Below are 239,018 nucleotides of genomic sequence, written 5' to 3' on the forward strand. Positions count from 1 at the left end.
GAATGGAAACAGGCCAGTCAATGACCTATATTTTGATTGAAGCTCTTTTTTATCGTGATAATGAGATTAAACACAAACGATGGAGGCCAATGTACTTTAAAAACAAGTCATGGCTAAATTTTGGAAGAAATACATAGGCATGTATTGTTAAATAAAAAATTAAAGTAACTTAGATTTTAAAATTAAACATTAAATATATAATTAAATAATAAATATAAATTAAAACAGTTATTCTTAACTTTTTCCATTATGTAGGTTAAAACATATACCACGTTCACTTATAAGAACGTTAGCCAGCATGGGTTTGGGGGCATTGGGTTAGTAACCAACTCGCCTTTGCTCAACACTCACTACTATGAAAAAAAAAAACAATAATTTAAGGACATGATTTATGAATCTGGGCCTGAAAGTCCTGACTCTTTATAGGGAAGGTGCAGTTTACTCATGTTGTTGATGATGTACAGAGAACACTGGTCCACAAGACTTTTGTTTCATCCGATTTTTTTTTTGTGTTTCTAACTGAAATCGCGACTTATTTTCGAATCCGGTCGCAGTTTTTCTTCATCAGCTCTTGTTTTTGAGATATAGCTCAAAATCGTTTTTTACGATTTTTACCTAGAATTTCGTTGTACTCGGATACGAATAAATATTTTTTGTGTGTTTTTCGACACGAATATATCAAGGAAGATGTTGTACGCTCGATACAAAAAGTTTTTACAATAGCCATTGCTCACCGATTTCAGTTAAAAACAGAAAAAATCGAATGAAACATCAAACTTTTTTATTTTGTTGGCCCGTGTAATGATATAGTTATTGCTTGATGAAGAAGGAGATGAGGTTGTGATGATGATGAATTTTGTGGATACGGCTCGTTTGGTTAAAGATGTAGAAGAAGAGACTTTCAGAGTATTGTATTATAGGATCTTAAAAAGATCTTAAAAAGAAAAGGGCAACCCAGTTCGAAATTTCCTCGGCCTTCTTATAGGCCTGCGTACATAAGCTGCTCTGCCTGATTGCCTTGCTTTCCTGCTTCATTTTTGACATAATAAAAATAAAAGAATAAAGGCCTGCGTACATAAGCTGCCTTGCCTGCTTACCTTGCTTAAGGCCTGCGTACATAAGCTGCTTTGCCTGATTGCCTTGCTTTGCTGCTTCAATAAAAAATAAAAGAACAAAGAAGGCCGACCCAATTTCCAACTGATGGCAACCCAGTTCAAAATTTCGTCTTTATTCTATTATTTTTATTACGTCAGAAATGAAGCAGGAAAGCAAGGCAATCAGGCAGAGCGGCTTATGTACGCAGGCCTTTACTTCTGATAAAAGAATAAAAAAGAAAAGGGCAACCCAGTTCGAAATTTCCTCGGCCTTCTTTATTCTTTTATTTTTATTATGTCAAAAATGAAGCAGGAAAGCAAGGCAATCAGGCAGAGCAGCTTATGTACGCAGGCCTATAAGAAGGCCGAGGAAATTTCGAACTGGGTTGCCCTTTTCTTTTTTATTCTTTTATCAGAAGTAAGCAAGGTAAGCAGGCAAGGCAGCTTATGTACGTAGGCCTTAACACAGATCCTATGTTAGATAGAAAGGTGAGAGTATATGGCCCTTATTGTAGAAAATTAACATATTTTGAAACTAAGGTGAACACTGACCTCCCCATGGTGTCACCTGGGGTAGCTGCCTTAAACACCCGTTAAAGGTAGTGAGCTAAAATGTGTCCCGCGTTCATTCATCATCTTCTTCTTCAGTCTACACAGTGAAACATTTGACAATGATATGAGGCTGATAAATCTGCAAAAAACATGGTAGTTAGCAGTACCATATTTAAGCATCTCGATATTCATAAGGGTACCTGGCTGTCTCCAGATCAGAAAACAAGAAATCAAATTGATCACGTTGTGATAGATGGAAGACATTCATCGAGCGTGTTGGAAGTGCGTTCGTTCCGAGGAGCAAACATAGACTCGGACCACTACCCTGTTGCAGCTAAGGTACGCACCCGGTTGAACTTAGCAAACAAAGTACAGATATAACACGAATGTTAGACATCGGTTACTTTGCAATCACAACAGATAGCTACAGCATATTCCACTCAACTAGCTCAATTGCGTAATCAAAGCACTCCTCATTCCGATGACATATCAGCGCAATGGCAAAGTATTGCCCACTCAATGCAAGCAGCCGAAAAATCCATACTTGGATACTAGAGACCTCCACCAAGGAATCCATGCTATGATCAGGAGTGCCGTGCTGCCCCCGAAGAGAAAAATGCGGCACATAGGGCTACTTTACAATCGGTAGCAACGCGTAGCGCATGAGAGATATCGGGAGAAACGTCTTTTCCGCAGAAAAAAGAGAGAGATGGAAAAGCGGGAGTGTGAAAAAATCTAAATGTATAGGAACCAGAATGAAGTCCGAAAATTCTACCAACGAGTCAAGCATCAAACTGATGGCTTTGGTACAGGCATATCCTCCTGTAGAGACCAACAAGGTAATTTGGTAACTGATACAGATAGTGTGCTCAGGATATGGAAAGAACATTTTTCCAAACTGTTGGTATCCAATAACAGGGAAGACGCCGAAGATACCACAGACCCAATCCCAGAAGATGGTATCGAATGTATACCGCCCAGCCAAGATGAGGTAAAGACAGCAATAAATCGGCTGAAGAATAATAAGGCAGCAGGATCCGATGGCTTACCAGCCCAGCTATTCAAAACCGGAGGCGACACGCTGATAAGGTGGCAGGAAGAACGAGTACCCGACGATTGGAACCTGAGTATCCTGTGCCCCGTCCACAAGAAAGGAGATAAGACTGTATGCTCTAACTATAGGGGCATAAGTCTGCTCCCTATTGCCTACAAGATCGTGTCAGTGATATTGTGCGAACGACAAAAGCCTATGGCCAACGAGATAATTGGACCATACCAGTACGACTTTGGACCTGACAAGTCCACCATTGACCAGATATTTACCCTGCGACAAATCCTGGAGAAGACCCAAGAGATGCAGATCGACACCTACCACCTTTTTGTCGATTATAAAGCAGCCTTCGACAGCCCACTGCGTTCAAAGGTATTCCAAGCCATGTCTGAATTTGGTATCCCCGCAAAGCTCATCCGGCTTTGCAAAATGACTTTAACTGACACGAGATCCTCAGTTAAAATAGGAAAGAACCTCTCCGAAGAGTTTTGTACCAAATGAGGTTTCAGACAAGGAGACAGCCTTTCGTGTGATCTCTTCAACATCCTGCTGGAAAAGGTTATACGAGAGGCAAACGTCAAAAGAAGTTGCACAATCTACAGCAATAACCACATGTTACTTACTTATGCTGATGATATAGACACCATGGGACGATCAGTAAAAGAAGTAACTGATACCTTTATGAAGGTCGAAGGAGAATCTGCTAAAGTGGGTCTGGCGGTAAACGGTGAGAAGACCAAGTTGATGGTGTCGACGCGCAATGCGTCCATTGAGCTCGGGCCGACTGTGGAAGTTGGTTCCTATAATATTGAGTAAAAGACTTCGTCTACCTCGGCACCTCCGTAAATACAACAAACGACATCAGTTGTGAAATAAAAAGAAGAATTGTATTGGCCAACAGATGTTACTTTGGTTTAAGTAAGCAGTTTAAAAACAAAGCCACATCTCGTCAAACAAAAATAACGCTCTACAAAACACTGATACTACCCGTGCTGATGTATGGCTCCGAAGTCTGGGTACTTGCGCAAGCAGACATGGCAGTGCTTGGTGTGTTTGAGAGAAAAATTCTTCAAAACATCTACGGACCAATCTGCGTTGACGGTGAATATCGACGTCGTATGAACCACGAGCTGCATCTGATATACAACAACATCAGTATAGATAAACGTATCGAAATGCAACGACTGCGTTGGCTAGGCCATATCATAAGAATGAGCGATGATGAACCCGCTAAAAAGGCGTGTAGATACTGGCCGCTTGGCGGTGCACGCAGAATTGGCAGGCCTAAGCTTAGATGGAGCAAACAAGTGGTTAAAGAGATGAAAAGGCGCGGTATTTCAGATTGCGAAGCAATAAACAGAGAGAACTGGAGATCTTTCCTTAGATCGGCCTATGGAACAAATGTTCTGTAATGGGCCAGGTAAGTAAGTAAGAAACTAAGGTATGGGGTATTGTAACTCGCGAACAATTGTACTTTACCATATGTTTAGAACGCATTTCTGCATTTGGTAAAAATATATTCCAGTAAGTGTTAAATTTCCATATTTGATGGGTTTTATTGGATTTGGCGCACTTTTTGAGATTTATTATGATAGCTGAGGGTAATATCTATCCATTTAGTAAAAATGAAGTCATTCCAATACTATTGAGAGAGGAAATAGTGCACTGTTGTAGGTCGTTACAAAATACTGCACTGAGGGTCTATTTTTTTCCTATACTTTCCAGAGGTATTTTGACGTTTTCAAAGCGAAAATCAGACTGTTATACATTAGTTCATTTTTTGACAATACATATTGAGTTAAATATTATTCTTCACATACTTGTCTTAAGCCGATTCATTTGTTGCTGTTAATATGGCTTCATGCGTTTTTTATCTGTCTGAAGACACTCCATGACGGCTTCTTTTTCAATGAACTTTATCACATTCAATACTGTTAGACCATTCTTTGCCGCAAAAATCATAGAAATGCATAATAACTACAAAAAGTTACAAAAATGATTAGTTTTATAGTACTCTTTTCCTCTTGCAATACTTTTATTGAAAATTTCTAGGCTCGCCTGAAGGGGTGAGTACATAAGCTGCCTTGCCTGCTTACCTTGCTTGCTTCTGATAAAAGAATAAAAAAGAAAAGGGCAACCCAGTTCGAAATTTGCTCAGCCTTCTTTATTCTTTTATTTTTATTATGTCAGAAATTAAGCAGGAAAGCAAGGCAATCAGGCAAGGCAGCTTATGTACGCAGGCCTTGATTGCCTTGCTTTCCTGCTTCATTTCTAACCAAAAACAAAAGAATAAAGAAGGCCGAGCAAATTTCGGACTGGGTTGTCCTTTTCTTTTTTATTATTTTATTAAAGCAAGCAAAGCAAGCAGGAGTGGCAGCTTATGTACCTAGGCCTTAAAGGCGAGAACACAATGGATTTTTGTTGCTTATTTTGTCCGTCTCGCTTCAAAGAGCAAAAGTGAAATTGTACTGTTTTCAATAGGACAGACCACAACGAAGCGAGGCTTCAGGCCACAAAGTTGAAAATTGTTGAACTTTTGAATTCTTTGTCTGGCTTTATTTTTGACATTTCGTTTCGACATTTAATTTGATATAAACACGTGTTCAATCTAAAAAAATAGAATTTGACTGTAATTTTTATGTTTGGTACCAATTATTTACGAACAATTAATATTACTTACTTACTTAGCTGGCCCATTACAGAACATTTGTTCTATAGGTCGAACTAAGAAGAGATCTCCATTCCTCTCTATTTGTTGCTTTGCACTCTGGAATACCGTGCCTTTTCATCTCATCATCCACTTGTTTGCGCCATCTATTCCTTGGCCTGCCAATTCTGCGTGCACCGCCATGTGGCATGTATTCATACGCCTTTTTAGCAGGTTCATCATCGCTCATTCTTATGATATGGCCTAGCCAACGCAATCGCTGCATCTCGATACGTTTAACTATATTGATGTCGTTGTATAGCAGATACAGCTCGTGGTTCATGCGACGTCGATATTCACCGTCAACGCAGATTGGTCCGTAGATCTTTCGAAGAATTTTTCTCTCAAACACACCAAGCACTGCCATGTCTGCTTGCGCAAGTACCCAGGCTTCGGATCCATACATCAGCACGGGTAGTATCAGTGTTTTGTAGAGCGTTATTTTTGTTTGACGAGATGTGGCTTTGTTTTTAAACTGCTTACTTAAACCAAAGTAGCATCTGTTGGCCAATACAATTCTTCTTTTTATTTCACAACTGATGTCGTTTGTTGTGTTTACGGAGGTGCCGAGGTAGACGAAGTCTTTTACTACCTCGATATTATAGGAACCAACTTCTACAGTCGGTCCGAGCTCAATGGACGCATTGCGCGTCGACACCATCAACTTGGTCTTCTCACCGTTTACCGCCAGACCCACTTTAGCAGATTCTCCTTCGACCTTTATAAAGGTATCAGTTACTTCTTTTACTGATCGGCCCATGATGTCGATATCATCAGCATAAGCAAGTAACATGTGACTATTGGTGTAGATTGTGCCACTTCTTTTGACGTTTGCCTCTCGTATAACCTTTTCTAGCAGGATGTTGAAGAGGTCACACGAAAGGCTGTCTCCTTGTCTGAAACCTCTTTTGGTACCAAACTCTTCGGAGAGGTTCTTTCCTATTTTAACTGAGGACCTCGTGTCAGTTAAAGACATTTTACAAAGCCGGATGAGCTTTGCGGGAATACCAAATTCAGACATGGCTTGGAATACCTTTGAACGCAGCGGGCTGTCGAAGGCTGCTTTATAATCGACAAAAAGGTGGTAGGTGTCGATCTGCATCTCTTGGGTCTTCTCCAGGATTTGCCGCAGGGTAAATATCTGGTCAATGGTGGACTTGCCAGGTCTAAAGCCTCATTGGTATGGTCCAATTATCTCGTTGACCATAGGCTTTAGACGTTCGCACAATATCCCTGACACGATCTTGTAGGCAATAGGGAGTAGACTTATGCCCCTATAGTTAGAGCATACAGTCTTATCTCCCTTCTTGTGGACGTGGCACAGGATACTCAGGTTCCAATCGTCGGGTACTCGTTCTTCCTGCCAGATGGTGCTAACTAGCTGATGAATACACCTTATCAGCGTGTCGCCTCCGGTTTTGAACAGCTCGGCTGGTAAGCCATCGGCCCCTGCTGCCTTATTATTCTTCAGCCGATTTATTGCTGTCTTTACCTCATCTTGGCTGGGCGGTATACATTCAATACCATCTTCTGGGATTGGGACTGTGGTATCTTCGTCGTCTTCGCTGCTATTGGATACCAACAGATTTGAAAAATGTTCTTTCCATATCCTGAGTACACTATCTGTATCAGTTACCAAATTACCTTGCTGGTCTCTACAGGAGGATGTGCCTGTACCAAAGCCATCAGTTTGATGCTTGACTCTTTGGTAGAATTTTCGGACTTCATTCTGGCTCCTGTACATCTCGATTTTTTCACACTCCCGCTTTTCCATCTCTCTCTTTTTCCTGCGGAAAAGACGTTTCTCCTCTCTCCTTTTCTCCCTGTATCTCTCTCGTGCGCTACGCGTTGCTACGGATTGTAAAGTAGCCTTATATGCCGCATTTTTCTCTTCGGTGGCAGCACGACACTCCTCATCATACCATGGATTCCTTGGGGGAGGTCTCTGGTATCCAAGTATGGATTTTGCGGCTGTTTGCATGGAGTGGGCAATGCTTTGCCATTGCGCTGATATGTTATCGGGATGAGGAGTGCTTTGATTAAGCAATTGGGCTAGTTGAGTGGAATATGCTGTGGCTATCTGTTGTGATTGCAGCTTACCGATGTCTAACTTTCGTGTTGTGTCTGTTCGTACTTTGTTTGCTACGTTTAAGCGGGTGCGTACCTTTGCTGCAACAAGGTAGTGGTCCGAATCAGTGTTTGCGCCTCGGAACGATCGTACATCCAACACGCTCGATGAATGTCTTCCATCTATCACAACATGATCAATTTGGTTTCTTGTTTTCTGATCTGGAGACAGCCAGGTGCCCTTATGAATATCGAGATGATTAAATCTGGTACTGCTAACTACCATGTTTTTTGCAGCTGCAAAGTCTATCAGTCTCATACCATTGTCAGATGTTTCACTGTGGAGACTGAATTTCCCGACTGTTGGGCCAAAAATATTCTCCTTTCCAATTTTGGCATTAAAATCGCCTAGAATGATTTTAATGTCATGGGCAGGGCAACGGTCATATGTTTCTTCTAAGCGCTCGTAAAATATATCTTTGGTCTGTTCGTCCTTTTCTTCAGTGGGAGCATGAGCGCAAATAAAGCTTATGTTGAAGAATTTAGCTTTTATTCGAATTGAAGCAAGTCTTTCATTCACTGGGATGAAGCTGGATACCAGATGTTTTAGTCTCCGACTAACTACGAATCCACAACCAAACTCATGCTTTACGTCATGGCAGCTATAATACAGTGCGTCACCTTTAGGTGTTGTTGTGACGCCTTTCCCAATCCATCGTATTTCCTGTATGGCAGTAATATCGGTCTTGTACTTTTCAAGTACGTCTGCCAATGCGAAGACTGCACCTTCTATATAAAGAGTGCGAACATTCCAGGTGCAGATTCGCAGATCATGGTCCTTAAAACGTTTGCGGGGTTCGTCAACTTTAGAGGGGTTAATATTAAAAAAATTAATTTTATTTGATATATTGAAATAATTATGTTTACAGCGCCCATAAATTTTAAGGCTTCAATATGTGATACCAAGAAATATGCGGCCTAGAGAAGAAATAAGCTAAGCAGAAAATTAAGCTAAGATATTACTGTGTTCTCAACTTAAGTGCATTAAGACTAGGGATGAGTCATTATCATATCCAATATTTCTAAGTAAATATTTTACACATAAATTCAAGTGAAATATGTAAACAAATAATTAATGCAATTTAATATACATTTCTGTTTATTATAATTAAGTTTGGTTTTGAATGATTTTTGCTTTTTGTTTCACGCCAATTGAACTCTTTCCACATTTGTTTGATAAAGAAAGAAGAAGAGGAGTAAATTAAAAAAGCACGTACACAAAACGAGAGCAAAAAACCACAAATCACAACAGTTCATTGTCTTCAAATTAATTGCATTTGTTTAAAATTTCAAACGTATTTACGTAGTATTCTTCATATCGCCTTTCAAATAATATGACGTTGAACGACGAAATTTGAAACGTGTTCAAAGAATTTTATTTGGATATTTTACATGAATTGGGATTTGTTTGCAAAGTAATTAGTAATTTTACAAGGTCAATAACATTTACGAGTAATCCATGTACATTGGTTTGTTTTGTTTTGGGTCTTATTATCGTTCGGGATTCCATTAACAATTAGATACAAATTAAACATATTCTGCTGTGCAGCAATAAAAAACTGAAAACAATGCAATTTATATGAAAGAGGGTCAACTTTGATCATGTCGAACTTTTGACTGCGTGCCCTCCTTCACCACAAAATTACATCCACGTAAAAATCCTTTACAAAAATTAAGCATTCATACAAACATTGCATTGGTAAATAGCATAAAGCATATACACACGGTCCAACAAAACTGACAGTCATCGAGGTCTATTTCGTTAATATCAAAGTCTAGCTGAATAATTACTTTCCTAATCACTAAATTATACCTTAAATGTTGTATTTCAATCGTTTTTAGCTAACAAAAAGTTTTTATTTGCCAGAAAATTGCTGTAAAAGTACGTTGACTGTCAGTTTTGTTGGACCGTGTGTACTATGCTTAAAGCTGGGTACACATTGTCAGTTTTGAATGTCGATATTTCGCAATTATCGATAACTGTCAAACCGTCCAGCAACCACAAAACATTTTGTGGTTGCATGATGAATGATAAAAATGAACGGCCAAACTAGCAAGCAACAACAAAGCTGTCATTCAAAACTGACAATGTGTACCCAGCTTTACACATTATATGTATGTAGATTTGTCACTGCAAATCTATGGAAGTGGTTTTATGGAAGTGGTTCCATGAGATGTCATGGTTTCTCTGGATCGTTTGCTTTGGTTCAAATGAAATCTTGAAAGAACCGATCTTTTCATCAGCATTTGAACCCATCCAAAGGAAGTCGTGAACGAACCAATGTTTTCATCAGTATTTGAACTCCCCAGCAAAATTAAATGGAAGTGGTTCCGTGTGAATCATGATTTTACTGGTTCTTTTGCATGAGTTCAAATGAAATCGTGAAAGATCTAATCTTTTACATCGAATTGAAAAATGTGATCTATTTCATCGAATTATTATGAGTTTGACTGGAGTGGTGAAAAATCCGATCCTTTTCATTGAATTTTCATGAGCACGATTAAAGTCGTGCAAGATCCGATCTTTCTCATCGAATTTTTATAAGGGCAAATTAAGTGTGAATGAAATATCTTGCAGCCATGGGAAGAGATAACTATGATTTTGGCAAAGATATTGAAAATTACATAAAAAAAAGAAAAATGACATCTGGTGATAGAAATCATCTATGTATTGTATTCAACAAATTACATAATTGATCCGCAATTTTTATTTCTGATTGTTGGAAGTCCAGGTCCAATGCATTGGTGCAAAATGTCATAACAAAGAACTGGTGCAAAATGCAATGACAATGAATTCGTGAAAGCGTGTGTCGCTCCCTTGTAAATTTCATCGGTGATTCACCCGAATTTTCATTTGCACCCATGATTCAACTCAAAATTTGTCATCGAACATTTTGGGTATTTTCATTGATCCAATAGATACGAAGTTTGTGTTTTATGTACACACATGTACATATATCTTCTTTTATGTTTAAAGGTATATAACATGGTAGAAAAAAGAAGGTAAAGTAAATACTACAACAAATACAACTCCACAACAACCACATAGAAATTTGTTTTTGTTTGTAATCCCAGCAAACCAATCGTACCGACATCGTAATAAAATCGGAACAAAATTCGGACGATACGTCCGATATCTGATCCGAAATCGTAACGATTTCTTAACGAAAGTTGTATGAAGTGGTTGACATAATGTCGGAGCAACGTCGGATCGATTTCGGTCCGATTTCGTAACGAAATCTGAAGAAAATCTGAAAGAATCTGAAAGAAATCGGAACGAAATCTGAACGACTTTGCTTCCGAAATTGTTCGGACGTGTCGGACATCAGACATTTGGTTTGCTGGAATGTTAGTGTACCGGAAAATGTAAACAAAATAAGTAAAAAAGGGTCAGTCGGCTTTACCGACAGAGATATACCCTCAGCCTGTGTATATTGAGACAATTTTTTCCCAAAAAAACGTATGTATTTAGGGGGTTTTAAAAATTTTGGGCGTTTGAACCGACAAAAATGTTGATTAAGATTAAAGATCAAAAGTTTTGCGGAGGAGATACTTAAAGGAATGGACCGACACTGACCATTATCGAAGTAGATCTCCAACCACAGCATATGGTGCCATAGGGGGTTTTTACACCCTTCGGGCTGTTTGCTCAAGACGTATGGAATTGTCCCTGAAAAAAAACTTTTACCATCGTAATTGAGGCGGCAAATGCAAGTTGCTTCAGCAAAAAGTGATTCAATATCAGGTCTTAAAGTGAACTTATCCGAAATTTTGTGTGGGAGGTACCGGATGGAGTGGACACATATAGTCCATATTCGAACCTGATCTATATCTGGTAGATATATTAGGATGTGTAAAGTATGGACCATTCGGCCACTCCCTTCAAGAGTTACCGTACGAAAAATTTTTCCGAACGGCTTATCTTCGAACTTAAACTATGTTTGGAAAAAAAATTACTAAGGCCAAATGTTAGACCGAATCGGCAGAACCGTTCTAGAGTTATCTTGCGCTCCAAACACCTCACTCGGTGTCATAGGGGTTTTTTGCAACTTCCATGCTCTTTTCTCAGGAAGTATGGACTTGCCCCTAATAAAACTTGTACCGTCGTATGGGGGGCAGTGAACACAAGTTGCTAAAACAAAAATCAAAGCGATTCGAGAGCAGGTCCTAAACTGAACTTTTCCGAAATTTTGCGTGGGAGGTACCCGAAGGAGTGGACCGATTGAATCCGTATTGAAACCTTATCTAAGTCTGGTACACATTTCAGGATGTGCAAAGTATGGACCAAATCGGTTACTCCATTCAAGAGTTATCGTGCGCACAAATTTTCAAAATATTTTCGAACTTTTGCGTGGGAGGTACCGGAAGGAGTGGAACTTAAGTTTGGGCAAAATATTACGAAAGCCAAAATTTGAACCGAATCGGTTCAACCGTTCGAGAGTTATCGTGCGCTCCAGCCAGCCAGACCGACGGACATTACTCAATCGACTCCAAATTGTCTGAAACACATTTCGTCCAAACATACTTGGGGTCTAAAACCATTATTTCGATGAGGCACATTTTGCCCGTATGAAAGTGTATATACCCTCGTTAGCATAAATGCTGAGGGTATAATAAGGAAATGTCTATAAATTATTGGAGTTTAAAAAACTAAAGGCCTACGTACATAAACTGCCTCGCCTGGTTGCCTTGCTTGCTTCTGATAAAAGAATAAAAAAGAAAAGGGCAGCCCAGTTCGAAATTTGCTCGGCCTCCTTTATTCTTTAATTTTTATTATGTCAAAAATCAATCAGGAAAGCAAGGCAACCAGGCAAAGCAGCTTATGCACCCAGGCCTTAATCACTTTTCACATTTGATTGAATATTTTGAAAAAAAAAAAGAATGAATGAAAATTCGTTACATTTTCAACTTGAATGTTTCATGAAATGCATAATTTCTCACAGAAAGTAGAATTCTTGCAAATATGTTTGAGGTCGCTGGAAATTCATTGTAAAAGGAGAAGCTGTTTCAATCGTTTGTTTTTGAAATCGAAAAGCACATGTTTTTTAGGGCTTTATTTTGTTCAAACTTAACAATATACCACACATATTAACAAATGTTGTACCGCCTCTATATGCTTTGTTTTAGTGTGCGGCACGTCGTTCGGACTCAGAGGAGGTTAAATGTCATTGATATGAAGATGTCTTTATGGGATATAGTTTTTTTTTCTGATGAATATATTTTTTCTTCAAAACAGAACAACCATTAATAACCCATTACATATTTTCATTTCACTTCGGCTGTAGTTAAAAAAATGCCTGCTGAAGAATAAATTGCAACAACAACAACACAGAACAAATACCAGCGTTTGGCCGCATACACACCGCCAAAGCAAAAGCAGGGTTTTCACACTCTCGTCGTCGTTTCTGCGTCTTCTATTGCACCATACATACGGCTCTTTATTATAATACAAGTGAAAGCCTTGTTGTTACGCTCTTTGAGAAAAAATCCACTCTCCACCCATAAAAAATATGTACCCACTAAACAATTCTTTCCAAATGCTCTGATGTTAGATTTTTTTCGAAGTTTTCTGCACTGAGGTTGTCATTTTCGCAACGACCCGTTGTTATTTTTTTCAATAACGGCTGTTGGTGAATTTTACACGAACCTGCTCAAATTGACACCGAGACGTGGTCAACTTTCGGTACCAACAACGGCCGTGCTTAATTTGTCCACCGATGTGCTCAAAATGACAACGTTGCGTTTTTAATATTGGCAATTGCAGCCGATTACACACGAGTAAAAAATGACAACGGTGGTGCATGATTCATACACGGTCGTTGTCAATTTGACACCGGACGTGTATGAATTATGCACCACCACCTGCATAAATCATGCACCACCGTTGTTACTTTGTACACCGACGTGCATGAATCATACACGGTCGTTGTCATTTTAGCAACGACCATGTATGAATCATGCACCACCGTTGTCATTTTTTTTACTCGTGTGCAATCGGCTGCATATTTACCATTTTTTGTGTTATTGAAAGAGAAAGGACGCATTGTGCAGAAAATTTATTGAAAATGAATAATATTCAAGAAATTAATTCGCAAGAGCCTCAAAATATCATTGGTGAGTTGCTAGAAATCGATGGCAATATTGTTGTGGTTCGCGATACAACCCAGCAAAAATTCGGATCCAGTAGTCATTACGTAACCCATTACAAAGTAATGTGAACAAGCTTCTTTTCCCATTACAAGTAATCTGAAAAGTAATGGGATACTTCTTAAAAAAATTACAAGGCAAACCTACTTACTTTGCTCCTCACTATGTAATGAGGACGGTGGCACAGTGAGTGTGTGTCCGACTATAAATCCTAGGGTTGTGTGTTCAACGCTCACTGTCGGCACGCGAGTTTTTTTTAATTAAAAAATAACAATTCGTGGTGCACATGTTCACTGCACATTTAAGTTCTTAAGCAACCCTTAATGTTCGTGTGCGTGGCATAGTATGTAGTGTCTTTGGCTAGAAATCAGAAGGTTCGTGTGTTCAACTCGCACAGCGATCGAAATAAAATAAAGTAAAATAAAAGTAAGAAGTGTGATGAAATTAAAAAAAATCTCTACATTAACTGTTCTAAAAATAGAATTTTTTTCAACTTACTTTTCAACTTCTAGTGGCCACAGAATAACTAGTTATTCTAGTGGTCATAAAATAACTACAAACTGAGTGCGACATGCCCTTGTAAAAATAATGGGGAAGAAAGGGGGTTTGCGAGTAGTTACGGCTGCCAAAAATCCCTTACAAAACCCATGATTTTGGGAGGACTTTTTTTGCTGGGAAGCCATTGCAGCAGTCAAGATGCGGAATACAATGAGGACGATTATATGTTAATGGAGTTCTTAAAAGGAATAAATATGGAGTCGCTTTTTGAACACTTAAAATGTATGTAAATAAAAATGAAGTTTTCAGTTAATCAGTGTAATTAACAAAGAATATTCTTTTTTGTTCTTTTAGCATCACATGTAATATTTCGCAGTTTGCAGTACTTGAAAAAAGAAGATTTAAAGGAAGCAGTGCCATCTTGGGACTGCGTGTTGAATTCAGAGAAAAGCTCTTTGCTTGGAAAAAACGAGAGGTACGTATTATTTGTATTACAGTGTTGAACTCAGTATTAATATTGTCATAACAATAGCTCGGGATTGATGACGAAACTATGTCAGTTCCATCTAAAATAGGTGAATGGTGGAAACGCAACGAGACACCTGCAAGTACTCCTGGTACTCCCGACACTACAGGTTCGAACTGCTCAAAAGCCAAAGGAATTCTGTCAGAGGTAAAGTAAGAGTAATATTTGTGTAAGCATAGTTAATGTAGTTTTTTATTTAATATAGGATCTAAAGGAATTGTTAACACATACCTCGAAGGGGAAACTAGGGCTTGAATGTAGTAGTGCTAATAAGAAATTATGTGACGAGCAAAGAGATGATATAATTAATATAATTATTGAAGATATTTTAACCAACAATGTCACTCTTTACGCTCAAGACTATATGCGCATATTGGACGAAATTTGTTCCGTTTTTCCTCTTGAAAACGAAATGAGGGTAAGATTAACAATATAAATAACGTATCTGATTATGTAGTTTCTTAACTTATAAAACGTCTTTATTTTTAGGATTATTATTACATTTCAAGAAAAGGAAAGAACAACGCAAGCGGAAAACTTTATGCCAAGTATAGAAACAAGAAGTCCAAAAAATAAAGCTTTTGAATTCAGAGCCTAGCACAAGCAAAGCAGCAACTCACACGTCTCGTAATTTTTGCAAAAGAGATGTTCCCGAAGTTGATGAATCAGTTGAAAATTCATTGAAAGCTAAGGATACTAAGAGAATGTAATGATTGGGGATCGATCTGCGAAAATGGAAAAGATCTTTTAACATACGGCAAAGAGATATAAAAAAATTTAAGTAGCCATACATTTCGTCTAGAATGGCCGAAGTTGTCCGATGCAAGAGCTTCGTATGAAGTTGGTTCTCTGAAGGGGGATACAACTTTTTAAATACCAATTTTAGATTTTATTACTTACCCATTTCACTTATATGTATCTTATGAATAATGGAAAAGTTTATTTCAGAGTTAAGTTAATTTAATCTGTTTCTATACATTGAATATATGTAATTCGAATTGTTTCGTCAAATCAAATATGTATTTATATTGAATTTATGTAATTGGTTACGTTTAATAAAATACTTTTCAAAAAGTTTCATTTCTTCTACTAAGGGTATAAAATGGGAAAGGAACGGATATCAAAAAAATGACCACCATTGGTTTCAATCTGAAAACGGGGCGTTGACAATCTGACAACGGAGCGTTGACAATCTGACAACGGAGCGTTGACAATCTGACAACGAAGCGTTGACAATCTGACAACGGAGCGTTGACAATCTGACAACGAAGCGTTGACAATCTGACAACGGGGCGTGCTCGAAATGACCACGTATGTGCTCATTTCATGCACATTTGTTGTTGAAACCGTTGCTAAAATCTCGGTGTCAAAATGACAACGGCGTGCTCATTTTGACACCAAACGTGGTTGATACACTATCATACACGGATGTGGTCATTTCATACACGGATGTTGTCATTTTTTTCTGGGTGTGAAGTCGAATTGTCATTGTGTAGGAGAGAGAGGTGAGGCATATGGTAACCCTTTGCCTCTCAGCACCCTCTCTCACCTACAAACTGACAATTGCCGCAAGTAAACTCGCCTAATGTAAATTGGGACTATGTTGGAACCCAAACAAATAAAATTTAGATATGTTGCAAACATACATTTGTTTGGACTAAACAAACTATGTTCTAGGATGCATATATACATACATATATTTTCTCTAGAGATCCCTTAAAGCAAGTCGGTTTGCAGATCCCTACATAATTTCTTCCCAAACCAAAGGGTACACAAAATTTTGTTATTACACCCTCAGCATTTATGTTAACGAGCGTATATACACTTTCATACGGGCAAAATGTGCCTCATCGAAATAATGGTTTTAGACCCCAAGTATGTTTGGACGAAATTCGTTTCAGACAATTTGGAGTCGATTTAGCAATGTCCGTCCGCCTGTCTGTCTGGATTAACCGACTTGGTCTAAAATTTGGCTTTCGTAATATTTTGTCCAAACTTAAAAGTTAAATTTTTCGCAAAAATTAAGCGCACGATAACTCTCGAATCGAATATTGCGTTTGTCCACACTTTGCATATCGTAATAGTTCTTCGAATATTACCTCTCCCACAATATTTTGTCCAAACTTGGTTTATGTTCTAAAGTGTACCCTATCAGTCCACTCCTTGAAGTATCACCCGCACAAATTGTCAACATTTTTGTATAAGTGCGGTTAAGGGTCTGTTCGAGCATGCTTTGGAAATTTTTTAACGAAGTTACTCCTAGTGGCCATGTTTGCAGCGATATTATGTTTTTCGTGGGCAAGTCAATGTTTCCTGATATAATGGTCCAAAGGTCTAAATTATGTATATGGTGACTGGTGAGCGCGATATCTATCGAGAGGAATGACTCTTAAAATAAGACCCACTTTAAAAATGGACTATGTCGGTATATCCCTTTAGGTACCTCCCCGGCAAAACTTTTGAGCTTCAACGAAATCCACACTTTTGTCGGCAAGTTCATACGACCAATATTTTGTAGACCCCCTAAGTTGTTTGGGAAAGAAGTGTTTAAATTCACACAGGCTGGGGGTAGATCTCTGTCGACAAAGCCGACTGATACTTTCTTACTTGCTTTTCTTTAAATTTTAAAATAACATATAACGTGTCGCAATAATATAAAATAAATTCCATGGAAAACTAATGCCCAGGGCAAGCAGTGTAGAGTATCGCATGGTCCGCCCCATCCGACTTTAGCCTTCTCTTACTTGTTTTTATAAACATAGATTTTCGTCATAACGAACAAATTATATGAAGTTTTCTGCAAATTTGGTTTTTGCAACACATTTGTGCTTAACTTTATGTAGATTTGTCATTGTGCAGCTAATCAAACAGACAGGCTATAGTGAATCCTTTTGATGGACACTATGGTATTTCGAAGCAAGCATCAATATGACCTACATTTCCGAAACGCTGACATACTCTTTATACAAACGAAAGTAGGTCAGATGGGTTGATGTGCATTCTCTTTTGACAAACACAAGGCGCACACACACACACACACATACTCAGAAAACGTAAACATTGCAATGCATCCTACCCAAATAGGAGGCATTCGTAGTAATATCTCATACATGTAGGTGGTGTTATGTATGTATGTTGAGGAAGTATATAATATGACCTTACTCCAATTATTACCCCAGCCCCCTCTCTGCCACCATACCCATTTATCCATTCAATGACACACAAAAAATATATGCCAGACACCACGACAGACAATCAACAGCTATTCAAACATAAACTCATCAGCCACATTTTGTCGACTGCCACCAACAACAATTCATGTCATCGTCAAGAGGAAGATTGCATACTGATGAGGATTCATGTTTTTTTGGTGGCATAAATTGTTGTAGGACATCTTTAAACAATAGAAAGATTGTGATGATGAAACGGGAGAGGTGAGAATGTAATTGAAACCACCATAATTGAATTGAAGTCAATAAAGGAATTGTTTTCAATATATTATATAATAGACCAGAGTGACTTTTTCAAAGAATGAAACCAAACTATGAACCGAAGGATACCACGCCTTAAGTCCACATTTATAAGCTTGCAGTAGGAGATTTTTATGTAAATCACGAGTTGTGGCATACGGCCCTATTTAATGTAAAGATGTGCATAGCTAGGGTAAAGCAGATTGCTAAGTCGACGTTTTAATGGAGATTGTCATACTTCGTGAGACACGTTCTACTTGTATCGGACCATTTTCCTATAATCTTTATCACCACTTTCATCAACTATTAAAAAGGCAATTGGCGAAATTTAAGCTAGTTTAATCTCCGTCTATGAATAGGGGTTTTGGTCGGTACTCACAAATTAGTAATTAAAAAATAAATGGTTTTGCTTGAAAAATTTTAAAGGAAGAAGTAAAAATGGATCAGTCGGGTTTGCCGGGCTGAGATCTTTGCATGGACATATCGAATAGATGCTACAAAAATAAATAAATGAATAAATTCGAATAGATGCTACAAAAATAAATAAATGAATAAATTAATAAATAAATACATAAATAAGTAAATAAATAAATAAATAAATAAATAAATAAATAAATAAATAAATAAATAAATAAATAAATAAATAAATAAATAAATAAATAAATAAATAAATAAATAAATAAATAAATAAATAAATAAATAAATAAATAAATAAATAAATAAATAAATAAATAAATAAATAAATAAATAAATAAATAAATAAATAAATAAATAAATAAATAAATAAATAAATAAATAAATAAATAAATAAATAAATAAATAAATAAATAAATAAATAAATAAATAAATAAACCTAATTTAATGCAATTTTCAGAAAATGTTCAGGAATGTCCTGTGGTCCAAAATGCTATATATTTGTAGACGTTCTTTCTTGGTGCCCGAAGTCCCGACCACGGCCAGTTTTTAAGTATGTTTTATCTCGAAAATTAGCGAACCGATTTTCACGAAATTTTGTGGAATTAGCCGTGGTAAGAAAAACTACATATTTACAAATGTCCTTAAATGGTGAAGTTCAACGATCCATCACCCATGAAAAACTAAAAACATATACGTCTCAATAAGCGGGAGAATTTGACTTAAGGTCTGGGAACATAAGCTGCCTCATTTCTGACATAATAACAATAAAAGAATAAAGAAGGGCGAGCAAATTTCGAACTGGGTTGCCCTTTTCTTTTTTATTCTTTTATCAGAAGCAAGCAAGGTAAGCAGGCGAGGCAGCTTATGTACTCAGGCCTTTAGGGTCCAGAATTTTGTGGCCCTTTTTGGACATTTGAATTTGCCGACAAAAATGTGGATTAGGAATTAACTGCATTAAGACACAAATGTTGAACTTTTGTGGGGGAGTTACCCTTAGAGAGGACCGATATGGGCCATTTTAGAAGTTAAACTAAATTTTGGCAACATATTAGGAGATCCAAAGTTTGGACCAAATTGGTTGCCCCATTCAAGTAGTGAACTTTTTTACATATTGTGGAGAAGTACCGGAAATTGTGGACCGGTATTGCTCCATGAAACTAAGTTTGGATATAATATGACGAAGACATAGGGGATTTTTACACCTTTCGGACAGTTTTCGCAAGAAATATGGACTTGCCTCTGAAAAAACTTTTACCGTCGTAATGAGGCAGCGAATGCAAATAGCTTCAACAAAAATTAAAGTGATTCGAGATCAGGTCTTAAAGTGAACTTAACCGAAATTTTGTGTGAGAGGTACCCAAAGGAGTGGACCGATTGAGGAGTGGACCATATTGGAATCTCATCTAAGTCTGGTAGAAATTTTACGATGGGCAAAGTATGGATCAAATCGGTTACTTCCTTGAAGAGTTATCGTGCGCACAAATTTTCCGAACATTTTCGAACCTTTGTGGGGGAGGTACCGGAAGGTGTGGACCGATATAGCCATCTTCGAACTTAAACTAAGTTTGGGCAAAATATTACGAAAGCCAAATTTTGATCAATTCGAGAGTTATCGTGCGCTCCAGCCAGCCAGACAGACAGACGGACATTGCTCAATCGACTTCAAATTGTCTGAAACAAATTTTGTCCAAACATACTTGGGGTCTAAAACCATTATTTCGATGAGACACATTTTGCCCGTATGAAAGTGTATATAGCCTCGTTAGCATAAATGCTGAGGGTATAAAAAGAAAAGGGCACCCCAGTTCGAAGTTTGCTCGGCCTTCTTTATTCTTTTATTTTTATTATGTCAGGACTGAAGCAGGAAAGCAATGCAATCAGGCGAGACAGCCTATATAGCCAGGGCTTAAGAAATAGAATACCTATTTTTAAATTGTAAAGCATAAATTCCATAAAATGTTGTCGGGTTAGCAAAGCGGACCTGGTTCTACTAATAAATAAATTAATTTTATTCTTCAATTCTAATTTTTCCATATTTGTTGTTTAATGTGTCTTGTTTTTTGTTCATTTATTGTTGTGTGCATTTTAAAATTTCGGTTGAACAATTTATCCATTTTTAGTTGTTATTTTACAGTTGTTTATAATTTCTTTTAAAAACTAACCAGCCACATTTTTGATGACGACAAAACTACTGTATTTGCAATTTTTAACAACGTGTTTTATTTACAAATGTATGGATGTGTCACTGTATTATTTCTAAATATGTTTTTGTTTATTCGTACGTAAAAATATGACTAAAATTCATTGATGTCATTCTTTCACGATACAAAAATACACGTGTCGAAGTATATGGGCACGTTCTCTGATGATGCAAATTTCGTCATTATTTGGGTAAATTTAGCTATTCGAATTATTTGCATTACTGTCGTATTGTATTATACGTTATGTAATGTCAGAGCTCGATTCTTGCTCAATTCTTTGCGTGTTTAGGTATTGTACTTTATAGACATACATATATATATCTGTAGCGATTTTACCTCGGAACAGTTGATATTCCTGCTTCAACAATGCTTTTTGTACGTCAAAAATCACCCCAAGTAGCCGGAAAACCACGAACTTGGCATCCCTGCACATTTTAAACGAATTTCGGTATTATTCTAATAACATAAAGAGAGTACACACTATCCGTTTTGGATGACAGTCAACGTACTTTTAGCATAATTTTCTGACAAATAAAAACGTTGGTTTAGCTGAAAATGTTTGAAATATAATATGAAAATAATTATTTGCAGATTAGAAAAGCTAGACTTTGAAATTAACGAAATACACCTCGTTCATGTTGGTCAACGTGTACTAACTAAGCTTTAAGTTTAGTTTTTGTGATGGTATAAAAAGAAATATCCCTAACATTTCCTATATTTGTAAGTTTTTAAATTTGTATCGATGCTAGTAGTGCTTTTGATCCCAATAACGTTGATATATTTTTTTGTGGCCATACTTCCTGAGATAATGGCCCAAGAGCTCTTATAAATGCTTCGGTGATCAACTAAAATGACTGGTTGGTGTACACAATAATTTACGAAAGACAAACTCCTACGCGTTTTTTTTTCATAAAGAATTGAATTTCGGTCTAGAAAAAAGTATGCTAAATTATATAGAAATCGATTCAGATTTAGATATGGTACGCATATATATTTGAGGTCGATTTCACGTATTTGCTACACCAAACATATGGCTGAATTTGATCTAAAAAAGTGTGCCAAGTTATATACAAATCGATTCAGATATAGCTCCCATATATATTTGTGGCCGATTTCAAGTAATTCGATGAAATTTGCATTGTGTGACAGAATTTGGTCAAGAAATAAGTGTGCCAAGTTCTATCGAAATCGGTTAGAATATTTTACATATTCGCAGTGGTGTAGGGTATCATAAAGTCGGTCTCGCCCGACTTTCATCCTTTACTTACTGGTTTAAACTTCGATCAACTTCCAAAATGGAATATTCTAAACAATTCCTTCGAGTAACTACTGCACAAAATTTAGCATTTTCGTTCAAGAGAAGTTAAGATCTGCTCGAGGATCATTAGTTGGCTTGATTACAACAATAAAATTCTTGTCGTCGACAAGGTCATACTTCCTGACATAATTGTACGAAAACCCCAAAAAAGTCTATGGTGACCAACTAAAACGGCTGTTATCGCGTCAACGATAACTATCGAAAGGAGCGGCTCTCCCAAACAAAGCGGCTCAATACTTGCTGCTGGATATGTTTATACTAGATGTAAACGTTTAAAGAATAATATTTAGGTCCACCGATCCTTTATATATTGGTAAAGTGGTAGGCAGAGAATATTTAACTGTCGGTACGACTGATACCATTTTACTTGCTATTATTTTTATTAAGTTAGTTTAATGAAGCATACCAAAACAACGTTCTAGCCTGTTTACATATAACCGGATTTAATAAATCCACTGGGTTTCAAATGTCAATTCCATTGTGTATATGTCAATAAATCAAATAATGAAGGTCAACCCAGCATAAAGCTCTAATGGAATTTGTGTTTAGCATGCATCGCATGCTACATTGTTGTTACCTATTTAAAACGAGGTAGGTTTACCACTATTTCCTGCATCCCACCATCACAAAATAAAAATGCACCATAAACCTACCTCATTTATAGTTGTATTGCCACCATTACATTTTATGTTCCCTTTTACTATATTGGCCATAAAAGAAAGGAACAAAACAAAAACTCTCCAGGAAGAAAATAGCAAAGGTTGTTGACAATGAAATATTTCATTCAACATCGCTAATGGGTACTTTACACGATATGTTTTTTACATATGAGTTGTCACTTTGCATATGCATTTTGTATTGGAGAAATGACATCTCATATGTAAAAAACATATCGTGTAAAGTACCCATAAGACAACAATAAGTCTGTCTGGTTACTTTCCCAGCAAGAATTGTCCAGCAAGAACTTTCTCAGAGAGTAAGGGGTTTTTATTATCTTTTGCTAGAAAATTTTAAAAAGTTAACAGACACCTTCCCAGCAGGAACCAGCAAGCAATCAGCTGACTTGCCAAAACAGAACAATTTGTCCGCCAACAAAGGAAGCAAACACGTTGTATTTTATTAAAAATAAAAAAGAAAATGAAACAAAAAAGTATTTTTCCACTTCACAAATTTGTTCTCCATAAAACAATACAATTAGACTATGTTATTTCCACAATAAAATTGTTTTTAATGTTCACAAACATAAATCAACAAAAAACTAAAAACGGCTGATTGATTGTTTTCAGGAAGAAGAAGAGCTTGCAAGTGCTTGCTAGAAGAAATTTGTCCAGCAAGAATTTGCAAGCTCTCAGTGAAAGAACTGTCAAAATGTCTCTCTCGAATCGCTCTCTTTTGCTGGTTTTTTGTGTTAACAGACGACTTCCAGCAACAATTGGTACAAATTGTTACAAATTTTAGGGTAACCAGACACAGCTAATGTAAGAGGTCAATAAACTCCAGAATCGTTTTATGACTCCTTTTTAGACAATGACATTAAGTGATTATGATGGCTACAATTTTTAGTTTTTAAATTTCATTGAAGAAAATACTTTTTTTGCAGTATTAAGGCGAGGGTCGTTTTATGGGATATTTGAATTAATTCTCTTTCGAGTTGAGCTGTTATGACCTAAGAGGTGCATTGAAAAATTAGGAATCCCCCGAAGTCCCACACATTCAACCATTATGCTACATTTCACGGATGGTTAAGTCCGATCATCAAGCATATAGAATATTATTTTAGTGGGTGGACAAAGGCTAAGCTTGGAAACTAGCATTTACACCACAAATCATTCGAAAATTGTATATTCGAATTATTTAAGTAGTATTTTAATGTCAGTTATTTAATTCCAAACTTTTCCTATAGTCCGACTAGTCTGGCAATCCTTTTTTCAACGCTTATTTACAAATACTATGGCAGTTTTTTACTTTTATTTTTATTTGTCCGTCTGTATCAGAAGCTTTGATCACCCCCTGCAAACATTTTTTTTAATTTTCAATCGCTTAACGATAATTTGGGATTCGCGGGAAGATCAATTCAATCGCGGAAGAGCGCACCTAAAGATCTTCTGCGGTTTTCTTATGTTGTTCGTTGTTAGTTATACGTCACTTTGTTTTCTTTCTAGTTACACTCGGCAAAACCTGTCGAAAGTGTATATGAGAATTATATACAACCAAATCAAAAATGTCAGTGACATTCATCAGTTGCTCTTGCAAAGGAGTATTCTGTTATTCTCTAGGTCTGTGTTTAGACACACTAATTTCTCGGGAAAGTAAATTGAGTTTTTTGGGAGAGAGCGGAGAGGAAAGAGCTCCTCAATACTCTTTCCTACCCCCTATTGCCTAAAAACTGAATTTACTTTCCCGAGAAATTTGTATGTCTAAACACGGACTAGGGAAGTGAGTTTCTCAATCTCTCGCCTAAGACGTCATTCCGGAGACACGCCAAGGAAGATCGTTGGTGAATTACACACACAATTTCTATAGCATTATTATGATTACCTTTTATCGCGTATGCCGACACTTCTGAGTGACTTCCAAGGCGATTGTTTACATTTAGGGCAAACCTATAGCTCTGCGTGTTGCGTGTGCGTTCAAAAATACAAAAACAAAATACATGTATTTGTTTTTGTTTCCAATTTGAAATACATGTATTTCGTTTTTGTTTTATCGAACGCATACGCAACACGCAATTAATTAGGTAAAGCCTTTATTTAATAATTCAACACATTTGAACAAATATGGAGCATTTTTCTATCTGATGATTATATGAAACGGTGGTGCAGTGGTAAGCATACTCGCTTTGCAATCTGAAGGTCCGGTTTCGCTTCCGGCAAAAACAACATCACATTTCTAAAATGAGAATGTGAATGTGGGCGAAAATTCTAAAGAATTAATCATCTGAAAGAGCGTACTTAAAAAAAATAAAAATATTAAAATTAAAATATGAACAATAAATAGAAAAAAATAAAAAATATTTTTTTTTTAATTACAAGAACTACGCGGAAATGATCTCCAAGAAGTGTCGCTGGAGTGACCTCCATGACGACACGCGGGCGTGGTTCATTTCTTCACAACTGAGGTCACTTCAGGGTGTTTTAATCGCCTAGGCGGCACGTCTAAGTCACTTTCGCGACAGTTTTTGCTTGCAGGGCGGAAGCTTTGACAAGTTGATGGTGGCTTAGAAAACTATGATGCCGGCAACCGTATCAATTGGTTGTCGGAGACCCAGGTTCGAATCCTAGCCTGACTCATGCTGAAATCATTTTTTTTGTTTTATTTTGGCCTTATTAAGGCCTTGTTGGAAAATATTTGAAAATAATAATCTATGGTCATAATTTATGTATATGCAAAAACTCCTTTCAACCCTCGGTTGTCCATATAGAAAGTATCACTTGATCACTTTTCCACAACAACGTTTCACCATTGAGATCAATGTCGGTTGATAACTTGTTTTCATATGATGAAAACCCCAGTTTTTTCTTGCATTTTTATTTGTTATGAAAATAGGGGATTGAAATAACATCTGTTTTAAAAGGGGTTGAAAGGACGAAAATGTGTTTTTCATACGGTGAACATATTTTTATATGCCTGTCAATGTTTTCCTCTGTGACAAACATAAAATGCTAGATAAGGGTCGACTGCGGCCTCCATTAAAACCGGATGTGTACCATGTTAAGGTGAAAAAAGGTTACGTCGACCGTTTTTGGAAAACAATAATTATGAGTTTTAAAGGGAGTTTGTGTAAAAAACAATTTGAAAACTATGAATCTTTAATTAGATAAATCTCTACAGATTTGAAAAAATATAGACTTTTGGGTATTGACAATATTTAAACACATTACATATTTGAAATTTATAAAACAAGTACTGTTATATATTTCAATATAGGGTAAGTGCACAAATAGTCGGCACTTTAAGGGTTTGCCTAACTTCAATCCTTCGCCATTCCGAGCGAATTTGGCCAATTGCAATGAACTAAAACTTATTTGCTTCGAAATTTTGTTTACTTTCCGATGACATAAAGAAATGTTGAATTATTTCTTTTAAAACTTGTGAAATTTGTGAATTTGTTAGAATACTGATTTTTTGCTAGTAGTCGGCATCACATGTTCCAGTAGTCGGCACCTCGTATTTTATGTATGATAAATATGTATGATGACTATTAAAATAATATCATGGACCATGTATTGAGAGATTCCTTTTGATACTATTATGTATAGTAGTACAGTCGGACCTCGATTATCCGTGATGGTCGGGACCGGAGACATTACGGATAATCGATTTTCCCGGATAATGGAGACAATGCTTTTATGCAGTTTCTGAACATATTTTTAAGTAAAAATGGCATAATATTGTACAATAATATGAAAATTTATTATTTTTATTAAATTTGTTACGGTAATCCGCCAAATTTCAAAAGGATACATAATATCATCATCATCAGATTCATCTGAATTGACTTTGCCCCATGGTTTTTGTGATACCATAAATACGCAAATTGTGTAATACGGGAGAATTTCCAGTTTTCGTTTGTTTACCTTTTGTTTGCTTAATCAGATTACTTGGAAAGTGTGTTTTTACTCCCGGACAATGATGTTTATAACGAAAAATAGAAGAAATGGAAAAAAGTCCAACATTTCTTTTCTATCACGGATAATGGAGGTTCCCGGATAATCGATTCACGGATAATCGAGGTTCAACTGTAGTTCACACGAACATCCCAAAAGGACCAAGGGAAAACTTCCCTTCATATCAAATAGTGCATTTAACTATAATGCCATGGCAGTTTACATATATTTCTACCGTCACGTTCGAATTGCCGAAATATATTTCTTCACAAACCTTCAAATCAATGGGGGCTATTCTGAGCGAAAATTTCCCGTGTGTTATTTCACTTTCTTCCTTAAGTTGGAACGGCGAAAAGACAAAACTAACGGGGCATTTTTCGTTCAGAATAACACCCAATAATTTTCCCTTCCCACAATTACTGTGGGTATGTGACAGAGGAATGTCTGCAACATCCAGCTGCAGCAATCGATACGACTCCGAAAAGGGAAATGCACTACCCATTAAAATACATATGTATGTATGTATTTATGTAAAATACAATTATGCTCTTTGCTTGTGGCCCGCCATTCGCTGCTAAGTATTTGTCGCCAACCCCAGGGGTATATACGCACCCCCTACATGGTTCATTTAGGCAAAGTAACCAACCGACTAACCAACACTTGTTGGTTGATTACAACACAGCCTGCCTTCTATACCACCAGCAGAGTTTTTCGAAATGCTACATATGGACGACGCAATGGGTTCTCTCTCTCCCGCCTAAGCACATTTACACCAAACCCGTTCGTTAGTATTGATTTGGTTACGAAGTTTTTCGGCAAATCACACACACGCGACACGAACGCAAACTAAGAGAGCAAATGTTTTGATTTTTCACTTCAGTCTTGTACTGAATGTCATGCAAGCAGGTTGATGCCGCTTTATTTGTTTTTTTTTTTTAGGTACACTGAAAAGATTTTGCAGTTGTACAGCAAATATGTGGAGGGAAGAATTTGAAAATGATTTTTTGTTTTGTATTAATATTTTTAATGACGCAGAACGCCTCGTCTGCAATGCAACAATAAAAAATGTATATCCATCTTACCTTAGGCGTCATTATAATACGCATACAAAATATCATTTAATGACGGGAAATGTGCGAAAAAAATAATATGCCAGCTTAAAGACAATTTAACAAATAAAAATAATAGGTGTCTTAATATTATAAAAGACAAAGGCAATTATGATAATGCCACAATCAAGGCCTCATATAAGACTGCTTTGGAATTGGCCAAGAAATGTAGACCTTTTGAAGATGGGGGGTTTTTTAAAGAAGTTTTTATGACAGTATTACCATTTTTTGGAGATTCTGGTAGAAAAATGGATGACATTTTCAAAGAGGTGCCTTTATCTCGGTCCACAATAGTCCGCCGCAACGAGTCAATAGGGAAATTCATAGAACATGAAACAAAGGAGAGGATTAGAAATGCAGTATATGTATCTGTTTGCTTTGATGAAAGCACTGATATAAGGGACAAAAGTCAAATGCTAATTTATATTAGAACCGTAGACAATTTGCATTTGAAGAAATTTAAAAGTTGAAATCATTTTATGGAAATGTAACTGGAAAAGCCATTTTTGATGCATTCGAAACGAAACCCTGTTCTGTTCTGTCAGTGTAATTTTACCCACACATAAACAATTTAAGCGCTCGCTCTTCTTGGTCGGCTATGATTTACACCATTCTATCGTTGGCACTTTGTTCTACTTGAAGGAAAAGATAGAAAATGGTTTCAAGTGATGTTAATTTATTATAATTTAGTCTTGTAATTGTGTGATGTCTTCGCCTATTTCTTTAATTCTATTGACCGAATTACTGCAGGCAGTTTCCATTGGATATAGAAAATTTCCATAAAATCGTATAACAAGAATAAAAGTGTAGAGAACAAACAAATATGTCCTCAGGGTTGTAAAAATTGTATGAAGGAAAATTTCAGCTTAAGAAAAAATGGTCGCTGAAAGCATGGCGAAGACCTTGTAGTCTTCTAGAAGACCTTAGAAGACCTTGTGGTCACCTACACGAAGACCTTGTGGTCTTCTATAAGAAGACCTTTGGTCCTCTATAAGAAGACCTTTGGTCCTCTATACGAAGACCTTTGGTCCTCTATACGAAGACCTTGTGGTCTTCTATACGAAGACCTTGTGATCTTCTATAAAAAGACCTTGTGGTCTTCTATAATAAGACCATGTGATCTTCTATAAGAAGACCTTGTGATCGTCTATAATAAGACCATGTGGTCTTCTATAAAAAGACCTTGTGATCTTCTATAAGAAAACCTGTGTTCTTCTATAAGAAGACATGTGGTCTTCTATAAGACGACCTGTGGCCTCCTATAAGAAGACATGTGGTCTTCTACAAAAGGCATGCGTTCTTCTATAAAAAGACATGTGGTCTTCTATAAGAAGACCAATGGGCTTCTATAAGACGACATGTGGTCTCCTATAGGAAGACCTGTGGTCTTCTATAAGAAGACTTGTGGTCTTCTATAAGAAGATCCGTGGTATTCTACAAGAAGACTTGGGGTCTTCTATAAGAAGACCTGTGGTCTTCTATAAGAAAATCTGTGGTCTTCTATAAGAACACATGAAGTCTTCTATAAGAAGACATGAGGTCTTCTATAAGAAGACATGAGGTCTTCTATAAGAAGACATGAGGTCTTCTATAAGAAGACATGAGGTCTTCTATAAAAAGATCTGTGGTCTTCTATGAGAAAACCTGTGGTCTTCTATAACAAGAGATGTGGTCTTCTATAAGAAGAGATGTGGTCTTCTATAAGAAGACCTGTGGTCTTCTATAAGGAGACATGTGGTCTTCTATAAGAAGACATGTGGTCTTCTATAAGAAGACTTGTGGTCTTCTATAAGAAGACATGTGGTCTTCTATAATAAGACACGTGGTCTTCTATAATAAGACACGTGGTCTTCTATAAGAAGACTTGTGGTCTTCTATATGAATACTTGTGGTCTTCTATAAGAAGACTTGTGGTCTTCTATAAGAAGACTTGTGGTCTTCTATAAGAAGACTTGTGGTCTTCTATAAGAAGACTTGTGGTCTTCTATAAGAAGACTTGTGGTCTTCTATAAGAAGACATGAGGTCTTCTATAAGAAGTCATGAGGTCTTCTATATGAAGACATGTGGGCTTCTATAAGATGACCTATGGACTTCTATAAGAAGACCAGTGGGCTTCTATAAGACGACATGTGGTCTCCTATAGAAAGACCTGTGGTTTTCTTTCTTTTCTTTTGCCTCCAACTGATTTTATGTGAACCTTTTTGCCTCAACTGTAACGGTACCATGAGTCGAGTGGAAGAAAAAAAAAACTGGACTTCATCTTGAATTTATTATGGGTGGCAGGCAATGTCTCAGAGGAACGAACACACCCGTATCAAAGTAACTGGCGAGAGACGACATCCATTGACGCACGTACTACGACGTTTGTTTGTGCCACGCAGCATAGGGGACGACAACGTGCAACTGTAAGGAGAGTCACCATGTCTGAATTGGAAATTGTTATTTGTTGTTTTTTTTTCTTGCTCTTGTCGTCTGTGTTCTCTAATTTTGTCATTGTTTTGTTAATTTTATCTAATGCAACAACAACAAGAGTAGCACGTCGGACAAGTTTATTTTTATCATCTTCAAGCTGAAAACACCACAACACCACCATTCCGTTCAACCCATTACAACATGTTTGTGTTATCTGTGAGGACGTCTATATGGTGTTGGTCGGTCGGTGGATCTGTCGTTTTAACAACAATATGTTGTCAATTTGTTTATTTTTGTGGCATTTTCTTTTGGGGTGTACGTGTCTGACACACATGCACACACCATGCAACCAACCGCCGTCCATCCATCCATCCATATTTTAAAACAAATCTCTCTTTGCCGACGTTCGATACCCAACGCCAATGAATGCCGCTCACTGCTGCATTCAATCGGTTATCGGAAAATGTTTTTTGTTATTACTATTTTTTTAGTTTCATATTGCAACTGTTGTTTTTTTGTTGTTGTAGACAATTGTTGTTTTTTTTATCATCAACAACATCATGAACCAGTTTACCTTGCATTTCGTATTATTTTTTGTTTTCTTATTTTTCCTTCACGTTTTTCCACTCGTTTTTTGGGTTTTTTTTTTTGTCTAGATTTTTTAAGTGCGTTTTCTCAATTTCTGTTATTTTTATGGCTTGAAATGAAATCATAGTAAAGAAACAAGTTCCAGTTTGCAGCTTTTTATTTATTTTTCTTTTTTTCCTGTTTTGATTGCACGGTCGGTCGCTCTCTTTCTGGTTGAAGCGTATCTGAAAAAACATTCTGACACTACCTTTTTTAGATTTTTTGTTAGTGGTGATTTTCTAGATACATTTTATTTGTAATTTCCCCACTGGCGGCGGGGTAATTACAGCTTTTAAACGACAAAATCATTCACAAATATAGTGTTCCCCATTGTGCACAGTGCTTTGAAGAATTCAAAAACAAGTAACCCAGCAAAAACTTGAATCCGTTAGTCATTATGTAACCCATTACAAAGTAGTGTATACAAAAATAACTACTTATATTACTCACTACTAAGTAATGATACGGTGGCACAGAGCATGTGTGTCCGACTACTAGGGTTGTGTGTTCAACGCTCGCCGCCGGTCGTGTGTTCAAAAAAAAAAAAAACAAAGAACAGTTGGTGGTGCACATGTAAGTTATTAAACAAACCTTAATGTTCGTGTGTGTGTGTCTATTAGGAACGGAATATCCCTACCAAGAGGGTTACCATATGCTTCGTTGTATCAATGAACAGGTTTCATTGATTATTTTTCATTGATGCTATGAAATGTTACATTAATACACTGAAATGCTTCGTTCATGGTATGAAACTTTACGTTACCTAAAATTTAACGAATTTTGGTTTCGTTGTATAAACGTAACGGATTTCTTTGATGTAATGAAACTTTTGTAACGAGGTTTTGTCGTCGGCTGGGGTAAACGCGTCCAGGTTCTCCATAAGGACCTCCTAAACCTTACGAAATGAGAAGACTAGTATACTGCAGCTGGGGACTTCGTGGCGAGTTGGCGTACCCTCTGCTAGATGCTATGGTTCATTGGTTGTTAATCGGGAAACTGGTCAAGTAACAAGTCAAGTAAGTTGACAATGCTCGTAGGTAATCGAAATGACAGTTTGTAGATGTTCGGGACCACGATGTATTCGGAGCTCGGCTGTCGATGTTCGGGACCACGATGTATTCAGGGTTCGGCTGCAGATGTTCGGGGCCACGAGGTATTCGGAGTTCCGCTGTCGATGCTCGGGACCACGATGCATTCAGGGTTCGGCTGCAGATGTTCGGGATCACGATGTATTCGGCTGCAGACGTTCGGGTCCACGAGGTATTCGGAGTTCGGCTGTCGATGTTCGGGTATTAGTCTAGGCTACGATCTAGTGTCTACCATGCGCTACTATGTGCTAAGTACGAAACAGCTGACCCGAAGGCCCTGTGAAACGGCTGGCACGAATGCCCTGTGGAACAACTGGCCAGAAGGCCCAGTGGAACAGCCGGCACGAATGCCCTGTGGAACAGATGACCCGAAGGCCCTGTGGAACAGCTGGCACAAATGCCCTGTGGAACAGCTGGCACGAATGCCCTGTGGAACAGATGACCCGAAGGCCCTGTGGAACAGCTGGCACGAATGCCCTGTGGAACAGCTGGCACGAATGCACTGTGGAACAGCTGGCACGAAGGCCTTGTGGAACAGCTGACCCGAAGGCCCTGTCGAACAGCTGGCACGAATGCCCTGTGGAACAGCTGGCACGAATGCCCTGTGAAATGCATCAACCACCACAACTTAATGTGGTAGCTTCCAAAAATAATTTCCAACACTGTTACACCAGGTGTAAGTTGGCGGATTTGGTACAGTCTTTTGTTCCAACCCGTGTAGCAAACTCCCTGCAGTATAAAGCTCGCCATTCTCAAGCAATTCTGGAATACTTTAGTGGCCTGGAGTACAGAGTGAATGAGAATTATTCGCAGTGCGCGTCATAATGGTTACGGCAAAATTGCACTGGAAATGAATTCTCCGTTGCGTTATATGTTATAATCCAACAGGTAGATAGATGTAATGTAGTGGCTGCTGCCTATTGCATGGCTGTTCCGTATGTTTGCAGTGTATCCGCTGGTAGCCGGTATTGTGTTGTTGTACTATGCATGTACGTGATAGTATTGTCTCACTTTTTATTTCTTTAAATTAACGAAAAATATTTGAGTATTGAAATCATGCTAAACAGTATGTGCTAAAAAAAGATTAGTACGCCAACCTATTTTAAAAAATTGCGAAAAAATTTAAAAATTAATGAAATAGTGACATTAAGTAAATTAAACGGTTTCATTAAATAAATGAAACATTTTTGAAAAACCTAATACAAATTTGCGGAATGAAAATAAGGTCTGCTGCAATGGTGTCTTATCTATATTATCACCCTTATATTATCAATTTGTTTTGGTTTATTACGTGAGTAGGAAATGACTTCATACCATAAGTGAAATCTTACGTTAGATCAATGAAATGTGTCATTGATTTTGAACCAACGTAAGGCTTCATTGCATTAATGAAAGTATTTCATTGCATTAATGAAAGTATATCATTACATTAATGAAAATATTTCATTGCATTAATGAAGAAGTTACCCCACCTCCTCCGAAATTTCACAAAATTGTTTACCTAACCCACAGGTTATCTCTATACATTCTCGAAATTTTGAAGGATCTCGGTTAAGTAGTTTTAGATATATAACACATTTCAAAAAGTGGGCGTGGTCGGGTCTTTATGCCCCAAATGAGTACCTAGGGTCAGAGACATAACCACCATTGCCTCGCAAATTAATTTTCTAACCGATACGTTCGTCAGTTTTGGTAAAACAGCGTTTTTAAAAATAGGTAATAGGTGTGAACCTCCGGTCCATCCGAAATTCATAAAAATATATGATACACACTTTGCCTTTTATATATAAGATATCCCTATGTCTCTGTAATTATGGAATGGTTGAGAAAAAAATGGTTGAGAGATGTAAAGTTTATTTTGACACTCACTGTATATCAATATAAACATATATGTATGTATATGTCCTTTATTTACATCGGTATATCTTACATAAAAAATTGCATTAATTACATAAAAAGCAGGTGTAAAAAGTTCAAGTAGAACATTGGACATCGACAAGCTCTCTCCATCTCATTCTATCATTGGCCAGAAGTTCTGCCTGGCCCCAGGATATATGGGCTGATTCAAGCTCTCTTTTTGTACAACGGATCCATGTATTTCTTGTTCGTCCTCTCTTACGTTGTCCTTGCGTATTCCAGTCTAGAACCGTTGTGGCGATGTCACTGTGTGGTCGCCGAAAGATGTGGCCTAACCAAGTCCATTTCCTCCTTCGGATTTCTACCTCGACAGGGCTACAATTGTTTCGGAGTAGTTGTTCCGAATTTTATATTTTATTAGGCCAGAAGATTCTCAGAAGTTGGCGTAGGCACCGATTGATAAATACTTGGAGCTTTCTAGTGGTCGCTTGCGTAAAACTCCAAGTCGTACAACCATACAGTAGAATAGATTTGACACTGTAGTTAAATATCCTAATTTTAGTTGTGGTTGATATGGCACTACACCTCCAGACTTTATTGAGTGATCGGAACGCATTTCTAGCTTTGTTAATACGATCGCTTATATCTGCTTCTGATCCGCCGTCTTTGGTAATTTTTCTACCTAAGTAACAGAAGTGTTCTACGTCTTCGATGATATGTACCATGGTACAATAATACAGGTAGCATTATCAAGCCAGCTGATGGTAACATAATGTGTCAATTGCATTGAATTGATGTCAAATTTTGACATCTTATGTTACCAACAATTGCCGATGCGGCTACCTGTGTATTTGTACCATGATATGTACGTTTATTGAGAGTGGCGTTCAGTGTTGCCGTTTTGGACATTTCGGCCCAAATTTGGGCCGAATAAAAAATAATTTTTAATTTTGGGCCGATAGGCGGCCCAAATCCCTTTTGGGCCGTTTTCATGCTAATAATTTTAAACAATATTTTATAAAATATCAAATATTAGTCTTTGGGCTATTTTTACATGCTTACTTTTACTATTGGATGGATTTGAAAACGTAAAATAAAGCAATTTGGTGGCATTAAAAATATAATTTTCACATTAAAACTTAATGCCAAGAAGGTCCTCCTAGTAGTTTAATTGTCACTTTTAACTTTTAGTTACCCGGGTTTGAAATATATTTTTCGGGATACTTAAGTATTTGGTAAATATTCATGCATTGTGTTCATAAATAAATAAAGTTCATAATAAATTGGTGGCAACGGAATCATGCCAAGCTAGAGGTTTTTTTTCTATTTTTGTCATATATTTTACCTATAATTAGCAACCTTAAGAATGAATTTCAAGCAGATAGTTCAGGTTTATCCTATTTATATCCCAGAGTCAACTCAAATTGTCTTTTTTTATAAAAAAAAAATAAAAATAAATAAAAAAGAGCATCAATATATTGACTACAAAAATAAATCGTACCAGCTCGAAACTTCATAAATATTTGTAGGCACAAAAGCAAGCAATTACATTTATGCACTCCTACTTAACAGAAAATGAAAAGTTTGAAATAAAATTTGCTGTTTTGGAGTTTTATATTAAACTAGCAAAGTGCCCGCTACTTCGTATGCGTTAAATATACAAAACAAATAAATAATATATAATATAGAATGGTGAACATGGAAACATTTTGTGTACTAATACGTACCACTTTAGTTAGATTTTCGTCACGCCTACACATCAAGATAAATCCACATTTTTTGAGATATTTTAATTGAGGTTCTCAGCGCAAATATGGCCTAACCCAACAACCGCCATCCTCATTTCCAGCTCTATCTGTTCCCCCAAAACCAATTATAGAACTATTTAGTACTTTCATGTAAATACATAAATACGAACCTCCTCCTATTATTTCAAAATTCCCTTTACACAATAACAAATTGTACCAAATCCAAATCTCACGTTATAAGCAAATGATAACAGTAATCTTAATTCCAAATCTCACGAATCCAGATCTATCCGTTCATCCAATACAAAATTGTACCATACATGGAACCATTTCGTACCTCTTCTTCTTCTTTATTTGCTAATTCGTTTTCCGAATGTTAGCGACCAATATAATACAAATATTGTTTTTTTCTTATTAATTTAGTACCGTTTAGTACTTTTCGTACATATAAGTACGAATTTCCAAAACTTCCTCAATCCTACACCCCAACAGTAATCTTAATTCCAAACTTCAAGATTCCAGCTCTAGCCGTTCGCTCAAATCCAAATTGTACCAAATTTAGTACTTTTCGTACTCATAAGTACGAATTTCCAAAACTACTTCCATATCTCAATCCTACACTCCAACTGTAATCTTAATTCCAAATTTCTTGATTCCAGCTCTATCCGTTCGCTCAAATCCAAATTGTACCAAATTTAGTACTATTTAGTACTTTTCCTACCCATAACTAAAAATTTCCAAAACTTTATCAATCCTACAATTCAACAGGTATTAATTCCAAACCGTACCCATAAATACAAATTTTCAAAACTACCTCAGTGCTATGTTCAAACAATAAGCTTAATTCCGAATTTCAGGATTCCGATATATCCGATCACTCAAATCCAAATTTGGTACCATTTAGTACTATTCGTATCCAAAGTACGAATTTCTAAGCCTATCTCTATCAACACTCCAACATCAATTTTAATTCCGAATTTCACGATTCCAAATGTGTCCTATTATTGATATCCAAATTGTATCAAATTTAGTACTTTTCCTACCCATAACTGCAAATTTCCAAAACTTTATCAATCCTACACTCCAACAGTACTCCTTATTCCAAATCTCGGGATTCCAGCTCCCCAAATGCAAACTTTACCAAATTTGGTACCATTTAGTACTTTCGTACCCATGAGTACGAATTTCTACAAATACCTCAATCTTACACGCCAACAGTAATCTTAATTCCAAATTTCTGGTTTTCAGCTGCATCCGATCACCGTAATCCAAATTGTACCAAATTTGATACCATTTAGTACTTTTCGTATCCAAAGTACGAATTTCCAAACCTACCTCTTTCAACACTCCTACAGTAATCGTAATTCCGAATTTCAGGATTCCAAATGTATCCGATCACATAAATTAAAATTTGGTACCATTTAGTACTTTTCGTATCCATAACTAAAAATATCAAAAACTTCATCAATCCTACACACCAACAGTAATCCTTATTTCGAATCTCAGGATTCCAGCTATATCCGTTCACCCAAATCCAAATTGTACCAGATTTGGTACCATTTAGTACTTTTCGTACACATAAGTACAAATTTTCAAAACTACCTCAGTGCTATGTTCAAACAATAAGCTTAATTCCGAATTTCAGGATTCCAGATACATCCGATAACTCAAATCCAAATTTGGTACCATTTAGTACTTTTCGTATCCAAAGTACGAATTTCCAAACGTACCCATATGTACTAATTTCGAAAACTACCTTCATATCTCAAACCTACGCTCCAACAGTAAAAGTAATTCTAAATTTCAGAATTCCAACTTTATCGGTTCGCCCAAATTCAAATTGTACCAAATTTAGTACCATTTAGTACTATTCGTACAAATGAGTACACATTTTCAAAACCACCTCTTATTTCAACTCATCTTCTTAACCTTGATTTTCATTCCAAATTTCAAGATTTTAGCTCTATTCGTTCACGTAATACCAAATAGTACTAAATTTAGTAACTTTTAGTACTTTTCGTACACTTATAGTTCGAATTTCCAAAAACCCTTTGGTACACCTTTCTAACTCTCCATCAGTGACCTTCATTCCAAATTTCAAAGTTCTAGCTCTACCGGTTCGCCAAACACAAACGGTACCATATTTAGTACCTTTTAGTACTTTTAGTACCCTTCCAGTTCGAATTTCCAAAAACCCAGCCTTATCTGACCCCTTCGGACCAAGAGTGATCCACACCCAAAATTTCAGGATTCTAGCTTCAGCCGTTTCGTCTGGGCGTTGATGAATCAATAAGTCAATCAGTCAGTCAGTCAGTCAGTCAGTGAATCAGTCACTCTACTCTTTTATTAATATAGATAACTAGATCAAAATAATAAGAGAATAGACTACAAAAGTGACCCAAATACCCCCTTTATTACAACTCTTCTTTTGTTATAGTTTGGATTTTGCGTACAGATTTATAGCGTTTTTATAAAAGCGTTTTGCGGTGCCAACGATAGCTCGAAAACGGATGGGCCGATCATAGTATATTTTTGTAAGCGTTTTAGGAACCTAAAAAAAATATTCTTAAAAAAATTTGAGCTGTCAAAGTCAAAATTTCGACTTTACCGAAAAAAATTGACTGTTTTTGTCAAAAAATTGGGCAAAATAATTTTTTTAATCGGTCTCGCTTAAAGGCAACCTTTTTATGTATTTACAGCGTGTTTTTGTAAAAAGTTTTTGCCCATTCGTTCGTCGATTTCATGAACGATGACACAATTTGGTTTTCATAGCGGTTGACGTTTGTATTCGTGTGACAAACAAATGAAAGCTTTTTATTTTCGTATTTTTTTTGGTTTTCGTAACAAAATCAGACGAACGAATACGTCAAAAATAAACGAATGGAAAAGACCCATCGTTTTGAACGAAAATTAAATAATTTGATTAATAAATGGCACAAAACACACGAAAACTGGAAGGGAATGCAATTTTATTTATTTCCATAGAAGCACACGCGTATATGTACATCAGTTTCTTCATATTTGCTCTGTTCCAGAACCTGCAAGAAGCCACTATTTTTTACTACGATAACAGCTTTTCCTTTATGTTATCGGAAAAAATAGTACAAATTAGTAGATTCTTGCAGTTCTGGAACAGACCAATTATCACAATTATTTTTGGACAAATTTGATTACATTTTTTTCTTATTTTTTGTTTGTCATCTGTTTATCGGGGTTGCCATCAAGTAACACATTTTACGTGCAGATGCCTATGCAAAATAAGTATCATGGAAACCCTGAAATACAAAAGCTTTTATAAAATAGACGAAAGCTTTCAGATAAAAACGAATGGTTCGTAAAATTTTACAAGAACCAAATTTTGAACGTATACGTTTTAGTACGAACGGTTCGTGTGACAGGCAAGCATTTTTACAAAAACACGCTGTTAATAAGCTCACATGAATATTATAATAAAGTCATATGAAGATCGGTCAATTCGTTTTAGAGCTATCGTTGGCACCGACTTCAAAAACGCCGTTTCCAGAAACACGCACTTAAAGTTTATATGCTACATTCAAATCACAATAAATTGTTGCCTTCCAATAATTATATCTCAGACAATTTTTTGCGAAATACTACCTTTACGTAAAAATAGACAATATTTTTTTCGATTTTTTTAAAAGTAATAAAAGGTATCTATGAGAAATATATACATATTTTTGTTTTAATTTTTAATGTTGGGCCGTTTTAGGTCGTTTTGGGCCGTTTCTAGGAAAATTTTGGGCCGAAAAAAATTTTTCGAACGGCAACACTGGTGGCGTTTGACTTATTGTACCTAATCTCATAAGCTTTGTCTTTGTCATTTCGGGCATGGCAGAACTACTAGGTAGTGGTATCACACCAGCTGATCGAATATGAAAAGTCGAATCCCTTTATAAAAAAAATATTTTTTTTTGTAATTTCCCCAACAACATAAAGAAAGTTTTGACATAACATATTCAACATTTTACGATACCTGGGTAATTCCAATTTGGTTTTGATGTGGTCGAAGCTGTGGCCGAAAAAGCAAATGTCATCTGCATAATCGATATCGCCAAGGAAATTATTTACATTCCATGAATACCATACCATAGAAGTATAAGGAAAAGTATGGGGGATAAGAGACATCCTTGCTTTACACCCTTACTGGTTGCGAAGGGTAGGCTTTCTTTGCCGTTGAAACGGACGGAAGTTTTGGCGTCTCTATAGAGTTCCCTGATTAGGGATACATTTTTAGGAGGGAGGCCTTTATTTATAAGGGCGTTCCACATAGCATCTCGGTAAACGGTATCAAAAGCTCGCTCGAAATCCACGAATAAAAGATACAGAGGTGAGTTTAATTCAGCAGACTGTTCAATAATTATACGTAAGGAGTTGATGTGATCTGCACACGATCGACCAGGGCGAAAACCCGTTTGTTCCGTAAAATTGAATCGAGCACTGGAGATATGCGGTGTAGTATGAGTTATACCATTACCTTGCTAATTGCGTTTAATAGTGTTATTCCTCGCCAATTTTTACACTGGGTCAGATCAATAATGTAATTTATTTATTCCAATAAAACGTTGTTTTATTTAAAATGTCATCATTTTGGTTTTGCAATAATTTTCTTCAATTTTCTTCTTCTTCACTTCAACCGTACTAATCTTAGTTGCAAATACATATGTATCAGGGTACCAGCTGCATCCAAATCTTAATTGTACCAAATTTAGTTCTTTTCGTACAAATTGCCAAAACGACCTCCATATTTGAATCCTACAGTCCAATAGTAATCTCAGTTGCAATTTTTAGGATTCCAGCACATTCATAAGTGTGCTGTCTTTCTATCCACGACTGTAAGCTTCGTATTTTACAACCACGACTGCCAGATTTGAAGATTTTTCATAATATAATTTGGCAACCCTGATTACGACAGTGCAGACCCTGAGTTGAATTTTTTTCAAATGATTTCCCCAAGCAGCAAAATTCCCCTCCTGGTGAACAAAGCAAAAACATTACCCCTTCTTTCAGCAGACTTTTTGAATTTACTCAACTCAGTGGTGAGTTTTGAATACACCAACAAGAGAGCATGACTTGCTCTCTTTCTGTATGTTTTTTGCGTCGTTGATTGTGTTTTTTTTTTTTTTTTGTTTAATTGGTTCACCTCGCTATTCAACCTCATTTCCATTGAAACGCCAAGAATCACTTTTCCTCTTTGTGTTTGTTTGGATGTGTGTTTGTATCTGAGATACATTTGGTATCGGTATCTATGGATGTTTGTCTGTATTCTCGTTTATGCGATGTATATTTGTTGGTGTTTTCTACTTGTGATGATTTTGTTGTATTTGTTAAGTTGAATTTTTATTTTGAACACAACATGTTGTTTGATTGTAATGAAATTTTTCGTGAATTTTTGTAAATTTTAGGCACTTCCCTTCTCTTCAACGCTGATTCTTGTGTCTGAAATACATGGCAGAAATAAAAGCAAAATCAAATGTTTTTGCTTGAATTTTTATGTTTTGTTTTTGATTTATGACGCTTTCTCAACTTTTTATGAAAAAACTGCTTTGCCATTTCCACTTTTAAAAACAATAGGTATTTTGCTTCGAAAGAAACAAATAAAAAACAGGTGCAATTCAAGCATTTCAACAATTTCTATTTCCTTATTATTTTTGTGTGTGTTTTAAAGAAGATCTATTAAACAAATCCATTCGCTTCAAAAGCCGGAAATTTAAAGTCGAAATTTTTATTTTTAGAAAAATAAAAATAATTAAATAGTCACTACCTAGTTGTTGTTGTTTTTAAAAGTTCTCATATGTTTTGCTGCTGTTGCTATTGTTGTTTTTTGCACTTAACCTTGCGATTAAAGCTGTTTATTCCATTACCCTTTCAGTTTGTTTTTTTTTCGTTTTATCTATCTGAGGGTTTGCATATTTTCCTGTTTACTACTCTGCTACCGCTACTGCTTCTGATTCTTTTTTTCTGATGATGCTGAGCTGTTGTTGTTTTTTCTTTACTGTTTATTATCCATCCGTATGACTTTGTCTGCCACCGCCATCATCATCAACGTCTTCTTGTTTTTATTGTTGTTTTCGGTAGTGTACAATACAATTTTTAAAGTTCATTAACTCTATCTTTATTTCCCGTTCTTTTCTTCCTTTGTTCTTGCGCCTCGTTCTTTGTTTCGTTTCGCTTGCTTCTACCATATTTTACGTTCTATGCATTTTATTTTTCATAGAAATTTTCATCGATGCCGCTGCGCTGCTGTTCTTTGTGTTGGTGGTGTTTCCAATTCGATTGCCTTGGTTCTGCTGCTGCTATGTGTGCTCTTTTGTCAGTCCAAGGTTCTTTGCTCTTTTGTTGTTGTCGTCCTGGTCCTCGGATAACTGTCTGTCACATCTAGCCGTTTGTTATCTTCTTTGTTAGGTTCTAGCTTCTTCTTGTTCTGCTGTTCTTCGCGTATAAAAACAAAGGTAAATTTGTGTGTCTGCCAGGGATGGAAAATTAAAAATTCCAAAAAGTACTAAAATGGTACTTTTTTCAAGGAAAAGGTACTTTTATAAATTAAAAATTTTTACTCAGTAAAAAAACAACAACAATGGCTTATATGATGAAATCTGAAGAATTTTGCAAAATCGTATATATTTTCATACCTTCCTATAGGGTATAATTAACTTCGTTTGTAACACATCAAAATATTCGTCGGAGACTCTACCGGTTCATGACGGTTTTCGATATTTTGAACGTTTAACAAATATTATCATACCAACATTGTTGAAATTTGGTATTTAGTCTTCGTTGGGGTTACAAAACTCACTCCCAGAAATTTGACAGTGCAGGTTCACGTTCAGATATAGCCCCCACAAAACGGTACTATCCTATTTTAGGCCTTTAAAGTTATAGGCTCATTATCCCATCGAAGTAACTGAAATTAGGTATTTTGTATTCGATATGGATATAAAACATTCCTATAGACAATTGTGGTTTTAATATAGCCTAGTGTTGGCAAACTATCGATAGTCCGACTTTCGTATTGATCGCTGTCGTAAATCGATTATATGAACTCTAATCAAATTAGCGATAGTAGCCCATAGAAAAGGTATTGCAACTTCTCAGATTGGAATGTACTACGAAACCTATCGATATGAACTACTTTAAATGACTAGTCTACTTTAGTGACTGTAACTTGGTATTTCGGTTTGTCAATGGGTGGAAGAGCTCTACGAAGAAAATATAATATATATAACAATTTTTATCTTGGAAGTAAAGTGTGAATGTTGCATTTTTAGTTTCACATAAAATTGTTCAACCTGCAGGACTAGAGTATGTGAAATAGTACTGAATTGGCCGCGGGGGTACTTCGGTACTTTTTATGGTGAAATGGTACTGAAAAAAGTACTATTGTACTGAATTTTCCATCCCTGGTGTCTGCCCGAGTGACGCGGGATATCTATGAGAGTCCATACATACTTACACACATAATTTTGACTTCTTTGTGTGGTCCAAAGTGTTTTCTTTATAAAAATTTGGGGTTGCCAGATTGTTTCCTGGTAAAATTCACTGTGTTAGATGCTCTATAAAAAGAAGAAAAGCGATTTGTAAAGCAAATGATTGGGACCTAAAATACCCTTTAGATGTTTTCTATACATACATAAATGACCCTTTAGAGGACCTCTCATAGCAGATTATTAAGCCTACAATCCTATTTCCAGCAGGCTTATTTTCTAAAAGGGAATAACGGGCTTAACGAGACCACGGACCCCAGTCTTACAGGTGGTTACCAGCCCCTCGATTACATGGCACCAAAACCGTAAGTAAATTGGTTACGAGATCTAGCAGAGATCCCTTTTCTGGTATCGCAGGTGGCGTAGAGAATTGCGTAATCAGCCCTTCACACCATCTCAGATCTTTCACAGAAAATAGTTTGCCGTTCGTTAGCTCCAGAGCGGAATAGACCTCGCACCCACTAGTGGGAAAGCTACTATCATGTATTTGTAGCGATTATACTGCTCTCTCTCTCTCTATTCACTGATCGTGGCAAACTTATCTCATACTGGGCGACCAGTCCCGATTCATATGGAATTAAAACTGGTAGTAGTGTTAACTACGAAGTCTGACCCTAGAGTTTTTTTCTGGTAAAAGGTAGACCTCATGCCCCTACCAATAGGGAAGTGAAACCCATACAGTGGATCTTCAAATTGGTGCCTGTGAGTTAGACCTGGAAGCTTTGTGGAGAGCAACCAATCTCTAAGAGCTCACTAACTAATCGAAAAGGCGCGCTGGCCGACGCATGATATAGTGCACCATGGTTGGAGCTGTTAAGTTGAGAAACATGAAACTACGACACGTCCTGTCCACTTTCGCAAATACCCATCATGACGCAAATACTTCCCTACCAATAGGGAAGTGAAACCCATACAGTGGATCCTCAAATTGGTGCCTGTGAGTTAGACCTGGAAGCTTTGTGGAGAGCAACCAATCTCTAAGAGCTCACTAACTAATCGAAAAGGCGCGCTGGCCGACGCATGATATAGTGCACCATGGTTGGAGCTGTTAAGTTGAGAAACATGAAACTACGACACGTCCTGTCCACTTTCGCAAATACCCATCATGACATAGTAAAAATTGTATTTTTCGGAAGATTATTCTACAAATGAATCCAACAGCGTATGGCCCATAGTGGGCGGCAACAATACATACTTTTCGCCCTTATGGCCATTAGGATCGTTTGCATTACTGGACTACGATTTGGAATTGATGAACCCCCGGGGCTGACGGCTATGGTATTCTGGAAACGGAGTATGTCGGTGTGAATCCTTACAGAAATGGCTTTCAGGCTGATGGCACAGCTGCCTCCAAGTTTCAATGCTCGTCTCATTAACTTGACAGTGTAGGTTGGGATTCACATTCCCAATTAACACGGATCTGCCTCTGAACTCGAGACCTTATAGGGGTCTCCCGTCAACCTTAGCATGGACCAATGGGGTCCCTTGAAGGTCTTCCATATGTTGAAGAACCTTTAAAGGTATTCTACACCTAGAAGATCCATAATAGGTATTCTATACATAGAATACCCTTGAGACGTCTTCTACACATAGAAGACCCTTTAGAGGTCTTCTATACATAGAAGATCTTTAGAGGTATTCTATTCGTAGAAGACCCTTTAGAGGTATTCTATACCTATAATACCTTTAAGAATTTTTCTATACATAAAAGATCCTTTAGAGGTCTTCTATACATAGATGATCCTTGAGAGGTCTTCTATACATAGAAGACACTTGCGAGGTCTTCTACACATAGAGAGATATTTAAACGGTCAATGGAAAGTATCGAACTAAATGGCTCCCCAGAGGAAATTGCACAACAACTTATCTCGCAAATAACCCAATCGTGCAACGCGTCGATGAAAAAGAGAAAACGAGGTTCAAATAAATCCCCAGTGTATTGGTGGAATGATGAAATAGCCGAGCTATGCAAAGACTGCATTCGAGCCACAAGACTATTTGTAAGAACCCGCAATAGAGCTGAAAATGATTTACATCATCACATCCTCAAGGAAAATAAATAGAAACTCAAGGCCTAGATACATAAACTGCCCCGCCCGGTTGCCTTGCCGAGCAAATTTCGGACTGGGTTGCCCATTTCTTCTTAATTATTTTATCAGAAGCAAGCAAGGTATGCAGGCGAGGCAGCTTATGTACCAAAAGCTGCAATACGCCGTAGCAAACGGAACTGTTTTCCTCGCATTTGTGACGAGCTTGAAAACCAGCCATACGGTCTAGCTTATAAACTAGTGACAAAAAAGCTAAAAATTATCAAAAACCACGCACCTACAGAAGCTGCAACGTTGAAAGATATAGTAAGTCATCTTTTTCCACGCCAAAAGGTAACCATATCCACCTGTTACACTAACGGAGATACGGATAGCCGCTTCAAAATTCGAGGACAGAAAGGCTTCTGGTTTAGACTGCATTCCTAAAGGCCTGGGTACATAAGCTGCTTTGCCTGGTTGCCTTGCTTTTCTGCTTCATTTTTGACATAATAAAAATAAAAGAATAAAGGAGGCCGAGCAAATTTCAAACTGGGTTGCCCTTTTCTTTTTTATTCTTTTATCAGAAGCAAGCAAGGCAACCAGGCAAGGCAGCTTATGTACGTAGGCCTTAACGCTGCAGTTAAAGAAGTTGTTGAATGCTGTGGTGATCAACTGCTACATGGATATGGATATTTTTCATCAATATGGAAAAGGCAAAGCCTAGTGCTATAACCTAAAAAGGGCAAGCCACTTGATATACCATAATCATATCGGCCCTTAAGGCTTGGGTACATAAGCTGCCTTACCTGATTGCCTTGCTTTCCTGCTTCATTTCTGACATAATAAAAATAAAAGAATAAAGAAGGCCGAGCAAATTTCGAACTAGGTTGCCCTTCTCTTTTTTATTATTTTATCAGAAGCAAGCAAGGTAAGCAGACAAGGCAGCTTATGTATGATCGATATATTTGGAAAACTTTTGGAGAGCGTTATACGAAATAGGCTACAAGACCATGTTGAAGCTACGGAGGGCTTATCAGAAAGACAATTTGGGTTCAGGAACAAAAGATCAGCGGTGGAGACTTTATAAACGGTCGTTGATATTGCAAGAGCCGCAATAGATGGTAAAAGTTGGAAGAAGGGTACAAAGGAATATTGTGTGGTTGTAACGCTCGATGTCAAAAATGCGTTCAATACAGCAAACTGGGAAAACATTGTGAAGGCTCTCATTGGCCTCAACGTCCCTCCCTAAAAGACTACTTTCGAAAAAGGGCTTTAATATACGATAAAGACGAAGGAGTCAAAGTACACAAAGTCACAGGAGGAGTACCACAGGGATCAGTACTGGGACCGCTGTTGATGAACATTATGTATGATGGAGTTTTGAGAATAAACCTACCAGTACACGATGGGGCCAATAGCAGGTTTTCGAGGCAAAAAGTCAATTTTTGAAGTGAACAATTTGAAAAAAATAATAACGGATTTCGATTGCCAACACTCTGAATCACTAAAAATAAAAAATAAATCAATCTGGTAACATCACATTGCGACATACTGATCTGGCAATGGTGACATATTTTCTTATACATAATTTTCCGACATTCATTATAAATAAGTAGTGAAAGCATTTTAGGCGCCAAAAAGAACATTTCAACATATTTATATTTTTTAAACATGGAAAGCTCTTCAATGGCTATGTAAAATAAGATAGTGTTAACAAATAATAAAAATGTTATGTGTGGTAAATGTATTTTTGAGTTAAGATGTTATGTCTTTTTTGGAGTATTTTGCTTTGTTATCCATGTGTTCTCTGGAGTATAACTTTTGAGATCTAGGTAGATCTAGGATGTTATATATATGTGGTGAAAGGTATTAATGTGTACTATCATTTTGTGAAAAAATTAGCTGCGCCTAGCTGCGCCTTTTCATAAAAATCTGATTTCAGATGTCGTAATAAAATTAAAAAATATGGACATTTTTATGTTTTGGTTGGAGAATAATCGGAAACCCATTGATGTTATCAATTGGATTTCGGAAAAATTTAATAGACGTATATAATAATATATAATTTCTAAGGTATCGCAGACAAACTTGGCTTTTGTGGCGGAATCTTAGCCGATTTTTACTAAATTTGGAACCTTTTTTATTAACTTATAACAGACCACAGACAAAACCATGAAATTTGAACATATGTATATAGGGGAGCTATTTCTATATCTGAACCGATTTCAATATAACTTGACAAACTTATTTGTAGCCCGATTTCCGTAACATTTTCCAAATTTTATTGTAATTTGATGGAATTAGCATGATTGGTCAATCATTTGCCTGAAATCGGGCGAACATATATATGGGAGCTATATCCAACTCTGAACCGATTTCAATATGATTTGTCAAAAATGTTTCTAGACCAAAATCCGTCACACATTTCAAATTTCATCAAGATTGGACATACATAGCGGGATTGGTGCCCAAATACCTAAAATCGGGCGAGAATATATATATGGGAGCAATATCAAAATCTGAACCGATTTCAATATAACTTGGCAAACTTATTTACAGTCCTAATTCCGTGGTATTTTCCAAATCGCATAAAAATTGGGCAGAATTTGCGTGTTTGGTCCATCAATTACTTGAAATCGGGCGAACATATATACGGGAGCTATATGTATATATGAACCGATATGAACCAAATTTGGCATATTAGTTTCTAAGCTCATTATAAACATCTGTACAAAATTTGGAAGGTCTAGCTTGCCCCAGTGATTTGTTGCCTCGAAAACCTGTCATTGGCCCCATCGTGCTGTTATAGATAATCGTCGGTAAAATTAAAATGCTTATAATTTCAGTAATTACCGATGTTTTTCGGTAAGTTAACGATGAATAAAAAGTAGTCGCTAGCTTCTACCGACACAAACAGTGATGCCAACTTTCCTTCATGTTTTTAGTCATAATTTTGCGATTTAATTTTACCCATTTTTGTCGGTAACAGCAAAAATGAGTTACAGAATCCCACTACAGAAAGGTCAAATATTATCGTTTGCTGATGACATAGCTCTCGTGATAGTTGCAAAGACCATAGAAGGGGCGAAAACTGTATCAGAAGCCACCATTCAAGTAGTAAAGTCAAGCCATCCTCATAATAAGCCGCAAATATGTGGATTGCATTGAAATACAAATACATAGGTAACTGCATAATAAGAACAGCAGAAAGTCTAAAATACTTGGGAGTTATGATAGATAACCGTCTATCCTTCAAGCAACATCTCGACTATATAAAGATCAAGTCGAGTAAAACGTGTGCAGCGCTATGTCGAATAATGCCAAATACGAGGGGACCTAAATATCTAAGGAGAAAGATGTTAGCAGGAGTAGTAAAAAGTATAATATATGCAGCACCTATATGGGCAAAATCTTTGAGACACAAAACGTACCGGGAGAAGATAAGTTCGGTGTGTAGACTTCTGGCACTTCGTGTGTGTTGTGCGTACAGAACCGCATCCGATGATGCTGCATTTGTTATTGCAGCAATGACGCCGATCGATCTGTTGGCAAAACAGGCGGAACGAACTTTCGATTTACGTGGATCAACAGTCAAAAACGCAAAAACTAATTCCAAATGTTGAAACATGGCGATTTAAACTTCTACTTAACCCAATTCTTAAGTGGACACGGATGTTTCAGGTCATATCTATTTCGCTTTGGACTCGATAGCTCGCCCTTCTGTCGAACTGTACAGAAGATATAGAGGATCCTAAACATGTGTTATTTGTGTGTCCTAGATTTAATGAGGAAAAAATGAACTTGGAGTGGCAAATTGGATGTACAATAAGTGAAGAAAACATAATCCGGTTAATGGTGGAGTCACCGCAATATTGGAATTATGTATGCGAATGTATTAAATCCATAATTTTGAAATTAAAGCGGCAAAGTTGAAATTAGAAGAACAATGTAAATACTAGCTGGTCACTAGTACCATTCCCACCCTACGAAGAAATGCTTTCATACGGCGGTACCGTAGGGATTGTGGAACGATGAAATGGGGTTATTTTAGCGTGTTAAAGTCTCGCATTCCTGGCAAATCAGGTAGCCAGAGTCTATCGATGATTTTCCCCAACGAAAAAAAATACATAGAAGACTTTTGAGAGGTCTTCAATACATAGAAGACCCTTTAGAATTATTATACACATAAAATACCCTATAGAGATATTTTATACATAGAAGACACTTTAGAATTATTCTAAACATACAAGACACCTTACAATTATTCTACACATTCGTCGACACATACTAGTGGAAAGGGTTTGAATTGTTTTCGCAGACACTTTCGTCGGAGTTGTGTGAGGTTGCCAAGGAAAAACTTCTCATTGAACTTTTTTCTTGGCTTACCTTTATACTTCGAGCTGACGATTCAGGTTTGGGTATAACAGGTTTTTTGTTGAAGAAGTTATTGAAAAATAACTTCGGTGGAGAATATCCACAAACAAAAAACAAGGGAACTGAGGAGATCCAGTGGCGTGGATCGAAACTATAGTATTCCCTGCCGTACCCCTTGGCGAACAATGCCAAATCTTTTCCACTAATAAACTAGTTGTTTTAAAATATTAAAACAACAACAATGGGATTAAGCCAGACTATTTTGAAAAAACAAAATTGCAAACGCTATCCCAACAAAAACGCCACAATGTTTCTAATTATTCTACACATAGAAGACCCTATAGAGGTCTTCTCTGGGTAGAATATCCTTTAGAATTATTCTATACATAGAAGGTTCCATAGAGGTCTTCTATACATACGAGACCCCTGACAGGTCTTCTACAACCTTCAGATGTCTTCTGTACATAGAAGACCTTTTAGGCATAGTCTGCACCTAGAAGATCCTTTGGAGTTCTTCTATACAGGAAATACTCTTTCGATGTCTTTTGTACATAGATATTTTCTATATGTGGAAATCCTTTTGAGATCTTCTTTATATAGAAGACCCTTCTATATATGGAAAATAGTTTAGAGCTCTTCTTTACTTAGCAGAGTCTTAAGTGGTCTTCTATACGTAGAAGACCTTTTGGACTTCTTTCATATTTGGAAAAGCCTTAGTCTTAGTTGACCATTAATCGAAGTTGACTATTAGAAACAGAAACGATCGATTATAACCGTTTTTTTTTTTGTTAATAAAAAATCGAAAGTCGACTATTGGAACACTCTTAAAATATAGATTAACCGAAAATCGAGTTTTTAGTTTTAGACGAAGATCGAATAACAGATTATTGCATTTCACTACGTATCCCTAGGGCCTAGGCAGACCGTATAGAGGTCTTCTACACCTAGAAGATCCTTTAGTGGTCTTCTAAAAGACGCCTTGTAAATAGAATTTCTTTAGAGGTCTTCTGTACAGAGAATATCATCTACATAAAAGGGCTGCTTGAGAATTGTTTTGGAATATGCACTGAAGGTAGTTTTTAAGGTCCTGATTACAAGCGTATAAAGTTTTTCATGGGTAAGCCCATACTTCTTTAGCTAATGACCCGAAAACCCATTCCTTCAGCTGATCCTCCACACATTTCAACACTTTTGCAGTTTAATCCAGTTTTTAGACCATTATCGCATCGAGTTTTTGATCGCGGGTAGTTTTAACCGAAAACCCGACTAGTTCTTACTTCTTTGACATAATTGGTCTGTTCCTTTACTTCTGAAAATGGTAAAACCGGCAAAAGTAGTAAAAGTTGTAAACTGCTCCCATATGAATTGTATTGTGTCTGAAGTAAGTCTTATGCCAGACTATGAAAATTTTCATTGAAAACGATTTGCCATTTTCTTCCAAATTTTCATTGACGTCCACACACACATATGAAATCATATGAAAATTTTGACATTTTCATTGCTTTGCATTGGTTTGAGTGTTACGAATTTAAGCCCAAAGAATAATTTCAGATTACAGAACCTTGTGTACAGAGTTTCACCCCCTTCACACCTCTTGTCTATAAACTCATTTTCACGTACATGAAAATTTTCATAGTCTGACATAAGACTTAAGGAACGCTTTTCGAGTAAAAAGTGGTAAAACTTTAAGATTCTTGAACGTAATACCTTAGACAGACGGCAGCGTTAATTTGCATTAACTGCCTTAATTCAAATTAATTCGTGCATTATCCACATTCTTAATGCACAAAATGGAAGGAAATTTAAACTGAATTTAGCAATTTCAATATGGCAATGCTGTTGAAAATCAATTGTCTTTTGTCAAATTTCCATGTTTAAGAAAATAAAAAGGGAAAGCAAATCAGCAATTTTCGCGTTTCTTCAAAATAAGTAGTGGTCTTTCGCGAGTAGAATAGCAGCTAATCGTTTTTCACGCCTTCTAACAAATCTCTTTTTCAAATTTTTGTTTTCACAAAAAAATGTCATTACCCACCATACCAATTCTATCGAAAATTATATCTTCCTCAAATGTTTTTTAAAATTTTGCAATATTTTTATAACATTAAAAAGACTCAAAAATATCGCGAATAAATTAAATCTATGTTTGCTTCATCGTGGTGAAAATATCAAAGGTAGAAAGTGTATTTGTTTCGCATATTTTGGCGAACTTTTGTAAAGCTTTATGAAATGGTCTGCTGGGTACAAACAAACAACACAAACAGCTGTTTCATAAATGCAGAAACTATCGTCTGTCAGGGTGAAAATTTAATTCAAATTAGGAAATTTTTAATGCAAATTAACTCTGCCGTCTGTCTAGGGTATAAAGGAACAGAGCTAATGTTTGACGGACATTGTTCTTTCGCATCTGGCAACATTGTTTAGCAGTGTACGCGGAAATTATGATTGATATGTGGTTTTAGTGTTGTCGGTGGGCCTTGTTTGTCGGTAGCTTGGGGTGCTTTTAATTTATTACCACTTAAATGCTATGCCACCTTTATCACAGAAACAAAGAAAAAACATTTCTTCATTAGTTTTCTTCCATAGGGCAAAGATAAAATATGCGGTTAAGGTTGTTGGATATAGTCAAAGTGAAACAAAGAAAATTACTACTTTTTTGTGCGGAATCAATGCTGGAAACCCAATTATTATTTGAGGGTTTCTTGTTATTATAAACAATGGAAACAATTTTATATGACTGTGGATAAGAAGCAACACCAAAAAAATAATTCAAAATTCGAGAAATAACAAATAACCACAAATGGATTTAGGATTCAATGCCAAATAGTGTGGTGAAATCCACACATATTCATATGCAGCCACGGTCGAATTTTTCCCTTTTTCTTAAGAAATCGTTAAAAGAACTATGTATGTAATTTCGATTTCCGATATATGTACATACATATGTATGTATGTATTTATTTCAATTGATCTAAATTCCATTGGGGTCAAATGATTTGTAAATCATTTTTTTGTGTCTGCTTCGCATTCACTGCAAAGTGTCGCCCGTATAGTTTCAAAATTCATTATTCAAACGATTTCCACAGCCGTTCGTCCCTCGACAAAATACAATCTTCTTTCCAAATCTTTTCAATTGATTTGAATAAAACATTTCCATTTTGTCCATTCGATAGAAATTGGCCGAGTAATTGAAGGCAACTTGAAAACGTGATTAACATTAATAGGAAATTGAAAAGTTGCGATACGGTTGCTTATGATGTGATGCGGGTTTACATTTACACGCCTTTTCTTGACATAGAGATATTGATTTATGTGAAAAATCATTAAAATCGATAAGAAATATGCCCTTATACATACATATAAGGCATTTATTTAAACGAATATTCATAATCAATTCTTAGATTTTCCGATTCTAATTATAAATCAGTTGCTGGCGTAGGAGAGTTGCTAACAAATAGTTTTTGTTTTTTTAAATCCAATAACGAACAAAGGAAGACTTCTTTTTATATCAAAGAAGGCAGCCCACCCACTAATGATATGTGATCTCTTCCTTATCGGCGTACTTTAATTCTAAATTCTATTTTACTGGATAAATACAACATTAGTTTGCATCATAATAAAAAAACTACGGTAGGTCAAATGCAAATTGTTGTAGGCAAGAACTTCAAAAAGTCAAGGATATATTTCACAGATAGACAGCCGAAAGTGTTCTCTTAGCACGTTTCCGGAATCAATGTTTAGAAATTGCTTCTCTGCAGATGGTGAATTGTCACAGGTGGTCGAGCCACAATTTCTGCTCGTCTATTAGCCTATTGATTTCAGGAGTAAGTTTCATAATTCTTCTGTACAATCCCAAGGGGGTGAGTTCTTCGAGGCCGTATTAACCAGAACTTCAATACATCAGCGTTCAGGCCACGGCTGCCACCTCAGTGCACATATGTATGTTTACATATCGTTTTTCTGGGGCAGCATATCCCGGAATGTCTGCTCCAGATTCTTTTGGTCCATGCCGAGACGGAGGAGGACCAATTTGGATGTACTCGGTTGATTCCATGTGGTGGGTGCACATTCAATCTTCGGTTAGATGCAATAGATGTCGGGAGTGGGTGCATTGGGGGGTTGCTATGGACTCGTCCATGTGAGGGACTCTGACAGAGACTATATTGCTACATGCTGGGAGAACACAGAACACATCAGAAGACCCGCAACACTCAGTGCCGGCCAGTATACCCTCAGCATTTATGCTAAAGAGGGTATATACACTTTTATACGGGCAAAATGTGCCTCATCAAAATAATGGTTTTAGACCCCAAGTATGTTTGGACGAAATCCGTTTCAGACAATTTGGAGTCGAGTCGGACATTGCTAAGTCCATCCGCTTGTCTGGTTGGAACGCACGATAACTCTCGAACGGAGGAACCGATTTGGTCCACAATTTGACGTTAGTAATATTTTGTCCAAACTTAGTTTAAGTTTAAAGATGAGCCATATCGGTCCACCTCTTCAGATACCTCTTCCACAAAAGTTAGAAAATGTTTGGAAAAACTGTGCGCACGATTACTCTTGAAGGGAGTAACCGAGTTGGTCCATACTTTGGACATCGTGACATTTCTACCAGACATAAATGAGGTTCCAATATGGACTCTATCAGTCGACTCCTTCGGGTGCCTCCCACACAAAAATTCGGAAATATTATGTTTAGGACCTGCTCTCGAATCGTTTTGATTTTTGTTGTAACAACTTGTATTCGCTGCCCCCATTACGACGGTACAAGTTTTATCAGGAGCATGTCCATACTTCCCGAGAAAATAGTCCGAAAGAAATAGTCCATGTGTAGTGGCTGGAGCGCAAGATAACTTTCGGAACAAGTGGCTAAATCATCTGAAGAGTTTCCGCATTTAAGCCGGATTAAGTGAATTGTGGAAAACGGTTAAGTCACTCTTGAACCCTGGCAAAAAGGAAGACATGACCCCAGTCAGAGGTGCGCAAGTTATTTTAATAGACATTTTGTGGAACTGCCAGAAGTGACAGAGCGTAGTATTACGTCGCATTAGATCTCTTCCTGCCTAGGAGGAACCGGCACAATTTAAAATGGTAATGTTATGAGTGCCATCATCCAATGCGTTGGGCCCTGACTTAAGCTCATAGTAATGTTGAAGCAGCTGGTTGTACCGAGAGTTGAGTATCACACCGACGTAGCCAGGGGGGGGGGGGGGCCGGGGGGCCCGGGCCCCCCCCGAAATGATTTTAGTTCCCATAGGATATTAGCTTATATTACACATTTTTTAATTTTTGAGTAAAATTTTAAACTGTTTTAAATTGTTCAAGAAATATGTAAAGTAGTTGGAAGCATTACAGAGGATTATTTAACTGCATTGGTCCAACATATTTGAAAATATAAAAATAATGAACAAGTTAGGCGTTTTGAGCAATTTTATGCATAGTTCTTGTTAAGTTTAAAGGTGTTGTTTAAGCGTTTTATCGGAATTTTCGGCTGACTGTAAGTATTACTGAGGTCAGAACAATACGTTTATTTGTATTTATTGAACGTTTGTAACATATTAGGTCCAATACTTTGGCTTATAAACAACATCCAGAAAAAACATTTTTGCGATATTTTCTTTTTGAATTTTTTTATAAGAGCAATTCAACAATAAAATGTAAAGCCATTGCTTTATCTTTGTGGTTTTAAGTGTTTGTATATTTTCTCTAACACGTTTTTATAATGAACTATTTTGAAATTCATAACAATTACAAAATCTTTATTATGTTTGAAATTTGCAATAAAAGAACTATGTATATCAACCATTTTTTATGATATAATTTCTGTTCCACCGCAGTGTCGTAAATGTCTATTGGACAAAAGGATTTTTCTGTCGAATTTTTATGTTTTCTTCGACCTTTCGAATGTTTATAAAATCAAGGTTATTGAGCTTAAGGTCAATGTTTATATTTTACTAGCTGAACCCGATGCGCATCACTACCCCGAATAAGGTAAAATATATTGTGAGAAATTTATTTGTAGGCCAATTTTCGTCACTCATTGCTACTTTCATTAAAATCGGGTGTATATAAAGCGTGTTTGGTGTATCAAATACATGAAATCGAACGAAAATATATATGGGAGCTATATCCAAATCTGAACCGATTTCAATATAATTTAAAAAAATTAATTTCTAGACCCAATTCCGTCACACATTCCAAATTTCATTGAAATTGGACATACATAGCATGTTTAATGCATAAAATACATGAAATCGGCCGAAAATATATATAGGCGCTATATCCAAATCTGATCCGATTTGGCATATTTATTTCTAGTCCAAACTCCTGCACACATCCAAAATTTGGAGACATTATCTGTTATTATTATACATATTTGCATAAAAATCTAAATTTTTTGGAGGTACCTCCGATTCTGATGCTATGTGTCCGGATCAACGCGGAATTTCAGAAATTTTTTTGTATCGTTGATCACACCTGTTGCGGAGGAGGTATGGAGAAATGGACCGGACCGACATAGTTCATTTTGGGAGTAGATCTTATTATAGGAGTCATTCCTTTTAAAAGATATAGCGCCCACCAGTCATTCAGTTCGCCACAGTATAATTTTCACCTTTTGACTTTTTTATGTCAGGAAATATGGACTTGCCTACAAAAAACATAATACCGCTCTAAACACAAGGAATACCTTCAGTAAAAATTTCTAAAGATCCTCAAATAGACCTTAAACTGCACTTAAAGAACTACATATTTTGAAGATTTGTGAGGGAGGTACCCGTAGTATGGCCCATTTTCGAGCAAAAACTAAGTTTGGAAAAAATATTACTAAATCCAAAGTTTAGACCAAATCTGTTGGTCCATTCCAGAAAACTCGCGCATACCACTTTAGCTAAAATTCTTGAAATTTGAGGGGAAAATACCAGAAGAAGCAGACCGAAAAGCACCATCTTCGAATTTTGTATGCATAAGGCTCGCTGAAATATTGCGATAAACAAAGTTTGGACCAACGCAGTATCCGGTTCGAAAGTTGTCGTGCGCACTAGCTACTACACACGGTTGCCTTAGGTATTCTTTATAGCTTTCGGGCCATTTTCTCTGGAAGTATGGACTGGTCTCTGAAAAACTTGTACGGCAGTAATAGGAGCCCCGAGAACACTTGTTGCAACAAAGCAAAGCGTTTCCAGAGAGTTTTTTTATTTATTAATTTATTTATTTCATATTTTTGTTTATAACTAAATTATTAGCATAAAGGAAGGAAGGAAGTTTAAGAGGTCTTAAACTGCACTTCGCTGAAAATTTTTGAAATTCTCTGCGGAAGTTTGCCGAAAGAGTAGATCGATATGGTCCATCTTTGAAGTTAATCAAAATATCACGAAGACCAAATTTTTGACCGAATCGGTTGATCTGTTTGAAAATTATCGTGCTCTCCAGGCGTCTACCCAGACGAACGGACATAGCTAAGTCGACTCCAAGTTTTCTGAAACAGATTTCTTCCCAACACACTTTCGCCCTAAAGCCATTATTTCGATGAGGCACATTTTGGCTAAAGACTAAAGGAGTATAAAAAATGTAGATTGGCAAAAATTGTGTTTACGGATTTTTGCTAAAAGAATATATGGTAACATGGGGCGCCTTCGCCACGTTTTTTTCAAAATGTTCTCATATCGACATCATTAAAGTTTTTCCAAATATTATTTTTGGTAAGAATATTAGCATGTCTTAACTATAAGTTTTGATATGTAAATGATTATAATTTTGTTTTTAAAATATTATTTTTGAGAATTTACAAAATGTCTAAAAAGTGGCGAAGCCTCCCCACCCATGGGGTAGCTTCGCCATCGACATAGGACATATAGCAACGGACTCTAAAACTGTCATTTACCATACTTCCTCCCCAAATATCAACATTATGCATAAAAAGAACATGTTTTCAATTTAATAATCAAACATAATTCTAAAATTTACAAAAAGAAACATATTCTAGCCGTTAATTGAAGTAGGTACCTTGAATTTAGGCATACAAATGAAATTTTTGCCAAATTAGATAGGTTTAGCACAATATTTGATTTCAACTTCACAGTATAGCGTGGTATATCAATAGCATAACAATTTAAGTTAAACCTGACATATTTCTCACATTAACCCACAACACCCCTATCATGGCGTAGCCGCCCCACCCCCTACATAGTTCATAATATGAATATATTGACATTTATAATTACTTTTATCATGCAAATTATTTGGATTTATATTCTTCAGTAGTTGTCTATTAACGGTATAAAATATAATTTTGATATCACAAAAGGTATACAAGATATCACAAAATATACCTACCATGAATATTTTTCTCAATACCCCAAAAACATGAAACTGCGTGCATCAGCAATCATATATTTGATAGAAATGCCAATTTTTGGGAGATGAAAGATCTTCGTTAAACTCACAATTTTCCCTTTAACGGCATTTCTGTAGCAGTTATAATTATCAAGAAAATCGGTGCTGGCGAAGGCGCCCCAGTGGCGAAGCCGCCCCATGTTACCATATATGGTAATATGGGGCACCTTCGCCACGTTTTTGTTCAAAATGTTCTCATACCGACACCGTTAAAGTTTTTTCAAATATTATTTTTGGTACAAATATTGACTATAAGTTTTGATATATAAATGGTTATAATTTTGTTTTTAAAATATTATTTTTGAAAATTTACAAAATGTCTAAAAAGTGGCGAAGCCTCCCCACCCATGGGGCAGCTTCGCCATCGATATTGAACATTCTCCAACGGACTCTAAAACTGTAATTTACCATACTTCTTCCTTAAATATCAACATTATGCAAAAAGGAACATGTTTTCTATAATATTTGATTTTAACTTCATATTATAGTGTGGTATATCTATGGTATAAAGAATTTAAGTTAAACATGACAAATTTCTAACATTAACCCACCACGCCCCTATCATGGCGTAGGCGCCCCACCCCTTACATATTTCATAATATTAATATATTGACATTTGCAATTGCTTTTTTCATGCGAATTATTGGGATTTATATTCTTCAGTAGTTGTCTTCTAACGGTATAAAATTTGTTTTTGATATCACAAAAGGTAAAGAAGATATCACAAAAATTACCTACCATAATTATTTTTCCCAACACCCTGAAAACACAAAACCGCGTGCGTCCGCTATCATACCTTTGACACAACTGCCAACTTTTGGGAGATGATAGATCTTCATTAAACTCACAATTTTGCTTTTAACGGATTTTTTCTAGCACTTGTATTTTGCGAGAAAATCGGCGCTGGCGTAGCCGCCCCAGTGGCGAAGGCGCCTCATGTTACCATACATGTATAGACCTTAGATTGGGCGACATAATTCAATTTTAAAAGAAGTTAAGACTGGATTCCGGATTTTCCCTTGTTCCTGATACATTTTTGAGAAGATCCAGAATTTCTATAAGTGAAGTCCGACGATTGTACGCCAAAAATTAGTCTATTGACAGATGCACGATTTGGCGACAGAATTTGTCATTTACACAACCGCGATTAGGTGCTAGAATTTCTTGATGGATAGACTAACTATTGCTCAGCATTAGTTCTCGGCCTTCAGAAATTCTTTGTGATAAGTAGACATCGGATTTTTGCATATTTTTGAAAATTATAATGTTAAGATATTTGAAAATTAAATGTTATGATATTTCTAGGGTTTTGCTTTGTATTCGCTTTCTTTTGGTCTTACCGAATTGATATCACTGAATTTCATAACATTCACTGAAGTTGTGAATTATTTGATAAATGGTACGCCCAAAAATATATGGGATTATTAATATATTCATTGTTTTGATCATATATTAACTGTGCCATATTGTCAAAAAAGTTATAAAAACAAGATAAAATTGGCCAAGAAGTCTAACGCCATTTGAATTAAAAAATAGTAATGAAAATTATTTCATCAATAGAATAACTCTAAAATAAGGTTTACGTCATTGCTAAATAACAAATTTTCGCTAACATGAACTTTCAAAATGTTGGTCAGGTGGGCCCCCCCCGAAATGGCTACGTCCCTGGAGTATCACACCAAAGTTCTGAAACTGTCGCTAGCAACCCACATAGTGCCTGAAGTCTGGAAAATGGGCAGTGTGGTCCCGTTACTGAAGTCAGGCAAGGATGCCACCAAAGGTGAATCGTACAGAGCGTTTTTGCTTTTGTCGCCCGTAGCAAAGACTCTTGAAGCTTTACTACTCCCAAACATCAGAAATATCTATCCAGTTGTCGTGGGTTTCGTAAGCATATCTATACATATTAGTCGAGGACTCAACCATGACAAGCCGTGCGATAGCCGCTTCACTTATCAAAATCGTTTGATACCGAAAAGCACTCCAAGCTGTTTATGGACATCGAGCAGAGTATCATCCGCCAAGTTTGCATTGTTGGATAATCAATATGTGTGGTCGCCAGGTCGTACGTAGAATTCAGTAACAAGAAGCCAAGCCCCGTAGAATGCAACAGGGAGTTCCCTAAATGTAGGGTGATATCTCCCGAACTGCTTAATATCTACCTTTCCTGTATTCCGGTCACCTACCCTAATGTCATTTGTGAAAGGCTGAACTTTTATTTGATCGACCTTACCACCTTTTTCCACGGTATGAATCGATTGTAATAAAATTCCTATTTCTAACTGGCCAAAGATTCTAGAGGTCACATTCGACAGTATTTTCACGTCGTCTGCGCGTGCCACAGCTGTCTGCGACAAGCTGAGATGTAGGAACAAAATCCTCTAGTTTCTAGCTGATCTGCGAATATAAGTGCAACGCCATGGAAAATTTTCAAAACTTTCAGAATACCGCTCTAAGAACTGCACCAGGGAGCCACCTCATGTCTTCAGTGGACCCATTTACAAGGGTAGACAAAGATTTTTCTAGTACGGCAAAACAGTGGCATTCTCTGGTGCAGTACTTGCTCAGGAGTTAGCGCGAGATTTATCCTAATCACCATATGGTGGATAGGTCTTCTTCACCCAGACATGTCAGGAGGTAGGTTAAGATAGCATTCACAGTCGCAGGTCCTCGGAGTACATTCTACGGGTTGCACTGGATTCGTCCATGTGAGGGACTATGTTGTTGCATGATGCGATAACACAGTTCCACTGAGTCATCGTCATCAGAAAACGAGACTCCCCCGTTCAGAGGTTATAAAGTCGGGTGGTATATTCACGTAGACGATTATAGGAAGGTGGTCTGAGCCAAGGGAAATGTCGTTTTGCCAGGATACGTTCTTCATCAGACCTGGTGCCACAATGGTGATATCTGGCGAGCTGTGGCACTCTCCTCTTATTTTCGTAGGACCTTCTTCAGTCTCCGTGTAAACCGTGGAGCTACCAATTTGCTCGGCCAAGGCTGTACCCCTCCGGTCATTACCTAGGACGGAATGCGTAATTTCATGCTATGGAATTGAAGTCCCCTAGCACCAATTAACAATCAATCTACAAAAATATTTTCATTTCAAATCCACAAACTACCTCAGAACTATATTAAATATGAACTAGTCATTCTTGTTGCAAATGTTTTGAGCAGCACTGTATGTAGATCTGTACTGGACAGACTGGCGTATTAGGAAAGCAAGTCCTCCTTCTCCTCCATTTCTTTTGCGATCTTTCCGCAAAACGTTATAACTATCGTAACGTTACATGGTACAGGTGAAGGTGAGCTTTGTTTCCTGGATTGTGGTGACTCATAAAATCCACAACTTCATTGAACTTATTGAGGAGGAGACCGTTGCAATTAAATTTCAGAAACGACCGGAGCGCTGAACAATAACTAGTGGTATAAGATGCTAAATATTTTGTAATGGGAGTGTTTGCTGGGATGTGTGTGTAACATACTCAAATATAAATTATCAGTTAAAACTTAGCGTGTGCCTTGGAAATCCTCGAATGCAAAAAGCCTCTGTAAATGTTGAAATACTGTATGTAGTTTATTGTAAGGCATACATATCGTTCCTACTTAATTGATATCGAAACGAAACGTTACGACTTTTCACGGTATTTCTTCATTTAATTGCAATAACATAAAGAACAATAAACCAATAAAAAATTGTCTTGGCTTTTTCAGCTTAAATTCATTCTCCTATTCAAATGTTGGCGATGTTCGTCGTTGTGTGTCCTACACCCAGCAAACCAATCGTACCGACATCGTAACGAAATCGGAACAAAATTCGGACGCTACGTCCGATGTCGGTGTCGAAATCGTAACGAATGAAGTGGTTGACATAATTTCGGAACGAAATCGTATCGATTTCGGTCAGAATTTGGAACGAAATCGAAAGAAAATCCTTGGGAAATTCGGAATGCTAATTTTTTCCTCCGAATTTTCGTACAGATAGATTTCTGAACGATTTCGTATGAAAATCTGAGGAACTTTCCGAATCTTTGTAAAGAGTTCTAAATGATTTTCGAATAATGAATAATGAATATCGAAGGAAAAAAATTTTCTCTGACGCCTTTTTTTATTGATCAATTTTGTTTTTTTTTTTTTTGAAGATTCTAATTTCAAACATTTCTAATGATTTCCACTGTTGTTATCATTTTTACAGTGTTTTTTGTATTTGTAGTAGAACAATGTAAACTTTGTGTACGAATATGTTGAGTCTATCAGCACTAGCTTGAATTATTATTATATGTTGCATTTATATTTAAAATATTTAAAAATTGTATATGCGAATCTTACAACCAACCATTTTGTTTTTCTTTATGTTGTGTTTTTGTTGATGGGCTTTTTGGTCAGTTTTGATTAAATGATAATAAAAACTAGGATTTTCATTTAATTTTCCATCCGACGTTTCGTTGGCTTTTTTGCAACTTTCTCAAGAGTGTGTTTTTTATTCGATAGAATTCTGGTAACAAAATTAGAAAAAATAACATTCATTTAACATCTTTTTTATAATTTCTGTAAATATTGCATTAGTTTTAACTTACATTATTCTAAATCGTCTTCTTTTTTATTTGCCGATCCGCATTCGGATTTTGGCGATCATACAATAACAAACTAAGTATTTTTAGCTGTATATATATATATATATATGTTTATGAATATGTTGTGGTAAATTATTCAGCAATGGTGATCTCTCTATTCCTCGCAGCGTTGATAAGGCTTCTTTCATCTGGTTGATTTGTCCACTCCAAAATGTTTTTAATCCAGGATATTTCTCTTCTTCCTCTTGGCCTTTTTCCCTCAATTTGACATTTAATTATGCTCTGGATGACAGAATACTTTTCGTTGCTCATTATGTGTCCCATATAGGATATCTTCCTCCTTTTTATGGCATCAAGAAGTTGTCGTGTAGTGTTCATTCTTCTCAGGACTTCTTCATTTGGTACTCGGTCGGTCCAAGGAATTTTCAGAGTTCTGCGATAAATCCACATTTCAAATGCGTTCAATTTTTGTTCGTCTATTGACTTTATTGTCCATGTCTCGGCAGCATATAGTAGAGTGGACCATATATAACATTTTATGCTGCGCATTTTTGTTGTAATGTTGACGTCATGACTTGTTAATATTTTACAATGGTTAAAAAAGGATTGCCTAGCTACTTCTATTCGGCATTTTATCTCTCTCGAGGCATCCCATTGGTCATTTATAAGGACTCCAAGACATTTAAAACTCCTAACCCGTTCTATTTCGTCATTTTTTATTTTCAATGATGTGTTGTTTTGGTAATTTTTTCTACTTATTACCATATATTTCGTTTTCTTAATGTTAATCTTAAGACCGTATAATTCGCTTTTTTGAGTAAGTGAGTTAACCAGTTTCTGTAGACCTTATAGGCTAGTGGCAATTAATGTTGTGTGGTCGGCGTATCGTACATATATTGTTTATTAATTACGAGTAATTCACCCTTACGCCAATTTGCTCGTTTTCAACTGCTTCTTGAAATATTTTGTTGGAGTATAAATTAAATAATAGAGGTGATAGGATACACCCTTGTCTAACGCCTTTGGATATTGGGATATTGTCAGTGAGTTCTCCATCAACTTGAATGCTTGCAGTTTGTTGCCAATAAAGGTTTTTTATGCATCTTATTTCCTTTTCTGTTATTCCAGTATCCATAATTTTTTCATGTCTGACCGTATCGAAAGCTTTTTCGTAGTCGACGAAACATAAGAATATATCTTTTTGAACATCTCTACATTTTTGAATAAGGACTTGAATACTTAGTAGTGCCTCCCGCGTTCCCATGCCTTCTTTGAACCCGAATTGTGTTCTCCCCATATTTGGCTCACACTCAGGGTAGATTCTTTTATGTAGTATTTTAATGAATATTTTTAGGGCATGACACATTAGACTAATTAGTCTATAATCACCGCATTTTCGTGCATGTGCTTTTTTTGGTATAGCTATAAATGTAGATTTTAACCAGTCGTCGGGGTATTGTCCTGTATCGTAAACTTGATTGAAGAGTTTCAACAGTAGTTGTATATTGTTTCCTTCTATTAATTTCAAAATCTCTGCGCGTATTTCATCAGGGCCGACGGTCTTCTTATCTTTCATTGACTGAACTGCCGATTTGACTTCATCTTCCGTGACCGGGTTTCCTGTTATGTCTGATTCAGTATTTGTGTTATTTTCTGGCCTTTCATCATCAGTGAATGTTGTTTTGATATATTTGTGCCAAACATTTTTTCTTTCTTAGTTCTCGAAGACAGCTTTACTGTTTTCGTCGACAAGTAAAGCAGGATGAGTTTTGCGGTATATACCGGAAGCTTCTTTTAATTTCTTGTGTAGGTTGAAATCGTCGTGTAGTCGGTGTAGCCTTTCGATTTCTTCACATTGTTTGTTAAGTTGAGCGTTCTTTGCAGCTCGTGTGGCGTTTCTAATCTCTTGGTTTATTTCCCAATAAATTTCATAGTTGGTATTTTTGTGTATTTTTCGCTTTTCGCGAAGTTCGAGGATTTCTGTTGTTATCCAAGGTTTTTCTTTTCTGGTGGTTTTTGTCCCTAATATAGTTGAGGTTGTTTTAAAGAAAGTTTTCATTTCATTCCACAACTGCTCAGTGCATTGTCTGTTGACGTTATTAATTTTGGCGTTTATAAATTCTTTTATCCTTTCTTTTGTGGATGGGTCCTCTAGTTTTTCTAGATTAAGTTTAGTTTTTGGAGTCTTTTTTCTTGGCATTCCAAGTCTAATTCGCATTTTGCATAATACAAGATTAGGGTCGGAAGGGACGTCCGCTCCGGGATATGTGGAGCATGTTACAACACAAGAACAGTAGCGCCGATTTATTAGTATATAGTCAATTTGATTTCTAACTGGGGTGATGGCAAAATAGAGTATTTAATATTTTCATGTTGTGTTCTTGGCAAAATTCTATGAGCCTGTCCCCTCTTTCATTTCTGGTACCTAGTCCAAATTTTCCCGTGATATCCGCTGTTTCTATATTTCCTACCTTACCTAAATCATATTATTTTTATTTATTTTGTATACTAAAAACGGCACTGCACGCACAAAAATTAATATAATAAATAAAATAAATAATTAAAGTCAAAACTAAGGCTAATATCACAGAACTATTGCTATTTAATTACAATGGAATACTAGAGCTTCGTGTTGTCTTTGTCCTCCTTTGTATTTATTGATTTGTTAATTCTTTGTTGAATCCGTAGGCTCTCCAATGTATAACGTCGGTTTTCTTTTTCTCTCTGTCTAATATTTTTAAATTAATCAGATCTGCCATGTGTCTTTTTTTCCTTTACATGTTGAGAGAGTGCAGTTTTTTTCCATTCCTTTTGTTATGTCTGATTGATGTTCATTTATCCTAACACATAGCTTTCGTTTTTGTTTGTCAACAAGAAACTAAAATGTTGCTTGTTAGATATATACCAAAGGTGGTTGTTGTGCGAAGATAAATTTGTTTCCGACATATCGATCCGAATTCGTACCGAAATCGTTAGAAAAACATTAGCATATTCGAAGAGAAATTTACTTCCGACATTCTCTCCGAAATCGGAACGATATCTGAACGAATTCCCCTACGAAAATCGTATAGAATTCAGAACGAAATCTGAACGATTTTGCTTCCGAAATTGTTCCGATGTGTCGGACATCCGACATTTGGTTGGCTGGGCAGATACATAGTATGTATGTATGTAATCGTAATGCTACAGTACGTTCTACGCCATTGTATTTCAATTCATCAAAACAACATCTTCAAGTGAATCCCCCCCCCACCATTCCCTGCCACAGTTTCACAATCTTTTGCAGTCTCTTGATATCTGGCGGTCGGTCTGACTGTCTGCTTTGCCCGTCTCTCTCTCTCTGGTTGGCATATTCTGTGTGTTTTTGTTTAGGTTGTTGCTATTTTTTGTCGTTCGTTTTGTTTGTCTCAACACCAACGGACTAAATATAAACATAACCCCACATTTCCGACAAACATCCATATCTAAATACAAACATACCTACTTGTACTACTAGCCACAGCCAGCGACTGATAACGACCTTGTGACTTTAAAAGTATAAACGTACATACAAAAGAACATATGTTGACAAATACGTACACTCAAACGTATATAGTAGAAGATATGTCGTGAGTGTAGGTACAAAAATATGTACATATATACAAATAAATATTATATACATATTTAGCTACTTTTTATGAAAATTGTATTTTTCTTTTTTTCTTTTTTAATACCAAAACACAAAAAGCCACACGCGAATTAAATAAACGCAAATAATTGTTGGCGTATGAAAACGATCAACGTTGTTGTTGTCGTCGCCAGCTTCACCAACAACGTCATCGATATTGTCATCCGTCTGTCGTCCATGATACCTAACTACAGTTTATTACGAGCTTTATTCACTTTTTTATTTGTTTATTTATTTGTATTTCGTTCAATTCATTAGTAACGATTTCTCATTTCGTTATTGGTTGTTGTTCTTGGGTTTGGTTTCTATCATGTTGTTGTCATTATCATCACATGGAGGTTTTGCTAAATAGCGAAACACACAAATAGATAAATTTGTAGATATAAGCTTCGTTCCAGTACTTTTTGAATGATAAAAGTGTCAAAAGAGCAAACTGTCGAAAATGAGTCCAACATGCGTATTTTTCCAAGTAGTAGTAAATGTGGTAAAAAAGAAAAGTGTCAAAATTGCTCTCTCATGAACATTTTTACCAGAAAAGTAAAGGAACGGAAAAATGGTAGATCTGGTACCAATGTCAAAAATAAACATAAAAAATCAATTTTCTACTTTTATTTCACAGTTTTTAATATTGTTTTGTCAGCGTTCGACTTTTTCTTCTGTTTTTCATTCATTTTTTCTTCATTGTGAAATAATTGTCAAACAAAAGTCGAAAAATCGCCTCCTCCTCCTTGCCTCCTTTGATAGCAGTTTGATTATAGAGTGTACGGATGTGGATGTTCAATGTTCTTATTTATGTTCTCTCTTCGATGAACTTTTTTCGTTTGTTCCTATTGCTAGGAAAGAAATTCGTTACTCGGGTGATCCTTGGATGCAGTCAAGTGGAGTCAGGTTTGCTACTTCGATAAGGGATTTGGCGTTCCTTTCTTTCCAAAGGGACCCATCTCGGCAAAACTGGCGGGTCTATTGCAAGTACAGGAACAAGGCAAAATCTGTTATACGCAAAGAGAGGAGAATTCATTATGCGAGGCTTTATGGAAGAATGGATTCCACTAGACTTTGGAAGGTTCTAAGAAGTCATGGCTGTGTTGGAAACAACAATGAGGGGATAAATATTGATGTAGATACTATCAATGAGTTCTTTGCAAATGCTTCTGATGTATCTTACGATGTATCTTTTAATGTGGATGATTTCCTAGATGCTGATTCGTCTTTTTCTTTTCGTTGTATTAATGAAGATGAGCTTTGTGAAGCAATAAATAAGGTTACATCTAAATCTGTTGGTATTGACGGCATACCTATATCCTTCATTAAACTAGTATTTCCATATGTCTCAGGCCTTATACTGAATCTTTTTAACTCTATTTTAACTACGTCAGTTTTCCCATCTGCGTGGTAGACAGCTCGAGTAGTGCCAATTCCGAAATCGCGGTCTGTTAGGGAATCTGATGACTTGAGGCCAATTTCTATTTTGCCTGCTGTATCAAAGATTATGGAGCATGTCATTAAGAATCAAATGCTTCAGATTTGTGAAAGTCGGATTAATAATTGTCAATTTGCTTTTCGCAAGGGACATAATACTACTCATTTATTGCTTCAACTAACTGAATCTGTTCGTGAAGCCATCAACGATTGCTGTGTTCCAGAACCTGCAAGAAGCTACTACTTTTTACTACGATAACATTTTTTCCTTTATGTTATCGGAAAAAAAATAGTAAAAATTAGTAGATTCTTGCAGTAATGGAGCAGACCAGATGATATGGTTAGTGTTCTTATATCCTTAGATTTGTCCAAAGCCTTCAATTCTATTAATTATACCTCACTTATATTAAAATTGAGAGATGAGTTTAACTTCTCTAAATCTGCTTGTAAACTAATTTTTTCCTACTTGTGTGATAGGAGCCAGTTGGTTGTTTTAAATGGTTGTCAATCTAGTTGCCTACCCTTGTTCTCTGGTGTTCCACAAGGATCTGTACTTCGTCCCCTTCTATTTATCCTATATGTGAATGACCTTCCTCGTTGCACGAATTCTGTTTTTTGCTCTACTTTTATATTTGCAGACGATATATTGTTGCTCTTTAATAGTAGACGTGATACTATCAACATTCTTGAAAGTAATATAAATTCAAATCTAAATTATTTTCTTCGTTGGGCGACAATGAATTCATTAAAAGTCAACCCTTCTAAGACCAAGGCGTTATTTTTTGGTAATAATAACCTTTTGCCTAATATTGACATCTTCTTGGATCGCACTAAAATCGACTTCGTACAGCAGCACAAGTTTTTTGGGTGTAATTATTGATTGTGATCTTTCATTTGAGAGTCATATTTATGCTTTGTCTGGGAGAGTTTGGGGTATGTTGCGTAGAGTTTATGGATCAAATTTATATCTCCCTTACAGAATTAAGTTAATGCTGGCGAATTCTCTATTGTTATCTCAAGTCTTGTATGGGTTTGAGGTATATTCTGGCACTATTGGCGGAAATATTTACAAAGTGAACCGTATTGTGAGTACTATTACACGTTTTTTATTTAATCTTCGACGAAGAAGTCATGTATCTGAACATGTCATTCGTTTTCTAGGGTGCTCATTTGATATGTTTGTAAATTATCGTTGTGTGTTTTGCTTTTTCACAATCTTATTAAAAATGGCATACCTTTTGCTCTTAGAAGGACATTTACTTTTTTAAACACTATTAGAAATCCTCAGATTTTTATTCCTTTGATTTGGAAAGATGTGTATTCTAAGTCTTTCTTAGTCAGAGTCGCTCGGTTTTGGAATTTTTTACCAATAGAACTACGTATTTTTTCTCACACCAATGACTCTTTTCGTTTGAAAATCCTTAGATACATGCAAAGGCTACGTGAACAACAATCCATATATATTTAAAGTCATGTATAATAAGTCACTCTTTGAATAATCAGCACATGTTTAGTTACTGCTCTTTGGACTTTTTTTATTGTTTTTTCTTTCTTCTTTAACTGTTTTTATGGCTGGGGAGCCGAAGAAATATATCTGGTAACAAATGGTAACCTCAGGTAAGTAAAGGAACACAGCTAGTGATTACTACATGTGTAGAACATTTTATCCCCGTATGGGTCCGTAAACTTATAGAAAACAAGTAAGCAAAGGTTATAGTCGGACGGGGCCGACCATGTGATACCCTACACCACTACCCATGGAAATTAGCTTTAAGCAAATCAAAATTCCTTTAAGGAACAAATAAACTTATTTTAAGATATAACTTTGTGGATTCTGTCATCTTATCACATCAAGCTTAAATAATAATATAATAATTGTTCCACAAACATTCCGTAAGGTACAAAGGAGACTTCTCTCATATCAATGAGTGCACCTCGATTCATATTTCCTGATATGGGGACCTACAGTTTATCGCCGAGTTGGAACGACGTGCCCTAAGCCACCACTTGTAGAGAAGTTTTACATGACTGAAATACTCAGACAATGTCGCCAACATTACTGAATGGTATTTTCACACCGTTGAAAATTTGAAGTTACCTGGCCGGGGAATCGATCAACGGTGGCAAAATGCCCCTTAGTAATGTTGACGACATTTCTTGAGTATTTCATCCATGAAAAACTTCTCTACAAATGGTGTCTTAGTGCAAGCCGTTCGGACTTGGCGGTAAATTTTTGTATGTATAAATCCCAAAATTATACGCCCGGAGGAGGTTAGTGGGTGCCTTCACATTCACCAAAATTAATATTAAAAAAAAACGTTTACCGTAGCGACACCGAGTATATTTTGAAAAAAGGTGGCGATGAAGACATGAAAAGTGGTATAGACAAAGTAATGGCAGATTTTTACAATGGGTAGGGAAACTAATTTTCTTAATAAAAAGTTAAACTTTTTAGTAACTTTCCTTTTGTTGAAAAGGTGCGATATGTATAAAAAATCCAGTTGGACAATTAATACGCTTGGGCTCCACGTAATTTGCAATAATTAACAAACTGGGAAGTTCTCTGTCATGATAGAGACAATTTATGGCATGGTAGGAAAATGAGGTTCTCTACAGAAAACCCATTTTATATTAGGCAGTAGCCCTGTTCTCTACCAAACTCATTATTGCAATTTGTATCAGTGGAAAGGTCAGTCGTTCTTTTTTCATATGTAGGCTACTATGGCGGTACATGCCCTCCAGAAATTAAATATGGACCAACTATAAAATGTTTATATTTTTCATACAAAAGTAATGGTCCATTTCACCCGCTAAATAATATCAGATCATCATACACAATTTTAGGAATCTTCTTCTACCTATACTCTTACCTCGTGCAAAATTTCGTGATTATTGAGCCACAATTGCGACCTCTAGCGTGTTTATGATAACACTACAAACAAATAACTGGGTATATTAGGCTGCAACTCTGTTATCTTATCATGTACACCAACACAATTGAAATCAATAGAAAGGTCAAGCGTTCCTCTTCCAAGTATAGCTTACTTTCCCGAATGTATCTTCCAGGAAAAAAGATATAAGCTGTATATTAAAAATTTTCACAATTTTCACACAAAAGTTGTGGTCCATTTAACCCTTTAAATATTATCTGATCGCCATCTCAAATTGCAAGCTTCTGCTTCGTCATAAACTCTTACCTTATTTAAAATTTCGAGGCGATCGGACTATTATTGCGACGTACAGAGCAGCTACAAAATCGGATCAAAATTATGTTTTTGGTCCATTTCACCCGCTAAATATTTCACGATCATCACCAATTAAAATAGCGATCTATTCTTATGTGAAACCGATCTCCATACCAAATTTCGTGACGATCGGTCCATAACTGCGGCCTGGAGTTTGATTACAATTTATAATGGACAGACGGACACACGGACGGACGGACGGAAGGACGGACGGACACACATCTCAAAATCGCTTTATCTCGCCGAGATATGAAGATTGGTATACCACATTGGGTGTCTCCGACGAATATTTCGCGGTGTTACATGAATTTTTACCAAAACAAACTTATAATACCCTTTCCACATTGTGGTGTAGGGTATAAATACTTACAGATAGCGTGACACTTAAAAATTTGGATATTTTTGAAGTATTGGGCTTTGTTGGTAGTGGGACTTGTCAATATGACACAAGTTGCCAAATTTGATGGTTATCTTATGCCCGTAATTTCTAGCCCTAGATAACCGGGTAGGTAGCTACCTATTAGTTATATTTACCTACGCGTTTGGTAATTTCTACGTGCTATTTACCGAGGCGTGTAAATTTTGAAAACATGTGGTAACATTGGAGATTTTCATTCATGATTTCGGAAAAACATTGCCACATATAAGTGTTTTGCAATTTTGAACATATTGGCAACGATCAACCTGGCAAAATACTTGGTGTAAGTAACACGGCCGTTTTCGACCCGGTAACGTTACCTATGGATTGAAATTATGAAATTTTGCTTACACGGGGGATATCTATGAACTCATAGATAACTACGCGTAGAAATTACGGGCATTAATCGAGTTATACAAATCATTGAAATCTTTTATGTTCAAGATCTCTTAATTTAGTAACTGGGACTACAGCTACTAAATTTAAAAATCTTAACCTGTAATTATAAAGTACTAGCCGACCCAGTCCGCATTGCAGGGGCTGGATTCTTGTTCTATGAAATTTTGAAATGAAAAATATTTCCTTTATAATTTGTTTCATTTGACAGTTTTCTCCTTTATAAAAGTTTTCATTTCACATTTTCATAGAAACAGAATTGAGCCCCTGGCCCTTAAAATAGTTTTATGTTACCTTTCCTTAAGTCAGTAAAGTGACTATAAATAAAAAATCTTCAGATATGTTGGTGTCGATATGCAATTTTAACATACCGCCAAAGAACTGATAACTTGCATAACATGCATTTATTTCTTCTGCTGGAATAGTATAACAGGAAGTGTTTGTCTGAAATCTAAACGTGAATTGCTTCTTAAATCCTTCAAGAATCTATCTAAAGCTTCAAGGGAATTTTTATGTGCCGTCGTACTCGTCCCAGATGATAACTTCCATTTTATATTGCATGTGTGTCCTTCATTCAAATGAATGTCCCGTGGCAACTTAAGGTCCGATTGTGTCGTCCTTCCACCTTCTTATAATGTATCTTATATACCTGATGAAGCTATAGCTATCAATATATTGTATTCTAATCTATAATCTTGATTTTCAATAAGACCTGGTATTTCCATTGATTTGTAACATATTTAAGAAAGTGGGAGAGGTCGGGTCTTAAAGGTAAAATATGTTGCCATGGTCGGGGAAACGGACACGTTCGTAAGTTTTACATATATACCGATACGTTCGTCAGTTTTGTTCAAATAGAGTTCTTAAAAAAGTAGGGCATGGGGGAGGTACCCCGCCCCCACCGAAATTCAACAAAATATATACCCTATTTCCACCACGGGTCCTCCCAGTAGATTATCTGATAATTTCAGGAAAATCGGTTAAGCAGTTTTTGATATATAAGCTATTTAAAAAAGTGGGCGTGGTCGGGTCTTTGGGCCCCAAACCAGTACCTAGGGTCGGAGACACAACAAATATTGTCTCGCCAATTAATTTTCTCACCGATACGTTCGTCAGTTTTGTTAAAAAAGAGTTCTTAAAAGTAGGAGGAGGTACCCCGCCCCCTCCGAAATTCAGCAAAATATATACCCTATTTTCACCACGGGTCCTCCCAGTAGATTATCTGAAATTTTCAAGAAAATCGGTTAAGCAGTTTTTGAGTCTATACCGGCGCCGCCCAAGAATTTCCATCAATGTTTTAGTATGTGTGTATGCATGAGTGAAGAAAACAACAACCACATGACAGGGATGCCAACTGTTCCGAGGTAAAAATCGCTACAGCCACATACGCACCATAGGTCTGTAGCGATTTTTACGTTAAAACAGTTGATATTCCTGCTTAAACAGTGGTTTTTGTACGTCAAAAATCACCACAAGTAGCGGGAAAACCACAAACTTGGCACCCCTGCCACATGATGTTTATTGTTTGTCTTCATTCACTAAAGCGGGGTACACACGATCAGTTTTGACTGTCGATTTTTCGGAATAATCGATAACGGTCCAACCGTCCAGCAACCACAAAATATTTTGTGGTTGCCTGATGACTGACAAAAGTGAACGGCCACACTGGCAAGCAACCGATTATTTGAGCAAAACTGATCGTGTGTACCCCGCTTTACACTGTAAGTGAGAGAGAGAAGCAATTGCAAAAACAACTCAGGGGGCGCCCTCACTATATTGACTTTGCAAAGAAGCGTGACTCTGGTCTATACGGAACATACTAACATACACGCATTGCCTTTTATATATAAGATTAAAAAATCGGACGCGATCGCGGTATTCTACTTCGAAATCATCAATTAATGATGGAGGTCACAATCACTATTGTATAGGTACCAATACGTCTAATAATCTCTGAGATTTCGCTTTTGGCTAAAACCCGTTGTGGGTGAGGTCCCCCGCCTCCCCCATTTTTCGGTATAAAAACTATCTTACGATCAATTCTAAGACCTAAAGAATCTACAGTCAAAGTTTTATCAAATTCGGTCCAGCCATTTCAGAGGATTTATATTTCGTACATCATGGCCATGATACAATAAGAAGGTAGCAGCAACTGCCGTTTTTGGTAACATAAGATGTCAAAATTTGACATAAATTCAATGCAATTGACACATTATGTTACCATCAGCTGGGCTGATAATGCTACCTTCTTATTGTATCATGATCATGGCAGACCTGAATAATTTTCTATATATATGTAGATATATATACCTGAACCGATCAGAACCAAAATTTCAGGACGTGATTCTAAATTGAACAGGATTTATGCTCATTATAAACATCGGGGCTAAATTTGAAAGGTACAGCAGCTTCCAGTGACTTATTGCTTCAAAAACCTGTCATTAGGCCCATAGTGCGGGGGAGAAAATAAAATGAAAGAAAATAGAAAAAAATCTGCAAGGAATAAAGAAACAAAACAGAATTTGCGAGTACAGGGGTTTGTATACCCCCTCTTATTACTCTCTACTCCCTCGCCCATAAACTAAATTTTCTTTCCCGTTAACTTTGAACGTCTAAACATCGACTAACGTCACGAAACTCATCCATAAACACTGTGCGACGGACCCTATGTCTTTTATTATCATTTGCTGAGTGCACGATTGAGAAAGGGCGGGGGTATCAATTTTGTATGTTGGGCGGTTAGTGGGGAGTACAACCAAGTAATACGATTTCTGTCTGCCTTTTTTCTTGTTTTTGCTTCAAGTGGAGGCTACGGCGACGTCGCGTTGCCATATGGGAGTACACATGAACAGCAAGTAATGTCTGGCAAAAACATAACGCTGCTGCGCGTTACTTGCAATATATTTTTGGAGTTTTATTTGATTTGTATGAGTGTTTTTTTCTCGTCTTCTTTTGTATCGCATATGCTTTTCGGTCTGCTTGTTTAATATGCGTGTATGGTGCTTGCTTTACTTAAAAATATGGCGTTTTTTGGTGGATTGAAGTGGATAAGTGTGTTTATTTTGAATGATGGGGCTTTTTTTGTTGTACAGAATGAGAGAGTGGAAGAGTAAATTTGTGTTTTGGGGGGCTCCATGTGTTGTATGGCTTGGTTTTCTGTACGAAAACAAAGGTAATTTTGAAGTTGAATTGAGAGAGCTTTTTTATCGTTGCTTTTGATTCTTTCATTGTTTCCAAATCTTGCTCTCATTGAGAAACCTTTTTGGGCTCCAACAACTCTCCCTCTGCGTTTGTCTCTTGTGGTGAATTATGTCCACATTCCCCAAACATCCCATAGCATGATGGTCACCAACATCACCACACCAAATGCCACCTTCTTTTTTATTCAGCATAAAACTCTGACAGCTACGCAAACAAAAACTAAAACCTGCTGGCTCTGCTTCTTTTTGTGTCTTTGTTGTTGTGTTGTGATACCAACAACTGCTTGAAAATATTGAAGGGGATTTTTTATTTCGCAACAGACATTATTTTTACGTCGCCGTCGTTGTTTCACTGCAGCATTGCAAAAGAAGAGGACTACGAATCTGAGAAATACAACAAAAATAAAGCAAATGTTAATGACAGTTCATTTAATTCGGCTGGCGCGTTATTTTGTTGGTTTATTTTCTTTTTCTGTTTCTTTTATTTTATCTTACTCTCAACTTTGTTAGTGTATTTGTCATACAAATCATATGGAGTACGTGTGTATTCATGTGGGTACCTATGAAATTCTGTAAAAAAAGAGCTAAAGGTCTTCTATAGACTGGAGATTTGCAGAATACTACTACAAAAGTCGTCTGAAAATGTGTCTCAGGGAGTCGGAGTATGAAAAAAATTACCTCTAAAGTCACTAGTCACAAGAATGGTCGCCAATAGAAGGGTTTGCAATAGGCCAATAATCCAACGTCAAGAAATGAAAGCAGATATTCCCCAAACGAGATGACGACCGTTGGCTTCAAAACAAGGATTATGTTTCCAACATGGAATGGAAGAGCACTCTCTGAAAAATTTAAAATTGAGAAAGTATGTAAAGTATTTGACAACTACAAACGAGACACACTCGGAGTGAGTTAAGTGAGATGGCTACGAAACGGCGCACTTCCATAGCAAAAAGTTTAAGTTCGTAACGGCGGCGGACTGCTTCCATCCTCCAAGGCAAACAAAGCTCTACTTGAATACGTAGCTATGTCTGATCGTATAATTAGTGCTGGAATACATTCTAAATTCTGCAAAATGTCCATATTCCAGTGCTACGCCCATATAGAACCCCATATTGATAGCGACCACAATTTATTTCGGCACCTTCCGCCTCCGTCCAGCAGACATTGGAAAAAGTAACAAGTACAACAATATAAAGCGACAGGACCCACAGACAAAAACACACTACACCAATGTCTTAGACAAAATACAGCTCGGATTGCCAAGATTACATCTGAAAAAGAAACTACATCAGACAAAAACCACACATTCCAAAAATATAATTAAGAAAGAATATCGCTCAACAGCAAATACGGTAAAACATCTAATACTCGTGGATAGTGAAAACTTCTACAATTCTATAGCTGACGAAACTAAAAAGGAGCAGCTAATACTGGAAATCTCAAAGGAGCATGTAATAATTGTTCCACAAACATGCCAGAAGGGGCAAGGGAGACTTCTCGCATATCAATGGGTGCACCCCGATTCATATTAGCTCAATGATATGGGACCTACAGTTTATCGCCGAGTCCAAACGGCGTGTCCTAAGACACCACTTGTAGAGGAGTTTTACATGGCTGAAATACTCAGCAAATATGTCATCAACATTACTGAGGGGTAGTTTGCCACCGTTGAAAATTTTATGTATGTACGTAACCCTCGACGACAAATATCAACATCGACGTCTACGATGAATGAGTTTCAAAAGCGCTAAAGAGCTTAAAAATGGTAAAGCGCCCGGCGGAAATTACATTCAGGCGGAGCTTATTAAATATGGTGCTGCCGCAAACTACATATGTATGTATGTAACTCCAATTGTGAGAAATGTATGGAGAACGGGCCAAATACCGAAATCTTTGAAAGATAGTGTAATTGTAAAGATTCCCAAAAAAGGTGACCTGACAAACTGTAAAAATTGGCTAGGTATAACTCTGAAATACGCCATTTTAAATAGACTTTCCTCAGTAGTTCATTTCGTAAAGGGCATGCGGGTCATATAGATCACATAAATACACTCTGTATCATTATTGAACAGTGGTTGGAATATAACTGCCAACTGTTTCTTCTATTTATATATTTTCAGCGCGAATTAGACACTGTATCAAGACCAGCACTGTGTACCGCTTTAGTCGCAAAAGGCATTAAAATTACAACTCATCAAGGAAATTTACCGCGACATTGAAACAGAGTATATGTACTAGTATCTCTGCCTGCAAATTCAACTGATACTTTTTCAATTGTTGTTTTAAGTTCTGCCATGCCGATTCAAAACCACTACATGTATCTGCTTATTAATGTAGAGTGACGACAAAGCGTTACGGACCCATGGACTCACTGAAGTGAATACGCCAAATAGAAGAATTCTGAATGTTTCTGTAGCCTTTATAATTGCTTCGAAGGTCCTGAGACATTTTGGACCATTGGATTGACGATTTCAACATCTCCTTGTTTGTTATTAGCCGTTTTCGTATCAGTCGATTAGGATTGGTCTATTTGTTATTTATATTGCTTGGAAATCCGATATATCATCTATTCCTTACTTATTTTCGCCGTATGTTTGGGTTCGTTATCCTGTCGAAAATTAATTTTTGTTGGTAAAATATCATGGTAGAATAATAAAAGGTAACCTCATTTAAAAAAATCGTAGATACATCTCTGGACCTATAGACATGCTCAATTACAGACTAATTGAATGTATCCAACCCTGCATGACATGAACAAAAAACAAAAACAACTTTTGTTTATTTACATTTATTTAATGTAAATTTTTTGAAAATGGTAAGTTAAATATAAATAGATTCTGTGCAGAAAATACTGAAATTCATAGCTATATCTTTTCTTAAAGTGATGAATATGGCGAATCTGGTCCTGCTACTGGTGAAAAGAATTATATGATAGGAAGGAAGTGCCTACTCAACATACAAAGACAAAGAAAATGAAAATTATGTATCCAAATCTGTTCAAAGGACAAGACCGCCTCAAGAACCAGACACAAAATTGTTCTTAAAATGTCTGATTACTAAATGTCACAAAATAAAGACATTCTCTACATATGTGTTGTGGGATAGTTCCTCCAATAGGGATTATGTATGTATTTATTTATTTAGACAAACGTACATCAAGTTGCAAGATCTGTATCGGACAACATCTTCGGTCACCTCCCACGAAGAAGTTCGTGTTTTTTTTTAATTTTTACCGATGGTTTACATCAATGTTTTTCGAGGGCTAGTCCAGCCTACCGACAGAATTCTCCAAAAGCTCTAAAAATCTTAAGCTGACTACTAAAACGAATGGTGGACACGAACTATCGAAAAGAATGACTGATATTGGCCCAACATAAAAAAATTCTCTCAATCTGGACCTTAAAAATAGAGCAATTCAATCCCGCACTATTTGTATTATAAATAAAACTTATTCCCAATTTATATTTAATTTAGTATTTGCTCTTTTTATTAATTTTATATTTTGAAACAAAAGTGCCAAATATGTATGTGTGTCATGATATACACAACACAAATATAGACAATGTTTGTCAACACTGTTTTGACAATGAAATGTTGTCAAAGCTTTAATTTAGAAAAAAATTTAAGCCTTTACCTAATTAACTGCGTGTTGCGTGTGCGTTTAAAAATACAAAAACAAAATACATGTATTTCAAATTGAAAACAACAACAAATACATGTATTTTGTTTTTTTGAACGCACACGCAACACGCAGTTAATTAGGTAAAGGCTTTAAACATATGATTTCATAAGGTTACCTTTTTTAATTGTACCATGGTAAAATATACAAAAACTGTCTAAAAATGGTCGTAATCACAATCAGACTTTGGGCATATTCATGTTAATATGTTAAGGTAGTCAATTTGTTTTTGGTTCTGTCTATGCACGCCAAGGTACCACAATATCACCAAGCACCCGCCGTGATTTGCAGTTGATATTCATATTTTTCCAGAAAGACATATCCATATCCTTGTAATTTTTGCAGTTTACAATGAAAATGTATGTTTTTTTCTTGGCACGACCATGGTCATTATCATATTTTTCGGAGGAATTCCATAAGCTCTCCAGAATTTGCACAGCACTTTGTTTTGCATTCCTCACTAGGACTCGTACATTCGACACATTCAATTTGGAGGGCTTTTACAGTTACCGAATTTGTTTTCACTTTTCTACAATTTTTTCACCTGCTAATAAGAGATCCAATTTCTCGAATGATTTGCCTTCTTTTATGGGCAATTTTCTGATGCCCTCCAAAGTCTTTTGACCTATTTTCCATTATTACTGCTTCCAACGTCTGTGGCATTGATTTCATGGTTCTGTTTGCTTCCTTCGATCCAAATAGTTCCGAGACCGAAATACTTCAACGAATCTATCTCTATTTTATCGTTTTTTTGTTTTTATTGTTTGGTGGATGAATTGCCATACAAATAATAAATAAACGTGGATGTGACAAAGTGACAGCATCTGAATAATGAACGAAACGAACGAGAAAGATCGAAGTAAGTGTGAATTAATAGAAGGAACTACATGAACCCAAGAGCTGAATATAGCTCCAATAGTTCCTTGGAACTAGTTCGCCCCGGAACTAAACAACTCTAATTTCAACATCTCCCAATTGGCTTGGGTTCATTGTCCTGCAGAAAAATCCATGAATGACCGACCGACCCAACCCCGATTTCTCAACGCATGGAGGTACATTAATTTTTTCTTCAATTGTTAATTTAGTCCATTTTTCTTAGTGCTATCAATGAACACCATGATGCCCACAATATCACCAAACTTACTACACCATGCTTTACAGTTGAAATTCAATATTTTTGGTCCTCTCAATTTTCAGAAGCTTGTTCAATTTGGCATTTTTTGTACTTTTCTATGAATTTATCGGAATGTTGTCTGGTGATAAGAGATCCAATTTCACGATGCGATTTTTCTGGGCAATTTCACATGTTCTGGAAGTCTTCTGGCCTATTTTCATTTTCTTGTATTTGAAGAAGAATCTTACTTGCTTTATGTAAACGAGAAAATGTTGTAAAACTTTTTTCATCTTCTCTCGATTGAAAAAATAATAGCAGTTTCGATATTTTTTGCATTACGAAGGTATTTGTTACTGACCGTAATCTTTCTTTTGACACCTTATGAAGTGAACAAATACAACCAAAATGGGATCCAATAAAACAGAACTGTTAGATCAGGACCATGTTTTTCAAATTTAGTTTCACCGTGTTTTTGAACAAAATACGAAAAAATACACCTTGAGATGTACCGCTCGCTATGGAGGATGGAGGACTGCCGACACTAGAGTCAGCCAGGTCATTAATCCCGCTATCCTCGCTAGTGAATATCTTTGCTGCAGAAACTCAATTGTCGTCTATACATTCAGATATGTATGTTTCATCAGAACCACGTTTTTCAAATTTAGTTTCACCGTGTTTTTGAACAAAATACGAACAAATACACCTTGAGATGTACCGCTCGCTATGGAGGACGGAAGACTGCCGACACTAGAGTCAGCCAGGTCATTAATCCCGATATCCTCTCTAGTGAATATCTTTGCTGCAGAAATTCAATTGTCGTCTATACATGGAGTACTTGTGATCTGTCTCTTCTAGCAATAAATTGCAACAAAAATTTAGATTTCAAACTCACAATTTGTTACTTGTATCTTTGTATAGGTACATAAAATGAAACGCATTTTGCCTTGTTATTGTGTCGTTGTACCTTTGGAATTTTAATTTTTTTCATTTCTTTTTGCGTTTGTTTAATTTATGGCTAATAATAAATAATGCTGATTACATTCTCCATTCATCAGCTACTACGAAGACGACGACAGCGACGACGATGAAGGCAACGATGTGTCGACGACGACAATGAGTGATTTGGAGCTTCTACAGCATGAAAATGCAAATTATTCTTTGACAATGGACAAAGAAAATACGGCACAACATTTTTTCTACAATCTGCTCCAAATGGATGTCCTTTGTGGAGAAATTTGTATTTATTTTCACTTAATTTTTTCTACTTTTTGTTTCATTTTCACTAAACAAACTGCCTTTATCTTGGAGACGGACAACAGTAGCTATTTTATGTTTGATATGCTCTTATTTTCTTTGTTTGTTCCTCTTTCATTGTCATTTGTTTGGTGAGTGATGGGAGCGTTGCATTGTTGTTGCTGCTCATGTTACTGCTGCTATCTGTCAAAATCTATTAAACTATGCTGTGTTTTTTGTTCAGTCTTCTTCTTTTTCATTTCCTGATAAGTTCTGTTGTTGATTTTCTTTATCACATTTTTCTTGTTATTGTTTTGTGTTAATTCATTGAGTCACATGCTGTCACAATGTTGTTTTTCTGACATTTGTTTGTCTTCTGCCTTCGCAGTTTTATTTCATCACCACCAGCACCAGCAGAAATGCTTCGTCGTAGTATGGTTTTGTATTAGCATTGTCATTAAAAAAACCTACTACGCATAATTTTTATTTTTCGTCTTAACTTTGAGTATGAGATACGAAATAACAATTCTCTTGGTTTTTAGTTCTCCTGTCGTTTTATTTCAACACATTGTTATTGTGTTGGGCCCCACTCAGTATAAATCTACCACTAATTGTAATCCTCTCTTTTTGAAGTATTCAGAAAAGAAAACAGTTGAGTTCCCCATTCTCTCGCGCTCTGAAAATGCCCATCATTTTTAGGGCTCCCCCTTTCTCAATTTTGTGTCAACTGAATATATTCTATTTCACTCACTACAGATGCATTGTGGCTAATGCATCAATTTTTTCTTTACATTTTTTGTTATTTATTTTGTAGCATTTTTGTTTGGTTTTCTTGCCTTTTGTCTCTGCTTCTATTTCAAAAAAGTTACTATGCGGTTGGATTGTTTTTGTCGTGTAAATTCTTTGATACTTTTCCATTTCAATAGAAGAGACGATGACAACAGCCAATGTTTCTTGAAACTATGATGTTGTTTTTGTAGTTGCTGGTTGATATCGTTTGTTGTTTTTTTGCTGCAGTGGTAGTAAATTATGTGCATAAAATATATTCTGATTGTACGGTACTTTGTTTTTCTTCCAAGACATTGCACAGTGGTGAGGAAGTAGTAAAGGCTTCAGGATCCCAGCTGCATGATTTTCTCAGGGAGCATATGGGCAAAAGTCGTGGTTGTCAGGCTATTGTGGCCGATTTGGGTGCCAACATGTTAAGGAACCTTAGACCATAATTTATTAGTTTTGATTCTTCGACCTGTTTTGGTTTTCAATTTTGGGAATAAGTTATTCAAGCTCGAGGTCGTAATGTTTGATATATTTAAATCATTTATTTATTTGTATATCAATATTTCGCAATTACTTGAATTGCATCTTCAGGATAAGTGATCTACAATAAATACACAATATTTGGTTATCACAGAGTTGTTTCAATTCTTAAGGCTATTCGTAAAAATAAACATACCTAGTTCGCAATAAACACGTCAAATATAAACTTAAAATATTTACTTAAAAACAAGCGTAGTTTAACTACCATCGTCATGCGTTGTAAATATTGCACTGAGTTTCGTTTTGTATTGCGATCTATTTTTATGTTTTGCTTTGCCTATCAATCCTCTGTAACTTAAAGCGCTGTTGTCGACGTCGGTTTTAAAGTTCATCCGTTTTGTTGTTGGCACATTGAGAATATGCAGCATCTCCATAGTATACCGTTTGCTGTGATGTGTTTCTCTCTCTAATACTCGCACACTTTCAAAGTCTGGTTGATGTGTAGAGTTGGCACAGTGGCTCACGAGTGCTGTTTTTGGTTTATCAGTTCGATGTCTTAATTTTATATCTGATTTATGACCGGAGATTCTTGTTTTTAACATGTTTTTTGTCGTTCCGACATATAACTTTTCACAACTTTCTTTTTCATTTCCTCCACATGGAATTTCGTATACGAAAGCGAAAGAAGTAATATCGTATACGAAATTCCATGTGGAGGAAATGAAAAAGAAAGTTGTGAAAAGTTATATGTCGGAACGACAAAAAACATGTTAAAAACAAGAATCTCCGGTCATAAATCAGATATAAAATTAAGACATCGAACTGATAAACCAAAAACAGCACTCGTGAGCCACTGTGCCAACTCTACACATCAACCAGACTTTGAAAGTGTGCGAGTATTAGAGAGAGAAACACATCACAGCAAACGGTATACTATGGAGATGCTGCATATTCTCAATGTGCCAACAACAAAACGGATGAACTTTAAAACCGACGTCGACAACAGCGCTTTAAGTTACAGAGGATTGATAGGCAAAGCAAAACATAAAAATAGATCGCAATACAAAACGAAACTCAGTGCAATATTTACAACGCATGACGATGGTAGTTAAACTACGCTTGTTTTTAAGTAAATATTTTAAGTTTATATTTGACGTGTTTATTGCGAACTAGGTATGTTTATTTTTACGAATAGCCTTAAGAATTGAAACAACTCTGTGATAACCAAATATTGTGTATTTATTGTAGATCACTTATCCTGAAGATGCAATTCAAGTAATTGCGAAATATTGATATACAAATAAATAAATGATTTAAATATATCAAACATTACGACCTCGAGCTTGAATAACTTATTCCCAAAATTGAAAACCTTAGACCATGTTTATATTATAGCCTTTTGTACTGTTAACCTTCTTAATGATGATTTATTTGAAGTGTACGCAAAAGAATTGACTTTTGAAACCCAGTAGGTTTGTTAAATCTGGTTATATATAAACGTACTATTATTCAATTGCCATTTACGTAGTTAGTGAGCCAAGTGATACAGTATTTTTTTGCTTACCTGCACATTCAAAAATTGCACGACTTGTACAGGAGGAATGCCCAAAATGCAGGAAACTTAAACTCGCTTACCTGCGTATTTTAAGCATAGTACACACTGACCAACAAAACTGGCAGTCATCGAGGTCTATTTCGTTAATATCAAAGTCTAGCTGAATAATTACTTTCCTAATATGTAAATAATACTTTACATATTGTATTTCATATATTTTTAGTTAAAGAAAAGCTTTTAGTTGCGAGAAAATTTTACTAAAAGTACGTTGACTGTCAGTTTTGACTGTCGGTGTGCACCCCGCCTTAAATATTACTTACGTGTATATGATGTGTAGCTATAAGTTGAAATTATAAAGTGGGAATCATTTCAAGTTCTTGTGTTGCCTCTGTTTTCCAAAATTCCTGTCAATAAAAAACAGAGTGATTGACCTTTTTTCTTATTTTGAGTTCATACAAATTTGTAGGTTTTTTTCTTGTGCAGTTATTTTCAATTAATACAACCTATTATTTAGAGTAAATTGGGTGGCGTAGAGGATGGAAGATACCAAGGAACGGCCCTGACCGGTTTTAACATGGCAAAGCCAGGATTTATCCCTCTTTCATCCCAAGTGGACACTGACCTCCCCGTGGTGTCACCTGGGGAACTGCCTTTAACACCCGTTAAAGGTAGTGAGCTAACATGTGCCGCGCGTTCACCCATAAGAACGTTAAAAACTTGGGTTTGGGCGTCGGGTTAATAACCCTCCCCTAGAAAAAAACAGAGTACTATGAAAAAACGAAAGAACAGAAAAACAAACCCCTCTAAAGTTGACGAACCCCGCAAACGTTTTAAGGACCATGATCTGCGAATCTGCACATGGAATGTTCGCACTCTTTATAGAGAAGGTGCAGTTTTCGCATTGGCAGACGTACTTGAAAAGTACAAGGCCGATATTACTGCCATACAGGAAATTCGATGGATTGGGAAAGGCGTTACAACAACACCTAAATGTGACGCACTGTATTATAGCTGCCATGACGTAAAGCATGAGTTTGGTTGCGGATTCGTAGTTAGTCGGAGACTAAAACATCTGGTATCCATCTTCACCCCAGTGAATGAAAGACTTGCTGCAATTCGAATAAAAGCTAAATTCTTCAACATCAGCTTTATTTGCGCTCATGCTCCCACTGAAGAAAAGGACGAACAGACCAAAGATATATTTTACGAGCGCTTAGAAGAAACATATGACCGTTGCCCTGTCCATGACATTAAAATCATTCTAGGCGATTTTAATGCCAAAATTGGAAAGGAGAATATCTTTGGCCCAACAGTCGGGAAATTCAGTCTCCACAGTGAAACATCTGACAATGGTATGAGACTGATAGACTTTGCAGCTGCAAAAAACATGGTAGTTAGCAGTACCAAATTTAATCATCTCGATATTCATAAGGGCACCTGCCTGTCTCCAGATCAAAGAACAAGTAATCAAATTGATCATGTTGTGATAGATGGAAGACATTCATCCAGCGTGTTGGATGTACGATCGTTCCGAGGCGCAAACATTGATTCGGACAACTACCTTGTTGCAGCAAAGGTACGTACCCGTCTAAACGTTGCAAATAAAGCACGAACAGACACAACGCGGAAGTTGGACATCGATAGCAGATAGCCACAGCATATTCCACTCAACTAGCCCAATTGCTTAACGCGAGCACTCCTTGTCCCGATAACATAACAACACAATGCAAAATATTGCCCACTCCAGAGACCTCCAGAAAGGAATTCATGGTGTGACCAGGAGTGTCGTGCTGCTATCGAAGAGAAAAATGCGGCATATAGAGCTACCTTAAAATCAGTAGCAACGCGTAGCGCACGAGAGAGATATCGGGAGAAAAGGAGAGAAGAGAATTGTCTTTTCCCCAAGAATAATAGAGAAATGGAAAAGCGAGAGGGTGAAAAAATTGAGATGTACAGGAGTCAGAATGAAGTCCGAAATTTCTACCAAAGAGTGAAACATCAAACAGATGGCTTTGGTACAGGCACATCCTCCTGTAGAGACCAGCAAGGTAATCTGGTAACAGATACAGATAGCGTGCTCAGGATATGGAAGGAACATTTCTCCAATCTGCTGATATCCATTAGTAGCGAAGACGATGATACCACAGATCCAATCCTAGAAGATGGTATAGAATGTATACCACCCGGCCAAGATGAGGTAAAAACAGCAATCAACCGGCTGAAGAATAATAAAGCAGCAGGAGCCGATGGCTTACTAGCCGAGCTGTTTAAAACCGGAGGCGACGCGCTGATAAGGAGTATGCATCAGCTAGTTAGCACCATCTGGCAGGAAGAACGCGTACCCGACGATTGGAACCTGAGCATCCTATGTCCCGTCCACAAGAAAGGAGATAAGACTGTATGCTCCAACTATAGGGGCATAAGTCTTCTCCCTATTGCCTATAAGATAGTGTCAGGGATATTGTGCGAACGACTAAACCCTATGGTCAACGAAATAATTGGACCATACCAATGTGGCTTTAGACCTGGCAAGTCCACCATTGACCAGATATTTACCCTGTGGCAAATCCTAGAAAAGACCCAAGAGATGCAGATCGACACATTTCACCTTTTTGTCGATTATAAAGCAGCATTCGACAGTCCCCTCCGATCAAAGGTATTCCATGCAATGTCTGAATTTGGTATCCCCGCAAAGCTCATCCGGCTTAGTAAGATGACTTTAACTGATACTAGGTCCTCAGTTAAAATTGGAAAGAACCTCTACGAAGAATTTTGTACCAAAAGAGGTTTCAGACAAGGAGACAGCCTTTCGTTTGACCTATTCAACATTTTGCTGGAAAAGGTAATACGAGATGCAAATGTCAAAAGAAATGGCACAATTTACACCAATAGCCACATGTTACTTGCCTATGCTGATGACATAGACATCATGGGACGATCAGTAAAGGAAGTAACTGATACCTTTAGGAAGGTCGAAGCAGAATCTGCGAAAGTGGGTCTGACGGTAAACGGCGAAAAGACCAAATTGATGGTGTCGACGCGCAAAGCGTCCATAGAGCTCGGACCAACTATGGAAGTTGGTACCTGTTGCCAATACAATTCGTCTATAGAATTGTATTATCCAACAGATGCTACTTTGGTTTAAGTAAGCAGTTTAAAAACAAAGCCACATCTCGTCAAACAAAAATAACGCTCTACAAAACACTGATACTACCCGTGCTGATGTATGGCTCCGAAGCCTGGGTACTTGCGCAAGCAGACATGGCAGTGCCTGGTGTGTTTGAGAGAAAAATTCTTCGAAAAATCTACGGACCAATCTGCGTTGTCGGTGAATATCGACGTCGCATGAACCACGAGCTGCATCTGCTATACAACGACATCAATATTGTTAAACGTATCGAGATGCAGCGATTGCGTTGGCTAGGCCATATCATAAGAATGAGCGATGATGAACCCGCTAAAGGCGTATAAATACGGACCGCTTGGCGCTGCACGCAGAATTGGCAGGCCAAGGAATATTTGGCGCAAACAAATGGATGATGAGATGAAAAGGCGCGGTATTCCAGAGTGCGAAGCAACAAATAGAGAGAAATGGAGATCTTTTCTTAGTCCGGTCTATGGAACAAATGTTCTGTAATGGTCCAGCTAAGTAAGTAAGTATACTAATATTGCAGAAAATGTTCGATAATGACCTGTTTTTTATTAAAATATTTAACAAAAGTTACAAAATCCTAATATTTTTGACGCATGGAAAACAGGGTTAACAAACATTTCTTTGTTATTCTCGGTTATAGGGTTGCCATGGATTCATTTTTTATAAATTTTTTTATTGCCACAGGACAAACATTTTTTTAAGTATTTGGTTTTTGGTTATTGGGTATGGACTTCTAAAAAACTGAGGTGTTATTATTGGTAAAATTGAAAACCGAATATTTTCGACACTCACTGTATATCTTTTAAAAGTTGACTATTAATTTTTTCCTCCCAACTCTCAAAGTCGTCCAAAACCAGCTTTATGATAAATTTTAGAAACCGTTTGATAAGAATTCCTGCCATTCTGAAACATGTAGTAAATTCAATACTTGTTTATACCCAGCCACTGTGCATAGTTTGTGTGCATTTGTTTGTAGCTATACTGCTGGATATGTACGGCACTTTGTCACTTCGATCCCTTTGTCGACGTACGAGTTGGGCTTGGATATTTTCTTTTTTTTATTCTCGTAATACGAATTTTGTTGTTGTTGGGCAGGATGACCAGATGACTGACTGGGGCGTCAAACGTTAAGAGATTTGTGTGTGTGTGCGAGTGTTCGTGCGGGGTATCACACTTGCAATATTGGGTATCGCCTACAGTTTCTTTATAAATTTCTTTGTCTGGGTTTTCCTTTGCCACCACTACCATCGTCATCCTCATCAGACTTAGTTGCAACCACATGGTGGTGCTGTTGATTTGCTGCATTACTCGTACTATTCCATGCATACCTACTACGTACATCACTATTCCATATTGCTGTTGTTGTCAGTCCATAGGTCGGTAGGCCGCCACCGCCTGCCTGCATGTTGTAAGACGACTGCATGGCTTTTGTTTTGTTTGTTTTCCCCACTTTTTCTTAAGTTTTATGGTATTCTTCGATTTAATTTCCACTCAATTTGTTGTATTACAATAAAATTGAGTATTTTCTTTATTTTGTTATTCAACGTCGTAGTCGTGGTCGTAGCTTACATTTTTTTGTTGTATTTTCCTGTTTTAATTGAGGTCATCTCTGATAATGACCCATTCCTCGGTAATGTTGGTTGTTGGATGAGATTGTCTCTCCTTTTGTTTTTCTTTTTTAATTCCAAACATGTTTTTGGCTCATTTAAATTTTGGAACACAATTGAATTGAATAATGTTTCCTTATTTTAGTTTACTTAAAAAAGAATCCGACAAAGAAAACATTAAAATTGTCTTCCAGTGTCAAATAAATGGGCCAATATTTTGTTACGTTGCCGCTGTGACCACTGAAATGAATATTGTCTTCCCAAATTGTTAAATACCTCGCTGGGTACAATGTGGTTTGTTATGGTTTTTTAATGTTTGTTCTAATTATGCGTCGAATTTTTATGGTTTTGGTTTCGTGAGAAGGAAATATTAGGACCGGTTAGAAATAAACAAAACGGCGGCAAATACCGATGGACACATAGAGTTTGGTCACACATAGTTACCCAAATTTACTTATTCCGGACCTCTTTTACCTTGCAGTGTAGAGGTTTTTGCAAAGATTTCTCAATTTCGTCAAGGCTTGAGCCACGGATTTGACCTTCTGGGCTCTATATTTCGTTAGGTTAGTATTTCGTTATCTGTAGCCATCCGTGTTTTTCTTCTTCTTCCTCTGCTTCTTGTACCTGCCGGTCTTGCCTCTCATTGATATTTCACAGGTTCCAGTTCGTCTTCGATTTTATTCCTGAGTCTATTAGTTAAAATACTGGAGTAGATTTTTCCAGCCACTGCTAGGAGGGATGGATATTTCTCTATGGTTCTGACACAGTAGATTCTCGCCGTTTTTGAATATCGGGTTAATTATGGCTACCTGCCAGGCATTGGGTATCGTGGCCGTAGTTTATGGTGTATTTATTACGGCCAGAAACATTTCTTTACCTATCTCAACCATAAATTTGAAAAGTTCCGGAACTATATAACCATGTCCTACTGCCTTTCCCATTTTCATTTTTTTGTAATATCTGGGTAATTTTTTGCATTGTTATTTGATTTGTTCCATCTTCATCCAATTGGGGAATTGTTGTTTGTTCTGTAATCGGCTCGCTGTCATCATTTAGCAGCTCATTGAAATATTCTCGCCAACGTGTCATTATCATCTGGTCGTCCTTCAAAAGCTCACCTTCTGCATTGCAAATAAATTTAATCTGACACACTTTAGGACTTCTGAGTTTTTTTCATGAAGTTTCCAAATTACTCCCATGATTCAGATTTAGGTTAGCGCACAACATCCTTTGCTTTTATTCTTTGTTCCTTATAGTGATTGTATTTTGCTGGCGTTCTTTCGTTGAGTTAAGCTTTCAATCTTATTTTCTTTTCTCTCACTTCAATTTTAATATTATCATTCCACTATTTCATTGCTTTAACGTTTCATCCCCTGCACTTCCTTTCTTCGCAAACTAGAATATGGTTTTGAAATTGATCCATAGTGTGTGAACATTCTCATTTATGTATGTATATTTGGTAATCTAGGTTCATTTGCCTTTTCTACTACTTTTCGGTGATATTCTTCTTGGACCGCTCTGGATTTTAATTTCGATATTTTAATTTTAGTTCGCAGATTTCTTTGTCGGGTTACCTTCAGAGGAGCTCTGGTCAGAACTACCAGGTAGTGGTCGCTACTTATTTCTGGCCCTCGTTTCACCCTGGAGTTTCGGCAACTAGGCAGTTGGTTCGTTCTTATTATTATTTAATCAAAAATCGATTTGTCATGCCTTGTGGACAACGAAGCCAACGTTGCTCTTTCCGTTTCAGGCACTCCGGAATAAAGAAGTATGAAACATTCTTTTATAATTTCCCAACCACATCCATTTTTCTTTGTTTCAGTTATGGCTAGGTATTTAGCATTTGTCTTCTTTATTTCGTCAAATAGTTCGTTTTCTTTTCATTTGTGCTTTTTATGTTCCATTTTCCGTATTCGACAGCCCTGTTTCGTCCCCAGTTCGCCATTTTTTGTCGATGGCTTTTTGGTTTTATCAGTTTTAATTTAGAGAAGTGAGCGATTGAAGCACTGTCTTCTATCCCGGTTGAGAGGGCTGCTCTTACTTGAGGTTCACAAGATTAACTTTACCCAGTGGGAAAATGGGGAATGTATTACCTTTGTAATCGAGAAAGGAATGCAAATGACCAAAAAATTGCACATTGATTACCCACTATATTCCCAAATCCAATGGTAATGGAATCAGTACACAGACAATTCGTAGATTACAGATTCATTTCTTCTGGACTCTAGATAAGAATGCATTATTTTCCTAGGACATGTTCCGTGTTAACAATAACGTATTGTGGAATCAATAAACCATAGTGTTTCTGCATTACCTTCTCGTTTACCATTGCTTCCATTTTCCCACTGGGTAGTTTTGCGCATCAAGTTTTTGATACGAGGTAATCGCTCCACATAGCCATCTCTACAGTTGGGTGTGTTGGTGTTGGTGCGGGGCCGTGTTTGATGTGGATGTCGTGCCAGTCACTCGTGAGGGTAGTGTGTTGTTCGTTTCCGCGGTCCTTGTTGGCATACTGTGCTGTCCGTGTTAATTTCTTGTTCCGAGGGCTAAATTGTCCGGGGAGAGCTTCGGCTCGAATATTGAGTTGCATTTCGTGCATGACCCAAAAAAGGCAGGAGTGTAGATGGGATCCGCTCCTAACCATGCAGGCGATCACGTTCAAATACGTCTTAGCGAATAGATGGCGTAATGTAGAAAATCTGTCCAGTTAAACCAACTCACCTAACTCACATTTGATTTAGAACAAATCCTATTCAGGTGGCGTAATTTTTTAACTTGGAGTTAGAAGCTGAACCAAACTTATAAAAATAGGGACGAATATGGGAGAAATAGCTGATACAACAACAAAAAGTGTGGATCACGTTATCTTGCGAAAATCATTAAATTTCTTCTAAACGTACATCTATGCACTTCCTAGATGGACTTTATCGGACAACCACTTATGAAACCTCACAAAAGTATCGCTAAGTGCTGTTCGAGAAATGTTTTGAAATTTTCGTAGAAGTCCATGCTTTCTGACATAGTGACACTCAAAGGTTCTAAAAATCCTAAATGGTTCTAAAAATCCTATCAGTTCCGTGATAGACTATGTCGGTCCATTCCTTCAAGTACCGTGAGACTAAACTCTTCGGAGCGATTCTTTCATATTTTAACTGAGGACGGATAAGTTAATTTTATCTTAAAGAGTGGAATGAGCTTTGCGGGGATACCAAAATCAGACATGGCTTGAAATACCTTTAAACGTATAGGGCTGCTTTATAATCGACAAAAATATGGTAGTTGTCGATCTGCATTTCTTGGTAAATATCTGATCAATGGAGGATTTGCACGGTCTAAAGCACCGATAGGGTCCAATTATTTCATGGAACAGCTCGGTTGGTAGGCCATCGGCTCCTGCTGCATTATTATTCTTCAGACTCAGTTTATTGCTGTCATGAGCACACTATTTGTATAAGTTACCAAATTACCTTGCTGGTCTCTACAGGATGACGTGCCTGCACCAAAGCCATTGGTTTGATATTTCACTCTTTAGTAGAACTTTCGGACTTCATTCTGGCTCATGTACATCTCGATTTTTTCACACTCCCGCTTTTCTATTTCTCTTTTTCCTGTGGAAAAGACGTTTTTTCCCGATACCACTCTTGTGTGCTACGAGTTCCTACTGATTGTAGAGTAGCCCTATATGCCGCATTTTTCTCTTCGGTGGCAGCACGACTCTTCTGGTCATACCATGGGTTTATTGGTGAAGGTCTCTAGTATCCAGGTATGTTCTGCGACACACTTCACCCCTCACTTCACGTCTCAAGCATTTTGTTCACTCTGTTTACTCCTATTTTTTGCGAATTTCTTGGGGCTAAGAATCATTAGGGTACTTAAAAAGAAGAGTACTCCTTAGTCCGTCCATAAAATGATGTGATGGAAATGCTTGAGGCGTGAAGTGAGAGGTGAAGTGTGTCCCAGAACATACCCGATAGACTTTGCGGCTGTTTGCATGGAGTGGACAATATTTTGCCATTTTGCTGATATGTTATCGGGATGAGGAGTGCTTTCATAAAGCAATTGGGCCAGTTGAGTGGAATATGCTGTGGTAGAGTTCTGTCGTTCCGGAACGAACTAGTTCAAAGGAACAACTCCACAAAAGGAACGACCTGTAATAGGTCCGACTATCCGGTTCAGCTAGTTCCTTTTGCTCCCTCGTTCGTTTTTCGCCCATTCTTTTTGCTCTTCTCTTTCAGTTAGTTCCATCAGTTCATTTAACATCAGTTGTCTCTCTCTCTCCCTGTCTTTTATTAGTGAATAAGAAATCTCATAGTGTCATTTCGTTTTTCATTTCTTACTAAACTGATCTTTGCCGAATTAACCCAGATATGCCCATTGCTTGATCGTGATAATTTAAAAATATTTTTATATTATTTTGGAAGAAAATGTGAAATAATAACAGTATGTTTATATGTTTTTTAAAATTTTTTTGAAAAAAGTGGTTTTTGAGGCCACTTTTGGACACAGGGTTTTATCTTATAACTGGGAGTTATGGGACACAAAACATTTGACATATAGTCCAAAGACACCTTTTCGGCATCTAGTTAACGTTTTTTCGTAGTAGGCTCCACATCGTGTATGTTTTCGTTATAAAATTACCCAATAATTAATCGGCCATAACGCAAATCATTGTAAAAACTAAGCGATAGGTGGCAACTTCGATGAACTAGACCTCAAAACTCAAAAATAATAGCTCAAAATAATAGAATCACATAATATCCCAAAAGCTACAGATGTGTACTGAGTATATCACCAAAATAAACGGTACTTTGATAAACATAACATATCAAATTACCAAGAATTTTGTGTGTCCTATATATAGGACGCTGGGCATATCTGGGTTAAAAAAGGCAATTGAAGTATTTTTAATTAGCAAAACTTTTGTAAATTTGTTTCAAATATTTGAAATCTGTAGTGGAATTCTGTAACTCATTTTTTGAGTTACCGACAAAAATCGGTAACATTAAAACGCAAAATTGTGAATGAAAGGTATCAATAAAAGTTGACTGCATTGTTGCTATCGGTAGAATTTAGCAACAGCTTTATTTTGGTTGTTAACTTACCGAAAATGTTCGTTAATTACCGAAATTATAAGCATTTTAATTTTACCGATATTTGTCGGTAACTCGAAAAATGAGTTGCAGAATTCCACTACTGATGAAGAAGCACGAACGATATGAACAGAGTGAACGAGTAAGAGTGTGGTTATACATATAAGGTTGGTACTAAAAGGAACTAACTGAACGATCTAGTTCCTTTTGCGGAACGGAACGGAAAAGATCGAACCGCAAAAGGAACGAGATTGCCCAACTCTATCTGTTGTGATTGCAGCTTACCGATGTCCAACTTCCGCGTTGTATCTATTTGTGTTTTATCTGTAACGCTTAGACGGGTACGTACCTTTGCAGCAACAAGGTAGTCGTCGAAATCTGTTCGTTCCTCGGAACAATCGTGCTTCCAACACGCTCGATGAATGTCTTCCATCCATCACAATGTGATCAATTTAGTTTCTTTTTCTTTGATCTGGAGATAGCCAGGTGCCCTTATGATTATCGAGATGCTTGTACTTTTCAAGTACATCTGCCAATGCGTAAACTGCAACTTCTCTATAAAGATTGCGAACATTCCAAATGCAGATTCGCAGATCATGGTCCTTAAAAACTTTGCGAGGTCATCAACTTTAGAGTTTTTTTCTTTTTGCAATAGTAGGCTATTTTTTCTGGGGGAGAGTTATTAAGCCGGCGCCCACGTATTAACGTTCTTATGTTTGCTCACTACCTTTAACAGCTGTTAAAGGCAACTCCAACGGGTGTTACCATGTTAAAGCCAGTCAGGACGATCGGTAGTGGTCCGAATGTTGTCAGTGGAATAATTAGGCCCAACGTACATATGTACATACATATGTATGTATATTAGGGTTATGACTTTTTGACATTTTTCATCAAAAATGATTTCCTGTAGTGAGAATGAATTAACTTTTGCCTATTAATGTCTAAAATAATATTCATTCCATTTTTTTATAAAAAAAGGATCCGCACAAACCACTTTAAAAAAAAAATACTATGAAATGAAAACAAAGTTCGATAATGACCTGTTTTTTGGCAAAATATTTAACAAAAGTTACAAAAACCGAATATTTTTGGCGCATAGAAAACAGTGTTAACAACGTTTTCTTTGCTATTCTCGCTTATAGGGTTGCCATGGATCCATGTTACATACATTTTTCAATTGCCACAGGACCAACATTTTTTTTAAGTATTTAGTTTTTTGGATATTGGGCATGGACTTCTAAAATACTGAGGTGTTATTATGGTGAAATTGAAAACCGAATATTTTTGACACTCACTGTACATACATTTTTATCAAACATAAATGCTCTGTTCCAGAACCTGCAAGAAGCTACTACTTTTTACTACGATATTTTTTAGTAGATTCTTGCAGTACTGGAACAGACCAAAAAATTGCAATGTACGTACATATCATAATTTTGTCTGGCTTACTGGTAATTTTGTATGGTATTTGTGGCAAGCCAAACCAACCAACCCAACCAGCAGCAGTAAATAATGAAACAATTCAAACTTTCACCATTATCAAAATGTTGAGTCCATCAAGTGTAGCATACCTTCCCATAAGAAAAAAATCATGGAAAAGACGCAACGCAAAAACAACAAAAAACACAAACAAAACCAAAAAACTTAATGCTGCTTGGTTTTGAGTCGAAGAAACGAAGCAGAGAAGAAAAACAAAACAAATTCAACACACAATGGCATTATGAAAACAAAAACCCCTCTCCATTCCACACAGATGATCAAAGGTTGGTTGGATTGTCAGTCACAGTTGGCTTTTGTTGTTGTTGTCGTCGAAATAAATTGAGTTTTTTCCCACTCCACTGTGATGTGGTTTGTTTTTTCCTTTTTGAAAATACAACAAAGATAAAACTCAATTAATTGTTTATGCTATATTTTTACCACACGCTCTCACTCACCACACAATATGTTACGGAAATCTTTTGTGTTGAATCTGTTTTTTCTTATTGCGTCTATTGGTGGTGTGTTGAATTTTATGGTTTCTTTGTGCTTGACGTGCTGTATTTTCACCACACACCTTCTCCTTCCCCATCTGTGTGTGCCATTGTGTGGTGGTGTTGGATTATTTCAACGCTATGCCAAGCAGCCAACAACATTTCATATGATTTCTGCCATTTAGTCGTAATCGAGTGCTTGGAGACTTCACATATTGGAGGATCAAATCCACGTCATAACTTGCATTGGCAAATATCCACAACAACAACTACTACTACTGTGTGTGAGAATAGAAGTGAAAAAAGTGAAATACCATACAAAAAAAATCAGATTTTTCCTCCATGGGTGTTTTTTCATGTGAATAGGAAACAAAGAAATAACAAAAAAATCATAGTGTGTGAAAACAAGAAATATAATACACAAGGAAATTGTATAGAGAAGAAATTTTTGGTGGAATAGAAACCAAAAAAAGAAGAAATAAATTACTGGTTAAATTACAAAAATCCACACATAAAAAAGTGACCAACAAAAATTTGTGTGTTTGGAGAAACCTTTGAAAAAATTAAAACGTAGAAAAAAACCTGAATTTGTCATCTGAAAAAAGAAGAATAAAAAAGAAAAAGTGGCAAAAAAATATTTTCCCTTGAAATAAAATTACAAAAAAGTAGAATAATTTAAAAAAGTATTTGCTTTAAAAAATTCAAGTTTTAGCTGAGACAAAGAAGAAAAAATAAAAACGTCAACTGTGTACTAAAAGCTGGTGATTCACTACTGACAAAGAAAGAAAACGGAGAATTGTCAAATAGAAAAAGAAATTCAATTTTGTTGAATGTAAAAGTGCAAGCCTAAAAAGAGGATAACTGCAGCAGCACATGTTTAAATTTTAATTAAAGGATAACAACTTGCAAATAATTGTGATATTTTTTTGTTTTTGGTTTTTTACAATAAACCAAATCAACAACAACATTCTTTATATGAGTGCAATTTTTAATGCTTTAAACTAAATTAAAAAACGAAGAGAAAATAAAACAAGGATACCAAGCAACCAACCACTATCTCAACTTGTATAATATTTTAAAGTGCGTTGACTAAAAAAAAGGATTAACTGTCTCTCATCACCTCTGCCCATCTGAAATAACTGTGATTTTTCTTGGATTATATCTTTGCTGCTAACGCCAATATTTAAAGGATTTAATTCTTTTTATTCTTGAACTGAAAAAAATGTAAGTCTTCTTCCTCCATTAAAACAAGAAATAAAAGTAAAAGAAAAAAGAAACCAGTGTTGGCAAACGTCTTTTTTAGCTGTGGTGAGATTAACTCAACTGACAATGCCATAGCCAAAGAGGCAGCCAGGCAAGCAATGTTGTCAAATTTCCATTTCACTACACACGATTTACACAGGCACCAATCACATTCACACACACCTACAGTGGCTGTGCTCTTTTGTATGATTTTCAGCATGTGTTTGTGCGTATATGTATATTGTGTGTGTGTTGTTTAGCATAGCACTTTGGGGTTTGGTAGCAGTGATGCCAATTTGGCGATTTTTTAACCCACATAAAGCCACTGGTCGTTTAAACGCCACAAAAAATGGTTGCAAAAATTGAGGTAAAACTCTGGTTTTTCCGAATATTTTTGTGGGATTTTTTGCATTTTGTTATAGTATTGTCTGTTATCTGTAATTTCACGCTGATAACGCTTCATTTGACAAACGCATTTCCACGCAATTGACCAAAAATCCAAGCTATTCAAAAAAATCGACTTTTTTGTAATTTTCGACTTTTGATGAAAAATTTAAATATGCGATAAATATTTAATTATAAATGTTAGAATCATATAAAGTCAGGGATTTGTTAGGAAAATAGTAAGAGTATATTCTCAATCAAAAACCAAGGGATTAGCATGAAAGGATACACCTATATTACCCTCCAAAGTTTTTGGAACTTTTAAAAGGCCCGATTGCAGGAAAACTATACGTTTTAGAGAAAAAAGTTATTTTTTAAAAAATGCTTAAAAAATCTCAAAAATATAATTTTCATAAAAAATTTTAAGTTTTCTCGCAAAAAAATTCTCGGCGCTAAGTGGGTTAATTTATTAGTAAAGGAAAGGCAATTATTGAAAATGTACTTTCTGTGTTAGTCCCGGGCCACACTAAGAGTAATTTCACTGAAATTTTGAAATGAAAGTAAAAGAAAACGTAAAATAAAACGGCCTGTTTGTTTCATACGAATATTGCAACAAAGCAAAATTGCAGAACACCTAAAACCGTGTACACTAGTTTCTTAAAATTGTGAGATTTTCCCAAAAAATCGAGGAACTATAATAGTAGGTATAGACTATGGTGGATTTTGCAAATCCATTCGATTTATGTTGTCATTTTCATGCAATATATGTCAAATAAAACGAGATAATGCTCTTAAACATGTTATTAGTGTATAGTCTAACACTGTTTATAGTACGTTTACATTTGCGAAATCAAGAGGAATTCAACTGTCAATTTCTTTGCGTTTACGTCAAATGAAAACACATCTGAAATCCATTGAATTTAATTTGACGTTTAAGCAGTGGAATTGACTGTTGAAATCGATTAGATTTCGCGAATATAAACATACTATTAGAGTACGTTTAGTACAACTTTCGTATATATCTTCATCCATGTACATTACTAATTTTGCAAACATTGTGCATATGACTTCACTTTTATAATTTTTAAAATATTCTCATCTCACACTTATAATTTTAGACTTTACTTTGAACAGATAGGTAGTGATATTAATTCAATTAGCAAACTACACTAATGTACACCTAAAATTGTTAAAAAAAATTAAATTGCAATGACATGGTTTGTTTTGGCGGGAAATTTACACGTTCCACGATATGAGCTGAGCTAAAAACTTGTAAAAACATTAAACACCATAAAATATTCTGATCTAAAATGGAATAGTTTCCTGTTATTTAGGATTTATTTGACGTGTACGCAAAGGAATTGACATTTGAAATCCAGTGGGTTTGTTAAAACAGGTTATAAATAAACGTACTATTATATGAAGGCTATACCCAAACGTGGAGCTATCTTCGAAAATTTTAGATGAGAAGTTTTTTGGTCATTTGGAAAACGCAAATGACAAATATCAGCTAATTCGGTTAGAAAATTTGGCTTTAAATCGGGAGGTACCGTTATATGGGGGATATATCAAAACGTGCACCTACATATCTTGACAATTGTTAGTGGAGAAGTTTTTTGGTCATTCAAAATCTCAAATGTCAAATTTTCAGCTAATTCGTTCAAAAAACTTTAGCTAATGTACTTTAAATCGGAAGGTACCGTTATATGTGACTTATATCAAAACGTGGGCCTATCTCCACCATTTTTGGAGCAGACGTTTTTTTACCTCTTGAAGCTCCAAGTGCCAAAAATGAATGTTTCGATGAGCTGAGGCGATCTGGCTTTGTGTGTCTGTCCGTCTATCCAACAAAACTTTATAATGCTGCTACAGGTTGCGATTTTGATCCAATTTTTCTTGAAAATGGGAGTTTTAATGTGGAAGAAACCACCTACTAATTTTGGTGATAATCGCAGAGGTTGATTTAGGGCATAAATGGAATACTCTACCAGCTGGCGGAAATATCTGAAATGTTTACCACAGGTAGATCTTTACGTCCTGATTACAAAAATGTAAAGTTTGTTGGGGGGAAGTCCATACTTCCCGAGATATGGGCCCCTGAAGTTCCGAAAATTCCCTTGTTAAAGTAAGAAAAAAATTTAAATTAAAAAAATTTTGTTTTCGTGCCCTAAATTGGCTCCTGTCCATAGGAGATAGTCGTAAATCCCCGGTCGAAGGCCGGCAATTTAGAAAAAACTTACATTTTAAAAAAAAATTTCAGATTTTTTCCGTCAGCTGGTAGAGTATTCAATTCGTTCCGTACACTCCAATTTTAAAAATTTTCGCAAAAATGCAGTTTAAGGACATGTCTCGGAACGTTTGGAATAATTTTGCAGTATTTTGTACTTGTACTACTTCGGGAATTTCCTCACAAAAGTTCAGCATTTTCGCATTAATGCAGTTTAAGGACTGTTTGAGGGTCCAATGGAAATTGTTACTCTGTGGTCCTGTTTACAGCGATATTATGCTTTTTCGTGAGCAGTCCATGCTTACTGATATTATGGTCCAAAACCTCGTATTCCTAATGTGACTGACTAGGCGTAATAATAATCGAAAGGAGTGACTCCCAAAATAAGATCAATTTTCAAAATGATCGATGTCGGTCCATTTTTTCAGTTTCAACACATTTACGCCGCTTTAACACCTATCAAATTTATTATTAAAAAGTCCACAATCGTTAGGTAAAAGCCAAAATCTTCGCTATTTTTATCGGCAAGTTCATACGTCCAAAAAGCCACAGAATTCATAACCCTAAACATGTGGAAATGTTTAGGGGCCGACTATAACCGTTGGTTACTGTTTACATTTTTATATATTTATATTGTGAATCTTAGCGCATGCAAAATATTGTCACAGTGATTCATTTTAGCAGGATTCTCCATTTCGATTAGTTTTGTATTTTAGTACATTTTATGCAAACCGAAGGAAGGAGACACGGAGTTTTTTGATGATTTTGGAAGATACAAAAACGGTATGCCGTATTTTTATTGAATTTAATAACAGAAATACGTCTTTGTACTACTTCTGCTATCTTTCTATAAATGGTGTCATCCAATGCATCTCATTGACATCGACAACAACTTCGATTTTTCTAGTACTAAAGATTGAGTTTTCTAAAAATGTTAACAATAAGGTTTAGGTATTTTGCAAAAATATTTGCAATGTGTAGTTTCCTGAAGATTATGGCCAATTGAAATATTGGAAGAAAATAAAATACAAAAACCATCAATCAATTTCTTTAGACCAAAATTTCAGGCATGCCACAGGAACGAATTCCGATAGAAGGTGGAATTGATTCCGTATTTAGTTTCTTCAGAAAACGGAAAAAATCGGAATGGAATCACTTTTTATTTTGCAGGCGGTATTATATTTTTATGAAAACGTTTTACTTTAAAATACACTAAAAACACTTAAATATAATAAAAATATTAACATCTATAAATAAAAAATATCTATGATCAAAAAAAAAAACAGAAATATTGATATATCTACAATATAATCTACTTAGGTCATACAGCTCCATTAATTAAATTAATTAAAAACCTCACAAATAATGACCTTCGTCCTAAAAAGGCAAAAAAATAAAAATATTCGGGTATGTGATGGAAAACGATTCGACTCGTTTTGCCAAAAATCGAAATCGTATATCTCTAATTTTGGTGAATATTTTAATGAAATTGAAAATGGATTTTAATATTATTCAAGTAAGGGGCTTTTGGGAAGCAAAACTATATATATCATCAACGGCACTCCGATTATATACCATTTCGATTCTGCAAATCGAGTCGATTCGGTTTTCATCACATACCCGATTGTTTTAATAACAAAAATGCATGCTTTTGGCATATCTTTCCTTTACCGACCCACCGCAGAAAATTATAAAAAAATTACAATAGATAGTGCTTTTCATGCCGAAGTTCCGAAAATGCCATTGTTTACTTGGGAAAAAATTTGCGATTTAAAAAAAGTTTGTTTGCGTAGCCGAAATTCGCTCCTGTGCATAGGAGAAAGTCTTAAATCCCCGGCCGAAGGCCGGCTACTCAGGAAAACTTGCGATTTAAAGGAAATTTTTGTAATTTTTTCTGCGAGGGGTCGGAATAAAAAATTTGTTCCAAAAATTGGCCAAATTTCCTTTACCGACCCTTCGCAGAAAAAAATACAAAAACTTCCTTTAAATCTCAAGTTTTCGCAAGCTAAGTGACGGGCCTTCGGCCGGGGATGTAAGACTTTCTCCTATGGACAGAAGCAAATTTACGCGAACAAATTTTTATTTTAAATCGTAAATCCATGTTAAGAGAATCTTCGGAACTTTGGAGGCCTATAACTCGGGAAGTATACATTTCCGCAACAAAAGTAATGCATCGTTAGAATCGCTATGAAGGTCGGTAAAGGAAATATAAGCCGAAGCATCGGGTCTGAATCATCTCTTAAATTTCTGCGGCATATTTTTCTCAATACTATGTTGATTACTATGCGCCTCAATTACAAAAACAATAGAAACTCCCGGCATGTCTTTAATGTTGTCATATTTAAACTGAAAATTAAGATTTGCAATATTCACAAAATCTATCGAAACCTGAAGAAGCTAAAACAAAGACGATGCATATTAAATTATGGAATTGAACCCATATTGTTTAAAAATACATTTTCAAACCTCTTTCTAATAGTGATACCGTGGTGTAATGGATATCGTGCTCAACTTGAATACCAAAGTCCTAAATTCAGGTCTGTGACAAGACAACATTACATCATCTTCGCTTACAAATTGTAGTAATTTTTACTACGATATCAATTTATCCTTTATGATATCAAAAACATTTTTAAAAATTGGTAGATTCTTGCAGTTCTGGAACAGACACACTAATTAATTTAATTAATCCCTATTTTTCCTTAATACTACTGTTCAATTCAGTTGAATATTTCACGATTCTTCAAAATACCATTACTGATGACAAAGATAATTTTATTCTCATTTATTTTTATTTATTTAAATTTATTCATTTCAAAGCCAAGCCAACTGGCCATATGTGGTTGGAATACTACAATCAATGAAAATTTTAAATAACTTATAATAATATGGATAAAAATATTAAATTGAATACAAACTACATTTTTAAACTCCAACAATTTAAATACAATTTAGAGTATGAATAACTAAAAATTTAAATGACAACTACTCTAACTGTAAATTTCATTATAAAATGTTACTAATTAATAAATTCATTTACATTGTGTAAAATTCATTTAAAATTGTGTAAAATTCGACTACTCACAATAGAAAAAAAGTAATTAAAGGATATTTTGGGAGAAAAATTTATTATATTTAGAGATGACTCCTATTAAAACTCATTTTTATTCATAAGTATAACAATTCAATTTCTAACGTTTTTTAAACATCAATTATTGGCAACACTTGTATGACTTGGTGTATTTGTAACTGAGTTTGGTGACGTTATATTTTACTGGGCTCTTCTCACTCTCCAACACCCTTTACAAAACAACAAAAAAAAAGCAGAAAACTTTGGGGAGAGTGTGTTTTGTTTTTCACTGTCTTCTTCTTCCACTGTGAACAAATACAAATACGACGACGAGTCAGCCAGTCGTGTTGTTTGTGTGTTAACACCGCCATAAACGTAGACGAAATGAAAAGTAATAGGAAAAAATCAGCCAGCAAAGTAACCTTCCATCCCCAGCAAATGGTGGACTGACATACGCCCGCCCCCCATTATACATATATAGACCAGCAGGAAAAAAAAAAAACAACAGCCATTATTGTTCACATAAGTAATGCCAACAAAGAAACCATATGGACGAAATCCACCACACAGCAAAGCAAATGGCAGGCAGACGGACAGCATTACACACCAGTCCAGTAATGAAGTTAAATAAAAAAACGAAATAACAATAAAAAAGAAAACAATTTCATATGGACGAATTAATGTTTATTTCATTTTCTTCTCCTCTTTTTACGTTTCCCCTTTACATGTTTTAATGCTTTTGTTTTCTATGGGACTTTTGTGTTGTATTTTACCTTGCCAAAATAAAAGCTTGGCTTTAACAATTAAAACAAAAATATGCAAACTATTTCTTGGAAATATCTGGAAAAAAATTAAAAAAAAAAATTGAATGATTAAGAAATGAAAGCTAAAACCATTAATTCTAGTTGTAATTTCTTTAGTAGTATTATTTCCATACTTACAATTATTGTTTCCTTCTTTATTTTTTTTAATTATCATTTGGGTGGGTTTTCTTTGTAATTCATTCTTCTTTCCATTTTAGTTTAGTTTTTCCCATTCTTGTCATGTTTTTTTCCTTCATTCTTGTGACTGTCATTTTGATAATGAAAAAATCCCATGATTTGGCTATATTTTGAGAGAGTCTGAGTACTGTCAGAAAATCTCCCCTCTGCGAGGTGGTGTTCTCTGCTTAAGCCACCACTGTTTTGTTTCCTCTCTAGTGTTCAAAAGTGCATGACTCAGGGTTGGAATTTTATAATTAACACCGGAAAAAATTGCACGAACCACCATTAAAATGAAGAAATAATGTTTGCCTTGCTTTGTTTGCTTTAAGAAGTTATTTATTGTTTTTTTTCCTTTTGAAAACGTATAATTTGAGTTTCTCCTATTGTGAAATTAAATTTAATATCAACTACACTGTGCTACAGTTAATTGTAAGGGGGTATTAGAAAGAGACATAATTATAGTACTTAAGTGCACTTTTGTGCGATAGATGTATGAAATATTGGATTATTTCAGCCCCATATCTCTAGAATAAAATTATACTGTAGTTATGATCACAAGGACTAAAATTTTAACACCACTTGGACTTTGGACTAGGGTGAATTACCCAAGGGAATGGACCAAATCCTCTTAGAACATGATCTAAGTTTCGAAGTCAATCCTTATCACCAGCCTGCTGATCACTATAGGATTTTGTTGAGTTTTGGCGTTGCCAAAATGTCAGAAAGCAGGGATTTGTCCATGAACAAATTATGTCGATGTAATCAGAATCACAAGGACTACCTTTGGTAAAAGTATCAAAACGATCGCCACTTAGCGGAAACATTGAACTTTTGTATAGGGAACTACTCGAATAAGTTAACCGATTTAGAAGATCTTCAAATTCAATTTAAGTTTGAGAGAAATATTACAATGTGAGAAGATTGGATTGACATTAGTCTACTAAGTAGACTCTACTTTCGTTGGTCATTTTAATTTTTTTGGAGCTATTACATCATAAAGAATGGACTTGCTTGCCAAAATACCTTATGTCGTTGTAAAAGGCACCACTTGGACTGTCTTCGTCAGTTAGGTGAACATGTTGAACTGTTGTGGAAGAGATGTGTGATCTTCGAGCTTGATTTAAAATTGAGTGAAATGCTTGTTTTATATTCGGCGTCGTTCGTGATTTCGCTCGGAATCAAGAAAATTTTTTTCATAATTTCGCATACAAAAATTAAATCATCTCATTTCGTGATTTCAGCGAAATCAATATCGAAATCACAGTACACATGATATACAACCCTGCTTTTGCCTAAAAAAGTAAAAAAAAATATTAAATTACTTTGGTACAATTCTATATTTTTTAATGGCAATGTTAGAAAAAAACGAATTGTCAAAAGTTGCTTCCCTATACAAATTTCTTAAAAAATACGGGAACGAAAAATGACGGAAATTGCAAAAACTCCAGCAGAAATGTCAAAATCAATGTATCAGCTATCGTGTTTAGAAGCCAATGAACATGCTACTAGTTTCCACAAGGCCAAAATTGTATGGCAGAAAACAGGAGAAGAGAAGTGCAAGTCTTGCTAGATTTCGGGGTACGGGAACGTATTTTTAGCACTAAACGGGAAAACTACCGCAAGTAGTAATATTTTGCAGGTACTGAACACAGCTTTTATCTATCAAAATTTATGATTATGATGTCTCAAGGATAAAATCATTTTTTATACCCTCAGCATTTATGCTAACGAGGGTATATACACTTTCATACGGGCAAAATGTGCCTCATCGAAATAATGGTTTTAGACCCCAAGTATGTTTGGACGAAATGTGTTTCAGACAATTTGGAGTCGATTTAGCAATGTCCGTCCGTCTGTCTGTCTGGCTGGTGCGCACGATAACTCTCGAACGGATTAACCGATTTGGTCCAAAATTTGGCTTTCGTAATATTTTGTCCAAACTTAGTTTAAGTTCGAAGATGGGTTATATCGGTCCACTCCTTCCGGTACCTTCCCCACAAAAGTTCAAAAATGTTAGAAAAATTTGTGCGCACGATAATTCTTGAAGGGAGTATCCGATTTGGTCCAAAGTTTGCACATCGTGAAATTTCTACCAAACTTAGATGAGGTTCCAATATGGTCTCAATAGGTCCACTCCTTCGGGTACCTCCCACACAAAATTTCGGAAAAGTTCAGTTTAGGGCAATCTCTCGAATCGCTTTGATTTTTGTTTCAACAACTTGTATTTACTACCCTCCATACGACGGTACAAGTTTCATCAGGGGCAAGTCCATACTTCCTGAGAAAATAGCATGAAAGTTGCAAACAACCCCTATGACACCGTGTGAGGTGGTTGGAGCGCAAGATAACTCTCGAACGGATCTGCCGATTCGGTCTAAAATATGGCCTTAGTAATATTTTGTCAAAACATAGTTTAAGTTTGAAGATAAGCCCTATCGGTCCACTCCTTCAGGTACCTCCCCCACAAAAGTTCAAAAATGTTCGGAAAAAATTTTCGTACGGTAACTCTTGAAGGGAGTGGCCGTATTGGTCTATACTTTACACATCCTAATATATCTACCAGATATAATTTAGGTTCAAATATGGACTATATTTGTCCACCCCTTCCGGTACCTCCCACACAAAATTCCGGATAAGTTCACTTTAAGACCTAATATCGAATCACTTTGATTTTTGTTGAAGCAACTTGCATTCGCTGCCTCAATTACGATGGTAAAAGTTTTTTTAGGGGCAAGTCCATACTTCTTGCGCAAACAACCCGAAGAGTGTAAAAGCCCCCTATGGCACCATATGTTGTGGCTGGAGATTCACTTCCATAACGGTCAATGTCGATCCATTGACCTCTCCGCAAAACTTTTGATCTTTAATCCTAATCAACATTTTTGTCGGTTCAAATGCCCAACATTTTTAAAACCCCCTAAATACATACGTATTTTGGGAAAAAAATGTTTCAATATACACAGACTGAGGGTATATCTCTGTCGGCAAAACCGACTGATACTTTTTTACTTGTTACTTGTTATTTATATTTTTCAAACTGTGTGTAGCATGGCAGAACTTCCTGGTAGTGGTATCACACCAGCTGATCGAATATGAAAAGTCAAATCCCTTTATAAAAAAATAGTTTTGTTCTAATTTCCCCAACAACATAAAGAAAGTTTTGACATAACATATTCAAAATTTTACAATGCCACTACCTGGGTAATTGTGCCATGGTGTGTAGACCTTCTGTTTTATTCTGTTCAGATTCAGATTTTTCCCTCGTCAGTAATTTAATTAACTTCCTCTGACAACCAACCATTTTTGTATAAAATCAGAACTTCCAACCCTGTAAATTGATTTCATTGCAGAAAACTCTCAAAAATCTTGACAACAACAACAACATTCGTAGGAGAGATTATTACCCAGAGTTTCACTCACAATATGCACAGGGTTGGAAACTATTATTCACTGAAGGTGAGGTGAATTTTTGTAAGTTGGCAGAATAACAGTGTTAAAGGCAAATATCACTCGTTTTTTTCTTGTAACTCTGCTGGAGATTAGAAGAAATTTGATGACATGTCTTTGTCCATTCAGTACTATATGGTGGTGGTTGTTAGATTGCACATTACCCCCGAGGGATTTTTTGTTTTTTCAAAAAAGCAAGTATTTCACTGCTTTTGAATGTGTTGCTGTTTTGCAATGGACTACAAAAAATGAAAAAAGGACATCTTTTTTTTTTTGCCGTCCCCTGGTGTTTTTAATCTGGGAAATACATATGTGTAATTGTCACATTATTAATTAAAGGACTTCATGCTGTTTTCGACTTTATGAATAATATGTAATAATGATTGTGGGAAAATGCAAATTAATCAGATTGCTTTAAAAAAATATATAATGTTGGTACGTACTTAAGTTAATGGCATATAGGAAAGTTTTTTGGTATCTAGGTATAGATTTTCTAAATAATTTATAATTATTATTTAGTGTAAAATTTTGTGTAGGTATGGTGAAGAATAACAAGGGTTTTTGGTCAATATACCCCAAGATATATGTTTTCTTGAAACTCATGTCTTAATTCTTAACCCTTTCAGTGTAAAAAATAATTTCTGTCCATGTAAAAACATTGCTAAATGTCGAATATAATTTTTTTTTATTTTTTAATTTTTTTTTTTTAATTTGTTATGAATTAAAATATTTTCCCCCTGAATTACCTATGTTATCACACAACATTTCAATTCATGAAAAATAAAAATCTATTTGTTCTCAGTAGTTTCAACATTTTAATTTGTTAGTTGGCAGTTTGTATTAAAAAATTCTTTAGTTTCCTTTTCGCGTGACATTCTCTTCTTCTTCGGCGTGTTTATCTATTATTTTGTATAATTTAAACATTTATTTTTATATAAGATAATGTAGAATTTGGACTAATGCCATTGACAAAAATGTTTTCAAAATGTATTTTCCTTTGCCTTTCATTCTTTATTTTTCCTCAATATGTTTATCTTGTGTAATATTTTGACAAGTTTCCCATAAGGTACAACAACATTAGTATTTTGGCATTTGTGCTGCACTTCTGCTGCTCTCCTTTCCCCACAAGGGTAGTTTAAAATACGTAGAACGTTGCCAATTTTAAACACGAGTTTTTTTATATACAAAACTATCAAGATTTGTTTTAAATATCTTTTTTGGCAAATGTCACTCTTTTTTGTCTTGTAATTTAAAAAAGAAACTGAGGAATTTTGTAAAAAAAAAACTAAATAAAAAAGCTGTAGTTCTAATGCATTGTTGTATACAAAGAAACGGATTTAGGAAAAAAGCAATTGTATTGAAAATTTTATAAAAATTGTGTGACCCTACGAAATTTTGTTAAAAAAACGACGAATTATTTTAATAAATAACATTTTCTTTATTTGAATTCTTTGCCTAAAGTTCGCGAAGTAACTCATATATGGAATATAATTTAATACTATAATATATGTACATATGTATATAGGTGCCTCAAAAACAGGAAATCTGTCCCAACAGCCGATTTATGTAGCCCTTCCATTTATTTATTTTGTGCCCATTTCATCAAATACCACAATTTTCGATCGATTTTTATTCTTGTTCAGTTGTTTGGAGCACCGAGTTAGCCAGAGGTTTATTTTTTGTCATATGCCCCACAAATACCCTACTAGTTTCGTGTCTAGGCCTAAACTATGGTGAATATTATAATCAGCTATGTATGTAAGGTTTGTGTCTATAATAACATGTCATGAATTACCTAAAAAAGTCGATACATTTTCGATACATTTCACTTGTAATGTGAGAATTCTAATTGAATTTCGAATTATTTCATTTGTAATTTGAATTTTTTTCATTTGAAATTCGAATTTTTCCATTTGTAATTTGAATTGAATTGTAATTTGTAAATCGAAGTTGTTCATTTGGAATTTCAAATGAAAAAAAAAAAAAACGAATTACAAATGGAAAAATTCGAATTACAAATAAAATAATTCGAATTAAAAACGATAAAAATCAAATTACAAATGAAATAGTACGAATTTCAAATGGAATTCTCAAATACGAATAAAATAATTCGAAATTCAAATAAAATTCTCAAATTACAAATGAAATGTTTCGAATTACAACTGAAATTATTCGAATTACATGTGAAAATGGTGTATTTCTTTATGAAAAATTATTAAATAATATTAAATTTTGGACCACCAGATGTCGGCTTATTTGTTAAGGGTTGAACAAGATGAGTCTATGGCATAGACTAATAAAAAGATAGACGAAGGAATGCTCTCACCGAGTATGTTCGAATTGAGTATGCTTACAGAGGTACTCAAAATAAAATGCCAAAAAAATACAAGTTAATAAATATTTTGTTTTTGCAAAAGGCTACATGGGGTTAGTTTTTGATGGGAACAACATCCTCAGACAAAAATATCCATGAAAATATTGTAATTTTCCGCAAAAATCGTCTTCGAACTTTTTTGAGTTTTCCTGTTTGAGTAGGTTTACGGCGCAAAATTGAGTATTCCTTCGTCTATCTTTTTATTAGTCTATGTCTATGGTATTATCTGCACAATATTCTCCCAATATGTATAATAGTAACAATTTAATTTTTATGTCTGTTTTCTCAAAAATACCCTACTATTTTCTTGGGTGTCTTGGGTTATAGATTTTATTTTGTCTGGAGCCCCATAAATACCCTACTGATTTTAGATAATTCAATTTCGGCCATATTTTCCCATCGAATTAGAGGTGCTTCGAACTTATAATATTGTTATTGGGTAAATATGTGTCGTATAATCAGTTATTTATTTGATGAGGTTTTAAAATTTAAATTCTATTTATATTTTTTCCTCTCTCGCCTCTCTCGTTGCTATGCTTTCCATTTTATATCCAATTTTCATTTCTCCATTTTATCTCACAATTATCTTTTCACATTTTATTGTTTTGTTTATTAAAAATATGTTTACAGGAAATCAATTTCATATTTCGCGTAAATTGACTACCTTGAATCGAGCGACCAAACAGATATTGTTTATTTGTTGTGCCAACACCATCTCTCATCAAAACAAACCACATTTGTTTGCTAATTTGTCTTTGTTGTTGTTGCTGTTTTTCTATTTCATCAAAACTAAAAGCATGTATGAAAACATTTCCGCGAAAATTTCATAATACAAAAAAAAATCAAAATTTTTGTAAAAACACACCAACGGTGATTCATAAATTATTGCTCTCCTCTTATCACCCCCTCTACCCATAATGCTAAAATAAAAATAGAAGCTAATCATATATTAAGAAAAAGAAACAGCAAAAAGAAGCGTGCAAAAAGTTTATCAACTCTTTGTATTTTTGAGATACGCAGAAGATTTGTTGGAAAAACAAACAAATTTCTAGAAATTTGAATGAACCATCATAAATAATCTATAATTTATGACAGATATGTTAATACAAATATTTTTATATATACTTTTTTCTTTGTGAGTCATAAAATTTAAATTACATATAAATATTTTGGACAAACAAAAAAAAAAAAAAAAAAAAAAAAACTACAAGAGTGAGTTCATCACTTATTTTATGTAAAGTTTTCTTCAACATTCAGATATCTGTTGATTTTTACATTGATTATCTCCTAAAATTCTTAATTTTTCAGAACCTTAATTTTTAATGTCTCGCCTATTCTCTCAAACAACAGTGATTTAAACATTTATTTTGTTAGACAAATGTTCACTATTGACCTCTGACATTTCTAAACTCTACATAAAAGTTGATTTGCTTAGAAAATATTAGTTTGCGAAATTTTTAATTAATTTTAATTTTTTTAAGGGGTATTGCTTGAAATAATTTATTCTTTGCCTGGTGCCTCACAAACACCCTACTGATTTAAATAATTCGAAACAAAAGCTTATTTATTTCGAATTATTTAAAACAGTAGGGTGTTTGTGAGGCACAAGGCAAAGTATAAATTATTTCAAGCGATACCTCTTTTGGCAGGTTGTATGTTGATTCTAATCGTAACAGCTAAGTCATGATATCCTAGAGTGGTTATTCTCGCAAATATACGTTATGGGATGTACAACAACAACATACTCTCTTTTCATTTTCAGCTGCCGTTGTGTATCAAAGATACGTATCTCTCAGAGAGGGTAATGCACAACATATTTGAACACCATTGTCCTAGATACAACCCTTACATACGGGGATATTTACCATTCTCTAGACACCAGATTTTGTCCGTCATCTTATCAGTCAACAATTGGCTAGGTTTTTCTTCCACATATTTCACCTTCCTTCCCTGTATTTCTTCGTAATACATGTATTGTTTGTATCATTCTTATGGCATCTGGTGGGAAATTCAAAATTTACCCGCACATTATACCTATAACAGGTACTATTTAATCGTATGATGCCCCGGAAATACCTTGCTAATTTTGTGTCTAGGCTAAGCGGTCGTGGTGAATATTGTACTCGACTATGTAAGGTTTGTGTCCATGATACCGATTTAATGCCTTACTTGTTTTGTGTCTAGGCTAAGCGTTGGTAAATATTGTGTACACAAACCTTACGTACGTGTCCATGATATCGAATTATCATCCATTTAACAGGAAATGCATGTGCCATGAAGATCTAGATAAATATCCAAGACACAACCCTTACTTACGGAGTGAGGATATTTATCATTTCCTAGATAATGGTAGCGTATTTTTAAGGCACCAGATAAAAATAATTAAACATAAAATGCAATTCCTATTAGTGTCGGAAGTTTATTCTATACCTGAATAATTTATGGAAATAGCTAGATCGATTTCAGACAATTTTTAGAAATATCTACTCAAATACCTTTCAACAGATGTTACAGATAAAATGCGTTTTTGTCTGCTGACTCATAAATACCCTACTAATTTTGTGTCTAGAGCGTATGAAATACTTAGTGCGTATGTAAGGTTTGTGTCTAGGATAGGGAGTGAGCATTTATTACCCTTGACGTGGAACTAGTAGGGTATTTATGGGTCAGCAGACCAAAAGACATTTTTATTGTAACACCTCTTTGAAAGTCTTTTAGTAGATAATTTCTGAACTTACCTCAAACTTCTAATTCAGGGTAGTTTCTATGGCTTACTATTTTCAAGACTCGTATTTTGGATCTGCCTAAAAAAATAACCTATGATATCGATTTATCATCCATTTAACAGGAAATGTATGTGCCATGAAGATCTAGATAAATATCCAAGACACAACCCTTACTTAGGGAGTGAGGATATTTACCATTTCCTAGATACGAAAATGGTAGGGTGTTTTTAAGGTACCAGACAAAAATAATTAAACATAAAATGCAATTCCTATTAGTATCGGAAGTTTATTCTAAACCTGAATAATTTATAGAAACTGCTAGATCGTTTTCAGACAATTTTTTAGAAATATCTACACAAATGCCTTTCAACAGATGTTACAGATAAAATGCTTTTTTTGTCAACTGACTCATAACTACACTACTAATTTCGTGTCTAGGGTATGGTGAAATACTTACTGAGTATGCAAGGTTTGTGTCTAGGATAACATTGCATAGGGAGTGGGTATTTATTTAACCGTACCCTAGACGTGAAACTAGTAGGGTATTTATTGGTCAGCAAACCAAAACCCATTTTTACTGTAACGCCTGTTTCAAAGTCTTTTAGTAGATAATTTCTGAACTTACATGAAACTGTATATCTTCAATAAGAACAATATTCTTTTGTGAAATGAATTTCAATTACCGGTGAATAAGCTTTGAATATTTTATATAAAAAGAATGACATTCATTATTTTTTTGTTTTTAAATTCTAGTGAATATTTTCCATTATTATTCGTATTTTTTAAAAATAATCACACAGGTTGTCTACTCTCTACTCATCTTTTCTCAACTAAAAAACAATTTTGTAACGTCATTGGATTTTATGGAAATTGTATAATTTATTAGGGACACGATGTAGCTTGCTGTTTCTCTGCTCTTTGGTGCTGCCATGTCATTTGAGAAAAATCTATTTTTAGTTACTCTGTGGGTATTAATCATTGTTTTGATTATTCTTCCTTTCTTTCACTCTTTAGGGGCATTTTAAAGTAAACAAAATGATAAATTTGTTTTCTAACTTGTATCATTTATAATTTTTTTGGTGTTTGGAGAAAAATGTTTTTTTAATTTTTGAAGAAATGATATCACATACTATTGCTTTTAGACATAATCCGCAATTCAGCCAAGCTGAGTTAATTTTTTTTCATGAAGAAATTAAGTTTTTGTTGGTCTAATTTGATATTTTTACAAAAAACTACAATTCAGCTGAGCTGAATTTTGATTTTCTTCAAGATATTGCAGTTGAATGGTTCCCATCTAATGTTTTCCTTAAGAAAACGTAACTCAGCTTAGCTGAATTAGTTTTGTTAAAGAAACGTAAATTTAAATAGTTTTTTTTTGTCTAAAATTCAAGTTTTTTGGAAACATTTGCAATTCAGCCTCACTGAATTACATTTTTCCTAAAGAAATAGCAGTTTTTAGATTAAAATGTGATATTTTCTTTGAGAAAATGCAATTTAGAGGAGCTAAATTAGAGTTTTCGGAAGAAATCTATCTGTCTTTATGTATCATATTTAACGTTTATTAACTCCCGACATGAAATTATCGTAAAGAAAACGTAATTCAGCTGGGATGATTTTGAGTTTTCTGAAAGAAATTGCAAATAGTGTATTTATATATTAATTTTCGGAAAAGAAAGTTCAATTCAGCTGAGGAAAAATATTTGAATTTACATTTCAAAGTTGTTGATCATATATATTCTTAGTGAAAGTGCAATTCAGCAAGGCGGAATTTAAGTTTTCTTAAATAATTCAAAATTTAAGGTTTCAGATCAAATGATTTTATGTAGAATAGCAAATTCAGCTAAGCTTAATTTGTGTATTCCTAAAAAAATCAATTTTATGGTTCATATCTAACGTTTCTTTTAAGAAAATTGCAATTCAGCTGAGCTGAATATATGTTTTTCATCAGAATTCTTGGAATTCTTGTGTTTATGGTTGTTTGTGGAAAGTCAGAAAGACTGAATTAAAGTTTTCTTATATAATTCGAAATTTAATGTTTCAGATCAAATGATTTTATATAGAATAGCCAATTCAGCTAAGCTTAATTTGAGTATTCCTAGAAAATTAAATTTATGTATCATATCTAACGTTTCTTTTAAGAAAATTGCAATTCAGCTGAGCTGAATTTATGATTTTCATAAGAATTCTTGGAATTCTTGTGTTTAGGGTTGTTTGTGTAACGTTTTCTTCTGAGATAATTGCAATTCAGCTCAGCTGAATATATGTTTTCCAAAAGAATTGTTGGCATTTTTGTGTTTATGATCGTTTGTGGAATGTTAACTATAAAATAGGTATTGAGGTTAATTTCGCATTATATTTTTTATTAGAGTGGTCTAAATCAAATTTAGAACATACGCTATATTTGTAAAAGATTAAAGTAAATAAGAAACAAATAAAATAATATCATCACCGCTCTAAAAGCGGCTTGTTCAGTTAGTTCTAGAAACTTTAACATTAACCCCATTTTCCCAATTGCGAATGAACTCAAAAAACCAAGTCATTGTGAATTATTATATAAAAAAATTGTGTGATGGCTGACTGTGTGAGCGATCGTTTATTAAACATAAGTATAGTTGGGTTTTCTAAATCTTCCGCCGCCGCCACCCACCCTACTATGTTGATCTTCTATTTTATTTGTTTATTTTGTTTTCCTTTTTGCTGAAAAACAAATTGCATAACACTTTGTTAGGTATGTTTTGAGTGACGGTGCAATCTGCTCCCCCTTGTCCCTCTCTCTCCTACCTCCCTTTATTAAAGCGTTTTTTCTTTGTATAAACAAAATTCTTTTTTGAATTATCAATGGCAGCAAAAAGGTACCCAACTGTACTAAAAGAAACAAGAAAAAAGACGAATACGACCACACATTATCAGTAGAGCATTGCAAACTTAATATTTTAGAGCGAAAGAGAGAGATGAATAAAATATGGTGGGGTTGCCATGTGGGGAAGGAGATTTTGTGAACAATTTGGGGAATTATAGGAATTTGATTAAGTGAAATTTTCTATGTATGCATTTGAAGGAATTTGAATTTTCTGAGTTAAATTTTGATATTTCATTTCGAAACCAATTTTTATTTCATTAAATGTATATTTACTTGTTAAAAAATACAATTCAGCTGAGCTCAATTTTTGTTTTTTTTTTTTTTTTAAGAAAAGTTACCCTTAAATTCTTTTTAATTGTTAAAAAAAATTAAATTTTTAATATTTTTGGAAACATGATTTTTTTGCCTTTTTGAATTATTTTACTTGTATAAAAATACAATTCAGCCCATCTGAATTTACAGTTTTCCGTTGAAAACATTATTTTACGGTGTTCGGTATGTTTTTTCATGTGAAACATCTAACTCAGCTGAGCTGAATTCTGTTTTTCATTTGGAAAACAAATCTGTAGGTCTTTGAATTTTTTTACTTGTACCAAAATACAATTCAGCTGAACTGAATTTACAGTTTTTCCTTTGAAAACATTATTTTACTGTGCTTAATATAAATTTCCATTAAAACATCTAATTCAGCTGAGCAGAATTCCGATTTTTTTTGTTTCATAAAATTAAACTTAATTTAATATAATTAATTTTGATGTGTGTAATTCCAATTCAGCTGCGCTGAATTCTAAGATTTCTTCAATAAATAAATGTAACGATACCAAAATGTATTTTCTTACCAAAAAAAATTAATTCAGCTTGGTTGAATTGCATTCTTACTTTCATTAAAAAGCATTTTATTTGTTTCATTACAATTTCTTGTGTGGAAGCTCAATACAGCTGAGCTGAATCCGTATTTTTGCATTAAAAAACAATGTTCAACTTGTTACAATATGTTTTCCTGTACGTAAATGTAATTCAGCTGAGCTGAATTTTGAGTTTTCATTTGGAATCAGCTTTTAATGCAACCTGAATTGTGTTTATGGTGTGTAGAGAAAATTTAGCTAAGCTGAGTTGCGTTTTTTTCTATCATTAAGCATATTTTCATTTGATTTATTACATTTCCTTATGGGGAAGCTCAATTCAGCTGAGCTGAACATCATGATTTTTCTGGTAAAAACAGTTTGTTGTTGATATATGGTATTTACTCATAAGCAAATGAAATTCAGATTAGATGAATTCCAATATTTGCATTTAAAACCATGCTTGTCTTGTTACAATAAGCTAATTTCTGCGTAGATGCAATTCACCGTAGCTGAATTTGTAGTTTTAATTTGGAATCATAATTTAAAATAATTTTAATTATGTTTCTGACGTGCAAATTAAATTCAGCTAAGCTGAATTGTGTTTTTACCATCATTATACTATGTTTACATTTACGAAATCCACTCGATTTCAACTGTCAATTCCATTGCTCAAACGACAAATGAAATCCAATCGATTTTAGATGAGTTTTCATTTGACGTATACGCAAAGGAATTGAGAGTTGAAATCGAGTGGATTTCGTAAATGTAAGCATAGTATTAGGCATATTTTAATTTGATTTAATGAATTTCCTTATGCAAAGGCTCAATTCAGCTGTGCTTAATATCAACATTTCTTTTCGAAACTCCATTTGTCCATGATGCACTGAATTCTAATGATTTGAATTTTGATATTCACATTAAATAATCATATATTACCTGTTGCAATAGGTTTTCTTCCACGAAAATACAATTCAGCTGAGCTGAATTTTAAGTTTTCATTTGGAATCATAATTTAAAGCAACTTGTATTGTGTTTATGGCTTGTAAATGAAATTCAGCAAAGCTGAATTGCGTTATTTCTGCCAATAATCATATTTTAATTTGTTGTATTGCATTTTATGGCGGGAAAGCTGAATTCAGCTTAGCTGAATTCTATGATTTCTTTGAGAAACACAATTTATCGATGAAATGTTGTTTTCTTAAAACAATATGAAATTCTAATGAGCTGAATTGTGGTATTTACATTAGACAATATTGAACATGTTATAATAGATTTCCTTGTAAGTAGATGTAATTCAGCTGAGCTGAATTTGGAGTTTTCATTTGGAATCATGATTTGAAGTAACCTGAATTCTGCCTATGACGTGCAAATGAAATTCAGCCAAGCTGAATTGGGATTTTCTTTTCGAAAAATAAACTAAACACAGTTTGAACTCACTTGAAATGCGTTTTTTAGTGTACAACAGCAATTCAGCTAAGCGGTATTGGTGTTTTTCTTTCAGAAAACTAAGTTGCATTTCTAATATGCTATGTTTTCTTGTATTTAAACTCCATTCAGCTGAGGCATATTCTAAATTTTCTTTTGTGTTAACAAATATTCATTCTTCAAGTGTATTTTCTTGTAGGCACATGCAATTCAGCACGGCTGAATTGAGTTTTTTTCTTGGAAGGAATTGAATTCAATGGTATAATCTAATTTTCTTGAATGTAGCCTTAATTCAGCTGGGAAAAATTGGGGTTTATTACCAACAGTATTATTCAGCAGAATTTAATTTCACTCTGCAACATGGAGAATAAGTTGTCAACTGAAACATGGTTCTTTTGTCTTCGTGTATGCTTATTTTTTTTGTTTTTTTGAAAAGAAAATTTGGAACAAACAAATTTTATATACATATGTTGTTTTCCCTCGCATATTGTACCGTTTTCATTTCAGATTAGAATGATTTGTTGGAGTTTAGTTTCTACCTCATAAATAAACAAAGAAAACTAGAACGTATCAAAAATATTTGACCTAATTTTTGTTTTCTATTCGATTTTTTTTTGTTTGCGTTTGCAATGACGTAGTTGTTGATAGGCTTGGCAGGCAACCTCTACCATCGACAAGAGGGGGAGATAAGATGGAGAATTATTTGTTTTGTCTCGCATCAGTTTTTGATATAAATTTGTTGCTATTCTCCTATATGTACTCCAATTTTTAGTTTGGTATTTTTGTTGGAAATAAATAGTTACTTTTTCATATGTCTAGTCAAGTTATTTATAGTATCGAACGATTTTTTTTGTTTTTGTTCGTTATCGTCTGTGGTAATATGCAGCCAATATCGTTAAATCATGTAGTAAATTGTTTTCCGATATGATTGACATGGTGTATTTATGTTATTACGATATTAAAGTTCCCAACTAATTCTAATTTAATTGAAAAATGTTTTGAAAATATGATTTTTTTCACTTGATTAACCCAGATAAAGCCACTGATCGTTTAAACGCCACAAAAAATGGTTGCAAAAATTGACGTAAAACTCTGATTTTTTCGAATATTAAAAATCAAGGGATTGGCATATAAGGATACACCTATATTGCCCTCCAAAGTTTTTGGCACTTTTAAAAGAAGGCCTGATTGCAGGAAAACTATACGATTAAGAGAAAAAAGCTATTTATTAAAAAATGCTTAAAAAATCTCGGCGCTTAGTGGGTTAAGGATGGGTGGATTGTAGGGAATATAATTGATATTAAAAAGCGAGATATTTATATAAATATTTTTCAAGGATTCTTTCATAAGAAGTATAAATCAGCCTTCTATTATTTTTTATTTTATTAATTTTTTCCTTTTCTTCCAATCCCATTAATCCTACGGCCTGCCCACAAAAGTAATATATATCGATGACCCCTCCTTGGGCGCCAATCACCTAACTAAAATACAAGACAAAGAATCTCAATTTCATACAAAATAATATGTGCCACCAAATAATAACCAAGCAAACATTTTTTTGTTAAGTCTACCACAGCTTATAATATTTTTTGTATTTTTTTGTATGACATTTTAATTTTTTGCAATTGTTTTAATAACTATTTCCCCTTTTTTTCTTTCTTTACAGTACAAACATTCTATTGGATTTAACAAAGGCAGCGTTCTGCCGTTTTCTATATTGATTTACAACAACATCTGCATACTTATGTTTTTTTGCTATACACAACAACAAACAAAGTAAGTAAAATAATACTGCTTCACTTGTGTAATACAAATTCCGTTGATAAATCTACAGGCTTACAGATATTCCACTTTCATTTTTATTAAAATAAAATACAATATTCATTTCCCTTACAGATTTGTGTTAACCTCATCACTGTAGGTCCTTTTTTTAATTTCCCTTTCACCATTCAGATGCCTTTTCCTCTCTGTGGTATTATGACGCCCAATCACTTTCATTTCAGAACCTCCTATTCATTTTCCAGTTTTTTTTTTCATTCATTCTTTCAAATGAATGATTATATAAAGTATATTAAGGCGAATTATTGATTTTCCCCCATTCAATTGTTACGTTCCATCAGCATCCAACACTTTGGACTAATACCCAGAATTTACGCCTGTGATTTTCTTTTTTTTTTGTTTTTAACTGGCGTGTATAGGACTGATGATTGACATCTTGTGTTGTGTTATCGTCATGTCATCACCATCATCATTATCATCATCGCCATCGCCTACACTTTATCGCCAATACAACAGAACAGAGTTAACAACTAAAAACCAGCTGTTGATTGTAATTTATTCCATGTTGTCAAGGCTGCCTGCTGTTGGCTTTCTCCCGTTCGTTTGCCTTCTTTTGTGGAAATTCATGGAATTCATCCTTCATTATTTAGAAATTACTTTTGTTGATAAAGTTTGCCTTTAATCAAGGTTTTTTGTGTTTGCCAAGAACAAAATGATGAAGAAGTGGTGACATCCTACTTTTGTGCTTCTCTCTTTCATCGGGATGTTTTTTTATTCGATTGACATTATTTTTTCCTACTTAATTTCCTTTCATTGAAAAATGTTTCCAGAAAAATGGCAAATAAATTTGTTATTCGAATTGAAAAGGGAGTCATCATCGAGGATACAAATGGCTGTGCGTAATGAGGATATAATACAGATTTAGTTGCTATTTTCAGTAGGCGATTTCTCTTGATTAGGGAAAGATTCTAGGCAATAGAAAGTGTTATGCAACAATGAGCTATTATTTACATATTTTCCAATAATTATTTCATAAGGGAGAAAATCTGAATCAACATGTTAGTATACCCTCCACCATAATATGGAGTGTATATTAAGTTTGTCATTCCGTTTGTAACTCATCGAAATAATCATTTGATCAGCGTAAAATTCTAAGTCGATTTAGCCCTGTCAGTCAGTCCGTCTGTTCTAATGACACTATCTTCACATGAGTTGAGCTACACGGCTGAAATTTCGAATGTGTTTTTGGTCTGAACTTAGATCAAGTTCGAAGATGGGATATATCGGTCCACGATTTGGTATAGCCCCCCATATAACGGTACCGCCCTATTTCAAATATTTTGACCTATTTGGCCACATTTTCAGCCAGAATTAGCTATAATTTGACATTTAGGGTTTCCAGTGAGCAAGAAAATTCTCCACCAAAAGTATAGGTCCACGATTTCTTATAGCCCTCATGTAGTGGTACCGTCCGATTTCCGGTATTTTGACGTTTTTAGCTACATACTCTGTTTTTGGTCTGAACTTAGATCAAGTTCGAAAATGGGCTGTATCGGTCCACGATTTGGTATAGCCCCCCATATAACGGTACCGCCCGATTTCAAATATTTTGACCTATTTAGCCACATTTTCAGCCAGAATTAGCTATAATTTGACATTTAGGGTTTCCAGTGAGCAAGAAAATTCTCCACCAAAAGTATAGGTCCACGATTTCTTATAGCCCTCATGTAGTGGTACCGTCCGATTTCCGGTATTTTGACGTTTTTAGCTACATACTCTGGCCGAATTAGCTATAGTTTGAAGCTATATCTTTTTAACTTGCTTTCATTTCTTTTGAATTTTCCTAAAATCCATTAATACAATGACATGACCATAATAGTAATATATTATCATGGCCCTCCTCGGGCGCCAATCGCCTGACCAATAAAATATAAATCAACGCCCTGTTACCTTTTTGTATATTTGAATTTTTTTAAAACCATTTCATCCAATGGCCTGGCCATTATATTAATATATATTATCATGACCCTCCTCGGGCGCCAATTACCTGACCACAATTTGTTATTTTATCGCTTTATCGATTGAGGCAATTGTTATATATTTTAATCCAATATACCATAAAAAGAATGGAGTATTTATTTATGATTTAACTCGGATTCCATTTATGTTACTGATCTATAGAAGACCCTTTTAAGATATGCTTGTTGTTGGATACGTCCGCCGATAGAATACATTTATTATGGGTCTTCTGCCTATACAAGTTTTTATAAGGGGAATAGAAAACATTTAAAGGGGCCTATAGAGGTCAATTAAAAAACTTTAAAATGAGGCACCTGCTTATAGAAGACTATTTGTTATAAGAAAGTCTTTTATAAGGGGTCTTCTGCCCATAGAAGACTATCATAAAGAGTCTTTTGGCTATACGAAACCTTTATAGTGATTCTACTGTCTATAGAAAACTTTTATACGTGGCCTACTGCATAAAGAAGGTGTATTCTGCCTATAGAAGACCTTTATAAGGTCTTCTACCTTTTATAGGGTGTCTTCTACATATAGAAGATATTTATAAGGGGTCGTTTACATTTAGAAAACTTTTATTATTTGTCTACTGTATACAAAATACCATTATAGGTATTTTCTGCCTTCAGAAGACTTTTATTGAGGGGTATACTGCCTAATAAGAACTTTACAGAGGGTATTCTGCTTATAGAAGATCTTTATAAGGACTTCTACCTATACAGTAAATTTATAGTGGTCTACTCCATAATTGACTTCTTATGGGCACCTTTTGTCTATTTAAGACGTTTATGGGGGGTCTTCCGTCTATAGGAGATCTTAATACGGGTACTTCTTCCTATACAAGACCTATGTAAGGACGTCTTCTGCCTATAAAAACAATCAAAAATTATATAAAAATTGAATTATAAACAAACTTTAGAGCCAAATTCGTAGCTTCTCAGACTTTGAATATCACTGTGCAACATTTTTGAGCCAATCGCGTGCAAACAACTTCTGTCCAGAATTTTATGAAAGTAGAGGACCAATGGGCATAAACCATATTTGGGTTTTGTTTTCTTAGATCGGGTTCGGTTTTTATGGCCTCATCTAAGCATGGTTAAATATGGAATTTTTAAAACAAATCGTGGCTGTATCTCTGAAACAAATACGAATCTTGTTTTGACATCTGCAGCAAACTTGTAGACAAGAGCAAGAAGAAAATATTTGGAGGAATAGTGAACTCGAAAGACTGCATTTATTGCCTCAAATTTTATAATAAATCTAAAACTTCTATAATTTGTGTATATTTCGCAGCGTATCTCCCAAATTGTTAAATTCTTGTTAATGTTACCTTTTGGGAAAATATTTTCTGGAATGTAATACACAACTCTTCAGAACATTATATTGTTGTAAAATGCCTCTATCGCCTTGTTTATAGTAAATGTTTCAACAACAATTTGGTAAATATTTCATTGATTCATTGAAATCCCCAACATGAGAATTAACAGCCTGTGTGAACATTGTTTGAAATAAGTTTTGTAAAAGGTATGTTATGAAATACCCCTTAAACAACGCTAAATAACCATTTTGAAGTTTCAGAATGTTCTGAAGAATAGATGGTCACATTATTTGGACAATTTTTAGAATGGTTACTTGTTTCAACTCCCAACAGTTTAGTTGTACTGAATAGAATTTCAGAAATTATGTAAACTTTTTTATTTTTTAAGTAGTTTGATGCACTAGATGCAGCTTTTCCTAGTTCATCTGTTTGACACATAAGTTCTACTACTTTAGGTCTACAATATTGCTGAAGACTGCAAAGCAAAATTCTTATTAGTTTCGGATATAAAGGTCCGATCACTGGAAAAAAGGCTCATTTTAGGTCGGTTTAGATGAGGCCATAAAATCTAAACACGATCTAAGAACACAAAATCCAATTAAGGTTTTTGTAATCTCAATATGTACTTTCAGAAAATGCCCATTATAACTTGTTTGCATTTCCAGTGTTGCACAGTGTATACTGGCGTAACAAACCCCCCTCACAACTTAACCGTGACACGAGCCCTCACATGTTTCGTGTCACGCGGTTGTTTAATTCCACGTGAAGACAAGCACGAATGACAAGATCATACAAAGTGTTTACAAAAAACTTCGATTACAACCAGAACCAGAGGAGTAACGTTTCTCGTGCAATATTTCGTGTCACGCGGGTTACATTACTTTGCGTGGAGGTGAAATTGAAACCAGCCCGATACCAATGTATCTTTACAATCACCGCAATGGCAAAGTATTACCCCCTCCATGCCAAAAATATAAACATTTTAAATAAATAGCTAGAAATAGCACGAAGCACGAATGACACGATCTTAACACATGTTTTTGTGTTCTAAACTGACCTATATACAAATTTTCGGAATCGGAATCTCATCCCAATCAGCGCAATGGCAAAGTATTGTCCACTTTATTCAAAAAAAGATTTAATAATATATAAATAAAATTTAAAATTAATGACTGGATTGAGACACGCTCGAAGCTCGAACGACACGTTCTTACCACGATTTTTAGTTTTCAAAAACTCGCGTTCTTTCTATACAAGGCCTATGTAAAGGGGTGTTTATACCAGGGTTTCGGAGTCGGAGTCGGAGTCTACGAGTCGAGCAATTTTGCTGGAGTCGGAGTCGGAGTCTGAGTCGAAAAAAATAACTCGACTCCGGGCAAAATTTTTATAGAAGTATAACATAAAATTTGGAACAAGAACATTTTTTTAAAAAAACATTTTTTATTTTAAAAGAAATGTATAAGAAAACATATTTATATGCAGACGGTATATTATACTAAGTTAAGGGACGATTCACAGGATATTTACTATCCTCTGAAGTGTAGTCTATTCATCCCTATTTTGTTGATCCAATTGATTCTTTAAATTTAATTAGATTAAATTTTTTAAAAAAATAATGCTCTGTGACAATCGAATTAAGATTAGACCTGTAACCTCGTTCGTCAGAAGTCTTACTGCTCTTCTCGCAAAGGTCTATTGGTATTCTCATCCAGTTTTTTATGAGAAGTCATCCTTGTCTTCTATTAAAGACAGTGTGGTCTCTATGGGAAATCTTACTGAATACCCTGTGGCACAAAATGGAATTCAAGATCTAGGGGTGGAAAAAATTCCTTTTCGGAATGAAAGCCCCAATTGAGAACCACAAAGGATCCCATAGCTGAAATTTCTGAAAGCCCTAATTGAGAAATCCAAAAGATCCCATAGCTGAAATTTCTGACTTATGACATAATGATTTTTTTTCATTGACATTGTTTCATCATTTTTAGATGACATGTTTTCAGTAAGGAACCTTTCTTTCTATATACTCGATGAGGGCTTTAGATGTAGACATTCAAATAACCGAATCTGTCCGCCAGGAACAGATATATAGTTCATGTGTATCCGAGTTTTCTACACAATCACATACGAAATTCAATGAAATATGTTATCATAGTTTTCATGAGAAAAGATCGGGTAAAAGTGATAAAGAAGTGAAAACATGGCAATATCGATTTCTTGTCCTAGTGGACCGACCTTACATAAAATTTTCCTAGCAACATTTTTGTAGAATATTTTCATGCACGAAATCTCATCGTGTGCTAATTTTTCAGTTCCCGAAAACTTCCATCTGCCTACGTGCTGGGTAGAATACACACTATATCTCAAATATTTCCACACCAATGTTAAAATGTGTATAAATTTCAGAAAAAAGTAGAATGTATAAATATCATAGAATAGGTAGTAAAATTTTTAAGTCGATCGGAACAATATTGCCTTAGTGTGAGCGTTGGATTGGAACAATTTATTTTATTTTGTTTGCAGCATAAACTGTGTTTTTCTCGAAATCGGCCACAAAAATATATGACAATTGGTTTATTCGTTTTCGAGCTAAAGTTGGCACCCGCAATGCTTTAATAAAAGCAGGGTTTCGTAGACGGCCTCAAAACTTCTTAATATTTTTCTCTTTCAGATGAAGAAAACAAAACTGCCAAAAAGTTACGTAATTTTCTCGGAAAAAATCAAGAAAAATGGCTGTTATTGAGCTTTACAACTGGGGTCTCCTTTTGAGGCTAAGCACACTAAAATGTTGGCTTACATCCTGTTTGAAACTTGGTCATGAATTGCCTAAAATTGTTCTGCATGTAGTCCTTATGATCTGTATAGCTCCTTCATTTTCACTTATTTTGAAAGCTTAACGATTTCCCACGCGGAAGAATTCCGTCCAGAATATACTCGTGCAAAAAAGGAAAACCGACAAAAACGTTCTAACTTTGCTATTTTTAATGTAAGTTTCGGCAGAAACAATATTGATATCTTCGAATGTATGCGAACGAATGTCCTTTCTAATGAATATGTAAGGAAAAATAACACATTAGCCTATATAGGTCAAAATATAGGAAAAAGTTAACAATTTGTGCAAATTTTATTAATTTTTAGTGGTATAGGATTTTACTCTCGGAGTCGACCCGGAGTCGGAGTCGGAGCCGGAGTCGTGAAAAAATCTCGTCTGGAGTCGGAGTCGGAGTCGAGCCAAAAATACCTCGACTCCGAAACCCTGGTTTATATCAGCTATCAATGTCATATGACCCGAAATAAAAACATTCCATATCTGCCCACACAGACAATGTAGAGACTTAATTTCACTGCATTTTTGATGGTGCGGACTCAAAAAGTAAATATCGTAATGGAAATCCCCAATATTGCACACATTAGCTACTGTATAACGATGGATATAGGCCTTGTATAGAAAGAACGCGAGTTTTTGAACACGAAAAATCGTGGTAAGAACGTGTCTTACGAGCTTCGTGTCCCCTAAGGGATATTCTGTCTTCTGCCTATAAAAACCATATATTGGGGTCTTTGGAATATAGAAGGCATCTAAAGGAGGGGGTCTTCTGCATATATGACATATTTAGTTGGGACTTTTTTGTATTGAAGATCTTTACAGGGATCTACTGCCTATAAAAGGCCTTTATATAAGAGGGACTACTTCCTATAGAAGGCGTTTATTGGAAGTCTTCCGGTTGTAGAATACCTTTTGTATAAAGAACAAATTCATGAGGTGTTCTGTTTACAGAGCCTCATAATGACGTTTGGCTATAGAAGATCAATAGAAAACCTTTATAAGGGGTCTTCTTTATACTATGTGTACTCCAACCATCTATTCCAATTCGAAAACACTCTCCCAAGACCCTGCTCGGGTGCTAATTATTTGGCATCTCTAAGTCTCTGTTAGTATTTTGAGAATTTGTCAATAAATTACAAAGGTAATCAAATATTTCCAATTTTGGGCAGAGAACCTTAATATTTGGTACATCTTACTCATGACCACAATCGGGCGCCTTATATTTTACTATTTTTAGGTTATTATATTATTCGTTTCCTCTTAATATTAGTATCCCTTCAAATTGTCCTATACGACCAAAGGCTAAAATCTCTCAAACTTTAATTTTAAAAAATTTAAGGCAAAAGGAAATTCCTATTCGTTGCCCTAAAAGGTCTTTTCCAAAGAGAAGAAGATAGGGTTCTTATAGATTCTATGTTCCGCTTTTCTGTTTAAAGCAAAACATATTAAATATGGCTAATTAGTTAGTTCTTTAAATTTTCCTTCTAAAAATGCTTTTCTATATATACCTCACCTTATATATTATGTCTCTTCCTCCTTAAAACCCCCGCCTGAGAATTGAATATTCATTTGTCGGCATGTTTTGCTACTTAAATTTCATTAAGCTATTAAATCTTTACCAAATGGGAAATCCAATTTAAAGTGGTTAAAATGTACTTTGGTTTCCACCACCACCCCTTTTACAAAAAAATCTCCAAACATTACTGCGCATGACTGCTGTAATTGTGGGCTTTTGTGATTTCGAAGAAATCTTTTGCAGTCAGCATTATCTCTGTTCTCTAAACACAATGCCTTACGAATGAAAGGCCACAATGTGCGGAGGAAGAAAACCTGACTGCCTCCCCATGTTGGCATTTAATTTTCTCTTCTCCCACTACAATGAGACAGCAGGATTAATCCTTTACATTAAAGGTAATAGGGTGTAGGATGTTTTTACCCTTTAAAGCACAATTTTTTTTTTTTTTTCAATTTCAAATGAGAAAGTATTTTTAAAGAGTTTTTGTTTTCGATTTTTTCTTATTTTTATTTTCTTCTATTGAAAATGTTTTTTGTGGGATGTCCACCTACCATCATCGTCCTGTTTTACTTGTCGTTCATTGTAAAAGCAATTTTAATCTGTTTTCATTAAATCGAAAGATAATCTCTCTTTTTTCCCACGCATACACATCCATATCGAAGAATAATATGTTTAAAATTTTCTATATATAATCTTCAACGTATGTAATATTTTGTTTTTAAATCCCATATCGTTTTCACATACATATGTCAATGACATTTGGACATTTTTTTGTTCATATTATTAAAAATCGTCTTTAATTAATATTAATACTTCTATTATTGTCATATATCATGTCTTTGAAAGAGTATTCTACAAACAAAAAATTGAATTTAAATCCAAATTTTGAGCTAAGTTCGTAGTTTAGCTTTTCAAAAAATCCATCACAACTTGAGGAGCGACACGAGGCCTCTCACGTTTCGTGTCACGCGGGTGTTTAACTCCATGTGTAGACAAGTACAAATGACAAGATCGTAAAAAGTGTTTCAAAAAAACTTCGACCACAACCAGAACCAGGGGTGTAACGTTGCTTGTGCAATATTTCGTGTCACGCGGTTTACATTACTTTGCGTGGAGGTGAAATTGAAACAAACACGATATCAATGTATCCTTACAATCACCGCAATGGCAAAGTATTTCCCCCTCCATGCAAAAAATATTAAAATTTGAAATAAATAGCTAGAAATAGCGCGAAGACCGACTGACACGATCTCACCACATTTTTTTGTGTTCTAAACTGGCCTACATACAAATCAAAATCTACTTCTGTATGCTGAGTGTGTTTCGGATGCTGCTTTTCATGGATTTTGCTATAGGGTTCGGAATCGGAATTTCATCCCAATCAGCGCCATGGCAAAGTATTGTCCACTTTAGCCAAAAAAGATTTAATAATTATGAATAAAAAATTCAAAATGAATGACTGGATTGAGATACGCACGAAGCTCGAATGACACGTTTTTAGCACGATTTTTCGTGTTCAAAAACTCGCGTTCAAGTACATACTTATACGGCCCCCGCTAATCTCTAACAGCATACACCCAGCAAAAATTCGGATACGTTAGTCAGTATGTAACCCATTACAAATTAATGTAAACAAACATAACTAATTATATTACTCCTTACTAAGTTACGAGTACGGTGGCACAGAGCGTGTGTGTCCGACTACAAATCCTAGGGTTGTTTGTTCAACGCTATCTGACAAAATAAAAAAAAAAAACAGATGGTGGTGCACATGTAAGCGTTTAAACAACCCTTAATGTTCGTACGAGTGGCATAGTGTGTGGTGTGTTCGACTATAAATCAGAAATTCGCATGATCAAATCTAGCACAGAGCGAAATACAATAAAATAAAAATGGACAGAAAAAAATGTTAGCCATTTGATAAAAAAAATTCAAAGATTCATTCAAAAATTTAAAAGTAAAAAAATACAACTGATAAAATATTTCACATATTGACAAAAATATTTGTCAAAATATTCTACATTCTCAATATGTGAAATATTTTATCAGTTGTATTTTTACTTTGTGATTAAATAATTTTATCGAATTTAGTCAATATGATAATTTTTTTTATCGCCGGATTTTTTTTTTTCTGTGTATGAAGTTTGTTGAAATTAAAATCACCTCAACTGTTCTGAAAATAGAAGTTTTTTTAGCTTATTATTCAAAGTCTAGTGGCCATAGAATAACTATGAAAGAAAGAAGAGACCTTTATAAGGTCTTCAGGTTATATAAAGGATCTTCTGGCGATATAATACCTTTATAATGGCTTTTCTATTTACCGAATACCATTACAAGGTTCCTCTGCCTAAAGAAGATTTGCATAATAAGTATTCCGCCCTTAAAAGACCTTTGTCAGGGGTATTCTGCCGTAGGAATGCATATATAGGAAGACGTCTGTCTACATAAGACGATTATAAGTGGTCTCTTGCTTATAGAATAAATCTATAAAGCGTCTTCTGCTTGCAGAAGGCCTTTATATGGGATCTTTGTCTATAGAGGACTTTTATAAGATGTCTTCTGCCTGCAGATTTTCATAAGGGATATTCTGTTTATAGACTAATTGCTTTATAAGGGTATTCTGCCTATAATAATAATGGTTCCGCAAACATCCCAGTCGGAACAAGGGAGACTTTACGCATACCAATAAGTACACCCCAATTCATATTAGCTCAATGATATGGGACCTACAGTTTATCGCCGAGTTCGAACGGCGTTTCTTACGACACCACTTGTAGAGAAGATTTACATACCTGAAATACTCAGGAAATGTCGCCAACATTACTGAGGGGTATTTTGCCACCGTTGAAAATTTGATGTTGCCTGGCCGGGGAATCGAACCCGCGACCTTTAGCGTGCAAGGCGCGTGTGCATACCATTGCACCACGGTGGCACCCGTGCCTATAGAAGACCTTTATAAGGAAGAATTCTGTTCCATATAGGAAAAATTTGTAGGGGTTATTCTGTATATAGAAGAAATTTTCAGGGGGATATAGAAGAAATGTTTAAGGTGTATTTTGCCTACAGAATACCTTTATAAGCACTTCTATATACAGAAGAACTACATAACGGCCCTATAGGACAAGGGGTCTTCTGCCTAAAGAAGATTTCCGTAAAAAGTATTCCGCCCTTAAAAGACCTTTTGAAGGGGTATTCTGCCTAAAGAATACCATGTATATAAGAAGACGTCTGTCTACAGAAGACGATTATAAGGGGTCTCTTGCCTATAGAATAAATATATAAAGCGTCTTCTGCCTGTAGAAGGCTTTTATAAGGGGTCATATGCATATAAAAGACATTTATATGAGGGACGGGCTATTGCCTACAAAAGACCTTCATGAGACCTTCTTCCTCACATAGAAGACATTTCCAAGGGGTATTTCTGCTTATAGAAGACTTATGTAGTGAAGAAAACCTGTACAAACGGTATTTAGAAGGGTCCTTCTGCCTGTTGAATACTTTTATAAGGTGTTTTCTATCTGCAGAAGACTTTTTTAAGGGGTCTTCTGCATACAGAAAATATTTAGAAGGGGTCTTCTACCTTTTAAATACCTTTTTAATGGGTCTTCTGGCCATAGAAGCCCTTTAAAAGGGGTATTTTCCCTAGAGAAAAAAATTTGTAAGGGGTCTTCTGTCTGTCGAAGAAATTTTTAGAAGGTCTCCTCTTATAGCAGAAATGTATAAGGTGTATTCAACCTATATAATACCATTATAAAAATTCTATATATAGAAGACCTACTTAACGGTCCTACAGAAGACCCTTTATAAGGGGGTTTTATCTTTACAAGGTGTTATGGCTATAGAAGACATTTATATGATCTTGGGCCTATAGAAAACCTTTATAAGATATTTTGCCTATGAAAGTCCTTAATGAGGAGATCCTATGTCTATAGAATATCTTTATGTAGAATATCTTTATATTGCCCTTTTCTATAGAAAACCTTTATAAGGTCTTCTGGATATAGGAAACCTGTTCCAGGTCTTCTGGCTACCGATGATCTTTATAAGACCTTTATTAGGACTTCAGGTTATAGAAATTTTAGTTGAAAATTGAATGACTTACGCTCTGAAGGTCGTGTGTTCGATTCACCGGTCAGCTAACATCAAAACACTTTTCAACGGTGGCAAAATACCCATCAGTAATTTTGGCGACATTTCCTGAGTAGTTCAGCCATGTAAAACTTATCTACAAGTGGTGTCTTAAGACACGCCGTTCAGACTCGGCGATAAACAGTAGGTCCCATATCATTGAGCTAATATGAATCGGGGTGCACTCATTGATATGAGCGAAATCTCCCTTGTCCCGTCTGGGATGTTTGTAGAACAATTATTATTATGCGATTCGAAATATTTTATTTGAAATTCGAATAATTCCATCAGAGTCTTATGAATAATACTTCTTCTGCTGCTGCTTCCTCCATGGGCTGTGATCACAGTGATATTTTTGAGTAGGTTTGGCTGGGCAGTGGAAGAGGGTCGTCAATGGGTCGTACGAACCTGTAACGCATGCTGAATAGATGGTTTGCGTGCTGTCGTCACTGCCTGTCTACTAGAAGTTGGGGCAAGTGCACCATCAGAATTTGGTTGAGCCAAAACTATTCCGATTTGTCGGGCCAATTGACGTTCTTCTTGGGTACATGGGTGAATGTATTCAATCATATCGGATAAGCTTGTTGCTGCTTTTTATTGTACCTTTGCAAATCTCTCTCCCCTTCCTGACATACCTGGAGGTCCTTGTAAGAAATAAAGATCATATGAATAACTCAAATTTCTAATTAAGTAATTGGAATTACATATGAAATGATTGAATTAATTTTAGAAAAAATTGTTTTAAATGAATGTCTAAATCATGGCACAATTACCAAGGTAGTGGTATCCCAGCAGCTGTTCGAATGTGAAGTGTCAAATCCCTTTATAAAAAAAAATATTTTTGCTGTAAGTTCCCCAACAGAATAAAGAAAATGTTGAAATAATGTATTATAATTATTTCGATGCCACTAACTGGTCGATATGCCTTGGTCTAAATTGATTTTGAAATAACAATTAAAATTTCAAATAATTATTCAAATTATTATTGGAAAGAGATTAAGATTACTGTATATTTTTAAGATAAAAATCATGTCGTATTCATAACGTAATAATTCAAACTTCAAGTGAAATATCTCGAATTACCAATGATATGTTGCGAATTTTAAATGAAATATTTTGAATTACAAATGAAATTTTTCAAAATTATGTAAATACATAATTTACATTCAATACATTAAAGTGATTTTATTTCGTGTAGATGTTCCTGCTATGCCATGCATCCCAGCTGCTTTTTTATTAAAGTCAACAATAAAGCGTAACGAAAAGAGCAAATATCAACTTTTTCCCCCATTATTTATTTTCGTATAATATATGACTCTACAGACAGCACAACTACTCCATCCATAACTCCTTACTTTTCATTGTTCAATCCATTATTTATCTTTGGCACTAAGGGAAACTTGATACAAAAAACTCCTTATCCAATCCGCTCCCCCAAATGTCTCTGTGTATATACTTTCGAGTACATAACTATGTAAGCACCACCGAGCAAACATTTCAGCAACAGACATAGAAAGTTAGCAAACAAGTAAAACCCAACAACAAAAACAACAACTACTAAATAACAAGGACTCGAAAGGATGTTGAATGTGGTAGTAGTTGTGATGATGATGACGGTGTACAAGTGGTGTTTACTAACAAACTTCTCCATAGCCTCGAAGCTATCATCATTAAACAACAACTCTCCAACAAATATGGTACAATATGTTGCTTTTTTTGTGCTCATTGGGAAGTCTGACTCTTCTTCTGCTGTGACTACCAAACATTTGTTCAGGATATCAGAAAAACTGCAGAACAGCAGGGAGATAATGCCGCATAACTTTGTATATGCTCCAGTATAGTATTTTTGTTGTTGCTGTTTTTGTAAAAAAAATTGCGTTCCATGAAAAAGTAATGACAAATATGGCTGTCTGCCGCTGCTGCTTTAGTTACTGTGTCTCCTCGGCTTCCATTTTCATTTCATGTGTTGTGTTTTGCTGTTTGCCTTTACACAACCCACATTTATTTTTGTTTTTCTTCTTTGGCATGGTGATTATGGTGTAGACTCCTCTATTGCACTTTCCTCCATATGTTTACTTGTCTTCTTGTGGGGGAGGGAAAAGGAGAATCTTTCCCCCTTCTTTGTGTGTCATTTTGTTTACTTTGCTTGGATAACTCTCCAGTAGTAGCTGTTGTTGTGGGTGTACGTATGTATTTCTGTGCGTGCCCCTTCTGCTTAGGTTTGGCTTCTTTCTCTACTTTAGCTTGCTCTGTGCTGTCATTGCCATAAGTGATTTTCATTTCCTTTGTTTTGGTATATAATCTACAATAAGAACGTATATATTTATCTACATACATATATATGTATGTATGTACTTATGTATGTGAAGATATGTATTTACCCGCATGTATTGTCATCTGTACATTTGCAAATGACACTGTAAAAGATATCAACAATGCGGTCCTCCATACTCTACCTCGTTATCTATTGGTGAGCATTGCAAGACTTATGCACCACACAAGCCACCCTCTAAACAAAACGGAAAGAATCCTCCCACCTCCTCTATGTAACAAACAATCGACAAGGTCAATATCCTTAAAGTCGTCGTGATAATGGAAATTCATACATTATGTACGAAAGAATGAAATTCCATTTGTTTTGTCGTCTTTAACTTTTCATTTCTTTTTTTATTTTATCATCTCCTTCATCCTTCCACTTTGTTGTGTTGTGATGATTATTGTTATTTTTTGCTCTTATTCTAATTGAATTTATATAGATGTTTTTGCATATATGACTAACAGAAAATGAAATGCAGTTTGGGGAATAACTTTCTATGCAAATTTTGTCGGTAAATCATTAGGAATGTTGGCTTATCTTTAAAACCCACCCAAACCATGTTGTACCCACCATAACTTGTCATCCATGATGGTCATGAGGAATTTCTTTTCGTATAGCTTACTCAGGTGACAGCCACGTGTTACTTTATATAAAAATGTATAAATCTAACACGCCAAGAGGTACTCTCCAACATATGATTATTAGGATAACTTCCCACAAACACCCCAGAGCGGGTAAAATTAGACCTACTTTTATAGCCAAGTCCGAACGGCGCGTCTTAGAAGTTTTACATGACATGGATGAGGGGTATTTTTGTCACCTCTGGCCTGGGAAACAAACCTGGGCTTTCAGTACACAAGGTGGACGTGCATAACATTGCACCACGATGGGGCCCACACCTCAAAGACGTCGTATTCCTATGCTGACGAATTTGATGAATATTCCTCATATATGAATTGTTCACTTGAGTAATGAAGAGGGGAGGCATCCTGTTGCAGTTCTCAGGACAGAGTTCCGACAGCTCTGAATACTCTTTAAATTGCGGATCACACAGGTTATCCTTATCTGCAAAATAATAAAACAAATATAATTAAAAATATAAGCTATAAAAACAAAATAAAAATAATATGTAATAATTATAATTAAATATAATTATAAAAAGAATAATGATAAATAATAAAATAATAGAATAGAAATATAAAATAAAAATATATAAAAATAAAAATTATAATAAATAATAATAATATTAATAATGATAAAATAATAAAAATAATATTAGTAATAATTAAATTATAATATTACAATAAATAATAAAAATATTAGTAAACAGTAAAAAATAAAAATTGTAACAAAAAATAATACAAAAATAAATTAAAAAATAATATAAAAATAGTAATAAAAAAGAACAATAATAAAGCAATAAAAATGATAATATAATAATTATAACAATAAAAAAATAATAATAATGAAAAGAATAATGTTAAAATTACAAAAAAAAACAACAAATAAAATTATAATAATGCAAAAATAAAAATACTAAAGTAAAAAAAAAATATAATAATAAAAGAACTCATGATAAAAATAATATCATAAAACATAATAATAAAAAAATAAAAATTATAAAAAATATAAATTATAAAAAAAATAAAATAAAAATAACAATAATAAAATAAGAATAATAATAAAATAACGTTACTATTAATGTTATAATAAAAATAATCATAAAAATAAAAAAATAGAAATAGTAATAACAAATAATAAAACAAATATAAATATAAAAAATAGCAATAAAAAAGAAAAACAACAAGAAAAAATATTTATAAAATAATAATATGTAATAATTATAATAATAGAAATAAAATAATGAAAAGAATAATGTTAAAAATTAAAGATAATAATAAATCATTATAATAATGAAAAAATAATGAAGTAATGGAAAGTATAATGTTAAAATAATAAAATTTAATAATAATAAAAAATAAAAGTGATAATATATAAAATAAACTAAAAAAATAATATAAAAATAGCAAAAAAGAACAATAATAAAATATTAAAAATAATATTATGTAATAATTATAACAATAAAATAAAATAATAATGAATAGAATAATGTTAAAAATTAAAAATAATAATAAAAAAATTTAAAATGAAGTTAAGCCATTGGGGGAATACTCCAGCTTAAGCAATCAAATAAAAAATGATAATAATGCAAAAATAAAAATAATAATAAATAAAAAATATATAATAAAATAAAAAAAATAAATATAATAATAAAAGAATAATAAATAAATATAATAAATAAATATAATAATAAAAGAATAATAAATAAATATAATAATAAAAGAATAATAAATAAATATAATAATAAAAGAATAATAAATAAATATAATAATAAAAGAATAATAATAAATAATAATAATAATAAAAGAATAATAATAAATAATAATAATAATAATAATAATAAAAGAATAATAAATAAATATAATAATAAAAGAATAATAATAAATAATAATAATAATAAAAGAATAATAATAAATAATAATAATAATAAAAGAATAATAATAAATAATAATAATAATAATAATAATAATAATAATAATAATAATAATAATAATAATAATAATAATAATAATATAATAATAATAATAATAAAAGAATAATAATAATAATAATAAAAGAATAATAAATAAATATAATAATAAAAGAATAATAAATGAATATAATAATAAAAGAATAATAAATAAATATAATAATAAAAGAATAATAAATAAATATAATAATAAAAGAATAATAAATAAATATAATAATAAAAGAATAATAATAAATAATAATAATAAAAGAATAATAATAAATAATAATAATAATAATAATAATAATAATAATAATAATAATAATAATAATAATAATAATAATAATAATAATAATAACAATAATAATAATAATAATAATAATAATAATAATAATAATAATAATAATAATAATAATAATAATAATAATAATAATAATAATAATAATAATAATAATAATGATAATAATAATAATAATAATGATAATAATAATGATAATAATAATGATAATGATAATAATAATAATAAAATAAACATTATAAAAAAATAATAATAAAATAAAAATAATAACAATAGAATAACCTTACTATTAATGTTATAATAAAAAGTAAATAATCATATAAATAAAAAAAATATTAATAAAAAATAATACAAATACAAATATAAAAAAGAAAAATAACAAGAAAAAATATTTATAAAATAATAATATGTAATAATTGTAATATTAAAAAAAAAGTAATGAAAAAAAAATAATGTTAAAAATTAAAGATAATAATAAGTAATTATAATGAAAAAATTAAAATAATAAAATAAAAAAAAATTATTTTTATAATTCTAATAATAAAAAGAAAAATTATAAAATAATAAAATTTAATAACAAAAAATACAAAATAAAAATAATAATAAATTAAAAAATATTATGAATATAGCAATAAAAAAAGAACTATAATAAAATAATAAAAATAATAATATGTAATAATTATAACAATAAAAATAAAATGATAATGAAAAATAATGTTAAAAATTAAAAATAGTAATAAATAGTTATAATAATACAAAAATAAAAATAATTACAATAAAAGAAATAATGATACAAATAATATCATAAAACATAATAATAAAAAATAAAAATTATAAAAAATAAAATAAAAATAATAACAATAAATAACGTTACTATTAATGTTATAATAAAAATAAATAATCATAATAATAACAAATAAAAATAGTAATAAAAATAATAAGAAAAAATATTTATAAAATAATAATATGTAATGATTATAATAATAAAAATAAAATAATGACAAGAATATTGTTAAAATTAAAAATAATAAATAATTATAATGATGAAAAAATAAAAATGATAAAATAAGAAAATAATAAAATTTAATAATAATAAAAATAATAATAAAAAAATAAAATGAACAATGTTAAAAAATAATAAAATATCTTAAAAAATAATAATAAAAATATAAAAAATAAATATTATAATAAATTAAATAATAAAATAAAAATAATAGTAATAACATAATAAAAAATAAAAATAGTATTGAAAAATAATAAGAAAAATATTTATAAAATAAAAAAGTCATAATTATAATAATAAAACTAAAATAATAAAATGTAATAATTATAACAATAGAAATAAAATAATAATAAGGAATAATGATAAAAAACAAAAATAATTATAACAAATTTTAATAATTAAAAAATTATAACATAATTAAAAATATATATGTTAAAAATAATAAAAAATAAAAATAAATAATAATTATAATAAAAAATATATTTAAATATAATATTCTATAATAATCCTTGTTTTTTTAGAAGATGGTACCAGCAAACAAAAAAAAAATTTTCCTCAACAATTCCAAAAGCAAAATTGGCCCTGACCACATGCACAGACAGACAGTACATACCAGAGTAAAAATGCCAACCAACATCTTTATTTTGATGATATCGTAAAATTTACGATATACACATATGAAATTATTTCTTCTATACTTTCAAAGGAAAATGAAGAAGATATATGGGTAGAAAGTTTAAAATTAAAAACAAAAGAAGAAATTGAAAAATAAAGTGATTGGACTTGGTGGGGAGGCTGACTGCTGATGGACAAATAATGATGGTGAATGGAATAGACGGCGGCGGGAGTTAGGGAGCTTTACCAGCAAATAGTAAAGTGCAGCAAAAGCTATATTATTATTATGGCCACACAAACAAATAACTAGAAGTAGTGGTTGTATTGGTGGAAACACCACCATCATCATCATTATCGTCATGTGTTGTGTGTGCGCCAGCAATAAAGAAGCTATAAATGGTAAAATTCGAAATAAAAAAACCCAAGACCACTCCCTGAGTCAGACATAACATGAACTACTCTATGTGGCCATCATCATCATCACCATTATCCACACCACCACCATACGCTATGAAATCATCCATTTTAGCTAAGGAAACCCACAAAAATTTCATAAAATGAAGAAAAATAAATAAAACTTCAACTCACCCGTTCGTTGTTTGTAGTGTTCCACCATGAAAACAGTTCATTAATCAATTTCGCAAAAAGCCAAAAGAAACCGTAAAGTGTTTGAGGGGCGAAGAAGAAGGCACGCCAAGGCAAAATGGAACGGAACTAATATTTAACATTAAGAAAATACAGTATAATGTTGAAGAAAAATAGGAAATGACCAAGAAACACTACTTATGTTCTTCATGTGTTGTTTTGGGATATAAAGAAAATATAATTTGTTTCCATTGGCGGCAGGGCAGAGGAATTTAGACAACGCCTTTGTACAACTTCTTTACATTTTTGTTCTTTTTATTTTCAATTTTGTGTTTCTCTCTTGTGGAATATGTATTTTGGGTTATAAATCTTAATATCGCACATTTATTTCTGCTTCTTCAATTAAATAGAAATAATAAATAATTTCAAAAGAAAACGTCAAAAAACATTTTGAAATAAGTGGTTAAAAATTGTTGAAGAAAAATCCTCTTAAATTATATGAAATTAAACATCATAAATCATGTTGGTATTAAAACAACGGTCGGTCAGCTAGCTCATGCAGATATAATGGCATAAATATAAACTTAGAACAGTGGAAGATTTGGCGCAAAAAAGAAGAAACACGAATATTAATAAAAAAGTGGTAAAAATCAATAAATAAAATAATATTAAAATTAATAACAAAAATCTTAATTTTCTAATAATAATAATAATAATAATAATAGTTAATTAATAGAAATTAAAGTAGTAACAAAAAATAATAATAAAGAAATAAGAAAAATAAATAACAAATAATATTTATAATAATAACTAAAACAATAATGAATAAATATAGTAATAACAACAAAAATAATAAAATAAAATTAAATAATAAAAAAAGATGATAAATAATAATAAAATTTTACGCAAAAAGAAGAAAACAAATAATAATAAAAATGTAATAAATAAAATTATAAAAAATAATACATAAAAATAACAATAAAATCAATAATATAAAATAGTAATATATTTTTTATAATAATTAAATTAATTATTAAGGTAATGATAACAAATAATATCAAACAATAATTATAACAAATAATAAATAATAGCAATAATATAATAACAATATTAAAAAATAAAAATAGAAATAATAAAATAATAATAACAATAAAAATAATAGAATAATAATAACAATAGAAATAATATAGTACAAAAAATAATAACAAAAATAGTAATAAATAACAAAAATTGCACAAAAAAACGTAAAATAATAAATATAATTATAAAAAATAATCAATAAAATAATAATATAAAAACTAAATATAACAATAATATAAATATAATATAATAGCAATTAAAATAAAATAAAAGATAATAAAAAAGGTTATAAAATATATAAGATTTGGCGCAAAAAGAGGAGAAATGAGTAATGATGACAATAATAATTAAAATGATAATAATAAAGCATAATAATAGTTATTATTATTATTATTAACAATAAAAATAATACAAAATAATAATTAGCAATAGAAATAAAATAATATCAAATAAAAAATGATAACACATTGTAAAGAGATAATAACACATAATAATAAAAAATAAAATAATCATAAAAACAAAAATAATAATAATAATAATAATAATAATAATAATAATAATAATAATAATAATAATAATAATAAATAAAACGAGTAATAATAAATAAAACGAATAATAATGAATAATAAATAAAATAATAATAATAATAAAATTGGTTATGTTAAAAATAACAAAAAATAATATTTTATATTATATTTTATTATAACAATAAATTATAAAGTATTATTTATTATTGTTATAATAAAATATAATAGCAATAAAAGAAAAATAAAAAAAGTTATAATAGTAAATAATAACAAAGAAAATAAAAAAAAAATAATAAACAATAATAATAAAATGAAAAGTTGTAAAACACAATTATAATAAAAATAAAACAAAAAATTATAAAATAATAAATAATAATATCAATAATTAATAATAATAATTAAAAATAATATAAAATAAAAAAATCACAATGATAATACAAATAATAATAAAAAACTTAAAATACAAAATAAATAATAATAGTAAAAACTAATAAAAATAATATAAAATAAAATATACATAAAAATGATAATAAAACTAGTAATAAATAGTAATAATAAAATTATAATAATAAACATAATTGGAATAAAAATAATAAAAGTATTAACTTTTAACTACTATTTTGAAAAGCAAAATTTTATATTTATATTAATTTGTATTTATAGTATATCATATCCATATGTATTTTATTATTAATAATATTAATATTTATATTAATAAATAATATTAATAATAATGATATTAATTTACTTTCATACGGGCAAAATGTGCCTCATCGAAATAATGGTTTTAGACCCCAAGTATGTTTGGACGAAATGTGTTTCAGACAATTTGGAATTGATTTTGCCATGTCCGTCCGTCTGTCTGGATGGCTGGAGCGCACGATAACTCTCGAACGGATCAACCGATTCGGTCCAAAATTTGGCTTTCGTAATATTTCGTCCAAACTTAGTTTAAGTTCGAAGATGGGTTATATCGGTCCACTCCTTCCGGTACCTCCCCCACAAAAGTTCGAAAATGTTCGGAAAATTTGTGCGCACGATAACTCTTGAAGGAAGTAACCGATTTGGTCCATACTTTGCACATCGCGAAATTTCTACCAGACTTAAATGAGGTTCCAATATGGACTCAATCGGTCCACTCCTTCGGGTACCTCCCACACAAATTTCGGATAAGTTCAGTTTAGGACCTGTTCACGAATCGCTTTGATTTTTGTTGTAGCAACTTGTATTCACTGCCCCCATATAACGGTATAAGTTTCATCAGGGGCAAGTCCATACTTCCTAGCCTGAAAGGTACAAAAAAGCCTCATGACACCGTGTGTAATGGTTGGAGCGCAAGATAACTCTCGAACGGATCTTCCGATTAGGTTCAAAATTTGGTCTTCGTAATATTTTGTCCAAACATAGTTTAAGTTCGAAGATAAGCCATATCGGTCCACTCCATCAGGTACCACCTCCACAAAATTTAACAAATGTTCAGAAAAACTGTGCGCACAATAACTCTTGATGGGAGTAGCCGATTTGGTCCATACTTTACACATCCTAAAATATTTTCCAGATCTATATCAGGTTCGAATATGGACTATATTTGTCCACTCCTTCGGGTGTGTGGGAGATACCCGAACATTTTGGATAAATTCACTTTAGGACCTGCTCTCGAATCACTTTGATTTTTGTTGAAGCAATTTGCATTCGCTGCCTCAATTACGGCAGTAAAAGTTTTTTCAGGGGCAAGTCCATACTTCTTGAGAAAACAGCCCGGAATTTATAAAAATACCCCTATGGCACCATATGTAGTGGCTGGAAGGCTTGAACCCAATACTGCGTTCGAATATTAAATGAAATTCGAAGGTGATGCTTATAGGTCCACTCCTTCCGGTACCTCCCCCACAAAAGTTCGAAAATATTCGCTAAAGTGGTACGCGCGATTTCTCATAGACGTAGCAACCGATTTGGTCCAAACATTGGATCTCTAAATATTGTCGAAACTTAGTTTATGTTCAAATGTGGGCCATATATCTGTCCAATCCTTGTGGTACCACCCGCACAAATGTTCAACATTTTTGTGTGGTTCGAGGATCCTTTGGACATTATTACCGAAGGTTTTCCTAGTGGCCCTGTTTACAGCGATATTAATTTTTTCGTAGGCTAGTGTGATAAAAAAGCCCTATCTATCGATATACCCACAAGTTTTTGAGCTTTAATCCTATCCAGACTATAGTCGGTGCATACTCCCAAAGTTTTGAAAACCCCCCCTAAATACATATGTTTTTTTTTTGGGAAAAACGTATTTCAATTCACATAGGCTGAGGGTATATCTCTGTCGACAAAGCCGACTGATACTTTTTTACTTGTTAATAATTAATATTGCATTAAAATTTTTACTGTAAGAACTAATTATATACATATATGAATAATAATAACTGTTGATATTTATAATTAGCTCTTACAGTAAAAATTTGAATTCAGTTTAGCTGGGGCCGATTCGATCGAGTATTTGGTCGTGAATGAAAAAATCGAACTATGAAAACCTATTCGCGCCACAAAACGTACATTTACTAAGGTATATGCATTAGCAATCTGTTGCAATAATTTAAAAAAGTTAAAAAAAATAAATCATTTCGTACATTTTTCTAGCAAACTTCATTTCGAAATTATTACCCAACGAATTCAACAAATATTTAAATTTTATTCATAAATAATTTTTTTCTAGGTTTTGATTTAAAATAAACACATATTTACCATCTACCATCTTAATGTTCTTTGAGGAACACATGGGTTTTCTTCGTTCGATTTTTTCATTCACGAGTAAATACTCGATCGAGTCGAATGCCGTAATTAGGTCCCAGATTTAAATTGTTTTGAAAATATTTCAGCCCACTGTATGTACACTTCACCCCGGTTATTTACCTCTCTGCTTAACTGCCTTTCCCGTTTAATTACCTCATAATCTAAATCCCCAAAAGTTTTTCATATAAATGAGTTCAAACTGTCCCGGTTAATTACTTTTCTATAAGTACCCAATTCGGATATTTACCTGTCAAATATTTTCCCAAAAAGAACATTTATTAATACTTTTCTCGGTTTATTACCCGCAGTGGTATATTTCTGAGACAATCGATTTCGATGACTACGTGAATTGTGATGAAGATGTCCAGTGTTATGTTATGGTGTTATGATCACAGATGAATAAAGCATAGTACACGCGGTCCAACAAAACTGACAGTCAATGTACTTTTACGGTAATTTTCTGGCAAATAAAAACTTGAAATACAACATTTAAGGTATAATTTATTGATTAGGAAAGTAATTATTCAGCTAGACTTTGATATTAACGAAATATACCTCGATGACTGTCAGTTTTGTTGGACCGTGTGTACTATGCTTAAATTTCATCTCTTAGACTTGGTTTTATTTTTTGACTTATTGTTTTCTAATTTTGTCATTTTTTGTAAGGTTGAGATGAGATTGTTGTAACTACCCACATGAGGTAGATATGCGAGATTTTCGTAACTGCCATTCCCGCATAACTACCCCAATTTTTTGGAATTTTATGAAAGGTAGTTAACCGGGGTGCAGTGTATAAAATACATACATAAAGCATTAAAGAAACTTGAAATATTTCACAAATTGTTTTCATGCAATCTTTTGTGATGATGAAGATGATGACTAAAAACCAAAATACCAAAAATTACGCTGCGGTATAACATACATCAGCAGCAGCGTCCAATTATTATGTTGTAGAGGAAATACAAAACCACCTGGCTTATATAAAAGCAACAACATAATGAACTCTTTGTACAAAATAAATGAAGATGGCTCTTTTTTAGGAAGCTCCAACAAACAAAGAAAACCTCAAAGAGAGATATTATTTCTTCCAAGAAAACGATTACCTTAGTATTTTGTATGACAAGCTTTACAAAGTAAATCTTCATGTGTTGGCTTAGCAAAAATATCGAGAAGAAGAAAAGAAGTTCAAAAAGAAACTTCTTTGTACTTGTTTGGTAGAATTTTAACACTTTGTGTGGCGCTGCGGTGCTATGGCCTATGAAGGTCGTTCAAAGACCTTTGGCTGTTAATGCGAATGTTTCTTCCTATACCACAGCGAGGAGGCTACTAATCAACTACTTTAAGGCACAAAGAAACAAATTCATTGTTCTTCTTCTACTTTGTGTTTTATTTGAAGTCATAAATATAAACATTTTTTATATAGACTTGTTCAAACAACCATTTACTTTATCTTTTTTGCTGCTATTAGTCATTAGCACGTCAAAAAAGAAGGTTATTGCCTCTTGGTATTTATTTATATTTTTTCTCTAGAAGCAAACAATTTTTTTCTCTCTCTTTCTTCACCTTCTTTTAACTATTTATTCCTTTTTTTGCTTATATGAATAGGGAAAAAAGAATATTCCACTTTAACAGCATTTTTAAATTTTCTATATATTTTTTTGATTGATTTTTTATGGAAAAAAATTCTCTCTCCTTCTTCGCCGTCTTTTTCCCATTTATTCCTTTTTTCTCAAATGTCTTGGAAAAATAGACAAGACCATTTTTAAATTTTCTATATTTTTTTAATTGATCTGTTATGGATTTTACCGGCTTCCTAGAAAAAACTAGTATCCCAAAATATTAAAATTGAAATTTGAATCCTTTTTGTTGTTATAGAATTTTTCTATTTATTTTTATCATCTTTAAACGGATTTTTAATTTCTGTTCTTTTAATTTAATAGTTAATAATTCTTTCCCAGTAAATAAACTTATTGCATAAAACATGAAAATTTATTTGTTTAATATTCCATGTTTTAATAAAATTATTCTAATTAATTTGTTTTCTTCTGTTTCTTTTTAGGTAAGTTTCAAAACGAATTCCCGATATTTATTGGTATGTGTTATATTTTGAACTGACTTCAAGACATTAGCTTTGCAAAATAAGTTGGTGAACCACCACATATCTTTTCCAGTGAAACGAAAATTGTTGAGGATCTTCTAACTCTATTTGAAATTGATGTAAAAGTTCCCCTTAATACTATTTTTAACCCTCTTTAATACGTGACTTAATCATTCTCCCCTCGCCCAAACACTCTCTCTAATGCCCTCTAGAGTATTATATTACTGTAAATATATCGCAAGTCTCAATAAATTATAAATATCCTGTTGTTAGACAGGCGCCGCCAACATGATTTTTTTGGTAGTCATAGTTATAGCTTTATTGTTGTTGGTCTCCTCGAGATTGACGTAAAAATTCACGTTACATACGCTACGCCTAAACAACCAAAAAATTTAATATCATGAAATATAACATTTTCCCCCTGCGTGTGAGTGTTAAAGGTCGTCATGGTTGTTTTAATACTCGTGTTGTCCTCGAACTTTTCTAGCCAAAAAAAGAAACTACTACTTGACAACACTACCCAAAAGGCCAAAAAAAAAGTACAACTACTAAGAGAGCTGGCTGTCAGTGTCATTTTACGCCTAGAAGATAAACATGAGTTGTCTTTTTTAATATTTGGTTTATTTATAAAATTGCCATTGCGCCAACCTTGACATAGACCATGATGATGACGATTGGCTGGCGTTTTCATTGGACCTTTATCTTGTTTTCTGTTTACCCATACTTTTTGTTGTTTATACAAAATTATCCTTTGCCCACTTTTTATTTGATTTCTACTATTCTTTACTTACGATTAAAATCAGTTGACATTTTGTTGTATGTTTTTTTTTTGTTCTTGTTACTTTGTTGCTCGTTTCCATTTCAAGTACTTTTGCAGAACAGCACACAAGTTGCTTTATACAACCTTCCTAATTGGTTGTATTCCTTTTTGAAGTCAAATACCTTAAAAAAGAACGTCGTATTATCGATTTCTTGTTATTGACGAGGGATGATACAAAAATAATTGTAAAATTTGCCATAAGAGATTTTCGGGAAGGACATAGGGGAAACACTGGGTTTAGGAAGATTCAATTTCGCCTCTAACTTGACATGTTTGCTTAGTCTTTGATCTTTCTACGTTTTCTTTCGTTTATTCATAGTGGAGTCGCCTACAAATCTAACGCCTCCCGAAACGTTGACATTTTTATAAACTCAACTTTATGGCTAAAGAGGGTATATACACTTGGTCATGCCAGAAATGTGCCTCATTGAAATATGCATGTTAAGATCACATATGATTCAGACGTTTCAGGCAATTTGGTGACCTATCTGGCTGTTTAATCGACACATTTTGAACGGAGTAACCAATTTCATCCACACTACTCGTATATAGCAATATAATATTTCTTCGAAACCTAGAATTATTTCGGAGTTTACAAAATTCAAAAATTTTCCGTTTAGTGAATTTTAAGGACTGTTCGTTGGTCGTGATTACAACGATAAACTTTTGTTTATAGGCAAGTTCGTACTTTCTGAGATAATGGTCCGAAATCTCAAAAATTGCAAGAAGTACAAATGGTTATGGTACATTTCATTAATTGTTCAGGCCTAACCTTCCTGAGGGAGAATAGCCGTGCGTGCCAACAGAGGGATCTTTGTTTCCATAATAATTTGTATGGGGCGAAAGGTGTTTTTAATGACAATTCTTCAAAATCCACATTTTTGGTAAAATCGACGATTTTTTTTTTTTGGTGCCACCGTGGTGCAATGTTATGCACACCCGCCTTGCACACTAAAGGTCGTGGGTTCGATTCCCCGACCAGGCAACATCAAAAATTTCAACGGTGGCAAAATACCCCTTAGTAATGTAGGGTAATGTTGTTCTCTACAAGTGGTGTCTTAGGACACGCCGGTCGGGCTAGGCAATAAACAGTAGGTCCCTTATCATTGAGCTAATATGAATCGGGGTGCACCCATTGGTATGAGAGAAGTCTCCCTTGTCCCGTATGTGATGTTTGTGGAACAATTAATTTTTTTTTAAATTTTAAATTTGAAATTAATTAAATTTGATTTTGTTTTAAATTTTGAGAATTTTTTACCAGTTCATTGTTGTTGTCAAAAGACGATTTTTGGTATTTTGGGCCCTGTATAGCTATACCGAAATCTTATCCGATTTTCACAATTTTTGTAGGATTCGTTTTTTAGCGACAACAATGACCTGTATTGGACCATAAATGCGGATTTTAGAGAATTTTCGTAAAAATGCAACTTTGGCCCCATACAAATTAATTACTATGGAAACAAATGGCCTGTTTCTCTAAAACGATTCGAATTCAATTAGGTTTTCAATATTTGTTTGATTGAAGATAAAAAGAATTGAAATATTTTTCAAAAAACAGAAGTTTGGTAGTTGGAACGAATATAAAATTACATATAAAAATGGAAAAAATTTAGGGGGAAGTCGTTTCAAAAAAAAAAAAAAAAAACCTGGCGACCCCCAGGATCAGAGAGCTGACATTGGAAGTCAGTGAGCATAGAAAGAAAAAAATGGCTAAGGCATCCAAAATGGTGATGCAACATTGGAAGCGGTAGAAGTAAATCGGGGACAACGGTTAAGACCTTATCGAATCCTGGGAAAAAGGATGTCATGTCAAATACGTGGTTGTAAAAGATCCGAATTGTTGCGCTGATTATATTAGCCTACAATTAATTCAGCACCCCCAGGGACGTAGTTACAAATGCATCTCGACACCATTTCAGGGGGCCCATCGGACAAAATCTGATTTTGGGGAAATAGTCAAAATAGCTTCTTTTAATTAGTCTAATGAGATTCTACGAAACGCTACGAAACGATCGTCGTATTACAGTTGATGTGTAGGAAGGACTTCGCTAGATATCATTTTTTCAATAGAATCTCCTTAAGTCATTTTCTCTCTGGGACCTCCATAAGCAATCAAAATTTCGTGACCCTTCGATCAAAATTACGACCTGTACCGTGATTGCAAAAAATTAAAGAATTGGATGCATTACAGACTATTGTGGTACCTCCCTTGTTTCACCACCTTCGACAACCTGCTTTACACCAATGTAAATGTTATTTTCATCTCTCATTGACAGGCTTTGCCGTTGGAATATCCCTACTAGAAGCCGATATATTCACAAAGAATAAAACTTTGAATTTGTCTCCACATGAGTTTTCCCCATTCCGACCACTAAATATTATACGACTATCGCCAAAATCAATAGGCTTCTTCCTCTGTGAGGCCCCCATCTACCCCCAAAATTTCGTGACTATCCGCATCAACTCCCAAAAAATTCGTGACGATCCGATCAAAATTGCGACCTGTAGCGTGATTATATTGCCAGCTACGACAACCTACTTTACATCGTTGTAAAGGTGATATTTTCTACTTTCCTTGTCATGTTTTGCTTTTGATATATCTCTTAAAGAAACAGAGATATTGGCTTTGTAATAAAACGTTGACCTTTTCTCCAAATAAGTTTTTTCCCGTTCCGACCCCTGAATATTATCCGAAAATCAAAATCAATAGGCTTCTTCCCCTCGGGGACACTCATCAACACCCAAAACTTGGTGACGATCCGATCTAAATTGGACGGACCCACATATCCAGATTGACTCATTCATTTTGGTTGGTATATCACCAATATTTTTGAAAATTTAACATAGCTGAAGCCAAGGTTTACCCTTTTAGAATACGCGACTTGTGGTTCTATATTATACAAATTAAATGTTTTTGGATAAAATGAAATGTTTTTGGACATGGCAAAAAATATTGGCCTTAAAAGATAATTTGCATGGAAGCTGTGGCTATATTTATGTTAAAAAATGGATAAAAATGGGTTGAAGCCACCATGTCTTTTTTTGTTTTCTCTCGATTTGTGAGTAAACCACACTTCTCTCGATTTTCCTGTCAAAGTAAAAGTAGAAACAAACTAAATAAAGACCATCTCACTAATGTATTACTTTTCAAAATTTGAACTGCTTCTACCATTAAATGATGCTGACATTTTGAAGCCAGATTTACAGTGTTTTTTGAAATTTGCTTCTAATTTCATTCCGCAAACAGGGTTTTCAAAAAATTATATATAAGATTGTAGTACTTGCGATTCTGAGTTATTTGATACGACTAATGTGAATATAGTCTGCACAGCTTCATAGAAATCTACATCCAAATGCGGAAATTTTGTGCGAACATTTTTGTAAAAAACATATTTTTCGGGACTAATTTTTACAATTGTCATTTGATTTCCTCGTACTTGATTGCACATTTTAGTTTTTTACGTTCCGGATCTAATAAATCATTCCCCGTAAAAATCCATCTACTAAAACGCGAGTTACAAGAAAGTCCAAAGTAGAAAAATCACCTAAAATTGTTTTTGGAAATATCGCGTATTTTATCCCGTTTTCTGCGGTTCGTTTCCACTGCAATAAAACAACTAATACAGCATCTTCGTTTTACAGAGATTACAGAGATTTGAAAACTTCACTGATAAGGGAGCTACATTCATTTTATCCCAAAAATTAGTGTGTGATGCTACATCCACGGTTCTTAATTGATCGCCTTGAAATAGATATATATCGATGTAGATTTTCATGGTGGAAATTGAAATCGGATGCGGACAAAAATTTTATGCACTTTGCGCAAATTAGCGATATTTTATAGGTATTTTAATGCTAAGATGCAGCTGATGCTACATCTTAGCCATCAAATTAAATTTCGAAAACTATATTCAAATTAAAAGATACGGTATTGCTGTACATGAAAATCATATGCGGACGAACTGATTTTGATAATTACGCGATTTACACGTATTTTAAAATGCATATAAATAAAAATGGGTTATTTGACCTCTATTTCCATTTCAGAAGCTTTGACATACATATATCCCCATCAACCCAATTAGCTTCCCTAATGGGAAAGCTTTAATATGAATGTCAATAAAGCAAAATCCGTCTATTTTGTTGGGAGATTTAAGCAAAATGAAGGAAGTATTCCTATAAATTTTTACAATATTTTCCACTACATAATGCATGTGAAAAAATATTTTTTTAAACAAAAAATTATTTTTTGACCAAAATATGTGTTTATTTTGGCTGTAATATCCAAACTATAACACCAATCTGTATGATTGTAGTCTCATTTGATTTGCCGTGAAGTTTGGATCCAAAAGAATTTTTTATGTAATTTTATGACCACTAAATGGGCCTTAATTTTGAAAAAAGTTGACTTATATTCAATAATTTATCAATTTTATGTACATTCCGCGAATTCTGTGTAACATTTTGCAGGTATTATGCAATCTACTCGCTGAAGTCACTTCGAAAGAACTTTTTTGTAACAATTGTGCTCATTAAAATAATTAGCGTTTTTATAATATTTTCTTTCTTAAAAAGCGAAATAAAAGCGCCATAACTTTTGTCCGCAACAACCAAAAATTGGCTCGCGACCAGATTCGTACTGGGAATTTTTTTCTTAACCTACATATCAAAAATCGTTGATGTAGCGCGAAAAAAAATTATCCTTTTTTTCTGAAATGGAATATGAAATAATTGACAATATTCGTGATATACATGTATGGGTCTACGACCATTATTTCGATGTGTTACAAACTTTTTGACCAAAACCAACTTATAATACCCTCCCTGTAGGGTATAAAAATTGATTTTTCTTTATAAAATAAGCGATCTGTTTATAGGGAGTTTTAGATCCACCTCTACCGTTAATGGGTTTTGGTAAAATTATGGACTGAGTCATTTTTAATACAGTTGTCGGAATTGTGATTGCAATATTTTCCCTTCCCATACTTTTCACATGTATCCCCTATATTTTTAATTTATTAAAAATTAAACAAAAAAATAAAAGCATTTGGGGCGTAGTGCAGAGGCGAAGGACTGACTCAGGCTAGCAACGACCGACCATTCTTTTGATTTATTTGGCTTTTGCTTTACGCTATGTGAGTAATTTTTTTAAATGCTGCACATGTTTTCTTTTTGTTTCCTTTCTTTGTTTTGCCATGTTTTTTTATGAGTCTTTGTTTTGTTTCACAAAATGTCCTCAGATGCAAGAGTTCAAGGAGACTCATGAAAGAAGCGACAACGATGCAAAAAAAATCCTTAACTTCTCATCTCTACATTGCCATGCCTAAGCAAAATCTCCAGCGTCTACTTTGTCGTTTTTTTTGTGTTGGTCTGTTGTTGTTTATTTGCAACGCATTTTTGCCTTATTTTAATGGTCTTTGCCTTTGTCTTCGTCATTTTATTTTTTTGTTTGTTTTGGGATGCATTTAATACCAAAAATTTGTTTGTAGTCCTCTGAATCATGATCCTTTGTTTTGGACGTGTTTTTTATGTTTAATTTTGTTGTTGTTTTGGTGGTTCCTGCTGTCATACAAATGTTTACAATGTCCAATGATGCCTTTGGCGGCCTCTGTTGTTTGGAGTCATGTTCTTGTTTACTTCTTTATTTGGAGTGGAATGACTTTTTGTGTGTGTGACGGTGGTCTTTGGTCGTTGCGTCTGCAACAGCAGATGGATGTAAACCACAATATAAGGTATTTTTTCAGACATATTTCGGTTTCATTTAAAAATAACTCAATACACCTGAGGCCAAAATGTATGTCCACAAGCATACATGGAGATTTCACACATGTTTAACAGATTTTTTTTTTAATAGTTATATATTTTTTTCCAAGAAGTCAGATTTTCGTTTAAGAAAAATTTTATGAGCTGTTCGAGGATAGCTTTGCATTTTTTGCAGATGTCCTTGTGGTCCTGTTTGCAATGATATAATTTTTTCGTGGGCAGGTCTATATGTCCTGAAGGGAAATGATTGATGAGAACGTAACTAACAAATCTTAATATTTCTTATAATCACACAACAAGTTTCAAGAATGTCTATATCGGACAACTTCTTTCTCCCTCAAAAAAGTTTGCAATTTTCACCAAATGAAGATTTTGTGATCCTGTTTACAAAGATATAATGCTTTTCGTGGACACCACCTGACATAGTTGCTCGAAAGTAGACCAACTAAAATGACCGGTGGACGCATAGAGGACATTTTATCTGAAATATAAAAAAATTCCAAATTGATATCGATAAATTAAAAATTTATAAATATATTTCAAATTGAATACATTTTTTGTTATTAAAAATGAAATAATTTTTTTTTTAATTGTAATTTATTATCTTCATGATATAGCATCTTTTTGGCTACTTTACTACTATTAAAAATAATTCCATGTGAATGTCAAAATACGTAATGCCTTTACGTTTCGCCTCTATACTCTCAGGAACACATAATAGGCAATGCCATTAACAACAAGCACGTCAAAGTCAAAAACACATAAAAATATTGCGGAAATTGATATTGAAAAAGTGGTTTCCTACAAATCGTTAATGTAGTTTTACTTCTTGATTTTATGTGTTTATTAACATTTTATTAAATATTTATTTTTAGCATTTTCAAAAATACAAAAAATTGTTCAAATTGATTTCCTTCTTCTCTTCACTACCAAAAAAAAACTATTGCAAAATGTATATAATTTTGAATGAAATCACAAAAAAGCACTTGTGTTGAGATTACGACAGCAATGTTTGCCTGACGTTTAACATCATTCATTGTACTGCTCATTTCATATGGCTCAAGGTAATGACCTTCAATTGTGTTTTCTAAGCACCACCCCAAAAAAAGTAGCAATTGTATGTAATTTTTATGGTTTTTTTTGTTAATTTTCATCTGTTTCTGTAGTTTTGAACAAAAAAAATTCAAAACTCATTTTTCACAAATTTGAAATTTACGTAAATAGTTCAAATAAAGTAAAATTATGAAGCTCAGATAATGTAAATATTTATTTTAAATGTCTAAATTAATGCAAACAAATGTGCACAGTGTGTCAAGGAAATATTTTTACAAAGTGGGATATCTAGAGTGACATACATCTTTTTGTCATGTATTTAGATTCGAAGTTGGTATGCGATATAAATAAGCGATAGAAAATAAAAGAAAATGTCTGCTGACTGTCACGAATTTCTCAACATTTGAACTTGAATTTGTATAAATTGTTTCCTGACATACTGTATATTCTTATATTTACATTGTTTATTTGAAATGATTTATTAACCATATTTAATATCGTCTTTTTTCTTCTTCTCTTTTTAGGTAAGTTCACAATTTGGAAAACTATTTAATAAGAAAGAAAATGGTTAGTAATTGCCCTTGGATTTTTAAATAATATTTCGATAATGATTTTGTAACCTTGGATATACGTACTTACCTACCATGATGTGCCACTTATGCACTAAAATCCGGAAAATAAGGAATACCCACAGTTCAAATTTCAAAACTTCCTAGAAGTGCTCTTAAACTGCATTAAAAACCAAAACTGTTAAACTTTTGTGGTCTGACATAGTCCATCTTGGAAATACCTCGGCCTCTATGACTGTATCAAAACCCCAATAAAAGGAGATGTGGACATAAACCCAGCAACAACTCCTCTTACCAAATAAAAATAATTAGAATGGATGTTTTTTGTTAAACTACTTACAAATCAATCTACTAACGCATTATTTTAACATGAGCATGTCGTACCACACGGTGCTGTTGAAGTAACTTTAAACGGAAGGTGCTTACATCTGGGAAGTTTTTGCGGATTCTGAAACTACCAGGGGTGCCAAGTTGGTGGTTTTCCCGCTACTTGTGGTGATTTTTGATGTACAAAAACCACTGTTTTAGCAGGAATGTCAACTGTTTTAAGGTAAAAATCGTTACAGACCTATGGTGCGTATGTGGCTGTAGCGATTTTAACCTCGGAACAGTTGGCATCCCTGGAAACTACAATGTTCATAGATGAGAAAAGTCAAGAAACAAAAAATTCGCCGGAGCGCTTTTTAAATAAATCGCGATCCAAGTAGACATTTTTAGGGTTTTTTTTAGGTTTTCGCGATTTTGTTGGAAATCGCAAGTCTTATCGAAATGGTACTAAAGAAAATATTGTTGCTATGAAAGTTCTCTACAATAGTGATCTTTATGATCATTTCGTAGTTTTTACCGTTATTGAGATATAGAAGTTCAAATTAGGACAATGTCATTGACTGTATCGCCTCCTTATAAAACAATGCCATGACTGCAATTTCTCGGAAATGGTACAACCTAAGAAAATATTACGAAAGCCAATCTTGTAGAGAATTTACAAAGCTAAAAGATTCTATCAGAAAATTCGGAAAATTCAGTCTCCACAGTGAAACATCTGACAATGGTATGAGGCTGATAGACTTCGCAGCGGCAAAAAACATGGTAGTTAGCAGCACCAGATTTCAACATCTCGACGTCCATAACGGCACCTGGCTGTCTCCAGATCAGAAAACAAGAAATCAAATGGATCACGTTCTGATAGATGGAAGACATTTATCGAGCGTGTTGTGGATGTGCGTTCGTTCCGAGGAGCAAACATAGACTCGGACCACTACCTTGTTGCAGCAAAGGTACGCACCCGGTTAAACGTGGGAAACAAAGTACGAACAGATAAAAACACTAAAGTTAGGTATCGGTAAGCTGCAATCACAACAGATAGCCACAGCAAGCAATCCTCATCCCGATAACATATCAGCGCAATGACAAAGTATTGCCCACTCCATGCAAACAGCCGCAAAATCCATACTTGGATACCAGAGACCTCCATCAAGGAATCCATGGTATGATCAAGAGTGTCGTGCTGCTAACGAAGAGAAAAATGCAAAAATGCAACGCGTAGCGCACGAGAGAGAAATCGGGAGAAAAGGAGAGAGGAGAAACGTCTTTTCCGCAGGAAACAAAGGGATATGGAAAAGTGGGAGTGTGAAAAAATCGAGATGTACACGAACCAGAATGAAAATGGCTTTGGTACAGACACATCCTCCTGTAGAGACCAGCAAGGTAATTAAGTAACTGATACAGTTAGTGTAATCAGGATATGGAAAGAACATTTTTAAAAACTGTTGATATCCAATAACAGCGAAGACGACGAAGATACCACAGACCCAATCCCAGAAGATGGAATTGAATGTATACCACCCGGCCAAGATCAGGTAAAGACAGCAATAAATCGGCTGAAGAATAATAAGGCAGCAGGAGCCGATGGCTTAGAGCTGGCAAACTATCGATATCGGCCAAATTCGATTTTTTCGATATTTCCGTTTCAAAATATCGATAAAATCGATACTATCGTAGATTTCCTACTCCTATTTATTTAGAATCCAAAATTGCCGACAAATGTGTTTTGTTTACATTTCGCATGTCAGTGAAATACGAAGCGAATTAGAAAAGTTCGCGTCCTAAGCAACACGCAGTGTCGCCAGTCGTCATTTGTCAATTTTTTAGAAAGTGTGACAATTTTTAGTCTGAGCGTACTCAGGACAGTTTGACATACGACCATGTGTTGTGTTGTTTACAGTGACTTGAAAAATTGAATTTACTTGTGAACATTTTCGTCCGATCATTTTTCACAACTTGCACGATCCGAGAGGAGCTCTTAAATTTCACATGTTCCGAATTTTCTGTGGGAGCTACCCGAAGGAGTAAGCCGTGATAATCCATATTCGAAGTCGATCTATATCTGGAAGAAATAATACGATGTGCAAAGTTTGAAACAAATCGATTGATCTCTTCGATAGTTATCGTTCACACCATTTTACAGAAAAATGTTTAACTTTTGTGGGGTAGGTACTCGAAGAATTGGACCGATGTGGCTCATATTCGAACTTAAACTAAGTTTGAGCAAAATATTACGAAATGCAAAATTTGGTTCGAATCGCTCGATCCATTCGAGAGTTATCGTGATCACCAGCCAGACAGACGCACGGACGTCGCCTCGTCTGCCTAAAGGCTGAGGGTGTAAAAATTTCTGGCTATTGCTTCTATAGCTGGGTACACATTGTCAGTTTTGAATGACAGCTTTGTTGTTGCTTGCTAGTGTGGCCGTTCATTTTTGTCATTCATCATGCAAACACAAAATATTTTCTGGTTGCTGGACGGTTGGACAGTTATCGATAATTGCAAAAAATCGTCATTCAAAACTGACAATGTGTACTGTACTTATGGCTTTTTTTAGTGATGTCAAAATGGCCGATAGTATCGATATAAAAAACTATTCGTCGATATTGGCGTAAAAAATTAAGTATCGATAATATCGATATTTCCATCGATGGTTTGCCAGCTCTACGATGGCTTACCAGCCGAGCTGTTTAAAACCGGAGGCGACACGCTGATAAGGTGTATTCATCAGCTAGTTAGCACCATCTGGCAGGAAGAACGAGTACCCGACGATTGGAACCTGAGTATCCTGTGCCCTGTCCACAAGAAAGACAAGACTGTATGCTCTAACTATAGGGGCCTATGGTCAACAAGATAATTGGACCACACCAATGCGGCTTTAGACCAGGCAAGTCCACCATTGACCAGATATTTAACCTGCGGTAAATCCTGGAGAAGACCCAAGAGATGCAGATCGACACCTACCACCTTTTTGTCGATTATAAAGCAGCATTCGACAGCCCGCTGCGTTCAAAGGTATTCCAAACCATGTCTGAATTTGTTATCCACGCAAAGCTCATCCGGCTTTGCAAAATGACTTTAACTGACACGAGATCCTCAGTTAAAATAGGAAAGAACCTCTCCGAAGAGTTTTGTATCAAATGAGGTTTCAAACAAGGAGACATCCTTTCGTGTGATCTCTTCAACATCCTGCTGGAAAAGGTTATACGAGAGGCAAACGTCAAAAGAAGTGGCACAATCTACACCAATAGCCACATGTTACTTGCTTATGCTGATGATATAGACATCATGGGACGATCAGTAAAAGAAGTAACTGATACCTTTATGAAGGTCGAAGGAGAATCTGTTAAAGTGGGTCTGTGGCGGTAAACGGTGAGAAGACCAAGTTGATGGTGTCGACGCGCAATGCGTCCATTGAGCTCGGACGAACTGTGGAAGTTGGTTCCTATAATTTTGAGGTAGTAAAAGACTTGGTCTACCTCGGCAACTCCGTAAACACAACAAACGACATCATTTGTGAAATAAAAAGAAGAATTGTATTGGCCAACAGATGCTACTTTGGCCTAAGTAAGCAGTTTAAAAACAAAGCCACATCTCGTCAAACAAAAATAACGCTCTACAAAACACTGATACTACCCGTGCTGATGTATGGCTCCGAAGCCTGGGTACTTTCGCAAGCAGACATGGCAGTGCTTGGTGTGTTTGAGAGAAAAATTCTTCGAAAGATCTACGGACCAATCTGCGTTGACGGTGAATATCGACGTCGCATGAACCACGAGCTGTATCTGCTATACATCGACATCAATACAGTTAAACATGTCGAGATTCAGCGATTGCATTGGTTAGGCCATATCATAAGAATGAGCGAAGATGAACCCGCTAAAAAGGCGTATAAACACGGACCGCTTGGCGGTGCACGCAGAATTGGCAGGCCAAGGAATAGATGGCGCAAACAAGTTGATGATGAGATGAAAAGGCGCGGTATTCCAGAGTGCGAAACAACAAATAGAGAGAATTGGAGATCTTTTTCTTAGTTCGGCCTATGGAACAAATGTTCTGTAATGGGCCAGCTAAGTAAGTAAGTAAGCATGGCAGGTGGACGGACGTGAAATAATAACGATTTTATTAATTTTTAGGTGTGTACGAATATGAACTTTGCATACTGTAAATTCCTTGAGCTGAGAAATAGAATCAGACAGCACTCTCCGATAGGTGGAAGATCTCCTTTGTCACTTTGTTTAACCTTAAAATATTTACGGGTAAAAATATTTGGAAAAGTTTCAATAAAGTCCGAACTATTATTCATTCCAAACGCACATTCTTGAGCTGATGGTAGAATTAAACAGCACTCTCTGAGGTGGAGAAATTGTCTATTCGTTGAAAATATCTTTTTTAAGATTTCTAAAATAAATGTAACTACAAACATAGGATCTCCAATTATGATACTTTTCGATCGTGATTTCATATCTGGACACGTCATAGTTAAAACACACGTTACGTTGAGCAAAATTTCTGTGTCATAAAATGAGCAATAAATTACTGCAACATGTAACGTATCGTAACATCGTAACGAACTCACAAAGGTACACTCTACCGCGTAAAGGCTACACAATGACAGCTAACTTCAGTCTCTTATTTGTCGAGTACAATGTGCTAAGTATTGCGTATATAGAGAAGGAAATGGAGATACAGTTAGTCAACTTAATTATTGCAAAACCAACATTATTACAAAATTTTAAATAAAACATCATTTTATTGGTATAAATAAATAATGCAATTCTTACGCATGTTTACTAATATAATAAAATAAAAAGTAGCTAAATTTCACTAAACATTTTCTTAAAATTAACAAAAATGAGTAAAACTCATTATTTGCACTGTCAACTAAAGAATTGCAAAATTCACAACTTTTCAGTCTTTCACGGTATTTTTCGAAAAGTTGCTTCTAATATTTCGTATTCCCACATTTGGCATCAAAAACAGCTTGTAAACGTATCTGAATTTAATAAATAAGTTTCGGAATGTCGTATTCCAATGGTATTTTTTTAGCCATTCTTCTTTATTGCATTTTATTTAGTCCCCCAGGTAAGTGGGCGACCTATTCCCGACTTTTTCCTTCAGGTGTACCTATGCATTTTCGATGGGGTTAATATCTAGACACTAGAACGGGGTGTAAATGACTTTGGTACAGTTGTATAACAACCAAGTCTTACATAAATTAGATTTATGCTTAGGGTCGTTGTCTTGGTAGTACTTATATTGCAATTCGTTTAAATTTTCAGGGTCAGCTGGCCGAAATTTCTTGACGCTTTTGGTTAAATATTTTTTTAAAGCATCTAAATAAACCTCCTATGTCATTGTTTCTTCCAAAATCAGGATTTTACCAAGGTCACTGCTTGGTATACAACCCCATACTATAAGTGACAGTTTTCCGAACTTTACGGTATGTATTAAATTTTTGTTTTCCATGACTTTCAGGGGGTTTCCCAATACTTTTTGAAGTCCATTGTGATAGGACACATAATTGTAGTCTCATCAGAAAATATAACACCATCCCAATACTAAACATGGTGTGAAAAGTTGTCTATAACAAGTCGGAATAGTTTCTATATATTGTGATAGGAGGGCAATGGTTTTTACCTAGTCTCTCGTGATGAGTGTTTGTTATTATGTACCACTTTTCTGACTTTTCCATGTGACACACTTACTCCGAAATCATTTTTAATTAGAAACTGCTATTTTCTGGTGTTGCTTTGGGCAATTTCGTTAATTTCTTTAACACGTTCGCGGACGTGAATGCTATAGCATTCATTTGCAAAGTCAATTTTTTGTCATTTACTTCTATAAAATCGTACGTTTTTGCGATTAAAGTACATAGTACTATTAATTTTATCAATATCCATAATATAATAAATAAAAAATTGTAATAGGACTAATAATTATTTAATAAATACAAAAAAACTAACTTCAGAAAAAATTGGGTGTCCGCGAACGTGTTAATCATTCTACAGTCAATTCGTGAGGTTACTATTTTGGACCTGCCCTGTATCGCCCTCAGTTTGAACCTGGCTTCTTTCTCGGTGCGGTATATGATCTTGTATACACTTCTTAGCTTACGAGAGGTGATTTTAGGGATTTCTCTTTCGGATTTACCATTATTATAATTGGAACAGACCAAATGTAGCATATTTTCCGAAACCGTTAACCTGACTTTCTCTTTTTCTGAATATACCGTCTATGTTACACAAACAAAAATTAATTTATGATCATAATTTATGGATCTACATGTCCACATACCATAAAAACCTTAAAAATCCTTAAATGCAAAAAATCGCGGGGGAAACTCCACGATTTTATTGCACATTTATTCATTTTGCAATTATTTAGTTGACACCACAAAAACCAGGTACCTATCCTTTTTGCCCGTTGTTTTTGTTATTTCCAACCGATTTCTGGATTTCTTGGCTTGATGTTGTCATTAACAGATTAATCAACAGATATTTACAAAAAGCCCAACATTATTGATAGAATTTCTAGTAGTAATTCCTAATTAAACTTCTAAATTCTTAAACATTTATCGTTTGCAATAATATAGTTGACTAACTGTACCTATTTGCTTTGTAATTAAATTGTTTTTTTTTTATTATTATTTTGTGTTGTTAGAACTCTCAGACAGGCATATGTTACCGCAAAAAGCAAGACAAGCGTCATAAAATAATAACTCATGATTCCATCCATATAAACCTCATTTATTGTACATATTCACATTTTACATTGAAACCAAAATAGTACAAACTGCTGGTGATGATGACGATGACCATGTGGTTGCTGTTGTCTGTCCTGTCTGTCTAGTCATCAAAAAACTGCTGCTGTTGCCTAGGCGTGTGTTGTGAAATCCAGATGACGTCATTATTTTCAATTATATTTTTTGTTCTTTTGTTTTTATTTTTACAAAAAAAAGTAGTTTCACTGCAGTCATGTGTTACGTGTTCATCTATATCTGCTTTTGTTATTTTTCTTTCGTCATCAACATTTATTTTCGTTATTGAATTGTGAAACATACAACAAACTACAACTATGTGCATATTTCACCCACCCACCCATGCACCTTACCAACTGTCCCCTGCCCTTTTGACAATCAAAACCATACGATTTTTCTGAATTTACAAAAACAAAATTTGTTGAATCCCTTTATTGTTTACTTTTGTTTTTGGCCACAAGACTAATGCGGATGAAAAAATATAATAACCCGGCATGTGCTACCAGAAACTGTGTTGTATGTCGAAAAATTATTTCTACGTCCAATCGAGTCGCTTGATAATCATCTTCGGACATGTATACTACCGTGGTGACATTTTTTTTTGCTTTTTTGGAACCGATTTAATCCAGTCCTTCCGTCTCGTAAAGTAATATTTTTTTTCCAAACTTATATCAAGTTCGAAGATGGGTCATATCTATTAATATCATCGGGTACCTATCCCAAAAATTAACAATATTTTGATAAATTAGTGCGATAAGCCTCGAACGGATAAAGCAGTTGTGATCAAAACTTTGCACTTCTTTTTTAGTTACCGAGAATTATAATTTGGCACACAAAGACCTAACACCCCTTACCACAATGTGGAGTAGGGTAAAATTATGTTGTATTTATATAGTATATGTTATTATATTATATTTCAATATATTCTGCCATAATTTTACACATTTTATTATTTACAAATATGCCAAAAAATCATCAAAATATACACATATGGCCAAAATAATAAGTACATCATAGTTTATGTTTGATTGTGTGCTCCACAATCAGTTTTTTCTCAAAAAAGATGTGAACTGCTTTACATTTCGAAACTTCTATTCGTAATCAATGATGCAACAAGCATAAAAACGCAAAAAATGGTAATATTTTGTTTTTGTGCCACTTTTTTCTAAAAGTTCAAAAATAAGTACATTTTGGATTTTTTATTATTTACGAATAACCGAGTAAATTTTAATAAAGGTTGGTTAGTAATTTAGCTGTGCTAATAATATTAGACAAAAATAAAATCAAAATTAATTAGTGGATGTGACGAAATGAGCACTATTACACTGGAGAGGGGAGATTGACGTCAAAATTAAGAAATGAGGGAAAAAAATTTTCGATAATAGCCAAATCCCTGGAAAAGCCGGTGGGTTTTTTCTAAAACACATTGAAACCAAAATGAAACTGAAGAAACACGGCGTAGGTCTAAAAAGGCAACAATAAACAGTCGATAGACCCATTGTTGCTCTCGCTTTAGAGACCTATTAAACTCATCTTGGGTAATTACAGTTGGCATAGGTAATGTTATATTCACCCGGATAGCTCGGAGAATACTAGGGGCTACCAAATTACCAGAATAATTAACAAAAGGCGTTCAAATGTTTCGGAAACAAATTTTGTTGACGAGGTCTTCCTTAGCTAACAATGATATGGGTTGGTCGGGAAAAACTTACATGGACAAAATTGGCGAAATTTTCTCTAGAGCATTGAAATAAATATGAATAAAATAAATTTATTCGGTAACAATTACGGCAAGATGAATTTCAATCTCAAGGGAGAGGAATTTCATACAATAGTTACAAAAATCCAATTAAACACGGAGGTAGCCACCTAATGGTGTGAGACTGATTATTTTTTCCTGGTATGGTCTTTATCCAATATATCACATTACAGATGCTGGGAGCCATTTCCAATACAAAAACATATTGGTCAACACATTGTTGCTACTAACAGACGAAAATTTGTTTTTATATGGATTTTTCAACAGTACTACGGTCCAAAAAATGCATCCCTATATGTCAAGGATGGGTTCCAGGACAATATAATGAAGTAACTTGACTCGCCTATGCAGAAATCGGACATGAACGCAATAGTAAACCTTTGCAGACACTTAAAATAGCGCAATGGTACACAATCGTTCCAAAATAAACATCAAATTTGGAATTTTATTCAAAAAGTTTGGTATTAAATAACTTTTGAAAATTACAGCAAACTTCTAAGCAATATGCCAAAAAGAATACAAAAAGTAGGTCAAAATAAAGGTGGAAGCAACAAATATTAATAATATAAACATCCTAAATTACAATCTATCCTAAAACAATTGAATATACTAATATTAATTAATGGTTTCCAAAATGTACTCATCATTTTGTCCATCAATTTTTATGACTTTTTTCTTAATATCGTATTTAGAAGTTTGTTTGTCTTGAAGATCTACGCAAAATTTATTTTTTAAGTGTCATTTATGTTGCAAAACTTAAATTTAAGCTGAACATTGTCTTACAGTGAATACATTTTCTGAATTGAACGAAAAATATTCCGCTGTCTAAACATCATATCTTTTTGTGGGTGGGGAGATTCTGTGGGGGAAGTTGTATCAGACATTCTAAACGTTCTCTGTCCAAACCCTTGTCAGTTTGGTTTGCTCACCCATAGCCTTACTAGGATGTTTTGTTCGCATGACCCTGCTTGGGCGCCAACTAGGCTATCGGATGGCATTGACCAAATGGCACCGAAAGCTATCATTTCCTGTTTTTTGGTTTTATGGAAAGTTGCACGGACAATAACAAATATGTCACAAATTTCATATTCATGATTCCACTTGGGCGCCAATTTGTTACTTGTTTTTGTTGTTTCTCATATTTTCTTCGTTTTTCATCTACTAAAACATGTCAGCCACCATAGCTGTGTTCCTTTACTTACCTGAGGTTACCATTTTTACCATTTGTTACCATTTTTAACCTGCAAAGCGTTCCTTAACCCCGAAAAGTGGCAAAACTGGAAGCATTTTTTAAGAGAGTGAGAGTGGAGAGAGGTCGAAAATAGCTTTCTCTTCTACCACAGGCTACCAGCAAAATTTCTGCAGGTAACAAATGGCAGAACTGATTTTTCGACTTTTGTTTGACGATTATTTCACAATGAAAAAGAAAATGGACGAAAAACAGAAGAAAAAGTCGAACGCTGACAAAACTAAATTAAAAACTGAAATAAAAGACGAAAATTGATTTTTTATGTTTCTTTTTGACATTGCTGCCAGATCTACCATTTTTCCGTTCCTTTACTTTTTTGGTAAAAATGTTCATAAGAGAGCAATTTTGACACTTTTCTCTTTTACCACCCTTACCATAAAAAAAGTAAAGCAACAAAGCTCATATCAACAGTTTGGAATTTGGTTGGGAAGTTTTGGCATATAAATATGACATATACCTATATCATATTCATGACCCCACTTGGGCGCCAGTTGATTACTTGTTTTGTTGTTTCTCATATTTTCATCTTTTCTTCATCTACTAAAGTATGTCAACCACCATATCAACTGTTTTGGGGAATTTGGTGTTGATGTTTTTGCAGACTTTCTGACCGATTTCTGTCCAAACACTGACAGCTTCAATAGTATTTTATGTGGACTCAAAAGAAAAAAACGCTTTCTAGTACTTCAATATTATTGTATCATCTGTGTGAATGTCGAGTTTCAAATGTCAATCTCTGTCAATTCCAGTTGAAAATTTGATATTGTTGGCGATATTTCCTTGTGTATTTAATGTGATGACTGGCGGTGTTTCCAAATTCCGTATTCATCATTATTACTAAGCGAACAAAAATATTCATTTCTCTTCTCATCCTCATCATCATTATTTTGTTATTTTTAAAACGTGGCCATAAGTGGAAAGTTTTGCTATTATTATTATTATTGTCATGACCATTTAGCACAATTACAACATCAATGGAGCAGCTTCGATTATTCTCGATTTGTAGGTATTAGTCAGTAGTAAATGCTATAATAGGTTGTATAAATGTTTTAATCAAGCAAGGTTGTAAAATGCTGCACTTAAACACAAATGACTATGACAAATGACTATTACTTAAAATATATATTTTTATTTTAACTTTTTAGTCATGTAATTATATCGATGAAAATATTCATTTTATAAGCTTCAATAAACGTATTGGTGTATTTTTTATAAAGACCGAAGACAATTAAATGATTTTTAATTATTTTGCCAATAATTTGGAAAAAAATAATTTAGGTTGCCTTTCATTCTCCTTTTTTCGTCATGGCAAAACTTGAAATCTTCTTTTTTATTTTTCGCAAATTTGCTTAATAAATTTAATTTGTTTTCATCTTTGGCAAGTAGGTTATCTTTTGCACATGTTTTACTTTTCATTCTGTTGGCAGAGGGGGGAGGGTGGAGGGTGTGTTCCTCATATGTACACATCTACCATTATTTCTCTATTTGGAATGGCCCAGTTTGTCTTTTGTTTTGTTCATGTTAATTGTTTATGCACATTAACACCATAAAATTGTGTTAATATCCTTATGTACAGGCATTTATTTATTTGCACATTTTATTTTTATTGGCTGATGAAATTCTTATTGAAAACAACATGATATTTGCATTCTGTATACACCTCTCTGTCGATGGTAAAGAGATAACGCAGAATAACACACCTTGGATTTTGTTTCAACACATGAATAAAGTTTTAATAAATATTATTATGCAAAAATAAAAAAATAGGATTGGTTAGTTAGCACGACCTAAGATGTTACGATAAGATGTTTTGTTCGAATGACCCTGGTTGGGCGCCAAATATGCAATCGGTAATCATTGGCCAAATGACATTGAAAGTTAGCACTTGCAGTTATAATAATATAATAATACTCGTTTTGTTGTTTCCCCTATTTTCTTCTTTTTTCATATACACTATTCGCGTATCATAAGGATGATTACACAGGGTCGAATTACGAAGAGTCGAGTAGCCACTTGAGTGGCTATATATTTTCAAACATAACGTAACCTAACCTAATATATCTTATCAGACACTTCTGATCAATATCTGTTTAATCTTATATTACATTTATTCGTGTTCCTTACGTGTTCAGTACGATATAGTCTGAAATACATTACTGAAATTTTACCAAGAAATTGAAGATATCAAGAATGACACATGTTTCAATTCAAGACTCCACTTGGGCGCCAATAGGGCGCATGTTTGGCCTATTTTCTTCATTTTTGTAATAAACTTTTCACCTGTCCTAAGGATGATTATAATGTAACAAATGGTCTCCGAGTCTTGTGTGGCTACCCATTCTCAAACCTAACATAAACTCACCTAACATCTCTTATCCGACTCTTCTGAACAATGTATGTTTAATCTCAAAGTACATTTATCCATGTCTTCTGACCGACTTGGTCTGAAATCCATTATTGAAAATCTTCCAAAAAAGTTGATATTTGAAATGTGTTGTTTGTATGACCCTGCTTGGGCGCCAACAATCGCAAAAAATCTGTGATTGATGATTACAAAGGATAAAATGCTATCCTTGTCTTTAGTGGCTACATTTTCTCGAATAAAACATAACCTCACCTAATATATTTTTTTAGACACTTCTGATCAAAGTCAATCAAATTAATCATATACTACATTTATCCGCGTTTATCGCGACTTCTGTCCGATTTAGTCTGGAATCTATTATTGAAAATATACCAAGAAGTTGTTAGTTGAGATTTTACGTTTGTATGGTTCTGCTCGGGTGCCAACTATGCAATCGGTGGTCGTTGACAAAATGGCGTCGAAAATTTGCATTTGCAGTTAATTGGTTTTATTATACACTAAGTTCTAAGGCAAAACTCTGCTGGTATCGAATATGACACCTGTTTCATATTTTTGACCCCACTTGGGCGCCAATTAGAACATGCATTGCCTATTTTCTTCTTTTTTATATACCGGGTACGTCACGGCAACCGTGGTGCAATGGTATGCACACCCTTGCGTTAAATGCAGAAGGTCGTGGGTTCGATTCCCCGGCTAGTCAACATCAAATTTTCAACGGTGGCAAAATATCCCTTAGTAATGTTGGCGACATTCCCTGAGTATTTGTAAAACTTCTCTACATGTGGTGTCTTAGGACACGCCGTTCGGACTGGGCGATAAACTGTAGGTCCCATATCATTGAGCTAATATGAATCGGGGTGCACTCATTGATATGAGAGAAGTCTCCCTTGCCCAGCTTGGGATGTTTTTGGAACAATTGTATATATGTGTTCGTCACGGCTTCTGTCCGACTTGGTCTGAAATCCATAATTGAATATATACGAAAAAGTTGCTATTTTAAGATATTATGTTTGTATGACCCTGCTCGGGCGCCAACAATTGGAAAACATCTGTAATTGACAAAATGGCGTCGAAAATTGAAATTTCCAAATATGGATTTTAATTATAGTTGTACAGTAAAACTTTGCAGTAATCAAATATGGCCCATATTGTATATTCATGGCCCCACTTGGGCCCCACGGGCAACAGTAGACCACTTGAGGTCTTTTACATCCAAAAGACCTCTTGAGACCTGATATAGACAGCGAAAAGACCTCTTGACACAGAATATCTCTTAAGTATTCTATAGATAGAAGGACTCATAGGCCTTCTATAGACCGATAACCTCTTGAAGTTTTCTATAAACTAAAGCAAAACTTTTGAAGTCTTCGATAGACAGACACTTTTGGGATCTTCTTTAGGCAGCAGAAGACCTCTTGGGGTCTTCTATATATAACATGAGACCTATTGAAGTCTTTATAAACAGCAGGAGATCTCCTGATGTCTTCTATAGACAGCAAATACCACTTGAGTGCTTCTATACACAGCAGATTCCTCTTGAGATCTTATAAAGATAGCAGAACACCTCACCTCTTGAGGTCTTTTATGGACATCACATATTTTATATACACTGCAAAAGACCTGTCCAGGTCTTCTATAGACAGCAGAAAACTTCTTGAGTTCTTCTATGGACAACAGAAGATATCTTGAAGCTTTCTATCGACAGCAGAAGACCTGTCTAGGTCTTCTGTTGACAAGAGAAGACCTCTTAGGTTTTCTATAAACCTCTTGAGGTCTTCTGGAGACAACAGAAAGCCTCTTGAAGTCTTCTTTAGAAATAAGACCAATTGTATAGTGAAGACCTCAATTGGTCTTATCGCTTGAGGTCTTATATAGACAAAAGAATTCGTGAGGCCTTCCGTAAAAAGCAGAAGACTTCATGAGTTCTTCTACATACAGGAAACCTACTGTGGTCTTCTATAGACCGAAGACATCTTGAGGTCTTCTATTGACAAAAGGCCTGTGGAGGTCTTCTACAGATAGGATATGCTACCTCTTGTTGTCTTCTAAAGATCGAAGACCTCCTCAGGTTTTCTACAAACATAATACCGCTTAAGAGGTTCTATGGATGGGACACCTCTGTAGGCCTTCTCTAGATGGCAGATCACCTGAGGCCTTCCATATATGTACCGAAGACCTATTGAATGCTTCCATTTTGAGGTATTGGTTGCTTTTATTATTCTACAACACTAATCATTACCTTCACTGCTTAACACACCATACACCCCTCGTATTTGATTGATGGAAGAATTCCTTGAAGAATGATCAATTCAATTATCAAATATTTTGTTCTTGTTTGCCTACAAGACAAAGATTATCTTCCTCTTTCTCCAAATCCATTAGTGGTGAAATCGATTAGGTTGATGAGAGAGATGTGTTATGTGAAAAAAGTGCGAACATCCTTATAATTGTTATGTTGGCGAAAAAATATTTTACATTGTTATCGGAGATTGTGCAACAATGTTTCGGGATGATGTTTTTTTCTGGCCCCTTAACCTCAAGTTGTTTTTTCTTCCACGGGAACTACATACAAACATCACCAGCTTGTTGTAGTAGCTGTTAGTTGTTGTATTCTTAAACAAAATATATTTATAAGGGGTATTCAAGCTTAGGTTGAAATACAGACACAAAGAACCTCTTGAGAGAGAGAGAGAGCGAATGAGTGTGAGCTGCGTTTACCAAAACTAGTTTTACAACTCTGAGTTTTCAAAGCTAAGTAACACATCAACACAGAGTAAGCCATTCACAGCACCATGCATAGCTTGTGTGTCCCCAAACCTCTTTCTTTCCGATCCATCCTCCAGCCGTTGGAGATAATCGCTGAAGGCAAACTCGTCTCAAGGCACCACAAACAAATCGCAGATTCTAAAGTTGTGTGCCGTGGCGGACACTGCCGCCACCGCCGTTCACCACTGTTAGTACAACACTCGACGACGACCTCAATGAATATTGTAATGAGGCAAGAGATAAGCAACGAACATGTAAAAAACAACAATAACAACACCATTGGCATATAAAATATGATCCTCATTGATTTTATTTTATTGTTGTACACTAAACACCTGCATGGATACAACTGAATATATCAGTTTCGACATTTTTCAACATTGAGTGAGTATGGATATGTAGAATGTAGTTTCAGTTACAAGTTGATACTGATACTTTTTCAAACAGGTATGATATGAATTGGTATAGACAGAAAAAAAGGAACATATTTGTTTATATCTGGTTTGTAAAAACTGATATAAATGGATATTGGTGTGATACAATAAGTACTTATTGTATGTAGCCCAAACAAAATAGGAATTGAAATAGAAAAATTCCCACAGAGCTGAATTTTGGTGGAGATGTAGGAATTGTCATTACAAATTAGGTCCTAAAAATCTCTGTCGATCCCATGCGTGCAAAGAAACTTATTCATGGTCATAGATCATATTTTTGTTTTTTTATATATATCTCAAAAACTGTGAGCCTTACCAAAAAGTGACTAAAGCAAAAGACAACGAGCGTAAAATTCTCTATAAGATATCGCTTTCCTAAAAGTCACATAATAATGATATGCACATATAAAATACCTATAACTTATTTGACCCGAAAGTCAGGATACAAAATCTGGTTAGACCGGTACTTCTCGAAATAATAATTTAAGATCATATAAAGTGTATATATTTTTGATCAGCGTGCTTCTACATCGATATAGCCATGTCTATCATTCTGTGGAAATCACTTTAATGTCCGAAGTATGTAGGTGGATAATACTTTGGTAAATGTATTGTAGGTCCATTCAGCTTAACCAACCCCTATCTTACAAAGTGACGCGTCGTTTTAAGGGCTTTTGAAGGTATTATTCTACTAAGGTCAATCCCCGACCAGAACACCAACATTTTCGGCTGCCTGAGTATTTCAGCCATGAAAACTTATTTACTAGTTGTGTCGTAAGACACTCCGTTTGGACTCGGCGATAAAAGTAGGTCCCATATCATTTTGCCAATATGAATCGCTGTGCACTTATTGATATGTAAAAAGTATCCCTTCTCCCTTCCGGGATGTTGTAGGCACATATAATATGTTTAAACGAACCATAGGAAAGCAAATATGTTACTCTCTCTCTATCACCCTCTCTCTTTAATCACCACCACACCAATTTAAAAATGTAACAAGCTAACACTTCCCTGCGGGAAATAAATTGGTATAAAGGTATTTTAAATCTAGTTCTGAAATAAACACAAAAAACGCTTCAACAATTGGTTTATGCGCGTGAAAAAGTGTATAAATCAAGCTGGAGAAAGCTTTGGAATATAACAAAACTATTTGTGATAAATATTTGGAATATAATAAAACTATTTTTGATAAATATTCGCGTTTTCATTATTAGGTCGGACATTTTTCTAGTAGCCCTCGTACACTCCACTCACTGAAACCAGAAAATCATTGAAATTGGTGCGTTCAGTTGTAACAGTTCATGTCTTTAATATTTATTTATCCCCTAAATAATAAAAATGTCGAAAAATGAAATTTTCCTTAGAAGTTATTCACACAAGCCTGTTACACCTATACATATGTAGATAGTATCTGTTGGTATCTGTAGTATTTGAAAAATATCTGTTGTACAACAGATACTTGAGAACGAAAAAAACAAATAAAGTTCTCACTCGTTCATATACAACACAGAACTGTTTCTAACAGTTATGTTATTGTGAGTATACACAACCTAAACAATATCATAACTGTTACACCCATTCCCACATTTATATCATATTATATCTGTTATGTATATGATATATCTGTTTTGTTGATACAAACAGTTATACCATTGCACGTGTTTATTGTACACTCTCTTAACTTAGTGGAACTACTACCAAGAGACGTCGTGTGCAGTATAAGAACTTGAATAAAATCTTGGATGAATATTTACCATCACCGCCAACAACAACAATAACAACACCGCTCAAATATTGTAAATTATGTTTCTTAAGCTGATTTATTTCCCCTAAACTCCTCCTCGCCATGGAGGAGAGAGGTAAGTTCAGTGTGTGTGTGTGTGAATGCCTGTGGCTTTTATACCGCAACACGAATCCAATAAAAAAAATTCTTGGATAAAACTTGTTTTGTGCCATATTGCCTTGGCCAGCATTTTTTTGGTTTGTTTCTTTACTATCTCCTGCGTGCTGCTATTTTGTACATTCATATGTAGCCGCTGCAGCATTGGTTGCCTCCACTTGGACCATGTTATTATAAAAGACTTTATTTATAATCGCATAAAAATCCTCTTCATTATACACCCCACACCTTACAGTTACTCGATGATGATACATTTGCCACACACATATTTTCGTTTAACCGAATGTAGTTTTTGGGTTTTAGCCCAAATTGCATATTGAACATCGTTATGCGTTTCAATTTTATTAAGGTGATGTTTCAAAAATTTTAGGAAATTCCAGGGTGATAATCTAAAGCTTGGACTTATAACCAAAGGCATTCAAAGTAAAATGCAAAGAAAATGAGATACATAATTCATTTAATGTACTCTTTAAAACAAATATTCTTTTCTTTATTTACTCATCCGTTATCCGGATATAAGTGATCGTACAATTCATTTTGTTTTTTTTTAATATTTATCGCATTATATTTATGTTATAGTATAGTGGTTGTCAGCTCTCTGTGTCTTGCAGCATTCAGCAGATCAGTTTCGTCGGTATAACCTGTCCAGTCCATGATGTTTTTGAGCCAAGATGTTTCTTTTCTTCCTCTAGCACGCCTTCCTTCAATTTTTCCTTTTAAAATTGCTTGTAAAATGTTGTATTTATTGTTCCTTAATACGTGTCCAAGATATGCTATTTTGCGACTTTTTATTGTTGTTATTAACTGCCGGCTTACATTCATCCTTCTTAGTACTTCGTCATTAGAAATTTTCGCAGTCCATGGTATTTTCAGTACTCGCCGGTAAATCCACATTTCGAAGGCTTCCAATTTTCTTTCATCAGAGGATTTGAGCGTCCAAACTTCTGTTCCATATAGCAGCACCGACCAAATATAGCATTTTATAAAACGTACTTTCGTTGTTACGTTTATGTCATGGCTTTTCATAAGTTTGTTGTATTTACAAAAAGCATCTCGCGCCATCTCTATACGACTTTTAATCTCTTTCGAGGGATCCCATTGGTCGTTTATTAGTATCCCTAGATATTTAAAAGATCGCACTCTTTCAATTTCTGTACCTTGAACTTTTAAGGTCACATCTGCATGGGGATTTTTTCTGCTTATGACCATATATTTTTAAGGCCATATTTCTCACTTACACGTGCAAGTTTCTCCACAAGTTTCTGGAGACCGGATATACTTCCAGCCAGTAACGTGGCATCGTCCGCATACCTTATGTTATTAATTATTTTCCCATGAATTTTTATTCCGACGTTTTCTCCTTCTAGCGTTTCTTGGAATATTTTCTCTGAATATACATTAAACAATAAGGGAGATAGAAGACAGCCCTGTCTAACACCCCTTGAGATGCCAATTTCTTTTGTTGGTTCTCCACTTACTTCAATTCTTGCCGACTGATTCCAATAGAGACTTTTTATGCACATAAGTTCATTGTCTTGCATTCCTATATCATGTAATATTTCCATTAATTTATCGTGTTTGACGGTATCGAAAGCTTTTTCGTAGTCAATAAAACACATGAATACATCCTTCTGGGCATCCCTACATTTTTGTGTTATAATTTGGATGCAGTATAGTGCTTCTCTTGTACCCATTCCTTCTTTAAACCCAAATTGGGTATTTCCCATGTGTGCTTCACATATTTTGTATATTCTACTATGAATAATCTTTAGAAATATCTTCAAGGCATGACTCATTAAGCTAATGAGTCTGAAGTCACTGCATTGTTTTGCATTATTTTTCTTGGGTATTGCGATGAAGGTTGATTTTAGCCATTCTTGTGTTGTATATGTAATTAAAAAGGTTGACTAGTAGGTGTATATAAACAAATATTAGGAATTTCTTATAAGAATTTGTTACATACGTATTACATGCTCGGGTGCCAAGAGCTGCTGCTTGTAGACACTTACCGAAATGACTCGGGAAAAAGGGGAAGTGCCGTTTGTTAATTTGATCGAAAATTAACTTAAAAGCATTAGACATTTTCGGCGCCCATAGGAATGGAGGCGGTACAGTTGGCGCCCGAGCATATCGAACATAATTAAGAAATGTCCAATATTATAATGTTAATTTTAATGTCTACGATTATCTATCTAAATGACGTTCACTCAAAATATTTTGTTTAATATCCACGATTGTCAGATTGATGTGGCATCAACATTTTTTGTTTAATATCCACGATTGTCAGATTGATGTGGCATCAACATTTTTTTTTAAAAATCCACGATTGTCAGACTGAAGTGGCCTTAATTTTTTTTTTTTATTCCACGATTGTCAGACTGAAGTGGCCTTAATTTTTTTTTAAAAAATCCACGATTGTCAGACTGAAGAGGGTTCAAATTTTTTTTTTTTTTTTAAATCCACTATTGTCAGACTGAAGATGGCTCAATTTTTTTTTAAAAAATCCACGATTGTCAGAATGAAGAGGGCTAAAATTTTTTTTTTAAATCCACGATTGTCAGACTGAAGTGGCCTGAAAATATTTTGTTAAAAATCTCCGTTTGTTTTGAAGTGAGATTGAAGTGACCTGAAATATATTTTGTTAAAAAGCCACGATTGTCAGACTGAAGTGGCCTTAAAATATTTTGTTAAAAATCCACGATTGTCGGACAGAAGTGGCCTCAAAAACTTTTCTTAAAATCCATAATTATCAGCCTGGATTGGCCTCTAAATATTTTTTTAAAAACACGCGATGGTTGTACTGAAGTGGCCTCTAATTTTTTTTTTAAGAATCCGCGATGGTTGTACAGAAGTGGCCTCTAAATATTTTTTTTTTTTTATTTTGTCAGCCTTGAAAGGTCTCGAAATATACATATTTTTGAAAATCTACGATTCTTCATAAGAAATACATTACAACTATGATTTTAAAAATTCACGATTTTTGATCTGAAATATCCTCAAAATATTTTATTAAAAATTCACGAATGTTGGTCTGAAAGTAACCACAAAAGTTTGTCAAAAATCCATTATTGTTGGCCTAATAATACTTTCTAAATGTTTTGTCAAAAATGCACAAATGTCCATCTGAAAGTCCCATAAAAAATATTTTAAGAAATCAGCAAATGTCCCTCGAAAACATTTTTAGAAATCCAAGATAGTTGATCTAAAATATCCTCAACATATTTTGAAGAAGTGGCCTCAAAATATTTATATTTATTGAAAATAAACAATTTTTGCTCTGAGATCCCCTCAGCAATATTATTAGAAATTAAAAACTGCTGGTATATATGCTATAAAAAATATTCTTAAAAACCACAGTTATAAGTTGTAGGCTCTTTCAGACTCTCAAAAATATTCTTAAGAATCCACAATTGAAAGGCCCTCATAAATATTCTGGAACCCCTCCATTGAAAGGACCGAAAAGCCCTCGAGCATGTTCCTAAATATAGACCACAGAAAGGCAAAAAAAAAAAAATATATAAATAAATAAATAAATAAAAATCCACAATTGAAAAGCCTGAAAAGTCCTCAAGTATGACCAATGTATGTTCATAAAAGTCCACGATTGGAAAGGCATTAAAATATTCTTATAAACCCACTATTGAACGGCCTGAATAGCCTTCAAGTATTCCAAATAATCCTCTATTACTCTCTTTCTGACTACGAAAAGAATTGATGATATAAAGGCTCTCAAGAACTCGATTGAAAGGCCCGGAAAGTCCTCAAGTATAGGAATATAAAAGGCATTGAAAGGCCCCAAAAAACTTCATGGATGGGCTGTTCCTAAAAATACACGATTGGAAGGACACCAAAAATATTCCTATAACCCACGATTGAAAGTCCTGGATAGACCTCAAGTATTCCTTATAATACTCTATTACTCTCTTTCAGACTCTGAAAATATTTTTAAGAATCAAAGGTTCTCGAAAATTTTCTTAAACCCTTCGATTGAAAGGTATGAAAAGCCCAGAGTATTGAAGGGCCCTCACGTATGTTTCTAAAAATCCACCATTGAAAGGCCCTCAAAAAAAAACTTAAAAATTCGCAATTAATTAACGATTGGAAGGGCATTTAAAAAATATTCTTAAAAACCCACGATTGAAAGGCCTGAATAGCCCTCAAGTATTACTAATAATACTCTATTACTCACTTTCGGACTCTCAAAATATTTTAAAGAATCAAAGATTCTCGAAAATATTCTTAAACCCTTCGATTGAAAGGTCTGAAAAGACTTAATATATGTTCCTAACAATTCCAGGATGGAAGGCCATCAAAAAATATTCTTAAAGCCCCACAGCAGAAAGGCCTGAAAAGCCCTCAAGTATTGCTATAAATTCTACATTACTGGTATAATATATACCAGTAACAATAGCCATAACAATCCGCGATAATAAAAGGACTGAAAAGTCCCAAAAAATACTCTTAAAAATCCACAAGACTGAAAGGCTCTTAAAATATTCCAAACAAATATTCACAATTACTGGTTGTCTGATTCACCAAAATAGATTTGCCATTACAATTCCAGACTGTTTTATTTGCAGGATAGATAAGGAATTCTTCTTGAGCATTAGTAAAGCAATAGGAAATCACTGCAGCAATAGGAAATTCCATTTAAAATTTTGATTTTATTTATTTCTATTATTATTCATTTTAAATGTAGTGTAAACCCTGCTTGGGCGCCACTTCAAACCTAATATTAAATATAAATAGCTCTGTTCCTTTACGTACAAGAATCTTCAAAATTTACCACTTTTTACTCGAAAAGCGTTCCTTTACTTCAGACACGATACAATTAATATGGTGGCAGTTTACTACTTTTGTCGGTTTTACCATTTTCAAAAGTAAAGGAACATACCAAATATTATTGACACATCTTGGTCATTATATAAAACGTGGTTCTTTATTTTCCTTACATACGACACTATTGAGTTTTAAAGGAGCTCTTTATGTTTTTATTAATTTATCCCCAGCTTGGGCGCCAATTAAGACAAACATCAATTAGTATGAAAAATTCCCCTCAGTGCAAAGCCAAATTTTTTAACATTACCACATTATTAATATATTTTTTACACTTTTAATATATATTAATATTTGTTTAATTGTTTACTAATAAACATTTCCATTTTTCTTTTTAGGTAAGTTTCATATATATTGGATTACCTTTCTATATAGTGTGGTGAGTAGTCAACGTGTAGAAACTATTTCTAATGATAAGGCTTGTATATGTGACAGTTCGCAGGATTTGTAATTCAAAACAATTAAGCTGGGAAAAGGAAATATTGATCTTAACGAAGATGCAGATACATAAAACATTCAATTTGCTGAGGTGGCTAAAAAGAAGAAGAAGAAGATAAGCTTTCCACTAATATCAATGAACACCCAATGATATGTAACCCACTTTTACCTCTAAATAGAAATTTTTCATAGCCAAAATACTTAGAAAAGTGTGATGTTTGTCATGCTTGGGGCTCGAACCCTTCCATTTAGCATACAATGCATCACTTCGGTTCTGTTCGGTTCAGTTCTGGAGTACATAACCTAAATCTCCAATCTTTTTAAATTTCACCTTTTCCTTCATGATTATACTTTCCCCATTCTTGGAAATATCTCCTCCTTCAATTTTGGGAAAATACTTTACAGATGTTTGTATGAGTGTGTGTGTGTGTGTGAATATTTTATGATCCTTATTCCTTTTAAAAGAGATTAAAGCCTATTAAAGTTATTTCCGGTCACGTAAAACTATACCACCAACACAGCAATGGACGAACGAAGCAAACGAGAAGCATTTGCTGCAGTTTCACTCCACCGCTCCACAGCATGGTTGGTCATTTCATCTTCTGGCAGAGAGGAGTTCTCGGTCATATTACCAAAGAATGTGATGTTGGCCATTTATTGCACTTTTTTCTCCACATTTTTGTTGTTGTACGATTTTAGTTTGGCCATAAAACCCGCCGAGCGAAAAAAAGACATGAGCGTGAAGATGATACAGAGATTATTGCACATAGGCAGCTAGCCAACCCGTCAGCCAGAAGAATCAGTATCATGACAGAGTTCTAGGAATTTTTGTAGTTTTTTTTTTCTCGTTTTTTCATCAAAGAAACTAAAGAAGAAAAAAAAACAAGAACTTCATACTGTCACGTACAATGAATGAAGAAAAAAGGGGTGTTGCGGAGAATAGTGGTGGTGATAATGGAACCTCCCGCCTATCACAGACATTAAACTATTTGGTCATTTGTGTGTTGCTATTCTACCAGCCGCCAAAGGGCCAATATGTTTGGCCTTTACCCACCATACCTGGTAGTGTGTTTTTGTGCTCTTCTTCATTTTTTCCCTTGACTTGAAACAATAAAAACAAATGCGATTATTACTGTTGCTGTTGTTGGTCATTTTGTTTTGCCACAAATGATGCCACAACGTGTCTTCTTTTGTCCTAAAGGTTTAGGGTTATTTTTTTGCTGTTTTCTTTTCCTGTAAAGAAGGATTACATTGTAAAACTTGTGCAATATAAATTTATCTTATTTTTTTTTGTTCTGTCTTGTAACAAAACAGCAGGATGACATCAGGTTTTGTTTTGTCAGGATAATAGTTGTCCGCTTGCAAGATTGTAGAGGAAATTGTGGTTAAAACATAATGTTAATGTGTCTATAATAGCATTTAGGATGTTACATACGGTTAAAAATGCATTTATGAGATCTAACTGAAAAATTAACCGGACAGAGAGAGATAAGTGTTCCTAAAAAATGTCTAGAACTAATGACCACAGAAGCTTTTGTGACATTATCTCAAAAAGTCTCAACTTTCTGAAGAAGAAAAATAATAATAATAATAAGCACTGCATTTATATGAGAAGTTGTGAACTTTTCTGGTGAAAATAATATAAGATATGTGTTTTATTTAGGTTGGTGCATCTACACAGAAAAAAAAAAATTGTAGCCATTTGATAAAGAAATTCAAAGATTCAACCAAAAATTTATTGATTTTCCGGCAATAAAAAAAATTGTCATATTGACAAAATTCGATAAAATTTTTTGATCACAAAGTAAAAATACATTTTGATAAAATAAAATTGTAATATTGATTAAAATATTTATCGATTTTTTTATTTTGAACTGATAAAACATTTCACATATTGACAAAAATATTTATCAAAATATTCCACATTTTGCTTGATAAAAACAAAATATTTTCTTGATTAAAAAAATTGTTGAATGCATTTTTTCCAATCAATAAAAAATATTCATATTTACAATTATTTTTTTTTGTTTTTTTGTTAAATACAAACCCAAAAGCCACAAAAAAGATACATACACACATTTATAAATGGTCGTGGTTATTTATTTAATTGAAATGCCAAGTACAAAAGCAACACCAGACGCATAGGTACATAAAAATAACATATGAAAGAAAGAAAAACGGAATGGAATAATTAATAACAGAAGTACATAATTATTTAGTGCCACACATTAATTTTAATGTAAGAAAACAAATAAATCACTTTTAAATATAATATACAGGGAACATCATTGAACGTTGTGAAATAAAACACATTCTTCTGCCACATTGAAAATCATCAGCGGAAAATGGGTATCTGTAATGTGAGAAATAGTACATCCATATACATATATTTCAAATATACAAAATGTTTTGATGTTATTACCAATATCACATGCGGTTGCTTCTTTGTCCAATAAAATATTCTTATTATCCTTTTTCATATTCGTGAATTCAATTATAAAATGTATTGGGCATTTAATTTACTTGAAAGGCACCTTTACTTTAAGAAAACACACAACCATTGATTTATTTCTGCACTACCGATCCACACAGAACGACTACTTTAAAGAGACTGCCAAAAATACCAAACTGACGGTTAAAACATGTTATCTGCCTTTCTTAACCACAAACAGAACAAAACATGAGAACTCCCGTTTTTTTCTTTCCCTCTTCGTTTGTTAGGTTCATAAAAATCAGCAACAAAAAACAGTAACAAACTTACATATAAGCCTTCACCCGATCACAAATAAATAAACAAGCCAAATGCCACACAAACGCTCCATCCCTTCATGCCGCAAAAATTCCATGAAATATACATAGCAACGATACTCACATCTCAAGAAAAAAACACATCACATTGTTGTAGCGCTCTCTTTATGCCCTAATGTTGTTGTTTCTCTCGCTCTTGAGAGCGAGAACATGCGACAAACGTTGAAAACCATTTTAACTACAGAAATTTATTAATAACCATAAACAAATTTCAATAAATTATTTGTTTGAAATCGTTTATTGATCGCTTTCTAGTAACATTTTCATGTTTGATAAACATTTTCCCTATATATTCGTAATATTTTATCGCCATTCGACAAAAATATGGTGATAAAGCTTTTAATCAAAATTTTCAGGGTGGCTTTTTTTCTGTGTACAGGAAGTATGGACTAACTGAAAAGAAACCCGCAATTCGCCCTTAAAAAATATTCTAAAATAATTTTACGATTTTGCCTTTAAAAATATTATTTAAAAATAAAAAAGCTCAAAACCTATTCTTAGAATTATTAGGTCGAAGCGACACTTGACAATTTCTGGTCTGAAAAATTCACAATTTTGGTCTGAAATAAACTTATAAATACAAATTTTTTTCTGAAATAACCTTAAAATTGTTAAAAAAAATCCGAGATTTTTGGAAAATATTCTTAAAAATACACATTTCATCTGAAATAACCTCAAACAATTTAAAAAAAAAAATCGGCAATTTTTAGAGTCCACTATTTTAGTCTGACATAACCTAAAAAATCTCCATAAAAATACAAGAAGCTCAAAAAAGTTCTTAAAAGTCCACGATTTTTGGTCTGACATAACCTCAAAAATTCACCATAAAAAATCAACAAATGTTCTTAAAAGTCCACGATTTGTGGTGCGAAATAACCTAAAAATCTTCTTAAAAAATAACCTACAAATATTCTTAAAAAATCAAAGATTTTTGGGCCGAAAGTATTCTTAAAAAAATCCACGATTTTTGCTCCGAAAGAAGCTCAAAAATATTCTAAAAAAATCCACGACTTTTGGGGCTAAAAAGGCTCAAAAATATTCTTAAAAATCTTCGATTTTTGGTCCGAAAGAAGCTCAAAAATGTTCTTTAAAATCTACTATTTTTGGGGCTAAAAAACTCAAAAAATATTCTTAAAAATCGAAATAAGCTTAAATAAATATTCTTGCTCCGAAAAAAGTTCAAAAAATATTCTTAAAAAAATCTACGATTTTAGGTCCGAAATAAAATCCACAATTTGTGGATCCTTAATTTTTTTAAATCCTCGATTTATGGAACCTCAAAATTTATTTTTAAAAATCCACAATTTCTGGAACCTCAGAAATATTCTTAAAAAATCCACGGTTTACGGAACCTCAAAATATATTCTTAACAAGTAAAAAAGTGTCAGTCGGCTTTGCCGACAGATATATACCCTCAGCAAATGTGAAGTGAAACTTTCACCTACGGACAGATCGAATGTATTTAAGGTCTCTTCAGAATTTTGTGGCCCTTTTTGGACATTTGAACTTGCCGACAAAAATGTGGATTTAGAATTAACTGCACTAATGTTGAACTTTTATGGGGGAGGTACCCTTAGAGAGGACCGATGTGGGCCATTTTAGAAGTTAAACTAAATTTTGACAAAATATTAGGAGATCCAAATTTTGGACCAAATTGTTTGCCTCATTCAGGTGATATCGTCCTAGCATTTTAGTGACATTTTTTAAAGAAGAAGTACCGGAAGTTGTGGACCGGCATTGCCCATGAAACTAAGGTTGGATATAATTTGACGAAGACCAAATGTTGGACCAAATCGGTTGAACAATTCGAGAGTTATCGTGCTCTCCGAAAGCTACATATGGTGACATAGGGATTTTTTTACACCTTTCGGGCTGTTTTCCTAAGAAGTATGGACTTGCCCCTGAAAAAAAATTTCACCGTCGTACTGGAGGTAGTGAATGCAAATCGCTTCAACAAAAATTAAAGTGATTCGAGAGCAGGTCTTAAAGTGAACCTATCCAAAATTGTGTGTGAGAGGTACCAGAAGGAGTAGACAAATATAGTCCATATTCGAATCTGATCTATATCAGGTATATATATTATTATGTGCAAAGTATGGATTACATCGGTCACTACCTTCAAGAGTTATCTTGCGCACAACTTTTCCGAACATTTTTGAACTTTTGTGGGGGAGGTACCTGAAGGAGTGGACCGATATGGCTTATTTTCGAATTTAAATTATGTTTGGACAAAATATTACGAAGGCCAAATTTTGGACCGAATCGGGGGATCCGTTCGATAGTTATCTTGCTCTCCATCCACTACACATGGTGTTATAGGGGCTTTTTGCATCTTTGAGGATATTTTCTCAGGAAGTATGGACTTGCCCCTGATGAAATTTGTACCGTCGTATGGAGGGCAGTGAATACAAGTTGTTGCAACAAAAATCAAAGCGATTCGAGAGCAGGTCCTAATCTCAACTTATCGAAAATTTTGTGTGGAAGGTACGCGAAGGAGTGGATCGATTGAGCCCATATTGGAACCTCATCTAAGACTGGTAAAAATTTTACGATGTGCAAAGTATGGATCAAATCGGCTACTTCCTTCAAGAGTAATCGTGCGCACAAATTTTCCGAACATTTTCGAACTTTTGTGGGGGAGGTACCGGAAGGAGTGAACCGATATAATCCATCTTTGAACTTGAACTAAGTTTGGACAAAATATTACGAAAGACAAATTTTGGACCGAATCGGCAGATCCGTTCGAGAGTTATCTTGCGCTCCAACCACTACACACGGTGTCATAGGGTTTTTTGTAACTTTCAGGCTATTTTCTCAAGAAGTATGGACTTGCCCCTAATGAAACTTACAGCGTCGTATAGAGGACAGCGAATACAACTTGCGTAAACAAAAATCAAAGCGATTCGGGACCAGGTCCTAATCTGAACTTATCTGAAATTTTGTGTGGGATGTACCCGAAGGAGTGGACCGATTGAGACCGTACTGGAACCTCATCTAAGTTTGGTAGAAATTACACGATGTGCAAAGTATGGACCAAATCGGTTATTCTCTACAAGAGTTATCGTGCGCACAAGTTTTGCGACAATTTTTGAACATTTGTGGGGGAGGTACCTGAAGGAGTGGACCTATATGGCCCATCTTCGAACTTAAATCGAATCTGGACAAAATATTTCGATACCCAAAATTTGAACCGAATCGATTGATCCGTTCGAGAGTTATCGTGCGCACCAGCCAGCCAGACAGACAGACAGACGGACGGACATTGCTAGATCTACTCAAAATTGTCTGAAACGGATATCGTACAAACATACTTGGGGTCTAAAACCATTATTTCTATGAGGCACATTTTTGGTCGTATCAAAGTGTAAATACCCTCTTTAGCCTAAAGGCTGAGGGTATAAAAAATCTAGCTCAAAATATTCTTATAAAATCCACGATTTTTGGGGCTAGAAAAGCTCAAAAAATATTCTTAAAAATCGAAGGAAACTTAAATAAATATTCTTAAAAAATCCACGATTTTTGCTCCGAAAAAAGTTAAAAAAATATTCTTTAAAAATCTACGATGTTAGGTCCGAAAGAAGCTCAAAAACATATTCTTAAAAAATAGACGATTTTTGGTCCGAAAGAAGCTCAAAAAATATTCTTAAAAAATCGACGATTTTTGGTCCGAAAGAAGCTCAAAAAAATTCTTAAAAAATCCACGATTATTGCTCCGAAAGAAGCTCAACAAATATACTTAAAAAATCCACGATTTTTGGTCCGATAGAAGCTCAAAAAATATTCTTAAAAAATCCACGAGTTTTGCTCCGAAAAAAGCTCAAACAATGTTCTTAAAAAATCCACGATTTTTGCTCCGAAAGAAGCTCAAAAAATATTCTTTAAAAAGCCAAGATTTGTGTTGTGAAATAACCTAAAAAATCCTTAAAAAATCCGAGATATTTAGTCAGAGAGCAGCTAAAACAATATTCTTAAAAAATCCACGATTTTTGGTCCGAAAGAAGTTCAAACAAAGAAGCTTCCCGATTTGTGGACCCACCAAAAATGTTCTTAAAAATCCTCGATTTATGGTAAAAAATATTCTTAAAAAATCCACGATTTGTGGTAAAAAATATTCTTAAAAAATCCACGATTTGTGGTAAAAAATATTCTTAAAAAATCCACAATTTGTGGTAAAAAATATTCTTAAAAAAATTACGACTTGTGGTAAAAAATATTCTTAAAAAATCCACGATTTGTGGTAAAAAATATTTTTAAAAAATCCACGATTTGTGGAAAAAATATTTTTAAAAAATCCACGATTTGTGGTAAAAAATATTTTTAAAAAATCCACGATTTGTGGAAAAAATATTTTTAAAAAATTGACGATTTGTGGAAAAAATATTTTTAAAAAATCGACGACGTGTTATAAAAAATATTCTTAAAAAATCGACGACGTGTTATAAAAAATATTCTTAAAAAATCCACGACTTATGGTAAAAATTATTCTTAAAAAATCCACGACTTATGGTAAAAATTATTCTTAAAAAATCCACGACTTATGGTAAAAATTATTCTTAAAAAATCCACGACTTATGGTAAAAATTATTCTTAAAAAATCCACGACTTCGGGTAAAAAATATTCTTTAAAAATCTACGATTTGTGGTAAAAATTCTAAAAAAATCCACGACTTATGGTAAAAATTATTCTTAAAAAATCCACGACTTATGGTAAAAATTATTCTTAAAAAATCCACGACTTATGGTAAAAATTATTCTTAAAAAATCCACGACTTATGGTAAAAATTATTCTTAAAAAATCCACGACTTATGGTAAAAATTATTCTTAAAAAATCCACGACTTATGGTAAAAGGTATTCTTAAAAAATCCACGACTTATGGTAAAAATTATTCTTACAAAATCCACGATTTGTGGTAAAAAAATTTTCTTAAAAAATCCACGACTTGTGGTAAAAAATATTCTTAAAAATCTACGATTTGTGGTAAAAATTCTTAAAAAAATCCACGATTTGTGGTAAAAAATATTCTTGAAAATATTCTTAAAAATATTCGTATAACATTTACGAATTGTAAAAAATATTCTAAAAAATCTACGATTTGTGGTAAAAAAATGTTCTTAAAAAATACACGACTTGTGGCCCAAACATATTTTTAAACATCCACGATTTGTGGCCCAAAAATATTTTTAAAAAAATACATGATTTGTGGTCCAAAAACATTTTTAAAAAAATCGACAATATTTTTAAAAATATCTATGATTTATGTGGTAGAAAAATTAAAAGTATTTGTGGTCAAAAAAATAAAAATATTTGTGGTCGAAAAAATAAAAATATTCGTCGTAAAAAATAAAAAATATTTGTGGTAAAAATAGAAAATAATTGTGGCCGAAGAATATTTTAAAAAAAAATCCACGATTATAGGATCTTTAATTTTTTTAAATCCTTATTAATGGACCTCATAATGTATTTTTAAAAATCCACAATTTCTGGAACCTCAAAAATATTCTTAAAAAATCCACGGTTTACGGAACCTCAAAATATATTCTTAAAAAATCCACGTTTTGTGGATCCTCAAAAAGTATTCTTAAAGTTTCCACGATTTGTGTAGGGTCCAACAAATATTTTTTTTAAATATCCACGATTTGTGTAGGGTCCAAAACATATTTTTTTTAAAAATCCACGATTTGTGTAGGGTCCAAAAATATTTTTTTAAAAAATCCACGACTAGTGTAGGGTCCAAAAAATATTTTTTTTAAAAATCCACGGTTTGTGCAGGGTCCAAAAAATATATATATTTTTTTAAATCTACGATTTGTTGTCCAAAAAATATTCTTAAAAATCCACGATATGTGGTCCAAAAATATTTTAAAAATTCCACGTTGTGTGGAACCACAAAAAATATTTAAAAAATGTCCCACACAAGTAAAATTTTTTAAAAAAAATATTTTTAAAAATTCAGTATTTGTGGTCCAAAAATATTCTTAAAAAATTTAAAAACCCACACGAGTCCAATTTTTTTAATCAACGATTTGTGATCCAAAAATATTCTTATAAAACCCACACAAGTCCATAAAAATATTTTTTAAAAACCCACGACTTGTGATACAAAAATATTTTTAAAAATCCACGTTTTGCAATCTGAAATAAGCTCAAAAATATTCTTAAAAATCCACATTCTGAAAGAAGCTCTCTTGTTGAAAAATATTTAAAAAAACTGTGCACACGTGCGTCAAGGTGAGATTTAGTCGCTCTGAAAATTTAGCTATTGAAAATAATTTTTACTGACCTCAAGCCAAACTAAAACTTAGAGAAAAATTTTCAAAATTGTGTATTCCTCTAGCCGTATAATCCACATGAATGCTCTATTAAAACGTAGGCTTATATTAAAACTTTTCTGGAACGACGTTTTTAACCTTTGGGAATTTGCCAAATTTCAGGCTCTTTGGTTGAATAATAAAGCGGACTTCGTTTAGCCGGCTTAAAATGTTATGCTGATCTAGAAGTTTTACATATCGCTCATTTACTCAAAGAGTGACACATTTCAAAAAATCAAGTTTCGAGAAAAACTGGTTTTAAGTTGGCGATTGAAATTTGACATCCCAAATTTAAACGTTTACTACACAAAATATTAAATAGTCACTTTTACCATCTTTGGTAAAGAGCTAGCCAGATATCATTGCTAAATTTTTGTGCAAGTTCAATAATGATTAGACGTGTTTTAGTGATAAATAAACTCGAAAAAAAAGTTGTTGTTGATTTATGGCAAATTCTTAGAAAATATGCTGTAACTCGTTGAGTTTTTGAGATATCAACATGAAAATTTGACACAAGATAAAGTAAAAGTCGCAGAAAAAATAGAAATTGCTAACTCAAAAAACGCATTTATTGATTTATGCCACTCTTTGAGTAAATGAGCGATATATCCTCAAGTATCTCAAATATTTCGATGTGTTACAAAAAGGAATGACAATTTTCATATACCCACCACCATGTTATGGGTGGAGGATATGAAAACAATCCAAACTACAATGTTGTTGGAAAATGCTATACAAACATGTTTTCTAATTATTATGCATCATCTTTTTGTTTTGATTTGCACAATTCTTCTCACTATTTTTAGATGGGAAATTAGCATTTTATAACAATTTCCTAAATAACTTGGAAATTGTGTTTATGCTGTTGTTTCTGTTTTTAATAGACAAACAAATTATCATTTTAGCTTATTTATCGCCATAATAACCATAATTACATGCAGCATTACAATAATAATAACAATCAAATCGAATAATTTACTTAAAAACACAATTTTTTTTTCTCGCTTACTCAATTTCAAATGAACGTTTTAAAAATTATTAAAAATTGTCTGGACAAATGACATGGTTGTCTGTCTAATATTTATTGAGCAAAAAAAAAAAACAGAAAACAATTTGAAAGTTGAATGCAAAAGAAATAAATGCACTTCATCAACAAAAACAAGTTTTAAAGGAAAAATATTTTTTCTTTGTGCTACGAAACCGAATAAATAAATACCTTTCGGTTTTGCATTAATCCATGAGAATTTATGTTAAATGTATTTTATTTATTTTTTATAGATACCGTCATAAAAAAATACAACCCACACATATTTTTTGTGTTTTGTCTCTCTGTCACATTAGAGAATATAAAGCCAAGAAAAAAATAAAAAATTTTTTTTAAAGATTATCATAAAGAATTCTTGAAAAAAAAAACTTCTCCCTGCTCGAAATCTTTCGTAGAGTTGAGTTAAGCGCTATGAATCTAAAAAAGCGTAAAAATGAACGTTTCAAGGCTGTTAAGCCAGTTGGTGGCTGGCTGGCTGGCTCGCTAGCCACAAATCAGACCCAATGGCTGGCTGACTTGCATGGTTTGCCTAAATGTTTGTGTTGGAATTGCTTGTCTTTTCTCTTTTTTTTTGTGAGTTTCTTTATTGTGGCTTAAAAATGTTAAATTATAAAAACCAGTTTATTTAAACTCTCAAAAATATTAAAAACTTTTTTCTTCACATATTGGAATGCTGATAGTTATTTCTTTGTTGTATTTGCAAGTTATGTGGGTTGCCATATATAATGCGAGTATTAAGTGGGGTTTTCTCGGATCGTTGCTATGTCCAAAACACACGATAAGTGAATTTTCCAAAAGCTAAGCCAAAGACATGTCAGTTTTCACTTTTGTGCAAGTTGCCTAAAATTATTTTATCTTTTAAACACATCAAAAAAGATTAGTATATCGGTCCCCGATAAGTCATTACGCTTATAAAAATATTTAAATGCTTAAAATCGGACTGCAATACCAAAAAGGGAGGTATTTTTTTCACTCAATCCCCAAAGAGCAAACTTATAGCCAAATCAGTTGGAAAATGTTTCCAAAATTAGTAAAATTTTAATAATTTGAAGGTTTCGTTTCGTATATATGGGAGCTATATCAAAATGTGAACCTATACTAATACTTTTTTGCATGGAACGTATTGTAGTACTCTATTCATCCATAACTCAAAACAAAAAATTACAACTAAATCCTTCGAAAAATCGATAAATCCGTCAAAATAGCTGTAATCGGACGTTATCTTTAATGGTGGCCATACCAAAACGGTGGCTCTGATGATCATTTTTTCCAAAGAAGGTATTGTATTAACTCAGTACTCGAAATAGCTAGGCTCACAATTTTTTCCTCACAATCTTGCTGGAATCTCAGAATCTTAGTAAGTAACCCATGTTAAAATTCTCAACACTTGAATAGGAAATGTTTTTGTTTTTGATTTGTCATAGCAATTCAAACACGATGAATATATTTCACATATACTAGATAGAGAAGAGTGTCCTCTTTCAGTCCTTCCTTGTACCGTCCTCTATCCGTCTATTAAACACTTGATTAATTTTAATGAATTTTTTAGGGGTGAATTTTCATTTTCTTCCTACAACAAGTCGTCGATATAGGTCGACGTTTTGGTCATCTATTTTTCAAAATTGAAGCATACCTCGGTATGACAATAGGTGTGTCTTTTAACTTACTAAATATTGCTGAAACATTTTTTCAGCAACTTTTCCTTTATACAACTGTCAAAATCTGCAACATTAGTAATAATTATTACTAATTATCACGTAAAAAGACACAGCTAATATGTTCACACTTAAATACAGTTCGAATATGGAGCATATCGATCGAAACCTTCAGATTTCTGCCCCACGAAACATCGGTGATTGTTTTGATTTCTAGCAGCAGGTTGGCGGCAGTACATTTATTTTCGAGGTCACTTCCACATACTTCCTGAGATAATAGCCTTAAAGCTCCAAAAACATCTTTCACTATCAACTAAAATAACTGATGAAACTTTGCTCATCGTAAAATGGCTTACAAACGTGTGTCAAGTTCCAAGAAGGTCTATATCGGACATCATCTTCCGGTACCTCCCACACAAACGTTCAAAATTTTCGCTTAAGTGCAGATTAAGGGCCGTTCAATGATAGTTTTTAAATCATTACCGAAGGTTCTCCTTATAATTTTGTTTACAGCGATATAATGGTTTTCGCAAGCAAGTCCATACTTCTTGGCATATCAGTAACCGACTAAAATGGCTGGGGAAAGGAGTGACTAACATTGGTCCAACCTTTGCACCACACAATATACATACATGTGTCTCAAACTGAAATTAACTTCGAAGGAGGCCCTTTATCTGAAATTTTCCTCCGGTACCTTCCTCACAAAAGTCCAGTTTAAGGAGCTATTCACGGATTGTTTTGAAATTTTTATCTAAGGTAGTCCCTCATGATTCTAATTATAATGAGGTACCTCCTCCGCTAAAGTTTAAGGTCACTTAAGTTGTCACAGGTTGCCGTTGTGCTCATGACTGCAACATTATAATTTTGTTGCCAGTATTGGCTTCAATACTTCCAGGCGGTACGAGCTCGAAGGGAGGGCCTCTCTTCAAAATACCTCCCACATGAAACTTTTTGCACCATTTTTAAAAGTAATTCGAATTTTTTTAGTTTTATTCCTAACATTTAATTTGTGATTCAAGAATTCCATTTGTAATTCAAATCATTTCAATTGTAATTCGAAAATTCTATTTGTAATTCAAATTATTTCATTTGTAATTAGAATTTTTCCATTTGTAATTCAAATTATTTCATTTGTAATTCGAATTTGTCTACCTACACCCTTTTCAGATGTAATTCAAATTATTTTAATTGTAATTCGAAAATTCTATTTGTAATTTCTAACATTTCATTTGTAATTCGAATTATTCTAAATGAAATTTGAATTATTCCATTTGTAATTCGAATTATTCTAAATGAAATTTGAATTATTCCATTTGTAATTCGAATTATTCCATTTGAAATTTGAATTATTCCATTTTTAATTCGAATCATTATACCCTCAGCATTTATGCTAACGAGGGTATATACACTTTCATACGGGCAAAATGTGCCTCGTCGAAATAGTGGTTTTAGACCGCAAGTATGTTTGGATGAAATGTGTGTCAGATAATTTGGAGTTGATTGAGCCATGTCCGTCCGTCTGTCTGGCTGGTGCGCACGATAACACTCGAACGGATAAAATCGGTCCAAAAGTTGGTTTTCGTAATATTTTGCCCAAACTTAGTTTAAGTTCGAAGATGGCTTATATCGGTCCACTCCTTCCGGTACCTCCCCCACAAAAGTTCGGAAATGTTCGGAAAATTTGTGCTCACTATAACTTTTGAAGGGGGTAACCTATTTGGTCCATACTTTGCACATCGTGAAATTTCTACCAGACTTACAGGTATGTGATGAAAATCGATTTCGGTTTCAAAACGAGTCGAAAACGACTGTAGGTGTGATGCATGTACATTTTTCGATCTCGAATTGTTTTCGATATCGGTTTCATATTCCATTGTGTTCTATGGAAAATTGATCAAAAAAGGGTGTGATGCAATCCGATAATCGTTTATTTTTCTCGTTTTGAAAACGGTCATATTTTTGTGGTCGATTTATAAACGATGTCATGAATTTTGAGAGACTATTACGAGAAAAGGATTGAAATGTAAGCTCGGATAGAGAATAGACAAATTTAGATTTATTTTTCCTACTTTTAGCATATTTTGTTGAGAATTTTTTTGATATTTTGATAAAAAATCATAGAACAAAAAGTGTACGTTTAACATCTGTGTTTTCTCCAAATTGGTGAAGGCACCAGCTTAATATGTTGTTATGCACTGTTTGTAGTTCTCATCATGTAATAGCACAAGAATTCCCTCACTGAGCTTCCATATAAGCCCATTTAAATAAGAACACACATTTATCTTATTTTTCATTAAATTTGTTTCGGTTTTTGCCTTCGCCACAACAAAAAAAATATTTTATGCCGCTTTCATCTGAGGGTTTGGGGTCACTAGTCTGTTTTTTGTTTGGAGGAATTTAATGAAATTGAAACAACGTGAATTGAAATTCGATGCGGTTTCCATCACATCTAAATACGATTCACTAGTTTTGGGCAAATCGTTTTCATACCAAATCGATTCGGAATTCATCACATACCTGTTAAATAAGGTTTTAATATGGACTCAATCGGTCCACTCCTTCGGGTGCCTCCCACACAAAATTTCGGAAAACTTCAGTTTAGGACCTGCTCTCAAATCGCTTTGATTTTTGTTTTAGCTACTTGTATTCTCTGCCCTCCATACGACGGTACAAGTTTCATCAGGGGCAAGTCCACACTTTCTGAGAAAATAGGCTGAAAGTTGCAAAAACCCCTATGACACCGTGTGAGGTGGTTGGAGCGGAAGGTAACTCTCGAACGGATCTGCCGATTCGGTCCCAAATTTGGCCTTAGTAATATTTTGTCCAAACATAGTTTAAGTTTGAAGATAAGCCATATCGGTCCACTCCTTCAGGTACCTCCCCCACAAAAGTTCAAAAATGTTCGGAAAATTTTTTCGTACGGTAACTCTTGAAGGGAGTGGCCGAATTGGTCTATACTTTACACATCCTAATATATATACCAGATATAGAGCAGGTTTGAATATGGACTATATTTGCCCATTTCTTCGGGTACCACCTCCCACACAAAATTTCGTATAAGTTCACTTTAAGACCTGCTCTTGACTAACATTGATTTCTGTTGAAGCAACTTGCAATCGCTGTCTCAATTATAACGGTATTTTTTTTCAGTGGCAAGGCCATACTTCTTGGAAAAACAGCCCGAAATTTGTAAAAAAAAAACCCTATGGCACCATATGTAGTAGCTGGAGAGCACAATAACTCTCAAACTGATTAACCGATTTGGTTCAAAATTTGGCCTTCGTCATATTTTGTTCAAACTTAGTTTAACTTTTAAAATGGCCCATATCGGTCCTCTCCTTAGGATACGTCCCCCACAAAAGTTCACGTTTGTGTCCAAGTGCAGTTTAGGGTCTGTTCAGAGATCCTTTGCAAATTTATACAGATGATGTTTTTTGTGGTCCTGTTTACAGCCATATACATATGTATGTTTTCCGTGGACAAGTCCATGCTTGGTCCAACAGGTGTACGATAACCCACTGAAATGACTAGTGGGCGCGATATCTATCGAAAAGATATTACTCTCAAAATAAGATCCACTTCCGTTATGCACTATGTCAGCCCATTCCCTTCTGCGCAAAGCTTTTGAACTTTAAACCTAATCCACATTTTTGTCGGCAAGTTCAAATGTCCAAAAGAGGCACAAAATTCTGAAAAGACCCTAAATACATTCGGTGTGTCCGTAGATGAAAGTTCCAATTCACATATGCTGAGGGTATATCTCTGTCGGCAAAGCCGACTGATACTTTTTTACTTGTTCATAGCCATTTTTTGGAAAATAACTTAAAAAAAATTCCAGCCAACAAAGGGACATTAACTACGATCATGCCAAAATTACGTCAGGAGCATCATTCTTTCTGTCGGAATCAATGATAAAAGTACTAAAAACGATAGAGAACCAATTATCCCACCATTCTGGTTACTGAAAAGGCATAGATGCCAGCAATTCGGAAATTATTAATCGATTTTCAATGCTCAATTTAAAAAGGCCATTTTTTGTTTTGAAATATTTTTCTATGCCATCTTAAAGATTACTTTTCAGCCTACAAAATTATATTTTGAATTGTTAAACAATTTCAACTCGTTTCGAAGTTATTAACGATTACATTTGGTATTTCATGCTGCATCATTTTCAGTGACAGTTACTGTATGTTGTCAACATTTATTCTCATCTGCCGTTCTGCTAGCAATGAAATTTCCAGTTGTCGCAATTAAATTAGTCCAAAACTAGCTCTAAGCCGTAGACGATTTTTTGTCCCTCAAGTAATGCGAAAGGGGACCAATTGACACCTTTTTATCCCCAAGAGGCGTCAGTTGCGACTATTTACTCCTAAATAAAACCACCCATTTTTAAAGTTGGAACTAGTACAGTACTATCTACGGGTAATGCATAGATAGTCAATTGGTTACTTTCGGGGACATACCCTTGTAAAAGTTTAGACGATTTGACGAATAGCAACAACAAAAAACTTCTTGTTGTACAAGAAATGTCAACATTTGTTATGTTTTAGTATGAAGAATTGTTGTTGCATGTTGTTTACAACAACTTTTTTGACATTTCATGTTCAATCAGATGGCGTGAATCGGCTACCTTATTCAATATGCCTTCATTTTACAGTTGATTGCACTGTGAGGGGTCTAAAGTAACCTAGAGAATCGACAAAACCTAGAGAATCCAAAACCTAACTAGTTCATCTTGTTTAGCAAAGGAAATACTCTCTCAGAGACGCTAATTCCTTTTTACGTTTTTCATAGTAGGCTGGTTAAATCGTCATTGTATCCCTAAGGGCCAGCGAAGACTTGCTCCGTCGATCCGGGGACCATATGTAGGCAACATGGACATTTACAGAGACACTCTCCCAGATATTATTATTTTTGCTTCACGCGTGGATTTTTTGGCCGATGCTTTTTATACAATTCGCTAGAAATATGTCTAACGTGCACACTTCCCATTGGCCTGAAAATATTAAATTGCACAATGGCAACTCTGCAAATAAAAAAACCTCAATTTTAGCTTCATTGTTATTGCTATTTTTCTTCTTCTTCATAATAATGCAGTTTTATTATTTTTTTACGTTTTCTCTTCTATATACCTATGTGTACTGCTGCTGCCATGTATTAGTCTTTTATTATTGCGATTATTATTGTTATTATTTGTGTGTATTATTGTTGTTGCTGTTATTGTGTTTTAACATATTTTTTACTTCATAATGACGTGCCCAGTCAGTCAGTCAGCCGTTTCTTTATATTCAAACATGTATAGATCAACCCCCCTTCAACACCCGTCCATCCCCCAAAACCTAAATACTAGATTATTTATTCTGCCTTAAGTTAAAGAAAACATAATAATAAAGAAAAATATGAGGGAGAAAAAATAAAATAAATAACACATGACAAATACTCGTTGTGCTGTGGTGGTGATGGTGGCGGTGGTGTGACGGTACACCATTTGAATTTTATTTGCATTTTGTTATTCATGCGGGTGTTTTGTGAGGCATTCTTAGGTGTGGTGGCTATAAAAATTAATGAAATAATGAGAGACAAAAATCAAAGTACAAAAGAACAATATCTTGCTGATTGGTACCTATGCTCCTCCAATGGTGTGGTGAGTTTATACGAAAAAAATCGCTCCAAAAAGAGAAGCATTATTTGGTACATATTTTTACACTAATCAGGGATGGAAAATGAACTAATGAAAGTTTATGAACTAAAACCTAACTAGGTATTACTACATACTAAGATACCTAAATTTTTTTTATTAAAAATACACTTTTAAGTTTTTAAATTTGTTGAACCTATCTCAAATAATGGTATAAAAGTTACAATAAAGACTTATACCTATAAACGTAGGGGGTTACCATGAATTTAATTTCCCCGTGAGTTTCGTCTTTCCGCCGTTGCAACTTAAGGGAGAAAGTGAAAAAATTCACGGGGAATTGCCGTTCATGATAACCCCCGTAATGTAATAGTAGGGACGCATTCTAACTTATCCACAGGAGAAGTAAGTTTAAAAAGGTACAAAGTTCGAATTTTAGTCTAGTACTATTTTCTCAACTATGTTTTCACTGTTTTTTTCCTCGCCCTGTGTCTAATGACCTGCGCAGTTTGTACTTCACCTCCACACATTTCCTGTCTCTTTTCATATTAAAAGTAAAGAATTTCTAAATTAAATCACTGATGGGCAGAAATGCTCTGCCTCACACACAAAAGTGTAAAAAATATATGAGTCTCTCGCAATTTGCCCATCAGTGATTAAATAGAATTTAATTCTACCTACGAAGGTTGGTTGTATAACTTCTTGATTGGTGGTGGTGGCGTGTAGTTTTTCACCACTAACTTTTCCAAATATTGGAGGGGAAATCTACAGTGTTGTTGTACACATGCCAACTATATAAGTATTGTATCGTAGGTATTTTACGTTGTAATCAATATTATTACGATATTATTTACTTTATTAATTTTATTTATGCATGATAGTTTTTGTTGTTGTTGTTGTTTTAGGCAGTTTTTGTTGCTCGTCGTTCTCGTTGTTGTAATTTTTACATTATTCATACCCACTTGTGGAAATATTACACAATATGGTCGTAAATAATACAAAAATTAGCGAATTGCTGGTATGTGTGGAGTTGGTTTATTAGAGTACAGTACGGAGCAAAAAAATTGATAAACCAGTAAGGAAAGGATCAAGTCGGGCGGGCCGACTATATGATACCCTACACCACTATGAATATGTTAAATATAAATCGGAGCTATATCCAGATCTTAACCGATTTCGATATAATTTGGCACATTTATTTACAGACCGAATTCAGTCACACATTCCAAATATCATTGAAATCGGACCTACATAGCGTGTTTGGTGCAGCAAATACGCGAAATCGGCCGAAAATATATATGGGAGCTACATCCAAATCTGAACCGATTTCGATATAATTTGGCACATTTATTTCTAGACCGAATTCAGTCACACATTCCAAATTTCATCGAAATCGGACTACTATATGTATATCCCCAAAAGCGACTATATGTATATCCCCAAAAGCGACTATGGGTCTATTTCGTTTCCTTTTGTATGTTACATTCAAATGCACAAAGACATAATACTCCTTACCACAGTGTGGTGTAGTGTATAAAAATCTTCTTATGAGAACTTTCAGAATCACTTATGGATATGCCATCCCAGGTTCAAGACGGGTGAACTTACTATTGCACTATGGTGACACTCTCACATTATTCCAGGTAGTTAAACTCCTCAGATAAAGAACGTTCGCAATTATAACTTCCGAATAAGCTAAAACAGGGCAACTCTATTTTTTGAATTATCAGATTTATGGCAGCGGATCCATGGACTGACTTGCCTACAAAAAAATTACATTGTTGTAATCAGAATCACAAGGACTACCATCTGTGAACATTTCAAGAGAATCCTCAAACAGCCCTTAAACTGCACTTAAATGAAAAAATTGTTGAACTATTTGTCTGGGTGGTACCGGAAGGAGTTGTCCGTTACAGTTTAGCATCAAACTTGATTCAAGTTTTAGAGACATTTTACGACATGCAAGGGTTTGACCAATGTCAGTCACTCCTTTACTCACTCACGATAGCTACCGTGCCATTTTAGTTGGTAATCGTAGGAAAATTGTATCAAGTTCATGCTTGCCTACGAAAAAAATACATCGTTGTAGTCAGAATCACAAGGACTACCTTCGATGAACATTTCAAAACAATACTCGGACAGCCCTTGATGTGCACATAAGCTAACCGGAATCGGTTATACATTATAGCCCTGCTTCGAACTTGATATACATTTTTGGAGAAATATTACGATATGCAAAGATTTGGTCAAATCGTATACTCAGTTCGTAAATTATCGTGCTGATAAGTTATTTTAGTTGAAGGAGGTAGTGTTTTTAGGACAGGTTTTTAGGAAAAACTCTCTTCTTTCTTTAACGTCTATAACGTCTAACTTCAAGCGATCTAAAGCCCTTCCTTATTTATTTATACATTGCGATAGATTGTAAGCCATAAATATTCGCCTCATGTCCTCTGAAGAAAATCCCTTCTGAATTGATGTAAAAAGGCAACAATATAATAAGCACTCTCTTATAGCGGTCTCTCAAGACTCCCTTACGGTCTCAATAGAAACCCTCTTTTGGAAGTCCACAAAGATTCCATTCAAGTCATCCATATATCTATCTCTTCTGGTCCTACATTTTGTTTGTGATTCCCTCTGTGAATCAATAAACATCCCTTTTTTGTAAGCCATAAATTTTCCTCGCATGTCCTCAAAAGAAAATCCTTCTGGTTTTATATAAAAAACATTAATATAAGGTGATCTCTCCAGACTTCCTTCAGGTCCTCCATAGAAACCGTCTTCTAGAAGTCCATAAAGACTCCTTTCAAGTTATCCACATAAACTCACTTCTAGTCATACTTATATAAGGTTCACTTCTAGCGGACTAAATATTCCCTTCTGGTATTCTGTAAAAATTCTTTTCAGGTGCTCTCCAGAAAATATCGTCTATTCGTCTACTAACAAAAACTTCGTATTGCTCATCAACAAAACTGCCCTACAGCTCCTCTATATCAACTGTTTTCTGGTCCCATATAAATACTCACATCTGGTGGTCTATAGGCTCCTGTCTGGGGTATAAATTATACTTTTATGTTATAAAAAATAAATAATTTTTTTTATTAAATAAATATATTTTTTTCATTTCCAACACCTCTTCTTCCCTCACACCACCACTAATTACATATTTTCCTTTTTTTCAATTTTGTCTTTCAGGTTTGATTGATTGATCATCAGCAGCAACAGTATCATCTGTGTGAACAACAGCCACAACAACACCATTACCATTTTTGTGTTTTTGTTTTACTTGAGGAGTGACATTCATTCCTTGGAGCAACGAAGCAAGCATTACTTTATGGAAATTAGCTGATACAACAGTTAGGAGGAAATTGAGAAAGGCATAGAGATTTCGAAATTGAAAACAACAACAGAAGCAAAATAACAAAGGAAACAAAACACGCGGTCCAGCAGTACTAAAACAGAAAAACAAATAAATGCACACTAATTCGCTTTGGATTGATTGAAAAGAAGGAAACTAAAACAGAAACCCCATTTAAACGACGTTTAGTTCATACAACATTTTTTTATTGAATTGAACTAGAACAACACGACAAAATTCCTCAAAGTAAATACAATCCAAACCTAAAAAAAAGACAAACCGCTGGGAACACCACATTCATTCTCTCTACACATTTTGCAATATCTTTGAAAAAAAAACCAAGTTTTTGATCTCTTAAGCCAACCACCCCCTTCCTCACGTGTTTTTTTATTTAGAAGAATTATATAGAATTTTTATTACAAAGCAAATATAAGGAGCAAAAAGTTCAGCACACTCACTAACTCAACAACAACTAAATAACAAAATTAGCAACAACAACAAATTACCTTTTTAACCGCAATAAGAATTTCGCTGGGCGAAGAAATTACTGCAATTTAGAAACAAACAAAAAAAACATCAGCAACCACCACCACCACACCAAAACCAAAACAAAGCAATGGAACGTGAATCAAATCCGATGCAACCTATGTGCCGCTCTGGTTGCGGCTTCTATGGCAATCCAGCCACAGATGGTTTGTGTTCAGTTTGTTACAAGGTAAAGTAAAATCGAAATATTTGATTTGAACTTTTTGTATTTAATGTTTGTCTTTATTGTTATTGTAGGATTCCTTGAGAAAAAAGCAACAACCACCTGTTGGCAGCACACCCGTATCAGTTCCAAGCCCACAACCAAGTCCCACATTTAGTCCAGCCATTACAATACCTTCAGCCGCACAGCCAACAGTACAGAGTTTACAACAGCAACACAATGAAATTAAAGAGGTAAGTTTCGTTTTTTTTGTGGAATCGAAGAAGAATTTACATTACCCACTACATGTCCATGAAAATGAAAGGTATATTAGAAGACAAATAAAGCTTTGAAAGACCTTTACAATTTTGACATTGTAAAACTGTAAACTCCTCAAAAATTTTCCTAAAAATAAAATTGTAGTTCCCATAGTCTCTTAAAATGTTTTTCTAAATATTTTCAAAAATGTATAAGTTTATTTATGTATTGTCCTGAAAAATCTTCTGATAGTCTCTAAAAATATTCTTTAAAAACCTTTGAAATTCTCTCAAAAAATATTTATCAAAAACCTTTTTAAAAACAAAAAGTGTATTTAAGGATATTTTTTTAGTCAACCAAAAAGAGTCTTGAACAACACAAGTGTACCTTTGGTTGCCAATAAAGACTGCCTTTCTGATTGTTCGTAAAGAACTACCTTCAAGTCCTCTACAAAAATTTTCAGTGAGCGACTGTAAAGACTCCCTTCAGGTCCTTCACAAAAAAGTATCTATTTTGTTCCACATAAAAACTCACTTTATGTTGTCTAAAGACTCCTTTCTAGTAGCCTATTAAGATTCAAACAACACCAGTGTACTTCAGGTTACCTACAAAGATTGCCTTTCTGGTTGTTCATAAAGAACTACCTTCAAGTCCTCTACAAAAATTTTCACTGAACCTCTGTAAAGACTAACTTCAGGTCTTTTATTAAAAATTCTCTTTTTATTCCCATAAAGACTTACTCTTAGTGGGCTAAAGACTCCCTTCTAGTGGCCCATTAGGATCCCCTTTTGATTCCCTATAAATTCCCTACTGGTCATTTATAAAGACTAATTTCTAGTGGTCTATAAACACCTCTCCTGGTACTGCATAAAGTCTTCGTTCAGGTCCTCTATAGAAACTTCCTGCTGGTAGTCTATAATGACTCCTTTCAGGTCCTCTATAGAAACTCCCTTCAGGTCTTATACAAAGGTTCACTACCAGTGGCCTATAGACTCCCTTCTGGGGGTATACAAAAAATCTTTCTTGTAATGCTCTCTAAAAATTCAATTCTAATCCTCTATAAAGACTTACTTCTAGTGCTCTTTAGGCTCCCTTCTGGTAGGCTATAGGCTCCCTAATAGCGGTCTGTAAACGTTTCTAAAGACCTATATAGATGAACAATATGAACTCACTTCTGACAGTCTATAAAGACAACCTTCTGGTCGTCTTTAAATTATCTTTCGGGTTGTCTATAAGGACATTTTCTCGTCGTCTATAAAAAAACATTCTGATCGTCTATAAAGCTTCATTAGCCCTGTTATAAAGATCCTCTTTAGAAGCTCCCTTCTGGTAATACATAAAGACTCCTTTCAGTTTTTTTTTTTTTTTGGTAGTCTAAAACTACAACATCAATGTAAATATTTCTTCTGGTGCTCTGTTAAGACTCCCTTCGGTTCCTTTATGGAAACCGCATTCGGGTGGCCCATAAAAACTCCTTTCATGTTCTCTATAGAAACTACCTTCTGGCCCTATATAAAGGCTTACTTCAAATGGTCTAAAAACAACTCCATTCGGGTGGTCTTTAAAACTCCCTTCCGGTAATGTATAAAGATTCTCTTCAGCTGCTCTCTAAAAACTCCGTTCTATTTGTCTACAAATACCCCTCCTGCCGCTCTATACAAACACCCTATTGTCGGTCTACACACCTCCCTTTTGGACGTCTATAAAAACTCCCTGTTGGTAGCCCATAAATAACCTTATATAGAACTAGCATCGATTCCTCTATACAGACCCACTTCTGGCGTATAGCCTTCTATAAATACTCCTTTTGGCCATCTGTAAAGACTCCTTTCTGGCCCGCTATAACAATAACAACTCTTTCTGGTGGACTGTAATTATTTACTTCACATCCATCACTTCTGGTCTTACAAAAAAGCTCACTCTATGGTCTCCCTTCTGGTGGTTTATAAAACTTCTTCAGCTAGTCTGTAAAGACTTTCTTCTGGTTCATAAGACTCTCCTCTGGTTCACAATAAACACGCCATATAAACCCCATTCTGGCCATATATAAATATCCTTTTTGGTGATAGCCATTTTTTCAATGTATTTCGACTATGAAAATATGGGGGTCACATAAGCAGGGATAACTGATATGACATTCTGGTCCGAAGTTTAGTTTCATCTCGCGTTTCCTCAATAATTCTTCATGATGAGGTTTTCGAGTACGATTTTTTTGTGAAGGACATATACATAGGATGTCGATGGGTTGACTGCTTGAGAAATGATCATCTTCTTGTGGGCCTTTAGAGCGTCGAACACCCTTCACAGTTTTGTGCTTTTGTACTAGTCTTCTCAAATGACAATTTTATCTCAAGCAGTTAAAAACCTTAACTTTCGAGTACAGCCTGTAGACGTGCCGAAGGCAAACTGTTCCTCTTTTCCTTCAGTTTTTGAGCCAGGTTTAGAAACGGACTTCTCTGTCAATAGTTTATCTTTGCGGATTTCGCTCGGTTTTGGACTACTTTTATCTGTTGGGTTCCAGTTCGGTTTCAGGACAGAAACAGACTTCACGATTTTGGCAGTCATTAGAGGCATTGGCTGTTGTTGGATTCTCCTTAGATTCTTCATTAACAATTAAAGGTTTTTTTAACGACCTGTGCCAAGGCAACCTATTTAAGCCGGATCCACAATCACATGATCTCGACGACATATGCTATGTGTTAACAACAAAGTTTGACGTCGGTTCTGTGTTATTTAGGCTCTGTACCGTATCTTTTTCTTGTTTAAAAAAGCTCATCCGTACATTAGCATCCGATCCTTCAAAAGATTCGATTCATTCAAGGTGTTATTTCACAGAGAATTCCTTCAAACATTAGGAGATTCAGTAATTTTAGTTCCGAGCAAGGCATATTTTCCTTGGTTCCGATCGTGAGATACTGGCCCCACAACTCAAAGTAATTACCGGTCTGACACAATCCCACGGCAACGGGATTGACCCGAAACGATAATGTTTCGGCAAGCGGCTGCCAAGCCAGTATCAAACCTATGCTTTTGCGTAGGTTTCTATGTTGTCGTTCTGGTTATACTGCAATTTTCCTTTCAAGGTGTTTATTACCGGTCTGACTCAATCCCACGGCAACGGGATTGACCCGAAACGATAATGTTTCGGCCAGCGGCTGCCAAGCCAGTATCAAACCTATGCTTTTGCGTAGGTTTCTATGTTGTCGTTCTGGTTATACTGCAATTTTCCTTTCAAGGTGTTTATATAGATTGTTCCTAAGCTTTTTCTCTGAAATTGTTTGCCTAGCTTTTTAAGTCATTACTGACTTCTCATAAACATTTTTCGGATTTCAAAATTCAAAAAGGGAAACAACTTTTTGGGAAGCCAGTTTCGATCGAATCTATTCTCCCTTTTTCTCCTTTATTTATTCTTTTTGATTATGGCAAATAATTCTTCAGAGCAAATAAGTAATGCATCGCCAACATTAAATACCGCTTGCAACAGTAACGAAGAAGAAGAACAACAACAACCCCCTTCATCCTCAAAGAATTTAAAAGAGAAACTGCAAAAGGCTTTAAGATCCTCTGCAGAGAGTAAAAAATCTACTAAAAACCATTTGAACGTGAAATATTTCCTCAATCCACATCAAAAACTTGTGGATCCCTCGTTGGCAGCAAAGGCGGCAACAATTCTAACAACTCCTTTGAGGGGTCAAAGGCCAGTTGATAATATTTCTGTGGCTAAAGCCAGAAAGCAAACTAGAAGACCTTTTGGAAAAGAGAAAACAGAAGAAAATACTGACAATCAATTAGAAAATAATACAAGCGATATTGTCAGCGATTCACCCACCACATCTGTTCATCAAATTTCCAACAAATCGAAATCAATTTTCAAAAGAAATTATAACTTTTTTAAAAAACCATCTAAATGTCTAAATAATACGTCATCTTGTAATGAAATAGCAGCACCTACCAATGTCTCTGCTGCTTGTGTATTCCCAAAAGCACTTTCAAAGACAAACAAACCTCCTCCTATTGATTTGCAAGATAAAGCCATTAAACCCATAAACGTGCCTCCACATTTGTTACAAGTATTTACAACTAATTTAAATACCTACACCGACGAACAGCAGGTTAATGTTAATAACCTTGTTACACCGCCGACACCTGTTTTAGAAACCCAACCTCGTGTACATTTGCGTAGTGTTGTTGTTGCCAACATGGCTGGCAAAAAGAAATTGGACAACCAAACAAATGATGGCAAGAAAATTTTAAAGAAATTGAAAAATAATGATTCTGGGGAAGCCGATAGAAATCAAGACAAAACAGCTGATGATCCACAAAGGAACGAGGAGGAGGAGGTTATTAAAAATAAAAAAGAGGTATTAAATGGAGAAAATAATGCAAATACCCTGCCGCAACATGGGAATGAAGAAAGTGATAATGAAAACGAACAAGCAGCTTCATCGTCATCGAGGAAAAGGGTAATATGATCGATTAACAATTTTCGATTATTGATATGTTGTATTCACGGTTGTTTGTATATATGCTTGTACCTTGACTTCGACTAGGGCACCACCGTGATGCAATGTTATGCACACCCGCCTTACACACTGAGTGACCGAATTTAATCTCCGGACTAGACAACTAAAGTTCGTGGGTTCGATTCCCCGGCCTGGCAACATCAAAAATTTCAACGGTGGCAAAATACCCCTCAGTAATGTTGGCGACATCTCCTGAGTATTTCTGCCATGAATAACTTTTCTACAAGTGGTGTCTTAGGACACGCCGTTCGGACTCAGCAATAAACAGTAGGTCCCTTATCATTGAGCTAATATGAATCGGGGTGCACTCTCCCTTGTCCCGTATGGCATGTTTGTGGAACAATTATATTATATTACTAGACAACATCACATTTCAACGGTGACAAAAAATGCACCTCAGCATAATGAAGGCGACATTTCCTGATTGATTCAGCCATGTGAAAGTTCTTAACAAGTGTCTTATGACACGTCGTTCGAATTTGACAATATTTGATCTAATATGAAACGGGTTGTATTCATTAATATGAGAAAAGAGTCTTCCTTGTCCCTTATGGGATGTTTGTGGAAACATATGTATGTTATACCACGACTTCATGCTGCTAGGGCACAACAATATCTAATACTCTTCTACCCGTATTAGAGTTTTACCCATGTATGATACATCATTATTAGTTTCTATTCAACCTAAAGAAGTTGCTGCCATTGTCTGTCTCTTGTTGCCTTCCACGTGCCAAATAAAATATTATTTTAATTGATTAAAAAAATCAAAAATTTGCTTTTATTAGATTTCTTTTTCAGTCATTTCTTTTATAACTTGTTTGACAATTGTGCGTTTTTTTTTCATTCATATCGCAGCAGCTCTCCTTTCTTTGCCAATTTAAATTACATTAGCAAAAATATGTGCATTCTATCTTGGTTTCTTCCTCTTGGCACAGAAACTCATGTTGTTGTCGTCGTCCATTTGCTTTGTAAATAACTCGTGACTTGCTGATTTTTGTTCTTGTCCCTCAAAAATACAATCAAGTGTCTCTTCTTTTCGTTGTATGTACTTTGATGATGAACAGATTCCGTTGTTTTTTCTATTCTTTAGTTTGTGATATTTTAAAACACACATTAAAAGTTGAAATAGTATTTTGTTTATTTTATATAATGGACATTGATGGTCAAAGAGGGCAAGGAGAAGTTGTAGCGGTATGTAAATATTAGAATACATTTAGTTTGTTTAGTTACGCTTTCAAGCTGGTTTTCAAATAGGCTTGAATGAATTCGAAGAAATTGCATAGCGAACGACCCGCAAACGAGCTAGAACGACAACCTTTCATTTGTTTAGAAATTGAAATAACATTTGGAAATGCAATTTGAAAACCAACACATTCTATGTATTTATACGTTAACGACTAAAAACGATCGTGTTGACCATCAATCAAGATGATGAGGTTCGTTGATCATCAATCGAAATAGCAAGATGAGATGAAATTTAAATTTTCCTTACATATTTCCCATTTAAATATTAAATTGAAGTCACTATTGCTTTTTAAATTTTATATTTATTTTAAACTCCCTTTTCCTTTTTTGCAGAAAATAAATGAAGAAAATACAGCCAAAACTAGCAGCGAAACAGCCGCATCCGCCGGTCCATCAACTTCCACCGAACCAGCCGAAGAAGATAAAGACAAGGAAGATGACAAAGATTCTAAAAAGAAAAAGAACCGTTGCTCTGAATGTCGCAAGAAAGTGGGCTTGACAGGTACGTATTACCAAGTATTGTAGAGCTGCTTTTAAAGGATAAAAATCAACAACAAGACCATATGAAGAAGGAAATAAACTGACTTTTTCGAAATTAACAATTTTCGAAATTTCTTCAAAAGTGAATTGAAAAGAGGAGACTTTTTAAATATGTTTCTCTATATAAACGACTTTATATAGTTCTTCCAGATATGCGAGTCTTTAATAGCTTAAAGAAGGCTTTAGACATTCACAAGTGCTTCTATAGTTAGATCTAAATGACATTGTTGGTAGTGATTCTTTTACACCCTAAAATCAAAGAAGGCAAAAAAAATAATAATCAACAATTTTTAAATGTTGGTCCATTTAATTTTTATACCCTCAGCATTTATGCTAACGAGGGTATATACACTATCATACGGGCAAAATGTGCCTCATCGAAATAATGGTTTTAGACCCCAAGTATGTTTGGACGAAATGTGTTTCAGACAATTTGGAGTCGATTGAGCAATGTCCGTCCGTCTGGCTGGCTGGCTGGCTGGAGCGCACGTTAACTCTCGAACGGATCAATCGATTCGATCCAAAATTTGGCTTTCGTAATATTTTGTCCAAACTTAATTTAAGTTCGAAGATGGGTTATGTCGGTCCCCTCCTTCCGGTACCTCCCCCACAAAAGTTCGAAAATGTTCGGAAAATTTGTACGTACGATAACTCTTGCAGGGAGTAACAGATTTGGTCCATACTTTGCAAATCGTAAAATGTCTACCAGACTTAGATGAGTTTCCAATATGGACTCAATCGGTCCACTCCTTCGGGTGCCTACCACACAAAATTTGGGATAAGTTCAGTTTAGGACCTGCTCTCGAATCGCTTTGATTTTTCTTTTAGCAACTTGTATTCACTGCCCCCATACCACGGTACAAGTTTGATCAGGGGCAAGTCCACACTTCCTAAGAAAATAGCCCCAAAGTTGCAAAAAAACCCTATGACACTTGAGGTGGTTGGAGCGCAAGATAACTCTCGAACGGATCTGCCGATTCGGTTCAAAATTTGGCCTTAGTAATATTTTGTCCAAACATAGTTTAAGTTCGAAGATAAGCCATATCGGTCCACTCCTTCAGGTACCTCCCCCACAAAAGTTCAAAAATATTCGGAAAAATTGTTCGTACGGTAACTTTTGAAGGGAGTAGCCGAATTGGTCCATACTTTACACATCCTAATATATCTGCCAGATATAGATCAGGTTCAAATATGGACTATATTTGTCCACTCCATCCGGTACCTCCCACATAAATTTTCGGATAAGTTCACTTTAAGACCTACAATCGAATCTCTTTGATTTTTGTGAAAGCAACTTGCATTCGCTGCCTCAATTACGATGGTAACATTTTTTCATGGGCAAGTCCATACTTCTTGAGCCCGAAGGTTGTAAAAACCACCTATGGCACCATATGTAGTGGCTGGAGATCCACTTCCATAATGGTCAATGTCGATCCATTCCTTTAAGTATTTCCTCCGCAAATCTTTTGCTCTGTATTCCTAATCAACATTTTTGTCGTTTCATACGCCCAAAATTTTTAAAACCCTCTAAATAAATACGTTTTTTGGGAAAAATTTGTTTCAATATACACAGGCTGAGGGTATATCTCTGTCGGCCAAGCCGACTGATCCTTTGTTACTTGTTACTTGTTTTTTTTTTTTAATTTTGGTCCAGTTAATTTTTTTAATACATAGAAGACCCTTTAGATGTCTTCTATACATGGGTGACCCTTTAGAGATGTTCCAAACAAAGGAGACCCTTTAGAAGTCTTTTATACATAGAAAACTCTTTAGAGGTATTCTATGCAAAGAAGACCCTTTACAAGTATTTCATCATAGAAGACACTTTGGAAACCTAATATACATACGAAGCCCATTAGAGGTCTTCCAAATATAGTAGACCCTTTGGAGGTCTTCTGTACATAGAATATTCTCTAAATATCCTCTATACATAGAATAACCTTTATAGATCCTCTATACATAAAATACACTTTAGAAGTTTTCTATACATAGAAGTCTTCTATATACATATTTACGACCCTTTAGAGGTCTTCCAAACATAGATGACTCTTTAGAGGTCTTCTATACATAGAAGACCCTTTATAGGTCTTCTATAAATAAAATAACCTTTAGAGGTCTTCTGTAAATAAAATACCTTTAGAGGTGTTCTATACAAAGAAGACCCTTTAGAGGTCTTTTGAAATACATGGCCAAAATAATCTAAAAAAACTTTGGCGGATCCATCTAAAATAAAATGAGTGATGAGCACGAAATGATTTACGAACTAAGTATCGGATTTGGCTGAAACTGTGCATATAGTAATATTTCTTCCAAAACGTACATCAAGTTCCATGGAGGTTTATTTTGCACAACTCCTTCGTTTATCTTCCTCGTAAAAGTCCAACATTTTCTCTTAAGTGGAGTTCAAATGCTGTTCGAGGATCGTTTTTGAATTTCTTGGTGGTCCTGATTACCAAAGTTTCACATCTCTCGCGAACCATTGCATGCTTGCTTGGCATAGTGATCCAAAAGTGCCATAGTGGAATTTTATATCACACACTGTTGTTGATTTTCAAAATTTTCTCATGTTCTTTTTATATTACTTTATTTTTGATAACATTTATTCTAATATTTTGCTCCTTTCTTTCAAATAGGTTTCCTTTGCCGATGCGGTGGTCTTTACTGTGCTGTCCATCGATACAGCGATAAGCACAACTGCACATTTGACTATCGGGAACACGGAGCCCAAGAGATCAGACGCAATAATCCGGTAGTCGTTGGCGAGAAAATACAAAAAATTTGAACTTTTGTGCCATCATCTTTAAACAACTTTATAATAATATAATTCTTATACATACATCTATATATAAATATAAAAAACAAAAACACAAAAAACTTATAAATATTAAATATACATATAATATAAATATATTAAATAATACTAAAAAAACGGAAGAAAAAAAACAAAAACACTAAATTAAAAGGAACAGAAGAAACAACTAATTTAAAGATATAAAAAAGAAAACAAGAAAAAATTAAAAAAAAAACCGAAAAACTTATACATGAAAAAATACCCTCTAAAATAGCTCTCCACCAACCCAACCAACCATAGCCACTTCTTCTCTAACCCCACACAGACGACACATTTTCACAAAGAAAAATACAATTTTGAAGTTTCTTATTTTGTTTTTATAAAAAAGAAAGAAAAGAAACCCTCCGCTAAACAAGAAAATTTAGTTGTCTTCTATAATAAATTCATATTTTATTTCGATGGAATAATGTTTATTATCATTTGCAATCCAAACACAACACATAAACCTATATAATATTTACATACAAACACACCTACCTACCTTTATATAAATATATTTGCAATTAGTTTTTTTTTTGCTGTAGTAAAAATTTTTTTGCTTTAGTTTTCATTATTAATTCTTTTTTGTTTTTAATTATAAATTAATAAAAAAAATATTTCAAATATCGAAAAAGGGAAAAACAAACACATATATTTTTATTTTATTATTATAATAATTATTATTTTTTTTCTTGTATAGAACCAAGTAGTAGTATATTACAAAAAAACAAACACACACACACATTATAAGGGATAAAATTAATAATTAATTAATATATATGAAAATTTAATATTTAAGACGTTAATATTTTTTTCTTTTCGCTTTCTTTCTTATCGATACATACAAACATATATTAGTAGGATTCTATTCACTATAAACAATAACAAAAATTCTCTATATTTGTTCGTAGCGCTCTACACCATTTTCAAATGTTGTGCAAAATAGAAATTTAGGAATTTCAAATAAAATTCGTGAAAATTTTCAAATGAAATTTTTTTGGAAAAAAAAAAAGAAAATTAATTATTAGCAATTTTGGTAAAGAAAAATTGGAATTAATTTGAAAAAAATGGTGGAAGTAATGGAAAAAGTTTGAATTTTTCAAATCCCTAATAAAATTTAGAATTTAAAAAAAATTTCGATTAGTTTCTTTAAGAATTTAATTGGATTTCTAAAAGTGTTCGTTATATTCCCAAGAAAAAGTTAATAAATAATTTAAAAAACCAAAAGAAAATTTTTGTTTTAAATTCCCCATATTTAATCAATCAATTAATGACCACCCTAACAAAAATTTAATGTCAACAGTTTGCTTAAAAATTATAAATAAATTTTGAAAATTTAAACATTTAAAACTAGTGTTTTTGAAAATTTATTCAAGTTTACTTGACATTCACTAAATCTAATTAATAATTTTCAATACAAAAAAAGCCTCATTCTGAAAGACTACTTGAAACAAATTTCGTTCGAATCACTAGTCCCGGTACACACTGGAGTGATTTCATTGAAAAAATTGCATGAAATTGTGCGTCTCTAGATCGACTTCCATAGTGGAGTAAAATCATAAAATAGCTGTAGTGGGGAATTCGATTTAAGAACGCCTAATTTCATGAAATTTTTTAATGAAATTCAGGCTCGTGTGGACCGGGATCTACCAAACTCCTGTTATTGAAGAAATTTTTGTTTTAAAAAAACTGAAGTTTGATAGCGCTTCGAACGAAGTTTGTTTTGAATCGTTTTAGAGAAACTGGACATAAGTGTATATGCGCACTCGATAAATTTTACTGGTTGTTGTTGTATTTTTATTCAAATTTTGATATTTGCATAATTGAAAACTTGAAGCAACTTTCATATGCAATTCCCATAAAAACTTTTAAATGGGCATTCGAATGTGATTAAAAATATGAAATACATTTTGAAAGTCTACAAATATAATAGATTTTTAAAATTTAATTCAAGTTTACTTACAATTCACTAAAGCCCAAAGATGAAACATTAAAAAAATCACACATATTTTCATCACAGTTCAGTTTGTCTAAAATTTAATTCCAAATCCAAAACAAATTCTACATTTTTGTAAAATTAATTTTTTTTGGCATTGAAATCGGCTTAAAAATTAAATGTTAAAAATCTAATAATTTTATAATAGATTTTTGCAATTAAATTTAAGTTCAAAATCAGAGACGAGAAATTATTAAATATATTTTCGTAATTTCTCTAGAATTCTATATTTACCAAATTAAAATTTATCGGCATTAGAATTTGGTTAAAAATTAGATTAAGTTTTCAAAATCTAAAAAATTTTATATTAGATTTTTGAAATTTAATTTATGTTCAAAATAAAAGATGGAACGTTTTCAAAAATTTGTCAAGTATATTTTCGAAATTTTCTAAAATACAAATTCTATATTCACAAAATTAAAATTTCGAATTTTTGATATTAATGTAAATTTTTAATTTTGAAATATACTTGAAAATGTGGAATTTTTTAAATTATCAGAATGTGATTTTAAATGTTGAAATAATTTTTAAGTATGTTTTGAGATTGCATTGAAATTCCAAATCGATTTCGATTCGAGTCCATGAAAGGCTTTGGTTTCAGAAAGCGGCAGCTTTCGTGTAATTGCACATTATTCTTCTTAGGACACGCTTACAGAAAAAGAGGAAAGAGTCTTCCGTTGCATAACATTGTTCATGGAAATGTTTTTCTTCCCTGGACCTGCAGTTGTCCACGTTCCGTTTTAAAGAAACCTATGTGGATGGATGGGATTAAACGAATTGCTTTCAATTACGCATTGCAGGTTCTCCTACCTTTAAATTGTTTCCAATATAAGTCCCCCTAAAACCCATAATAATTTTCTCACTTAGAGCATGGAAGAAGTTCTGCGACTAGAAATCTTCACATAGATTCTTTTATCCTTTTGTTGTTAATTCCAATGCTTTGTACTCTACGTGGACCTGGTGCACCCGTAGGGATCATTAATGATCTCCACAACAACTCTTCAGCGAGTGTAGATAATGTAAAAAAGGTTTAAGGAATTTTCTCTCAGATTGACTAAGCCATCTTTACATTATCATGGAATTCCAAAGTTGTTCTATTACAAAGGTATTTTAAATTTCTCCTGCCCGCGGAAGGTCCTCTATTTGTAGAAAACCTAAGATGGCCTTTAGAGGATAATTTAAAGTGGCTATCAGTAGGAGTACCTTTAAAAACCTTCCATCCACAGGAGGAAGGCATCTTATATATAAAACTTATATCTATAGGTATCCTTTTGAATATTATATCCGATCCATAGGAAAACTTTTGAAGGTATCCAACCTATAAAATATCCTCTCCTTAGAAATTTGTTTATTGGAGGCCATTGGAATATTTATTAACCAGACCTTTTAAAGGTTTTCTGCCTATAGGAGGTCTTTTGATGTTTTTTTTTTCTTTTTTGTATAGAAAGCCCTTTCAAAGCATTCTTCTTCGTATAAAAGACCTTCTGAAGGTCTTGCATGTATAGAAGACCCTTTGAATGTCTTCTTCGTATAGAAGGCTTTCTGAGGTTCTTAATGCCTTCAGTGTATTAATGACCTTTGGAAAGTTTTTCTATAGTACGCCAATAAAGTTATTCACTCTATGGAATGCTTTTTGATGATCATATATAGTAGGCAAGACTTCTTACTGCCAAAGGTATTTAGGAAGATTTCTATCTAAAATTTGCTTTAGAGGCCTTCGATCTACAGAAAATCGCTGGAACGCCTTCTCTTTATATGAAGATCATTAGAAATCCATTAATCTGTAGGCAGACTATTAGGAAACTGTTTATTTATAGATGGCCAAAATAATTCCTCAATATATGGAAGGCCTTTTGCGAGCTTTCAATCTATGAAAGTGCTTTCTGGATCTTCTATCTACAGAAATACGGTTTGAAGGGTGCTTATAGACAGAAGACCTTTAGTTTTTTTATTTATGGCAGATGTTTAAAGGGATTCCTTTTCCTATTAATAGAAAGCTGCTTATCTGCAGAGAACTTTCAGACTCTCTATCTTTAGAAGGCCTTCTATTTATTAACAGAACGACTTTAGGAGATTTTCTGTCTTGAAACGCCTTCTTTCCTCATCCTGATCTTTAGAAGTCCTATGGCATACAACGTTGCTATAATTAACAACATAACAGTTCTTGTTGGATATTTCTATGACGATTGTTTTGGCAAAGTTGTGCTACTGTATAAGAAAATATGAGGATGGAAGGTTCCAACATCAATGATTTCGATTTTAGAATCAAGCTAAGCCACCTTAAGGCAGAGCATATCTTCATCGTACCAAGTTTTTACATTCAAGAGTATCTAACAATCCCTTGACTTATAAGATTTGATTTTCATAGATTATAGCTATTGTTTCTGGCTCTAAGCTGAGTAGTACAACGTGAGTTCTTCCAAATGATTTTAATACTGGGCTGGGGTCCTGTGCTCGTAAAGAATTATGCGATACAAATGAGAAGAATGAGACAAAGTCCATATGTATATTGAGGAAATCTACTAGCGGCCATTCTCAGTTTGTTAATGAGGGAACAAACTAAAAATTTCATTGAGAATTTTCTCGAATTTCATTGGGAATTTCGTTGGATAACATTTGAAAATGGTGTAGTTATACAAAAATACATATATTCAAATATATAATACAAGAAAACCAATCAAAAAGAAAATATGTAAGGAAAAAAGTGCTGCTGCAGTTTTTCTTTTCGATTTAAAACAAATATAAATTATATATAATTTTTTTTGGAAAATTACTTTTCTTATTTAGAAAATTTAGAAAAAGAAAACTAAACGGTAATTTTTGCTTTAAAACAAAACTCTACATAAAAGAAATAAAATAAAGAAATTTATATAGGATTTAATTTTTATTCTTTTCTTGAAAACAAAAACAACAAAAAAAAACCAACTCAAAACACACCGACGACACATACTACACTTACACGCGATTTATTTTTTAATATAGTTTTTAAATGTTTATATAATGAAAATAAAACAATTAGAAGAAGAAGAAGAAGATGAAGAAAAACAAGAAAATGGAAATGATGCAAACAAAGCTCTTTTTAATGTAATTAATTATCATTATTATTATTAATTAATATTAGATTATAAATTAAAAAAGAAGGAGAAGAAAAACAAAAAAAACCAATAAACAATTCTAAAAAAAACAAACAAAAGCTCTTGGGAAAAATTGCAAACATTTAAGAAAAATTACTAAAAAAAGAAAATTTTACACTTAGTTAAACAACAACAAAAACTTCTTTAACTACATACTACAAAACACAACAACAACAATGTGGGAAAAAAGGAACAACAAAACCAAAACTACTACTATTTACTAGACAACAACAAACATCATTATATACAAGCAAGCAAAACTTTATATAAATATAATAACAACAAACAAAGAAGAAAACATTGCAAAAAAACCAACAAAAGTATTTTGGGTTTTGTAATAAAATCAAGAACACAACACAAATGCTTAAAATTAAAATTAAAAAAATGAAAACAATACCCAAAATGCTTTCACTATAAATTTATGGTATTTATATATACAAATAAAAAAATGTGAAAAAAACAATTCTTTTCTTCAATGCTTATACAAAAAATGTTTAAAATCAATATTTAAATGGTAGAATGGAACCAGCGGAAAATATTAGCAAAGGAAATTTTAAGTCTACCAACCAACCAAGCCCCCCATCTAACGTAGAAGTAGAGATTATTTGTTTTGATTCTATATTAATTCCCGTTTATTTTTTTGAAAATTTTGTGTTAGTTTTGTTTATATATTTTTCCTCTCTCTCTCAGCAAGTCTAAAATAATGTGGTTTTAATTATATATACAATTAAACAATAATAAAAAACAAACAACAACAATATTGAAATTGAAACTTTAAAACAAATAAAATAATATATAAAAAACAAACAAAAATTTCCTTGTCTTTTAGTGCGATTCTATGCAATTTGCAATGGGTTGATGTCAATTCTCTATTTGTTGACAGCAGAATTTTCTGGAAGGAAGAATTTGTCGTGGTAGCTAATACAACTCTTGTTCGTCTTGAGAGTTGTACTTCTTTAGATGCATTATTCACTGCATATGTGTGAGTGGCATTGGCAGTCGTCAAAATTACTTTATGTATGGCAACTTTCAACTGAAATTGCGAATCTCAGTTGACGAAGCGGCTAATTTTTAAGCAACCACCTATTTTCAGTTAACATTTTCAAAGAAACAAGAAGTAAAATAGAAAGGAAAATAAACAATTTCTTAATAATTGTTGATTCTTTGCAGCATTAAATAATTTTGTGTATCAAAAATATGGTGAAAATAACGACAAAACAACAGTTTAAAATATTCATGTATGTGATGAAAACCGGATCGCCTCGATTTGCAGAATCGAAATGGTATATATTAGGGGTGTAGTTGATGTTATATGCAGTTTTGCTTCGCAAACTCCCCTTATTTGAATAATATTTTAAAATCTACCTTCAATTTCAATAAAATATTCGCAAGAATTCAAAATATACGATTTCGATTTATGGGAAAACGAGTCGAATCGATTTCCATACCTGATAAATTGAGTGCAAATCCTATGTGCACATGTGTTCCATCTATACAGCCTACTACACCTAGGAATTTCGTTTTGGAATAAAAATGATTTTTGTATTAATTCTCTTTCGCGTTGAGCTGTTATGACCTAAGAGTACATTGAAAAATTAGGAATCCACCGATGTCCGCCCCCAACATTCAACCATTATGCTAAGTTTCACGGGTGGTTAAGTCCGATCATCAGGCATATTAGAATGTTATTTTAGTGGGTGGACTAAGGCTAAGCTTGGCAACTAGCATTTATAGCACAAATCATTGACTTTTATTTTGTCTTTTTTCTCCTCCGTCAACTTCGAAACGATCCAATTTGGCACAATTTGTCCTCTATCAAGTTCGACAATGTAGATTGAGCCATGCAATTGTAATCATTGCGTCATGGGACTTTTGGAAACTTCCCTCCGCAAAAAGTCTCAAGGCAGTGCACACTTTTAAAAGTAATCCTTTAAGGCACCTAAACCTAATATAATTTACAGATTATACAGATCTTTCCAACATAAGCATAAACTTACACTGCAGATGGCAATTCCAATGGATTCGACTTGTCCCTCAAATGTCTACTAATATGTGTAACGTCTTGTACATTTTGTTCATCATCAAAAAATAATTCCGCTGAACTTATCATTTTAAAATAGTTTTTTTTTTGCGAATTGTATGTTTTGGACTGAATATAGAGTTCACAAGTTTAAAAAAAACACTGATCGATAACACGTTTATCGACCATCCAGTTGGGTTGACATCAATAATACAACATTTCATCTCAGTCGCGCTGGCAATTGATCACGCAACTCAAGTTTAGTGGCAATACATAATCAATCCCTTAATCAATTATATGTGTGGTCGCCAGTCGTACGTGGAATTCAGCAACAAGAAGTCGAATTCCCGTAGAGTGAAACAAGGAGTTCCCAAAATGGGGTGATATCTCCGAAACTATTAAACCTCTACCTATCCTGTATTGAAATCTTATCGTATGCGGATGATTGTACGATCCGAACTCCTATTGACTGATCTTTTTCCACGGAATACGCAAATATACTTCATTAAATCTACGGTCACTTTGTTCACCACATGGACGGCAGAGTTGAATGTCATGGTCGATGGTAGCAAAATTTCAACCACAAACTGCCCAAAATTCCAGGGGTCACATTCGACCGCATGTTGTCCACACATGTCACAGTAATCTGCGACAAGCTGAAATATAGGAACAAGGTCCTCAAGTCCCTAGCCGGCAGCACTTGGGTGCAGATAAAGAAACTTTGTTGATTTACACGTGGTCACGCAGGACTCGTAGAAGATCCCCTATCTACCGCGGCTGACAAGCGTCAGTTGCCACGAAGAACCGGAGTAGTTTTGACTCAACTACGCTCGGGATGGTGAAGGCATGTAAATTCCTATAGGACAAGGATCGATGACACCAAGCATGCGGCACAGACCCGCACGGCACACTGCACCTTTTCAACTGCCCTGTCAGACCTACTCAACTAACTTCATCGGTGCAGTCACATTCCAAGAACTGGAGATAGAGCCAGATTAAGCAGAAAAACGAACATAACAGCATATCAAATACTGTTACAACAACAACTGTTGAAAGTGATAACTTGGGAAGTGAGTGTCCAGTTATCATCATCAATTCGAAGATCGCACAACACCTTCGGGTATCTCCCTCACAAATGTGCAGTTCAATTGAGGATAGTTTTGAAATTTTTGACAAACGTACCCCTTGTGCTCATATTTTAAGCGAAATAATGTTTTTTGTGTTACTATAATGGTCCAAAAGCGCTGAAAAACTTAGGTTAAGTTGAGAAGAGGGGCGATACAAATAAATCACTTAGGCCTATTGTTTTTAAACTCGTTTGCCCTAATTTGGTTGAGTTCTTGTATTGTGTCATTTTCCAGGAGTTCGCTTTTTAGGGTCGCGTATGCTGGGCAATGACAGAGATTGTGTTCCAACTTTTCGTCGTCTTCTCCGCATGCTCTATATTCTGCACAACCTATTTTGAGCAGGTGTGTTTGGTGTCCCGTAAGGATGCCTGGCAGTCTACTGATGCCATTTTTACTCATTTCTTAATGATGGGTCATTTGTTTTGTCCTCGTCTGGGTTTCCTCATAGGATTTTTGTGTATTGTTTTACCTTCACTTTATTATTCCAGAGTAATACATGGGCATTCTTTGCCCATGCCTTTCTTTAGCTGTAGACGAGCCGCTTTTAATGGAATGGTATTATCTAAGGTTACCGTAATTTGCTCCCTAATGTACTTTTTGAAGATTTAGCTATCTCGTTACCCCTAATCTCTGTATACCCTCGTAATCATACAATATTTACAACGATGATGGGAGTAGCCGTTAATTGAAACAAGTAAGAAAAGCGTTAAGTTCGGTCGGACCGAACTTTTTATACCCTCCACCACAAATTTCAGCCATTTCGGTGGATTAATGTGGCCACAACCTACAAAATACCAAAATTCGGAAGGTACCGTTCTATGGGGGCTATATGATGGCGTGGACCTATACCTACAAATTTCTGGGGGAAAGTTTTATACGCCTAAAGAAGACTAAATACCAAATTTCAGCCATATCGGTGTGATAATGAGGCTAAAACGTTCAAAATATCGAAAATCGTTAGATATTGTACTATGGGGGCTATATCAACACGTGGACCTATATAAACATTTTATGGTAGAAATGTTTCTTAGCCTCTGGAAACACAAAATACGAAGTTACAACCGATTTTTTAGTCAAATGGGTCTAATACATTCAAAATATATTAAAACAAGTAAGAGCAGGCTATAGTCGGACAGGGCCGACCATGTGATACCCTATACCACTATAGATTTGCAATATTTCCTCCATGGATAAATATAACCTGTACATTACAAATTTTACCAATTTTCACACAAAAGTTTTGGTCCATTTAACCCGCTAAATATTATCCGATATTCATGTTGCTTTTCACACGCCTTCTCCATCATAAACTTAACTTTTGTGTAAAATTTCGCGGCGATCGAACTATTATTGCGACCTACAGAGCGGCTACAAAATCGACCAAAAATTTTGTTTTTGGTCCATTTCATCCCTTTAATATTTCACGATCATCGCCAAAAACTAATCAGTTCTATTCTGGTACAACCCCGACCTTCATACTAAATTTCGTGACAATCGGTCCATAATTGCGGCCTGTAGCTTGATTACAATTTTTAATGGACGGACAGACGGACGGACGGACGGACACACATAGCTAAATCGCTTTATCTCGTCGAGATATGAAGTTTGGTATACCACATGAGGGGTCTACGACGAATATTTCGCGGCGTTACATGAATTTTTGGGAAAACAAACTTATTATACCCTTTTCCACATTGTGGTATAGGGTATAATGACGCGTAGTTTTTAAGGGGTCTTATGTGGGGACTATACCAAAACGTGGACCTATATAACCCAACTTTGGTAGGAATGTTTTCTGGCCTCTGAAGACACAAACTACCAAATTACAACCAATTCTGTGGTCAAATGGGTCTAATACATTCAAAATATATTAAAATGACGCGTACTTTATATGGGGCCTTATATGGGGGCTATACCAAAACGTGGACCTATATAACCCAACTTTGATAGGAATATTTTTTGGTCTCTGGAGACACAAAGTACCAAATTACAACCAATTCGGTGGTAAAATGCGCCAAATATCTTAAAAATTCCTTAAAACGAGGACGCGTCACGCGTCATTTTGTATGGGGGCTATACGAAAGCGTGGACCTACATTGCCCGCTTTCAATACCAAAAGTCCTACGTAAATATAACATATTTTCCCAAAATTTCATCAACCTACGCCAATCCGTTCAGACGCTAGAGTGATTTCCACAGACGGACAGACGGACAGACGGACGGACATGGCTATATCGATGTAGAATTGCACGCTGATCAAGAATATATATACTTTGTGGGGTCTACAATGATTATTTCGAGTAGTTACAAACGTAGTGACAAACTTATGAGTTGTCACTTTGCATATACATTTTGTATGGGAGAAGTGACAACTCATATGTAAAAAACATACCGTGTAAAGTACCCATTACACATTTTTCCAAAATGTACGGGAAAAATGGCTGAAACGTCAAAAAACTGGAACAAATGTCAAAGTCGGCGAATCAACAAATCAGAAGCCGGCAAACATGTTGCACATTTTTGCTCGCCCAAAATTTGTCGTGTAAAAAGCATAGACTAATGAAAACATAGACGACGGATTGCTCTCGCCGAGTATGTTCGAATTGAGTGTGCTGAAAAAGAAACTCAAAATAAAATGCCAAAAAACACAAGTTCATAAATATTTTGTTCTGGCAAAAGGTTACATGGGGTTAGTTTTTGATGGGAACAATATCCTCAGACAAAAATATCCAAGAAAATATTGTCATTTTCCCCAAAAAACGTCTTCGAACTTTTTTGAGTTTTCGGATTTGAGTAACTTGACAGCGGCAACATTGAGTATTTCTTCGTCTATAATTTTTTTGTCTATGTAAAAAGTTTCTAAAGAGAAAGGTATTTAGCGCCATTTTGGTTCAAAGCAGTGTTCAGCAACAACTACAATTGCAACCGCTCCATTTGTGTTGGGCACACATACGAGATTATCTAACCCTCTCTAGATAAACATCGTGTGCGTTAATTCATTGCTAAAACAAAGATGATCGGTGTTGAGAGTATCGTTGAAACTCACCACAATTTAGATTGTGTGTGTTCACACAGACACGGCTCGCGAGCCCAGTGGTGATTAACACTGGCAGTGTTCAGCAACAACTACAATTGCAACCGCTCCATTTGTGTTGGGCACACACACGAGATTATCTCTAGATCAGTGTTCACCAGCGAGCCCGTTCTGAGAGCAACTGAGCATACATTACCGTGTGTTTTGAATTGAAAGTTACGATAATTTGCTCTCAGTAGCAGCTCGCTGGTGAACACTGCTCTAGATAAACATCGTGTGCTTCAATTCATTGCTAAAACAAAGATGATCGGTGTTGAGAGTATCGTTGAAACTCACCACAATTTATATTGTGTGTGTTCACACAGACACGGCTTGCGAGCCCAGTGGTGATTAACACTGGTTCAAAGAGAAGTGAACATTTTGCAACTTTTTTGGTGTACGGGAACGCATTTTGGGAAAAATGTTCAAAATGTGTTAAATGTGTTAAAACTTTTTAGTTCTAGAACGAAGCTTAAGTGAAATGACAGAAATGTTTGTCAAATTCATTCAATATCAGTGTTTTGAACCTTAAGTTAATCATTTAATTCTAAAAAAGTAGGAATTTTAATGAGGAAACTGAAATTTATGTTATTAAATTTCCTGTCAGCAACGTAACTGGACTTGGGTTGCTATCCATAATCGACCCCTTAGGGTTCGAAGATTTTCTATATTTTTTCCGTACACTTCTGGGCTTAAATCTAGTTTAAGTCCATTGTAATTTTGTTGTTGCTTTGTTTTTATCAACATATAGGCGGTTATTCTGAACGCAAATTCCCCTTGAGTTTGCCCACTATCCACTTTAAGTTTAAATGGTGGAAAGACTAAATTCACGGGGATTTTCGTTCAAAATAAGGGTACCTTGTCTTTATTCAATTTTTATTTAAAATATAAATACTTTCTTTATTAATTTTAGTCATTTCTCCCTATTCTTCATAATTAGCATTGCAAATACAATTTTTATGGAATGTACGGTGTATATAAATAATATATAATATATTTGTAAGAATATTTAAATGTAATTAACAATAGTATCTATATATATATATATATATATACACTTATAACACATTTTTCTAGATACGCATAATTACTTCTTTTCCAAATATGATTTAATATTCCCCCAAAAAAATCTGTCTTCAGCTTCAAACTGTAGCACCACGCATTGTAATATGAAAAAGTCAAACAAAATTACATTACTTAGGGACCCACATTTAATTCAATATTAAGAAAATACTCTAATAATTATTGGAAATTGTAGATATAATATTATAATTTAACTTTGAATTGATGTTTAAATTTATATTGGCTAAGAGAGATAACTAAATTTGACTGTAGACAAACGAAATCTCTTATAAAAATATCGTATAAATTTCGCAAATGAGATTTACAAGAAATAATGGACGCGTTAATATGTATAGCATGTCATGAATAATATTAGACAACACAAAAAATATTAAAATAACGGGAGGATTATCTTGTGTTTTAACATTTCTGTTGAGAACTTGTACCCTATATCTTCTAACTGAAGGGTTAAACTTCCTTAAAAAGGTGTTGTAACCAGTTCGTATATGCTACAAAAATATCGGACATAAAAGCTCTGTTCCTTTACGTGCAAGGTTCTTCAAATTTTACCACTTTTTACTCGAAAAGCTTTCCTTTGCTTTAAAACGCATACAATTGATATGAGAGCAGTTAACAACTTTTACTACTTTTGTCACTTTTACCATTTTCAAAAGTACAGGGACAGACCAAAAATCTTATTCAGCCCGATCATAAATGTAAACAACCTGTGAGTTTTGTGTCTCTGCCGTTGCAGGTTAAATGAGAGAGTGAGAAAACTCACGGAGAGTTGATATTCATGATCGGGTTGATTCAGTCTCTGAATTAGGGGTGAGCACGCCTGTGTGCTAGCCATAGATGGGCTTTCTTGCACGCCAGCGTTGCTATGTTTTGTTTCTCTTTTTCGTTGTTTCAACATAAATAAACATTTACGAGTAATTTTGCAAATTTGTTTTTATTATAATAGTTTTTTGGACTTGTTAAGATACCGTCTGTGTTTAAAAAATATTAAAAAGGCAAAGAAATTTTAACAAAAACCCCGTTCTAATTTTCCCTTAAATTCTATTTAAGAGAAATTTTGCCCATCTATGGTGCTAGCCCACAGGCAAATTGTGAAAACGTACTCTTAGTTTTTTGTGAACCATAAACAATTAAAAGTTTATGCAATTTTTTATTTATATTTTTTAATAATTTGCATTGTAGACGATTTTAGACAACATAAATTTTTAAAAAATGTTGAAATAAGTAATGAAACATCAAGAACAATTAAATATTAATTCTCTCTTAAATTTGCCTCTCTCTCGATTTTGCTCAGCTCTGCTCTGAATATACAAGAACTCGATATTTAACCTAAACACCAGAATTATGTGGGCATAACTTAGTTGCTATAATTATAGCAAGCAATTGGAAGTGAGTTTCGCACTCCCTCGCCTAAGAGGTCACTCCGGAGACACCCCCAGGAAGATCGTTGGTGAATTACACAAACAATTTCTATAGCCTTATTGTGATTACGTTTTATCGCGTATGGCGAGACTTCGGAGTCACTTCTGAGTGACTTCCAAGGCGATTGTTTATATTTATTTACTGTTTAAACACATTTGAACAAATATAGAACATTTTCTATCTGATTGTTATATGAGGCGGTGGTGCAGTGGTAAGCATAGTCGCTTTGCACACTGAGGGACCGGGTTCGCTTCCCAAGTCAGGCAACAAAACATCAAATTTTTAAAATGACAAAATTAATGTGGCTGAAATTGCAAAGAAAAATAAAAAATGAATAAAATTAAAAAAATTAAAAAATAAATAAAAATAAATGGAATAAAAATATTTTTTTTTTTCAATTTTTAGAACTATCGCGGAAATGATCTTCTAGAAGTGGCGCTGGAGTGACTTCCAAGACGACACGCCGGCGTGGTTCATTTCTTCACAACGGAGGTCACTTCGGGGTGACTTCTGCGACTATCGCCGCGACTGTTTTCATCGCCCTGGGCGACACGCCTAAGTCACTTCCGCGATAGTTTTTGCTTGCAGGGAAGCCTTCTTTTTTGTGTTGAAAATATTACATAGTGACATGTTAAACACGTCTTAATGTATAGATAACAAAGTGCAATATAATTCAAAATAAATAAAAAAATCAATAAGCCTGATCATGAATCTTAATGGTAGAAGAAGCTCACGATCGGGCCGAATAACACTGTGCAACAAAATTCAATTTTTTTCAAAATGATGGGAAAATCCGAGTACCTGATGAAAGTAGAGCTAAAAATATGAGACACGTATATGGGGTTTTTAAAGTTTACGTCGGAAAGTAACCAAAATAGGCGGGGCAAGTTCCGCCCATTTTTAAATTTTTCGAAATATTCGAGTTTAGATCATAGCCGACCAAGAAGAGGGCACACAAAATGCTCAATATTTGCAACTTTTGATAGTGTGTTAGTAACGTTGTATACATGCATGCTGCAAAACAAAAACAAATCAAAACATTTGTGTGCTCTTTCGTTGCATTCGGGTCGTGTGTGTGTGAATTGCCGTAAAACTTCGTAACTTTAACAATATCAAAGCACGAGATTGGTTTAGATATCTTGGAATCTTTGCATTTCAGGTATATAGTGTCTTTGGTAAATTAACTAAGGTGGGTGTGGGAAATATTTTTGATAAAAATTTTAATCCTCATGCGGTTTAACAAAGGGGTCTTTTTGTCCTTTTTTCGAAAATATTTCAAAAACTCATTAAAAATGTGATCGTATCAAATCCGAATATTCTACAAAATTGTTTGTTATGGTCATTCTTGATACAGCTATTTATGTCAATTGCTAGGGTTAATTCCGTAAATGCCACCAAAGAAATTTTCATCAAAAAAATTGGGAAATATTTGCATGTTTTTTCAGCAAAATTGATACAGAATTTTCATGCTATAGAATGTAAATAGACATTTCATTTCTTTGATGACCTATGGTGAAATTTGACGAAGACTATTCTTGTCTCTGACATCACCTCTCTAAAATTAATGTTTTGTGGGACAATTTTGAATAAACTCAGATGAAGTCCGAATTTAACCCTAAAACGTGTTTTCATTTTTAGAGATTCCTGGCGATTAGACAAGACTTACAGATTTGGTGTATTCTGAGACCTATGGTAAAATTTTATTTTGTAGAATATTCGGATTTGATACGATCACATTTTTAATGAGTTTTTGAAAGATTTTCGAAAAAAGGACAAGAAGACCCCTTTGATGAACCGCATGAGGGTTAAAATTTTTAACCAAAATATTTCCCACATCCTACTGAGTAAAGTTGCCAAAGACACTATATACCTGAAATGCAAGGATTCCAAGATATCCAAACTCGAATATTTCGAAAAATTTAAAAATGGGCGGAACTTGTCCCGCCTATTTTGTTTACTTTCCGACGTAAACTTTAAAAACGCCGATACACGTGTCTCATATTTTTAGCTCTACTTTCATAATCTACTCGATTTTCCTTGTCATTTTTTTTGTCGCACAGTGTAATTTTTACTTTTAAATTCTAAACGATTTTCCAGTATGTAAAAGTCTCCAAACATTCTTCGAAGTATGATTTTATTCTTGTAGATATTCATTACTAAAGTAATACAGAAACAGTGCTTAGACCTAATAAACGACTGTAGTGACACAAAACACTAGAATGTTTACAATACGCTAAATTAATTAAAATGTATAACTTAATGTTTAAGTCAATAATAATACAAAAAAGAAAAAAAAAACATGTTTCAAGTGTGAAGTAAACCCATATACAAAATACCCTGAAAATCCTAAACACATACATATAAAATTTTAATTTAATAATGCATATATGCCTCCAGTACAGAAACTAATTGCAAAATTTCATTTAGCTAAATATCCGTTTTTATAGCCAAACTTATATAAAAAAGAATACGTTTATGGTAAGACTTAATATAAAAATTATTTAAAATATAATTTATATGAAAAAAGGAGTAATAACAATAATATTATTATTACTAGTAAATAAAAACAAAAACTAAATATATTAGTAACCATAATTATAAGTTTTATTCTATTTGTAAACTTAATTTAATTATAATGCAAACAAATTTAATAATAATAAATATTACAAAAGGATGATAAAGAAAATAAAATAAAAATCACACAAAAACTGAAAACCTAAATTTAATGCAAAAAATAATATAAACATTTAATTTAATTGATATGTAAAAAGGGATTCGTATTAATTTCAATGAGAACTAAATAGTATATACACACACAGATACACAATAAAACAATTATTAAGACCCTAGCATCCGATAACTGATCATGGCATAGAGATAGCATGTATGCAAGCTAAATCAATAAATGAAAGTGAAAATGAAATAACAAAATAAAGAAATTTATTCTAAAAACTATAACGATTTTTGTTTTATTAAAATATTCCACAATATTCCAAGCTATAGAATGTGGGGGATATTACAAAGCACTTGGTATGTTCCAAAACCTGCTATTTTAGCAGTTTTACGAGGACTACTACATAAGTTTTTGGTCTAGGCAACGCTACGTGTAGGAGAATACTTTAGAAAACAATAAAACTACATAATAAATGCTTCGAGGAGCTGATTCGATCTGTAGTGAAATTTTTTGTTGCCTAACGTTATTAGGCCAGAAACTTAAATAGCAGGCCTCGTGGGATATACTATGTCGAAATTATAATCGTAATCTTTATATGCACCAAAATAAATGCTTCGAGGAGCTGATTCGATCTGTAGTGAAATTTTGTAACACATTTTTTGAGTTACCGACAAAAAAAAAATAGTAAAAGAAAAGGCAAAATTATGAATGAAAAGTTCAAATAACAGTTGACAGCACTCTAGCTACCCTACCGGTAGTACTTTACGGCCACTTTTTGTTACCGAAATTATTATAAACATTTTACTTTTGCCTTATTATGGCGAATATAAGCATTTTAATTTTAATGATTTTTGTCGGTAACTCAAAAAATTAGTTAGCGAATCACATTACTGTGTGTGCGTCCCTCGGTCTGTACATCTAAATTTAAAGGCGCTCGCTCACCGTGTTCAAACCTTGTAATCACAATTTTGTACGATCGACACGAAATTTTTCTTGTCGAGAGGGGGTCCCACTTTGGTGACGGTTGGATGTTCGTGGTAAATAGTACGATAATAGCTAACGGTAATACTTTTCGTACCCTCCTAGTACAAATGTACTAACCACCCCCTCCCCCCATGGGTAAATCAAGACATAAGTAATTTATGTATTGTCTATTATTGCAAATGGCAATACCCTCCACATTGCTTGTACTCATCTAAAATTACATATGTTCTCTTTTACAACTGTACTTTGTTCTCACAGCCCTCAGTTCGTCCAGTTTATTCAAACGGTTCACGTGTGAATTTTTTCTTTAAAGTTTGGAGTAAAATAACAAAACACTTTTGCTCTGTTCCAGAACCTGCAAGAAGCTACTATTTTTTACTACGATAACATTTTTTCCCTTATGTTATCGGAAAAAATAGTAGAAAATAGTAGATTCTTGCAGTTCTGGAACAGATCATTTATCAAATAAAATGTTTTTCTTGAAATTGCTATAACAAATTTTTATAAGATTAAAGTTAACAAAGTAGTGTAAAAGTAATTGTAGTACCTTTGTTGAGTAATCCAAAAACGATATTGTTTTGTCGTGTTTCGGTATGTTTTTTTTTAAAGTGAATAGTGTTTAGAAAGCATAACCTCAAAGAGAATGTAAACAAAAAGTAAGATGAAAGGATGAGAGTTGTGAGCAAGTTCAATATGTTGGTAAACAAACTCGTATGAGGTGAATTACTTATGGATATGGGTAAATTTATAAAAAAAAAACAGGTGAGTCAAAATTATTGATTTTTACATACAGATCGATGCGGATAATAAAACTACAGTGAAACTTCTCTATATCGTAGGTATTGGGCGCGATAAACAAATCGGTGATTTGGATATAGCTCAAAATCTCACAAATTTGGAATTTGATATATAGATAAGTTTACCAAATTACATTGAAATCTGTTCGGATTTGTATATAGCTCCAATATATATTTTCGCCCTATTTCATATATGGGTGAATATTGCGAAAACACTAGTTTCTGTGTCCCGAGGCATTTAGGGTTAAAAGTATTGAAAAAATTAAATTTTTAGAAACGGAATAAGTAAAACAAAATTTAACGAGGTCCGAAAAACAAAATAAAATATTTTACATATTTATATCCAAAAATTGGTCGCAAAGTGCAAAACATTTTGTATTCAAAAAAACACTGATATTCATTAATTTATTAAAACTGATATTCATTAATTTATTATATACATAAACAAGTGAGAAAAGGCTATAGTCGGTACGAGCCGACTATGTGATACCCTACACCACTACCTCTGTGCATAATCTTTTCACTCGAAAACATTTCACCTATCTACCTATTATACCAAATGACTTAAGGCGAACTGAGCCAAAATAGTTAATATTTAATTTTATATTTGACTACTATCGACATCACCAACATCAATAGGCTTCTATATCTGTGAGAAAATTTCGTGATGATCCGATCAAAATTCCGACCTGTAGTGTGATTGCAGAAAAAGTGGAAAAAAGGCATTGCCGACTATTGCGATATCTCTATTATGTGACCACCTACGCCAACCTACTTTGCAAAATTTTAAAGATGCGATTTTCTACTTTCTTAGTCAGGCTTTTCTTTTAGAAGGTACCCAACTAAAGGTGTGATATCCGTCGTTATTATTAAAATAGCAAACATGAAAAGTTGGGTTCTATTAGCGACTATTGCGATATTTTGTTGTTTGACCACCTACGACAACCTACGTTACATCGTTGTAAAGGTGATATTTTCTACTTTCATTGCCAGCTTTTGCTTTTTGTATATCCCTTATAGACTCTGAGATATTTGCTTTGGAATAAAATGTTGACTTTTTCTCCAAATAAATTTGTTGCTCATTCCGACCCCTAAATATTATCCGACCATAACCAAAATCAATAGGCTTCTTCTACTGTGAGATCCTCACTAACACTCGAAATTTCGTGACGATCCGATCAAAATTGCGACCTGTAGGGTGATTTCCAAAAAAATTGAAAAATGGGATGTATTACCGACTTTTGCGATATCTCCCGACCTAGTATGTAAAGACGGGATCTTCTACTTTCATAGTCAGGCTTTGCTTTTGGAAAGTTTCCAACCAAAACTGTGATATTCGTCATTATAATTAAAATCGCAAAAATGAAAATTGGGGGTTTATTTGCTACTATTGTGATATCTTCATTGTTTGATCACCTACGAGCACCTACTTTACATCATTGGAAAGTTGATATTTTCTACTTTCATTGTCAGGTTTTGCTTTTGGTATACCCCATATAGAAGCTGAGATATTCGCTTTGGAAAAAACGTTGTCTTTTTATCCACCTAAGTTTTTTGCCCTTTCCGACCCCTAAATATTAGCCGACCATCACCAAAATCAATAGGCTTCTTCCCCTCCGGAATCCCCATCAACATCCAAAATTTCGTGACGATCCGATCAAAATTGCGACCTGTAGCGTGATTACAAAGTTTAGATGGACAGACGGACAAACGGACGGACGGACACATATAGTCAGTATGGGTCTACGACCATTATTTCGATGCGTTACAAACTTTTTGGCCAAAACAAACTTATAATACCCTCCCCACATAGTGGTGTAGGGTATAATGAAGTACGCCGAGTTATTCTAGAAGAATGAACCAAGTCAATTTTGATTTCATAAATATAATTTTATTTTTTAAATTATGTTTTTGAGACATTTTAGTCGTGTCCCAATTTTTTCGTCATTCCCGTGCGTCAATGTGTTTATTAAGAAAAAATGCTTTAACCCGGTTTTTTGTTTATAAGTAATCTGTCAAAGTAACGACAATTCCCGTTAGTTTTAAAGATAATCGACAGAAGTGAAAAATGTAGTCAGTTGTGTTAGAGTTGTTGAAGTGTTCAGTGTTTTTTGTGCATGTTCCACAAATTTCGTCATTCCGTGAGTATATTTTCCGTTGATGTTATAATTTCCAAATTAATGGTATGTGTATGTTAACTAGAGCTGGCAAACCATCGATATTCCCAACATTAGATATTTTCGATATAATGTTTTAATATATCGATTGCTATCGATATTATCGTTAAGTTGTCGTCACCATTAATTTGGAAATGAAAATGGCGGAAATGTCAATGATTTTCTTGAAATTTTTCACAAGTAGTTCACAGAAATGTGAGGGAGAATAAACAATTGCTTTTATTTTATAAAAAATAAAAAAAATACTTTTTACTTTACCGAAAAATGTGTACGTGTGACTACGGGCTTACTTTCTCACACACACATAACCGAAAAGTAGCGAAATTTCTATTTATTTCAATGAATTTCAGGTTAGGGGTTTTTATTCCGATAATATCGATAGGAAAAACTATCTATCGATATTGAATTTTTAAATAACAATCGATATTATCGATAGTGCCATCGATTTTTTGCCAGATCTAATGTTAACCTTTTTAGTCTGTATTTAAATTTTTTAAATTTTATAAAAAGAAATAAGATTTGGACATTTAAATCCAAGAATACTCACGTTTCCATCATTACCGTGTCGTCATTACCGTGCGTATAATTAATGTAAATTCAAGATTATTCAATCTATGATAATTATTAAATAAATTTATCATAGGATTTTTAAACAAACCATCAAATACAAGATGGAACCATAAAGAAAAAGTGGAAATGCAGAGGAAAAATAAATAGTCAATAAGGAAAAGATCATGTCGACTATTGATACCCTACACCACTGTGAATGTGTTAAATTGTATTTGGGAGCTATATCCAAATAGACCAATTTCAAAGTTAATGCTGTAGTTAATTAAAACAATGAAAGGACAAATGAATCTTACTAAACTTAATATTTAAATATAATCCCCTTGCGACTACCGTCATTCCCGTGCTTTGAAAAATTCCTTAAAATCCATAAATATACATCGATTTAATATTTAAAATCAATTTTTATAAATGATTGTACTCCTCGATTTTCTTCAATTTTTTTGTATTAAACCACGATTAATTACATAAATTACAAAAAAATAATCCTATTTGGTAGTGGGATTCGAATAATTATACAATTAAAATTTTTCCTTTATACCAATATGAATAATTTTTTATTTTACCAAAAAATAAAAAAAATATATTTTTTTTAATATTTTTGTTGTTTTATTAGGAATTTATCCTAAACATCATAGAAAAGGAATTATTTTTCGATTTTGAAAATGGATTATTGTACCAGCCGGACAATAACACTGTACAACACAAAAAATAATTACAAGATAATTTAGCCAGATTATGAAAGAGGACCGAAAAAAGAAGACATGTGTATCGGCGTTCTGAAAGTTTACGTCGAGATGTAACCTAAATAGGCGTGGCAGATTCCTTGGAATCTCTGCATTTTAGGTATTAAGTGTCTTTGGCAATATTACTGACAACAATGCGAGGTATCTTTTTATGAAAAAAATTAACCCTCATGTGAGTCACTAAAGGGGTCTTTTTGGTAATTTTTTTCAAAAACGTTTAAAAACTCCTTTAAAATGAGAACGTATCAGATCAAAATATTGTACAAAATTATTTGTCATAAAATTTTACTATAGGTCCCCGAATACACCAAAACTCTAAATCGTACCTAAACGCCAGGAATTTGCCAAAGGTAAAATCACGTTTTAGGGTTAATGTTGTACTTTATCTGAGTTTATTAAGTTTTGTCTCACAAAACTTCATTCTAGATAGAAGACGTCAAAGACAAAAATATTCTCCATCAAATTTCAATATAAATCGCCGAATAAATGAAATATGTATTTACAATATATATCAAGAAAATATATACATCAAGTTTGCCAACAAAACACCCAAATATTTTTTGAATAAATTAGTTTTGTTCTTTTTTTCGTGTTGATGCATGAAAGTAACATGAAATTTAGTTTTAGACGAAAGTTGTTAAAAGAAGAAATATTCTACATAAAATTTCACTATAAGTCCCAAAACAAACTATGTATCTAAGTAAAACACTTTGTTCAGAAAATGAAGTTACAAAATTAGATATTATAGGTAGAAATTATTTGTTAAACTTTTAGACTCTTAATTAAAATTTATTCCATACTGAGTTAAAATCTCCTAAAATACTTCACTTTTTGAGGATTGTGTCAAAAGAAGAAATAATCCAAATAAAATTTCATTATGAGTCTCTGAACAACTGAAATTTGTAGCTATATCATTTAATATCACCCGGAGCTTTTGCTTTTTATATATAATTTAGGACCATATTCTACCGTTTTTATTCACATTTTCGTTATCCGCGGTCACAAAATATATTTTATTGATGTACAGAGTAGTTATTCTGAAGAAATGACAATTGACTTATCGGTATTTTTTGACGAAAGAGTAGAGAAAACAATGGGAGTTTTTTTGCAGTAGGTGGAGTTGATTATTATGTATCGTTTTTTGATGAAAAGTGAAAATTTCAAAATTTTGAGTTACTACCCTTTTGTTGAACAGATCGGACTTTGGAAAATTACGTATTTTAGTACTATAAACTAAAATAAAGTCATCGGGATAAGTCGTAGGTTCCTGATATTGTATGTGAAAATTTGGGCATAGTCTACGGCTATTGTCCAGTGAATATATATCTGACATACGAGTCCTAACATCCATGATTTTGGCATGGTCCTAAATACTATAATGATGACAGCTACTCCTGCTCTGATAAAATTCACTGAAATATGACTGGACATCCGAGCGAAATAATCGACCAAATATTAAACTGATATTTTCTTCAGAAGATGGATATTTAAATACGAAAGAGGATTTAAATTTGAAATATGCAATGGCTAAACTTATCGCGGGTACAAAAAAGCATCCAGTAATACGCACTAATGCTGGTACAATGATTGCTAAACCATTATTAAAATCGCAAAACGAGGAAGTATTTAAGATGTTTAGGATAAATTCCTAATAAATTCCTAAATAAAACAAACCAAATGTAAGTAAATGTAGCGTTTTATTAATTTTTTTTGTTAAAAACACTTATTGACAAATGTTGTTGAAAAATTTTATTGTAAATATTAAATCGTGAAAATTGCACCCACGCCCACTGTGCAATTTTTTTATACCCTCCACCATAGGATGGGGGTATATTAAGTTTGTCACTACGTTTGTAACTACTCGAAATAATCATAGTAGACCCCACAAAGTATATATATTCTTGATCAGCGTGCAATTCTACATCGATATAGCCATGTCCGTCCGTCTGTCCGTCTGTGGAAATCACTCTAGCGTCCGAACGGATTGACGTAGGTTGATGAAACTTTGGGAAAATATATTATATGTACGTAGGACTTTTGGTATTGAAAGCGGGCTATGTAGGTCCACGCTTTCGTATAGCCCCCATACAAAATGACGCGTGACGCGTCGTCGTTTTAAGGAATTTTTAAGATATTTGTCCCATTTTACCACCGAATTGGTTGTAATTTGGTACTTTGTGTCTCCAGAGGCCAAAAAACATTCCTACCAAAGTTGGGTTATATAGGTCCAAGTTTTGGTATAGCCCCCATATAAGGCACCATATAAAGTACGCGTCATTTTAATATATTTTGAATGTATCAGACCCATTTGACCAAAGAATCGGTTGTAACTTTGTATTTGTGTTTCCAGAGGCTAAGAAACATTTCTACCAAAGTTGGGTTATATAGGTCCAAGTTTTGGTATAGCCCCCATATAAGGCACCATATAAAGTACGCGTCATTTTAATATATTTTGAATGTATCAGACCCATTTGACCAAAGAATCGGTTGTAACTTTGTATTTGTGTTTCCAGAGGCTAAGAAACATTTCTACCATACAATATTTATATAGGTCCACGTGTTGATATAGCCCCCATAATACGATATCTCCCGATTTTCGATATTTTGAAGGTTTTAGCCTCATTATCACACCGAGATGGCTGAAATTTGGTATTTAGTCTTCTTTAGGCTTATAAAACTCTCCCCCATAAATTTGTAGGTATAGGTCCACGCCATCATATAGCCCCCATAGAACGGTACCTTCCGAATTTCGGTTTTTTGAAGGTTGTGGTCACATTAATCCACCGAAATGGCTGAAATTTGTGGTGGAGGGTATAAAAAGTTCGGCCGAACTTAACGCTTTTCTTACTTGTTCTGTTTTTTTTGTATTTGGAACAATATTAAAGAAATTATGAACATTTCTCTGCATATAGTTTTTACAGAATTCGACTTTTTCAAGGCGCGATATTTATGGAACCTGTCGACTTGACAAAAAAATCATGAATCACGAAGATCATTTTTAATATAAATTTTCATTAATTTCTCGTTGGAATCGAACTTAATGACAGTTTATTTTTCCAAGTGAAAAGGAAAGCCGAAGGTTTGAACCCACACAACCACCACTATTTTGCTGATAAGCAGCATCGCCACAGCAATAAATAGAGGAAATCAAAAACCTCATTTTGAAAAAGTCCGATTTCACTCAGATATCCCCGTATATAGAGAAATTTCGTTGCAAAGATACTACTTTGTGTAAATAATGAGGGTTATCATGAACGGCAATTCCCCGTGAATTTTTTCACTTTCTCCCTTAAGTTGCAGTGGCGGAAAAACAAAACTCACGGGGAAATTTCATTCATGATAACCGCCATTAATCTTTATGCTCTACAAGACAATCCTTTATAGATACAGTATGCAAAACTCATATTCATCATCCCTGAAAAATTAATAAATTTAAAATCCAAATGTTTATATGCCAATTAAAAAAATGGTGGGAATTACCATGATGAAAAAAGATTTAAAGATAACAAAACAAATTTGTAAAATATTCTGTCATTTAGGAACAAATGGTATTAAGATATTTAAGGGTTTTTAAGTAAAATACTACTAATGTTTGTTTTTTGCTTCTTTGCAACGTAGACCATACGTCTGCGGTGTGTGCATTTTAAGGTCTGTTCCTTACGAAGGGTATTTATTTACTGATACGTTTTTACTTGTCGTATTATATAAAATGTGGAACTGTGGATTTTCTCTCTATATATACCACATGCTACTGTTAAATAAATGTTTGTTTTATTAGAACTCAGTAAACGTAGGGGTTATCAGTGACTGAAATAAATCTTATCGACCGACAGCACGTCTGCAGCACGTTTTATTTTTAATTGATCTCAAAGTACAGGGCAGTGCATTGGTCACAGATGCAATAAGTGTGTAGTCATTGTAAGACCATTATACCATAACATGAATATTTCGATGAAAAACATCAGGTAGCAATTGTAAAAGTATGGCTCTTTTTGGGTGCCGGATTTAAAACAAAAGAATTTAGACAAGGTTCGCCGTAATAAGACCGGAAAAATATCCGTTTTGCAATCAAGTTCGAAGATGGGCCAATCGGTCCACACATTCGGCATATGGGCAGTTTACAGTTCTGAATCTTTTTAAATTTGTAGTAGGTAGTCCTTGCTGCTCCTGTTACAACGGTATACTTTTTTCGGAGGCAAGTCTATACTTTAAGAGAAATTGATTAAAATGACTGATGAAGATCTGTGGCGAGATCTGAAACTATAGTATTCCCTGCCTTACCCCTTGGTAAACATCGCCAATTTTTTCCCACTAATAAATTAAAGTTGTTTTAATAAAATATTAAAACAACGACTATGGGATTAAGCCTGACTATTTTGAAAAACAAAATAGAAGTCGTCATCCCAAACAAAAAACGCCAACCCTCCTACAAAAAGTTTTATTTAAAATGGGATGTAGTTAAAACTGATTTAATTTCGGCCTAGGCAAAGAATACTAGTTTCGTCCAACGCCATTGGACTCATCAGTTCTCTTAGTTCTTTGTATTGAAACAAAGAACTCTTCCCCAATTTTATGACGACCAGAGATCAAGAATAAACGTAACCGATGAATTCGTTTAAATGCGAATTCATCAGAAACATTTAAAAAAATCTCGTAGGCGCATATGTAAATCAAATAACTACTTCCCACTGTTATGGACTTTGCATTGCAAAGAAACGCATAACAAATTTCGATGGTTTATTGTAAACAACAACAAACTATCGTCACCGTGCTGTGTGTCTATTTTTAGATTCACTGAGATGTGTATGATTTTATTGTTGTAAAATAATTCCAACTTAATCTCGGGTTTTGTTGTTTTTAAATTTTTAAAACAAGTTTTATTTAAAATGGGATGTAGTTAAAATTGATTTAATAGGTCCTTTAGATATGACTTCATTAGCCGGATTTAGCGCATTATCAGGTTTTATTGGCTAAATCAAGCCAAATTCTACCAGATTTCCCATACAAAAATAAATCCTCGTATTGAGTGGATTTGCTTTAAATCTGACATAAATCCTCGTATACAACTCTGTTTTTTTGCAACATGTTGCTATAAAATACAAAAAGTTGCAAGCATCCACAAGAAACATGGTAGATGCATTGGTGAATTGCTACACTAAAAATAATGTAAACAAGGCGACAAAATTAAATTTGCTGTCATATACAAAGTTGATTTTTATCAACCAAGACAAATATTTACAATGTCTAAACGATACAATAATTCATTATTTGCTCATTAGTTAGCATTAGTAGCATAATGTGTTTAACATTTTCAATATTAAACAATAAATTTGCCGTATGCTTTTTGAGACTAATTCAATTTACAACAACTTCTTTTGACGTTTCAAATTCGATCGGAAGGGCTGATGCATCTACCTTGGTAATTGTGCTATGAACAAAAATCAGGTGACTGCCATTTAAATCCTCCAAAGGTATATATAAATGCAATGAGATTTGCACTGTATTTGTTAAATCCAGTAGAGGATTTATGTCTAGTCTAAATGAGCTATAATTTAGAGAAAGGCAAAGAATACTATTTTCGTCCAACGACACTTGGACTCATCAGTTATCTTAGTTCTTTGTATTGAAGAAATTTGGGGAAGAGTTCTTTGTTTCAATACAAAGAACTAAGAGAACTGATAAGTCCAAGTGGTGTTTACCTTTCTCGAAATTAAATCAATGTAACTACATTCCACTTTAAATAAAACTTGTTGTTTTAAAAAATTTAAAAACAACAAAACCCGAGATTAAGCTGGAATTATTTTACAACAATAAAATTTATATTTGTACATAAATATATCACCAGGAAATTTATTTGTTTTGAAGCTTGGTTGTCAAATTTAATTTTACATATTATGCCTGTCTGTGTACTCGATAACAACGACATAAATACAACTAAGGGGTAGTTTACACTATATGTAAATGTCATATGACATGAAAATTTCCATCGTTATATATTCGCTAATATGTGTAATATTGGAGATTTTCCTTACGCCATTTACTCTGTGCGTCCACACCAACAAAAATGTAAAAAACTACGTCTCCACATTGCCTCCATGAGTAAATATGGAATGTTTTTATTTCGTGTCATATGACATTGATAGATAGTGTAAACTACCTCTAAGACTAGACAAAATGCATGCAACAAAAAAATGTTTACGAAACTTTGTATAGAAACATTACCCTTAACAGGTTGCAGTTAATTCAAAATCGCAACCAAGGAGGAACATTTCATGTAATGGTATCAGAAACGAAATTTATGAATTCAAGGATCTATTCAAGAATAATTCTATGTCAATTGGATCGGTAAATTCGGTTAAATACGTAAAAATGTATAAAAGAAAAAAATGTTATATCACCATATCGTAATATAACATTAGCTGTGTCTTTTTACGTGATAATTAGTAATAATTATTACTAATGTTGCAGATTTTGACAGTTGGATAAAGGAAAAGTTGCTGAAAAAATGTTTCAGCAACATTTAGTAAGTAAAAAGACACCCCTATTATGTTAAATTCAAAAGCCATTCACTGAAGAATGATAGCAAGAAAATGTCTTATCTTGTTGTATTTATGTCTTTGATAACAAAGACATAAATACAACAAGATAAGACATTTTCTTGCTATCATTCTTCAGTGAATAGCTTTTGAATTTAACATAATGTTATATTACGATATGGTGATATAACATTTTTTCTTTTATACATTTTTACGTATTTAACCGAATTTACCGATCCAATTGACATAGAATTATTCTTGAATAGATCCTTGACTTCATAAATTTCGTTTCTGATGCCATTACATGAAATGTTCCTTCTTGGTTGCGATTTTGAATTAACTGCAACCTGTTAAGGGTAATGTTTCTATACAAAGTTTCATAAACATTTTTTTTTGTTGCATGCATTTTGTCTAGTCTTAGTTGTATTTATGTCTTTGTCGATAACACTGTGACACAAAATGGAACTCAAAGTCTGGGGGGTGGAAAATTTCTTTTGGAGATGAAAGCCCTTGATGAGTATACTAAGAACCCAAAAGGAAATTTTCGCCATAGGTCAAGTTTCTGAGATATCGCGCGATGAAGTTTTTGATTTTTTCCCTATAATACTTGGGAAAATAGCTCCATATCTCTGTTTGGCGATGTTGTAGCATAGTTTTGAGGTGACATGTCTTCAGTCAAATCGATTGGCGAATCTTTTTGTAGAACATTTCATTCTTCTAACTCGATGCCTTTCATGTCCTTTTCGTCCTTTATTTCTTGAACCGTAGTGAAAGTACCACAAGATGAGATTTTTCAGCATCCAAATATTCTACAAAAATGTTGCGCAGAAGATTTTAGGTACGGTTCTCTTTGACAACTAATCGATTTTGTCCCGTTTTCGTTGTCATTTTTGACATTTATTCGGACTTGGTTCAGAATTAAACTATGTTTTGTTTTTCTGTATATTCGTTATTGGTTATGCATAGGTATGTAGACATTACCAATGGGTATTGCTTATGTAGACATCTGGGGTGCTTCTCAAATATTTACCACAAATAGCTCTTGTAATGATGAACACGTTAATAACAAATTTTCTTGGAGGATAGATCCGGTTATCTCAGTTTTTGAACCGAATATTCCGACATTAAAACCGATTTTTGAACCGGTTTTAAGTAACCGATTAAACTTATATGTATACCATTAAAAAGCTTATAGAGTTGTCAATCAAATTAAATTAATTCGCTTATGAAAACTTTGCTAGTTGCAGTTCTAGAACAAAAAAACCGTTTTCTTAAACCGTTTTTAAAGACAAATATCAGTACGCGCAAATATGGAGATCAAAGGCTGGGGGGCGAACAATTCTTCTTGGCGATGAAAGTCGATGAATATAATATTACGAACCCGGAAGGACAGGTATGCCGTAGGTCAAACTTCTGAGTTATAGCGAAATAAATTCTTTCTTGACAAACTGTACAGACCTACATTACAAAAAAACATAGCGAAATTTGATCACGCCATAACTCAGAAGTTTGACCTATGCCAAAACTGTCCTTCCTGGTTCATCATATTACCTTCATCGACATTCATCGCCAAAAAGAATTTTTCACCCCCCAGCCCTTTATCACCATATTTGCGCGTACTGATATTTTTCCTTAAAAACGGTTTAAGGAAACGGTTTTTTTGTTCTAGAACTGCAACTAGCAAAGTTTTCATAAGCGAATTAATTTAATTTGATTGACAACTCTATAAGCTTTTTAATGGTATACATATAAGTTTAATCGGTTACTTAAAACCGGTTCAAAAATCGGTTTTAATGTCGGAATATTCGGTTCAAAAACTGAAATAACCCGATCTATTCTCCAAGAAAATTTTTTATTAACGTGTTCATCATTACAAGAGCTATTTGTGGTAAATATTTGAGAAGCACCCCAGATGTCTACATAAGCAATACCCATTGGTAATGTCTACATACCTATGCATAACCAATAACGAATATACAGAAAAACAAAACATAGTTTAATTCTGAAACAAGTCCAAATAAATATAAAAAATGACAATGAAAACGGGACAAAATCGATTAGTTTTCAAAGAGAACCGTACCTAAAATCTTCTGAGCAACATTTTTGTAGAATATTTGGATGCTGAAAAATCTCATCTTGTGGTACTTTCACCACATTTCAAGAAATAAAGGACGAAAAGGACATGAAAGTCATCGAGTTAGAAGAATGAAATGTTCTACAAAAAGATTCACCAATCGATTTGACTGAAGACATGTCACCTCAAAACGATGCTACAACAACGCCAAACAGAGATATGGAGCTATTTTCCCAAGTATTATAGGGAAAAAATCAAAAACTTCATCGCGCGATATCTCAGAAACTTGACCTATGGCGAAAATTTCCTTTTGGGTTTTTAGTATATTCATCAAGGGCTTTCATATCCAAATGAAATTTTCCACCCCCCAAAAATGCTGTTGCACAGTGTAATTTGTAATAATTATTACAAATGTTTCTAAACCTGACAGTTGTATAAAGAAAAAGTTGTTGAAAAAATGTTTCAGCAACATTTAATAAGTAAAAAGACGCACCAATTGTTTTCGTTGATACTATTCTCCTAAAGTGGATATTTGTGGGAAAACATCCAATATATTCAGAAAAAATAGAAATTTACCCTTAATAAATGATGTTGTGTATATACCAAAATTGGAGTAAGATTTTTAATGATAGTTGTTATGTTTAACTTTATTTAATATTTAGTGCGGAACACTTATTTCTTTGACGTGAATTTAAAAAAATGACGGTTTATGGGAGATTTTGGCTTAAATCTGAAAATTAACAAAAACGAACTCAACATAAAAATTCTTGTGGGTATAAGTTAAAATCCGTTACGTATATGTATATAGGTTATTCTAAGACTTATAGTGAAAATTTACGTAGAATATTTTATTCTTTGGCGCCATATGTCTAGCATAAAGTTTCATGTTACTTTCACGCTTCAACTCAAAAAAAGTGCAAAATAATTGCAGCCAAAAAAAAAAAAATTCAAAAACAAATTTCTGTTTTTTTACTAAAATTAATTCCGATATTTAGCTAGTAAACATTATTCTGACTTCGGCGACTTATATTGAAATTTGATGAAAAATATTTTCGTCTTTGGTACTTTCTTTCTTAAATGATGTTTTCTTAGACAATCTAGAGCCAATTCGGAAAAAGTACTTCTTTAACCCTAAAATAAGTTTTTAAGTTTTCACATTTTCTTCCCTTAGTTCAGATTTTTCAGTTTTGGTGTCTTCTGAGACTTATAGTAAAATCTTATGGCGGACATTTTAGTGGAATATATGAACCCGCCGCGTCCCACCCGTAAAGAAGATATAAACACTTAAAAAAGGACCAAAAAGACCCCTTTAGCGAGACGTTATGGGGTTAACATATTCCACCTAAAATGAAAGGATTACGAGCAATCTTACTCCGAATATTTCCAAAACGGTTTACAAATCGAAATATTGGACCCCCTATTTAGGTTACCTCCCGAAATAAACTTTTAAAATCCCGATACACGTGTCTTCTATTTTTCGGTCCTCTTTCATAATCTGCCCGATTTTTCCTGTAATTATTTTTTATGTTGTACAGTGTAATTTATGAATTGCGATTGCGCGGAACCTAGCTTGTTTTTCCGAAGGTTTGTTCCTGCAGTGTAATTAATTCTATTAAGAAGAATTCTAGCCAGTATTTTGGATGGTATAGAAAGAAGAGAAATCGCTCTAGTTTTTGCACTGGAAAAGGCCTCTCTTCTTCGGCAGTTTAGTAGAATGCCTTGAACCAGTACTTTGGTAGCTTTTCTTCTCTTTAAATTTCAGGAAAAAGTGGGCAGAAAAGCCGTAATATTTTTGCAGGACAGCATTTTATAATTTCTGGTGGAATACGGTCGTGTCCGGGACGTTTTTTGTTTTTGACTTTTTTAATCGCACTCTCTATTTTAGTGAGGGTAGGTGGTTCTGTGCTGATTGAGTTGTGTAGTCGTAGAAATGGGTATATCGGGTATGGCGATGGGGTTTGAAGAATGTTGCGGGGTGTTTCTAATGTTTCCATAATGTGTGTGCTCCAGCGAATCCTTTGATTTTATGGGGAGGTCATGTGGTTTATGTTTGCCTCCTAGCCGTTTTGTTATCTCATAGACCGCTTTTGTGTCGTTCCTGGTTCGTTTTCTTGCATTGGACTATGTCGCGAGTTCATATAAGCGGTGGCCAAAAATAGAAGGAATTGACGTAGGTGGATGAAATTTGGTACAAATACTTATTGT

At 34.2% G+C, this 239,018-nt stretch overlaps 2 protein-coding genes and 3 long non-coding RNA genes across 7 annotated transcripts; 3 read left to right on the plus strand and 2 right to left on the minus strand.

The window, feature by feature from the left end:
• Positions 1-14,557: 14,557 nt before the first annotated feature.
• LOC141391208 (uncharacterized) lies at positions 14,558-15,517 on the plus strand. The gene is made up of 4 exons (XM_073964118.1): positions 14,558-14,651; positions 14,709-14,849; positions 14,908-15,120; positions 15,192-15,517. Exons 2-4 carry the CDS (start codon positions 14,730-14,732, stop codon positions 15,276-15,278), a joined length of 420 nt encoding a protein of 139 aa, XP_073820219.1. The 5' UTR covers positions 14,558-14,651; positions 14,709-14,729; the 3' UTR covers positions 15,279-15,517.
• Positions 15,518-62,301: 46,784 nt separating this feature from the next.
• On the minus strand, positions 62,302-82,512 carry LOC141389418 (uncharacterized). 2 transcript variants are annotated; one of them, XR_012409037.1, is made up of 3 exons: positions 82,250-82,492; positions 79,922-82,174; positions 62,302-67,081 (listed from the first exon to the last, which is right to left on the minus strand). It is a non-coding gene; the product is annotated as an uncharacterized lncRNA (long non-coding RNA). The 2 variants fall into 2 exon arrangements; XR_012409036.1 differs by lacking the exon at positions 62,302-67,081 and having other exon boundaries at positions 80,508-82,174; positions 82,250-82,512.
• Positions 73,824-77,886, plus strand: LOC141389420 (uncharacterized). Its single transcript, XR_012409038.1, has 2 exons — positions 73,824-77,585; positions 77,653-77,886. It is a non-coding gene; the product is annotated as an uncharacterized lncRNA (long non-coding RNA).
• Positions 82,513-95,237: 12,725 nt separating the features above from the next.
• Positions 95,238-211,091, plus strand: drn (zinc finger AN1-type doctor no). Of its 2 annotated transcripts, XM_073960875.1 has the most exons (6): positions 95,238-96,653; positions 118,679-118,788; positions 196,160-197,037; positions 197,106-197,264; positions 203,370-203,538; positions 206,210-211,091. In XM_073960875.1, the coding sequence occupies exons 3-6, from the start codon at positions 196,939-196,941 to the stop codon at positions 206,356-206,358; spliced, it is 576 nt and encodes a 191-aa protein (XP_073816976.1). In that variant the 5' UTR covers positions 95,238-96,653; positions 118,679-118,788; positions 196,160-196,938; the 3' UTR covers positions 206,359-211,091. The 2 variants fall into 2 exon arrangements, with proteins under 2 accessions (XP_073816976.1, XP_073816975.1); XM_073960874.1 differs by lacking the exons at positions 95,238-96,653; positions 118,679-118,788; positions 196,160-197,037; positions 197,106-197,264 and adding an exon at positions 198,408-201,731.
• On the minus strand, positions 102,875-108,763 carry LOC141389422 (uncharacterized). The gene is made up of 2 exons (XR_012409039.1): positions 103,294-108,763; positions 102,875-103,192 (listed from the first exon to the last, which is right to left on the minus strand). It is a non-coding gene; the product is annotated as an uncharacterized lncRNA (long non-coding RNA).
• Positions 211,092-239,018: the final 27,927 nt, after the last annotated feature.

The sequence above is a fragment of the Musca autumnalis genome, unplaced genomic scaffold (genome assembly GCF_047663935.1).
Source record: "Musca autumnalis isolate F117 unplaced genomic scaffold, ASM4766393v1 scaffold_1, whole genome shotgun sequence".
NCBI lineage: Eukaryota > Metazoa > Arthropoda > Insecta > Diptera > Muscidae > Musca > Musca autumnalis.

What these genes read in the sequence shown, in the direction of transcription:
- drn (XM_073960874.1), top strand. Translation starts at nt 200,688, where the DNA reads ATGGCAAATAATTCTTCAGAGCAAATAAGTAATGCATCGCCAACATTA. An exon ending in CATCGTCATCGAGGAAAAGG is followed by an intron (nt 201,732 to 203,369) that starts GTAATATGATCG and finishes CCTTTTTTGCAG; the next exon opens with AAAATAAATGAAGAAAATAC. An exon ending in CAAGAAAGTGGGCTTGACAG is followed by an intron (nt 203,539 to 206,209) that starts GTACGTATTACC and finishes TCTTTCAAATAG; the next exon opens with GTTTCCTTTGCCGATGCGGT.
- LOC141391208 (XM_073964118.1), top strand. Translation starts at nt 14,730, where the DNA reads ATGTCAGTTCCATCTAAAATAGGTGAATGGTGGAAACGCAACGAGACA. An exon ending in CCAAAGGAATTCTGTCAGAG is followed by an intron (nt 14,850 to 14,907) that starts GTAAAGTAAGAG and finishes TATTTAATATAG; the next exon opens with GATCTAAAGGAATTGTTAAC. An exon ending in CTCTTGAAAACGAAATGAGG is followed by an intron (nt 15,121 to 15,191) that starts GTAAGATTAACA and finishes CTTTATTTTTAG; the next exon opens with GATTATTATTACATTTCAAG.